Here is a 249386-nt window from a genome sequence, read left to right on the forward strand (position 1 = left end):
TATCGCCAAATCATCTTTGACAAGCAGTGAGAGCTTTTCAGCCATCCGAATCTTGACAAGCGTGACTCTGTGCGTGGATTCTCTCCTCTCCCCTCATCTGCCTCCTCTGTTACTCTTTGATGGCAATAATCATGATTAGAACCTACAGAGAGATTTCCTGAGCCAGACATCTTGTCCTGAAATGCCACTCTCTCCGAGTGTCTGCTATTCATGCTAATAATGCGCCTCTGCGAGGTCACTGAGAGGCCATACTAATCCCTCTCATTCACCACTTCATTCACTGCTCATCTTTCTGTGTTGTTAAAATGTCTCCAACCACCTAACATGTGACAGCTGAAGATGATTGTGCTGTGCCAAGCCATCCACTCAAAATCCTCTTTAATCTAAGATAAGAGAGAGAATTTGAGAGTGTGTCTCTATTGGTGTGTGCTGAGGGGGTTCAAGGGTGCAGCTTTTCATTTTGTCTAGAGAAAAAAATCCTTTCTCAACATCCTATCTTTTACGTGAACTTGGAGGCTGTTTCTATGGTTAGTATAATGATGAGACAGATCTCCATGGCAACAGCTCAATTCAGAACTGAATGTCTGAACAAACATAAAGGTGACAGTATAGAGAGAGAGGTATAGAAGCACACTGTGCCACTTTGATTGACTGTCTCGAAACTTCATAAGAGTCTCTCTCTCTCTCTCTCTCTCGTTTCCTATTTCAGTTTGTATGTGCTTTTTCATGTTTAAAAGCTTCAAAGCTGCATACAACTAAAATAGTGCAAAACCAAAATAAACAATGCAAAACAATGTACATAGAAACATAATTTACATCAAAAAACTAAAAAGAAAGACATATATACAGGTGCATCTCAATAAATTAGAATGTCGTGGAAAAGTTCATTTATTTCAGTAATTCAACTCAAATTGTGAAACTCGTGTATTAAATAAATTCAATGCACACAGACTGAAGTAGTTTAAGTCTTTGGTTCTTTTAATTGTGATGATTTTGGCTCACATTTAACAAAAAACCCACCAATTCACTATCTCAAAAAATTAGAATACATCATAAGACCAATAAAAAAAACATTTTTAGTGAATTGTTGGCCTTCTGGAAAGTATGTTCATTTACTGTATATGTACTCAATACTTGGTAGGGGCTCCTTTTGCTTTAATTACTGCCTCAATTCGGCGTGGCATGGAGGTGATCAGTTTGTGGCACTGCTGAGGTGGTATGGAAGCCCAGGTTTCTTTGACAGTGGCCTTCAGCTCATCTGCATTTTTTGGTCTCTTGTTTCTCATTTTCCTCTTGACAATACCCCATAGATTCTCTATGGGGTTCAGGTCTGGTGAGTTTGCTGGCCAGTCAAGCACACCAACACCATGGTCATTTAACCAACTTTTGGTGCTTTTGGCAGTGTGGGCAGGTGCCAAATCCTGCTGGAAAATGAAATCAGCATCTTTAAAAAGCTGGTCAGCAGAAGGAAGCCTGAAGTGCTCCAAAATTTCTTGGTAAATGGTTGCAGTGACTTTGGTTTTCAAAAAACACAATGGACCAACACCAGCAGATGACATTGCACACCAAATCATCACAGACTGTGGAAACTTAACACTGGACTTCAAGCAACTTGGGCTATGAGCTTCTCCACCCTTCCTCCAGACGCTAGTACCTTGGTTTCCAAATGAAATACAAAACTTGCTCTCATCTGAAAAGAGGACTTTGGAACACTGGGCAACAGTCCAGTTCTTCTTCTCCTTAGCCCAGGTATGACGCCTCTGACGTTGTCTGTGGTTCAGGAGTGGCTTAACAAGAGGAATACGACAACTGTAGCCAAATTCCTTGACATGTCTGTGTCTTGATGCCTTGACCCCAGCCTCAGTCCATTCCTTGTGAAGTTCACCCAAATTCTTGAATCGATTTTGCTTGACAATCATAAGGCTGCGGTTCTCTCTGTTGGTTGTGCATCTTTTTCTTCCACACTTTTTCCTTCCACTCAACTTTCTGTTAACATGCTTGGATACAGCACTCTGTGAACAGCCAGCTTCTTTGGCAATGAATGTTTGTGGCTTACCCTCCTTGTGAAGGGTGTCAATGATTGTCTTCTGGACAACTGTCAGATCAGCAGTCTTCCCCATGATTGTGTAGCCTAGTGAACCAAACTGAGAGACCATTTTGAAGGCTCAGGAAACCTTTGCAGGTGTTTTGAGTTGATTAGCTGATTGGCATGTCACCATATTCTAATTATTTGAGACAGTGAATTGGTGGGTTTTTGTTAAATGTGAGCCAAAATCATCACAATTAAAAGAACCAAAGACTTAAACTACTTCAGTCTGTGTGCATTGAATTTATTTAATACACGAGTTTCACAATTTGAGTTGAATTACTGAAATAAATGAACTTTTCCACGACATTCTAATTTATTGAGATGCACCTGTAGATTATATTATTAATGTACTGTAATTGACAGAAACATAAAGAGATGACTTTAAATAATACAAACGAGCAAGAAATAAAATAAAAGAAAACAATACAAACAGTTGTAAAAAAGAGCAATAGTAAAATCTTTGTCTTTCTCTTTCTCATTTCACCTCATTCAACTGGAGCTGTTCTCATTGGAGCTGTAAATGACACCCAGGAGCATTTTTTATGGGTCATGACCAGTTTGTGCTTTAAATTTCCATTCATTTGTGCTGCTCGTGGTTAGAAACAAACAGACCAACAATAAACAAACAGTATAATGAGATAGTGATGGCCAAAGGCAGTAGAGCTGCGTTAGAGAACAGTAAGTCACACGTTTATTGAATGTAGAGAAACAGACAGAGGACCAACTGAACTTCAGAAATAGATTACACTGAAAACCCTAATAACCTGACTTTACTCAAATGATTGAGTAAACTCATTCCCTCAATTAAAGGTGTCTCCAAAACTTGTGTAATTAAGTTCACTAAATGTGATGTTCATATAGACTGAACAACTTTTAAAGGGATAATTCACTCAAAAATTAAAATGATCTCATCATTTACTCAGCCCAAATGTGAATGACTTTCTTCCTCTGCAGAACCCAAACCAAGATTTTTAGAAGAATATCTCAGCTCTGTAGGTCCATACAATGCAAGTGAATGGGTACCAATATTTTGAAGCTCCAGAAGGACATAAAGGCAGCATAAAAGTAATCCGTCAGACTTCAGTGGTTAAATACATATCTTCAGAAGCGATATGATAGATGTGGGTGAGAAACTGATCAACATTTAAGACCATTTTTACTATAAATTATCTTCCCTGCCCACATTTCACCCTGCATGAAGAAAGTGAATCACCAAACACAAAAGATGAATGTAAAAGTGAATGTGGAGATTTATAGTACAAAAATGACTTAAATATTGATCTGTTTCTCACCCACATCCATCATATCGCATCTGAAGATATAGATTTAACCACTGGAGTCTTATGGATTACTTTTATGCTGCCTTTATGTCCTTCTGGAGCTTCAAAGTTTTGGTCACCATTCACTTGCATTGTATGGACCTACAGAACAGACATATTCTTCTAAAAATCTTAATTTGTGTTCAGCAGAAGAAAGAAAGTCATACACATCTGGAATGACATGAGGGTGAGTAAATGATGAGAGAATTTTCATTTTTGGGTGAACTATCCCTTTAAGTAAGTTAAGTCAGTATCTGTTAACAAAGTGAAGGTAATTAGATGCAAGTAGACTTAACTCAGATTTGCTATTCAAAAATGGTTCTTTCTACTAAATCATTTTAATTGAATTTACTCAAATTTAGATTATACAATAACACAGCTCAAATAAAGAAGATTATAACTTATCCTAAATAAATCATAAACATATGCCTGTACCTCAGTTGCACTTGCACAGGGAGAACTGAGATAGAGTTAACAGGGTCCAACTTGACCAAAGGAGACACAGGTCACTCAAATGGTTACATTACATTAAACAACTATTTGCAAAAAACCCAAAATGAAAATGCTTCCTGGATTCAGCAGGTACTTAAGAACCATGGGATGCCTGTCTAGCACAGTTCATCTTGGGTCTTCTGTTGGGCAGTTTAAGGTGAGGTGAGTGTTCTCTGGACTGTTCAGCTCTTTTAGCCTCAGTGACTCAGCAAACCTTTCCTGCCGAGACCACACGCTTCCAAATCAGAGACACAGTGACATCTAAATGAACGGTTGCCATAAATCAGAGATGAGACTCTTGCAAAAACTGCTAACCGCCATGGGGTGCAGAATAAAACCGCAGGTTGGAACACACCCTGATGTGCACTCTCAATCACTGAGTTTACAACAGGAGGGGGATGCACTGCAGGGGAGAGGTGTGTGTCAAATGTGCATGTGTGCTTGTGCGTGCAAGTGTCTGGATTGTTTGGTCATATAACAGTGGCGGAATATTAGAGTTTCAAGTAAAATACTGTTTCACATTCTTGCCAAAAACAAGAAAACTAGGCTTTAGCATGGAACAGGAGTTGATTATGTAGTCACCAAGCCTTATCTAATCTTGTGTTTGGATGGGTCTTACATTACATTTCTTTTTCAGGTTGAGTGTGGGTTATTAAAAATCTGTTTGAATTATTGGTTGAAGATAGACTTTATACATTAGGCCTGTATGGGGTCTGAAGTCGATATAAACAAATCCCACAATGCACATCGCTTTACACTTTCACACTCGATTTAACTTTTTATTTTGCATTATTTTCTCCAAGGTGTCAAGTGTCAGAAGTGCGTTTTAACCCCTTTTCTCAACCTCGGTGGCGTCCATCTAGGATCTATAGGACTATAGGATAGTCTGGACTATCAATGAGCGGAATAGGACAAATATTTAGATGTACATTGTGAGAGGAGCCGTGCATTGAGTTTGCATCTGTCTGTGTGTGCGACTCAACAGCGCCACCGCCTGCCTGTAAACGTTTCACAGCCGGTTAGTAGCCCTGACTTGAGCAACTGATGTAAATTGTATCCTCCCTTTCTTTCCTTGCCTGTTTTATACCATGATTATGATAATTGTAGCCTATCTTTATCATTTTCTTATTCATAGCTTTTCATTTTGAAGAGGAAGCAGGCCTAACTTTTATTATTATTATTATCATTATTAGAAACAATATGAGAATTCACACAAGTTTCCTGTAAACCCAACTCAAATTATACAGGTATGTAAGAAATAAAACAACACAGACCTACTGATTCATATGAGAGAAAAGCAGATTATAGGCTGTATCTTCATATTAATCTGTAAACCATTTTATAGTGTATAAAAACCACGTATTATTATTATTATTATTATTGTTATTATTATTTTGTATAATGAAGATATTGAAAAGTTACTCTGTTTCATTTAAAAAGTGTGGGAGATGTCGGGAATATGAGAGCTTTTGTGTAGGCCTATACAAAAATGACCATATTGAATGAAGAAATCTGACAACATTTTAGGACCGATTCCACATTGCAGAAAAAAATATCTCTTGTTACCCTTCTCGCTCGAGTGACGTCTCTGACTCTCTGGTTTCCAGCAGCTGCTTCTTGAGTGTGTCCTTCTTTCAGCCAATGACAAAAATAGGAAAATACTTTACATTTCTGGTGCTATTTTGTTATTGGTTAGGGCGGTCTACGGCCCACCCTTAATGTTTGCAACACACAGCCCACCCCCAAATTGTTTTTAACCAATGAAGAAATCATAAAAAATAAAATATTTTATTTATATATGTTTGCCAAATGTTTGATTGGGTGGGCAAGACTAATGTTTTGGGTGGGCCCAGCCCACCCCTGCCCATGCCTACATCCGGCCCAGCTCAGTAGGCTAGAGTCAGCATGTATAAAAATGAATATGGATTAACATGACTAACCACTGCATACCTAGTTACCACACATGAGATTTTATCTTCCCGGCAATAGTAACATTAGCTATTATGACATAAAATTGTATGACAGATTTTTTTCTTCCGTTTTTAAATATATTTTTTAAAGTATGCAATGAACATGAAACATGGTTCCATAAAAACATCGAGTTTAACACTATTCTTAATATTCCAGGTTCAATACAACTTAAGCTCAATCGACATCATATATGGCTAAATGTTGATAACCACAAGAATCAGTTTTAAATCATCTCTCCTTTTCTTAAAAAACAACAACAACAACAACAACAACAACAAAAAAGCCTGGGTTACAGTGAAGCACTTACAATGGAAGTGAATGGGGACAATCTGTAAATTACAAGATGTAAACAATATAAAATCGCTAACTAACATTTTTCAATGCAAAGTTATATTTAATTACAACTTTATTGCCATGACGACATAACGCCGTTAACCACAAAACATTAAAATTTAAACAACTTTACAGCTCAAATAATGCACAAGTTTTAAATGAAGAATTAATGTAGGCTAAGTGCTTTTATTAAATTCTAAGCTTGACATGTCTGCATTTTAACCCTCCAGAAATTGTCCCCATTCACTTCCATTGTAAGTGACTCACTGTAACCTCGATTTTTGCTTTTTTAAAGAAAAGGAGGGATGGGTCAAAATTACTTTTTGTGGTAATCAACATTATGCCACAAATGCTGTTGATCGAGCTTAACTTGTATTGAACCCGGAATATTCCTTTAACAGATAAAACCATTTTAGTAAAAATGGATTAAACCCATTTCAAATAATGTAAACTTTGGCATTAAACAATAATACCTATATATATCAAATCAATGCTATTATTGTTTTGATATGTGCTCCTATCTGAGATGCAGTGGTTTAAAAAAGAAAAATCTAAAGTGGCTTATTGCCATTGCCCCAGTCACTGGCACAATCGCTATACTGTAACTTCTTGTATTAAATTCAATATTGTGATCAAGTCCTTCTCAATATAAATATTTCCAATGTACCAAATGAGATGGTAGGGAGATGTGTAGAAGGCTTAGGCTATAGTCTGGCAGTTGAATGAATGAAAACTGTCACACTTGCCCGAGGTCTCTCCTATCGTGTCATCAGAATAGAGCTTACCTTCCAAATATTTGTATCTGTACGATGTAGAACAGTAAACAAACACCCCCTCACACCAAAATGGTTGCAGGCATGTTCTCTGCACACAGAAAATATTGCGGAGAGAGAAGAAAAAAACCTGCTTATATATATATATATATATAGTAATCATGCTAAATTGCTAATTTGGTACTAGAAAATCATTTGCCATTATAACAAACACAGTTGAAAGCTATTTGGTTCGTTAAATGAAGCTTAACATTGTCTTTGTGTTTGTTTTTGAGTTGCCACAGTATGCAATAGACTGGCATGTCTTAAGGTCAATATTAGGTCAAAAATGGCAAAACGTCAGTCAATCATTGTTTTGAGGAATGAAGGCTATACAATGCTTGAAATTGCCAAAAATCTGAAGATTTCATCCAAAGGTGTACACTACAGTCTTCAAAGACAAAGGACAACTGGCTCTAACAAGGACAGAAAGAGATGTGGAAGGCCAGATGTACAACTAAACAAGAGGATAAGTACATCAGTCTCTAGTCTGAGAAATAGACACCTCACATGTCCTCAGCTGACAGCTTCATTGAATTCTACCCGCTCAACACCAGTTTCATGTACAACAGTAAAGAGAAGACTCAGGGGTGCAGGCCTTATGGGAAGAATTGCAAAGAAAAAGCCACTTTTGAAACAGATAAACCAAAAGAAAAGGTTAGAGTGGGCAAAGAAACACAGACATTGGACAACAGATAATTGGAAAAGAGTGTTCTGGATCTTAACCCCATTGAGCTTTTGTGGGATCAGCTAGACTGTAAGGTGCGTGAGAAGTGCCCGACATGACAATCACATCTATGGCAAGTGCTACAGGAAGTGTGGGGTGAAATGTCACCTGAGTATCTGGACAAACTGACAGCTAGAATAACAAGGATCTGCAAAGCTGTCATTGCTGCACGTGGAGGACTTTTTGATGAGAACTCTTTGAAGTAGTTTAAATTAAATTCATTTTATATATTACACGTATGTATACATACATACATACATACATACATAAAAAATATACGTATAATATAAAATGAATTTAATATATGCACTCCCATATTTTTTTCAAATTGTAATAGTAATTTTTCACATTATTAATGTCCTGACTATACATTGTGATCAGTTGAATGCCACTTTGGTGAATAAAAGTACCAATTTCTTTCCATAAGAGCAAAATCTGTACATTATTCCAAACTTTTGGCCGCCAGTGTATATATATGTAATTTTTAATAAACATTATTTAATTGCAGTGCTCTTTTTAAACGTCTTAGTGCCGTTGCTACCTACTTTGACCACTTGCATATATGTATGTGTACCATTCTTGGCCCTGGTTAGAACTCTTAATTGCTAAGTTACATCAGTTACTGGTAAGTTTCTTGATTTGCTGTTCGCTGTCCAGGGTGCTGAAACATTTCCTGCAGGTTAAAGACTAAAAAAAAAATAACTGCAATAAATGTTGTTTTCATTACAGAACTCTTAATATTATAATTCATTTACTTCTGGGATAATTGAATTCCTAATTTTTGAAGGTAATATATATATATATATATATATATATATATATATATATATATATATATATATATATATATATATATATATACATATTTTTTTTTTCACTATGTTTCTTCTGATGTTTAAAAGTACATGCCTTTGAATTTACAGGGTAAAGTGGGACATTTAAGCTTGATCCTCATAATATTCCCCATATGATCCCCAACGTATTTCCTTAAATGACAAAAAAAAAAAAAAAAAAAAAAGAAAAACATAATTACTAAACTAATCTTTGGAAAGTAAACAATTCACTTTTTTCAGAGGGATTTTTATTTATGTTTACAAAATGTTTCACATTAATATTTTAAACACATTTCAAATGGTCAATCTTAATGGATATTTTAAGGAGAATTAACAACTTGAGTTTGTTAATTTAAATTGATTGAACAAGTGGGTATTTAATTTGCATGTATAGGTTGCACAGAAAATAAATATTAAATAAAAAATGTAGGAGACATAATAATATTTCCATGAAGGTAAAATGTCAGGTTATCAGTTATCTTGCCTTCAAAGATTTTTTATTAGTACATGCAGAAAAGTAAATTCACTTAATTGATTGCAGGTACGTTGATACTGTACATATTGAGAAGAGAGGAAAAACATCTAGCGCACTTCCATTTGGGGATTTTCTGCCATTCTTCTCTGCAGATCCTCTCAAGCTCTGTCAGGTTGGATGGGGACCGTCGGTGGACAGCCATTTTCAGGTCTCTCTAGAGATATTCGATTGGGTTCAAGTCTGGGCTCTGGCTGGGCCACTCAAGGACATTCACAGAGTTGTCCCTAAGTCACTCTTGCATTGTCTTGGCTGTGTGCATTGTCTTGGAAAATGAACCTTCTGCCCAGTCTGAGGTCCTGAGCATGATGCTACCACCACCACAGCATGATGCTACCACCACCATGCTTCACCGTTAGGATGCTATTGAGCAGGTGATGAGCGGTGCCTGGTTTCCTCCAGACGTGACGCTTGGAATTGAGGCCAAACAGTTCAGTATTCGTTTCATCAGTCTTGTTTGCTTCTTTATGTGTCTTGCACTGAGGAGAGGCTTCCGTCTGGACATTCTGCCATAAAGCCCAGATCGCTGGAGTGTTGCAGTGATGGTTGCCCTTCTGCAAGTTTCTCCCATCTCCACACATGATCTCTGGAGCTCAACCAGAGTGACCATCGGGTTCTTGGTCACCTCTCTTACCAAATCCTGTTTTTTCCAAACCTATTCCTTTAAGAATTATGAAGGCCACTGTGCTCTTGGGAACCTTCAATGCAGCCGAAAACTTTTTTTTCCTTTGACCACATGGCTTGGTTTTTGCTCTGATATTCATTTTCAGCTGTGAGACCTTATATAGAGAGTTGTGCCTTTCCAAATTATGTCCAATCAACTGAATTTGCCACAGGTGGACTCCAATCAAAGTGTAGAAACATCTCAAAGATGATCCAGAGAAATGGGATGCACCTGAGCTAAATTTCAAGTGTCATAGCAAAGGGTCTGAATACTTATTTCAATGTGATATTTCAGTTGTATCTTTTCAATACATTTTCAAAGTTATGAAAAATCAGGTTTTTGCTTTGTTATTATGGGGTATGGAGTGTAGATTGATGTGGAAAAATCAATCTGTTTAAAACATTTTAGCAAAAGGCTGCAACATAACAAAATGTTAAAAAAAATGAAGGGATCTGAATATTTTCTGAATGCATTGTATGTGCAATGTACAAATCTGCGTGTGCTGAGGCACACTCCACATCTCGCAGTCAGTGGGAAAAATGTAATTCCAGTCTGACTCACTGCGCGCCGCTGCGCTACTCCATCTGCCCCATTCTTCTCACTCTTTCCCCTCCCTCACTCTCACACACATTTTGATCAAGGAGTCATCCTGTATTCTTCAATTTTCAAACGTCCTTAGGTCATTGCTGACTACTTGTGTATCTGAATGTTTAACTTTGTTAAAAGAAGAAGAAAAAGAAGAAAGTAGAGACACATGCCTTTAATCATTTCACCCGCTTTTGACAGCTCAAAATTAACTGTGGGCCCCCGTTAGTAATCTTGCTAAATTGCATCTGTTTAAGTGTTCCACTCTTTGCATATCGCTGTCCGTTGTGCTGAAAACTCCCCTGCAGGCGAAACAACAAGACTAAAATAAATCATTTAAAAAAATAAATAAAAACCCTGCAATGAGTCCTGTCCTATTCGAATTCATTACAAAACGCTAAATATTGTGATAAACTTACTTCTGGAATAACTGCATTCCTAATTTCTTTATTTGTGCTGATTTGGTTGACTTAAAACAATGTCAGATAAATTATTCTGTGTTTCTTTGACTAAACGAGTGTTAAATTCGTTGTTATAGCCTAACTACGGAAATTGTCTCGTGTTAAAATTAGCTGTAGTTTCGATATAGAACACGCAGTGTCGCTGTTTTTCAACAATTAGAGTATATATGGACCCTCCCATATATTCCTCCTCCTTTTTTTTTTTTTTTTTGTGCTTTCTATGTGGATTAATGCTGCATCGCCAGAACTGTTTAACAGTGTTTTGTTTTCGGTTGAGCTATTATTAGGTATTATTGCAAATACTGATAGCATACATCAACATTTTATTATGTGTACTAAGAGATCAACGGTGAAATGCTTTGTGCCAATGGCCATCCTCAGTTTCCATCTTTGTCTCTGCGACCTCCGCTATTCCATCCCGGAGGAGATGCGACGAGGATCTACCGTCGGAAAAATGACTCAGGATTTAGGAACGGACTCGAAAACTCTGGCATCTCGCAAACCTCGTTTGGATTTTGAGAGCAGTAAACGATACTGCGACATCAACCCGCAAACCGGAGATCTTATTGTGAATGAGAGGATTGACCGAGAGGCTTTGTGCGGCCAAAAACCTTCCTGCGCCATTCATTTTGATTTCTTCCTCGAGAACCCTTTAGAACTGCAGCGAGTGACGTTGGAAATACAGGACGTAAACGACAACGCTCCAAAATTTAGAAATGAAGCCATCGATTTAGAGATCCATGAGTCTTCAGATAAAGGCGCTCGCTTTTCCTTGGACGAAGCTTATGATCCGGATTCTGGTGCTTACAGTGTGCAGAGCTACACTCTGTCTACCAATGAACATTTTGTTCTGTCTGTTCAAACTGGTGCTAATCGCGGTAAATTCCCAGAAATTGTGTTGGAAAATGAGCTTGACCGGGAGAAGCAGGACCGCGTATCTCTGATTTTGACTGCCTACGACGGAGGCTCTCCACAGAGGACTGGCACGGTGCTTGTGAACATCCGCGTTTTAGATGCAAACGACAATGTTCCTGTTTTTTCGCAGCCTGTCTATGAGGTGAGTCTACCTGAAAACGTCCCGTTAGAGACAGTAGTAGTCAAAGTCAGTGCCAGTGATGCAGACGAGGGGGCGAATGGGGATGTGACGTATGAATTTAGTTACCTCTCCATCGACGCTGAAAATCTATTTACGATTGATCAGGAAACGGGTGAGATTAAAGTTAAAGGAGAGATAGATTATGAAGAGTCTTCCTCATTTGAGCTCCGGATCAGAGCTAAAGACGGAGCAGGACAAGCAACATCCTGCACAGTTCTTATTAACGTTGTGGATGTGAATGACAACGCTCCAGTGATTATAATTAAATCTCTGAACACACCTGTGCCCGAGAACCTGCCCTCTGGCTCAGAAATCGGCATCATATATGTTCAAGATAGAGACTCAACGTCTAACGGTGAAATTAGATGTGCCATTAAACAGAAAGCACCGTTGAAATTAGTCCAATCCGTCAAGAATCACTTTTCACTGATTACCACATCCGAATTGGATCGTGAGACACAGGCAGAGTACAACATCTCCATGACTGCGACGGACGGAGGTTCTCCTCCGCTCCACTCTTCCAAAACTTTTCAGCTAAGTGTGGCCGACTGGAATGACAACGCGCCTGTGTTTGAAAAACAGTTATATAGTGCTCACGTTGCAGAAAACAATTCGCCTGGTATGCCTCTTTTATCAGTCACTGCACAAGACCCTGACTGGAGACAGAATGGCACTGTAGTTTATTCTCTGTTGCCCTCTGATGTCAATGGCGCACCGGTGTCCTCCTTTTTATCCATTAACGGAGACACCGGGGTCCTTCATGCCGTGAGGTCGTTTGATTACGAGCAGTTGAGAAGTTTCAAAGTGCTCGTGTTAGCCAGAGACAACGGGTCTCCTCCCCTGAGCAGTAACGTGACCGTGAGTGTCTTCATAACGGATGAGAATGACAACTCCCCTCAGATATTATACCCCTCTCCGGAAGGGAACTCCTTCATGACCGAGATGGTCCCCAAAGCTGCGCAGGCGGGCTCCCTGGTCTCCAAGGTGATCGCCGTGGACGCGGATTCTGGACAGAACGCGTGGCTCTCGTATCACATTATTAAAGCGACTGATCCGGGACTTTTCACTATCGGTGTCCACAGCGGAGAGATCAGGACGCAGCGGGACATTTCTGAATCTGACAGCATGAAACAGAACCTTATTGTCTCCGTGAGAGATAACGGACAGTCCTCTCTCTCAGCCACGTGCGCATTGTATTTACTTATATCAGATAATTTGGCTGAAGTTCCAGAACTGAAAGACATGTCTCATGACGAGAGCAGCTCCAAACTGACGTTTTATTTGATCATCGCGCTGGTGTCCGTTTCCACTTTCTTTCTCACCTTCCTCATCATCATCCTGGCCGTGAGGTTTTGTCGCAGGAGAAAGCCCAGACTGTTGTTTGATGGAGCTGTAGCCATTCCCAGCGCGTATCTCCCTCCAAATTACGCAGACGTGGAGGGCGCGGGAACTCTCCGCAGCACTTACAATTATGATGCATATCTGACCACGGGCTCGCGCACTAGTGACTTCAAGTTCATCAGATCTTATAATGAGGGCACGTTGACCTCTGACCTGACTCTGAAAAAGACTCCGTCCTCTGTGGATGATCTTGAAGGGCTTGATGCGGCAATTGGTGATTCGTTTCAGGTAGGATTAATGATTCTCTACTTTTGCTTGATTTATAGTAGGACTTTAATAGGCTTATTTTAAGTGTGCGTTTCCATTTTCATTCTTTATTCTTGGTACAGGAAAAACCTATGATTCTACTATCGTTGCTTTTCTTGCAGAATGTATATATATATATGTATTTATGTATATAACGTGCGCTGCACAGCACTGCTGTTTGACAAATAATTGTGAAGTGTGCAATGCATTTATTATGGACAGTGCTTCTGTGTAATATTTATTGCATAACAAGTAGTTTCTATAACGCCACTCATTAACAAGGATATATTCATTTTTTATATAATTATTTTAGGGGGGAAAAAAACAACTTACAGTAACTTCTGTGGTTGTAAATTTAGGCGCGAAACCCACGAAGTGCATCTTTTTTATGATCTTTTCTTTAGAAAATATTTGCCATTAAGTTGTTGTAAAATAATTTAAACTCTGGCATACTGACTCTTCCTGCTCAGTGCTTATTCAGTTTTGCTTTTATTCACCCTTTACTCCTTTTTTTTTTTTTTTTTTTTTTTTTTTTAATACCTCTCATCGATTTATTGTTAATATTGAATAATTTTGGAAAGTTTATATTTCTCACGTCAGTAGCTTTCATTTCAGGACAAGACTTTTTTTTTTTTTTCAAAGCCAGTGCAGTTAATATAAGAGATGCAATTGTAGTTATCCATTTAGTTGAAAGTGTTCAGATGCTTTTTGTCTTCAACAGATCTATTGAATCTTTATGAGAATTGTTTCTTTTCGCTGTCCGTGGTGCTGCACAGATAATGTTTTTGTCTTCTTCGGGTCGTATATGCAGCTCTGGACCGAGAAATGGGTTTCTATTTATTTATTTTTCAATTACATTATAATAAATTGAGTTATTTGCATTATTTACTCTGCTGCAACGACTTTAACATTGCGACAGGTCCTTGACATTGCGAAGTAATTGCATTTCATGAATATCATTCCAGCTTAACCCAAGTTGCGTTTATGCTGTCAAAGATGGGAATGTTATGCAGTTTCATCATTTAACTCACAGTGTCGCTGTTCACCAGTAAAATCGTTGGGTTTCATATGGTATTTTACTCCACCCTGATCATGATGTCATGTGCAGAGCTTTCATCTTGTGTCTTTATGGGATCCGTCTACAGTGAGTGACTGACTCTGATCGCTTGTGTTTATCATTCATTTTACAAGTTCAGTCTTACACGTACGTCTTTTATTTGTGGATTATTTTGGTTTGTTTTTGTGATTTCTCTTTATTTGGATTTCAAATGCTTCAGCGTTACTGAGAAAATGTTTGGCCTTTTGTTCTTCGTGCTTATGGCGCACACCGCTTATGGAGACGTGAGCTATTCTTTTCCGGAGGAGATGAAACGCGGATCTGTGATTGGAAATATAGCGAAGGATCTCGGGCTTGAAGTGAACAGACTATCATCTCGAAAGGCTCGTATTGATACTGAAGGAAACAGAAAACGATACTGTGATATTAATCTGAATACTGGAGAACTGACAGTAGCGGAGAGGATCGACAGAGAAAGTCTTTGTGGAAAGAAATCTTCATGCGTTATAAAACAGGAGCTAGTGCTTGAAAATCCTTTGGAGCTGCATCGCTTTATTCTTAATATTGAGGACATAAATGATAATTCACCACAGTTTAAAGAAAATATAATCAAATTTGAAATACAGGAATCAGCAGACAAAGGATCTCGTTATTTATTAGATGAGGCCCACGATGCGGATATTGGTGTGAATTCAGTGCAGTCATATACATTACAAAACAATGAACACTTTATTTTAAGTGTCCTTACGCGGACAAATGGAAGAAAATACGGAGAGCTCGTGTTGAATAAAGAGTTGGATCGTGAGCATCAAAAAGAGGTGTCTTTAATTCTCACTGCGGTTGATGGTGGGACTCCACCGAGATCAGGTACTGTAGCCATACACGTCACTGTACTGGATGCTAATGATAATGCTCCAGTCTTTAGTCAGGCCGTCTATAAAGTCAGTCTGCCTGAAAATTTTCCTGTAGATACTGTAGTGGTTACTGTGAGTGCTACTGATGCTGACGAGGGACAAAATGGAGAAGTCACATATGCTTTTGGCCATTTATCAGAAAGTCTCATGGAAATATTTTCTCTTGATGCAGTGTCTGGTGAGATTAAACTTACAGGACTCATTGATTATGAGGAGGAGAATTCAATCGAACTGCAGATTCAAGCTAAAGATGGTCAAGGATTAGCCAGTCATTCCACTGTATTGATAGATGTTGTTGATGTGAATGATAACGCCCCTATAATAATACTTAAATCACTGAATAGCCCAGTTCCCGAGAATGCGTCACCCGGTACAGAGGTTGGCATCATTAATGTGCAGGACAGAGACTCTGAGAATAACGGACAGGTGCGCTGCTCCATTCAGCAAAACGTCCCATTGAAACTCGTACCTTCAATCAAAAATTACTATTCTCTGGTGACCACAGGTGAATTAGACCGCGAGCTGGTGTCTGATTATAACATCACAATTACTGCTACTGATGAGGGCTCTCCGCCTTTATCTTCCACTAAGAATATTCACTTCACTGTAGCTGACGTGAATGATAACCCACCTGTATTTGAGGAGCAGAATTACAGAGCTAATGTGCAAGAAAATAACAAACCGGGCTCCTCTGTTTGTTCAGTATCAGCTACAGACCCGGACTGGAGACAGAATGGCACTGTAGTTTATTCTCTGTTGCCCTCTGATGTCAATGGCGCACCGGTGTCCTCCTTTTTATCCATCAACGGAGACACCGGGGTCCTTCATGCCGTGAGGTCGTTTGATTACGAGCAGCTGAGAAGTTTCAAAGTGCTCGTGTTGGCCAGAGACAACGGGTCTCCTCCTCTGAGCAGTAACGTGACCGTGAGTGTCTTCATAACGGATGAGAATGACAACTCCCCTCAGATATTATACCCCTCTCCGGAAGGGAACTCCTTCATGACCGAGATGGTCCCCAAAGCTGCGCAGGCGGGCTCCCTGGTCTCCAAGGTGATCGCCGTGGACGCGGATTCTGGACAGAACGCGTGGCTCTCGTATCACATTATTAAAGCGACTGATCCGGGACTTTTCACTATCGGTGTCCACAGCGGAGAGATCAGGACGCAGCGGGACATTTCTGAATCTGACAGCATGAAACAGAACCTTATTGTCTCCGTGAGAGATAACGGACAGTCCTCTCTCTCGGCCACGTGCGCATTGTATTTACTTATATCAGATAATTTGGCTGAAGTTCCAGAACTGAAAGACATGTCTCATGACGAGAGCAGCTCCAAACTGACGTTTTATTTGATCATCGCGCTGGTGTCCGTTTCCACTTTCTTCCTCACCTTCCTCATCATCATCCTGGCCGTGAGGTTTTGTCGCAGGAGAAAGCCCAGACTGTTGTTTGATGGAGCTGTAGCCATTCCCAGCGCGTATCTCCCTCCAAATTACGCAGACGTGGAGGGCGCGGGAACTCTCCGCAGCACTTACAATTATGACGCATATCTGACCACGGGCTCGCGCACTAGTGACTTCAAGTTCATCAGATCTTATAATGAGGGCACGCTGACCTCTGACCTGACTCTGAAAAAGACTCCGTCCTCTGTGGATGATCTTGAAGGGCTTGATGCGGAAATTGGTGATTCGTTTCAGGTAGGATTAATGATTCTCTACTTTTGCTTGATTTATAGTAGAACTTTAATAGGCTTATTTTAAGTGTGCGTTTCCATTTTCATTCTTTATTCTTGGTACAGGAAAAACCTATGATTCTACTATCGTTGCTTTTCTTGCAGAATGTATATATATATATGTATGTATGTTTATAACGTGCGCTGCACAGCACTGCTGTTTGACAAATAATTGTGAAGTGTGCAATGCATTTATTATGGACAGTGCTTCTGTGTAATATTTATTGCATAACAAGTAGTTTCTATGACGCCACTCATTAACAACGATATATTCATTTTTTATATAATTATTTTAGGGGGGAAAAAAACAACTTACAGTAACTTCTGTGGTTGTAAATTTAGGCGTGAAACCCACGAAGTGCATCTTTTTTATGATCTTTTCTTTAGAAAATAACGGATAACCATTTGCCATTAAGTTGTTGTAAAATAATTTAAACTCTGGCATACTGACTCTTCCTGCTCAGTGCTTGTTCAGTTTTGCTTTTATTCACCCTTTACTCCTTTTTTTTTTTTTTTTTTTTTTTTTTAATACCTCTCATCGGTTTATTGTTAATATTGAATAATTTTGGAAAGTTTATATTTCTCACGTCAGTAGCTTTCATTTCAGGACAAGACTTTTTTTTTTTTTCAAAGCCAGTGCAGTTAATATAAGAGATGCAATTGTAGTTATCCATTTAGTTGAAAGTGTTCAGATGCTTTTTGTCTTCAACAGATCTATTGAATCTTTAGAGAATTGTTTCTTTTCGCTGTCCGTGGTGCTGCACAGATAATGTTTTTGTCTTCTTCGGGTCGTATATGCAGCTCTGGACAGAGCAATGGGTTTCTATTTATTTATTTTTCAATTACATTATAATAAATTGAGTTATTTGCATTATTTACTCTGCTGCAACGACTTTAACATTGCGACAGGTCCTTGACATTGCGAAGTAATTGCATTTCATGAATATCATTCCAGCTTAAACCAAGTTGCGTTTATGCTGTCAAACATGGGAATGTTATGCAGTTTCATCATTTAACTCACAGTGTCGCTGTTCACCAGTAAAATCGTTGGGTTTCATATGGTATTTTACTCCACCCTGATCATGATGTCATGTGCAGAGCTTTCATCTTGTGTCTTTATGGGATCCGTCTACAGTGAGTGACTGACTCTGATCGCTTGTGTTTATCATTCATTTTACAAGTTCAGTCTTACACGTACGTCTTTTATTTGTGGATTATTTTGGTTTGTTTTTGTGATTTCTCTTTATTTGGATTTCAAATGCTTCAGCGTTACTGAGAAAATGTTTGGCCTTTTGTTCTTCGTGCTTATGGCGCACACCGCTTATGGAGACGTGAGCTATTCTTTTCCGGAGGAGATGAAACGCGGATCTGTGATTGGAAATATAGCGAAGGATCTCGGGCTTGAAGTGAACAGACTATCATCTCGAAAGGCTCGTATTGATACTGAAGGAAACAGAAAACGATACTGTGATATTAATCTGAATACTGGAGAACTGACATTAGCGGAGAGGATCGACAGAGAAAGTCTTTGTGGAAAGAAATCTTCATGCGTTATAAAACAGGAGCTCGTGCTTGAAAATCCTTTGGAGCTGCATCGCTTTATTCTTAATATTGAGGACATAAATGATAATTCACCACAGTTTAAAGAAAATATAATCAAATTTGAAATACAGGAATCAGCAGTCAAAGGATCTCGTTATTTATTAGATGAGGCCCACGATGCGGATATTGGTGTGAATTCAGTGCAGTCGTATACATTACAAAACAATGAACACTTTATTTTAAGTGTCCTTACGCGGACAAATGGAAGAAAATACGGAGAGCTCGTGTTGAATAAAGAGTTGGATCGTGAGCATCAAAAAGAGGTGACTTTAATTCTCACTGCGGTTGATGGTGGGACTCCACCGAGATCAGGTACTGTAGCCATACACGTCACTGTACTGGATGCTAATGATAATGCTCCAGTCTTTAGTCAGGCCGTCTATAAAGTCAGTCTGCCTGAAAATTCTCCTGTAGATACTGTAGTGGTTACTGTGAGTGCTACTGATGCTGATGAGGGGCAAAATGGAGAAGTCACATATGCTTTTGGCCATTTATCAGAAAGTCTCATGGAAATATTTTCTCTTGATGCAGTGTCTGGTGAGATTAAACTTACAGGACTCATTGATTATGAGGAGGAGAATTCAATCGAACTGCCGATTCAAGCTAAAGATGGTCAAGGATTAGCCAGTCATTCCACTGTATTAATAGATGTTGTTGATGTGAATGATAACGCCCCTATAATAATACTTAAATCACTGAATAGTCCCATTCCCGAGAACGCGTCACCCGGTACAGAGGTTGGCATCATTAATGTGCAGGACAGAGACTCTGAGAATAACGGACAGGTGCGCTGCTCCATTCAGCAAAACGTCCCATTTAAACTCGTACCTTCAATCAAAAATTACTATTCTCTGGTGACCACAGGTGAATTAGACCGCGAGCTGGTGTCTGATTATAACATCACAATTACTGCTACTGATGAGGGCTCTCCGCCTTTATCTTCCACTAAGAATATTCACTTCACTGTAGCTGACGTGAATGATAACCCACCTGTATTTGAGGAGCAGAATTACAGAGCTAATGTGCAAGAAAATAACAAACCGGGCTCCTCTGTTTGTTCAGTATCAGCTACAGATCCGGACTGGAGACAGAATGGCACTGTAGTTTATTCTCTGTTGCCCTCTGATGTCAATGGCGCACCGGTGTCCTCCTTTTTATCCATTAACGGAGACACCGGGGTCCTTCATGCCGTGAGGTCGTTTGATTACGAGCAGTTGAGAAGCTTCAAAGTGCTCGTGTTAGCCAGAGACAACGGGTCTCCTCCTCTGAGCAGTAACGTGACCGTGAGTGTCTTCATTACGGATGAGAATGACAACTCCCCTCAGATATTATACCCCTCTCCGGAAGGGAACTCCTTCATGACCGAGATGGTCCCCAAAGCTGCGCAGGCGGGCTCCCTGGTCTCCAAGGTGATCGCCGTGGACGCGGATTCTGGACAGAACGCGTGGCTCTCGTATCACATTATTAAAGCGACTGATCCGGGACTTTTCACTATCGGTGTCCACAGCGGAGAGATCAGGACGCAGCGGGACATTTCTGAATCTGACAGCATGAAACAGAACCTTATTGTCTCCGTGAGAGATAACGGACAGTCCTCTCTCTCAGCCACGTGCGCATTGTATTTACTTATATCAGATAATTTGGCTGAAGTTCCAGAACTGAAAGACATGTCTCATGACGAGAGCAGCTCCAAACTGACGTTTTATTTGATCATCGCGCTGGTGTCCGTTTCCACTTTCTTCCTCACCTTCCTCATCATCATTCTGGCCGTGAGGTTTTGTCGCAGGAGAAAGCCCAGACTGTTGTTTGATGGAGCTGTAGCCATTCCCAGCGCGTATCTCCCTCCAAATTACGCAGACGTGGAGGGCGCGGGAACTCTCCGCAGCACTTACAATTATGACGCATATCTGACCACGTGCTCGCGCACTAGTGACTTCAAGTTCGTCAGATCTTATAATGAGGGCACGCTGACCTCTGACCTGACTCTGAAAAAGACTCCGTCCTCTGTGGATGATCTTGAAGGGCTTGATGCAGAAATTAGTGATTCGCTTCAGGTAGGACAAGTGATTCCTTTCTTTTTGCATCATTTCTGTTCAAATGACTTGCATTTTAAATGTGTTTCCTTTTTATGACTATCAAAATGATCTGCATTGATTCATATCTACATTAATATTTATGTCCTATAGTAATTATTCATTTAGCCTTATTTCTATTATAACGGCTTACATGTTAAATGTGCGTTTCCCGTTTATTTTAAAATTGCACTGCACTCATGCATGTACATTTTCTGTCAAAAAACAAAAACAAAGCAAAAACTGCTTTTCTAATTTGATTGCGTTATTGATGAACGTCTTGAAAATGTTTGTGTGTGGCAGTGGCTAGTCTTTTGAAATAACCATAATTAATTGTTGTAACACTCTACAGTAATTTTCTATTAACATACAGGTATGATGAACTAACAAACAATATATATGTATACGGTATAAATCTCGGTTTATACTCATTTATACATGCAATATTGTTCATTGTCAGTGCTTGGCAGATTACTTGTGAATTGTAATCAGATACTTATTACAAATTAAATGACAAAAAATTCAATCAGTAACGTAAATTCATAGATACAATTTTGGGGTAATCTAATACGATTACTTTTGGATTACTTTCAAGCTAATTCAATTTTATTTTATGTCACATGTATTTGAGTATGATGTTCTTTTTAACATAAAAGTACAAAGAGGAAGAAAACTTTTCCATTCTTTATTACTAACAAAAAGAGCTCTTTGTGACATTTTTAAAAAGTGCATTACATGAATGAAATAAGCTTTAAATCTGACAGCAATGACAGACATGGGCAAATTTTACAATTCAAAACACTGAGACATCAAGTTCATTTTAAGCGCATAAAACAATAGCAGCATTATGAATATTAATGACCATATAATCAACATAAAACGATTATAAAATGAACGAATATTAATGACCATAAAATCAACAGCTTTGACGTTGCCTATGTCAAAGATTTCATCTAAAAACGCTGACACATTTTTAACCCTTACTACTTAGTTATAGTCCATCACCTGTTCTTTAGCCCAGATGCATCTTACTGTTGTAACGTAAAAGGATCACATGCTCAAAATGTTGATCTGTGAGACTATTGCGCTTCGGGCGGAAAATATGATGATATTGATATGAAAATGATCAATACATTATTAATATACTCCCACTGCCTTGTTAATATGTAATCTTGTAATCTATGAAAAGTAACTGTTGTCCAAATTCGAGTATTTTTAAATGTAATTTAATCCAATTACAAGTACTTAATTTTTGTAATTTTATTACGTAATCCAGATTACATGTAATCAACTGCTACACAACACTGATCATTGTTAGTTCATCCTACAATAAAACCTGTTGAAACTCATGCCTCCCCATCCACAGGCCTGACGTCACTTTGCTTACATTCGTTAAGTAATGTTTGTCTTATACATCTTCTAAAATTTTTATATTATTAACAGTAATAAAAATGTTAGTTCACACTACATTAATTCATATTAACCTATACAACTTTTTGTTTTAAATATTAATATCAACCAATTAAAATACGTTTTAGTATATAAACGAAGGATAATAAATATTATAACTATTTTCATTGTTAATTCAGTTATTGCATTATCAAATGTTAATGTATACAACCTTATTATGAAATGTAACCTCAGTTATTTTGTACTGCAGATAGGTTTATGTTGATACATTTATCGTTTATCTGTGTTTTATTTTATTTATTGTGTGTGTGTGTGTGTGTGTGTGTGTGTGTGTGTTTTCCACATTGTTTTTCTAAGGTTTATCATCACTGGGGGATTATAAACTTTCATCATGATGATTTTTTTAGAGATCTTAAAAAAAAGTTTTGCTAAACAGACTTCATGACAAACCAAATAGGACCACAAATATTAAATCTGGGCTGTGCACAAATTACTTTTTATATTAGGAAGTTCTATAAATGGTTTCTTCTTTTCTTCCAAAAATATATTTGATGATAAGTAAAGAGTTCATGAGTGAGGAACTGAACAAGTAGATTGGAGGATGGTATAAAGACAGTGTCTTTTTTGCTTATCTAATGTTAATCTGCATGCAGTCGGGGCTTTTGGGAGAATGTTATAGAAAATGGTGTTCGTGCTTGTTTTCCATTTCTAGAGAATGTGATCCTCAGTGCTGTTAATGTTAAATCACTTTGCAGTGAAGTCTAAGTTTCACCATTAAATTCTGCCAGAACACATGAATGTGTAGTAGCTTAACTTTACTCATAGTGTCGCTGTTCTCTAGTAAAACCACTGGCATTCACGTTGCACTTACTAACATCCTCCCTGTTTGTGATGTCACAAACAGGGCTTTCAGCTTTTCTCATTATAGAAATTTGTCGACGGTGACGGATTCTCTGATCAGTCCTTTTGTCTCACGCTCGAGAGGTGGTCTTGAATTTAGCAATTTATTTGTTGTTTATTCCCAAAGAGAATATAATTTATGTGATTTCAAATGGTTTTGAAAAGCTTCAGCGTTACTGGTCAGATGTTTGGCCTTTTGTTCTTCGTGCTTATGGCGCACACCGCTTATGGAGACGTGAGCTATTCTTTTCCGGAGGAGATGAAACGCGGATCTGTGATTGGAAATATAGCGAAGGATCTCGGGATGGATATGAACATTTTATCAAGTCGTGAGGCTCGAATAGATTCAGAAGGAAACAGAAAACGATACTGTGACATCAATTTGAAAACTGGAGAACTGACAGTAGCGGAGAGGATCGACAGAGAAAGTCTTTGTGGAAAGAAATCTTCATGCGTTATAAAACAGGAGCTAGTGCTGGAAAATCCTTTGGAGCTGCATCGCTTTATTCTTAATATTGAGGACATAAATGATAATTCACCACAGTTTAAAGAAAATATAATCAAATTTGAAATACAGGAATCAGCAGTCAAAGGATCACGTTATTTATTAGATGAGGCCCACGATGCGGATATTGGTGTGAATTCAGTGCAGTCATATACATTACAAAACAATGAACACTTTATTTTAAGTGTCCTTACGCGTGACAAATGGAAGAAAATATGGAGAGCTCGTGTTGAATAAAGAGTTGGATCGTGAGCAGCAAAAAGAGGTGACTTTAATTCTCACTGCGGTTGATGGTGGGACTCCACCGAGATCAGGTACTGTAGCCATACACGTCACTGTACTGGATGCTAATGATAATGCTCCAGTCTTTAGTCAGGCCGTCTATAAAGTCAATCTGCCTGAAAATTCTCCTGTAGATACTGTAGTGGTTACTGTGAGTGCTACTGATGCTGATGAGGGACAAAATGGAGAAGTCACATACGAATTTGGTCATGTATCAGAAACCCATATGAAAACGTTTTCCCTTGATCCATTGTCTGGTGTGGTCAGACTAACAGGACTCATTGATTATGAGGAGGAGAGTTCAATAGAACTGCCTATTCAAGCTAAAGATGGTCAAGGATTATCTAGTTACTCTACTGTAGTTATTGATGTTATTGATATCAATGATAACGCCCCTAAGATAATGATTAAATCTCTTAAAATCCCCGTCCCTGAGAATGCATCACCCGGTACAGAGGTTGGCATCATTAATGTGCAGGACAGTGACTCTGAGAATAACGGACAGGTGCGCTGCTCCATTCAGCAAAACGTCCCATTTAAACTCGTACCTTCAATCAAAAATTACTATTCTCTGGTGACCACAGGTGAATTAGACCGCGAGCTGGTGTCTGATTATAACATCACAATTACTGCTACTGATGAGGGCTCTCCGCCTTTATCTTCCACTAAGAATATTCACTTCACTGTAGCTGACGTGAATGATAACCCACCTGTATTTGAGGAGCAGAATTACAGAGCTAATGTGCAAGAAAATAACAAACCGGGCTCCTCTGTTTGTTCAGTATCAGCTACAGACCCGGACTGGAGACAGAATGGCACTGTAGTTTATTCTCTGTTGCCCTCTGATGTCAATGGCGCACCGGTGTCCTCCTTTTTATCCATTAACGGAGACACCGGGGTCCTTCATGCCGTGAGGTCGTTTGATTACGAGCAGTTGAGAAGTTTCAAAGTGCTCGTGTTAGCCAGAGACAACGGGTCTCCTCCTCTGAGCAGTAACGTGACCGTGAGTGTCTTCATAACGGATGAGAATGACAACTCCCCTCAGATATTATACCCCTCTCCGGAAGGGAACTCCTTCATGACCGAGATGGTCCCCAAAGCTGCGCAGGCGGGCTCCCTGGTCTCCAAGGTGATCGCCGTGGACGCGGATTCTGGACAGAACGCGTGGCTCTCGTATCACATTATTAAAGCGACTGATCCGGGACTTTTCACTATCGGTGTCCACAGCGGAGAGATCAGGACGCAGCGGGACATTTCTGAATCTGACAGCATGAAACAGAACCTTATTGTCTCCGTGAGAGATAACGGACAGTCCTCTCTCTCAGCCACGTGCGCATTGTATTTACTTATATCAGATAATTTGGCTGAAGTTCCAGAACTGAAAGACATGTCTCATGACGAGAGCAGCTCCAAACTGACGTTTTATTTGATCATCGCGCTGGTGTCCGTTTCCACTTTCTTCCTCACCTTCCTCATCATCATCCTGGCCGTGAGGTTTTGTCGCAGGAGAAAGCCCAGACTGTTGTTTGATGGAGCTGTAGCCATTCCCAGCGCGTATCTCCCTCCAAATTACGCAGACGTGGAGGGCGCGGGAACTCTCCGCAGCACTTACAATTATGACGCATATCTGACCACGGGCTCGCGCACTAGTGACTTCAAGTTCGTCAGATCTTATAATGAGGGCACGCTGACCTCTGACCTGACTCTGAAAAAGACTCCGTCCTCTGTGGATGATCTTGAAGGGCTTGATGCGGAAATTGGTGATTCGTTTCAGGTAGGATTAATGATTCTCTACTTTTGCTTGATTTATAGTAGGACTTTAATGGGCTGATTTTAAGTGTGCGTTTTCATTTTCATTCTTTATTCTTGTTACAGGAAAAACCTATGATTCTACTATCATTGCTTTTCTTGCAGAATTGTATAATTTTTCTACACTAATTTTAAGTTTTACTTTTTTGTGAAATATCAGTTTTTCGTTTTGCAATAATTATAGCTGATTGGTGGTTTGGTTTTGGTGACTTTGAACTGTATTTCCATGGCTTGTTTCATTGAAGTATTTCAAGACTGGATAATACTTTTGATTTAAAATTGAAAACATATATATTCTTCAAGTTTTTAAGCAGTTTCTATTCATGTTTTAATATTAATTTGCTCTTCTATGAGGAGTCAGTTGTGCTCTCTATCTTGTACAATAAGTCTGGAGAAAATAATGCCAATTATTATTATTTTGCCATCCTCTGAACGAAAAGTTTTTAGTACTGAATAAGTTTTTAAAGAGTTTTAATGTTCCGTTCAATGTTTTAAATGTGCAGCACTTACAGTACACCGAGTAAACTGAATGGAAAATTTTCCTGTTGCTGTCTTTGGTGCTGTACAGACAAGTATACTCAATATATTCATTTTAATTGTTTTATTTTTATTCATTATTATTTTTTGTATTGTTATTATTATTATTTTATTTTATTTTATTTTATTTTATTTTATTTTATTTTATTTTATTTTATTTTTTGTATGGCTGCTCTCTTTAATGACTGAATGATTAAATTAATGATTTTAGCTCCGACATTTAATTATTTCTATATTTTCAATATTTTCAGGAGTTATACATTTATTTGAATGTGTTTCCCTTTATATTAGAAAAACTTTGCATTCTTTGGTAATAGGTTCGTTTCTCTTGTTAAAGAAATAGATATGAGGCTCACTTAAGTAGATTTTGTAGAAAATTGTGAACATATTTAGAGGTGAATGAGGATACAGGAAAAGGAGCCAACATCCCATATTTTCGCCTTTCTTTATGATTCACTTATAAAGCTGTTTTTTATTCTTTACGATTTTGTCATTGACTAATATTTTTGATTGTTAGACATTACAGTCAATTGAAGATATAAAAACAAGTTAAATAATAGTTCAGTAAGTTGCTCCCTTAGTTTTCCTTTGTGGCCTGATTTTTTTAATATTTGTTACGTCCTTTTCATTTTCAATTATTATTTTTTTTTATTTTATTTTTTTTTATTTTTTTTAGGGAACATTTCTTAATGAGCAATTTCATCGAGTCAGTGGTTCTTTTTGGTCACTTAAAGAGTTTAGCGAAATTATTCCTCTATCAAATCAGTCATTAAAATGTCATTCATATGTAAAGATTTGTAAACTCACGTCAGTAAACTACAAACATGAAACAGTCCAGCTTAATATCAGAGGAAATACCGTGGTTATTTTTCCTATTGCTGTTCATAGTGCTGTGCAGATCGTGTATCTGACTTGTTTGGGATTTTCCTCTTTATTTAACACAATTCTGTATCCAGTCGTGGCTTTTTGGGTGTACATTACAGAAGTTATTGTGCATTTTCTGCTCTTCAAGTAGTAATACGTCACGGCAGGTCCTTGACACTGTAAGTCATTTTGTGAAAATCATTCCTGTTCGATCCAAGTTGCGTTAACATACTGTCAAATAAATGAGTGTTCTGCAGTTTCTTCATTTAACTCACTGTGTCGCTGTTCACCAGTAAAACCTTTGGATTTCATAATGAATTTACCTCCACCCTCTTCATGATGTCACTGCAGGGTCAGTCCATTCCAGCTCGCCTCGTTATAGAAAACGTCGATAGTGGCTCATTCTCTAATCTTTTGCATTTGTCTCATATTCTACATTTAGTCTGAAATGTAAGTTATATCTTTCGCATTCAATCTTTTATAACATTGTTATTTTTGTGCTTCATATGGATTTGAAAAGCTTTTGGGTTGCTCATGAGATGTTTTGCCTTTTGTTCTTCGTGCTTATGGCGCACACCGCTTATGGAGACGTGAGCTATTCTTTTCCGGAGGAGATGAAACGCGGATCTGTGATTGGAAATATAGCAAAAGATCTCGGGCTTGATGTGAACAGACTATCACCTCGTAAGGCTCGAATTCCTACTGAAGGAAACAGAAAACGATACTGTGATGTTAATCTGAATACTGGAGAACTGACAGTAGCGGAGAGGATCGACAGAGAAAGTCTTTGTGGAAAGAAATCTTCATGCGTTATAAAACAGGAGCTCGTGCTGGAAAATCCTTTGGAGCTGCATCGCTTCATTCTCAACATTGAGGATATAAATGATAATTCACCACAGTTCACAGATAGTGTTATTAAATTCGAAATAAGGGAATCAGCAGTCAAAGGATCTCGTTATTTATTAGATGAGGCCCACGATGCGGATATTGGTGTGAATTCAGTGCAGTCATATACATTACAAAACAATGAACACTTTATTTTAAGTGTCCTTACGGGGTCAAATGGAAGAAAATATGGAGAGCTCGAGCTCAATAAAGAGTTGGATCGTGAGCAGCAAAAAGAGGTGTCTTTAATTCTCACTGCGGTTGATGGTGGGACTCCACCGAGATCAGGTACTGTAGCCATACACGTCACTGTACTGGATGCTAATGATAATGCTCCAGTCTTTAGTCAGGCCGTCTATAAAGTCAGTCTGCCTGAAAATTCTCCTGTACATACTGTAGTGGTTACTGTGAGTGCTACTGATGCTGACGAGGGACAAAATGGAGAGGTGACATATGCTTTTGGCCATTTATCAGAAAGCTTGCGTGAATTATTTTCTCTTGATGCAGTGTCTGGTGAGATTAAATTTACAGGACTCATTGATTATGAGGAGGAGAATTCAATCGAACTGCCAATTCAAGCTAAAGATGGTCAAGGGCTAGCAGGTCGGTCCACTGTAGTAATCGATGTTATTGATATAAATGATAACGCCCCTATCATAATACTTAATTCCACTGAACAGCCCCGATTCCCGAGAATGCGTCACCCGGTACAGAGGTTGGCATCATTAATGTGCAGGACAGAGACTCTGAGAATAACGGACAGGTGCGCTGCTCCATTCAGCAAAACGTCCCATTTAAACTCGTACCTTCAATCAAAAATTACTATTCTCTGGTGACCACAGGTGAATTAGACCGCGAGCTGGTGTCTGATTATAACATCACAATTACTGCTACTGATGAGGGCTCTCCGCCTTTATCTTCCACTAAGAATATTCACTTCACTGTAGCTGACGTGAATGATAACCCACCTGTATTTGAGGAGCAGAATTACAGAGCTAATGTGCAAGAAAATAACAAACCGGGCTCCTCTGTTTGTTCAGTATCAGCTACAGACCCGGACTGGAGACAGAATGGCACTGTAGTTTATTCTCTGTTGCCCTCTGATGTCAATGGCGCACCGGTGTCCTCCTTTTTATCCATCAACGGAGACACCGGGGTCCTTCATGCCGTGAGGTCGTTTGATTACGAGCAGTTGAGAAGTTTCAAAGTGCTCGTGTTAGCCAGAGACAACGGGTCTCCTCCTCTGAGCAGTAACGTGACCGTGAGTGTCTTCATAACGGATGAGAATGACAACTCCCCTCAGATATTATACCCCTCTCCGGAAGGGAACTCCTTCATGACCGAGATGGTCCCCAAAGCTGCGCAGGCGGGCTCCCTGGTCTCCAAGGTGATCGCCGTGGACGCGGATTCTGGACAGAACGCGTGGCTCTCGTATCACATTATTAAAGCGACTGATCCGGGACTTTTCACTATCGGTGTCCACAGCGGAGAGATCAGGACGCAGCGGGACATTTCTGAATCTGACAGCATGAAACAGAACCTTATTGTCTCCGTGAGAGATAACGGACAGTCCTCTCTCTCAGCCACGTGCGCATTGTATTTACTTATATCAGATAATTTGGCTGAAGTTCCAGAACTGAAAGACATGTCTCATGACGAGAGCAGCTCCAAACTGACGTTTTATTTGATCATCGCGCTGGTGTCCGTTTCCACTTTCTTCCTCACCTTCCTCATCATCATCCTGGCCGTGAGGTTTTGTCGCAGGAGAAAGCCCAGACTGTTGTTTGATGGAGCTGTAGCCATTCCCAGCGCGTATCTCCCTCCAAATTACGCAGACGTGGAGGGCGCGGGAACTCTCCGCAGCACTTACAATTATGACGCATATCTGACCACGGGCTCGCGCACTAGTGACTTCAAGTTCATCAGATCTTATAATGAGGGCACGCTGACCTCTGACCTGACTCTGAAAAAGACTCCGTCCTCTGTGGATGATCTTGAAGGGCTTGATGCGGAAATTGGTGATTCGTTTCAGGTAGGATTAATGATTCTCTACTTTTGCTTGATTTATAGTAGGACTTTAATGGGCTGATTTTAAGTGTGCGTTTTCATTTTCATTCTTTATTCTTGTTACAGGAAAAACCTATGATTCTACTATCATTGCTTTTCTTGCAGAATTGTATAATTTTTCTACACTAATTTTAAGTTTTACTTTTTTGTGAAATATCAGTTTTTCGTTTTGCAATAATTATAGCTGATTGGTGGTTTGGTTTTGGTGACTTTGAACTGTATTTCCATGGCTTGTTTCATTGAAGTATTTCAAGACTGGATAATACTTTTGATTTAAAATTGAAAACATATATATTCTTCAAGTTTTTAAGCAGTTTCTATTCATGTTTTAATATTAATTTGCTCTTCTATGATTAGTCAGTTGTGCTCTCTATCTTGTACAATAAGTCTGGAGAAAATAATGCCAATTATTATTATTTTGCCATCCTCTGAAAGATAAGTTTTTAGTACTGAATAAGTTTTTAAAGAGTTTTAATGTTCCGTTCAATGTTTTAAATGTGCAGCACTTACAGTACACCGAGTAAACTGAATGGAAAATTTTCCTGTTGCTGTCCATGGTGCTGTACAGACAAGTATACTCAATATATTCATTTTAATTGTTTTATTTTTATTCATTATTATTTTTTGTATTATTATTATTATTATTATTTTTTTTTTTTTTTTTTTTTTTTTTTTTGTATGGCTGCTCTCTTTAATGACTGAATGATTAAATTAATGATTTTAGCTCCGACATTTAATTATTTCTATATTTTCAATATTTTCAGGAGTTATAAATGAATTTGAATGTGTTTCCCTTTATATTAGAAAAACTTTGCATTCTTTGGTAATAGGTTCGTTTCTCTTGTTAAAGAAATAGATATGAGGCTCACTTAAGTAGATTTTGTAGAAAATTGTGAACACATTTAGAGGTGAATGAGGATACAGGAAAAGGAGCCAACATCCCATATTTTCGCCTTTCTTTATGATTCACTTATAAAGCTGTTTTTTATTTTTTTTATTTTATTTTTTTTACGATTTTGTCATTGACTAATACTTTTGATTTTTAGACATTACAGTCAAGTGAAGATATAAAAACAAGTTAAAAAATTATTCAGTAAGTTGCTCCCTTAGTTTTCCTTTATAGCCTGAATTTTTTAATTTTTTATTACGTCCTTTTCATTTTCAATTATTATTTTTTTATTTTTATTTTTTATTTTTTAGGGAACATTTCTTAATGAGCAATTTCATCGAGTCAGTGGTTCTTTTTGGTCACTTAAAGAGTTTAGCGAAATTATTCCTCTATCAAATCAGTCATTAAAATGTCATTCATATGTAAAGATTTGTAAACTCACGTCAATAAACTACAAACATGAAACAGTCCAGTTTAATATCAGAGGAAATACCGTGGTTATTTTTCCTATTGCTGTTCATAGTGCTGTGCAGATCGTGTATCTGACTTGTTTGGGATTTTCCTCTTTATTTAATACAATTCTGTATCCAGTCGTGGCTTTTTGGATGTACATTACAGAAGTTATTGTGCATTTTCTGCTCTTCAAGTAGTAATACGTCACGGCAGGTCCTTGACACTGTTAATTCATTTTGTGAAAATCATTCCTGTTCGATCCAAGTTGCGTTAACATACTGTCAAATAAATGAGTGTTCTGCAGTTTCTTCATTTAACTCACTGTGTCGCTGTTCACCAGTAAAACCTTTGGATTTCATAATGAACTTACCTCCACCCTCTTCATGATGTCATTGCAGGGTCAGTCCATTCCAGCTCGCCTCGTTAAAGAAAACGTCGATAGTGGCTCATTCTCTAATCTTTTGCATTTGTCTCATATTCTACATTTAGTCTGAAATGTAAGTTATATCTTTCGCATTCAATCTTTTATAACGTTGTTATTTTTGTGCTTCATTTGGATTTGAAAAGCTTCTGGGTTGCTCATGAGATGTTTTGCCTTTTGTTCTTCGTGCTTATGGCGCACACCGCTTATGGAGACGTGAGCTATTCTTTTCCGGAGGAGATGAAACGCGGATCTGTGATTGGAAATATAGCAAAAGATCTCGGGCTCGATGTGAACAGACTATCATCTCGTAAGACTCGAATTCATACCGAAGGAAACAGAAAACGATACTGTGATATTAATCTGAATACTGGAGAACTGACAGTAGCGGAGAGGATCGACAGAGAAAGTCTTTGTGGAAAGAAATCTTCATGTGTTATAAAACAGGAGCTCGTGCTGGAAAATCCTTTGGAGCTGCATCGCTTCATTCTCAACATTGAGGATATAAATGATAATTCACCACAGTTCACAGATAGTGTTATTAAATTCGAAATACAGGAATCAGCAGACAAAGGATCTCGTTATTTATTAGATGAGGCCCACGATGCGGATATTGGTGTGAATTCAGTGCAGTCATATACATTACAAAACAATGAACACTTTATTTTAAGTGTCCTTACGGGGTCAAATGGAAGAAAATATGGAGAGCTCGTGTTGAATAAAGAGTTGGATCGTGAGCAGCAAAAAGAGGTGACTTTAATTCTCACTGCGGTTGATGGTGGGACTCCACCGAGATCAGGTACTGTAGCCATACACGTCACTGTACTGGATGCTAATGATAATGCTCCAGTCTTTAGTCAGGCCGTCTATAAAGTCAGTCTGCCTGAAAATTCTCCTGTACATACTGTAGTGGTTACTGTGAGTGCTACTGATGCTGATGAGGGACAAAATGGAGAAGTGACATATGCTTTTGGCCATTTATCAGAAAGCTTGCGTGAATTATTTTCTCTTGATGCAGTGTCTGGTGAGATTAAACTTACAGGACTCATTGATTATGAGGAGGAGAATTCAATTGAACTGCCAATTCAAGCTAAAGATGGTCAAGGGCTAGCAGGTCGGTCCAATGTAGTAATCGATGTTATTGATATAAATGATAACGCTCCTGTCATTATCACTTAATTCCATGAACACCCCGATTCCCGAGAATGCGTCACCCGGTACAGAGGTTGGCATCATTAATGTGCAGGACAGAGACTCTGAGAATAACGGACAGGTGCGCTGCTCCATTCAACAAAACGTCCCATTTAAACTCGTAGCTTCAATCAAAAATTACTATTCTCTGGTGACCACAGGTGAATTAGACCGCGAGCTGGTGTCTGATTATAACATCACAATTACTGCTACTGATGAGGGCTCTCCGCCTTTATCTTCCACTAAGAATATTCACTTCACTGTAGCTGACGTGAATGATAACCCACCTGTATTTGAGGAGCAGAATTACAGAGCTAATGTGCAAGAAAATAACAAACCGGGCTCCTCTGTTTGTTCAGTATCAGCTACAGACCCGGACTGGAGACAGAATGGCACTGTAGTTTATTCTCTGTTGCCCTCTGATGTCAATGGCGCACCGGTGTCCTCCTTTTTATCCATTAACGGAGACACCGGGGTCCTTCATGCCGAGAGGTCGTTTGATTACGAGCAGTTGAGAAGTTTCAAAGTGCTCGTGTTAGCCAGAGACAACGGTTCTCCTCCTCTGAGCAGTAACGTGACCGTGAGTGTCTTCATAACGGATGAGAATGACAACTCCCCTCAGATATTATACCCCTCTCCGGAAGGGAACTCCTTCATGACCGAGATGGTCCCCAAAGCTGCGCAGGCGGGCTCCCTGGTCTCCAAGGTGATCGCCGTGGACGCGGATTCTGGACAGAACGCGTGGCTCTCGTATCACATTATTAAAGCGACTGATCCGGGACTTTTCACTATCGGTGTCCACAGCGGAGAGATCAGGACGCAGCGGGACATTTCTGAATCTGACAGCATGAAACAGAACCTTATTGTCTCCGTGAGAGATAACGGACAGTCCTCTCTCTCAGCCACGTGCGCATTGTATTTACTTATATCAGATAATTTGGCTGAAGTTCCAGAACTGAAAGACATGTCTCATGACGAGAGCAGCTCCAAACTGACGTTTTATTTGATCATCGCGCTGGTGTCCGTTTCCACTTTCTTCCTCACCTTCCTCATCATCATCCTGGCCGTGAGGTTTTGTCGCAGGAGAAAGCCCAGACTGTTGTTTGATGGAGCTGTAGCCATTCCCAGCGCGTATCTCCCTCCAAATTACGCAGACGTGGAGGGCGCGGGAACTCTCCGCAGCACTTACAATTATGACGCATATCTGACCACGGGCTCGCGCACTAGTGACTTCAAATTCATCAGATCTTATAATGAGGGCACGCTGACCTCTGACCTGACTCTGAAAAAGACTCCGTCCTCTGTGGATGATCTTGAGGGGCTTGATGCGGAAATTGGTGATTCCATTCAGGTAGGATTAATGATGCCATACTTATTTTAAAAAAAACAAAACAAAAAAAACAAAAAAAAACAAAAAACCCTTCATTGCAATTCTCTTTTTCAAATTGTTATTTTGTCTTGTATTCACGATTTTTAGACGCCATCATTGCCTTTTATTGGTGTGTGTTTCTGCATTGAGCTTTTTCCCTTTGTTTTATTGAAGTTTTTTCATGACTCGCTGACACTTCAAATTGAAAGAGATTACTTTAATGGGAAAAAAAGAAAAGAAAAAAAAGTACTTTGGTCATCCTCTTACTTTCTGTTTTTTCAAGTACAGTGGTGGCCAAAAATAATGGCACCCATGGTAAATATGAGCAAAGAAGGCTGTGAAAAATAAATAAAATCTGCATTGTTGATCCTTTTGATCTTTCATTAAAAAAAAAAAATTACAAAAATCTAACCTTTAATTAAAGTAAAACAATTGAAAGAGGGGAAAATCTCATTATTAAATAAATATTTTTTTTCTTCAAAACACGTTGGCCACAATTATTGGCACCCCTATAAATTCTTATGAGTAAAATATATCTGAATTATATTCCCATTCATTTTTTACATTTTTTAGTGCACCTGGGTGACAAGGAACATGAAATTGTTCAGCCTTGACTTCCTTTTTCACAGGAGTATAAATATAAGGTAACACACAGGCCAAATTCCCTTAATCATCAATCACAATGGGTTAGACTAAAGAATTTAGTTCTGATGTCCGGCAAAAGGTTGTTGAGCTTCACAAAATTGGTAGTTGCTATAAGAAAATAGCCAAAGCATTAAAAATGCTCATTTCCACCATCAGGGCAATAATTAACAAGTTCCAATCAACTGGAGATCTTAAGAATCGGCCTGGAAAAGGACGTGTGTCTATAATGTCTCCATGCACAGTGAGGAGGATGGTTCAAGTGGCCAAAGAATCTCCAGTGATCACAGCTGGAGAATTGCAGAAATTAGATGGGTCTTGGGGTCAGAAAGTCTAAAAAAAATAAATAAATAAATAAATATATATATATATATATATCAGACATAACCTACATCACCACAAGTTGTTTAGGAGGTTTTCAAGAAAAAAAGCCTCTGCTCTCATCCAGCAACAAACTCAAGTGTCTTCAGTTTGCCAGACACTACTGGAACTTCAAATGCAACTGTTCTATGGTCAGATGAAATAAAAAAAATAAAAAAAGAGCTTTTTGGCATCAAACACCAGAGATGGGTTTGGCACACACAGAGATGAAGAAGTACCCAGTGCCCACGTTTAAATGTGGTGCTGGATCTTTAATGTTGTGGGGCTGTTTTTATGCCAGAGGTCCTGGACATCTTGTTCAGATACATGGCATCATGGACTCTATCAAATACCAACAGATAAAAAATCAAAACCTGGCTGCCTCTGCCAGAAAGCTTACAATAGACCCTGGTTGGATCTTCCAGCAAGACAATGATCCAAAACAAACATCAAAATCAACACAAAAATGGTTCACTGACCACAAAACCAAGGTTCTGCCATGGCCATCCCAGTCCCCAGACCTGAACCCCATAGAAAATTTGTGGGGTGAACTGAAGAGGAGAGTCCACCAACATGGACCTCTGAATTTGAAGGATCTGGAGAATTTCTGTATGGAGGAATGGGCTCAGATCCCTTGCCAGGTGTTCTCCAACCTCATTAGGCGTTATAAGAGAAGACTCAGAGCTCTTATCTTGGCAAAGGGAGGTTGCAAAAATTATTGAATTAAAGGGTGCCAATAATTATTGCCAATGCATTTTGGAGAAAAATATTTATTTCATAATGAGACATTTTCCCTGTTTCAATTGTTTTACTTCAATTAAAGGTTACATTTTTTTGTGTTTTTAATGGAAGATCAAAAGGATAAACGATGCAGAATTTGTTTTTGTTTTTTTGTTTTTTTCACAGCCTTCTTTGCTCATATTTACCAAGGGTGCCAATATTTTTGGCCACAACTGTACTTGTTTTATTTCCTTTTCACTCAATTAGTTAATAAATTAAAGAACATCTTGTTACATGTTTTAAACTTTAAAATAATTTGCTGATCTATTTCGAGTCACTGGTCTTTTCTGGTCTCATATGACGTCGATGGTAAATTAATGCAATCTATATGGTTATTTAATATGTTGTTAATGTTGAAAACATTTGAAAATGTTTTTTAATTATAATATCAGTAGCATTACCTTAAGCCTAAGAAAAATAATTTTGGTTGCACTACAGTGAGGTAGCATACTTCCACATTATAATAGTCAAAATGACATAACAGCGATCAATCCTTTTCAGATATAGGCTAATTAATTTTTGTTAATTTCTACATTTACCAATACATTTTAACAATTAAATAAGTACACTTTAACATTAGTTAAATGCGTTATGTGCTAACAATAAAATATTCTGCAGTGTATTTATATAAATAGATCATTAGCCTAAATGTTTTTACATTTTTTTTTTTTTTTTAATTGTTAGTTGATGAAAACTAATCAGCTTACAAATGCTGAAGTACAGAACCTTATTGTAAAATGTTATCAATTTTCTTTTCCTAATTCACATTAGTAGGAGACGGAAGGGGGGCAGTTGTCATGTTTCTGTCCATGGTGCTGCACAGATTGTGTCTCTGGCTGATCGGGTTTTTTCTCTGCTTTAATGTTTCTCTGTATATAACCCGTGGGGTTTGTATGGATATACATTGTGGAAATTTGTTTTGCGTATTTTCTGTCTCACCAAGAATGTACGTTACAGTATTCCCTGAATATTGTGACGTTATTTAACAACTACCACTCTTTTTCAAACCAAGGTCCGTTTATTTACACTGCCAAAGATTTTAATGCAGTTTCCTCATTTGACTCACAGTGTCGCTGTTCACTAGTAAAACCTTTAGATTTCATATTTTACTTTCCTCCTCCCTGCTCATGATGTCATATGCTTGGCTTACATGCTCGCTTTGCTATAGATAAACGTCGACAGAAGCTCATCCTCTAATCGTTTGTATTTCTGTCTCACGTTCTGGATTAGTTAAATATTTTCTTGCACAAGGAACTGTTTATGACGTGGTTATTATTGAGGTTACAAATGGATTTCAAAATCTTCTGGGTTGCATTTCAAATGTTTGGCCTTTTGTTCTTCGTGCTTATGGCGCACACCGCTTATGGAGACGTGAGCTATTCTTTTCCGGAGGAGATGAAACGCGGATCTGTGATTGGAAATATAGCGAAGGATCTCGGGCTCGATGTGAACAGACTATCACCTCGTAAGGCTCGAATTCATACCGAAGGAAACAGAAAACGATACTGTGATATTAATCTGAATACTGGAGAACTGACAGTAGCGGAGAGGATCGACAGAGAAAGTCTTTGTGGAAAGAAATCTTCATGCGTTATAAAACAGGAGCTCGTGCTGGAAAATCCTTTGGAGCTGCATCGCTTTATTCTTAATATTGAGGACATAAATGACAATTCGCCATTATTCAAACAAAATCGTATCAAATTCGAAATACAGGAATCAGCAGACAAAGGATCTCGTTATTTATTAGATGAGGCCCACGATGCGGATATTGGTGTGAATTCAGTGCAGTCATATACATTACAAAACAATGAACACTTTCATTTAAATGTAGTTACGCGTGAAAATGGAAGAAAATATGGAGAGCTCGAGCTCAATAAAGAGTTGGATCGTGAGCAGCAAAAAGAGGTGACTTTAATTCTCACTGCGGTTGATGGTGGGACTCCACCGAGATCAGGTACTGTAGCCATACACGTCACTGTACTGGATGCTAATGATAATGCTCCAGTCTTTAGTCAGGCCGTCTATAAAGTCAGTCTGCCTGAAAATTCTCCTGTAGATACTGTAGTGGTTACTGTGAGCGCTACTGATGCTGACGAAGGACAAAATGGAGAAGTGACATATGAATTTGGTCATTTATCAGAAAGTCTCATGGAAATATTTTCTCTTGATGCAGTGTCTGGTGAGATTAAATTTACAGGACTCATTGATTATGAGGAGGAGAATTCAATAGAACTGCCCATTCAAGCTAAAGATGGTCAAGGATTAGCCAGTCATTCCACTGTATTGATAGATGTTGTTGATATCAATGATAATGCCCCTTTTTTAATACTTAATTCTATGAACAGCCCCATTCCCGAGAATGCATCACCCGGTACAGAGGTTGGCATCATTAATGTGCAGGACAGAGACTCTGAGAATAACGGACAGGTGCGCTGCTCCATTCAGCAAAACGTCCCATTTAAACTCGTACCTTCAATCAAAAATTACTATTCTCTGGTGACCACAGGTGAATTAGACCGCGAGCTGGTGTCTGATTATAACATCACCATTACTGCTACTGATGAGGGCTCTCCGCCTTTATCTTCCACTAAGAATATTCACTTCACTGTAGCTGACGTGAATGATAACCCACCTGTATTTGAGGAGCAGAATTACAGAGCTAATGTGCAAGAAAATAACAAACCGGGCTCCTCTGTTTGTTCAGTATCAGCTACAGACCCGGACTGGAGACAGAATGGCACTGTAGTTTATTCTCTGTTGCCCTCTGATGTCAATGGCGCACCGGTGTCCTCCTTTTTATCCATTAACGGAGACACCGGGGTCCTTCATGCCGTGAGGTCGTTTGATTACGAGCAGTTGAGAAGTTTCAAAGTGCTCGTGTTAGCCAGAGACAACGGGTCTCCTCCTCTGAGCAGTAACGTGACCGTGAGTGTCTTCATAACGGATGAGAATGACAACTCCCCTCAGATATTATACCCCTCTCCGGAAGGGAACTCCTTCATGACCGAGATGGTCCCCAAAGCTGCGCAGGCGGGCTCCCTGGTCTCCAAGGTGATCGCCGTGGACGCGGATTCTGGACAGAACGCGTGGCTCTCGTATCACATTATTAAAGCGACTGATCCGGGACTTTTCACTATCGGTGTCCACAGCGGAGAGATCAGGACGCAGCGGGACATTTCTGAATCTGACAGCATGAAACAGAACCTTATTGTCTCCGTGAGAGATAACGGACAGTCCTCTCTCTCGGCCACGTGCGCATTGTATTTACTTATATCAGATAATTTGGCTGAAGTTCCAGAACTGAAAGACATGTCTCATGACGAGAGCAGCTCCAAACTGACGTTTTATTTGATCATCGCGCTGGTGTCCGTTTCCACTTTCTTCCTCACCTTCCTCATCATCATCCTGGCCGTGAGGTTTTGTCGCAGGAGAAAGCCCAGACTGTTGTTTGATGGAGCTGTAGCCATTCCCAGCGCGTATCTCCCTCCAAATTACGCAGACGTGGAGGGCGCGGGAACTCTCCGCAGCACTTACAATTATGACGCATATCTGACCACGGGCTCGCGCACTAGTGACTTCAAGTTCATCAGATCTTATAATGAGGGCACGCTGACCTCTGACCTGACTCTGAAAAAGACTCCGTCCTCTGTGGATGATCTTGAAGGGCTTGATGCGGAAATTGGTGATTCGTTTCAGGTAGGATTAATGATTCTCTACTTTTGCTTGATTTATAGTAGGACTTTAATGGGCTGATTTTAAGTGTGCGTTTCCATTTTCATTCTTTATTCTTGTTACAGGAAAAACCTATGATTCTACTATCATTGCTTTTCTTGCAGAATTGTATAATTTTTCTACACTAATTTTAAGTTTTACTTTTTTGTGAAATATCAGTTTTTCGTTTTGCAATAATTATAGCTGATTGGTGGTTTGGTTTTGGTGACTTTTTAACTGTATTTCCATGGCTTGTTTCATTGAAGTATTTCAAGACTGGATAATACTTTTGATTTAAAATTGAAAACATATATATTCTTCAAGTTTTTAAGCAGTTTCTATTCATGTTTTAATATTAATTTGCTCTTCTATGAGGAGTCAGTTGTGCTCTCTATCTTGTACAATAAGTCTGGAGAAAATAATGCCAATTATTATTATTTTGCCATCCTCTGAAAGATAAGTTTTTAGTACTGAATAAGTTTTTAAAGAGTTTTAATGTTCCGTTCAATGTTTTAAATGTGCAGCACTTACAGTACACCGAGTAAACTGAATGGAAATTTTTCCTGTTGCTGTCCATGGTGCTGTACAGACAAGTATACTCAATATATTCATTTTAATTGTTTTATTTTTATTCATTATTATTTTTTGTATTATTATTATTATTATTTTATTTTATTTTATTTTATTTTTTTATTTTTTTTTTTTTTGTATGGCTGCTCTCTTTAATGACTGAATGATTAAATTAATGATTTTAGCTCCGACATTTAATTATTTCTATATTTTCAATATTTTCAGGAGTTATAAATGAATTTGAATGTGTTTCCCTTTATATTAGAAAAACTTTGCATTCTTTGGTAATAGGTTCGTTTCTCTTGTTAAAGAAATAGATATGAGGCTCACTTAAGTAGATTTTGTAGAAAATTGTGAACATATTTAGAGGTGAATGAGGATACAGGAAAAGGAGCCAACATCCCATATTTTCGCCTTTCTTTATGATTCACTTATAAAGCTGTTTTTTTTTTTCTTTACGATTTTATCATTGACTAATATTTTTGATTTTTAGACATTACAGTCAATTGAAGATATAAAAACAAGTTAAATAATAGTTCAGTAAGTTGCTCCCTTAGTTTTCCTTTGTGGCCTGATTTTTTTAATATTTGTTACGTCCTTTTCATTTTCAATTATTATTTTTTTTTATTTTTATTTTTTTATTTTTTTTAGGGAACATTTCTTAATGAGCAATTTCATCGAGTCAGTGGTTCTTTTTGGTCACTTAAAGAGTTTAGCGAAATTATTCCTCTATCAAATCAGTCATTAAAATGTCATTCATATGTAAAGATTTGTAAACTCACGTCAATAAACTACAAACATGAAACAGTCCAGCTTAATATCAGAGGAAATACCGTGGTTATTTTTCCTATTGCTGTTCATAGTGCTGTGCAGATCGTGTATCTGACTTGTTTGGGATTTTCCTCTTTATGTAATACAATTCTGTATCCAGTCGTGGCTTTTTGGATGTACATTACAGAAGTTATTGTGCATTTTCTGCTCTTCAAGTAGTAATACGTCACGGCAGGTCCTTGACACTGTTAATTCATTTTGTGAAAATCATTCCTGTTCGATCCAAGTTGCGTTAACATACTGTCAAATAAATGAGTGTTCTGCAGTTTCTTCATTTAACTCACTGTGTCGCTGTTCACCAGTAAAACCTTTGGATTTCATAATGAATTTACCTCCACCCTCTTCATGATGTCATTGCAGGGTCAGTCCATTCCAGCTCGCCTCGTTATAGAAAACGTCGATAGTGGCTCATTCTCTAATCTTTTGCATTTGTCTCATATTCTACATTTAGTCTGAAATGTAAGTTATATCTTTCGCATTCAATCTTTTATAACGTTGTTATTTTTGTGCTCCATATGGATTTGAAAAGCTTCTGGGTTGCTCATGAGATGTTTTGCCTTTTGTTCTTCGTGCTTATGGCGCACACCGCTTATGGAGACGTGAGCTATTCTTTTCCGGAGGAGATGAAACGCGGATCTGTGATTGGAAATATAGCAAAAGATCTCGGGCTCGATGTGAAAAGACTATCATCTCGTAAGGCTCGAATTCCTACTGAAGGAAACAGAAAACGATACTGTGATATTAATCTGAATACTGGAGAACTGACAGTAGCGGAGAGGATCGAAAGAGAAAGTCTTTGTGGAAAGAAATCTTCATGCGTTATAAAACAGGAGCTCGTGCTGGAAAATCCTTTGGAGCTGCATCGTTTTATTCTTAATATTGAGGACATAAATGATAATTCACCACAGTTCACAGATAGTGTTATTAAATTCGAAATAAGGGAATCAGCAGACAAAGGATCTCGTTATTTATTAGATGAGGCCCATGATGCGGATATTGGTGTGAATTCAGTGCAGTCATATACATTACAAAACAATGAACACTTTATTTTAAGTGTCCTTACGCGGACAAATGGAAGAAAATACGGAGAGCTCGTGTTGAATAAAGAGTTGGATCGTGAGCAGCAAAAAGAGGTGACTTTAATTCTCACTGCGGTTGATGGTGGGACTCCACCGAGATCAGGTACTGTAGCCATACACGTCACTGTACTGGATGCTAATGATAATGCTCCAGTCTTTAGTCAGGCCGTCTATAAAATCAGTCTGCCTGAAAATTCTCCTGTAGATACTGTAGTGGTTACTGTGAGTGCTACTGATGCTGACGAGGGACAAAATGGAGAGGTGACATATGCTTTTGGCCATTTATCAGAAAGCTTGCGTGAATTATTTTCTCTTGATGCAGTGTCTGGTGAGATTAAACTTACAGGACTCATTGATTATGAGGAGGAGAATTCAATAGAACTGCCTATTCAAGCTAAAGATGGTCAAGGATTAGCCAGTCATTCCTCTGTATTAATAGATGTTGTTGATATCAATGATAACGCCCCTTTTTTAATACTTAATTCTCTGAACAGCCCCATTCCCGAGAATGCGTCACCCGGTACAGAGGTTGGCATCATTAATGTGCAGGACAGAGACTCTGAGAATAACGGACAGGTGCGCTGCTCCATTCAGCAAAACGTCCCATTTAAACTCGTAGCTTCAATCAAAAATTACTATTCTCTGGTGACCACAGGTGAATTAGACCGCGAGCTGGTGTCTGATTATAACATCACCATTACTGCTACTGACGAGGGCTCTCCGCCTTTATCTTCCACTAAGAATATTCACTTCACTGTAGCTGACGTGAATGATAACCCACCTGTATTTGAGGAGCAGAATTACAGAGCTAATGTGCAAGAAAATAACAAACCGGGCTCCTCTGTTTGTTCAGTATCAGCTACAGACCCGGACTGGAGACAGAATGGCACTGTAGTTTATTCTCTGTTGCCCTCTGATGTCAATGGCGCACCGGTGTCCTCCTTTTTATCCATCAACGGAGACACCGGGGTCCTTCATGCCGTGAGGTCGTTTGATTACGAGCAGTTGAGAAGTTTCAAAGTGCTCGTGTTAGCCAGAGACAACGGGTCTCCTCCTCTGAGCAGTAACGTGACCGTGAGTGTCTTCATAACGGATGAGAATGACAACTCCCCTCAGATATTATACCCCTCTCCGGAAGGGAACTCCTTCATGACCGAGATGGTCCCCAAAGCTGCGCAGGCGGGCTCCCTGGTCTCCAAGGTGATCGCCGTGGACGCGGATTCTGGACAGAACGCGTGGCTCTCGTATCACATTATTAAAGCGACTGATCCGGGACTTTTCACTATCGGTGTCCACAGCGGAGAGATCAGGACGCAGCGGGACATTTCTGAATCTGACAGCATGAAACAGAACCTTATTGTCTCCGTGAGAGATAACGGACAGTCCTCTCTCTCAGCCACGTGCGCATTGTATTTACTTTTATCAGATAATTTGGCTGAAGTTCCAGAACTGAAAGACATGTCTCATGACGAGAGCAGCTCCAAACTGACATTTTATTTGATCATCGCACTGGTGTCCGTTTCCACTTTCTTCCTCACCTTCCTCATCATCATCCTGGCCGTGAGGTTCTGTCGCAGGAGAAAGCCCAGACTGTTGTTTGATGGAGCTGTAGCCATTCCCAGCGCGTATCTCCCTCCAAATTATGCAGACGTGGAGGGCGCGGGAACTCTCCGCAGCACTTACAATTATGATGCATATCTGACCACGGGCTCGCGCACTAGTGACTTCAAGTTCATCAGATCTTATAATGAGGGCACGCTGACCTCTGACCTGACTCTGAAAAAGACTCCGTCCTCTGTGGATGATCTTGAGGGGCTTGATGCGGAAATTGGTGATTCCATTCAGGGAGGATTAATGATGCCATACTTTTTGCAATATTTTCCAACTTCATTGCGATACTCTTTTAAAAATTTTTATTTTGTCTTGTATTCACGATTTTTAGACACCATCATTGTCACTTATTGGTGTGTGTTTCTGCATTGAGCTTTTCCCCTTTGTTTTATTGAAGTTTTTTCATGACTCACTGACACTTCAAATTGAAAGAGATTACTTTAATGGGAATAAAAGAAAAGAAAAAAAAAAGTACTTTGGTCATCCTCTTACTTTCTGTTATTCAAGTACAGTTGTGGCCAAAAATAATGGCACCCATGGTAAATATGAGCAAAGAAGTCTGTGGATAAAAAAATCTGCATTGTTGATCCTTTTGATCTTTTATTAAAAAAAAAAAAAAAATCACAAAAATCTATCCTTTAATTAAAGAAAAACAACTGTTAGAGGGAAAAATCTCATCATTAAATAAATATTTTTTTCTCCAAAACACATTGGCCACAATTTTTGGCACCCCTATAAATTCTTATGTGTCAAATATATCTGAAGTATATTTTCCATTCATATTTTACATTTTTTAGTGCACCTGGGTGACAACGAACATGAAATTGTTCAGCTATATCTTCCTGTTTCACAGGAGTATAAATATAAGGTAACACACAGGCCATATTCCCTAAATCATCAATCACAGTGGGTTAGACTAAATAATATATTTCTGATGTCATGCAAAAGGTTGTTGAGCTTCACAAAATGGGTAGTGGCTATATGAAAATAGCCAAAGCATTGAAAATGCCCCTTTCCACCATCAGGGCAATAATGAACAAGTTCCAATCAACTGGAGATCTTAAGAATCGGCCTGGAAAAGGACATGTGTCTGTAATGTCTCCATGCACAGTGAGGAGGATGGTTCAAGTGGCCAAAGAACCTCCAAGGATCACAGCTGGAGAATTGCAGAAATTAGATGGGTCTTTGGGTCAGAAGGTTTAAAAAAAAAAAATATCAGACATCACCTACATCACCACAAGTTGTTTGGGAGGGTTTCAAGTAATAAAGCCTCTGCTCTCATCCAACAAAAAACTCAAGCATCTTCAGTTTGCCAGACACTACTGGAACTTCAAATGCAACAGTTCTATGGTCAGATGAAACAAAAAAAAAAAAAAAAAAAAAAGAGCTTTTTGGCAGCAAGCACCAGAGATGGGTTTGGCACACACAGAGATGAAGAAGTACCCAATGCCCACGTTTAAATGTGGTGCTGGATCTTTAATGTTGTGGGGCTGTTTTTATGCCAGAGGTCCTGGACATCTTGTTCAGATACATGGCATCATGGACTCTATCAAATACCAACAGATAAAAAATCAAAACCTGGCTGCCTCTGCCAGAAAACTTACAATGGGCCCTGGTTGGATCTTCCAGCAAGACAATGATCCAAAACAAACATCAAAATCAACACAAAAATGGTTCACTGACCACAAATCCAAAGTTCTGCCATGGCCATCCCAGTCCCCTGACCTGAACCCCATAGAAAATTTGTGGGGTGAACTGAAGAGGAGAGTCCACCAACATGGACCTCTGAATTTGAAGGATCTGGAGAGTTTATGTATGGAGGAATGGGCTCAGATCCCTTGCCAGGTGTTCTCCAACCTCATTAGGCGTTATAAGAGAAGACTCAGAGCTCTTATCTTGGCAAAGGGAGGTTGCAAAAATTATTGAATTAAAGGGTGCCAATAATTATTGCCAATGCATTTTGGAGAAAAATATTTATTTCATAATGAGACATTTTCCCTGTTTCAATTGTTTTACTTCAATTAAAGGTTACATTTTTTTGTGTTTTTAATGGAAGATCAAAAGGATAAACGATGCAGAATTTGTTTTTGTTTTTTTGTTTTTTCACAGCCTTCTTTGCTCATATTTACCAAGGGTGCCAATATTTTTGGCCACAACTGTACTTGTTTTATTTCCTTTTCACTCAATTAGTTAATAAATTAAAGAACATCTTGTTACATGTTTTAAACTTTAAAATAATTTGCTGATCTATTTCGAGTCACTGGTCTTTTCTGGTCTCATATGACGTCGATGGTAAATTAATGCAATCTATATGGTTATTTAATATGTTGTTAATGTTGAAAACATTTGAAAATGGTTTTTAATTATAATATCAGTAGCATTACCTTAAGCCTAAGAAAAATAATTTTGGTTGCACTACAGTGAGGTAGCATACTTCCACATTATAATAGTCAAAATGACATAACAGCGATCAGTCCTTTTCAGATATAGGCTAATTAATTTTTGTTAATTTCTACATTTACCAATACATTTTAACAATTAAATAAGTACACTTTAACATTAGTTAAATGCGTTATGTGCTAACAATAAAATATTCTGCAGTGTATTTATATAAATAGATCATTAGCCTAAATGTTTTTACATTTTTTTTTTTTTTTTAATTGTTAGTTGATGAAAACTAATCAGCTTACTAATGCTGAAGTACAGAACCTTATTGTAAAATGTTATCAATTTTCTTTTCCTAATTCACATTAGTAGGAGACGGAAGGGGGGCAGTTGTCATGTTTCTGTCCATGGTGCTGCACAGATTGTGTCTCTGGCTGATCGGGTTTTTTCTCTGCTTTAATGTTTCTCTGTATATAACCCGTGGGGTTTGTATGGATATACATTGTGGAAATTTGTTTTGCGTATTTTCTGTCTCACCAAGAATGTACGTTACAGTATTCCCTGAATATTGTGACGTTATTTAACAACTACCACTCTTTTTCAAACCAAGGTCCGTTTATTTACACTGCCAAAGATTTTAATGCAGTTTCCTCATTTGACTCACAGTGTCGCTGTTCACTAGTAAAACCTTTAGATTTCATATTTTACTTTCCTCCTCCCTGCTCATGATGTCATATGCTTGGCTTACATGCTCGCTTTGCTATAGATAAACGTCGACAGAAGCTCATCCTCTAATCGTTTGTATTTCTGTCTCACGTTCTGGATTAGTTAAATATTTTCTTGCACAAGGAACTGTTTATGACGTGGTTATTATTGAGGTTACAAATGGATTTCAAAATCTTCTGGGTTGCATTTCAAATGTTTGGCCTTTTGTTCTTCGTGCTTATGGCGCACACCGCTTATGGAGACGTGAGCTATTCTTTTCCGGAGGAGATGAAACGCGGATCTGTGATTGGAAATATAGCGAAGGATCTCGGGCTCGATGTGAACAGACTATCACCTCGTAAGGCTCGAATTCATACCGAAGGAAACAGAAAACGATACTGTGATATTAATCTGAATACTGGAGAACTGACAGTAGCGGAGAGGATCGACAGAGAAAGTCTTTGTGGAAAGAAATCTTCATGCGTTATAAAACAGGAGCTCGTGCTGGAAAATCCTTTGGAGCTGCATCGCTTTATTCTTAATATTGAGGACATAAATGACAATTCGCCATTATTCAAACAAAATCGTATCAAATTCGAAATACAGGAATCAGCAGACAAAGGATCTCGTTATTTATTAGATGAGGCCCACGATGCGGATATTGGTGTGAATTCAGTGCAGTCATATACATTACAAAACAATGAACACTTTCATTTAAATGTAGTTACGCGTGAAAATGGAAGAAAATATGGAGAGCTCGAGCTCAATAAAGAGTTGGATCGTGAGCAGCAAAAAGAGGTGACTTTAATTCTCACTGCGGTTGATGGTGGGACTCCACCGAGATCAGGTACTGTAGCCATACACGTCACTGTACTGGATGCTAATGATAATGCTCCAGTCTTTAGTCAGGCCGTCTATAAAGTCAGTCTGCCTGAAAATTCTCCTGTAGATACTGTAGTGGTTACTGTGAGCGCTACTGATGCTGACGAAGGACAAAATGGAGAAGTGACATATGAATTTGGTCATTTATCAGAAAGTCTCATGGAAATATTTTCTCTTGATGCAGTGTCTGGTGAGATTAAATTTACAGGACTCATTGATTATGAGGAGGAGAATTCAATAGAACTGCCCATTCAAGCTAAAGATGGTCAAGGATTAGCCAGTCATTCCACTGTATTGATAGATGTTGTTGATATCAATGATAATGCCCCTTTTTTAATACTTAATTCTATGAACAGCCCCATTCCCGAGAATGCATCACCCGGTACAGAGGTTGGCATCATTAATGTGCAGGACAGAGACTCTGAGAATAACGGACAGGTGCGCTGCTCCATTCAGCAAAACGTCCCATTTAAACTCGTACCTTCAATCAAAAATTACTATTCTCTGGTGACCACAGGTGAATTAGACCGCGAGCTGGTGTCTGATTATAACATCACCATTACTGCTACTGATGAGGGCTCTCCGCCTTTATCTTCCACTAAGAATATTCACTTCACTGTAGCTGACGTGAATGATAACCCACCTGTATTTGAGGAGCAGAATTACAGAGCTAATGTGCAAGAAAATAACAAACCGGGCTCCTCTGTTTGTTCAGTATCAGCTACAGACCCGGACTGGAGACAGAATGGCACTGTAGTTTATTCTCTGTTGCCCTCTGATGTCAATGGCGCACCGGTGTCCTCCTTTTTATCCATCAACGGAGACACCGGGGTCCTTCATGCCGTGAGGTCGTTTGATTACGAGCAGTTGAGAAGTTTCAAAGTGCTCGTGTTAGCCAGAGACAACGGGTCTCCTCCTCTGAGCAGTAACGTGACCGTGAGTGTCTTCATAACGGATGAGAATGACAACTCCCCTCAGATATTATACCCCTCTCCGGAAGGGAACTCCTTCATGACCGAGATGGTCCCCAAAGCTGCGCAGGCGGGCTCCCTGGTCTCCAAGGTGATCGCCGTGGACGCGGATTCTGGACAGAACGCGTGGCTCTCGTATCACATTATTAAAGCGACTGATCCGGGACTTTTCACTATCGGTGTCCACAGCGGAGAGATCAGGACGCAGCGGGACATTTCTGAATCTGACAGCATGAAACAGAACCTTATTGTCTCCGTGAGAGATAACGGACAGTCCTCTCTCTCGGCCACGTGCGCATTGTATTTACTTATATCAGATAATTTGGCTGAAGTTCCAGAACTGAAAGACATGTCTCATGACGAGAGCAGCTCCAAACTGACGTTTTATTTGATCATCGCGCTGGTGTCCGTTTCCACTTTCTTCCTCACCTTCCTCATCATCATCCTGGCCGTGAGGTTTTGTCGCAGGAGAAAGCCCAGACTGTTGTTTGATGGAGCTGTAGCCATTCCCAGCGCGTATCTCCCTCCAAATTACGCAGACGTGGAGGGCGCGGGAACTCTCCGCAGCACTTACAATTATGACGCATATCTGACCACGGGCTCGCGCACTAGTGACTTCAAGTTCATCAGATCTTATAATGAGGGCACGCTGACCTCTGACCTGACTCTGAAAAAGACTCCGTCCTCTGTGGATGATCTTGAAGGGCTTGATGCGGAAATTGGTGATTCGTTTCAGGTAGGATTAATGATTCTCTACTTTTGCTTGATTTATAGTAGGACTTTAATGGGCTGATTTTAAGTGTGCGTTTCCATTTTCATTCTTTATTCTTGTTACAGGAAAAACCTATGATTCTACTATCATTGCTTTTCTTGCAGAATTGTATAATTTTTCTACACTAATTTTAAGTTTTACTTTTTTGTGAAATATCAGTTTTTCGTTTTGCAATAATTATAGCTGATTGGTGGTTTGGTTTTGGTGACTTTTTAACTGTATTTCCATGGCTTGTTTCATTGAAGTATTTCAAGACTGGATAATACTTTTGATTTAAAATTGAAAACATATATATTCTTCAAGTTTTTAAGCAGTTTCTATTCATGTTTTAATATTAATTTGCTCTTCTATGAGGAGTCAGTTGTGCTCTCTATCTTGTACAATAAGTCTGGAGAAAATAATGCCAATTATTATTATTTTGCCATCCTCTGAAAGATAAGTTTTTAGTACTGAATAAGTTTTTAAAGAGTTTTAATGTTCCGTTCAATGTTTTAAATGTGCAGCACTTACAGTACACCGAGTAAACTGAATGGAAATTTTTCCTGTTGCTGTCCATGGTGCTGTACAGACAAGTATACTCAATATATTCATTTTAATTGTTTTATTTTTATTCATTATTATTTTTTGTATTATTATTATTATTATTTTATTTTATTTTATTTTATTTTTTTATTTTTTTTTTTTTTGTATGGCTGCTCTCTTTAATGACTGAATGATTAAATTAATGATTTTAGCTCCGACATTTAATTATTTCTATATTTTCAATATTTTCAGGAGTTATAAATGAATTTGAATGTGTTTCCCTTTATATTAGAAAAACTTTGCATTCTTTGGTAATAGGTTCGTTTCTCTTGTTAAAGAAATAGATATGAGGCTCACTTAAGTAGATTTTGTAGAAAATTGTGAACATATTTAGAGGTGAATGAGGATACAGGAAAAGGAGCCAACATCCCATATTTTCGCCTTTCTTTATGATTCACTTATAAAGCTGTTTTTTTTTTCTTTACGATTTTATCATTGACTAATATTTTTGATTTTTAGACATTACAGTCAATTGAAGATATAAAAACAAGTTAAATAATAGTTCAGTAAGTTGCTCCCTTAGTTTTCCTTTGTGGCCTGATTTTTTTAATATTTGTTACGTCCTTTTCATTTTCAATTATTATTTTTTTTTATTTTTATTTTTTTATTTTTTTTAGGGAACATTTCTTAATGAGCAATTTCATCGAGTCAGTGGTTCTTTTTGGTCACTTAAAGAGTTTAGCGAAATTATTCCTCTATCAAATCAGTCATTAAAATGTCATTCATATGTAAAGATTTGTAAACTCACGTCAATAAACTACAAACATGAAACAGTCCAGCTTAATATCAGAGGAAATACCGTGGTTATTTTTCCTATTGCTGTTCATAGTGCTGTGCAGATCGTGTATCTGACTTGTTTGGGATTTTCCTCTTTATGTAATACAATTCTGTATCCAGTCGTGGCTTTTTGGATGTACATTACAGAAGTTATTGTGCATTTTCTGCTCTTCAAGTAGTAATACGTCACGGCAGGTCCTTGACACTGTTAATTCATTTTGTGAAAATCATTCCTGTTCGATCCAAGTTGCGTTAACATACTGTCAAATAAATGAGTGTTCTGCAGTTTCTTCATTTAACTCACTGTGTCGCTGTTCACCAGTAAAACCTTTAGATTTCATAATGAACTTACCTCCACCCTCTTCATGATGTCATTGCAGGGTCAGTCCATTCCAGCTCGCCTCGTTATAGAAAACGTCGATAGTGGCTCATTCTCTAATCTTTTGCATTTGTCTCATATTCTACATTTAGTCTGAAATGTAAGTTATATCTTTCGCATTCAATCTTTTATAACGTTGTTATTTTTGTGCTCCATATGGATTTGAAAAGCTTCTGGGTTGCTCATGAGATGTTTTGCCTTTTGTTCTTCGTGCTTATGGCGCACACCGCTTATGGAGACGTGAGCTATTCTTTTCCGGAGGAGATGAAACGCGGATCTGTGATTGGAAATATAGCAAAAGATCTCGGGCTCGATGTGAAAAGACTATCATCTCGTAAGGCTCGAATTCCTACTGAAGGAAACAGAAAACGATACTGTGATATTAATCTGAATACTGGAGAACTGACAGTAGCGGAGAGGATCGACAGAGAAAGTCTTTGTGGAAAGAAATCTTCATGCGTTATAAAACAGGAGCTCGTGCTGGAAAATCCTTTGGAGCTGCATCGTTTTATTCTTAATATTGAGGACATAAATGATAATTCACCACAGTTCACAGATAGTGTTATTAAATTCGAAATAAGGGAATCAGCAGACAAAGGATCTCGTTATTTATTAGATGAGGCCCATGATGCGGATATTGGTGTGAATTCAGTGCAGTCATATATATTACAAAACAATGAACACTTTATTTTAAGTGTCCTTACGCGGACAAATGGAAGAAAATACGGAGAGCTCGTGTTGAATAAAGAGTTGGATCGTGAGCAGCAAAAAGAGGTGACTTTAATTCTCACTGCGGTTGATGGTGGGACTCCACCGAGATCAGGTACTGTAGCCATACACGTCACTGTACTGGATGCTAATGATAATGCTCCAGTCTTTAGTCAGGCCGTCTATAAAGTCAGTCTGCCTGAAAATTCTCCTGTAGATACTGTAGTGGTTACTGTGAGTGCTACTGATGCTGACGAGGGACAAAATGGAGAGGTGACATATGCTTTTGGCCATTTATCAGAAAGCTTGCGTGAATTATTTTCTCTTGATGCAGTGTCTGGTGAGATTAAACTTACAGGACTCATTGATTATGAGGAGGAGAATTCAATAGAACTGCCTATTCAAGCTAAAGATGGTCAAGGATTAGCCAGTCATTCCTCTGTATTAATAGATGTTGTTGATATCAATGATAACGCCCCTTTTTTAATACTTAATTCTCTGAACAGCCCCATTCCCGAGAATGCGTCACCCGGTACAGAGGTTGGCATCATTAATGTGCAGGACAGAGACTCTGAGAATAACGGACAGGTGCGCTGCTCCATTCAGCAAAACGTCCCATTTAAACTCGTAGCTTCAATCAAAAATTACTATTCTCTGGTGACCACAGGTGAATTAGACCGCGAGCTGGTGTCTGATTATAACATCACCATTACTGCTACTGATGAGGGCTCTCCGCCTTTATCTTCCACTAAGAATATTCACTTCACTGTAGCTGACGTGAATGATAACCCACCTGTATTTGAGGAGCAGAATTACAGAGCTAATGTGCAAGAAAATAACAAACCGGGCTCCTCTGTTTGTTCAGTATCAGCTACAGACCCGGACTGGAGACAGAATGGCACTGTAGTTTATTCTCTGTTGCCCTCTGATGTCAATGGCGCACCGGTGTCCTCCTTTTTATCCATCAACGGAGACACCGGGGTCCTTCATGCCGTGAGGTCGTTTGATTACGAGCAGTTGAGAAGTTTCAAAGTGCTCGTGTTAGCCAGAGACAACGGGTCTCCTCCTCTGAGCAGTAACGTGACCGTGAGTGTCTTCATAACGGATGAGAATGACAACTCCCCTCAGATATTATACCCCTCTCCGGAAGGGAACTCCTTCATGACCGAGATGGTCCCCAAAGCTGCGCAGGCGGGCTCCCTGGTCTCCAAGGTGATCGCCGTGGACGCGGATTCTGGACAGAACGCGTGGCTCTCGTATCACATTATTAAAGCGACTGATCCGGGACTTTTCACTATCGGTGTCCACAGCGGAGAGATCAGGACGCAGCGGGACATTTCTGAATCTGACAGCATGAAACAGAACCTTATTGTCTCCGTGAGAGATAACGGACAGTCCTCTCTCTCAGCCACGTGCGCATTGTATTTACTTTTATCAGATAATTTGGCTGAAGTTCCAGAACTGAAAGACATGTCTCATGACGAGAGCAGCTCCAAACTGACATTTTATTTGATCATCGCACTGGTGTCCGTTTCCACTTTCTTCCTCACCTTCCTCATCATCATCCTGGCCGTGAGGTTCTGTCGCAGGAGAAAGCCCAGACTGTTGTTTGATGGAGCTGTAGCCATTCCCAGCGCGTATCTCCCTCCAAATTATGCAGACGTGGAGGGCGCGGGAACTCTCCGCAGCACTTACAATTATGATGCATATCTGACCACGGGCTCGCGCACTAGTGACTTCAAGTTCATCAGATCTTATAATGAGGGCACGCTGACCTCTGACCTGACTCTGAAAAAGACTCCGTCCTCTGTGGATGATCTTGAGGGGCTTGATGCGGAAATTGGTGATTCCATTCAGGTAGGATTAATGATGCCATACTTTTTGCAATATTTTCCAACTTCATTGCGATACTCTTTTAAAAAAATTTATTTTGTCTTGTATTCACGATTTTTAGACACCATCATTGTCACTTATTGGTGTGTGTTTCTGCATTGAGCTTTTCCCCTTTGTTTTATTGAAGTTTTTTCATGACTCACTGACACTTCAAATTGAAAGAGATTACTTTAATGGGAATAAAAGAAAAGAAAAAAAAAAAGTACTTTGTTCATCCTCTTACTTTCTGTTATTCAAGTACAGTTGTGGCCAAAAATAATGGCACCCATGGTAAATATGAGCAAAGAAGTCTGTGGATAAAAAAATCTGCATTGTTGATCCTTTTGATCTTTTATTAAAAAAAAAAAAAAAATCACAAAAATCTATCCTTTAATTAAAGAAAAACAACTGTTAGAGGGAAAAATCTCATCATTAAATAAATATTTTTTTCTCCAAAACACATTGGCCACAATTTTTGGCACCCCTATAAATTCTTATGTGTCAAATATATCTGAAGTATATTTTCCATTCATATTTTACATTTTTTAGTGCACCTGGGTGACAACGAACATGAAATTGTTCAGCTATATCTTCCTGTTTCACAGGAGTATAAATATAAGGTAACACACAGGCCATATTCCCTAAATCATCAATCACAATGGGTTAGACTAAATAATATATTTCTGATGTCATGCAAAAGGTTGTTGAGCTTCACAAAATGGGTAGTGGCTATATGAAAATAGCCAAAGCATTGAAAATGCCCCTTTCCACCATCAGGGCAATAATGAACAAGTTCCAATCAACTGGAGATCTTAAGAATCGGCCTGGAAAAGGACATGTGTCTGTAATGTCTCCATGCACAGTGAGGAGGATGGTTCAAGTGGCCAAAGAACCTCCAAGGATCACAGCTGGAGAATTGCAGAAATTAGATGGGTCTTTGGGTCAGAAGGTTTAAAAAAAAAAAATATCAGACATCACCTACATCACCACAAGTTGTTTGGGAGGGTTTCAAGTAATAAAGCCTCTGCTCTCATCCAACAAAAAACTCAAGCATCTTCAGTTTGCCAGACACTACTGGAACTTCAAATGCAACTGTTCTATGGTCAGATGAAATAAAAAAAATAAAAAAAGAGCTTTTTGGCATCAAACACCAGAGATGGGTTTGGCACACACAGAGATGAAGAAGTACCCAATGCCCACGTTTAAATGTGGTGCTGGATCTTTAATGTTGTGGGGCTGTTTTTATGCCAGAGGTCCTGGACATCTTGTTCAGATACATGGCATCATGGACTCTATCAAATACCAACAGATAAAAAATCAAAACCTGACTGCCTCTGCCAGAAAACTTACAATGGGCCCTGGTTGGATCTTCCAGCAAGACAATGATCCAAAACAAACATCAAAATCAACACAAAAATGGTTCACTGACCACAAATCCAAAGTTCTGCCATGGCCATCCCAGTCCCCTGACCTGAACCCCATAGAAAATTTGTGGGGTGAACTGAAGAGGAGAGTCCACCAACATGGACCTCTGAATTTGAAGGATCTGGAGAGTTTATGTATGGAGGAATGGGCTCAGATCCCTTGCCAGGTGTTCTCCAACCTCATTAGGCGTTATAAGAGAAGACTCAGAGCTCTTATCTTGGCAAAGGGAGGTTGCAAAAATTATTGAATTAAAGGGTGCCAATAATTATTGCCAATGCATTTTGGAGAAAAATATTTATTTCATAATGAGACATTTTCCCTGTTTCAATTGTTTTACTTCAATTAAAGGTTACATTTTTTTGTGTTTTTAATGGAAGATCAAAAGGATAAACGATGCAGAATTTGTTTTTGTTTTTTTGTTTTTTTCACAGCCTTCTTTGCTCATATTTACCAAGGGTGCCAATATTTTTGGCCACAACTGTACTTGTTTTATTTCCTTTTCACTCAATTAGTTAATAAATTAAAGAACATCTTGTTACATGTTTTAAACTTTAAAATAATTTGCTGATCTATTTCGAGTCACTGGTCTTTTCTGGTCTCATATGACGTCGATGGTAAATTAATGCAATCTATATGGTTATTTAATATGTTGTTAATGTTGAAAACATTTGAAAATGGTTTTTAATTATAATATCAGTAGCATTACCTTAAGCCTAAGAAAAATAATTTTGGTTGCACTACAGTGAGGTAGCATACTTCCACATTATAATAGTCAAAATGACATAACAGCGATCAATCCTTTTCAGATATAGGCTAATTAATTTTTGTTAATTTCTACATTTACCAATACATTTTAACAATTAAATAAGTACACTTTAACATTAGTTAAATGCGTTATGTGCTAACAATAAAATATTCTGCAGTGTATTTATATAAATAGATCATTAGCCTTAATGTTTTTACATTTTTTTTTTTTTTTTAATTGTTAGTTGATGAAAACTAATCAGCTTACTAATGCTGAAGTACAGAACCTTATTGTAAAATTTTATCAATTTTCTTTTCCTAATTCACATTAGTAGGAGACGGAAGGGGGGCAGTTGTCATGTTTCTGTCCATGGTGCTGCACAGATTGTGTCTCTGGCTGATCGGGTTTTTTCTCTGCTTTAATGTTTCTCTGTATATAACCCGTGGGGTTTGTATGGATATACATTGTGGAAATTTGTTTTGCGTATTTTCTGTCTCACCAAGAATGTACGTTACAGTATTCCCTGAATATTGTGACGTTATTTAACAACTACCACTCTTTTTCAAACCAAGGTCCGTTTATTTACACTGCCAAAGATTTTAATGCAGTTTCCTCATTTGACTCACAGTGTCGCTGTTCACTAGTAAAACCTTTAGATTTCATATTTTACTTTCCTCCTCCCTGCTCATGATGTCATATGCTTGGCTTACATGCTCGCTTTGCTATAGATAAACGTCGACAGAAGCTCATCCTCTAATCGTTTGTATTTCTGTCTCACGTTCAGGATTAGTTAAATATTTTCTTGCACAAGGAACTGTTTATGACGTGGTTATTATTGAGGTTACAAATGGATTTCAAAATCTTCCGGGTTGCATTTCAAATGTTTGGCCTTTTGTTCTTCGTGCTTATGGCGCACACCGCTTATGGAGACGTGAGCTATTCTTTTCCGGAGGAGATGAAACGCGGATCTGTGATTGGAAATATAGCAAAAGATCTCGGGCTTGATGTGAAAAGACTATCATCTCGTAAGGCTCGAATTCATACCGAAGGAAACAGAAAACGATACTGTGATATTAATCTGAATACTGGAGAACTGACAGTAGCGGAGAGGATCGACAGAGAAAGTCTTTGTGGAAAGAAATCTTCATGCGTTATAAAACAGGAGCTCGTGCTGGAAAATCCTTTGGAGCTGCATCGCTTCATTCTCAACATTGAGGATATCAACGACAATTCGCCATTATTCAAACAAAATCGTATCAAATTCGAAATAAGGGAATCAGCAGTCAAAGGATCTCGTTATTTATTAGATGAGGCCCACGATGCGGATATTGGTGTGAATTCAGTGCAGTCATATACATTACAAAACAATGAACACTTTCATTTAAATGTAGTTACGCGTGAAAATGGAAGAAAATATGGAGAGCTCGAGCTCAATAAAGAGTTGGATCGTGAGCAGCAAAAAGAGGTGACTTTAATTCTCACTGCGGTTGATGGTGGGACTCCACCGAGATCAGGTACTGTAGCCATACACGTCACTGTACTGGATGCTAATGATAATGCTCCAGTCTTTAGTCAGGCCGTCTATAAAGTCAGTCTGCCTGAAAATTCTCCTGTAGATATTGTAGTGGTTACTGTGAGTGCTACTGATGCTGACGAGGGACAAAATGGAGAAGTGACATATGAATTTGGTCATTTATCAGAAAGTCTCATGGAAATATTTTCTCTTGATGCAGTGTCTGGTGAGATTAAACTTACAGGACTCATTGATTATGAGGAGGAGAATTCAATCGAACTGCCTATTCAAGCTAAAGACGGTCAAGGATTAGCCAGTCATTCCACTGTATTGATAGATGTTGTTGATATCAATGATAACGCCCCTTTTTTAATACTTAATTCTCTGAACAGCCCCATTCCCGAGAATGCATCACCCGGTACAGAGGTTGGCATCATTAATGTGCAGGACAGAGACTCTGAGAATAACGGACAGGTGCGCTGCTCCATTCAGCAAAACGTCCCATTTAAACTCGTACCTTCAATCAAAAATTACTATTCTCTGGTGACCACAGGTGAATTAGACCGCGAGCTGGTGTCTGATTATAACATCACAATTACTGCTACTGATGAGGGCTCTCCGCCTTTATCTTCCACTAAGAATATTCACTTCACTGTAGCTGACGTGAATGATAACCCACCTGTATTTGAGGAGCAGAATTACAGAGCTAATGTGCAAGAAAATAACAAACCGGGCTCCTCTGTTTGTTCAGTATCAGCTACAGACCCGGACTGGAGACAGAATGGCACTGTAGTTTATTCTCTGTTGCCCTTTGATGTCAATGGCGCACCGGTGTCCTCCTTTTTATCCATCAACGGAGACACCGGGGTACTTCATGCCGTGAGGTCGTTTGATTACGAGCAGTTGAGAAGTTTCAAAGTGCTCGTGTTAGCCAGAGACAACGGTTCTCCTCCTCTGAGCAGTAACGTGACCGTGAGTGTCTTCATAACGGATGAGAATGACAACTCCCCTCAGATATTATACCCCTCTCCGGAAGGGAACTCCTTCATGACCGAGATGGTCCCCAGAGCTGCGCAGGCGGGCTCCCTGGTCTCCAAGGTGATCGCCGTGGACGCGGATTCTGGACAGAACGCGTGGCTCTCGTATCACATTATTAAAGCGACTGATCCGGGACTTTTCACTATCGGTGTCCACAGCGGAGAGATCAGGACGCAGCGGGACATTTCTGAATCTGACAGCATGAAACAGAACCTTATTGTCTCCGTGAGAGATAACGGACAGTCCTCTCTCTCAGCCACGTGCGCATTGTATTTACTTATATCAGATAATCTGGCTGAAGTTCCAGAACTGAAAGACATGTCTCATGACGAGAGCAGCTCCAAACTGACGTTTTATTTGATCATCGCGCTGGTGTCCGTTTCCACTTTCTTCCTCACCTTCCTCATCATCATCCTGGCCGTGAGGTTTTGTCGCAGGAGAAAGCCCAGACTGTTGTTTGATGGAGCTGTAGCCATTCCCAGCGCGTATCTCCCTCCAAATTACGCAGACGTGGAGGGCGCGGGAACTCTCCGCAGCACTTACAATTATGACGCATATCTGACCACGGGCTCGCGCACTAGTGACTTCAAGTTCATCAGATCTTATAATGAGGGCACGCTGACCTCTGACCTGACTCTGAAAAAGACTCCGTCCTCTGTGGATGATCTTGAAGGACTTGAGGCAGAAATGAGTGATTCGTTCCAGGTAAGAGTAATGATTTATTTCTGTTTGCATCGTTGTTATTTTTTTCTCGAACCTTCGGCATACATTTTAAATAATCGCTTTCCTTTTATATGACTTTATTTGACTCCGCTTTAACCCGGTTAATCCTAAAATTTTCCCAGCTGAGTGGGCACAACTATTTTACTCTTTAATAGCCCAGTGAAAGAAACTACGTCTTTAAATAAATAAATAAATAAAGTCCGATAAATATTAGCAGGTGGGAAAATACAGGGTAAGTGTGATACAGTAATTTTTCTCAGTTGCTCAACAGGACTCAAAAGAAAATTGCAAACAATAAAGTGACATTTTAATTATTTATTTTACTATCAAGCAGTTGTGGAGGGAAAGGGAAGGACATTTTTTTTTTTACTTTGTTTTATTTATTGTAACTACTTTGTAATCTGCAATGTTATAACGGGAGTCAGTCAGTAGCCTGTTCAATAATGGGTCATTATATTTTCCCACCGGTCACAATTGTGATCACGTACATGTTTACTTGTCCTGTGAGCATGATTTATATGATGCTCAGTAATAACAGACCCTTTAAACATTATATGTACAAAATATTGTAGTTATAAGTGTTCCATGACAGGTTTTATTTGCTTTCTTTTTTGTTTTTTGACAAAGACATAATCTTTATAGGTGCACAGTGGAATTAAATGGCTCTTGTCATGTGAGTATTTGTGCCACTCATATAAAAATTTCCACATGAAATCAAGACAGTCTGCACTGTCATTTACAGTTGACAATCTCTTTGTAAAATGCATCAACAAATCTTTTTACACCCTGCAAATTTCAAACTAAATTTCGGTCACAATTGTAACCAGTGGGATTAAATGGGCTCGTTTTCTAGTCAAGGAAAATATGGCTCATTAAATGCTTTCTTGAATAAGAAAAGCAATGACTTTTTTGTGGCTACATTCTTAAAAGTTGCATCTACATTGCAACGTATGCCAGATTTGTTATTATATTTACAGAAAATATATTTTTATGTGTTATTTTTACGACTTTTGTCTGCTTCATTCATTGCCCGTAGGTGTTAGTCTTTTGAGATTTTATTTATTTATTTATTTATTTTTTATCTTCATGTCTTTAAAGTTTTTTCCATCACTAGTTGATCATTTCTCCTAAAAGAGATCTATTCAGGCAACTTGTCAGTTGGGCTCTAAATACAAACACAACGGAACTTCTCGGCCTGTCAAGTAGACTTATCCTTCAGTTTGGTGATTATACACTTTTTCCTTGTGACATTATCAATTTTTTTAAGTCTTTTCCCCAGTAAGAAGCAAAATACCCTGATATTTCATATTCATTTTTGAACAACAGTTTGCTTCTATCAAATCAGTGGTGCTCTCTGTTACCTTAATATTTCTGTGGCAAAGTTATTGATGATTGATGTGATTTATAAGTACATTTCTTTTTGTTTTCAAAACAAACTACATTCATAAGATATAGGCTCGTTTTTCTTAGTAAAGAAACTACCTTATTTGTGGTTTCTTGAAAACAAAATATACATTTGTGCAGTACAAGTTGCCTTAGTTGTTGATTACATCTATTTACACACACACACCACACACACATATATATATATATATATTGTACAGTCTTACGATATTATGTTATGGCTAATTCATCACCTGTTGGTATTTGTCTTTTGAGTTTATCCTTGCTCTTTTCCTTAAGTTTATTTATTTATTTATTTATTTTTATCACTGGCTGATAGTTTTACTTAAAGAGATCTTTAGAGGCCTTTTTTCAAGTGGGTCTAAATACAAACAAAACAGAACTTGTCTCAACCTGTCAAAGAGCCTACTCATTTAGTTTTTGTTACATCCATTTTTTTTTTTTACATATATAATTGCCAACTGTTTAAAGTCTTTTGTAAACAAGAGAACTTAATATTTAATATCCATTTATGAACATTAGTTTGCATTTCGATATCGAGTCAGCGTTGCTCTCTCTGGTATTGGCTCAAGTTAATAATAGCCTAATATTAATTTACGGTTTATTTGATTAATATGTAGAGCATAGATTATTTTAGTTTTCGTTTTTTTCTCGTTTCATCGATAAATCATTTAAACTGAATTAAGTTGTAAATCTTTGTGAATGTTTATGAAAATGAATTTCCACTGTCAATGATTTTGAAGGGCTTGATGCAGAAAGTAGTGATTTGTTTAAGGTATGATTACTGATTTCTCTCTGGTTTGCACTATACTTAGGTATAGTGACTCTAAGGGCAGTGGTGGCTCAGCGGTTAAGGCTCTGGGGTACCAACCAGAAGGTTGGGGGTTCAAGCCCCAGCACTGCCAAGATGCCACTGTTGGGCCCTTGAGCAAGGCCCTTGACCCTGTCTGCTCCAGGGGTGCTGTATCATAGCTGACCCTGCACTGTGACCTCAGCCTGGCTGGGATGTGTGAAAAAAAGCGCTACCCTGTATATGTGCAAAAAAATATATAATGTGTGACAGTAATAATAATTAAGGCTTTCTTTATGTTATACATCACTTTTCCCCTCTGAATTCAAAACAAACAGCATTCACATGTAATAGGCTTGTAGCTCTTGTGGAAGAATTAGTTTTGTGTGTGTGTACTATGTTTATACTACATTGTGGGGACCAAATGTCCCCACAAGGATAGTAAAACCTGAGATCACCTACCTTTTGGGGCCCAACCAGCGGTCCCCACGGGGGAAATGGCTTATTAAACATACTAAATGATGTTTTTGTAAAATGTAAAAATGCAAAAAGTTTTATGTGAAGGTTAGGGGATAGAAATTGTCGTTAGATCTGTATAAAATCCATAAAGTGCATGGAAGTCTATGGAATGTCCCCACAATGATATAAAAACAAGTGTGTGTGTGTGTGTGTGTGTGTGTGTGTGTGTGTGTGTCAAGTTGCTGTCCATGGTTCTGCAACAGCAATGTTTCGAGCTGTTTGAGTTTGGCTTTCATGTTGTACTTCTGTGGCCTTTATAGGAATACTACAAAGCTATATTCTTACTCATGTCCAACCGTATGATAAGTTTAGCCTTTAACTGGCCCTTGACATTATAAGGTCTTTACATGTATATAATACATATTAATTCCACGTTCAGCTCAATTCTTTCAGAGAATTACATTTTATGCAGTTACTTACTTGAACTCTTTGTGTCGCTGTTCACCTGCAATATCATTGACAATACCACATTACTTCTCTCCACCCTGTTGATGATGTCATATACGGGGCTTCCAGCTCTTTTCATTGTAGAAATCGTCTAAACGGACGGAATATCGAATCCTCCTACCTTCTGTATCACGTTGTGGATTTATTCGTACAATTACATTTTCTCTTGCATGTTGTTTGTTTGTGCATATTTCTAGAATGAATTTCCAAAGCTTCTGGGTTGCTCATGAGATGTTTGGCCTTTTGTTCTTCGTGCTTATGGCGCACACCGCTTATGGAGACGTGAGCTATTCTTTTCCGGAGGAGATGAAACGCGGATCTGTGATTGGAAATATAGCAAAGGATCTCGGACTCGATGTGAACAGACTATCATCTCGAAAGGCTCGAATTGATACTGAAGGTAACAGAAAACGATACTGTGATATTAATCTGAATACTGGAGAACTGACAGTAGCGGAGAGGATCGACAGAGAGGAGATTTGTAATGAAGGGCTTTCATGTTCTCTTAATTTCGAATTGGTTCTAGAACACCCTCTAGAAATACATCGTGTTACAATACAAATTCAAGATATTAACGATAACACACCGACATTTCCTAAAGAAGAAATAAAGCTCGAGATAAGTGAGAATGCTGTTAAAGGTGCTCGGTTTCGCGTGAATGAGGCCCATGATGCGGACATAGGAAAGAATGGCGTACAAAGCTATTCGATAGAAAAGAATGGCCATTTTATTTTATCTGTAAACACAAAGGCGGACGGTGGTAAAAGATACTTGGAGTTAGTGCTAGAGAAAGAGTTGGATCGTGAGCAGCAAAAAGAGGTGACTTTAATTCTCACTGCGGTTGATGGTGGGACTCCACCGAGATCAGGTACTGTAGCCATACACGTCACTGTACTGGATGCTAATGATAATGCTCCAGTCTTTAGTCAGGCCGTCTATAAAGTCAGTCTGCCTGAAAATTCTCCTGTAGATACTGTAGTGGTTACTGTGAGTGCTACTGATGCTGACGAGGGACAAAATGGAAAAGTGACTTACGAGTTCAGCCGTATCTCTAAAATTGCAAAAGAGTTATTTGATCTAAATCAAAATAGTGGAGAGATTAACGTTAAAGGTCCTATTGATTTCGAGCAGGCGTTACGGTATGAAATGATTGTTGAGGGAAAGGATGAATCTGGACTTTCTACGGACACCAGAGTAATAATAGAAATTACAGATGTTAATGACAATGCCCCTATTATAGTAATTAAGTCGTTGAATAGCCCAGTTCCCGAGAATGCATCACCCGGTACAGAGGTTGGCATCATTAATGTGCAGGACAGAGACTCTGAGAATAACGGACAGGTGCGCTGCTCCATTCAGCAAAACGTCCCATTTAAACTCGTAGCTTCAATCAAAAATTACTATTCTCTGGTGACCACAGGTGAATTAGACCGCGAGCTGGTGTCTGATTATAACATCACAATTACTGCTACTGATGAGGGCTCTCCGCCTTTATCTTCCACTAAGAATATTCACTTCACTGTAGCTGACGTGAATGATAACCCACCTGTATTTGAGGAGCAGAATTACAGAGCTAATGTGCAAGAAAATAACAAACCGGGCTCCTCTGTTTGTTCAGTATCAGCTACAGACCCGGACTGGAGACAGAATGGCACTGTAGTTTATTCTCTGTTGCCCTCTGATGTCAATGGCGCACCGGTGTCCTCCTTTTTATCCATTAACGGAGACACCGGGGTCCTTCATGCCGTGAGGTCGTTTGATTACGAGCAGTTGAGAAGTTTCAAAGTGCTCGTGTTAGCCAGAGACAACGGGTCTCCTCCTCTGAGCAGTAACGTGACCGTGAGTGTCTTCATAACGGATGAGAATGACAACTCCCCTCAGATATTATACCCCTCTCCGGAAGGGAACTCCTTCATGACCGAGATGGTCCCCAAAGCTGCGCAGGCGGGCTCCCTGGTCTCCAAGGTGATCGCCGTGGACGCGGATTCTGGACAGAACGCGTGGCTCTCGTATCACATTATTAAAGCGACTGATCCGGGACTTTTCACTATCGGTGTCCACAGCGGAGAGATCAGGACGCAGCGGGACATTTCTGAATCTGACAGCATGAAACAGAACCTTATTGTCTCCGTGAGAGATAACGGACAGTCCTCTCTCTCAGCCACGTGCGCATTGTATTTACTTATATCAGATAATTTGGCTGAAGTTCCAGAACTGAAAGACATGTCTCATGACGAGAGCAGCTCCAAACTGACGTTTTATTTGATCATCGCGCTGGTGTCCGTTTCCACTTTCTTCCTCACCTTCCTCATCATCATCCTGGCCGTGAGGTTTTGTCGCAGGAGAAAGCCCAGACTGTTGTTTGATGGAGCTGTAGCCATTCCCAGCGCGTATCTCCCTCCAAATTACGCAGACGTGGAGGGCGCAGGAACTCTCCGCAGCACTTACAATTATGACGCATATCTGACCACGGGCTCGCGCACTAGTGACTTCAAATTCATCAGATCTTATAATGAGGGCACGCTGACCTCTGACCTGACTCTGAAAAAGACTCCGTCGTCTATTGATGATCTTGAAGGACTTGAGGCAGAAATGAGTGATTCGTTCCAGGTAAGAGTAATGATTTATTTCTGTTTGCATCGTTGTTATTTTTTTCTCGAACCTTCGGCATACATTTTAAATAATCGCTTTCCTTTTATATGACTGTATTTGACTCCGCTTTAACCCGGTTAATCCTAAAATTTTCCCAGCTGAGTGGGCACAACTATTTTACTCTTTAATAGCCCAGTGAAGGAAACTACGTCTTTAAATAAATAAATAAATAAAAAGTCCGATAAATATTAGCAGGTGGGAAAATACAGGGTAAGTGTGATACAGTAATTTTTCTCAGTTGCTCAATAGGACTCAATAGAAAATTGCAAACAATAAAGTGACATAATTTAATTATTTATTTTACTATCAAGCAGTCGTGGAGGGAAAGGGAAGGACAATTCTTTTTTTTTTTTTTTTTTTTTACTTTGTTTTATTTATTGTAACTACTTTGTAATCTGCAATGTTATAACGGGAGTCAGTCAGTAGCCTGTTCAATAATGGGTCATTATATTTTCCCACCGGTCACAACTGTGATCACGTACATGTTTACTTGTCCTGTGAGCATGATTTATATGATGCTCAGTAATAACAGACCCTTTAAACATTATATGTACAAAATATGGTAGTTATAAGTGTTCCATGACAGGTTTTATTTGCTTTCTTTTTTGTTTTTTGACAAAATGCATCAACAAATCTTTTTACACCCTGCAAATTTCAAACTAAATTTCGGTCACAATTGTAACCAGTGAGATTAAATGGGTGTGCTGGTAGGCTCGTTTTCTAGTCAAGGAAAATATGGCTCATTAAATGCTTTCTTGAATAAGAAAAGCAATGACTTTTTTGTGGCTACATTCTTAAAAGTTGCATCTACGTTGCAACGTATGCCAGATTTGTTATTATATTTACAGAAAATATATTTTTATGTGTTATTTTTATGACTTTTGTCTTGCTTCATTCATTGCCCGTAGGTGTTAGTCTTTTGAGATTTAAAAAAAAAAAAATTTTTTTTTTTTTTTTTCTTCGTGTCTTTAAAGTTTTTTCCATCACTAGTTGATCATTGCTCCTAAAAGAGATCTCTTCAGGCAACTTGTCAGTTGGGCTTTAAATACAAACACAACGGAACTTCTCGGCCTGTCAAGTAGACTTATCCTTCAGTTTGGTGATTATACACTTTTTCCTTGTGACATTATCAATTTTTTTAAGTCTTTTCCCCAGTAAGAAGCAAAATACCCTGATATTTCATATTCATTTTTGAACAACAGTTTGCTTCTATCAAATCAGTGGTGCTCTCTGTTACCTTAATATTTCTGTGGCAAAGTTATTGATGATTGATGTGATTTATAAGTACATTTCTTTTTGTTTTCAAAACAAACTACATTCATAAGATATAGGCTCGTTTTTCTTAGTAAAGAAACTACCTTATTTGTGGTTTCTTGAAAACAAAATATACATTTGTGCAGTACAAGTTGCCTTAGTTGTTGATTACATCTATTTACACACACACACACACACACACATATATATATATATATATTGTACAGTCTTACGATATTATGTTATGGCTAATTCATCACCTGTTGGTATTTGTCTTTTGAGTTTATCCTTGCTCTTTTCCTTAAGTTTATTTATTTATTTATTTATTTTTATCACTGGCTGATAGTTTTACTTAAAGAGATCTTTAGAGGCCTTTTTTCAAGTGGGTCTAAATACAAACAAAACAGAACTTGTCTCAACCTGTCAAAGAGCCTACTCATTTAGTTTTTGTTACATCCATTTTTTTTTTTTTACATATATAATTGCCAACTGTTTAAAGTCTTTTGTAAACAAGAGAACTTAATATTTAATATCCATTTATGAACATTAGTTTGCATTTCGATATCGAGTCAGCGTTGCTCTCTCTGGTATTGGCTCAAGTTAATAATAGCCTAATATTAATTTACGGTTTATTTGATTAATATGTAGAGCATAGATTATTTTAGTTTTCGTTTTTTTTCTCGTTTCATCGATAAATCATTTAAACTGAATTAAGTTGTAAATCTTTGTGAATGTTTATGAAAATGAATTTCCACTGTCAATGATTTTGAAGGGCTTGATGCAGAAAGTAGTGATTTGTTTAAGGTATGATTACTGATTTCTCTCTGGTTTGCACTATACTTAGGTATAGTGACTCTAAGGGCAGTGGTGGCTCAGCGGTTAAGGCTCTGGGATACCAACCAGAAGGTTGGGGGTTCAAGCCCCAGCACTGCCAAGATGCCACTGTTGGGCCCTTGAGCAAGGCCCTTGACCCTGTCTGCTCCAGGGGTGCTGTATCATAGCTGACCCTGCACTGTGACCTCAGCCTAGCTGGGATGTGTGAAAAAAAGAGCTACACTGTATATGTGCAAAAAAATATATAATGTGTGACAGTAATAATAATTAAGGCTTTCTTTATGTTATACATCACTTTTCCCCTCTGAATTCAAAACAAACAGCATTCACATGTAATAGGCTTGTAGCTCTTGTGGAAGAATTAGTTTTGTGTGTGTGTACTATGTTTATACTACATTGTGGGGACCAAATGTCCCCACAAGGATAGTAAAACCTGAGATCACCTACCTTTTGGGGCCCAACCAGCGGTCCCCACGGGGGAAATGGATTATTAAACATACTAAATGATGTTTTTGGAAAATGTAAAAATGCAAAAAGTTTTATGTGAAGGTTAGGGGATAGAAATTGTCGTTAGATCTGTATAAAATCCATAAAGTGCATGGAAGTCTATGGAATGTCCCCACAATGATATAAAAACAAGTGTGTGTGTGTGTGTGTGTGTGTGTGTGTGTGTGTGTGTGTGTGTGTCAAGTTGCTGTCCATGGTTCTGCAACAGCAATGTTTCGAGCTGTTTGAGTTTGGCTTTCATGTTGTACTTCTGTGGCCTTTATAGGAATACTACAAAGCTATATTCTTACTCATGTCCAACCGTATGATAAGTTTAGCCTTTAACTGGCCCTTGACATTATAAGGTCTTTACATGTATATAATACATATTAATTCCACGTTCAGCTCAATTCTTTCAGAGAATTACATTTTATGCAGTTACTTACTTGAACTCTTAGTGTCGCTGTTCACCTGCAATATCATTGACAATACCACATTACTTCTCTCCACCCTGTTGATGATGTCATATACGGGGCTTCCAGCTCTTTTCATTGTAGAAATCGTCTAAACGGACGGAATATCGAATCCTCCTACCTTCTGTATCACGTTGTGGATTTATTCTTACAATTACATTTTCTCTTGCATGTTGTTTGTTTGTGCATATTTCCAGAATGAATTTCCAAAGCTTCTGGGTTGCTCATGAGATGTTTGGCCTTTTGTTCTTCGTGCTTATGGCGCACACCGCTTATGGAGACGTGAGCTATTCTTTTCCGGAGGAGATGAAACGCGGATCTGTGATTGGAAATATAGCAAAGGATCTCGGGCTCGATGTGAACAGACTATCATCTCGAAAGGCTCGAATTGATACTGAAGGTAACAGAAAACGATACTGTGATATTAATCTGAATACTGGAGAACTGACAGTAGCGGAGAGGATCGACAGAGAGGAGATTTGTAATGAAGGGCTTTCATGTTCTCTTAATTTCGAATTGGTTCTAGAACACCCTCTAGAAATACATCGTGTTACAATACAAATTCAAGATATTAACGATAACACACCGACATTTCCTAAAGACGAAATAAAGCTCGAGATAAGTGAGAATGCTGATAAAGGTGCTCGGTTTCGCGTGAATGAGGCCCATGATGCGGACATAGGAAAGAATGGCGTACAAAGCTATTCGATAGAAAAGAATGGCCATTTTATTTTATCTGTAAACACAAAGGCGGACGGTGGTAAAAATATTGAGTTAGTGCTAGAGAAAGAGTTGGATCGTGAGCAGCAAAAAGAGGTGACTTTAATTCTCACTGCGGTTGATGGTGGGACTCCACCGAGATCAGGTACTGTAGCCATACACGTCACTGTACTGGATGCTAATGATAATGCTCCAGTCTTTAGTCAGGCCGTCTATAAAGTCAATCTGCCTGAAAATTCTCCTGTAGATACTGTAGTGGTTACTGTGAGTGCTACTGATGCTGACGAGGGACAAAATGGAAAAGTGACTTACGAGTTCAGCCGTATCTCTAGAAAGCTTGCAGAAGAGTTATTTGATCTAAATGCAAAATAGTGGAGAGATTAACGTTAAAGGTCCTCGTTGATTATCGAGCAGGCGAATTACAGTATCGAAATGCCATTGTTGAGCGAAAGGATGGATCTAGGACTTTCTACGGACAGTCCAGAGTAATAATAGAAATTACAGATGTTAATGACAATGCCCCTATTATAGTACACTTAAGTCGTTGAATAGCCCAGATTCCCGAGAATGCATCACCCGGTACAGAGGTTGGCATCATTAATGTGCAGGACAGAGACTCTGAGAATAACGGACAGGTGCGCTGCTCCATTCAGCAAAACGTCCCATTTAAACTCGTACCTTCAATCAAAAATTACTATTCTCTGGTGACCACAGGTGAATTAGACCGCGAGCTGGTGTCTGATTATAACATCACAATTACTGCTACTGATGAGGGCTCTCCGCCTTTATCTTCCACTAAGAATATTCACTTCACTGTAGCTGACGTGAATGATAACCCACCTGTATTTGAGGAGCAGAATTACAGAGCTAATGTGCAAGAAAATAACAAACCGGGCTCCTCTGTTTGTTCAGTATCAGCTACAGACCCGGACTGGAGACAGAATGGCACTGTAGTTTATTCTCTGTTGCCCTCTGATGTCAATGGCGCACCGGTGTCCTCCTTTTTATCCATTAACGGAGACACCGGGGTCCTTCATGCCGTGAGGTCGTTTGATTACGAGCAGTTGAGAAGTTTCAAAGTGCTCGTGTTAGCCAGAGACAACGGGTCTCCTCCTCTGAGCAGTAACGTGACCGTGAGTGTCTTCATAACGGATGAGAATGACAACTCCCCTCAGATATTATACCCCTCTCCGGAAGGGAACTCCTTCATGACCGAGATGGTCCCCAAAGCTGCGCAGGCGGGCTCCCTGGTCTCCAAGGTGATCGCCGTGGACGCGGATTCTGGACAGAACGCGTGGCTCTCGTATCACATTATTAAAGCGACTGATCCGGGACTTTTCACTATCGGTGTCCACAGCGGAGAGATCAGGACGCAGCGGGACATTTCTGAATCTGACAGCATGAAACAGAACCTTATTGTCTCCGTGAGAGATAACGGACAGTCCTCTCTCTCAGCCACGTGCGCATTGTATTTACTTATATCAGATAATTTGGCTGAAGTTCCAGAACTGAAAGACATGTCTCGTGACGAGAGCAGCTCCAAACTGACGTTTTATTTGATCATCGCGCTGGTGTCCGTTTCCACTTTCTTCCTCACCTTCCTCATCATCATCCTGGCCGTGAGGTTTTGTCGCAGGAGAAAGCCCAGACTGTTGTTTGATGGAGCTGTAGCCATTCCCAGCGCGTATCTCCCTCCAAATTACGCAGACGTGGAGGGCGCGGGAACTCTCCGCAGCACTTACAATTATGACGCATATCTGACCACGGGCTCGCGCACTAGTGACTTCAAGTTCGTCAGATCTTATAATGAGGGCACGCTGACCTCTGACCTGACTCTGAAAAAGACTCCGTCCTCTGTGGATGATCTTGAAGGGCTTGATGCGGAAATTGGTGATTCGTTTCAGGTAGGATTAATGATTCTCTACTTTTGCTTGATTTATAGTAGGACTTTAATGGGCTGATTTTAAGTGTGCGTTTTCATTTTCATTCTTTATTCTTGTTACAGGAAAAACCTATGATTCTACTATCATTGCTTTTCTTGTAGAATTGTAGAATTTTTCAACACTAATTTTAAGTTTTACTTTTTTTTTTAATGTAAATTTTTCGTTTTGCAAATATTATAGCTGATTGGTGGTTTGGTTTTGGTGACTTTGAACTGTATTTCCATGGCTTTTTTCATTGAAGTATTTCATGACTGGATAATACTTTTGATTTAAAATTGAAAACATATATATTCTTCAAGTTTTTAAGCAGTTTCTATTCATGTTTTAATATTAATTTGCTCTTCTATGCGGAGTCAGTTGTGCTCTCTATCTTGTACAATAAGTCTGGAGAAAACAATGCCAATTATTATTATTTTGCCATCCTCTGAACGAAAAGTTTTTAGTACTGAATAAGTTTGTAAAGAGTTTTAATGTTCCGTTCAATGTTTTAAATGTGCAGCACTTACAGTACACCGAGTAAATATTTGTATATGTTGGTATATGTCTCATCACTGTCACGACTGCTATGTTGCTCGGAACTGCACCCAAGAATTTCACACACCATTGCACTTGTGTATATGGCTGTGTGACAACAAAAGTGATTTGATTTGATTTGATTTGATTTGAGTAAAGTGAATGGAAATTTTTCCTGTTGCTGTCCATGGTGCTGTACAGACAAGTATACTCAATATATTCATTTTAATTTTATTTATTTATTTATTTATTTTTGGCTGCTCTCTTTAATGACTGAATGATTAAATTAATGATTTTAGCTCCGACATTTAATTATTTCAATATTTTCAATATTTTCAGGAGTTATAAATGAATTTGAATGTGTTTCCCTTTATATTAGAAAAACTTTGCATTCTTTGGTAATAGGTTCGTTTCTCTTGTTAAAGAAATAGATATGAGGCTCACTTAAGTAGATTTTGTAGAAAATTGTGAACATATTTAGAGGTGAATGAGGATACAGGAAAAGGAGCCAACATCCCATATTTTCGCCTTTCTTTATGATTCACTTATAAAGCTGTTTTTTATTCTTTACGATTTTGTCATTGACTAATACTTTTGATTGTTAGACATTACAGTCAAGTGAAGATATAAAAACAAGTTAAATAATAGTTCAGTAAGTTGCTCCCTTAGTTTTCCTTTGTAGCCTGAATTTTTTAATTTTTTATTACGTCCTTTTCATTTTCAATTATTTATTTATTTATTTATTTATTTATTTATTTTTAGGGAACATTTCTTAATGAGCAGGTTCATCGAGTCAGTGGTTCTTTTTGGTCACTTAAAGAGTTTAGCGAAATTATTCCTCTATCAAATCAGTCATTAAAATGTCATTCATATGTAAAGATTTGTAAACTCACGTCAGTAAACTACAAACATGAAACAGTCCAGTTTAATATCAGAGGAAATACCGTGGTTATTTTTCCTATTGCTGTTCATAGTGCTGTGCAGATCGTGTATCTGACTTGTTTGGGATTTTCCTCTTTATGTAATACAATTCTGTATCCAGTCGTGGCTTTTTGGATGTACATTACAGAAGTTATTGTGCATTTTCTGCTCTTCAAGTAGTAATACGTCACGGCAGGTCCTTGATACTGTTAATTCATTTTGTGAAAATCATTCCTGTTCGATCCAAGTTGCGTTAACATACTGTCAAATAAATGAGTGTTCTGCAGTTTCTTCATTTAACTCACTGTGTCGCTGTTCACCAGTAAAACCTTTAGATTTCATAATGAATTTACCTCCACCCTCTTCATGATGTCACTGCAGGGTCAGTCCATTCCAGCTCGCCTCGTTATAGAAAACGTCGATAGTGGCTCATTCTCTAATCTTTTGCATTTGTCTCATATTCTACATTTAGTCTGAAATGTAAGTTATATCTTTCGCATTCAATCTTTTATAACGTTGTTATTTTTGTGCTTCATATGGATTTGAAAAGCTTCTGGGTCGCTCATGAGATGTTTTGCCTTTTGTTCTTCGTGCTTATGGCGCACACCGCTTATGGAGACGTGAGCTATTCTTTTCCGGAGGAGATGAAACGCGGATCTGTGATTGGAAATATAGCAAAAGATCTCGGGCTTGATGTAAACAGACTATCATCTCGAAAGGCTCGCATTGATACTGAAGGAAACAGAAAACGATACTGTGATATTAATCTGAATACTGGAGAACTGACAGTAGCGGAGAGGATCGACAGAGAAAGTCTTTGTGGAAAGAAATCTTCATGCGTTATAAAACAGGAGCTCGTGCTGGAAAATCCTTTGGAGCTGCATCGCTTCATTCTCAACATTGAGGATATAAATGATAATTCACCACAGTTCACAGATAGTGTTATTAAATTCGAAATACAGGAATCAGCAGACAAAGGATCTCGTTATTTATTAGATGAGGCCCACGATGCGGATATTGGTGTGAATTCAGTGCAGTCATATATATTACAAAACAATGAACACTTTATTTTAAGTGTCCTTACGGGGTCAAATGGAAGAAAATACGGAGAGCTCGTTTTGAATAAAGAGTTGGATCGTGAGCAGCAAAAAGAGGTGTCTTTAATTCTCACTGCGGTTGATGGTGGGACTCCACCGAGATCAGGTACTGTAGCCATACACGTCACTGTACTGGATGCTAATGATAATGCTCCAGTCTTTAGTCAGGCCGTCTATAAAGTCAGTCTGCCTGAAAATTCTCCTGTAGATACTGTAGTGGTTACTGTGAGTGCTACTGATGCTGACGAGGGACAAAATGGAGAGGTGACATATGCTTTTGGCCATTTATCAGAAAGCTTGCGTGAATTATTTTCTCTTGATGCAGTGTCTGGTGAGATTAAACTTACAGGACTCATTGATTATGAGGAGGAGAATTCAGTCGAACTGCCGATTCAAGCTAAAGATGGTCAAGGGCTAGCAGGTCGGTCCACTGTTTTAATTGATGTTGTTGATTTCAATGATAACGCCCCTATAATAATACTTAAATCACTGAATAGTCCCATTCCCGAGAATGCATCACCCGGTACAGAGGTTGGCATCATTAATGTGCAGGACAGAGACTCTGAGAATAACGGACAGGTGCGCTGCTCCATTCAGCAAAACGTCCCATTTAAACTCGTAGCTTCAATCAAAAATTACTATTCTCTGGTGACCACAGGTGAATTAGACCGCGAGCTGGTGTCTGATTATAACATCACAATTACTGCTACTGATGAGGGCTCTCCGCCTTTATCTTCCACTAAGAATATTCACTTCACTGTAGCTGACGTGAATGATAACCCACCTGTATTTGAGGAGCAGAATTACAGAGCTAATGTGCAAGAAAATAACAAACCGGGCTCCTCTATTTGTTCAGTATCAGCTACAGACCCGGACTGGAGACAGAATGGCACTGTAGTTTATTCTCTGTTGCCCTCTGATGTCAATGGCGCACCGGTGTCCTCCTTTTTATCCATCAACGGAGACACCGGGGTCCTTCATGCCGTGAGGTCGTTTGATTACGAGCAGTTGAGAAGTTTCAAAGTGCTCGTGTTAGCCAGAGACAACGGGTCTCCTCCTCTGAGCAGTAACGTGACCGTGAGTGTCTTCATAACGGATGAGAATGACAACTCCCCTCAGATATTATACCCCTCTCCGGAAGGGAACTCCTTCATGACCGAGATGGTCCCCAAAGCTGCGCAGGCGGGCTCCCTGGTCTCCAAGGTGATCGCCGTGGACGCGGATTCTGGACAGAACGCGTGGCTCTCGTATCACATTATTAAAGCGACTGATCCGGGACTTTTCACTATCGGTGTCCACAGCGGAGAGATCAGGACGCAGCGGGACATTTCTGAATCTGACAGCATGAAACAGAACCTTATTGTCTCCGTGAGAGATAACGGACAGTCCTCTCTCTCAGCCACGTGCGCATTGTATTTACTTATATCAGATAATTTGGCTGAAGTTCCAGAACTGAAAGACATGTCTCATGACGAGAGCAGCTCCAAACTGACGTTTTATTTGATCATCGCGCTGGTGTCCGTTTCCACTTTCTTCCTCACCTTCCTCATCATCATCCTGGCCGTGAGGTTTTGTCGCAGGAGAAAGCCCAGACTGTTGTTTGATGGAGCTGTTGCCATTCCCAGCGCGTATCTCCCTCCAAATTACGCAGACGTGGAGGGCGCGGGAACTCTCCGCAGCACTTACAATTATGACGCATATCTGACCACTGGCTCGCGCACTAGTGACTTCAAGTTCGTCAGATCTTATAATGAGGGCACGCTGACCTCTGACCTGACTCTGAAAAAGACTCCGTCTTCTGTGGATGATCTTGAAGGGCTTGATGCAGAAATTAGTGATTCGTTCCAGGTAGGATTAATGATTCCTTACTGTTGACATTTTTTTCTTCATAAAATTTACATACATAAATGTTAATTCTCCGTAGCCTTTTATATTGCAAACAGACTCGTGTTTCTACTTAAAGATTCATACGGCTCATTTCAGTGTTTTTTAATTTTATTTATTATTATTATTATTATTATTATTATTATTATTATTATTATTATTATTTTAAAGTGAATATTTTTGTGGGTAGATGTGCATTCTTTAAAGTCGCCAGTGTTGTCAGGTACTTTGATTTATATATATATATATATATATATACACACACACACACACACACACAGGGTTGGGAGGGTTACTTGTGAAATGTATTCCACTACAGATTACAGAATACATGTTGTAAAATGTAATTTGTAATGTATTCTGTTAGATTACTCAAGGTCAGTAATGTAATCTAAATACTTTGGATTACTTCTTCAGCACTGGTAGATTTTTTCACTTGTTTTGACTATAAAAACTCTGCCAGTACAGTAAGACAAAATACACATGTTAAAAATACTTTCTCTGAAAAACCGAAATATCTTATGCAGTGTTGTTTCTAAAACAAGATAAATCAAATTGATCTTGTTTTAAGGTTTTTTTAATAGTTTTTACAGGAAAACAATACAAAAATTATTATCAAGAATATGATTTTTGCCCTAATATCAAAGGTATTACTAGAAAAAAGAAATTATGATCCAATATGAATTTTCTTGATATAAAAATATGATCGTGCTTGGTAACATGCATGTAAAATGGCTAGAAATAGCATTTTAACTTAGCGTAAAGCTGACAATTTACACAAAGTTTATATCCATTTCTGCTGCTCCAAACTTTCTTCAAACTTACTTCTCTGTCTGCTCGTATGAATGAAACACATCATAAGAAAGTGTTTCACTGCTGTTCAAATGCACTTTGGATCGCATCATTTATATGTATAAATGTTTTCCATCTGAAAGGACTAAATATTAAATGAAACAAATGACAATAAAATGCAAAGTAATCTCTTCAGTAATCAAAATACTTTTTGAATGTAACTGTATTCTAATTACCAATGATTTAAATTGTAACTGTAATGGATTACAGTTACTTATATTAAGTATTTTAAATACGTAATCCCGTTACATGTATCCCGTTACTCACCAAACCTGCATATACACCGCTTGAAAATGTTACAAGTATATGTATATATATATATATATATATAGTTGTAACATTTTCAATTGTTTCAAGTATTTTCTAAGTAATAAGAGAACTTTATAAGTCATACCCATTTTTTGAGGTTGGTTTGCGTGTCTATATCAGCGGTGGTCTCTGTTTCTTAATAACTCTTTGGCAAAGTTTGTGATTATTGCTTTGTGATTTATTGATGATTTTAGTCAAGTTCTCTTTTCCTCTCCTTGATGAGCCATTTCATATGATGTATTTGTAAATCGTGTGTTATTCATCTACTTTTCTCTGTCAGTGATGTTTATGGGGTTGATGTGGGAATTAGTGATTCGTTTCAGGTAGGATTATAGATTCCCCTCTATTTACACTATTGTCTGATCAAATGGCCCTACATTTCATAAGTTCATATACTGTACCTATTTGAATTCAAAGCAAACTGCATTCAGAGGTCATGGGCTCGTTTTTTGTTTTAGAAAAAACTGTGTGATTCTTTTTCAAGATGTGACTCTGCAAAAGCAGTGTTTTGTGCTGTTTAAGTTTGCCTGTCATGTCATATACTGTAGCTCTGTGACTTTTATAGGAGTACTATATATATATATATATATTCCTTCTCGTGTCCCAGCCTATGATAATTTTAGCTTTTAGTTGGCCCTTGATTTTGTAGAGCATTATACTGTATGTAGCGTATATCATACTTACTCCACGTTCAGCTACATTTTTTTCAGAGAACTAAATATTATGCAGTTACTTACTTGAACTCTGAGTGTCGCTGTTTACCTGTGATATCACTGACAATACCACATTGCTTCTCTCCACCCTGCTGATGATGTCATATACGGGGATTTCAGCTCGACTCTTTGTAGAAAATCTCGGACACGGGCGGATACTGTGATTCACTACTCTTCTGTGGCATGTTGTAGATTATATTTTCTCTTGTACTTTGTTTGTCTGTGCATATGTCCAGAATGGATTTCAAAATCCTCTGCTTTTATGGTCAGATGTTTGGCCCTTTGTTCTTCGTGCTTATGGCGCACACCGCTTATGGAGACGTGAGCTATTCTTTTCCGGAGGAGATGAAACGCGGATCTGTGATTGGAAATATAGCGAAGGATCTCGGGCTTTATGTGAACAGACTGTCATCTCGTAAGGCTCGTATTGATACTGAAGGAAACAGAAAACGATACTGTGATATTAATCTGAATACTGGAGAACTGACAGTAGCTGAGAGGATCGACAGAGAGGCCCTGTGTAGAGAAAAACGGACATGTTTTCTTTATTTCGAATTTGTTCTAGAATATCCATTGCAATTGCATCGTGTTAATCTCCAAATAGAAGACATAAACGACAATGCACCTATTTTTCCTAAAGATTTTGTCAAACTTGATATTAGTGAATCTGCTGCTAAAGGTGCGCGTTTTCGGGTAAATGAAGCTCGCGATGCAGATATCGGACAAAATTCCGTGAAAAGCTACACACTGCAGAGGAATGAAAATTTTGTTCTTGCTGTGAATTCTGAAACAGGTGATATCAAATATATCGAGCTAGTTTTAGATAAAGAGTTAGATCGCGAACGGGAGAAGGAGATCACTTTAATTCTCACTGCGGTTGATGGTGGGACTCCACCGAGATCAGGTACTGTAGCCATACACGTCACTGTACTGGATGCTAATGATAATGCTCCAGTCTTTAGTCAGGCCGTCTATAAAGTCAGTCTGCCTGAAAATTCTCCTGTAGATACTGTAGTGGTTACTGTGAGCGCTACTGATGCTGATGAGGGACAAAATGGAGAGGTGACATACGAATTTAGTCACATTACTGAAACAGCAAAACAAATATTTTCACTGGATCACAAATCTGGAGAAATTAGGTTGATAGGGTTAGTCGACTTTGAGGATGAGTTCAAATATGAAATTGTTGTTGAAGGAATAGATGGTAATGGTCTTTCATCAGTTGCAAACGTTATTATAGATATTACAGATATAAATGACAATGCCCCCGTTACAGTAATAAAATCTCTGAATAGCCCCATTCCCGAGAATGCGTCACCCGGTACAGAGGTTGGCATCATTAATGTGCAGGACAGAGACTCTGAGAATAACGGACAGGTGCGCTGCTCCATTCAGCAAAACGTCCCATTTAAACTCGTAGCTTCAATCAAAAATTACTATTCTCTGGTGACCACAGGTGAATTAGACCGCGAGCTGGTGTCTGATTATAACATCACAATTACTGCTACTGATGAGGGCTCTCCGCCTTTATCTTCCACTAAGAATATTCACTTCACTGTAGCTGACGTGAATGATAACCCACCTGTATTTGAGGAGCAGAATTACAGAGCTAATGTGCAAGAAAATAACAAACCGGGCTCCTCTGTTTGTTCAGTATCAGCTACAGACCCGGACTGGAGACAGAATGGCACTGTAGTTTATTCTCTGTTGCCCTCTGATGTCAATGGCGCACCGGTGTCCTCCTTTTTATCCATCAACGGAGACACCGGGGTCCTTCATGCCGTGAGGTCGTTTGATTACGAGCAGTTGAGAAGTTTCAAAGTGCTCGTGTTAGCCAGAGACAACGGTTCTCCTCCTCTGAGCAGTAACGTGACCGTGAGTGTCTTCATAACGGATGAGAACGACAACTCCCCTCAGATATTATACCCCTCTCCGGAAGGGAACTCCTTCATGACCGAGATGGTCCCCAAAGCTGCGCAGGCGGGCTCCCTGGTCTCCAAGGTGATCGCCGTGGACGCGGATTCTGGACAGAACGCGTGGCTCTCGTATCACATTATTAAAGCGACTGATCCGGGACTTTTCACTATCGGTGTCCACAGCGGAGAGATCAGGACGCAGCGGGACATTTCTGAATCTGACAGCATGAAACAGAACCTTATTGTCTCCGTGAGAGATAACGGACAGTCCTCTCTCTCAGCCACGTGCGCATTGTATTTACTTATATCAGATAATCTGGCTGAAGTTCCAGAACTGAAAGACATGTCTCATGACGAGAGCAGCTCCAAACTGACGTTTTATTTGATCATCGCGCTGGTGTCCGTTTCCACTTTCTTCCTCACCTTCCTCATCATCATCCTGGCCGTGAGGTTTTGTCGCAGGAGAAAGCCCAGACTGTTGTTTGATGGAGCTGTAGCCATTCCCAGCGCGTATCTCCCTCCAAATTACGCAGACGTGGAGGGCGCGGGAACTCTCCGCAGCACTTACAATTATGACGCATATCTGACCACGGGCTCGCGCACTAGTGACTTCAAGTTCATCAGATCATATAATGAGGGCACGCTGACCTCTGACCTGACTCTGAAAAAGACTCCGTCCTCTGTGGATGATCTTGAAGGGCTTGATGCAGATACAACTAATTTTTCTGAGGTATGATGCATTATTCTTAATTGTATTATTGTTCAGGTTTCAATCTTTAGTGTCTTCAGTGTCTGGAACGATTGAAATGCTTAGACCAAATTTGAATGACTATCCGTATTTTCCCTGTCAGGCTTCTCACATATACTCCTTTTATCATTTGCTTCTAAAATTATTGCTGCTTTTTTTTCTGTCATGCTCCCTATTGCGCAAATCAAAATAAGATATTTCTTGTTGACTTAAAGCAAATTGTTAAGTATATAGTTTCTTCTTTGTTCAATATTCCCCGAGTAACAAAAACTTTACATGCGTAGAGAAGCACACTATAAATGATACACAATATCCTGAATCCTTTATCCCCAAAGGTCAGTAAATATTTAGGATAAAGTGCGTCTATAGTTTACTTTATATTCTGTTTCTTTATTCATTTTAATCAACATAATAACCAATATTTTAGTTTTGTTTGTAAAGATCGTCAGAATACATGTACAGTAGATGTAATATTCACGCTCCCTCGTTGCTGTCCATGGTGCTAAGTTTGTGACACCTTTTATGTTCACAGCGTGAACACAGAGTTATATAGGCTATGATGTGATTAATTTGTTATCATTTGATTTAGTTTATTATTATTGGTTGAGGTCATCACGTATGAAAAGCAGATATGATTTGATCTTTTACTCTATTTTGTTTTTATTATTTATTATTTTTCAATTTTACCCTATGTGCTAAACTTTTTACAGTTATTTGCTTTCTCAGTGCGTTAGGTATTTATATAATCGGTGTGATGGCATCTTATACGATTTCCTAAGATGTTTTATGCATACACTGGAATCATTGGTCCATGAAGTCACTGTGGATATAGACTGTGACATTTCTCCTAATTGTTCAGTGGTTTGTTTTAACAGTGCCACGGATGCTTTGATAAAGAGCTTGTTCTTTGCAATAATGGTTTAATGTAAGTGTATCCTTGCATATGTTCATTCTTGCATGCATATTTAAAAGAGTTTAAGTATTTAGCATATAACATTAGTTCTCTGTTAGTAGCCAAATGTTTTGGATACAAACATACCGTGGCCTTTCCCGCCTTTACCCATCTGTTTTAACAAAGCTAATTCGTTTGCGAGTTGCCTAACGTGTCCATTGACTTTTATCAACATCAAGATTTGAAGTTAAAATTCATAAGAATGTAAAAGGGAAAGTGTATATCTTAGGTTCTGTATTGCACCATTCTGATCTAATTTTGCTTTCACTGGTTCATTGTAATTAATATCGCGGTGTGACAAATGCATTTTTAAAAGTTAAAATGTTCTATATGGTCTTAATTAGTATGAGCTCATAAAAGCTATATGCATAATTGTAAAATAGTTAGAAACAAATGCTTTTTTAGATTAAGTACAGCATATCACAACGCCAGACATATTAACTTTCCAAAAGTATTTCCTGTCAACCAACCTATTACATAAGTGTGCATGCTTATGTTGGGTGTTTATCGGTAGGTTAATCAGTGTCTTTTCTACTAATAGTGCATTGACACTTTTAATTTGTGTGTTATCCACACAATGTGATCAAGTTTTAAAGCATGCTAGCATTTTTGTCCAGTGTATAGCTGTCATAACTGTCGGTCCAGTAGTAACTGATTTCAACTCATTTGTGTTGCTGTCCGTGGTGCTTAAAATAGACTTAGTATTGAAGGGTCTTGTTTGTAGCCTTCCTGGCTTAAGGTACAATGACTGCTTTCAGTTAGCAAAACTAGGATGAATTCATAGCTTTCAGTGATAGATGATTACTTATAGCATCACATCAACTATCTTTATTTCTTTCTCAGACAGTATTTCTGCACTACGCAATTGATTTTAATAGAGTAGCATTAAAGCAGTCTTCCCTACAGACTCATGGTGTCGCTGTTTACCTTTTGTAGAACAAACAAGTGTGTCTTCCCACCCACTTTGTTGTGTCATACACTAAAGGCTATTTGCTACGGAGACGGGAGGTAAAGTCGACATTTTATCTTTGGGTCGTATGTTTTATACCGGTGTTTGCCCTGCAGATATTAGTGAACTTCTATTCTTAAAAAAACAAAACGATTTTCGTGACGTTGGTTGGGCTTATGTGTTTATCTCAAAATGAAGAGAAAAGGAAGGTTTATTTCACTGCTTTCGCTTTGCTTTTGTGTCATGGTGGCGCACACCGCTTATGGAGACGTGAGCTATTCTTTTCCGGAGGAGATGAAACGCGGATCTGTGATTGGAAATATAGCGAAGGATCTCGGGCTTGAAGTGAATAGACTGTCATCTCGAAAGGCTCGCATTGATACTGAAGGAAACAGAAAACGATACTGTGATATTAATCTGAATACTGGAGAACTGACAGTAGCGGAGAGGATCGACAGAGAGGAGATTTGTGGAAAGAAATCTTCATGCGTTATAAAACAGGAGCTCGTGCTGGAAAATCCTTTGGAGCTGCATCGAATCAGTTTACACATTGAAGATGTAAATGATAACGATCCACATTTTGATGAGGCAGTTATTAGAATGGAAATCAGGGAATCAGCGGACAAAGGGGAGCGTTTTCTACTGGAGGAAGCGCACGATCCGGATATAGGGAAGAATTCAGTGCAGTCTTACACTTTGGAAAAAAATGAGCACTTTGTTTTATCGGTTAAATCGAACGATATAGGAGGAAAATACAGTGAACTGGTATTAAATAAAGAGTTGGATCGTGAGCAGCAAAAAGAGGTGACTTTAATTCTCACTGCGGTTGATGGTGGGACTCCACCGAGATCAGGTACTGTAGCCATACACGTCACTGTACTGGATGCTAATGATAATGCTCCAGTCTTTAGTCAGGCCGTCTATAAAGTCAGTCTGCCTGAAAATTCTCCTGTAGATACTGTAGTGGTTACTGTGAGTGCTACTGATGCTGACGAGGGACAAAATGGAGAGATTACTTATGCATTTGGCCATGTTTCTGATGAAGATAAGAAATTATTTGTATTAAATCGCAAGACAGGAGCAATATCTGTTATTGGAGCTGTAAATCATGAGGAGAAATCAGCGTATGAGTTGCGTGTTATAGCAAAAGATGCTTCAGGTTTATCCTCGTACTCAATGGTACTGGTTGAAATTACGGATGTCAATGACAATGCTCCTATTATAGTAATTAAGTCGTTGAATAGCCCAGTTCCCGAGAATGCATCACCCGGTGCAGAGGTTGGCATCATTAATGTGCAGGACAGAGACTCTGAGAATAATGGACAGGTGCGCTGCTCCATTCAGCAAAACGTCCCATTTAAACTCGTAGCTTCAATCAAAAATTACTATTCTCTGGTGACCACAGGTGAATTAGACCGCGAGCTGGTGTCTGATTATAACATCACCATTACTGCTACTGATGAGGGCTCTCCGCCTTTATCTTCCACTAAGAATATTCACTTCACTGTAGCTGACGTGAATGATAACCCACCTGTATTTGAGGAGCAGAATTACAGAGCTAATGTGCAAGAAAATAACAAACCGGGCTCCTCTGTTTGTTCAGTATCAGCTACAGACCCGGACTGGAGACAGAATGGCACTGTAGTTTATTCTCTGTTGCCCTCTGATGTCAATGGCGCACCGGTGTCCTCCTTTTTATCCATCAACGGAGACACCGGGGTCCTTCATGCCGTGAGGTCGTTTGATTACGAGCAGTTGAGAAGTTTCAAAGTGCTCGTGTTAGCCAGAGACAACGGGTCTCCTCCTCTGAGCAGTAACGTGACCGTGAGTGTCTTCATAACGGATGAGAATGACAACTCCCCTCAGATATTATACCCCTCTCCGGAAGGGAACTCCTTCATGACCGAGATGGTCCCCAAAGCTGCGCAGGCGGGCTCCCTGGTCTCCAAGGTGATCGCCGTGGACGCGGATTCTGGACAGAACGCGTGGCTCTCGTATCACATTATTAAAGCGACTGATCCGGGACTTTTCACTATCGGTGTCCACAGCGGAGAGATCAGGACGCAGCGGGACATTTCTGAATCTGACAGCATGAAACAGAACCTTATTGTCTCCGTGAGAGATAACGGACAGTCCTCTCTCTCAGCCACGTGCGCATTGTATTTACTTATATCAGATAATTTGGCTGAAGTTCCAGAACTGAAAGACATGTCTTATGACGAGAGCAGCTCCAAACTGACGTTTTATTTGATCATCGCGCTGGTGTCCGTTTCCACTTTCTTCCTCACCTTCATCATCATCATCCTGGCCGTGAGGTTTTGTCGTAGGAGAAAGCCCAGACTGTTGTTTGATGGAGCTGTAGCCATTCCCAGCGCGTATCTCCCTCCAAATTACGCAGACGTGGAGGGCGCGGGAACTCTCCGCAGCACTTACAATTATGACGCATATCTGACCACGGGCTCGCGCACTAGTGACTTCAAGTTCATCAGATCTTATAATGAGGGCACGCTGACCTCTGACCTGACTCTGAAAAAGACTCCGTCCTCTGTGGATGATCTTGAAGGGCTTGATGCTGATACAACTAATTTTTCTGAGGTATGATTTGTTATTCTTAATAGTAGTATGATTTGCGTCGTCGTTTAAATCTTTTAATTTTTAGAGTTTTTACTGTTTAGATTAATTCAACTAAAGTTGAACGACCATAACTATTTTTTACGTCAGATGCAACTGACTTAATTATTATTATGATTATGATTATTATTGTCGTCGTTGTTGTATATATATATATATATAGTATATATATATATATATATATATATATATATATATATATATATATATATATATATATATATATATATATATACTGTATATTGTATATCTGTTACACTTTACAAGGTTATTTTCGTGAACATTTGTTAACGTTAGTTAACATGAACTAATAATGAATAATAATTTTGTAGCATTTTAAAAATAAAATAAAATGTTTTTACTTGGACATTAGTTAGTGCATTATGAATGAACGTGTGCTACCAATTAGCAACTGTATTTTTCATAAATTTACATTAACCATGATTAATAAATGATGTAAAAATGTGTTGTTAGTTCATGATGCCCTTTGCATTTCTTTTTTACTTCATTTCAAATAGTTAGGTGTATAGTTTTTGCCTGTTATGTCATCTGAGTAACAGAAATGTTTACATGTGTGGAGAAGCACACAATGAATAATAAAAATTGCCCAAATCATTCATCCTCAGTGATCAGTAAATATTTAGGAGAAAGCACATTTGTTTTCAATTTCAATTTAAAAGTAATTTATTTGTATGATTGTGTTAACATACAATATTTCCAAATATTGCTGCAACTGATTTGTAACTGTCCTCCGCCACTAACACCTGGTTACCTGCTTTTGATCCATTTTTGCTGTACTGGAAAACTGTGTCATGAGTTTTGAGAGTTTGTCAGTGTATTTCTCTCTCACCTAAAGAGAAAGTGTGTCTCTGTCTCGACCTCTCCAGTGTCTCTGTGTTCTTTGGAAGGCATGTTTGTCTGTGTCTGCCTTTTTCTATGGCCAGACTGTGATCACTGAGCCTGTATTTGATGAGGATCCATCCCTGCTTTGTATCTCTCACCGTGTAAAGATATTCTTCCAGATTATACTTTTTGTTTAGGGCCCCATAACATTTCAATTTACTTTGGTTTTTACTTTCTTTTTCCCAATGATCCAAATATGATTTTTGTATATATTTTTTTATTTATTAATTAATTAATTCATTCATTCATTCATTTTTTATTATTTTATTTACTCTCAGGGCCTAGTTCTCAAAGTAGTTCTCCAGCAGGTCAAAGTGCTGTTGTAGTTCTTGTGCAACAGCTGACAGCAGTACCAGGTCTTCTGCATAGTGCAGAAATTTCAGTTATGATTTATTTCGTGTGTTGCAGATTGTTGCAGTAGCACTGCTAACTCATTAATGTATTAATTGAACAGAGTTGGACTCAAATTGTAGCCCTGTCTCACTCCACACCCTTGAGTGAAGAATTATGTTCTTTTAATGCCAATTTTAACTCAGCACCTGTTGTCTGAATACATGGATTTAATTGTCACACATTTGACCCCATTTGCCACATTGTAGAGTTGCATAATATACACTCACTAAGCCCTTTATTAGGAACACTATGGTCCTAATAAGGTGCCCAACAAGGTCTTCTGTTTTGTAGCACATCCGCCTCATGGTTCAACATGTTGTGCATTCTGAGATGCTATTCTGCTCACTACAATTATGCAGAGTGGTTAGCTGAGTTACTGTAGCCTTTCTGTTAGTTCGAAACAGTCTGGCCATTCTCCACTGAACGTGCTCATCAACAAGGCGTTTCCTTCCGCAGAACTGCCACTCACTGGATGTTTTTGGTTTTTGGCATAATTCTTATTGAACTCTAGAGACTGTTCAGCAGTTACAGAAATACTCAAAACAGCCCATCTGGCACCAACAATCATGCCATGGTCGAAATCACTGAGATCACATTTTTTCTCCATTCTGATGGTTGATGTGAACATTAACTGAAACTCCTGACCCACATCTGAATGATTTTATGCATTGCACTGCTGCCATACGATTGGCTGATTAGATAATCGCATGAATAAGTAGGTGTACAGGTCTTCCTAATAAAGTGCTTAGTGAGTGTAGACTATCATGCCAAATTGAATCAAACTCTTTTTATTTAATCAACAAAACATGCATACATTTTTCCTTTGCTGGTTGACTAGAGTATGTTGAGTGTGAATGTGGTTTGTGGTGCATTGAATCCAATCTGACTCTTACTCAAGACATTGTGCTTGGTAAGGAAGGCCTATATCCATGCATTCAGAATACAATAGAAAGTCTGCCGGAGATTACTGTTCACACAAATGCCTCGGTAGTTATTGGTGTCAAATTTGTCTCCACTCTTGTATAACAGGTGTATTAAACCCGTATTCCAGGTATAAGGAAAGTAGCCATTTTGCAGAACAAGATTGAACAGTTTTCATAAGGCCTCCTGCATTACTGCATTTCTGTTCTGATATTTTCAGAACAACAAGCCTTTCTTGGTTTTAGTTTATTAAGTGCATCTGTCAGTTCTTCTGAGCTAATCTAATAGTCTAAAGGGTTTTAGTTATTTTTGATTCCAAGTGACTCCAGTTCCAATTGTTAATGTTTTTCTGATCAGATGTGAGATTTACTGTAGAAATATCTTTAAATACTTTATTTTTTATTTTTATTTTTTATTTTATTTTTAATTAAGGTTGCTCAATTTTTCCCAGAATTTATTATTATTAGTCTTCAATTTGATATGGTTCAGATGTTTTTTTGTGTGCTTCTCAATAATTTTGTCTGGTTTCAGCTCTGTGACACTCTGGGGTTTTGGTTTGGAAAGCTATATGCGTAGTTTTCTTTTAATTTTACATTATCCAACAAAAATTGTATCCGTTATATTCTGTTAGTTTCATACATTATTCCTACTCAACATAATATAGCAATATTTTTAGCAAATTTTTTTTTGGTTTGTTTGTTGTTGTTTTTTGTACTGTATGTCTGAATGAATCTTAAACTAATGTGAAACTTGAATGCGTGGTAAAATTATTTTGCAAAACTATCTATGCAAGTATGTATGTAATTGACTGATGTTGGTAGATCACTGCTGGATTGATGGTTTGTGAAAGTTAATTGGCTAGTGGTTTTAATTTAGAGCTAATTTTCTTCTATCCACAGACCATATCCCTCTATTGTTACAGATTTAAGACTTATTATTATTATTATTATTATTATTAATTCAGTAGTGCTGGAGGTGTTATAGGGGCTCAACTCGTTTATAATAGTGGCGCTGTCCATGGTGCTGCAGAAATGTGAAACTTCGATTCTTTTTGTCTTATTGTTTTGAGGTGATATCGTTTGTCCAGATCGAACGGTTAGAATATACATTTGAGAATATAGTTTTTTCTCTCTCTAAGATACATAAAATTAGTTTATTTTATAACAGCAGATTTCTTTTTATTATTATTTAGCGTTTTTCACGATACAATGGGTAGTACTTTGCAAAATAATATCTTTATCCCAGAAAACTTTGTTTATATTCTAATTATTGTCAAAGTTAATTTTAAAAAGTAAGGTTTTGAGCCTCGTGGTGTCGCTGTGCACCTGCTTAGTGAAGTGATGGTTATTTCTCCACCCACAAATATTACCATTTCCTTTTGTACGCCCGGATTTTTTGTGGTCTCAGACGCCATATCTATGGTCGAGAGCGCTCGCTTTTTTAGTACGTGCTGAATATTTGGATAGCCTTTGTTAATATTTGTGGGAAGGAATCTGTTTAAGCAGACGTGTCCGTCATTCCTGTGCTGAAATGAAGAACAAAGGATTGTTACCGGTTTCTTTTGGACTGCTGTTTTTTCTCTTCGTCTTTGTCATGGCGCACACCGCGTTTGGAGACGTGAGCTATTCTTTTCCGGAGGAGATGAAACGCGGATCTGTGATTGGAAATATAGCGAAGGATCTCGGGCTTGATGTGAAACAATTATCATCTCGAAAGGCTCGAATTGATACTGAAGGAAACAGAAAACGATACTGTGATATTAATCTGAATACTGGAGAACTGACAGTAGCGGAGAGAATGGACAGAGAAAGTCTTTGTGGAAAGAAATCTTCATGCGTTATAAAACAGGAGCTCGTGCTGGAAAATCCTTTACAATTACACCGTCTCACTTTACATGTCCAGGATATTAATGACAACACCCCTGAATATTCTAAGAACATAATTACAATTGAAATCGGAGAATCCTCATTTAAAGGCACACGGTTTTTATTGGAGGAAGCAGACGATGCTGACATCGGGCAGAATTCTGTTCAAGGGTATAGTCTGCAGAAAAACAATTATTTCACGCTGTCCGTTCAAAGTAATGTCGTTGGTGGGAAATTTGCAGAGTTAGCGTTAGAAAAAGAATTGGATCGTGAGCAACAAAATGAGATAACCTTAATTCTCACTGCGGTTGATGGTGGGACTCCACCGAGATCAGGTACTGTAGCCATACACGTCACTGTACTGGATGCTAATGATAATGCTCCAGTCTTTAGTCAGGCCGTCTATAAAGTCAGTCTGCCTGAAAATTCTCCTGTAGATACTGTAGTGGTTACTGTGAGTGCTACTGATGCTGACGAGGGACAAAATGGAGAGGTGACATATGAATTTGGTCGCGTTTTAGAAGAATATAAAAATTTGTTTTCTCTTGATCGTAAAACCGGTATTATTAAAATTACTGGTAAAGTTGACTATGAGGAAGAGACAACAGTTGAGTTACGGATAATAGCAAAAGATGGGCCTGGTCTGACATCTTATAGCAATGTAATTGTGGATATTATTGACATTAATGACAATATTCCTTTTATTACAATTAAGTCTTTAAATAGCCCCATTCCCGAGAATGCATCACCCGGTACAGAGGTTGGCATCATTAATGTGCAGGACAGAGACTCTGAGAATAACGGACAGGTGCGCTGCTCCATTCAGCAAAACGTCCCATTTAAACTCGTACCTTCAATCAAAAATTACTATTCTCTGGTGACCACAGGTGAATTAGACCGCGAGCTGGTGTCTGATTATAACATCACAATTACTGCTACTGATGAGGGCTCTCCGCCTTTATCTTCCACTAAGAATATTCACTTCACTGTAGCTGATGTGAATGATAACCCACCTGTATTTGAGGAGCAGAATTACAGAGCTAATGTGCAAGAAAATAACAAACCGGGCTCCTCTGTTTGTTCAGTATCAGCTACAGACCCGGACTGGAGACAGAATGGCACTGTAGTTTATTCTCTGTTGCCCTCTGATGTCAATGGCGCACCGGTGTCCTCCTTTTTATCCATTAACGGAGACACCGGGGTCCTTCATGCCGTGAGGTCGTTTGATTACGAGCAGTTGAGAAGTTTCAAAGTGCTCGTGTTAGCCAGAGACAACGGGTCTCCTCCTCTGAGCAGTAACGTGACCGTGAGTGTCTTCATAACGGATGAGAATGACAACTCCCCTCAGATATTATACCCCTCTCCGGAAGGGAACTCCTTCATGACCGAGATGGTCCCCAAAGCTGCGCAGGCGGGCTCCCTGGTCTCCAAGGTGATCGCCGTGGACGCGGATTCTGGACAGAACGCGTGGCTCTCGTATCACATTATTAAAGCGACTGATCCGGGACTTTTCACTATCGGTGTCCACAGCGGAGAGATCAGGGCGCAGCGGGACATTTCTGAATCTGACAGCATGAAACAGAACCTTATTGTCTCCGTGAGAGATAACGGACAGTCCTCTCTCTCAGCCACGTGCGCATTGTATTTACTTATATCAGATAATTTGGCTGAAGTTCCAGAACTGAAAGACATGTCTCATGATGAGAGCAGCTCCAAACTGACGTTTTATTTGATCATCGCGCTGGTGTCCGTTTCCACTTTCTTCCTCACCTTCCTCATCATCATTCTGGCCGTGAGGTTTTGTCGTAGGAGAAAGCCCAGACTGTTGTTTGATGGAGCTGTAGCCATTCCCAGCGCGTATCTCCCTCCAAATTACGCAGACGTGGAGGGCGCGGGAACTCTCCGCAGCACTTACAATTATGACGCATATCTGACCACGGGCTCGCGCACTAGTGACTTCAAGTTCGTCAGATCTTATAATGAGGGCACGCTGACCTCTGACCTGACTTTGAAAAAGGCTCAGACTTCTGTGGATGATCTTGAAGGGCTTGATGGAGATAACTTTTCTGAGGTATGATGCGTTATTCTTAATAGTAGTATGATTGTCGTTGTTTACATCTTTTAAAGTTTAGAGTCTTCACTGTTTGGATTGATTGAAGTGGTACGATTGCTTAGATCAGAGTGGAACAACATTATTATTATTATTATTTTTTTTTTTTTTTAATTGTCAACACTTTACAACAAGGTTGTGTTCATTAACATTAGTTAACTACATTATGAACATATATGAACCAACAATGAACAAAACTTTACGCCATTTATTAATATTATTTCATGTTAATTTCAACACAGGCCTACACCAATTCACTTTTTAAATCATTTTTATATGTTAATATTAGTTATTGCTTTATGAACTAACATGAACAAACAATTAACAATTGTATTTTTATACATTAATAATATCCAGAATTAATAAATTATGCAAAAAAATAAATAAATAAATAAATAAATAATAATAATAATATATATATATATTGTTAGTTCACCATACCTATTGTCAGAAAAAGAGAGGCTCAGGACCCAAACGCAGAGTGAAAAATAATGGTTTATTTAATACAGAAATAAAACACAAAAATCCAACATAAAACTCCCACAAGGGGGGAAAAATAACAAACACAAACTACCCTGTAGGGGAAAACGTAAAGTAATTAATCCAGGCTGGGACAGGGGAAACAGGACCGAGGTAGGGATGGGAATAAACAAACAGGACCAACAGACCAACAAGACGGGACCAACTGAAACATAACAGTCCGACTGGATACAACAGCACACAAGACTGGAAACAAGACAAACTGGCACTGGACAGCAAACACGAGGAGACTAAAATAAGGAGAGAAATCAAACAGGTTAACAGGGGATAGGTGAGGCAAATTAACTAATAATAAGCAAACAAGGAGGCGTGATATGACGTAAGACAGAGAGACACGCGGCAGTACAGAAACAAAACAAAGCCACGTGCTCTCACAAGACAACAAAACACCCGAATGGCATGAGTGCACATTGCCAAGACAATAAGGCAATATACGCTCATGCCAACCGACAAACAAGATGAGAGAATGCGTAACAACGCCAAACAAAGCGATGCCACGCATTCTCACACTAAACGAAACCTGAGCGTGCATCAAGAGGCAAACGCCACGTGATGCATGCAACAGGTGACAAGACAGGACACCTGTGTGAGAGTTCGGCCACACACAAACCCGAAATCTCAGACAGAAGTGATCGAACCTCAGAACAACGTGAAGACAGCTCGCGACCCAGACGCGCAACGCAAGGCGCACCATGTTTGCGAGAGACAGACATATACTATTGACGTGAGTGCATGCTGCCATAAGCGCGATGCACCCATGTCAATAATAGACAGACATGGAGCATGGGTGTCCGGATGCCAACACAGACTGAAACTGAACAAGACAGAAAGTCAGGACCCAGACACAACACTCCAGATATGAAACAAGACAGACCGAAGAGCACATGGCAGGGAATACAACCAAAACCGTGCACTCACACAAAGACAGACAATGAAACACAAGACAGACATGGGATGATGGTGCCACGGTCCTGTCAGACAAACACATAGACTAACAGAGTGACAGGACCGTGACACCTATTGCATTTCTTTTCGAATACATTGCAAATGATTAGGTGTATAGTTTAAACTTCATGTTGATGTTGTCTGCCAGAAACCTTTTAGAGAAGCACACAATAAATTATAAAACATTTCCTGAATCATTTATCATCAGTAAATATTTATAATAAAGCATGTTTATTCTTTGTGTTCTGTTATCTTCATACATTATACTCAATATAATATACCATTATTATTATATTTGAGAATTTTTGTACCAAAAGCTCAAACTAACGTGAAACTTTACCCACTGTAATTCTTCTCACAAGACTATTTATGCAGGTATGTATGTAATTGATAGATAGCGGTGCTGTATGTGACTATTGGATTTATTCTTTGTACAAGTTAATGGGCTGGTAGATTTAATTATGAGCTCACTTTCTTCTAACCTAAGATCATATCCCTCAATTGCAATCATTGTTTATCAAACCCACAAAGGCTTCCAGATAGACTTAGTTTATTATTATTATTATTATTATTATTATTATTATTTTCAGTAGTGCTGGAGGTGTTATTGGGCTAGGGGCTCAAATCGTCAATATTAGGGACGCTGTCCATGGTGCTGCAGAAATGTGAGGGCTCATTTCACACTTTCACGTTGTTCTGAGTTGATATCGTTTGTCCAGATTGGACGGTGAGGAGATATATATATATATATATATATATATATATATATATATATATATATATATATATATATATATATATATATATTTTACAACTGCATATTTTTTTCACGGACCAGTAGGTGGTCATTTTCAAAATAGTTTCTTTATCCCAGAGTGCTTTGTTTATATTCTAATTATTGTCAGAGTTAATTTTAAAAAGTAAGGTTTTGAGCCTCGTGGTGTCGCTGTGCACCTGCTTAGTGAAGTGATGGTGATTTCTCCACCCACAAATATTACCATTTCCTTTTGTACGCCCGGATTTTTTTGTGGTCTCAGACCTTTCTATGGTCGAGAGCGCTCGCTTTTTTAGTACGTGCTGAATATTTGGATAGCCTTTGTTAATATTTGTGGGAAGGAATCTGTTTAAGCAGACGTGTCCGTCATTTCTGTGCTGAAATGAAGAACAAAGGATTGTTACCGGTTTCTTTTGGACTGCTGTTTTTTCTCTTCGTCTTTGTCATGGCGCACACCGCGTTTGGAGACGTGAGCTATTCTTTTCCGGAGGAGATGAAACGCGGATCTGTGATTGGAAATATAGCAAAGGATCTCGGGCTCGATGTGAACAGACTGTCATCTCGAAAGGCTCGAATTCATACCGAAGGTAACAGAAAACGATACTGTGATGTTAATCTGAATACTGGAGAACTGACAGTAGCGGAGAGGATCGACAGAGAAATTCTTTGTGGACAGAAATCTTCATGCGTTATAAAACAGGAGCTCGTGCTGGAAAATCCTCTTGAATCTCATCGCATTGATATAAATGTTCAAGATATAAATGACAATTCTCCTCTATTTAAAAAGAATGTTATAAAACTCGAAATCAGAGAATCGGCTGACCGGGGGGCTCGTTTTTTACTGGAGGAAGCTCACGATGCGGACATAGGAACTAATTCGGTCCAAAACTACAATTTAGCTAGGAATGAATATTTTGAATTGGCTGTTACTGCAAAAGCAACTGGAAAATTTTACGGTGAAATGGTACTACAAAAGGAATTAGATCGTGAGCATCAAAAAGAGGTGTCTTTAATTCTCACTGCGGTTGATGGTGGGACTCCACCGAGATCAGGTACTGTAGCCATACACGTCACTGTACTGGATGCTAATGATAATGCTCCAGTCTTTAGTCAGGCCGTCTATAAAGTCAATCTGCCTGAAAATTCTCCTGTAGATACTGTAGTGGTTACTGTGAGTGCTACTGATGCTGACGAGGGACAAAATGGAGAAGTGACATACGAATTTGGACATGTTTCTGAAAATGACATGGCAATATTTTCTGTCGGTTCAAATACTGGCAAAATAACTTTAATAGGGTCTCTTGACTATGAGGAGGAGTCCTCTTTTGAGCTGCCGATTCAAGCCACGGATGGATTGGGAATGGTAACGTATGGAACTGTAGTTATTGAGATATCTGACATTAATGACAATGCTCCCCTTATAGTAATTACATCTTTAAATAGCCCTATTCCAGAGAACGTGTCACCCGGTACAGAGGTTGGCATCATTAATGTGCAGGACAGAGACTCTGAGAATAACGGACAGGTGCGCTGCTCCATTCAGCAAAACGTCCCATTTAAACTCGTAGCTTCAATCAAAAATTACTATTCTCTGGTGACCACAGGTGAATTAGACCGCGAGCTGGTGTCTGATTATAACATCACAATTACTGCTACTGATGAGGGCTCTCCGCCTTTATCTTCCACTAAGAATATTCACTTCACTGTAGCTGACGTGAATGATAACCCACCTGTATTTGAGGAGCAGAATTACAGAGCTAATGTGCAAGAAAATAACAAACCGGGCTCCTCTATTTGTTCAGTATCAGCTACAGACCCGGACTGGAGACAGAATGGCACTGTAGTTTATTCTCTGTTGCCCTCTGATGTCAATGGCGCACCGGTGTCCTCCTTTTTATCCATTAACGGAGACACCGGGGTCCTTCATGCCGTGAGGTCGTTTGATTACGAGCAGTTGAGAAGTTTCAAAGTGCTCGTGTTAGCCAGAGACAACGGGTCTCCTCCTCTGAGCAGTAACGTGACCGTGAGTGTCTTCATAACGGATGAGAATGACAACTCCCCTCAGATATTATACCCCTCTCCGGAAGGGAACTCCTTCATGACCGAGATGGTCCCCAAAGCTGCGCAGGCGGGCTCCCTGGTCTCCAAGGTGATCGCCGTGGACGCGGATTCTGGACAGAACGCGTGGCTCTCGTATCACATTATTAAAGCGACTGATCCGGGACTTTTCACTATCGGTGTCCACAGCGGAGAGATCAGGACGCAGCGGGACATTTCTGAATCTGACAGCATGAAACAGAACCTTGTTGTCTCCGTGAGAGATAACGGACAGTCCTCTCTCTCAGCCACGTGCGCATTGTATTTACTTATATCAGATAATTTGGCTGAAGTTCCAGAACTGAAAGACATGTCTCATGACGAGAGCAGCTCCAAACTGACGTTTTATTTGATCATCGCGCTGGTGTCCGTTTCCACTTTCTTCCTCACCTTCCTCATCATCATCCTGGCCGTGAGGTTTTGTCGCAGGAGAAAGCCCAGACTGTTGTTTGATGGAGCTGTAGCCATTCCCAGCGCGTATCTCCCTCCAAATTACGCAGACGTGGAGGGCGCGGGAACTCTCCGCAGCACTTACAATTATGACGCATATCTGACCACGGGCTCGCGCACTAGTGACTTCAAGTTCGTCAGATCTTATAATGAGGGCACGCTGACCTCTGACCTGACTCTGAAAAAGACTCAGACTTCTGTGGATGATCTTAATGATCTTGAAGAGGGCGCAGAGAGTATATGTCAGGTATGTTGATTTCTCTCTGACTCTCTTTGTTGAGCTATTGAGCTTTTCAATAATTTTGTCTTGATCTGGCTCGTGTAATGTTTACTTTTCCTGGGAACATTAATTTAATGTAGATGTGAAACTAATTTTTATTTTAGGTAAACTTTACCACGAGTGCGGATTTAATGTAGGGTATGCTTTAATCAGCAAAGTCATATTGTCAAGTGCAATGATAACTACAAAAGCATGGAAAATGTTTATTTTTTTATTTTTATTTATTTATTTATTTATTTATTTATTATTATTATTATTATTATTATTCAGTTAACGAAAAACATCATTGTTTTCTTTTTTAAGATATGGTTTATGTAAACAGGTTCCTTTTCTTTTTTTTTTTTTTTTAAGTTGTATTTGTTTTGGATTTCAGGGGCATTATTAGTTATTTATAGAAAGTGCAATGTTCTCTTTTAAATGCCGAGTTTTATCTCTCTCCCTGTAAGAACATAACGTATCCGATTTTTCCCCCCATTATGCCTTTGAAGCATTTAGCAATGAGTTTTAATTTAAAATTTGTTTGTGCTTTGCAATTCGCTCTTGCACCACCATCCCCAAGTCATCAATACATGTGCCAAAAAGTTCTGCTCACATTGTTTCGCTGCAGCATGGTTTTCTCAATTTAATTGTTTTATTTCATGGCTTATGTGCTGAGATTTATTTTATATTATCTTGTTCATATGGAGATTCAAGCAGTTATTGTACATACCACAATTTGTTGGTGATTATATGGCGTATTAACTACCATGTCGCTGTCCATGGTAATGATGTGTTTTAGCGCAAACTGTGTGTGCTCAATTCTCTGACAAACTTAGTGCTTTGTTGTTGTTGTTGTTGTTGTTGTTGTTGTTGTTTTATTATTATTATTATTGTTATTTTTATTTTTTAACCATTACTTTCAGTGTAGGCCTATTAACTAATTACTAAAATAAGATTTTTAGCTTACTCGACCTTAACAACTTCCAAAGTTAATTTCACTTCTACATTTAAGGAATAAGTTTAATGTGATGGCGTGAATCGCACTGAGGTTATGTGAAGGATCATCTCACTTTTTCCTCATGATGTCGCTGTTTACCTGTACATCCAATATATTGTTTTCTCCACCCATTTGCGTTACTGTTCGGCGAATGCACGCACAACGGCTGTACAGAGATTGCATCACGTCTTTCTTACAACAGCAGAATCTGGTGTTGTATTCATACTGTGATAGTTATTTGTTCATATTTACATCTCTCGCTTCATACGGATCGAGTTAATTTCGTCCTCAACCGAAAATGATGCATAAAGGATTGTCGGTGCACCGTCTTTTCCTCGCCGTATTGTTCATGGCGCACACCGCTTATGGAGACGTGAGCTATTCTTTTCCGGAGGAGATGAAACGCGGATCTGTGATTGGAAATATAGCGAAGGATCTCGGGCTTGAAGTGAACAGACTATCATCTCGTAAGGCTCGAATTGATACTGAAGGAAACAGAAAACGATACTGTGATATTAATCTGAATACTGGAGAACTGACAGTAGCGGAGAGGATCGACAGAGAAAGTCTTTGTGGAAAGAAATCTTCATGCGTTATAAAACAGGAGCTCGTGCTAGAAAATCCTTTAGAGCTGCATCGTATCACTTTTCATATACAAGATGTTAACGACAACAATCCATATTTCGGTAAAGACGTGATTAATTTGGAGATAAGGGAATCCGCAGATAAGGGAAAACGCGTTTTAACTGAAGAAGCAAATGACGCTGATATTGGACAAAATTCTGTTCAGAGCTATTCTATACAAAATAATGAATATTTTGTTTTGTCCGTGCAAAGTAACTCGCTTGGAGAGAAATATGCCGAAATCATTTTAAATAAAGAGTTGGATCGTGAGCAGCAAAAAGAGGTGACTTTAATTCTCACTGCGGTTGATGGTGGGACTCCACCGAGATCAGGTACTGTAGCCATACACGTCACTGTACTGGATGCTAATGATAATGCTCCAGTCTTTAGTCAGGCCGTCTATAAAGTCAGTCTGCCTGAAAATTCTCCTGTAGATACTGTAGTGGTTACTGTGAGTGCTACTGATGCTGACGAGGGACAAAATGGAGAAGTGACATATGAATTTGGTCATGTTATGGAGGACTATAAACATCTGTTTTCCATTGATCGTAAAACAGGTGTCATCAGCATAAAAGGGCAGATAGATTTTGAGGAAGAAACTACATTTAGTCTGCGAATAATAGCTAAAGATGGTTCAGGTTTAACATCCTACGCAAACATTATAATTAATGTAAGTGACATTAATGATAACGCACCTGTAATAATACTGAAATCTCTGAATAGCCCAGTTCCCGAGAATGCGTCACCCGGTACAGAGGTTGGCATCATTAATGTGCAGGACAGAGACTCTGAGAATAACGGACAGGTGCGCTGCTCCATTCAGCAAAACGTCCCATTTAAACTCGTACCTTCAATCAAAAATTACTATTCTCTGGTGACCACAGGTGAATTAGACCGCGAGCTGGTGTCTGATTATAACATCACAATTACTGCTACTGATGAGGGCTCTCCGCCTTTATCTTCCACTAAGAATATTCACTTCACTGTAGCTGACGTGAATGATAACCCACCTGTATTTGAGGAGCAGAATTACAGAGCTAATGTGCAAGAAAATAACAAACCGGGCTCCTCTGTATGTTCAGTATCAGCTACAGACCCGGACTGGAGACAGAATGGCACTGTAGTTTATTCTCTGTTGCCCTCTGATGTCAATGGCGCACCGGTGTCCTCCTTTTTATCCATTAACGGAGACACCGGGGTCCTTCATGCCGTGAGGTCGTTTGATTACGAGCAGTTGAGAAGTTTCAAAGTGCTCGTGTTAGCCAGAGACAACGGGTCTCCTCCTCTGAGCAGTAACGTGACCGTGAGTGTCTTCATAACGGATGAGAATGACAACTCCCCTCAGATATTATACCCCTCTCCGGAAGGGAACTCCTTCATGACCGAGATGGTCCCCAAAGCTGCGCAGGCGGGCTCCCTGGTCTCCAAGGTGATCGCCGTGGACGCGGATTCTGGACAGAACGCGTGGCTCTCGTATCACATTATTAAAGCGACTGATCCGGGACTTTTCACTATCGGTGTCCACAGCGGAGAGATCAGGACGCAGCGGGACATTTCTGAATCTGACAGCATGAAACAGAACCTTATTGTCTCCGTGAGAGATAACGGACAGTCCTCTCTCTCAGCCACGTGCGCATTGTATTTACTTATATCAGATAATTTGGCTGAAGTTCCAGAACTGAAAGACATGTCTCATGACGAGAGCAGCTCCAAACTGACGTTTTATTTGATCATCGCGCTGGTGTCCGTTTCCACTTTCTTCCTCACCTTCCTCATCATCATCCTGGCCGTGAGGTTTTGTCGCAGGAGAAAGCCCAGACTGTTGTTTGATGGAGCTGTAGCCATTCCCAGCGCGTATCTGCCTCCAAATTACGCAGACGTGGAGGGCGCGGGAACTCTCCGCAGCACTTACAATTATGACGCATATCTGACCACGGGCTCGCGCACTAGTGACTTCAAGTTCATCAGATCTTATAACGAGGGCACGCTGACCTCTGACCTGACTCTGAAAAAGACTCCGTCTGTTGAGAATATACTGGAGGGTCTTGGCAATGAAGTTGAAAATATTTCTCAGGTATTACATTTTTAATTCAACAATTCAACACAATTCTTCTGAAATCATCTATTTTCTTTTCTTAATAATAACAATAATTATTATTATTATCATCATCATCATTGTCCTTCTTAATCCTAATCTTATTTCTATTGAGCAGTGTGAAAGTTACAGCCTAAGAAAATGTATTTAACCTGTTTTTCTGCTGCTAGTTCTTCAACTGTTATCAGGCTCAGTACTCCAATTAGAACTGCTAAGTTAAAAAATAAAATATCTTCATCATATAGTTGACCCATGCCTCTGAATGTATGTTAGTGTGGTTGTATTGTGCTCTATTGTGTTTACTCAACAGCTATAGCAAAAATATGATGATGCTGGGCTTTAGTTTGAAGGATAGAAAACACAGAGAAAATTGGATGTAATTGGACTTTTGGATCAAAACCTTGAAGTTACTGAGGTGATACTTTACTATATGGAAGCCCTTGAAACAACTTACTAGTGTGACACTTAGCCCCCTCTCCCCTATATGTGAAAAATATTGTTCCAAAAGACACTTTTAATTTTTGCACAGTCTTTCTGACAAAATAAAGCATTTTGTCACACTTCAAATATTTTGACCAACTCCACCTCTAGTGTAGCAGTCTATTTTGTTATTTTCACTTCAATTTCCAACAAATTGGAAAGGGGAACAGGACTCCCTGTACATCTTGTTTTTTAAAACCTGATTTTGTTTGGCACTGAAATACTTTAGTATATAGAATATTGCAGTGGCGACCCGTGCATTTTAAGTCTAGACCTACAGTGTGATTCATGCCATTATAACATGAATAAGACGCCATATGCCTATCATACATTATGTGGCAGTCAACTAATAATACCAATTTACATTTTAAATACACGTCCACGCACGAAAGCCAGAACCAAGGAGGTCTAATATGAAGCAAAAGCTCTCTAATAATATTTGTAATTTAAATGTTGCGTGCAATAATTTTTTCGTAAGGTTACTCGGTTACTTTTCAATACTTGATTCGACACTGAATGCTCAAGCAGCCTAATTTACACTTAGAAAATGTACACTTCCTGATGTTGCTATAACAATGCAAAAAGCACTTACCAATTTGCTTGAAGTGAAAATCAGTCCTCCTTTCCTGTTTAATCAATCAATCGCACGGTCATGCAGAACATCTTGTGTTTTTAAATCCATAAGGATCTCTTTCTCAACAGCAATACTAGCAGTGATGACAGCCAACTCGTCAGCAAGATCTTGCACTCTTCGCTTTCAAATTACGTACATCACTTAAAGCGTGATTACGTCACTCAAGGCCAGCTAGAAGGCCTGGACTTGGACATTTCCTAAAGACCACACCCACCAAGAACAAATAAATCAATCTGATTGGCTGATGAATCTGACAATCTGACTTTAGTTGCTCATTCATTTGCACTGTTGAGGGATTCTGTGGAAATTCTGAAGGCCTGGTGGGGTGGAGCTCAAACTCACGTGCTGCTTCGGCTAAGGAGCATGCGATTCATTTGTGAAACAGACAACACGCTTTGCTTATAAGCATCAAGGGATTAATTCTGATTGGATAAACTTTTCATTTTTTGCTATTCATTTCTAGATGAATTAGGCGTGGAAAGCGATTGAAAATACATAGGCAGAAAGGTGAATGAGAATGAAAGGATGAAAAAAATATGTATTTATTAGGCATGTTACGCCAGCAGAGAAGGCTTTGCTGGCCCTGAGAAATCGGCACTGGAATAATGATATCTGTGTTACAGTTGTGCTAGTAAGTTTACATACTTGAAGAACCTGTTGTTTTTGCATTTTTTCTTAAAAATTAGAGATCATAAAAATTATTTTTTGCTTTATATTTAGTATTGCCCTGAAGAAGCTACAATACAGATATTTAAGTATATTCCACAAGACAAAATAATAAATTACCCCAAATAACCTATTCAAAAGTTTACACACGTTTAGTTCTTAATAATGTGCGTTGTGTCCTTGAGCATCAATAACTGTTTGCACTGTTGTGTGATAAGTGTGTATGATTCCATCAATTGTTCTGAGTGAAAATCTGGATCTCAACATCACTGTAGGTGAGAACTCAAAAGTGTATAACATGCAAGGAATCCAAAGAACTTATAGTTACTGCAGGCTTTTTGTCATGCTTTGACAAGGACAAACCATTACAAAACGCTTCAAAAAGGCTAAAAACTGTCAACTTTTGAACAGAATAATTTGTGTAATTTCAATTATTATTTTGTCTTGTTGAATATGCACTTTACCTAAGTTTGGAATCACTAAGACATCTTTGTTTTTGAAATAAATTGATGCTTCTGTTCACCAGTGTTGCATTAAATTGATAAAAAAACAAAAACAAAACAAAAAAATACTGCCAAAAAAAACAATAGTAATGTTAAAAATATTTTTTTACAGCTTGAAATAACTGTTTAGTATTTAGATTTATTTTTAAATACATTTTTTTCCCTGTCATGACAGCCCCATTTTCAGCAGATATTACTATTATTGGAGTCTATTAAGAAAATACTGCATCACCGAATTATTAAGAAATGATTATAATGTGTTAATTTAGTACTCAGGAAATGTTTATTATTAGAACAGTTGAAAAAGTTAATGCTATTTATGATGTTGGAGCATTGCAATACGGTGTCTTTAAGTATCGAGTACACTTGTATTTCTTGCATGTCACTTGGTTTTAGAATGACTTAAAAGAAACACGTTTCTAAAGAAACTCATCAGTCTAATTTTCTGTTGAGAGATGAAAGCTATTTCATGTATTGCTGTGTGAAAAGAAATCAAACTGCATTTTACCAGGACAGACAGAGAAGTGGACAACCCATATACACAAAAACAAAAGGACAAGTATCTTTAGTATGAGAAACAGACCCCTCACAGGTCATTAACTGGCATTTTTAATGAACGATACATGCTGAACACCAGTTTCATCTGCAGCAGTGCAGAGAAGACTCTGGCATGCTGGTTGTTTATGCAGACTTTTAAAGAAAAACAAACAAATCTGAAATTGGCAAATAAGAAGAAAATGATAGAATGAGCAAAATAACTTAAAGGTCGGAAGGTAAATTATTAAAAATAAGTGTGATGGGTGGATGAGTCTAAGTTTGAGGTGTTGAGCTGTTAGAAAAGTTAAATGGTAAAATCTATGAGAACTGTCCTAAAAAACAATTTCATATTAATTGCTGCAAAAAGCAAGGGATTAAACTTCACCTGAATATTTATACAGTAGAATAAACTGACTGCCACAATGCATAAGGTGTCTTTATTGCAAGTGGAGGATTTGTAGACAAGCAGAAATTTGAACAATACAGAATTTATTTAAATAGTCATTTGCAACATTACAAATGTCTTTACTGTAATTATTGATCAATTTAAAGCATCCTTGGTTAATCAAATTTTAATTTTCTTTAAAAACATAAAAACCATAGTGATTCAAAATGTTTGAACTATATTGTATTTAAAAAAAAATTGATAGTGGATGGTTCATGGATGTGTGGATGGTAGTTGTGTAAATCGTTCATTTGGTCTCTGGGTGACGCTCTTCTGTTATACACAGCGTATGCACTGATTGCATTTGAGAAGCAGTTTTAGTCATGTTACACAGAATGCGGAGGAGGGGAGGGATGCATGATGCACGGGGAGGGAAGTGCTGCAGGCGTGCAGAGAAAGAGAGAGAGGGATGAAAATAAAAATCTAAGCCGACAGGAGCAAGCATCAGTGTGCAGTATCTGTCCCAGCTATAGGATCTCCACAGAATGCCCTTCGATCATCATTATTTTAATTTTTTAGCACTTAAATGTAACTGTTAATATTTTTAAAACATGATTTTGTTTTCAAAATGCATGCTTTGTCCTAAAAGGCAATGCATTCTGGCACAGTTCTGGCTTCAGCTTTGCTTCTGCTTTATTTGCATGAGCAGTTCTCACGGTGAAGTGCGTTATTCAGTTCCAGAAGAGAAGCAGCAAGGCTCAATCATCGGAAATGTTGCGAAGGATTTGGGAATAGATGTTGCGGAACTCGTGAGGCGCAAAGCTCGAGTTGTGGCTGAAGGAAGTCGACAGTTTTGTGAGCTGAGACCGGAAACTGGCTCTCTGTTGGTGAACGAAAGGATGGATCGAGAGGAGCTTTGTGCACAGTCTGCATCCTGCATTCTGCAATTCCAACTGCTCCTGGAAAATCCTCTTAAAGTGTACAGTCTCCTGCTCGACATCCAGGACATTAACGATAACAGCCCTGCATTTGATAACGGTCAGATAGAACTGGAGTTACTGGAGTCCATGTTCCTGGGGAGGCGCTTTCCTCTGGAGAGCGCTCACGATCCAGACATAGGAGCTAATTCTGTTCAGCATTACCAGCTGAGTGAGAATGAATATTTTGCTTTGGAGATGAATACACAGGTGGGCAGAAGTGCTTATCCTGAATTAGTCCTAAAAAAAATGCTGGATCGTGAAAACAAAGCTGATCACTTTCTAACCCTCAGTGGAGTAGATGGTGGCCGGCCTTCTCGATCTGGAACGGCGTCGATTCATATTCACATATTGGATGCGAATGACAATGTTCCTGTGTTTGGTCAAAGAGTGTACAAAATCAATGCGCTGGAAAATTCAGCTCGAGGCACTGTGTTGATAGAATTAAACGCTACAGATTTAGACAGTGGGATTTACGGGGAGGTTAGTTATTCGTTCAGTCACGTGCCTGATAAGACAAAGGGGGTTGTGGAGATTGACCCCTTGATGGGCGAGGTGAAGGTCACGGGCGTGTTGGATTACGAGGAGGCCAGTTCTCATGAGCTGGATGTGCAAGCCAAAGATGGCGGAGGACAGTCATCTCACTGTAAACTTATCATAAACGTGATAGATGTGAATGACAATGCACCTGTAATAGCAGTTAAATCAACTTCTGCGACTGTGCCAGAGGACACTTCTCCTGGAACCATGGTGGCTTTGCTGCATGTTTATGACCTTGATACTGGCACCAGTGGCCGGGTCACATGTGAAATATCTGACGATGTGCCATTTAAACTGGTATCCGAAGTAAAAAATTACTTCATGCTTGTGACCGATGGAGTTTTAGACCGAGAAAAGTGCCCTCACCATAACATAACCATCACTGCTGTGGATGCTGGAAGTCCTGCTTTATTAAGCAGTAAAATGGTCACCATAATGGTCACAGACATTAATGATAATCCTCCTGTTTTTACAAACAACGACTACAGCATCCAGGTTGCAGAGAATCAGCCGCAGGGCACTCCAGTGATGAGAATCAGAGCGGACGATGCAGATGAAGGACAGAACGCAAAAATCCTGTATTCTCTTTCAAAAGATGCAACCTTTCACCTCTCTGTTAACGCAGAAACTGGTGAGATCTTCACTGCACGCCCTTTTGATTATGAAATATGTACTCTCTTAAATGTTCATGTGATGGCACGTGATGGAGGCGCTCCTCCCTTCACAAGCACATGCACCGTACGGATCTTTATTGGAGATGAAAATGACAATTCTCCGGTTGTTCTTTACCCAGTTCAATCGGAGGGATACATGGCGGATGACATTGTACCTCAAGCTGCTCCTGCAGGTTACCTGGTCACTAAAGTTGTCGCTGTTGATGCAGACGCAGGGCACAATGCGTGGCTGTCATATCAGATTGTGAAAGCAACGCATCCTAATTTGTTTTCTGTAGGACTACACTGTGGGGAAATCAGGACTATGAGGCCATTTTTTGAAGATGATGAGATTAAGCATACTTTGCTAGTCTCAGTTAGTGATAATGGGCCTGAGTCTTTGTCTACCACTGCAACGGTAAATATCGGCATTGAAAACGGCCTGCCCATCATCGACGAGCTCTCTGCACGTGGCATGGATGATTCGCATGTGCTCAGTGATCTAAGGCTGTATTTAATTTTGGCTCTGGCAAGCGTGTCCAGTATTTTCCTTGTGCTCATCATTGCTCTGGTCTATATGAGATTATGTAGATACAGGTACATGTACCATTCTACTGCAAACTTACCTGTTTTCCCTCCTACTTATGGACCACCTGGCTACTCTGATGTCAGTCGCTTTAACACTTTGCAGAATGATGATCGATTTAACTCATTTTTAACCACTGGCTCTTGGAGAGGGGACTTTAGATTCAGTTCTGGCATTGTTGATTTTGACACACAGAGTAAGAATGGCACATTTGTGCATGTGGGCAGCCGCAGCGGAGCACGTGCGAAGCTCTCAGTGCCACGCAAATACTAACCCAGATGGCTTGACCTGCCAATCAAACAAAATCCTTCAGAGCAACAGATTTCACAGCAAAGACTTTAATCAAACAAATGAGAAATCTTCATTATTATAAAGCATTAAAGGGATAGTTCACCCAAAATTGAAAATTCTGTCATGATTTACTCACCCTTATGTTTTCCCAAATCTGTATGACATTAGCCAGATTGACAGCCTCAGTCATCATTCACTTTTGTTATATGCAAAACAGATGCAGTGTAAGTAAATAGTGACTGAGGCTGTCAGTGTAATGCCTAAAATCTCCTTTTGTGTTCCATGAGGGAGTAAATGATTACAGGATTTTCATTCTTTACTTGAGCTATCCAATTTTCTCTGATAACATATTCACTGATACACCCTCTTGTTGTAATGTTCTGGTGTAATAAATCCTTCTGAACAATGTTGTACTTTTTTTTTTCTTTTTCTTTTTTTTTCTTTTTTTTTTTTTGCTAATTTGCATGCGAAATTATCTGGCCTGCCATATGATCTAATCCTGTGCTCATATTGTTTTGTAATTTCACTTTAAATGTTGTGCTCTAAAAATGATTTTATTTTTAATATCTATACGTGTTGTTTTGTGTACATGCTTTAAATTTAGGATTGTGTAACTATATTATTTAACAAATTGTAATGCGTTTAATTCATGGTTGAGTTATATTGAGTGTGCTTTTATTTGGTCTGCAAAGAGATTTAGTTTGATTGTCCTCTATCTCTCTCTGAAAGATTATATGGATGAAGGATGTTGAGTCTGTTTGTTTCACATGAACTCTCTTCTCTATGGCATAGATTTATCATGAATTCATGCTAATCTGTGTCTCTGCACTCTAGCGCTTTATTTTGGACTTTATACTGATTTCAGGGTATTACACTGTCTGCATTCTTACATATCTTAAAAATCAGTCCTGTATGTGCAATTTGTTACTGGTCTTTTACATTATAATATACTTATTTTTAAACAACACAACACTTATGTTTTAACTTAGGAAGAGTTCAGAAATGAATATTTGGTGGAATAACCCTGACCTGATTTTCAATCACAGCTTTCATGCATCTTGGCATGCTCTCTACCAGTCTTTCACATTGCTGTTGGGTGACTTTATGCCACTCCTGGCACAAAAATTAAAGCAGCCCAGCTTTGTTTGATGGTTTGTGGCCATCCACCTTCCTCTTGATCCCATTCCAGAGGTTTTCAATGGGGTTCAGGTCTGGAGATTGGGCTGGCCATGACAGGGTCTTGATCCGGTGGTCCTCCATCCACACCTTAATTGATCTGGCTGTGTGGCATGGAGCATTGACCTGCTGGAAAAAACAATCCTCAGAGTTGGAGAACATTGTCAGAGCAGAAGGAATCAAGTTTTCTTTCAGGATAAACTTGTACGTGGCTTAATTCATGCGACCTTCACAAAGATGAATCTGCCCTATTCTAGCCTTGCTGAAGCACCCCCAGATCATCACCGATCCTCCAGCTGGTCGTCTAATGGTTAGACGGAGACCTGGAGAGGCCTTCAAGCCACAGTGTCTCGCACCCACTCTGAAATTTGGCGGAGGATCGGTGATGATCTGGGGATGGATGGCCACAAGCCATCAAACAAAGCCGAGCTGCTTGAATTTATGCGCCAATAGTGGCATAAAGTCACCCAACAGCAATGTGAAAGACTGGTAGAGAGCATGCCAAGACGCATGAAAGCTGTGTTGAAAATCAGGGTTATTCCACCAAATATTGATTTCTGAACTCTTCCTAAGTTAAAAAATGAGTATTGTGTTGTTTAAAAATGAATATGAACTTGTTTTCTTTGCATTGTTTAAGGTATGAAAACACTGCATCTTTTTTGTTATTTTGACCAGTTGTTATTTTCTGCAAATAAATGCTCTAAATAACAATATTTTTACTTGGAATTTGGGAGAAATGTTGTCAGTGATTTATAGAATAAAACAAAATTGTTCATTTTACTCAAACACATCCAAAATAGTAAATCCAGAGAATCTGATAATTTTGCAGTGGTCTCTTAATTTTTTCCAGAGCTGTATATATATATTTTCCTTTCAACCTTTACAATACATGAGCCATGTATGCATGCATATTTATTTATTTACTTATTTATGACAAAATTGATTTTACCAGTAGATGTTACTGATGTTAACTTGGAATTTAGTTTATTGACTTGTTTATTGAGCCAGAATCACCAGCCTCTTACAATTTTTACATGTACCCTTTGGATATTGGTGCAGACGGTGCTGTCTGTGTACTGTATATACTGTATAATGTGATTTGTAAAGTGACTTTGGGCTTTGAAAATGAAATATAATAAAAATGCTTGTTGATCAAGATTGGCATAATCTGTATGACTCTCAAGTGTAAGGCCTCAGAGGCAGGAAGTGAAGGGAAATGAATATTAAAGTTTAAGATTATAGGATTAGGCACGTCATTTATCTATGACAATGTTCTGAATATTCAAGGTCTGTTGAATATTAAACATGATCATAATGCACTTTCCCAGTGACCCAGTATGTCTGACCTGTTTAGTTAGAGGTTTATATGTTAGAAAGATTTTCATTCTCTCTCTTCCTTTGTCAACAGCAAATGTCTTGTGTGCATTTGCAGTTACCAATGAAATGTGATAAAAAGTTTGTGTAGAAGCTTTTTGTTTGAGTCCAGGTAGCATGAATTCTTATTTAGTGGAAGATTAGCTAAATATGTACTCAGAAAACCACAATAAAAACATTCTACAGCTCTCCTGATTTAACATTTGTAGGTACTTCACAAAAATCACAAGTCACTTTGCCATGACAGTGTCAAGCTTTTTACAGATACAAGCCAAAAAATTTAAAATCTGTGATAGATGTGTAGTCATTCTCTATAATAATAATGACAGTTTAGTCCCTTGTATCAAGACCATATGTAAATTATCATAATTACATTCCTCTTTGCTGGTTTTCCGAGCAACCAGATGTTTAATGTATGTACGTTCTCATAATTGTGACTGTGCAGCACTGAGCTCATTTGTAGCGCATAATGTAAACTGATGTGTCTATATTTAGACCATGAACACCTGATGCAGACACGTGAGCATACAGTATGCCACAATAACACAGTTTAAAAGTTTAGTTTGACCCAAAATGAAAATGATTTATTTATTTACTCACACTCATGTTGTTCCAATCCCATATGACTTTCCTTTTTCTGTGCAACACAAACGATGATGTTGGACATTGTAGTTCTTAGTCACCATTCACTTTCATTGCATCTTTTTTCCATACTGCAAAATGAAAGTGAATGGTGACTGAGGCAGTCATTCTGCCTAAAATCTTTTTTGTTCCATGCAAGAAAAAAAAAAGTCATACAGGTTTGGAACAACACGAGGGTGAGAAAATAAAGAATTTTCATTTGTATGTGAATTATCCTTTTTAGAAGACTGAGCAGTGAATTTAAAAAAAAATGAATGTCACTCAAACATCATTCTGAGCTTTTTTAGTTGGCTATTCAAGTGATGTTAGAGTGACCATGTGGTTCAGTCCCTATAGATCTAATTAAAATAGCATCAAATCTTAATAGCATAATATACTAATATATAAAAGCCCAACCTGATAAGTGTTTCATTCATTGAATGACAAATTAATGACTGAACATTTTGAGTGCTAGCTATAAATGTGCAATCGTTACAAGCAAATATAGCTTCATCTTTCAATTAAGTGTATGTAAATAGTTTAGATATTGCTACAGTAAAGGGTCTGTGATGCATTGCACAGAATGTCGTACATATCCCAGCCAGTGACTGTGTGCTAATTCCAATGTTCAACCATGTGTACTTAAATTGTGGCTTTAGGCAGGCCTACTTTTGCTGTACACTGCAAACACGTGAGAAGGGATCTGTGTGTTTTTGTGTTGGAGAGAGAGAGAATTAAAAATGCTGCAATATTAAACTGCAGAAATATTAAAACACACAAAGACCCTGGAGAAATCCATTTTTTATTTATTTATTTATTTTATTTTTTTATATAGTCCAGTCTGATTGCCATGTTAGTGGATTTTGCATGCAGTGCAGAGATGCCTTCATACAAAGCCATTTGAGGGAATCTCTCTCCTCACATCTCTTGTGCTGCTCAATAGATACTGTTATGTCTTATAATTATGTCTTTGTGTGTTTTTATATGCCATTGTGATGTCACATAATTCTGGTGTCTTTGTTTAGTGCTGTTTTAGTTTGTGGATTCACTGTTTGAAAGGACTGATATCTGTGCTATGCACCATGGTGTTGGACTTGTTTTATTTTTGTTTAATTAGTACTGTTTTCTAAGACACATATCATTTTTACTGTTGCTCAAAGTTTTAGAGAGTTTCCAAAACTTGTCGCTCTATGTATTAAAATCCAACACTGTGCTACAGACATGAAACATACCTCAAATAATTCAGCTTGTTGAGGAGAGTTGTACAAATACTTTTCTAAATGATCAGACTTACAATTTTTACCTAGCAGATGATTAAGTGAAAGAAAAGATCTGGACTATATCTCCCAAAACATATAACAGGACCAGACTAGCATAGGGTGTGAGCTCATTTGACTTGAGTCATTATCTATCTAGAATACCCTAGCAACCATATAGCAATTCCCTGGCAAGTGCTCAAGACATCCTAGTGGTGTGGTGGCGAATTTTGCACTGACAAGCTCAATACATTTTCATCAGAAAAATGTATTAATGAAGTTTTGTTAATTATTGCTTTATTTCTTTTCTTTTTCCTCCATCGCCTGACCTTCATCCTTCTGAATGGAAACTGATTGATCTCTTAAAAGGTAAGACAAGTTATTTTCTATATACTGCTTTTTCTAAAATATGGTGCTGCTCAGACCACAGATGTGTGGTGTATATGTACACGACCAGTCAAAAGTTTGGACACACCTACTCATACTTTCAGCCAGATCTCATGCGTAGAATGAGGCAAGTAAAAGTCACTTTGCAAAAATGTAGTTATAGTAACGTTCATTCCATTGCAGCCATACTTTATTTTACAGATAATAAAATAATGGTTAAGTCATCATCAGGACCAAATTGATTTTGCTGACTTTTTTCATGTTCTCTGTGCTGATTTTGATGGCAGACCTGCAGAATGATTTAAACATAGTAAAATGTAGCTGAAAAGTAGCTGAAAAGTAGCTGAAAGCATCATGAAATAAGCCTAAATATTAAATAAACAAACATACAACGGTTGGGGAATGCATAGAACATTTATGAACGTATGAATGACAAATGTCGCAATTTTGTGGAAATCTGTGCAGTTCTGTGCATGCAGATTTCATCTGGGCCTGGTCAACATAACTATAAAATAACACAAATGGAAGTGTGGGAATTATATATTGACCAAAACAATGTTAAACAAATCAGAACTATGTTATATTTGATCTTCCTCAAAGTATCCAATTTAGCTCTGCACACTCTGTTCATTCACTCAAGCAATCATGCATGCATTCCTGAGGTGCATGAGTTCAAATGTATGCACAATTGTTAGCTGCTTTTCCTTCACTATCTGCTCCAACTCAGACATAAAAAAAAGAAGAGAAAAAAAAGATAAACATTTTAGTTTTGTAAACAGATCAATGCACAATTTAAATTTGTCTACAAAACTTTTTCCAAGCATGTATGCATAAGCCCTTAGTTTAAAAGATTTTTAAGATTATGAGAAACAAATGAAGTCAAGTGGGTCCAAACTTTTGTCTGGCAATGTACATGACAGACAAATGGAGCCAAAAGCTCTTGTTTTTCACTTCCACACATATCTCTTCTCTCTCTCTCTCTCTCTCTCTCTCTCTCTCTCATGTATATGTGTTTTCTTATCAACAATTCTACTGCATGTTTTTGCTGTTAAATAAATCAGGGACCTGATGATGGGCTCTCTATTGTCAATATCTCAGTATATCTGACTGTTAGTATATGTGCAGTGCTCCATCTTGTGGTGGTTCACCAAAACACCTATCAGAAACACTTCTGCATCTGACAGTGTGCTCTTTCCATTTGCTGCAGTAGAGTGTCACTATGCTTTAGGCAAGACTGTGGCCCAGTTTTACAGCATTAAAATGCATAAGATTGTTTGAAACACACACAGTCTGAATAATGCAGCGTCACTGCAGTGTGCGTGCATGAATATGCAACAACATTCAGTGCTTCTCATGTATTATGCATCCATAGCATGTTAGAATCAACTGCAGCACCCAAACCACATACCAGCACACTACTACCCACCCTACTTCTGTATTTATACAATTGTAGCTGCCTTAATTGTTGTCAAACAATATTCATATTCATTCATACACTTAGTGTCATACTGCAAATATTTATAGTGGAGGAATTTGTTATTTGTTTTACCGTCTACCAGTATGTAAATGTTGGTAGCCATGTAATCTCAATTCTATGCACATAGATTCAGCCTAGAGTGCACATAGAGGATGACTGTGTCTCTTTCTGGTTATCCTACTGCGTCGATTTTCATCCTCTCATATGTAGGTCATTGGCTATAACAGATTGCAGCATAACATCACATTTGACTGGCTGGATATAACATGCTCTTTCTCTTTAAAGAGGTTTAGGATAATGGCAGGTCTAGATTGGTCTAAAGTAATGTAAAGCTAAGAGTCTTTTTAAACATTTCAAATGTTGCATAGGCCCAAATTCCCCAAAAGGTAATTAGACACCCTCAAGTTAAACTTATCGATTGTCAGAAATACTATAATTGGCAGATGTCACGTTGGTCTGACTTTGGTTAGATTTAGGGGCAATGTTCACTGCACTAGAGTTTGAATCAGGATGAATTATTTAAATGGAATTTCAGTGTTGTAATCACTAGGTTCTCGCTTTTGAGTTTCTGTCCAATAATCGCAAAACAAAAATGCAACTTATGTTTCCAGAAATCTCTAGAAACTCACATTGTGCTCTCATAAAACAACCATTGTCATTCCACTTTCTGCCATGATGCTGGCCAGTCCATTACTGCTGTTGTGCGTCTTATTGACTGTGAGAGGTGCTGTTGTCCAGGGAGATGATAGTGTGCAAAAGGGCTGGATATAGAAGACCTTACGTCACAGAAGATAGAGAGAAAGACGACGCGCTGTTCTTTGTACATACAAAAGGCTCTCATTCTAATGGAACGATAAAAAGAACCTATTTAAATGGTTAGACTTTCAAAAACTGGAGGTGTATAATTGCATTTTGCTTGGATTACTACATTGGCACGATGTGGAATAACAAAGGAGTCATTCCAAAAAGGCGGAGTGTAAAATGGCAAGCAAGACTCTCCATTTTCCTTTTATGTGCGCTGAGCGCCGTGACCGGGCAAATTCGTTACTCCATTCCAGAGGAAATGAGACCAGGATTGTTCGTCGGAGATGTGGCGAAGGATCTCGGTTTGGATGTAAAAAGGTTGGTGTCTGGTCGTGCGCGTCTGGTTATTGATGATAGTAGGCAATATGTTGAGCTGAACCGTAACAAAGGACACTTGGTGGTAAAAGAGAGAATAGACAGAGAGCAGCTCTGTGGACAAAAATCTCCGTGTAGTTTTGGTCTTGAGATTTTGCTTGAAAACCCTCTCGAGTTTTTCTCGATTACTATCGAGATTCAGGACATCAACGATCATGCGCCTGTTTTCTCACAGAAAGAAATGATTCTCGAGATTAGCGAGTCCGCTCCTATAGGCAGCATTTTCTTGTTGGATACAGCAGCGGATCCAGATGTTGGATTGAATTCTCTGCAGAGCTATAGTCTGAGACCTACTGATTATTTTGCTTTAAAGCAGCACACACGTTCAGACGGAAGCAAATATGCAGAAATGGTTTTGCAGTCTGTGCTGGACCGAGAGAAACAGAGCGAACATTCACTGGTATTAACGGCTATTGATGGTGGAGACCCGGCACGATCTGGAACCGTTAAAATACTAGTTACTCTCATTGATGTCAACGATAATGCACCAATATTTACTGAGTCGATGTATAAAGCAAATACAGCTGAGAACGCATTAAAAGGGACATTGATAACTAAAGTAAGTGCATCTGATGCAGATGAAGGTTATAATGGCAATGTGACGTATTCATTTACTTACATTGGAGAGGACGCAGCGCAGGTCTTTCAAATCAATCCACATACAGGTGAAATCAACCTTATCGGAAATTTAGATTTTGAATCTATTCAGCATTACGAAATTAACCTTCAGGCAAAAGACCCCGGGGGTCTTGCAGGTGCTAGTAAGCTGATTATAGATGTTTTAGACGCAAATGACAACAGCCCGGTTATAACAATGACGTCTTTTTCGGGAAAAATCCAAGAGGATTCTCCACCCGGCACAGTAGTAGCTTTGATAAGCGTCCAGGATTTGGACGCCGGTAAAAATGGACAAGTCCGCTTAAGTGTAGAGCAAAACTCTCCTTTTGCAATTAAACCATCACCGCGAAAGTACTACACTTTGGTAACCGATGCGCCACTTGACCGAGAAATAGTTTCCAGTTATAATCTGACTCTGGTGGCATCAGACGAGGGCACTCCCTCATTGTTTAGTAAAAAATCAATTTCTCTAGATATCACTGATATTAATGATAATGCACCAGTCTTTAGTCAGCGTGAATATAAAACACATATATTAGAGAATAATTCTCCCGGCGTTTCTCTGCTGACTCTTCAAGCAACGGACCCTGACGCGGGGCAAAACGCGCGTGTGGCATATTATCTCATCGATACCGATGTAAACGGTTCTCCTGTCTCAACGTACTTCTCTGTTAACGCAGACAATGGAATTATCCACGCGGTCCGATCGTTCGATTTCGAGCAGATGAAAGCGTTTAAAATACACGTGAGAGCGCAGGATGGCGGGTCTCCACCTCTCGGTTCTAATGCTACAGTTCTCATATACGTTCAAGATCAGAATGACAACGCGCCTCAGGTTCTGTATCCGGTCCAGTCTGGTGCTTCTGTGGTGGCTGAAATAGTGCCTCGTTCGGCAGATGTGGGTTATCTGGTCACTAAAGTGGTGGCTGTTGATGTGGACTCTGGACAGAATGCCTGGCTCTCATATAAACTGCAGAAAGCCACAGACAGGGCGCTGTTTGAAGTGGGCTTACAGAATGGAGAAATAAGAACTGTACGTCAAGTGACAGATAAAGATGCTGTGAAACAAAGGCTCACTGTTGTAGTGGAGGACAACGGGCAGCCCTCTCGTTCAGCTACAGTCAATGTGAACGTGGCGGTGGCGGACAGCTTCCCTGAAGTGCTCTCGGAGTTCACTGACTTTACGCACGACAAGGAATACAACGACAACCTGACTTTTTATCTCGTCTTGGCCTTGGCCGCAGTCTCATTTCTTTTCATAACATGTTTAGTCGTCATAATATCTGTTAAAATCTACAGGTGGAGGCAATCTCGTCTGTATTATCAGTCTAGTCTCCCGGTTATTCCGTACTACCCGCCGCGTTACGCAGACTCTGTAGGCACAGGAACTCTGCAGCACGTGCATAATTACGAAATTTACAGAACCACTGACTCAAGGAAAAGTGATATTAAGTATATCAGACCCATCAGTCAAAGTCTGGTGAGTGTGGATGCAAGTGGAACCGAAACTCTTCCGAAAGAGACACGAAACACTGACTACACTGAAGCAGGCAACACACAGGTGAGTCAAAATGTGTCTGTACAAAGACACATTATATATATCATTTTAGATAGGCTTCTTATAGTCTGCTGTTTTGTACTTATCGCTGTCCATGGTCCTGAAATGTGGTCTCGCCCTCACTAGGCTGATTCTTTTGTGTGCAGATGAGCGCTGTTCTCACAAATTATCAGATGCAGTCTCATTAAAGTAGTTATTAATAGTTTAATATTTATTAGTTAGGGATGAATAATACATTTTGAAGGGATTGAATATAATACCTTACAAAAAATACCTTTTCTGTATTCAGTGCTGAACTGACCACAATATTTTCGTGAAATTACTCTGCATGCAGTGATAACTGGAATGCAAGTCATATGTATGTGCTCATAGCAATGAGTGGGATACTGACTTTAACATTTGTGGTTATAACAACGAATGTTTTGATTTATTTTGAAATGCATTATTGCTTCATCAATCTGTTCTGATTGCTTGCTTACTATATATGTTTTGTACTCTGAGCGCCGCTGTCGATCTGTGAATCTAAAAGAGTGAATGTCTCTGCATTAATTGACGTCATTTCTCTTCACTGGGGCGGAGGGTGGTGGATCAGAAAGGAGAAAGACAGAAAAGGACTATAAAGTATTCGGTTTGTTTTTTTGTTTGTTTGTTTTTTTAACTAATCATCTGTTTTTGTAGCTTTTGCATTCCGACCAGTTAATACCTGTTCTGTTTTTAACTACCGAATATACGAGTCTTTGATCACCATGATTTTCAAACAGCAGTCCTCGTCTGCGTGGATTCGCCGCCTGCTTTTGTTTTTTTGTTTTATATGAAGTGATTGAGGCTCAGGTTCGATACTCTATTCCAGAGGAAATGGTGGCTGGATCTATGATTGGTGATTTATAGAGGGATCTCGGACTGAGTGTTGGCAGACTAAAATCCGGCCGTGCTCGTGTTGCGTCGGAGGACAGCAGCGAGTTGGTTCAGTTTCAGCCAGAGAAAGGGATTCTGCTTGTGAAAAAGCGCATAGATTGAGAAGAACTCTGCGGACAGACATCACCATGTTGCTTCAGCTTTGAGATCGTTCTTGAATATCCAATGGAGTTATTCAGCGTCACAGTGGAAATACTGGATATTAACGAAAATTCTCCCTCTTTTCCGTCGAAAGAGATCACATTAGATGTAAGTGAATTGGCAATGGTTGGTGCACAGTTCATATCACATCATATGGGCACAGGAACTCTGAAGCACGCGCATAATTATGAACTTTACAGCACGACAGATTCCAGAAAAAGTGACCTTAAGTTTGTCAGACCTGCTAGTCAGGGCGTGTTGATAGTGGACCCCAGTTCTACAGGGACAATGCAACGTGCGCCCAGCGTGAACAACATCCTTGATGAACCAGATTCATACATACAGGTGAAGGGATTTCACTTTTCTCTGAGAGTTAATTGAAGTCCCTTGCTTAGTCTTACTTTGAACAGCAAGGGCCGCTGTTGATCAGTGAAACATAGTATGGTGTGCTTTGTCATAGCATAGTCTTTACCCCTCCTTAATCTCTTGCAAGCTTATGAGAACGCAGTTGATTCGACATTTTATCCATGGTTGTGTGTGCGAGGCACTAATGTTTGCAGTGTGTTTTTCAGGATAACATTTTCCCTACAAAATCTTGGACTACAACAAGAAGCAACATTCGTTGTATTTAGTGTTTGTTTATCTTGTGATTATGGTGCAACGAGGCTGTTGGATGACAGAATGCAATCATCATTCTTTACGATGGAAAATACTGTGGCAGTTATCGGTGTTTTATTCTTGTTACTGTTACATTGCAAGTGGACAAATGCGATATTCGATTCCGGAGGAGATGAAGAAAGGCTCGCTCATAGGTAATGTAGCACAAGATCTGGGGCTCGATTTGAAAAGGCTTCGAGCGGGCCGAGCCCGTATTGTGACCGGAGAAAGCACTCAGTACGCAGAGCTTAAAACAGACAAAGGGATTCTAGTCGTGAGTGAGAGAATAGACCGAGAGCAGCTTTGCGGCGACATCACACCGTGCAGCTTCAGCTTCGAGATCATTCTAGAAAATCCAATGGAGCTGCACCCAGTTACTATTGAAATTTTGGATGAAAATGACCACGCGCCATCGTTTCAGAACAAAGAATTACAATTCGAAATCAGCGAGTCTGCAGCTCTAGGCTCACGCTTTTTACTGGACAGCGCGGATGATCACGATGTAGGCGCGAACACACTGCAGAATTATATTTTATCGCCAAATAATCATTTTGTTTTGAAACAACACTCGAATCCAGACGGCAGTAAATACGCAGAAATGGTTTTACAAAAAGCGTTAGACAGAGAGGAGTATCCTCATCTATCACTGAAGCTGGTCGCTTTAGATGGCGGAAACCCGCAGAGGTCTGGCTCTGTTGTTATCGATGTTACTGTTCTGGATGCGAATGACAACGCGCCAGTATTTAACCAGACCGTTTATAGGGCATCTGTGATAGAAAATGCACCGAAGGGCACTTACATTACTACCGTTAATGCAACCGATGCTGACGCTGGCTCGAATGGGCGAATAACTTACAATTTCTATAAACAAAAAGGAACTGCTGCGCAGTTATTCAATATTGACAGCAACACGGGCGTAGTTTCTGTTGTTGGAGAAATTGATCACGAGAAAGATACTAAATTTGAACTTACAGTCGAGGCGAGGGATCAGGGTGGTTTGACTGATTCGAGTAAAATTGTATTAGAGGTTAATGATGTAAACGATAATGCACCTGTAATTAATATAATGTCCTTTTCGAGCACAGTTTCCGAAGATGCCCCACCCGATACCACAATTGCAATAATTAATGTTAAGGACTCAGACACTGATGATAATGGCAAAGTCAGTTGTTTTATCGAAGGATCTGAAGCTTTTACGATCAAATCAACTTTAAGAAATTATTACTCTTTAGTCACAAATGCTGTTTTAGATCGTGAAAAGATATCAGAGTACAACATTACTGTTACTGCGTCTGATTCCGGAAAGCCTCCTTTAACAAGCAGAAAAACATTGAATCTGAAGATAACTGATGTTAATGATAATGCCCCGGTTTTTCATGAAAATGTTTATAATTCATACTTGCAAGAGAATAATTCACCCGGTGTTTCTATCCTCAACATCAAAGCTTATGACCCGGACGAAAACCAAAATGCTCGGATATATTATATTCTAGAAGAAAGTGACCTGGGCGGGTCTCCTGTAGCAACATACGTTTCGGTTAACGCGGAGACTGGGGTTGTGCATGCAGTGCGTTCTTTTGATTATGAGCAGATTAAAAACATTCAAATAACTATAAAAGCGCAGGATGGTGGCTCTCCTCCGCTTTGTAGCAACGTGACCGTGAACATTTTCATCCAAGATCAGAATGACAACGCGCCTCAGGTTCTGTATCCAGTCCAGTCTGGTGCTTCTGTGGTGGCTGAAATAGTGCCTCGTTCGGCAGATGTGGGTTATCTGGTCACTAAAGTGGTGGCTGTTGATGTGGACTCTGGACAGAATGCCTGGCTCTCATATAAACTGCAGAAAGCCACAGACAGGGCGCTGTTTGAAGTGGGCTTACAGAATGGAGAAATAAGAACTGTACGTCAAGTGACAGATAAAGATGCTGTGAAACAAAGGCTCACTGTTGTAGTGGAGGACAACGGGCAGCCCTCTCGTTCAGCTACAGTCAATGTGAACGTGGCGGTGGCGGACAGCTTCCCTGAAGTGCTCTCGGAGTTCACTGACTTTACGCACGACAAGGAATACAACGACAACCTGACTTTTTATCTCGTCTTGGCTTTGGCTGCAGTCTCATTTCTTTTCATAACTTGTTTAGTCGTCATAATATCCATTAAAATCTATAGGTGGAGGCAATCTCGGCTGTATTACAAGTCTAATCTCCCGGCTATCCCGTACTATCCGCCGCGTTACGCAGACACTGTGGGCACAGGAACTTTGCAGCACGGATATAATTATGAAGTTTATAGGACGACTGATTCCAGAAGGAGTGACTGTAAGTTTGTCAGACCCGCAAGTCAGAATGTGTTGATAGTGGACTCCAATCCTACAAGGACGATGCAGCGCGCGCCCAACGAGAGAAACATACTTGATGAACAAGACTCGCCGATAGAGGTTGGTGTTTCGTAAATAAATAAATACAGTATATATATATATATATAATTAAAAAATGCTGTTTATGCATGCCTATGGTTAAATACAACTGAGTATATACTAAGGGTCCCCAACATAGCCTATTAGCTGTTACATATAACCATTATTGTGCATTATGCTTCGTCTGTTGTCTTTATAAAACATGGCTTGAATATTAGTCTCTTATTCCTATTTTCCACCATTAATGTCCAGCAGAGTGAATTGCTACTGAACAAGATGCGGCCATACACAGCAAATTCTATTTATCCAATTAGTCTTTTCTGGTGTTTTATGTATTTTGTATCATGTGTTCTTGTTTTCTTACTGAGCTTGCTTATATTTTTTGCAGCATTTTCATTTTTCTCATTTGCTATTGAGGTCATACTTTGAACTTGTATGTAGGTAGCACGCGCGTTGAAACTGGAGCTTAATCACGAAGAGGTTGTATTTAGAATACTTTGTATCATTGTTTTATTATTATATTATTATATATACATTTTTGCGCACGGTGATGACTGTGGCTTTTATTGTACATCCACAATGTGTTTGCCAGTGTTTTGTTTATGCAATACTGCTGCTTCAGCTACTCCGTAAAAAAGATAAACATTTATTTATTTATTTACTTGTTGGAGATGCTTTTGGACTCTGAGGGCCGCTGTTGATCATGGAAATATTTTGCATGCTGTATTTTGTCTGTTCGAGGCGGCCCCTCCTTGTTTTGTATGCAGTTAGAGAGCAGAATGGCTAGTTGCTCTGCATTTTCGGTAGGGTGTGCGTGGTGTGAACATTTTGGTTATTTTTAAATACCTTTGAGAAAAGGAGGATAATTCCTCGAATTTCACAGGACATTTATTTTTGTTTTCTTCTAATCTCTTGCATTGTAATTGTTCAAGGATTGTGATTGTTTTGCTGATTTTGCAATGCATAAGAAAGGATTTATGTCGCGTGGATGTGATGGAGGTTATTGCCTTTGTAGGCGAAGCTGGCAAGCCATCCTTGTTTTATTATATTTTTCTGTGGCAAGTGGACAAATGCGATATTCGATTCCGGAGGAGATGAAGAAAGGCTCGCTCATAGGTAATGTAGCACAAGATCTGGGACTCGATTTGAAAAGGCTTCGAGCGGGCCGAGCCCGTATTGTGACCGGAGAAAGCACTCAGTACGCAGAGCTTAAAACAGACAAAGGGATTCTAGTCGTGAATGAGAGAATAGACCGAGAGCAGCTTTGCGGAGACATCACACCGTGCAGCTTCAGCTTCGAGATCATTCTAGAGAATCCAATGGAGTTACACCCCATTACCGTCGAGATATTGGATGAAAATGATAACGCTCCTCATTTTAACAAAAAATACGTAAAATTAGAAATTAGCGAGTCAGCTGTGCTGGGAGCGCGGTTTGTGTTAGAAAGCGCATATGATCCAGATGTTGGAATGAACGGTTTACAAAGCTACATTTTAACACCGACTGAAAATTTAATTTTAAAACAACACTCAAATCCGGATGGCAGTATCTATCCGGAGATGATTCTTCAGAAGTCCTTAGACAGGGAGGTAAAGCCTCATCATTCTCTAAAGCTAATAGCAGTGGACGGAGGAAATCCGCAGAGGTCTGGTACCGTTAATATTGATGTCACTGTGTTAGATGTAAACGACAATGCTCCGGTTTTTAATCAAACCGTGTATAAAGCAAACGTAATGGAGAATGCGCCTCAAGGAACATTCATCATCACAGTAAACGCAAGTGATGCAGATAGCGGCTCCAATGGAATAATTGCATATTTCCTGTCAAATATGAAGGGTGATGTTGCAACTGTTTTGCGCATTGATGAGAAAACGGGTGAAATATCCGTCTCTGGAGAGATAGATTACGAAAAATATAAAAGATTTGAGGTAAGAATCGAAGCCAGAGATCAGGGTGGCTTAACAGACTCATGTAAGCTTATTGTTGAAGTAATAGACATTAATGACAATGCACCGACCATTAATATAATGTCATTCACTAACAATATCGCTGAGGACTCCACTCCGGACACAACTATCGCTATATTAAATGTCAAGGATTTAGATTCGGATGACAATGGTAAAGTTAATTGTTTTATAGATGGCATTGTACCTTTTAAAATTATTTCGTCACTGAGAAGTTATTATACTTTAGTCACTGATGCTGTTTTAGACCGTGAAACAATTTCAGAGTACAATATCACAGTAATAGCTACAGACTCTGGCAGATCTCCTCTATCCACAAGGAACATTTTTAATGTAAAGGTAACTGATGTTAATGATAATGCACCCTTTTTTACAGAGAGAGTTTATAATGCACACCTCTCAGAAAACAACCCCTCTGGTGTTTCAATTCTCAGTGTCAAAGCTCATGATCCAGACGAAAATCAAAATGCCAGGATATCTTATATACTAGAAGAAAGCGACCTGGGCAGCTCTCCTTTTGGAACGTACGTTTCCGTTAACGCGGAGAGCGGGGTTGTACACGCAGTGCTCTCTTTTGATTATGAGCAGATCAAAAACATTAAAATAACTATAAAAGCGCAGGATGGTGGCTCTCCTCCGCTTTGTAGCAACGTGACCGTGAACATTTTCATCCAAGATCAGAATGACAACGCGCCTCAGGTTCTGTATCCGGTCCAGTCTGGTGCTTCTGTGGTGGCTGAAATAGTGCCTCGTTCGGCAGATGTGGGTTATCTGGTCACTAAAGTGGTGGCTGTTGATGTGGACTCTGGACAGAATGCCTGGCTCTCATATAAACTGCAGAAAGCCACAGACAGGGCGCTGTTTGAAGTGGGCTTACAGAATGGAGAAATAAGAACTGTACGTCAAGTGACAGATAAAGATGCTGTGAAACAAAGGCTCACTGTTGTAGTGGAGGACAACGGGCAGCCCTCTCGTTCAGCTACAGTCAATGTGAACGTGGCGGTGGCGGACAGCTTCCCTGAAGTGCTCTCGGAGTTCACTGACTTTACGCACGACAAGGAATACAACGACAACCTGACTTTTTATCTCGTCTTGGCCTTGGCCGCAGTCTCATTTCTTTTCATAACATGTCTAGTCGTCATAATATCCATTAAAATCTACAGGTGGAGGCAATCTCGTCTGTATTATCATTCAAGTCTCCCAGTTATTCCGTACTATCCACCGCGTTACGCAGACACCTTGGGCACAGGAACTCTGAAGCACGTGCATAATTACGAACTTTACAGCACGACAGATTCCAGAAAAAGTGACCTTAAGTTTGTCAGACCTGCTAGTCAGGGCGTGCTGATAGTGGACCCCAGTTCTACAGGGACAATGCAGCGTGCGCCCAGCGAGAACAACATCATGGATGCACCAGATTCATCGATACAGGTGAGTGTCTCACGAGATGGTGTAATTAGCAGCCTGTGCATGAGGAAAAAGTGCCATAAACTAGAGATTATCTTCTTAACTGTCATACTCGTTTTTTAATTATTATTATTATTATTATTATTATTATTATTTATGAGCTTCTTGCACTTTTGTGGTGGTAGGATTAATTGATGACATGGTGTAAAATGTGACTCCTTTTATCGCAGTTGCTCGTTTCGTTTTCAGTACTCACTGCTTGGACAGCGACATTTTCCTTTTTTGCTGTTTTACCCTAACAGAATATGTAATTGTATTTAGTTATATTTATTTTGTTTGAAGTTCACCCATTCTGTCTCCTACAATACCTGACACTGATAAGCTCATCTTATGAATTGTTGTCATTGTGTTCATACTATTTTTAGACTCTAGGGGCCGCTGTTGCTCAGTGAAATGCTTTCTTTGCAGCAAGCTTGTCACTTCACAAGCCAGGTCCCACCCCATCTGCGCGCTCTGACGCAAAGGGGAGAGTCTCGCTTTGTGTTTCATTCGTTGCGGGTTGGTGAGAGGGTGACATTTCCTGCCCTTTCCCTTTAAAACGAATTCAAATCTCACTGGATTTTGAAAGTATTGTTGGAGTTTGTTTTTCCCCTTCAAAACAATATGGCTATTCGGGATTTTTGTCCAAATGGATGTGCATGGTGCCGTGTTTTCTTCCTACCGCAGTGGCAAGTATTATTTTTCATCTCGATATGCTTTCCTTTTGCCATCTCTCAAATCCGGTACTCCATTCCTGAAGAAATGACTAAAGGCTCGATCATAGGTAATGTAGCACAGGATCTGGGGCTCGATTTGAAAAGGCTTCGAGCTGGCCGAGCCCGTATTGTGACCGGAGAAAGCACTCAGTACGCAGAGCTTAAAACAGACAAAGGGATTCTAGTCGTGAGTGAGAGAATAGACCGAGAGCAGCTTTGCGGCGACATCACACCGTGCAGCTTCAGCTTCGAGATCATTCTAGAAAATCCAATTGAACTGCACCAGGTAACCGTAGAAATCATAGACGTAAATGATAATTCCCCTGCATTCGAGAAAAACAAAATTAGTTTTGAAATAAGCGAATCTGCGACACCTGGTTCAAGCTTTGCTTTAGAGAGTGCATATGATGCTGATGTAGAATTGAATTCGTTGCAAAATTATATTCTCACAAGGAACGATTATTTCGTTTTAAAACAACAGTTGAATCCCGATGGTAGTAGATATGTCGAAATGGTTCTTGATAAAGCATTAGACAGGGAGGAGCATCCTCATCTCTCTCTGAAACTAATCGCTGTTGATGGCGGAAACCCGCAGAGGTCTGGCTCTGTTAATATCGATATTACTGTTTTAGATGCGAATGACAACGCACCTGTGTTTAACCAAACAGTATATAAAGCATCTGTGATGGAAAATGCACCGAAGGGAACTTACATTACTACCGTTAATGCCACCGATGCTGATAGCGGATCAAACGGGCATTTAATATTTTCCTTCTCTGACCTGAAAGAACATTCGAGAGATATTTTTAGCATCGATGAAAACACCGGTTTGGTGTTTGTTTTAGGAAATATTGATTTTGAAAAAGACAAACGTTTTGAAATCAGAGTCAAAGCAACAGACCGAGGGGGTTTAACTAGTACAAGTAAGCTTGTAATTGAAATTATGGATGTAAATGATAATGCGCCTGTAATTAACATCATGTCTCTCTCGAGCCCGTTGTCAGAAGATGCGCCCCCAGGTACAACTATTGCGGTGATTAATATCAAAGATTCAGACTCTGGTAGAAATGGACAGGTCACGTGCTCTATTGATAGAAATCTCCCATTTAGTATCAAATCATCCCTCTCTAACTATTATAATTTAATCACCGACGCCTTTCTCGACCGTGAAACTCAGTCGGAATATAACATAACCGTAACAGCGACCGATTCTGGGTCACCTGCACTCTCCAGCTCTACGACTCTGCTGCTAAAGGTTTCTGACGTCAACGATAACGCGCCTGTTTTTGACCGAAATAGCTATTCGACACACGTGCCTGAAAATAACGCTCCAGGTTTGTCCATATACAGTGTGACGGCGCGAGATTTAGACTGGAATCAAAACTCCAGAGTTTCATATTTTTTAGAAGATACTTACATTGGAGGAGCCCCGATTTCCTCTTGCGTGTCCATAAACTCCGAGAATGGCGTGTTGCATGCAGTTCGTTCGTTTGATTATGAGCAAATTAAACAGCTTAGTTTCGTTGTAAAAGCGCAAGATGGAGGCTCGCCCCCTCTGAGCAGCAACGTGACAATGACCATTATTATTCAAGACCAGAATGACAACGCGCCTCAGGTTCTGTATCCGGTCCAGTCTGGTGCTTCTGTGGTGGCTGAAATAGTGCCTCGTTCGGCAGATGTGGGTTATCTGGTCACTAAAGTGGTGGCTGTTGATGTGGACTCTGGACAGAATGCCTGGCTCTCATATAAACTGCAGAAAGCCACAGACAGGGCGCTGTTTGAAGTGGGCTTACAGAATGGAGAAATAAGAACTGTACGTCAAGTGACAGATAAAGATGCTGTGAAACAAAGGCTCACTGTTGTAGTGGAGGACAACGGGCAGCCCTCTCGTTCAGCTACAGTCAATGTGAACGTGGCGGTGGCGGACAGCTTCCCTGAAGTGCTCTCGGAGTTCACTGACTTTACGCACGACAAGGAATACAACGACAACCTGACTTTTTATCTCGTCTTGGCCTTGGCTGTAGTTTCCTTTCTCTTTATCGTGTCTATCATAGCCATACTGTCAGTCAAATGCTACAGATGGAGACGTGAGCGGATGTATTACAAATCTGGAGCGAATCTGCCAGTTATTCCGTATTATCCGCCTCTTTACGCAGACGTAGGGGGCACAGGAACTTTACAGCACGTGTACAACTATGAGGTTTGCAGAACCACTGACTCCAGAAAGAGTGATCTGAAATACGTCAGACCTTGCAGTGAGAGCATCATTAGTCTGGACACCAGTGGAACACAGACACTCCCGCATGCGCAGAGAGAAAAACTGACCGATGCAGACTTTGATGATCAGGTGAGGTTTACTGTTTCTGCCTCTAGTGCAGCTTTGCATTGTTGATTTATTGTGTGGGCTTTATATGTTCTTTGTTTTAAAGCATTTATTTTCAAAATGTGTTGAATTAGTGTTTACAGTGCAATGGCCCTAAATCTTGATTAATGCATTACTAGTATATAGGTATTTGTCTCTCTCTCTATATATATATATAAACGATGTAACTTTCCATAACCATAACTGTAAATATGCATAATATAATATTTGATGATTAATAAATTAAAATATCATAATGAGACACACAAATACTAAACTCAAGATTAAACTCCACTAACACAAATGCTAGTAAAGTTGGCCAGTATAACTTTAATGCTATAGCTATATCTTTTAATATCAATAATTTACCATTAAAAAAATAAATAATAATATGGTCGGCAATTAAAAAATAAAAAATAAAATGCACCGCGTAAATGAACTTTACACCTCTGAAAAAAGGCTTAAAAATCAGTTTGATGCCGCTAAACTAATAACTGACCCACAACCGAAATCTGCCGTGCCTAAAACCTCTGATTGTTGAGAGGGAATCGCCGCATGTGATTGAAAAGAGAAACAATTCAATAACGCATGAAGTATACAATTTATATTTGTGTTTTTCTGTACTTGTCGCATTCATATCTAAATTTGTGCTTCTGTGTCCTGCGCTTGTGTTGGATTCTCTGGCCTTGGTGCTGAAATGCAGTCAGTCACATATTCAGATCCTCCTTTTGACTGTCCATCACAGGTTCTTTTGAAGTTCTTTTTGTATTTTTGTGTTGTTCAAATTTCAGACATTCACTCTGTTATTCGTATTATGAGATTATTTTTATTCGAGTGGATTTCTTACTCGTTATAGTGTTGTTTTAGAGGTCTGTTTTTATCTTTGCACGTATAAACGGCTGTATGTATATAGCCTACATTATTTATTTTGGGGATTTTTTTCCTTCAGGGCCAGATTTCCCTTTCTATTTATTTTTCTTTTATCTTATTCTAAATGTACCATATTTAATGCAATCGTTTTTATCATTAAATAATGTAATTTTTAATATATGTATGTACAGCTGTTGTAGTCCTGCGCAGTTGGACATTAAAAATGTTTAATGTCTACACATGCATTCAGTTTATTCTGTAGTTCATCAGAATGGACTCATAGTGCCGCTGTTGTTCAGTGTGTGACAGTTTAGAGAGCAGATTTGCAGCAGTTCCACCCCCATCATCTCCATATTATTAGAGAGAGAGACGGAAGCTGAGCACACAGTCTGAAGAGGAGGAGAGATAACGCGAATCACGGAGAGAGCGAATTTAATGTGTTTTTCCTGGATTTACAGGCTTTTGTTTTAGTTCCTCTTTCTGTGGATTTATACCTGATTTCCTGCAGGTTTTCTGGATTAATTTAGTTGGATTCAACCTTAATCTTCCCTTTGTGGTCTTGTGCAAAATGTCGGACAGAACAATGGCGCGGCAAGTACTGCTGTTTATTTGGTTTCTCTCTCTCAGTTCATCTCTCGGGCAGGTCAGTTACTCCATTCCTGAGGAAATGGCGAAAGGCTCTTTAGTCGGTAACATAGCGCAGGATTTGGGTTTAGATTTAAAGAGACTGAAATCGGGTAAAGCCCGTATTTATACCGGAGACAGCGCTGAATACATCGAGCTGAATAAAGAAAGAGGAGTCCTCCTTATCAAAGAGAGAATAGACCGAGAGGCGCTATGCGGACAGACAACGCCTTGCGCACTACATTTCCAGATTATTCTGGAGAACCCGATGGAGCTATACAGTTTTAATGTTGAAGTGCTGGATATAAACGACAACGCACCATTTTTTGAAAAAAGTGAGGTTAATTTTAGAATGAGTGAATCTGCGTCGATTGGTACAAAAATTACGATAGAGCCTGCTCGCGATTTTGACGTTGGAATGAATGGTCTGCAGACCTATTTACTAAAACCAACAGATAACTTTGCCTTGAAATTCAAGAGCCAACCAGGGGCAGGGCAAAATATCGAAATGATTTTACAAAAGCCCTTGGATCGCGAAAAACAGGAGCATATGTCTTTAACGTTAACAGCAATTGACGGGGGAGATCCTCAAATTTCTGGTAATATACAAATAAACATTATTGTTTTAGATGCGAATGATAACGCTCCTGTTTTCACGCAGTCGGTGTATAAAACCACTGTAACTGAAAATGCACCAAAAGGAACAATTGTGACCACAGTTAGTGCGTCGGATTCAGATCAAGGAGTGAATGGTGAAATAATCTATACTATTACAAACACACTAGATGAAGTTCGAAACATATTTGCAGTAAACGAAGATGATGGTGTAGTCAACATTAATTGGTCAAGTTGATTATGAAAAAACTCAGACATTATGAGATATCGATGTCCAAGCAAGTGATCATGGTAGTCTGACGGATTCTTGTAAAATCATAGTTGATGTCATTGATATTAATGATAATAAGCCAGTGATCAATATTATGTCCAAAACAAACTCGATAGCTGAAAATTCTCCGTCTGAGACAGTGGTTACAATGATAAATGTCCAGGATCCGGATTCAGGAGAAAATGGGAAAGTTCATTGTTCTCTTAATGATAATATTCCATTTTCTCTGAAATTGGCTAATAATTTCTTTAGTTTAGTAACAGATGGTGATTTAGATCGGGAGAGAGAGTCTGAGTATAACATCAGTGTGACGTGCGCTGATGAGGGCGTGCCCTCTCTCTCCAGCAGCGTCACTCTCTCCTTACAGATATCAGATGTGAATGATAACGCGCCTGTCTTTGACAAGAGCTCATATGAGGCCTCTGTTCAAGAAAACAACACACCGGGTCTTTCCATATTCACAGTCAGAGCCAGAGACGCAGATTTTAACCAGAATGCCCGTGTGTCTTACATACTGGAGGACTCCTCGGTTAACGGAGTGCCCGTCTCCTCGTTGGTGTCCGTTAGTGCTGATAGTGGAGTCATACATGCAGTGCGATCTTTCGATTACGAGCAGATCAAAGACTTTCAGTTCCGCGTAAAAGCGCAAGACGGAGGTTCCCCTCCTCTCAGCAGCAACGTGAGTGTGAAAATCATTATTCAGGACCAGAATGACAACGCGCCTCAGGTTCTGTATCCGGTCCAGTCTGGTGCTTCTGTGGTGGCTGAAATAGTGCCTCGTTCGGCAGATGTGGGTTATCTGGTCACTAAAGTGGTGGCTGTTGATGTGGACTCTGGACAGAATGCCTGGCTCTCATATAAACTGCAGAAAGCCACAGACAGGGCGCTGTTTGAAGTGGGCTTACAGAATGGAGAAATAAGAACTGTACGTCAAGTGACAGATAAAGATGCTGTGAAACAAAGGCTCACTGTTGTAGTGGAGGACAACGGGCAGCCCTGTCGTTCAGCTACAGTCAATGTGAACGTGGCGGTGGCGGACAGTTTCCCTGAAGTGCTCTCGGAGTTCACTGACTTTACGCACGACAAGGAATACAACGACAACCTGACATTTTATCTCATCTTGGCCTTGGCTGTAGTTTCCTTTCTCTTTATCGTGTCTATCATAGCCATACTGTCAGTCAAATGCTACAGATGGAGACGTGAGCGGATGTATTACAAATCTGGAGCGAATCTGCCAGTTATTCCGTATTATCCGCCTCTTTACGCAGACGTAGGGGGCACAGGAACTTTACAGCACGTGTACAATTATGAGGTTTGCAGAACCACTGACTCCAGAAAGAGTGATCTGAAATACGTCAGACCTTGCAGTGAGAGCATCATTAGTCTGGACACCAGTGGAACACAAACACTCCCGCATGCGCAGAGAGAGAAACTGACTAATGAGGATATCCATGATCAGGTGAGAAATATTGTTCATACCTAATTCAAGGAAATAAAAAAATAAAAAAAAAATAAATAAAGTTGGTTTCTAATTATTAATGGTTTTATTTCTGCTTGTACCGTGGACAAGGTCGCTCGCCGTTATTCAGATTAAAACGGGTCTTCTGATAAAAAGTAAAAATAAATAAATAAAAACATCGTTTTTAACTTGACTCGTTTAAATTTGTTGTTTTGATCAATTTGGCGTTTTAAAGGCGTTTCATCAGAAATATATTTGAAAAATAATGTAATGTTTTTCTGACACTAATATTTTGACATTGTTGTTTCATTCTTTGTTTTTAATCAGTGTAAGTAGTATTTTTCTACTTATCTTTGTACTTTATGCAATTATTATATTGAGATTGATATTGAGATATTTTCTGTGCTACGTACTTCAACAAGTCTTATTTGTATCTCTTCCTTGGCTCAAAAAAAGATCTGGCTACTTATTATAATTTTCAGAATCAATTTAGTTGCAATTTCTTGATTTAGTACTGAGAAAACTTAATCAGAAGTTAATTCACATTTCTTTACTTATTATTGAGATTTATTTTCAACACTCTGCAGTATATATATCATCTTTCCACTACTATATAGTGATTCATTGTCCACTGTTAACCTTATTGAAAAATAATCATATGTATAATTGATTTTTGATCATTTCTATCTTTTCTCTTGGACATCTTTTACCTGTCTCTGTGTTTAATTAAACGCAGCTTGAGTCGATGTCTCAACTCTTCATCCCTGACCATGGTGCTGAAATGCACCTCTGCCTTCAATTCCTCATAAATACCTTCATGCATCTCTGAAATACAAAGGATCTTATTGGGCCATTCCTGACACTTTTACTCTCTCTTCTTGATCAACATTAAACTGTTCACTCTCTCTTTTATATTAAGACATTTTCCATGTGGATATTTGAGATTAAGCTTCTTTTCCGTGTTTCTCAGTTCAGCGCACACACAAATAAGACAATATAAAATGTTTGAGCAAACAAGGTCTCATTTTAATTTTTTATTACTGAAATCTTTATTTGCACATATTAATCCAGTTATTGTTTTTATATTTGTATTTTAATAGGCCTATACATTTGTTTCTTTTATTCATACTTAAAAGTTTGTTCAGTACAAGTTTGTTTCTCATCCATAATTGATACTGAGCTGACTGTTGATTTTTTATTATTATTATTATTATTATTATTATTATTATTATTATTATTATTTTCTGTAGTTCATTAGAATGGACTCATAGTGCCGCTGTTGTTCAGTGTGTGACAGTTTAGAGAGCAGATTTGCAGCAGTTCCACCCCCATCATCTCCATATTATTAGAGAGAGAGACGGAAGCTGAGCACACAGTCTGAAGAGGAGGAGAGATAACGCGAATCACGGAGAGAGCGAATTTAATGTGTTTTTCCTGGATTTACAGGCTTTTGTTTTAGTTCCTCTTTCTGTGGATTTATACCTGATTCCCTGCAGGTTTTCTGGATTAATTTAGTTGGATTCAACCTTAATCTTCCCTTTGTGGTCTTGTGCAAAATGTCGGACAGAACAATGGCGCGGCAAGTACTGCTGTTTATTTGGTTTCTCTCTCTCAGTTCAGCTCTCGGGCAGGTCAGTTACTCCATTCCTGAGGAAATGGCGAAAGGCTCTTTAGTCGGTAACATAGCGCAGGATTTGGGTTTAGATTTAAAGAGACTGAAATCGGGTAAAGCCCGTATTTATACCGGAGACAGCGCTGAATACATCGAGCTGAATAAAGAAAGAGGAGTCCTCCTTATCAAAGAGAGAATAGACCGAGAGGCGCTATGCGGACAGACAACGCCTTGCGCACTACATTTCCAGATTACCTTAGAAAATCCGATGGAGTTTTACAGCGTTACAATCGAGATTGTAGACGTAAATGACAATGCTCCAATTTTTTTTGCTAAAGAAATGAAATTTGATATCAGCGAGTTGTCTCCAACAGGGTCTAAATTTATTTTAGAGAGAGCCGCAGATGATGACGTTGGCATCAATGGCGTACAGAGTTATTCGTTACATCCCGCTGATCATTTTGTCCTAAAAACACAAGATATGCCGGATGGTACAAAAAATGTTGAAATGATTCTCCAAAAACCTCTTGACCGAGAAAAACAGGAGCGTGTTTCGCTTGTACTTACTGCAGTGGACGGAGGAGATCCACAGATGTCTGGAACAATTCCGATTATAATCACAGTTGAAGACGCGAATGATAACGCTCCAGTTTGTTTTCTGTCTGTTTATAAAACCAGTGTTGCCGAAAACTCTCCAAAAGGCACGATTTTAACTACAGTTAGTGCATCTGATGCTGATCAAGGCCTAAATGGTAAAATTGAATATCATATTTATAAGTTCCCGGGCAGCACCACTAATATTTTTGAAATAGATAGACATGATGGAGTGTTGCGGTTAACTGGCGACATCGACTATGAAAAAGTTAAATCCTATCAAATTGACATTCAAGCGAGAGATTCTGGGCGTCACTCGGACACTTGTAAAGTGATTGTTGATGTAATCGATGTTAATGATAATAAACCAGTTATCAATATAATGTCAAAACCAAATGCACTTTCCGAAGACTCAAAATCTGGCACAGTTTTATCTATGCTGAATGTCCAAGACTCCGATTCTGGTGAAAATGGACAGGTCCAATGCTCCATTAATGATAATATTCCTTTTACCCTAAAATCAAACACGAATAATTTCTTTAGTTTAGTAACAGATGGTGATTTAGATCGGGAGAGAGATTCTGAATATAACATCAGTGTGACGTGCGCTGATGAGGGCGTGCCCTCTCTCTCCAGCAGCGTCACTCTCTCCTTACAGATATCAGATGTGAATGATAACGCGCCTGTCTTTGACAAGAGCTCATATGAGGCCTCTGTTCAAGAAAACAACACACCGGGTCTTTCCATATTCACAGTCAGAGCCAGAGACGCAGATTTTAACCAGAATGCCCGTGTGTCTTACATACTGGAGGACTCCTCGGTTAACGGAGTGCCCGTCTCCTCGTTGGTGTCCGTTAGTGCTGATAGTGGAGTCATACATGCAGTGCGATCTTTCGATTACGAGCAAATCAAAGACTTTCAGTTCCGCGTAAAAGCGCAAGACGGAGGCTCCCCTCCTCTCAGCAGCAACGTGAGTGTGAAAATCATTATTCAGGACCAGAATGACAACGCGCCTCAGGTTCTGTATCCGGTCCAGTCTGGTGCTTCTGTGGTGGCTGAAATAGTGCCTCGTTCGGCAGATGTGGGTTATCTGGTCACTAAAGTGGTGGCTGTTGATGTGGACTCTGGACAGAATGCCTGGCTCTCATATAAACTGCAGAAAGCCACAGACAGGGCGCTGTTTGAAGTGGGCTTACAGAATGGAGAAATAAGAACTGTACGTCAAGTGACAGATAAAGATGCTGTGAAACAAAGGCTCACTGTTGTAGTGGAGGACAACGGGCAGCCCTCTCGTTCAGCTACAGTCAATGTGAACGTGGCGGTGGCGGACAGCTTCCCTGAAGTGCTCTCGGAGTTCACTGACTTTACGCACGACAAGGAATACAACGACAACCTGACTTTTTATCTCGTCTTGGCCTTGGCTGTAGTTTCCTTTCTCTTTATCGTGTCTATCATAGCCATACTGTCAGTCAAGTGCTACAGATGGAGACGTGAGCGGATGTATTACAAATCTGGAGCGAATCTGCCAGTTATTCCGTATTATCCGCCTCTTTACGCAGACGTAGGGGGCACAGGAACTTTACAGCACGTGTACAATTATGAGGTTTGCAGAACCACTGACTCCAGAAAGAGTGATCTGAAATACGTCAGACCTTGCAGTGAGAGCATCATTAGTCTGGACACCAGTGGAACACAGACACTCCCGCATGCGCAGAGAGAAACACTGACCAATGAAGATTTTAATGATCAGGTGAGGTTTACTGTTTCTGGTGTTTTTATTTGTTATGTGTATTTGCGGGTTTATATATATATATATATATATATATATATATATATATATATATATATATATATATATATATATATATAATTTTTATTTATTTTTTACATTTATTTTCTAAATGTGTTTAAAAAGTTGTAATTGCCATGAGTAGCCTAATTATTTTGAAAATATATATGTGTGTTTCTAATACAATATTTCAATAACAAGCTAATATAGATATTTCCAGTAATTATAACTATTAACATAATATATTTCTCTAAAGTCATAAAATGAATCTTTGTCAAATTAATTCTGTACGGCAATTACAACTGCGAAACTAATGATCAGCGCTTGAGTCATGTTCAGAGGATATGGATAAAACTTTGCATGACCTTACCTGTAAATAAGCTTATTAAATTGGATGATTAAGAAATTCAAATAACTCATAAAGACACAAAGATTACACTCCCCTAGCAAAAAAACTAAACAAAAAAATGCTTCTAAAGTTGGCCTTTGAGCATTGCAACTGCTTCCGAGTTCTTATAATATAAATGACCATAAAAATCTTATATTAAATAAAAAAAAATCAATCAAAAGCACATTTGGTCAGTCATGCACCCCGTAAATGAACTTAACATCTCAGAAGGAAAAAAGGCTTTAAAATCTGTTTGATTCCGCTGAACTAATAACTCACTCACAACTGCAATCTGACGTGACTAAAACATTTTAGTGTTGAGTGGGAATCGCCGATGAATGTTTAGGTTATATTAATAACATTAAGTGTGCTGCATCCACCTGAATGATGCGACGGAAGCCATAGTTCCCCAGAATGCCGACCACACACTAGCTATTGGTGGAGAATTTAAATTTGTGTTTGATATTTGGATGGTTACCATGTGGATGAAAAGATGAAAAACTCGAATATTCATAAAGTATATGATTTATCGTTGTTTTGGGGGTTTTCTGGTTTTTTTCCCCCTCACATATAAAAATGGGCTTCTGTTTCCTGCGCTTGTGTTGGATTCTCTGGCCATGGTGCTGAAATTCAGTCAGTCGCATATTTCAGATCCTCTTTTTGACTGTCCATCAGAAGCTATTTTAAAATATCTTTGTTCTTTTGTGTTCTTTAACTTTTAGGCGTTCACACTATTATTCGTATTTGAATATATTTCTTATTCGAATAATTTTCTTGCTGGTTATGGTGGTGTTTTAGAGTATTTATTTTTTATTTTTTGCATGTATAAACGATTGAATGTATGTACAAGATTGTTTTTTGTTTTTGTTTTTTTCAGGCCCAGGTAACCCTTTCTATTTATTTTTCTTTATTGTATTACATATTCCCCTATTCTTCATGCAATACTATTTCATATCAAATTATATATTTTTTAATGTATGCTGGTTTTGTAGTTCTGCGCATTATGTGCCTTTAAATATATTTTAGATAGCTAAAACTCTATATGAGTTCAGTTTATTCTGTAGTTCATCAGAATGGACTCATAGTGCCGCTGTTGTTCAGTGTGTGACAGTTTAGAGAGCAGATTTGCAGCAGTTCCACCCCCATCATCTCCATATTATTAGAGAGAGAGACGGAAGCTGAGCACACAGTCTGAAGAGGAGGAGAGATAACGCGAATCACGGAGAGAGCGAATTTAATGTGTTTTTCCTGGATTTACAGGCTTTTGTTTTAGTTCCTCTTTCTGTGGATTTATACCTGATTTCCTGCAGGTTTTCTGGATTAATTTAGTTGGATTCAACCTTAATCTTCCCTTTGTGGTCTTGTGCAAAATGTCGGACAGAACAATGGCGCGGCAAGTACTGCTGTTTATTTGGTTTCTCTCTCTCAGTTCATCTCTCGGGCAGGTCAGTTACTCCATTCCTGAGGAAATGGCGAAAGGCTCTTTAGTCGGTAACATAGCGCAGGATTTGGGTTTAGATTTAAAGAGACTGAAATCGGGTAAAGCCCGTATTTATACCGGAGACAGCGCTGAATACATCGAGCTGAATAAAGAAAGAGGAGTCCTCCTTATCAAAGAGAGAATAGACCGAGAGGCGCTATGCAGACAGACAACGCCTTGCGCACTACATTTCCAGATTACCTTAGAAAATCCGATGGAGTTTTATAGCGTTACAGTTGAGATTGTAGACATAAATGACAATGCTCCAATGTTTTCAGTTAAAGAAATGAAATTTGATGTCAGCGAATCATCGTTGACAGGAGCTAAAATTGTATTAGAGACAGCAGTGGATGATGACGTTGGCATCAATGGCGTACAGAGTTATTCGTTACATCCCGCTGATCATTTTGTCCTAAAAACACAAGATATGCCGGATGGTACAAAAAATGTTGAAATGATTCTCCAAAAACCTCTTGACCGAGAAAAACAGGAGCGTGTTTCGCTTGTACTTACTGCAGTGGACGGAGGAGATCCACAGATGTCTGGAACAATTCCGATTATAATCACAGTTGAAGACGCGAATGATAACGCTCCAGTTTGTTTTCTGTCTGTTTATAAAACCAGTGTTGCCGAAAACTCTCCAAAAGGCACGATTTTAACTACAGTTAGTGCATCTGATGCTGATCAAGGCCTAAATGGTAAAATTGAATATCATATTACAAGGTCCTCTGGTGGCACCACTAATATTTTTGAAATAGATAGACATGATGGAGTGTTGCGGTTAACTGGCGACATCGACTATGAAAAAGTTAAATCCTATCAAATTGACATTCAAGCGAGAGATTCTGGGCGTCATTCTGACACTTGCAAAGTGATTGTTGATGTAATCGATGTAAATGACAACAAACCAGTAATTAATGCAATGTCAAAAGCAAGTGCTCTTTCCGAAGATTTAAAATCAGGCACCGTTGTGACTATGCTGAATGTCCAAGACTCCGATTCTGGTGAGAATGGAAAAGTCCAATGCTTTATTAATGATAATATTCCTTTTAAGATGACGTCAACAACGAATAATTTCTTTAGTTTAGTAACAGATGGTGATTTAGATCGGGAGAGAGAGTCTGAGTATAACATCAGTGTGACGTGCGCTGATGAGGGCGTGCCCTCTCTCTCCAGCAGCGTCACTCTCTCCTTACAGATATCAGATGTGAATGATAACGCGCCTGTTTTTGACAAGAGCTCATATGAGGCCTCTGTTCAAGAAAACAACACACCGGGTCTTTCCATATTCACAGTCAGAGCCAGAGACGCAGATTTTAACCAGAATGCCCGTGTGTCTTACATACTGGAGGACTCCTCGGTTAACGGAGTGCCCGTCTCCTCGTTGGTGTCCGTTAGTGCTGATAGTGGAGTCATACATGCAGTGCGATCTTTCGATTACGAGCAAATCAAAGACTTTCAGTTCCGCGTAAAAGCGCAAGACGGAGGCTCCCCTCCTCTCAGCAGCAACGTGAGTGTGAAAATCATTATTCAGGACCAGAATGACAACGCGCCTCAGGTTCTGTATCCGGTCCAGTCTGGTGCTTCTGTGGTGGCTGAAATAGTGCCTCGTTCGGCAGATGTGGGTTATCTGGTCACTAAAGTGGTGGCTGTTGATGTGGACTCTGGACAGAATGCCTGGCTCTCGTATAAACTGCAGAAAGCCACAGACAGGGCGCTGTTTGAAGTGGGCTTACAGAATGGAGAAATAAGAACTGTACGTCAAGTGACAGATAAAGATGCTGTGAAACAAAGGCTCACTGTTGTAGTGGAGGACAACGGGCAGCCCTCTCGTTCAGCTACAGTCAATGTGAACGTGGCGGTGGCGGACAGCTTCCCTGAAGTGCTCTCGGAGTTCACTGACTTTACGCACGACAAGGAATACAACGACAACCTGACTTTTTATCTCGTCTTGGCCTTGGCTGTAGTTTCCTTTCTCTTTATCGTGTCTATCATAGCCATACTGTCAGTCAAATGCTACAGATGGAGACGTGAGCGGATGTATTACAAATCTGGAGCGAATCTGCCAGTTATTCCGTATTATCCGCCTCTTTACGCAGACGTAGGGGGCACAGGAACTTTACAGCACGTGTACAATTATGAGGTTTGCAGAACCACTGACTCCAGAAAGAGTGATCTGAAATACGTCAGACCTTGCAGTGAGAGCATCATTAGTCTGGACACCAGTGGAACACAGACACTCCCGCATGCGCAGAGAGAAACACTGACCAATGCAGACTTTGATGATCAGGTGAGGTTTACTGTTTCTGCCTCTAGTGCAGCTTTGCATTGTTGATTTATTGTGTGGGCTTTATATGTTCTTTGTTTTAAAGCATTTATTTTCAAAATGTGTTGAATGAGTGTTTGCAGTGGAAATGGCCCTAAATCTTTATTAATCATATTACAAATATATAGGTCTGTTTCTAATAAAAAATTATATATATATAAACGATGTAACTTTCCATAACCATAACTGTAAATACGCATAATGTAATATTTGATGATTAATAAATTAAAATATCATAATGAGACACACAAATACTAAACTCAAGATTAAACTCCACTAAAACAAATGCTAGTAAAGTTGGCCAGTATAACTTTAATGCTATAGCTATATCTTTTAATATCAATAATTTACCATTAAAAAAATAAATAATAATATGTTCGGCAATTAAAAAATAAAAAATAAAATGCACAGCGTAATTGAACTTTACACCTCTGAAAAAAGGCTTAAAAATCAGTTTGATGCCGCTAAACTAATAACTGACCCACAACCGAAATCTGCCGTGCCTAAAACCTCTGATTGTTGAGCGGGAATCGCCGCAGGTGATTGAAAAGAGAAAAAATTAAATAACGCATGAAGTATACAATTTATATTTGTGTTTTTCTGTACTTGTCGCATTCATATCTAAATTTGTGCTTGTGTCCTGCGCTTGTGTTGGATTCTCTGGCCTTGGTGCTGAAATGCAGTCAGTCACATATTCAGATCCTCCTTTTGACTGTCCATCACAGGTTCTTTTGAAGTTCTTTTTGTATTTTTGTGTTGTTCAGATTTCAGACATTCACTCTGTTATTCGTATTATGAGATTACTTTTATTCGAGTGGATTTCTTACTCGTTATAGTGTTGTTTTAGAGGTCTGTTTTTATCTTTGCACGTATAAACGGCTGTATGTAGCCTACATGATTTATTTTGGGGATTTTTTTCCTTCAGGGCCAGATTTCCCTTTCTATTTATTTTTCTTTTATCTTATTCTAAATGTACCATATTTAATGCAATCGTTTTTATCATTAAATAATGTAATTTTTAATATATGTATGTACAGCTGTTGTAGTCCTGCGCAGTTGGACATTAAAAATGTTTAATGTCTACACATGCATTCAGTTTATTCTGTAGTTCATGAGAATGGACTCATAGTGCCGCTGTTGTTCAGTGTGTGACAGTTTAGAGAGCAGATTTGCAGCAGTTCCACCCCCATCATCTCCATATTATTAGAGAGAGAGACGGAAGCTGAGCACACAGTCTGAAGAGGAGGAGAGATAACGCGAATCACGGAGAGAGCGAATTTAATGTGTTTTTCCTGGATTTACAGGCTTTTATTTTAGTTCCTCTTTCTGTGGATTTATACCTGATTTCCTGCAGGTTTTCTGGATTAATTTAGTTGGATTCAACCTTAATCTTCCCTTTGTGGTCTTGTGCAAAATGTCGGACAGAACAATGGCGCGGCAAGTACTGCTGTTTATTTGGTTTCTCTCTCTCAGTTCAGCTCTCGGGCAGGTCAGTTACTCCATTCCTGAGGAAATGGCGAAAGGCTCTTTAGTCGGTAACATAGCGCAGGATTTGGGTTTGGATTTAAAGAGACTGAAATCGGGTAAAGCCCGTATTTATACCGGAGACAGCGCTGAATACATCGAGCTGAATAAAGAAAGAGGAGTCCTCCTTATCAAAGAGAGAATAGACCGAGAGGCGCTATGCGGACAGACAACGCCTTGCGCACTACATTTCCAGATTATTCTGGAAAACCCGATGGAATTGTATCGCATTACAGTTGAAGTCACGGACGTAAATGACAATGCGCCAGTGTTTAGTAAGAATGACATGAGATTTGAAATAAACGAAATGTCTTTAGCGGGAGCCAGATTTATATTGGAGGGGGCTATTGATTATGACGTCGGTCGAAATGGTCTTCAGAGTTACTCCCTCCAGCCTACAGATAATTTTGTCTTGAAATTTCAGAATCACCTTGATGGAAATAAAGCTGTCGAAATGGTTCTCCAAAAACCATTAGACCGTGAAAAACAAGAGCATATCTCTTTACTGTTAACAGCCTTTGACGGAGGCGAACCCCAGATGTCTGGGACAATGCAGATACATATTACAGTTTTAGATGCGAATGATAACGCCCCTGTGTGTTCACAATCCATGTACAAAAGCAGCCTGCCTGAAAACTCGCCAAAAGGCACGGTTATAACAACAGTCAGCGCATCCGATGCTGACCAGGGTTCAAACGGAAGAATATCGTTCTCTATTTCTAGTACAGCTGACAAAGTGTCCGAGGTTTTTGAAGTAGACCCTGATGTTGGGGTGTTAAAGCTTATTGGGGTTATCGATTTTGAGAACAGAAAGCATTACAAAATTGATGTTCAGGCAAGAGATGACGGTGGTCATACAGATTCATGTAAGGTCATTGTTGACATTATCGATGTGAATGACAACAGTCCCGCTATTAATATTATTTCAAAATCCAGTCACATATCTGAGGATTCGAAATCTGGCACTGTTCTCGCAATGTTAAACATTCAAGACGCAGACTCGAATGAAAGCGGTAAAGTTCTTTGTCACTTGAATGACAACGTGCCTTTCGTTATTCAGTCCTCGTCCGATGGGTTTTACAGCCTACTGATAGATAGCGATTTAGATCGGGAGAGAGAGTCTGAGTATAACATCAGTGTGACGTGCGCTGATGAGGGCGTGCCCTCTCTCTCCAGCAGCATCACTCTCTCCTTACATATATCAGATGTGAATGATAACGCGCCTGTCTTTGACAAGAGCTCATATGAGGCCTCTGTTCAAGAAAACAACACACCGGGTCTTTCCATATTCACAGTCAGAGCCAGAGACGCAGATTTTAACCAGAATGCCCGTGTGTCTTACATACTGGAGGACTCCTCGGTTAACGGAGTGCCCGTCTCCTCGTTGGTGTCCGTTAGTGCTGATAGTGGAGTCATACATGCAGTGCGATCTTTCGATTACGAGCAGATCAAAGACTTTCAGTTCCGCGTAAAAGCGCAAGACGGAGGCTCCCCTCCTCTCAGCAGCAACGTGAGTGTGAAAATCATTATTCAGGACCAGAATGACAACGCGCCTCAGGTTCTGTATCCGGTCCAGTCTGGTGCTTCTGTGGTGGCTGAAATAGTGCCTCGTTCGGCAGATGTGGGTTATCTGGTCACTAAAGTGGTGGCCGTTGATGTGGACTCTGGACAGAATGCCTGGCTCTCATATAAACTGCAGAAAGCCACAGACAGGGCGCTGTTTGAAGTGGGCTTACAGAATGGAGAAATAAGAACTGTACGTCAAGTGACAGATAAAGATGCTGTGAAACAAAGGCTCACTGTTGTAGTGGAGGACAACGGGCAGCCCTCTCGTTCAGCTACAGTCAATGTGAACGTGGCGGTGGCGGACAGCTTCCCTGAAGTGCTCTCGGAGTTCACTGACTTTACGCACGACAAGGAATACAACGACAACCTGACTTTTTATCTCGTCTTGGCCTTGGCTGTAGTTTCCTTTCTCTTTATCGTGTCTATCATAGCCATACTGTCAGTCAAATGCTACAGATGGAGACGTGAGCGGATGTATTACAAATCTGGAGCGAATCTGCCAGTTATTCCGTATTATCCGCCTCTTTACGCAGACGTAGGGGGCACAGGAACTTTACAGCACGTGTACAATTATGAGGTTTGCAGAACCACTGACTCCAGAAAGAGTGATCTGAAATACGTCAGACCTTGCAGTGAGAGCATCATTAGTCTGGACACCAGTGGAACACAAACACTCCCGCATGCGCAGAGAGAAAAACTGACCAATGCAGACATTGATGATCAGGTGAGGTTTACTGTTTCTTGCAGCTTTGCATTGATCGTGTGTATATTTTCGGGGTTTATTCAGCTTTTTTTAATGTGTTTTTAGTGTAAATGGCCATAAATCTTGACAAATGGTATTGCAAGTATATAATATTAAGTATATAGGTATCCAAAAATATACATAAAATATATATGTATAGTAATGATAAAAATTAACAATACATTCTTAAGTTTTACATGTAATCTTTGGCTCATTCTCTACAGCAATTACAAAAGTGAAACAAATAAACAGTTCAGAGGATATGGATATAACTTTGCATAACTATATCTGTAAATATTATAATATTACATTTGATGATTAAGAAATGAAAATAACTAAATGAAAAGCAAATACTTAACTAAAAATGAAACACCGCAAATAATAAAAATACTTCTAAAGTTGGCCTATACGTTTCCGCAAATGCTGCTGATCTTTTTAAATGAATGTGATATGACTAATTTACTATACAAATCTTAAATTATTATTAAGCTATTTAAAGTACAGTTGGCCAGCCATGAACCAAAAAAAGGCTTTAAAATGTGTTTGATGACGCTAAACTAATTTCTTTGGTCACACTGACGTGACTAAATTATCTGTATGTTGAGTGGGAATCGCCACAGTTTTATATTTGGATGATCACCATGTGATTGAAAAGATAAAAGATCTCCGATATTCATTAAGTATTTATTTTATATTTATGTTTTCCTCCTCCCATACCTAAAATTGGGCTTCTGTGTCCTGCGCTTGTGTTGGATTCTCTGGCCTTGGTGCTGAAATGCAGTCAGTCACATATATTCAGATCCTCCTTTTGACTGTCCATTACAGATCATTTTAAGTTCTTTATATATTTTCGTGTTGTTGAAATGCCAGACCACCACTCTATTTTTCGTAATTAGATATAGTTCTTATTCGAATAGAGTTCTTGCTCGTTATAGTGGTGTTTTAGTGGTTTGCTTTATCTTATAAACAGCTGCATAGGCCTGTATGTTTTTTCAGGGCAAGATTTCCCTTTATATTTTTTATTTTATTTTTTTTATTATATATTTATCTATTTTGTATCTAACTTGATGCAGTCGTTTTACTTATCAAATAGCATAATGTAAGTTTTTTTTATTTTATTATTTTTAGTTTTTATTATTATTATTATTATTTTGGTATGTGCAGATGTTATACTTCTGCACATCTGTACCTTTAAAAGTGTTTATTATAAAAGAAAAGCTGCTTGAGTTCAGTTTATACTGTACTTCACGAAAATGGACTCATAGTGCCGCTGTTGTTCAGTGTGTGACAGTTTAGAGAGCAGATCTGCAGCAGTTCCACCCCATCATCTCCATATTATTAGAGAGAGAGAGACGGAAGCTGAGCACACAGTCTGAAGAGGAGGAGAGATAACGCGAATCACGGAGAGAGCGAATTTAATGTGTTTTTCCTGGATTTACAGGCTTTTGTTTTAGTTCCTCTTTCTGTGGATTTATACCTGGTTTCCTGCAGGTTTTCTGGATTAATTTAGTTGGATTCAACCTTAATCTTCCCTTTGTGGTCTTGTGCAAAATGTCGGACAGAACAATGGCGCGGCAAGTACTGCTGTTTATTTGGTTTCTCTCTCTCAGTTCAGCTCTCGGGCAGGTCAGTTACTCCATTCCTGAGGAAATGGCGAAAGGCTCTTTAGTCGGTAACATAGCGCAGGATTTGGGTTTGGATTTAAAGAGACTGAAATCGGGTAAAGCCCGTATTTATACCGGAGACAGCGCTGAATACATCGAGCTGAATAAAGAAAGAGGAGTCCTCCTTATCAAAGAGAGAATAGACCGAGAGGCGCTATGCAGAAAGACAACGCCTTGCGCACTACATTTCCAGATTATTCTGGAGAATCCGATGGAATTTTTTAGCATTACCATTGAGGTAGTGGATATTAATGACAACGTTCCCAGTTTTCAAAAGGGAAGCATCAATTTCAAGATCAGCGAAACAGCTATTTTAGGGTCTAAATTTATGTTAGAGCCTGCTATAGATCTGGATGTCGGAATCAACGGTCTTCAAAGCTATACGCTTAAACCAACAGACAATTTCAATCTTAAATTTAAAAATCAACCAGGGCAGGGCCAAAATGTCGAAATGGTTCTCCAAAAGCCTTTAGACCGTGAAAAACAGCAGGATATAGTTTTGGTGCTAACGGCATTTGATGGAGGAGATCCTCAGTTGTCTGGGAGTATAGAGATTCGCATTAATGTTTTAGATGCAAACGACAACCCTCCTGTTTTTACGCAGTCCATGTATAAAGCGACTGTAACAGAGAATGCGCCAAAATACACAATTGTGTCAACAGTGAGCGCAACTGACTCCGACGAGGGTATAAACGGTAAAATAGAGTATTCCATTGCAAACATGCAAGATGATGCCAGGCAGTTGTTTGACATAAACAAAGACAATGGCCAAGTTTCCGTTGTTGGAGTAATAGATTTTGAAAACGTTCACCACTACGAGATAAATGTGCAAGCAAGTGATTATGGTGGTCTGACTGATTTTTGTAAGGTCATGGTTGATGTCATTGATATAAATGATAATAAGCCTGTGATCAACATCATGTCCAAAACAAACTCGATAGCTGAAAATTCTCCGTCTGAGACAGTGGTTACAATGATAAATGTCCAAGATCCGGATTCAGGAGAAAATGGGAAAGTGTTGTGCTCCATTAATGAAAACATTCCATTTTCTCTGAAATCGACAAATAATAATTTCTTTAGTTTGATCACAGACGGCGATTTAGATCGGGAGAGAGAGTCTGAGTATAACATCAGTGTGACGTGCGCTGATGAGGGCGTGCCCTCTCTCTCCAGCAGTGTCACTCTCTCCTTACAGATATCAGATGTGAATGATAACGCGCCTGTTTTTGACAAGAGCTCATATGAGGCCTCTGTTCAAGAAAACAACACACCGGGTCTTTCCATATTCACAGTCAGAGCCAGAGACGCAGATTTTAACCAGAATGCCCGTGTGTCTTACATACTGGAGGACTCCTCGGTTAACGGAGTGCCCGTCTCCTCGTTGGTGTCCGTTAGTGCTGATAGTGGAGTCATACATGCAGTGCGATCTTTCGATTACGAGCAGATCAAAGATTTCCAGTTCCGCGTAAAAGCGCAAGACGGAGGTTCCCCTCCTCTCAGCAGCAACGTGAGTGTGAAAATCATTATTCAGGACCAGAATGACAACGCGCCTCAGGTTCTGTATCCGGTCCAGTCTGGTGCTTCTGTGGTGGCTGAAATAGTGCCTCGTTCGGCAGATGTGGGTTATCTGGTCACTAAAGTGGTGGCTGTTGATGTGGACTCTGGACAGAATGCCTGGCTCTCATATAAACTGCAGAAAGCCACAGACAGGGCGCTGTTTGAAGTGGGCTTACAGAATGGAGAAATAAGAACTGTACGTCAAGTGACAGATAAAGATGCTGTGAAACAAAGGCTCAGTGTTGTAGTGGAGGACAACGGGCAGCCCTCTCGTTCAGCTACAGTCAATGTGAACGTGGCGGTGGCGGACAGCTTCCCTGAAGTGCTCTCGGAGTTCACTGACTTTACGCACGACAAGGAATACAACGACAACCTGACTTTTTATCTCGTCTTGGCCTTGGCTGTAGTTTCCTTTCTCTTTATCGTGTCTATCATAGCCATACTGTCAGTCAAATGCTACAGATGGAGACGTGAGAGGATGTATTACAAATCTGGAGCGAATCTGCCAGTTATTCCGTATTATCCGCCTCTTTACGCAGACGTAGGGGGCACAGGAACTTTACAGCACGTGTACAATTATGAGGTTTGCAGAACCACTGACTCCAGAAAGAGTGATCTGAAATACGTCAGACCTTGCAGTGAGAGCATCATTAGTCTGGACACCAGTGGAACACAGACACTCCCGCATGCGCAGAGAGAAACACTGACCAATGAAGATTTTAATGATCAGGTGAGGTTTACTGTTTAAAAGTACTGGTCTTTACAGCGTTTCACTTCATTGTACTCGCATCCTTCTGTTTTAGAGATAAGAGAAATATACACGGGAAATAATTTCTATACTGAAACTGATATCTATTTTCCTATAACTGTTCATTTGTCTGGTTTTTGTTCTGGTGAAACATTAATTTTGTTATCAATCTCAAATAATGTTTAGCCTGTAGAAAATGAACAATCTAGTGTGAGAGGACGTGTCCATATTGTTTCGCTATCCAAGGTGCTGAAACCAAGTAATTTGCCTTTTTCAAGCTTTCGTCACAACGGAGATTTAAAGTGTTATGTCACTTACATTTGAGGATCCCGAGTGTAAGGTCAGGTAGTGTGACTGATCCGTTTTACTTGTGTCTAATTTCACTTTTATAAAAGTTTATATTCCTAAAAGCTGTAGCCTAAGTTTTTCTGTGTGTGCATTTTTATTCTTTGTTTATATTATTAATACTATTATTAATATATTCTTTTGAAACAAATTCTTGTGAAAAGTTATTGAAATAATTTTGGATAATAATAGTTTATTTTCTCTATTAACAAGTCCTACTTCAGTCAAAGATTTCACAAAAGATTTCACGTTGCTGATTTAATTACTCCTTTTTATTTGGCATTACTCATTTGATTGACTCGGTGTTCATGTAATATTTCTCTGATGCTCTAAGTGCCGCTGTTGGTCAAGGATGTGCAGGTTTTAAACGCCCTTTTGTTGATCCTCCTCCTTATCCTGACATCATACAGCCTGCAGAACATCTTTCATTTACGATCCCTGTCGAACAGCGCTTACTCACATAAGAGCTTGCGTACACGAATACAGTTTGACGAATTTTTCTCATTCGAGTATTTTCACTCTCTTGTGATCTTTTGGAATCGACTGCATAGTGAAGAACATGATTTTCCTTTGTTCTCTCGACGACCGGGAGAGCGGTCCCACCGCACGGGTGTCCTCGTGGATGATGCAGATATTTTTCCTTCGGATTATTGTCATGGCCGTTGCGCACGGGCAGGTCCGTTATTCTATTCCAGAGGAGATGACAAAGGGCTCGCTGGTGGGAAATATCGTTCAGGATCTCGGTTTGGATGTTAAGAGGCTCAAATCTGGCCGAGCGCGGATTTTTACGGAGGACAGTCGTGAGTACATCGGTCTGAATGTGGAGAAAGGGACTCTGGTAGTGAAAGAGAGGATAGATAGAGAGGAGCTGTGCGCCCAAGTGTCTCCCTGCTCATTACATTTTCAGATCATTCTAGAAAACCCCATGGAGCTGCATAGGATTGATGTAGAAATTTTAGATATAAATGATCATGCTCCTACATTCGATCGAAAGGAAATTGATTTTCAAATTAGTGAATCTGCCATTCCAGGTGCTCGATACTCGTTGGAAAGCGCTAAAGATACTGATGTAGGTTTAAATTCACTCCAGACGTATAAACTCAATCCCAGCGATCATTTCACACTAAAATTATTGTCACGTCCTGATGGCAGTAAATACGTGGAGATGGTGCTGCAGACGCAGTTAGACAGAGAGAAACAAAGTGAACATAAATTGGTTTTAACCGCATTTGATGGAGGCAGCCCTCCAAAATCTGGTTCCATTAAGATAAATATTGTTGTTCTTGATGCAAACGACAATGCCCCGTCATTCACCCAGTCTGTATATCGAGTTAGTCTGCCCGAAAACACCCCTTTAGGCTCTCTTATCTTTACGGTTTCTGCCACAGATGCAGACGAGGGTGCATATGGAGACATTGAATATTCTCTTTCTCAGAGCAGCCGCAGCGTATCAAATCTCTTCAGCATTGACCGTTTAAAAGGGGAGATCACAGTTAAAGGTGATTTAGATTTCGAGATATCCAAATACCATGAGTTAGATATAGAAGCGACAGACAAAGGTGGTTTAACAGATACTTGTAAAGTGCTTATTGAAATGACCGATGTGAACGACAATGCTCCCGTTATAAGCGTAATGTCCTTCTCTAATGCAATCCCGGAGGACGCATCGCCGGAGACTGTGATAGCGATGCTGAATGTTAAAGATTTAGATTCGGGGAGAAACGGACAGGTTAAATGTTCTATTGATCCAAATTTACCGTTCAGAATTAAATCGTCTACCGCCAATTTCTACAGTTTAGTCACTGAACAGTTATTAGACCGAGAAGCAATATCTGAATATAATATAACAATAACAGCTATTGATGAGGGCTCGCCCTCTTTCTCTACTAATAAAACCTTAAATCTGAAAATCTCTGATGTCAATGACAACGCCCCTGTTTTTCAGCGTCAGTCATACACCGCATATGTGATGGAAAATAATTCACCAGGAGTCTCTGTTTCATCTGTTAAAGCGCACGACAGAGACTCTGGCAATAATGCGCGTATTTCATATTTTCTAGAAGATATTCTTGTGAATGGTGTCTCTGCTTCGACGTATATTTCAGTGAATGCAGAGAGCGGAGAGATTCTCGCTGTTCGTTCTTTCGATTATGAGCAAATAAAAGAATTTAACATCCGCGTAAAAGCGCAAGACGGAGGTTACCCTCCTCTCAGCAGCAACGTGAGTGTGAAAATCATTATTCAGGACCAGAATGACAACGCGCCTCAGGTTCTGTATCCGGTCCAGTCTGGTGCTTCTGTGGTGGCTGAAATAGTGCCTCGTTCGGCAGATGTGGGTTATCTGGTCACTAAAGTGGTGGCTGTTGATGTGGACTCTGGACAGAATGCCTGGCTCTCATATAAACTGCAGAAAGCCACAGACAGGGCGCTGTTTGAAGTGGGCTTACAGAATGGAGAAATAAGAACTGTACGTCAAGTGACAGATAAAGATGCTGTGAAACAAAGGCTCACTGTTGTAGTGGAGGACAACGGGCAGCCCTCTCGTTCAGCTACAGTCAGTGTGAACGTGGCGGTGGCGGACAGCTTCCCTGAAGTGCTCTCGGAGTTCACTGACTTTACGCACGACAAGGAATACAACGACAACCTGACTTTTTATCTCGTCTTGGCCTTGGCTGTAGTTTCCTTTCTCTTTATCGTGTCTATCATAGCCATACTGTCAGTCAAATGCTACAGATGGAGACGTGAGCGGATGTATTACAAATCTGGAGCGAATCTGCCAGTTATTCCGTATTATCCGCCTCTTTACGCAGACGTAGGGGGCACAGGAACTTTACAGCACGTGTACAATTATGAGGTTTGCAGAACCACTGACTCCAGAAAGAGTGATCTGAAATACGTCAGACCTTGCAGTGAGAGCATCATTAGTCTGGACACCAGTGGAACACAGACACTCCCGCATGCGCAGAGAGAGAAACTGACTAATGACGATTCTTTTGATCAGGTGAGCTCGGGTGAATGTTTATAAATATGACTTTTTATGTCAATGATATTTTGCTCCTCCTGATTTTATCTGTGTTGTTATAATGAAAAAAAAATAATAATTCACTTATGGTGAAAAAAATGGCAGCTGTGGTTGTTCGAAACAGTATAAAACACGAACTATGTTGAACGCAGACACTCCCGCATGCGCAGAGAGAGAAACTTACCAATGACGATTCTTTTGATCAGGTGAGCTCGGGTGAATGGTTATGACTGACTTTTTGATGTCAGTTGTATTTATTAATTATTTACTGACTTTCTCAGTGTTGTTATTGTGCACTGTTTAAAAAAAAAAAAAAAAATTATGAATTTGCTGTAGAAAAAAACAGCTGTGATTGCCAGAAATGTACAGTATAAAACAGTGATGATGTTTTAGGCTTTATGGTAGGGGCATATTGTCGGTATATTTATCATAATTGTTTTTATAAAAAAAATTACTTTACATTTTTTTTTACAGGAAATCACGTGTATTTTTAAATGCATGTATTTTAAAATTGTTCATTGATATTTAATCAACATGTTTTACTGTAGCATGTTTCCATTACAATTAATTGCATCTTTACAGTATATGTGCCCAAGTGGGGCACGTCTCAATCTCTCGTGCCAGAATACTTTCCATAAATGGCTATTTTATATTTTCCACTTAACTTTTTAACTAATTTCTATTCACCATATGTTTGACAGCCTTCTATCTATCTATCTATCTATCTATCTATCTATCTATCTATCTATCTATCTATCTCTCTCTCTCTCTCTCACTATATATATATATATATATATATATATATATATATATATATATATTATTATTTTTTTATTTATATATATATATATATATATATATATATATATATATATATATGTCAAAGTGGGAAAGAAATGGTGTTCTTCTTTGCTTTGGTTGTTTTGGTATTGCTCTTTCTCATTAAATATTTTCATGTTATATTTCCTTTATACTCTAAGTGTCGCTGTTGTTCAGTTTGTGCGGGTTTCAGACGCTTGTTATTAGATCCTCCTCCACTTTCTGACATCATCCAGTCTGCAGAATCTCTCTTTCATTTCAGACGGTCTCTTTCTATTACTGGCGCGTCCAGACATTCGTGCTCCTTTATTTTCGGATAATTTTCCTGTTTTCCGTTCCTTCTGATTCTCTGGATCTTTGTCTCATCTTCTTTAATGGAATAGAAGATCTGGAATATGTCGGTTCTTTGTTCTTTTAACGCCCAAAGAGGCGCATCTTCGACACGGATTGCATCATGGCTAATGCAGCCTCTCGTGCTGTGCGTCTTTGTCATGGCTGTTGCGCACGGGCAGGTCCGTTATTCTATTCCAGAGGAGATGACAAAGGGCTCGCTGGTGGGAAATATCGTTCAGGATCTCGGTTTGGATGTTAAGAGGCTCAAATCTGGTCGAGCGCGGATCTTTACGGAGGACAGTCGTGAGTACATCGGTCTGAATGTGGATAAAGGGACTCTTGTAGTGAAAGAGAGGATAGATAGAGAGGAGCTGTGCGCCCAAGTGTCTCCCTGCTCATTACATTTTCAGATCATTCTAGAAAACCCCATGGAGCTGCATAGAATTGATGTAGAAATATTAGATATCAATGATAATGCTCCTGTTTTTACTCGGCGAGAAATACATTTTCAAATAAGCGAATCCGCTGCACCTGGAGCAAAATTTTCATTGGATAATGCGCAAGATTATGATGTGGGTTTAAATAACCTTCAAAGATACACACTTCTTCCGACTGATTATTTTTCTTTGAAAGAACAGACGGGAAATGATGGATTGAAATATGTAGAAATGATTCTACAAACACCACTAGATAGAGAAAAACAAGAGGAGAATAAATTAACATTGACGGCGTTTGATGGCGGCATTCCTCCGAAATCAGGCACTATAAAAATAAGTGTTTTAGTTATTGACGCAAACGACAATGCTCCTGTATTTAGTCTCCCCGTGTACAGAGTTTCTTTGCTTGAGAATTCATCGAAAGGCACTGATGTCGTGAGTGTGATTGCAACTGATAAAGACAAAGGAACGAATGCTGAACTGGCATATTCCTTCTCACAAACATCGGGAAAGGCTTTAGAGCTATTCAGTATAAATGCAGATAGCGGTGCCATTACTGTTAACGGTGACCTGGATTTTGAAAAGTCAAAACATTTTCAGTTAAACGTTGAGGCAACGGACAAAGGTGGCATGACAGATTCCAGTAAAGTTATCATCGAATTAATTGATGTTAATGACAATGCACCCATGATTAGTGTAATTTCATTTTCTAACCCAATACCTGAAGATGCGGCGCCGGAGACTGTGATAGCGATGCTGAATATTAAAGATTTAGATTCTGGGAAAAACGGACAGGTAAAATGCGTAATTTCTCCAAACTTGCCTTTTAAAGTAAAATCATCCGCCCAAAATATCTACAGTTTGATCACTGAGCAGCTTTTAGATCGGGAAGCAATATCTGAATATAATATCACAATAACAGCTATTGATGAGGGCTCGCCCTCTTTCTCTACTAATAAAACCTTAAATCTGAAAATCTCTGATGTCAATGACAACGCCCCTGTTTTTCAGCGTCAGTCATACACCGCATATGTGATGGAAAATAATTCACCAGGAGTCTCTGTTTCATCTGTTAAAGCGCACGACAGAGACTCTGGCAATAATGCGCGTATTTCATATTTTCTAGAAGATATTCTTGTGAATGGTGTCTCTGCTTCGACGTATATTTCAGTGAATGCAGAGAGCGGAGAGATTCTCGCTGTTCGTTCTTTCGATTATGAGCAAATAAAAGAATTTAACATCCGCGTAAAAGCGCAAGACGGCGGAAACCCTCCTCTCAGCAGCAACGTGAGTGTGAAAATCATTATTCAGGACCAGAATGACAACGCGCCTCAGGTTCTGTATCCGGTCCAGTCTGGTGCTTCTGTGGTGGCTGAAATAGTGCCTCGTTCGGCAGATGTGGGTTATCTGGTCACTAAAGTGGTGGCTGTTGATGTGGACTCTGGACAGAATGCCTGGCTCTCATATAAACTGCAGAAAGCCACAGACAGGGCGCTGTTTGAAGTGGGCTTACAGAATGGAGAAATAAGAACTGTACGTCAAGTGACAGATAAAGATGCTGTGAAACAAAGGCTCACTGTTGTAGTGGAGGACAACGGGCAGCCCTCTCGTTCAGCTACAGTCAGTGTGAACGTGGCGGTGGCGGACAGCTTCCCTGAAGTGCTCTCGGAGTTCACTGACTTTACGCACGACAAGGAATACAGAGACAACCTGACTTTTTATCTCGTCTTGGCCTTGGCTGTAGTTTCCTTTCTCTTTATCGTGTCTATCATAGCCATACTGTCAGTCAAATGCTACAGATGGAGACGTGAGAGGATGTATTACAAATCTGGAGCGAATCTGCCAGTTATTCCGTATTATCCGCCTCTTTACGCAGACGTAGGGGGCACAGGAACTTTACAGCACGTGTACAATTATGAGGTTTGCAGAACCACTGACTCCAGAAAGAGTGATCTGAAATACGTCAGACCTTGCAGTGAGAGCATCATTAGTCTGGACACCAGTGGAACACAAACACTCCCGCATGCGCAGAGAGAGAAACTGACCAATGACGATTCTTTTGATCAGGTGAGCTCGGATGAATGGTTATGAATATGACGTTTTGATGTCAAAGCCCCCCCTTTCTCAACGTTGTTATTGTGCACAGTAAAAAAGCTAAATTTACTTTGGAAAAATGGCATTTGTGGTTGCTAGATATTTACAGTAGCCCATAAAACAATGACGATGTTTCATGTATTACGACATAACGTATTGGTGACTGTATATTTTTCATACTTTAATAACACAACTTTAACAGTATTTTACAGACAATAACTTGTACTGGTTATTTATATATAATTATTTAACTTACATTTAATCTCTGCGGCGTTTCCCAAAAGCATCGTTTAATTAAACGAATTAACAAGAGCCACAGGCCATATTGTAAATCTATTATGTTCAAATTAAGTGTTTCTTTACCACATCTTTTATAGTTTATCAGAGGCAAATGGGCATTTACATTTTTTTTAATGTATTTTGATAAATGGAAAGCCATTGTACACTATTTACAAGGATAAAAACGTGTTAAAATCGCATTTAAAACAACAGGCAATTTTAAATGACAGATAATAGCTACTGTATAACGTCGGCCTTCTTTGATAAGCATAACTACAATGGCAATATAGAGATAATATGTTCTTATTATATATATTGATTTCATAAGAACACATATGTAACCCTACAGTTTAAATCTTAAATAGGTGGGAATACTGAAAATGATGTAATCAAATATTGTTAACATGGGAGATTAGAGTGAAAATGTGCAACAAGCAATTTCCTCTGTCTTCCATATCATAATCCTCTTGTTCCTTCCTCCAGTTGGTTCATATGTGGTCATGTGGTCTCGTCTGTTTACATAGCAGTCACAAGGTGTATGATGCACTGGCAGAAAGACTAAGAGTGCACAATGCCTAGACCTCTATATATTGTCTGTCTGTTTTGTGATAGGTCAATGAGTAGTGCAATAATTACTGATGCCCATAATTTGAATCCTGTTTGGTGTTCTTCAATTAAGTTTCCAGCCAAAGGAACAAAACAAAGGACTAAGAGAGAGTCTCTTATAATGATTCACACCATGTGCAATTACATGATATTCATTTTCTTGGGTCACTTTTATTAATCTTTATGAAGTTGAGCATCATTATATCTGAAATCCCGTTTCACCAAACCCATCATTGTTTCTATATTCAGGAATATTTGAAAACTTTTGGCACCTTGACAAGATTTCACACAATGTCTATGTTTGACATAATTTCCGCACTATTTACATGTATTTTTCCACGTATTTCACTCCAGGACATATTGGCAAAATTGTGGCATTATAGTTCAGCACCCATCGACTGGGCAGCTCCCATAAGGAAGCACTTCATTTATACTTACAAAAGAGCTATCTACGTGCTGGTTTATTTGCAACTTTTTCAGAAACCCAGCCTAAGATATTCAATTTAATATGTTCCCTAAAAGCATTTTACAGTGTGCATGTGTGTGCCAATGGGCTGAGTCTCAATATATAATCGTTCCATCATTACTTTGTATTAATGGTTATAATATATATATATATATATATATATATATATATATATATATATATATATATATATATATATAATCCAAAATCTATATTAAAGCAGAGGAAAGTGTGTATATTTCTTTCATTCCAATTCTTTGAGATTTTTGTGTTGCTCTTTATCACAACAATTTTTCAATGTAATATTCCTCTGATGCTCTAAGTGCCGCTGTTGTTCAGTGTGTGCGGGTTTCAGACGCTTGTTATTAGATCCTCCTCCACTTTCTGACATCATCCAGTCTGCAGAATCTCTCTTTCATTTCAGACGGTCTCTTTCTATTACTGGCGCGTCCAGACATTCGTGGTCCTTTATTTTCGGATAATTTTCCTTTCTGATTCTCTGGATCTTTGTCTCATCATCTTTAATGGAATAGTAGATCTGGAATATGTCGGTTCTTTGTTCTTTTAACGCCCAAAGAGGCGCATCTTCGACACGGATTGCATCATGGCTAATGCAGCCTCTCGTGCTGTGCGTCTTTGTCATGGCCGTTGCGCACGGGCAGGTCCGTTATTCTATTCCAGAGGAGATGACAAAGGGCTCGCTGGTGGGAAATATCGTTCAGGATCTCGGTTTGGATGTTAAGAGGCTCAAATCTGGTCGAGCGCGGATCTTTACGGAGGACAGTCGTGAGTACATCGGTCTGAATGTGGAGAAAGGGACTCTGGTAGTGAAAGAGAGGATAGATAGAGAGGAGCTGTGCGCCCAAGTGTCTCCCTGCTCATTACATTTTCAGATCATTCTAGAAAACCCCATGGAGCTGCATAGAATTGATGTAGAAATATTAGATATCAATGATCATGCGCCTGTTTTCATGAACAAAGAGATTACCTTTCAAATTAGTGAATCTGCTTTATCTGGGGCTCGATATTCTATCGACAGTGCGAAAGATCCAGATGTAGGTCTAAATTCAATTCAGACATATAAACTACACCCATCTGATCATTTTACAGTTAAAATACCTGCTAATCAGGACGATACAAAATATGTGGAGATGATTTTGCAAAAACCTCTGGACAGAGAGATTGTGGAGGATCATAAACTGATATTAACTGCATTCGATGGCGGAAACCCTCAGAAAACGGGCACTGTCAAGATAAACGTTATTGTTTTAGATGCAAATGACAACGCACCTGTATTCAGTCAGTCGGTCTATAGAGCTTCTATTCCAGAGAATATTTCAAAAGAATCCACTGTTTTACGTGTTAGTGCAACTGATGGCGATCTGGGATCTAATGGAGAGGTTACCTATTCTTTCTCTCAGAGTAGTCAAAGCTTCTCTGATCTTTTCAAAATAGATTCGACTACCGGAGATATTACAGTTAATGGTCCACTAGATTTCGAGAAATCAAAAAAATATGAATTATATGTCGAAGCAACAGACAAAGGAGGATTAAGCGATACCAGCAAAGTGCATATTGAAATTACTGATATAAACGACAATGTCCCCTTAATAAGCGTAATTTCATTCTCAAACCCTGTGCCGGAGAACTCAGCCTCAGAGACTGTTATAGCGATGTTGAATGTCAAAGATTTAGATTCGGGTAAAAACGGAATAGTTAAGTGTTACATTCCTCAAACTTTACCATTTAAAATAAAGTCATCCACGCCAAAATTTTACAGTCTGGTTACTGATGAGCTTTTGGATCGTGAAATGGTCTCTGAATATAATATCACAATAACAGCTATTGATGAGGGCTCGCCCTCTTTCTCTACTAATAAAACCTTAAATCTGAAAATCTCTGATGTCAATGACAACGCCCCTGTTTTTCAGCGTCAGTCATACACCGCATATGTGATGGAAAATAATTCACCAGGAGTCTCTGTTTCATCTGTTAAAGCGCATGACAGAGACTCTGGCAATAATGCGCGTGTTTCATATTTTCTAGAAGATATTCTTGTGAATGGTGTCTCTGCTTCGACGTATATTTCAGTGAATGCAGAGAGCGGAGAGATTCTCGCTGTTCGTTCTTTCGATTATGAGCAAATAAAAGAATTTAACATCCGCGTAAAAGCGCAAGACGGAGGCTCCCCTCCTCTCAGCAGCAACGTGAGTGTGAAAATCATTATTCAGGACCAGAATGACAACGCGCCTCAGGTTCTGTATCCGGTCCAGTCTGGTGCTTCTGTGGTGGCTGAAATAGTGCCTCGTTCGGCAGATGTGGGTTATCTGGTCACTAAAGTGGTGGCTGTTGATGTGGACTCTGGACAGAATGCCTGGCTCTCATATAAACTGCAGAAAGCCACAGACAGGGCGCTGTTTGAAGTGGGCTTACAGAATGGAGAAATAAGAACTGTACGTCAAGTGACAGATAAAGATGCTGTGAAACAAAGGCTCACTGTTGTAGTGGAGGACAACGGGCAGCCCTCTCGTTCAGCTACAGTCAATGTGAACGTGGCGGTGGCGGACAGCTTCCCTGAAGTGCTCTCGGAGTTCACTGACTTTACGCACGACAAGGAATACAGCGACAACCTGACTTTTTATCTCGTCTTGGCCTTGGCTGTAGTTTCCTTTCTCTTTATCGTGTCTATCATAGCCATACTGTCAGTCAAATGCTACAGATGGAGACGTGAGCGGATGTATTACAAATCTGGAGCGAATCTGCCAGTTATTCCGTATTATCCGCCTCTTTACGCAGACGTAGGGGGCACAGGAACTTTACAGCACGTGTACAATTATGAGGTTTGCAGAACCACTGACTCCAGAAAGAGTGATCTGAAATACGTCAGACCTTGCAGTGAGAGCATCATTAGTCTGGACACCAGTGGAACACAGACACTCCCGCATGCGCAGAGAGAAAAACTGACTAATGACGATTCTTTTGATCAGGTGAGCTCGGGTGAATGTTTATAAATATGACTTTTTATGTCAATGATATTTTGCTCCTCCTGACTTTATCTGTGTTGTTATAATAATAATATAAAAAAAATTAAACTTATGGTGAAAAAACTGGCAGCTGTGGTTGCTCGAAACAGTATAAAACACGAACTATGTTGAATGCATTATGACGTATCCGTGACAGTGTATTTTTCACTTTTTATTTATTCCAAATATTAGGCCAACATTTGCAATATTTTACAGACAATTACATGTAGTATCTTTTCACATATAATCTTTAAATGACACTTGATCCAATAAGATGTTTAATGCAGGTTTTTTTAAGGTATCTGTGCGCACGGCCTACATTTAATACATTATTTAATATTTTCTACTTTGCTTTTTGACTAATTTGCTTTTGGTTAAGTTTGACCTTATTTATGCTATGTCATCAAAAATTAAAGCAAAGAAAAATGTTCAGCCTACACTTCATTGATTGCATTTGCTTTAGTGTTTTATTGCTCTTGATCACATTTTGTGTTGTAATATTTATCTTATACTCTATGTGCCGCTGTTGTTCAGTGTTTGCAAGGTTTAAACTATCGTTTTAAGATCCTCCTCCACTTTCTGACATCATCCAGTCTGCAGAATCTCTCTTTCATTTCAGACGGTCTCTTTCTATTACTGGCGCGTCCAGACATTCGTGGTCCTTTATTTTCGGATAATTTTCCCGTTTTCCGTCCTTTCTGATTCTCTGGATCTTTGTCTCATCTTCTTTAATGGAATAGAAGATCTGGAATATGTCGGTTCTTTGTTCTTTTAACGTCCAAAGAGGCGCATCTTCGACACGGATTGCATCATGGCTAATGCAGCCTCTCGTGCTGTGCGTCTTTGTCATGGCTGTTGCGCACGGGCAGGTCCGTTATTCTATTCCAGAGGAGATGACAAAGGGCTCGCTGGTGGGAAATATCGTTCAGGATCTCGGTTTGGATGTTAAGAGGCTCAAATCTGGCCGAGCGCGGATCTTTACGGAGGACAGTCGTGAGTACATCGGTCTGAATGTGGAGAAAGGGACTCTGGTAGTGAAAGAGAGGATAGATAGAGAGGAGCTGTGCGCCCAAGTGTCTCCCTGCTCATTACATTTTCAGATCATTCTAGAAAACCCCATGGAGCTGCATAGAATTGATGTAGAAATATTAGATATCAATGATCATGCGCCTGTTTTCACGAAAAAGGAAATTAATTTTCAAATTAGTGAACTGGCGATCCCAGGAGCTAGATATTCTATCGACAGCGCGAAAGATCCAGATGTTGGTTTAAATTCTCTTCAGGCGTATAAATTAAATCCAAACGAACATTTTGTCCTCAAAACGTTGTCTCACACTGACGGCACTAAATATGTGGAAATGGTTTTACAGTCACCATTAGACAGAGAAAAACACGAGGAGTATAATCTTATATTAACGGCTTTTGATGGCGGAACCCCGCAAAAATCCGGTTCATTAAAGATAAACGTTATAGTAATGGATGCAAATGACAACGCACCTGTATTTAGTCAGTCTGTTTATACAGCGCTTGTTGCTGAAAATGCTGAAAATGGTTTAATCGTGTTTAAGGTTAGTGCAACTGATGCGGACCAGGGAACAAATAAACAAGTGTCATATTCATTCTCGGAAAGCAGCGACAGTATCGCAGATATATTTAATATAGATCCAACAACTGGTCAAATAATAGTCACTGGCCCTCTAGACTTTGAAAAATCCAAGAAATATGAACTGAATGTGGTTGCGACAGATCATGGTGGTTTAACAGATACCGCTAAAGTGATGGTGGAAATTACAGATGTCAATGACAATGCGCCTGTAATTAATGTAATATCTTTTTCAAACCCTTTACCAGAAAATTCCGCCCCCGAGACTGTAATAGCGATGCTGAATGTCAAAGATTTAGATTCAGGGAAAAATGGACAGGTAAGGTGTTTCATTAACCCTAGTTTACCATTCCGAATCAGACAATCAGCCTCAAATTTCTACAGTTTGATCAATGAGCAGCTTTTAGATCGGGAAGCAATATCTGAATATAATATCACAATAACAGCTATTGATGAGGGCTCGCCCTCTTTCTCTACTAATAAAACCTTAAATCTGAAAATCTCTGATGTCAATGACAACGCCCCTGTTTTTCAGCGTCAGTCATACACCGCATATGTGATGGAAAATAATTCACCAGGAGTCTCTGTTTCATCTGTTAAAGCGCATGACAGAGACTCTGGCAATAATGCGCGTATTTCATATTTTCTAGAAGATATTCTTGTGAATGGTGTCTCTGCTTCGACGTATATTTCAGTGAATGCAGAGAGCGGAGAGATTCTCGCTGTTCGTTCTTTCGATTATGAGCAAATAAAAGAATTTAACATCCGCGTAAAAGCGCAAGACGGAGGCTCCCCTCCTCTCAGCAGCAACGTGAGTGTGAAAATCATTATTCAGGACCAGAATGACAACGCGCCTCAGGTTCTGTATCCGGTCCAGTCTGGTGCTTCTGTGGTGGCTGAAATAGTGCCTCGTTCGGCAGATGTGGGTTATCTGGTCACTAAAGTGGTGGCTGTTGATGTGGACTCTGGACAGAATGCCTGGCTCTCATATAAACTGCAGAAAGCCACAGACAGGGCGCTGTTTGAAGTGGGCTTACAGAATGGAGAAATAAGAACTGTACGTCAAGTGACAGATAAAGATGCTGTGAAACAAAGGCTCACTGTTGTAGTGGAGGACAACGGGCAGCCCTCTCGTTCAGCTACAGTCAATGTGAACGTGGCGGTGGCGGACAGCTTCCCTGAAGTGCTCTCGGAGTTCACTGACTTTACGCACGACAAGGAATACAACGACAACCTGACTTTTTATCTCGTCTTGGCCTTGGCTGTAGTTTCCTTTCTCTTTATCGTGTCTATCATAGCCATACTGTCAGTCAAATGCTACAGATGGAGACGTGAGCGGATGTATTACAAATCTGGAGCGAATCTGCCAGTTATTCCGTATTATCCGCCTCTTTACGCAGACGTAGGGGGCACAGGAACTTTACAGCACGTGTACAATTATGAGGTTTGCAGAACCACTGACTCCAGAAAGAGTGATCTGAAATACGTCAGACCTTGCAGTGAGAGCATCATTAGTCTGGACACCAGTGGAACACAAACACTCCCGCATGCGCAGAGAGAAAAACTGACTAATGACGATTCTTTTGATCAGGTGAGCTCGGGTGAATGTTTATAAATATGACTTTTTATGTCAATGATATTTTGCTCCTCCTGACTTTATCTGTGTTGTTATAATAATAATTTAAAAAAAATTAAATAAAAAAAATTAAACTTATGGTGAAAAAATTGGCAGCTGTGGTTGCTCGAAACAGTATAAAACACGAACTATGTTGAATGCATTATGACGTATCCGTGACAGTGTATTTTTCACTTTTTATTTATTCCAAATATTAGGCCAACATTTGCAATATTTTACAGACAATTACATGTAGTATCTTTTCAAATATAATCTTTAAATGACACTTGATCCAATAAGATGTTTAATGCAGGTTTATTTTAAGGTATCTGTGCGCACGGCCTACATTTAATACATTATTTAATATTTTCTACTTTGCTTTTTGACTAATTTGCTTTTGGTTAAGTTTGACCTTATTTATGTTATGTCATCAAAAATTAAAGCAAAGAAAAATGTTCAGCCTACACTTCTTTGATTGCAATTGCTTTAGTGTTTTATTGCTCTTGACCACATTTTGTGTTGTAATATTTATCTTATACTCTATGTGCCGCTGTTGTTCAGTGTTTGCAAGGTTTAAACTCTCGTTTTAAGATCCTCCTCCACTTTCTGACATCATCCAGTCTGCAGAATCTCTCTTTCATTTCAGACGGTCTCTTTCTATTACTGGCGCGTCCAGACATTCGTGGTCCTTTATTTTCGGATAATTTTCCCGTTTTCCGTCCTTTCTGATTCTCTGGATCTTTGTCTTATATTCTTTAATGGGATAGAAGATCTGGAATATGTCGGTTCTTTGTTCTTTTAACGCCCAAAGAGGCGCATCTTCGACACGGATTGCATCATGGCTAATGCAGCCTCTCGTGCTGTGCGTCTTTGTCATGGCTGTTGCGCACGGGCAGGTCCGTTATTCTATTCCAGAGGAGATGACAAAGGGATCGTTGGTGGGAAATATCGTTCAGGATCTCGGTTTGGATGTTAAGAGGCTCAAATCTGGCCGAGCGCGGATCTTTACGGAGGACAGTCGTGAGTACATCGGTCTGAATGTGGAGAAAGGGACTCTGGTAGTGAAAGAGAGGATAGATAGAGAGGAGCTGTGCGCCCAAGTGTCTCCCTGCTCATTACATTTTCAGATCATTCTAGAAAACCCCATGGAGCTGCATAGAATTGATGTAGAAATATTAGATGTCAATGATCATGCTCCTGTTTTCACTAGAAAGGAGATACACTTTCAGATTAGCGAGCTGGCCGTTCCCGGTGCTCGCTTTTCTTTAGATAGAGCGCACGATCCTGATGTGGGTTTGAATACGCTCCAAAGATACACTCTGATACCAACAGATAATTTTTCATTGAAAGAACTGTCGCGTTCTGATGGTACAAAATACGTTGAGATGGTATTGCAATCTCCATTAGACAGAGAGCAAAAAGAGGAACTCAAATTAACCTTGACTGCATATGATGGAGGTAACCCTCAAAAATCTGGAACAGTTAAAATAAGCGTCACAGTAATTGATGCAAACGACAATACCCCCGCGTTCAGTCAGTCAGTGTACAGAGTTTCTTTAGCGGAAAATGCACAAGTAGGTACAGTAGTGCTGACTGTGAGTGCTACAGACAAAGACAAAGGATCAAATGGTGAGGTGACATATTCGTTTTCACAAAGCTCTGGAAAAGAATTAGACCTTTTCAGAATTGATCCGAACAACGGAAACATTTACGTGAATGGCCTGTTGGACTATGAAAAATCAAAGCAATACGAACTGAATCTTGAGGCCATGGATAAGGGAGGACTTACTGATAATAGCAAAGTGCTCATTGAACTGACCGACGTTAATGATAATGCACCTGTAATCAGTGTTATATCATTTTCCAGTCCCATTACAGAGGACTCTGCCCCTGACACGGTGATTGCGATGCTCAATATTAAAGATATAGACTCCGGTAAAAACGGACAAATTAAATGCTTCGTTAATTCAGACTTGCCTTTTCACATCAAATCATCCTCCGCGAATTTCTACAGTTTAGTAACTGATCAGATTTTAGATCGGGAAGCAATATCTGAATATAATATCACAATAACAGCTATTGATGAGGGCTCGCCCTCTTTCTCTACTAATAAAACCTTAAATCTGAAAATCTCTGATGTCAATGACAACGCCCCTGTTTTTCAGCGTCAGTCATACACCGCATATGTGATGGAAAATAATTCACCAGGAGTCTCTGTTTCATCTGTTAAAGCGCATGACAGAGACTCTGGCAATAATGCGCGTATTTCATATTTTCTAGAAGATATTCTTGTGAATGGTGTCTCTGCTTCGACGTATATTTCAGTGAATGCAGAGAGCGGAGAGATTCTCGCTGTTCGTTCTTTCGATTATGAGCAAATAAAAGAATTTAACATCCGCGTAAAAGCGCAAGACGGAGGCTCCCCTCCTCTCAGCAGCAACGTGAGTGTGAAAATCATTATTCAGGACCAGAATGACAACGCGCCTCAGGTTCTGTATCCGGTCCAGTCTGGTGCTTCTGTGGTGGCTGAAATAGTGCCTCGTTCGGCAGATGTGGGTTATCTGGTCACTAAAGTGGTGGCTGTTGATGTGGACTCTGGACAGAATGCCTGGCTCTCATATAAACTGCAGAAAGCCACAGACAGGGCGCTGTTTGAAGTGGGCTTACAGAATGGAGAAATAAGAACTGTACGTCAAGTGACAGATAAAGATGCTGTGAAACAAAGGCTCACTGTTGTAGTGGAGGACAACGGGCAGCCCTCTCGTTCAGCTACAGTCAATGTGAACGTGGCGGTGGCGGACAGCTTCCCTGAAGTGCTCTCGGAGTTCACTGACTTTACGCACGACAAGGAATACAACGACAACCTGACTTTTTATCTCGTCTTGGCCTTGGCTGTAGTTTCCTTTCTCTTTATCGTGTCTATCATAGCCATACTGTCAGTCAAATGCTACAGATGGAGACGTGAGCGGATGTATTACAAATCTGGGGCGAATCTGCCAGTTATTCCGTATTATCCGCCTCTTTACGCGGACGTAGGGGGCACAGGAACTTTACAGCACGTGTACAATTATGAGGTTTGCAGAACCACTGACTCCAGAAAGAGTGATCTGAAATACGTCAGACCTTGCAGTGAGAGCATCATTAGTCTGGACACCAGTGGAACACAAACAATACCGCATGCGCAGACATCCAGAGATTTAGAGGATCAGGTGAGACACGTGCAGTTAGATATGCTAATGTTTTGTTTAAATTTTGTTCATGCTGCATTTGAAATATATTCTTAAGGAGTAACATGTTAAAATATACTCAATACAGACACCTTGCGCGTGTATACAGCACTTTAGGCATTTGTGCATTTTCCATTTTCATTTCCACAAGAAGATTTTTTTCAGTAGTGAAGAGAATAGGTTTAACTATTGTTGAAATGAATACTTTTCCAACTGCAAGGCATCCACACCTTTCTCTGACTGTTGTGCGTAAAAGTGAACCGTTTTGTCATTTGCGCCTAGCTCCATCTACCACATTTCCCCACACACAGCACTTAAAATGTCTGGAAAAAGCAGTGTGCAGTTCTTATATTGAACCCTAAGCGTCGCTGTTGCTTGATAGGGCTGATATTTCTGGTTTAATGCATAATACACGCCTTCCTTTCCGAGCCATTTGCGCATGTAAGCATTGTACATCTGATACAAAGGAGTGCGCACTGCCAAATCTGGAGGACGCTCCTAAAAGGATATATCTTTGATTTGGTTCGGTTTTTGTCTTTACCTTAATGTAATAATTTTTATTATTATTTTCTGTGCTATCCAGTGGATATCGTGTATCATTTTGTGAGAACTAAAGGCCCATTATCGGCATGAAAAGGAAAGATTGTGGTTCTGCATGGCCGCCGTGCATACTGCTGTTCTGTGCGCATTTTCTCTATGGCGCGTACGGACAGGTCCGTTACTCCGTGCCAGAGGAGATGCCACCCGGCTCATTCGTCGGAGACATCGTTAAAGACCTGGGTCTTGAGCTTAAAAGGCTAACAACGGGGAAAGCGAGGATCTTTACAGCCGGTGGCCGGGAATATGTGGGGCTGGACCGGGAGAAAGGGCACATCATTATCAAGGAGAGAATAGACCGGGAGCTTTTGTGCGCTGGTGCTGTATCTGCTTGCAGCCTCAGCTTTGAAGTCATCTTAGAAAATCCTATCGAGCTCTATCGCATCACTCTAGAAATACTGGATGTAAATGACAACAGTCCTGCATTTCCAAGAGGTGAAATTACATTAGAAATAAGCGAGTCTGCTTCTAACGGAGCGCGTTTTACTGTGGATAGCGCAGTTGATCCTGATGTGGGCATTAATAGTATTCAAAGTTATTCGGTTCATCCATCCGATCATTTTACTCTGAAGACAAACAGTCGATCTGGTAGTGGTAAAAATGTCGAGCTTGTTTTGCAAACGCCTTTAGATAGAGAGAAACAAGAACATCTGCTTTTGACTATAACTGCTTCAGATGGAGGCAATCCGAAACGCTCAGGCACTGTAAAAATCCACATTATTGTTTTAGATAACAATGACAATGCTCCAGTGTTCCTAAAGGACATGTATAGAATATCTGTCCCCGAAAACACTGCCAAGGGGTCGTTGCTGATTACTGTTAATGCAACCGATGCTGATACGGTCTCAAATGGACAAATTGGATATTATTTCGAGCACACCACGCCCAAAATCCGAGACCTGTTTTCTGTCGATCCGTCGAGTGGTGAAATACGGTTGATTGGTGAGCTTGATTTTGAGGAGTCTGCTATCCATGAATTTAAAATCCAAGCGAAAGATCAGGGGGGGTTATCCGACTCGTCTGAGGTGCTTGTGGAGGTAACAGACGTCAATGATAACGCACCAAAAATAACGCTTATGTCTTTTTCAAACACTATACCTGAAAATTCGCCGCCTGGCACCGTGGTGGCCATGATAAATATACAAGACAGTGATGCTGAAGAAAACGGAAAGGTTACCTGTTCAATTGACAAAAGTCTTCCTTTCAAAATCGAATCATCTTTGACGAATTATTACAGTATAGTCACGGACACCGAGCTAGATAGAGAGGAAACAGGAGAATATAATATTACCATCACTGCCAAAGATGGTGGCCGCCCGCCTTTGCTAAACAAAAAGACATTGAGCGTAAAAATCACAGATGTGAACGATCATGCACCTCAGTTTGAGCAGGACGCATATAATGCGTATGTGATGGAGAATAATTCTCCATCTCTGTCTTTGTTCAGCGTAAAAGCGCATGACGCAGATTTGGGAGCGAACGCACGCGTGTCCTACTTCATTTTTGATAATGATTTGAACGGCACACCGATTTCGTCCTTAGTTTCGATCAATTCTGACAGTGGGGCGGTTTATGCAACGAAGTCATTTGATTATGAGCAATTAAAGTCCTTTACAATTACAGTAAAAGCGCAAGACGGAGGCTCCCCTCCTCTCAGCAGCAACGTGAGTGTGAAAATCATTATTCAGGACCAGAATGACAACGCGCCTCAGGTTCTGTATCCGGTCCAGTCTGGTGCTTCTGTGGTGGCTGAAATAGTGCCTCGTTCGGCAGATGTGGGTTATCTGGTCACTAAAGTGGTGGCTGTTGATGTGGACTCTGGACAGAATGCCTGGCTCTCATATAAACTGCAGAAAGCCACAGACAGGGCGCTGTTTGAAGTGGGCTTACAGAATGGAGAAATAAGAACTGTACGTCAAGTGACAGATAAAGATGCTGTGAAACAAAGGCTCACTGTTGTAGTGGAGGACAACGGGCAGCCCTCTCGTTCAGCTACAGTCAATGTGAACGTGGCGGTGGCGGACAGCTTCCCTGAAGTGCTCTCGGAGTTCACTGACTTTACGCACGACAAGGAATACAACGACAACCTGACTTTTTATCTCGTCTTGGCCTTGGCTGTAGTTTCCTTTCTCTTTATCGTGTCTATCATAGCCATACTGTCAGTCAAATGCTACAGATGGAGACGTGAGCGGATGTATTACAAATCTGGAGCGAATCTGCCAGTTATTCCGTATTATCCGCCTCTTTACGCAGACGTAGGGGGCACAGGAACTTTACAGCACGTGTACAATTATGAGTTGTGTGGCACTGCTGATTCCAGAAAGAGTGACGTGAAGTTTTTGCGGCCATCTAGTCAAAGCGTTTTAAACGTTGACTTGAGTGGCACGAGAACTGTGCCTAGACAAACCCGGGAAACGGAAGAACCAGATGTTTGTTCAGAGGTGAGGCGAATTATACACTAGTCGATATTTATATTAATCTTATAACCCAGACACTTTATTATCTTAACGATGTTTTAAGCGATGTAACGTATAGTCTCACTCACACACACAAAATGCAATTTTAGTCAACATGATGTCAACAAATCCTAACATGCAAAAGACGGAAAGCGTTTCTAATTGGCTACGTTTTCTGATTGGCTAAAACAAGCATAGGCCACACCCCTGACTCTGTTCACAGTTGCTTGGGTCTCTCATAGAGACAAACTAGATTTTTTAGGACACCTATTTTAGTGATATCTTCCTGGTATTATGAACATTTTATGTGTGGTAATCCAAAAATAAATAACTAAATGCATCTTTATGGTGACTTACACAATCATTAAAGGAAAAGTTCAATCAAAATGAAAATCCTGTTATTACTACTTACACACCCTCATGTTGTTTCAAACCCATATTTCTTTTTGCATTCTTTGGAACACACAAGGAGATGTTAGGTGGTGTGTTAGTCTCAGTCACCATTTACTTTCTTTGCATTTTTTCTTTTCCATGCAATGAAACTGAATGGTGACTGAGGCTCTCATTCTGCCTAACATCTCCTTTTGATTTGGAATAACGAGAGGGTGAATAGGCTAAATGTGACCAGTGACATCATTTTGAGTTTTGTGCATTTAAAGAATGAAAGTTTTAGCTTTTTAACAACATTATTGTAATGTTTCTACTCTAAAACGCTGCAGAGATATAATAATTTAAATGTTGGATGATATAATCCATTTCAATTGCTCTCCTTTATATTTTAGTGCATAAAACTCAATATGTGTTTGAGTCAAAGTGATTCAAAATGATGGAGCAGGTCACAATTGATGAATTTTGTTGGTGAACTATCCCTTTAAATCTGCTGTATATTCTTAGTTTTTGTTGTTTTGAACTTGGATGCTAGAAAGAAAATTCTGTATGTTTAGATTTCCAGCATAACATCTTTTAATACGGTCCTTTAGATTGTGAAATCAACTGTTAGGAGGAGAGAACAAGAAATGTTCTGATCTCACAGACTGCTGCGATGTGGGGGAGGGAATGTGAGGTGAGAGGCGTGTCGAGGGTAATGCAGAAAAATAAAACTGTCTGAAAGCATAATAGGGTCACACAGCAACACCTGAGCTCAAGGGCATAGATTTGGCTTGAACATTTGTGGTTGCAATGTGAAGCATTTACATGTTTCCATTGATCATGGTATAAATATTGGGAGGGCTGTACTTGCTTGTTTTGATTATTGAGGGGGGGGGGGGTTACCTCCCCCCATCCCCCCTGGAATCTACGGCCCTGCCTGAGTCCAATTCTTATTTAATCGAGTTACGCATAATGTGAAAAAACAACTGATTCCCTGCTCTGACATTTTGCTCTCTCAAAAATATCAGATTTTATTTTAGTGCATGGGATATTGATGCATCAACTGGACAGGAAAGCAGAAGAGAATGGAGAGATGGAGAGAGCCGTTGCTCTGTGGAGGAGGGCTGATGCTGCAGAGAGAATCGAGAAATGCTGGAAGCGCTCTTTTTTTATTATTCACTGACCCACTTATCACTTCACACACATTACTGCCCTTAACAGACATTAGCTCTGAAACATGTACTGATATAGACTCAGGATGAAAGGCAAATATAGTTGTAGCCTAGATAGACCTATAGACGGATCATTGATGGAGAGAGTGAGAGAACTAGAGTGCAGCATCACTAGACTACATAAGACCACTGCAATGCGATACAGGAAGCCATTTTGAACACAGCGACTGCCTCTTCCCAGCTGCGTAGCCCTGAAGTAGCCAACGTAGAGAGCCATAATTTGATTTAAGTTTAATTAGCCATATCCATACAGATCACTGAGAGAAAGAGAGAACTTAGTATGAATTTCAGACTGTTTTAGTATTTGGTAGGTGCTCAGCATGCATAAAGGCTGACATGAGCAAAACCTGATGTTATTATAGATATTTTCTGTGCTTTAAAGATATATTCCGGGTTCACTACAATCAACAGCATTAGTGGCATAATATTGACTTCAGCAAAAGTAGATTTCTAGTGAAGAACTAACACTACACAATCCATAAGCATTAAAAATACTCACTGTTTCAAAAGTATAGCCACAAGGCTTAACAATTTGTGTGTTAACATGATTTTAGTGTGAAAAAATCACTTACTAGCCTTTTCGATACAGAGAAGTAAACATGGTCAATGTCACTAAGAAATTTGTTTATTTGATTAGTGGCTTAGAAATAGTACAGAATCTTAAATATTTGAACTTTCTTTATATCTAGATATAAATCTCAGTCTCAGACGTTTGGAGCCCACTATATATTCAGGAAGTTAACCCAGACAGACCATAATAGACTATTTTTGATGAGGATATTTATTCATAAAAGGATGAGTGTTCAAGAAAATGATCAAAATAAAGAAGAGGGGAAAATGGTTCCTAACCTGCCCCGATTTACACCTGCAGATTTAGAAAACTGTCCGTCAACTGCTGTTAACATGGTAACAAACCCCTGTAGCATCACCTGGATGTATTGTTGCTGAGGACAGACTGACTTTAACACATGATCACTGCTGTAACTTTGTAATCCTGGGAACCATTTATTGCACTGATGAAGGTCACACAGCTGTACTTTTATTTGACTACTATTTTTGTTTTTAAGTGTGTCATGTGACATTTCTATCATGTGGCATGTAAAAAAAGCCTGTGTTTGGAATGGTGTTCATGCACTGAGGGTGGTCATGTGTGACTGAAATGTTTGTCTGCTAGAATATTCTCGACATGGAGAGTGTTCATAAATCTCCTGTTTAACATTATCATTAAAATGGCAGTGGCTTGTTTGTTTTGGTGGATTTTTCCAGCTAACCCCCTCAGGCTGCTTTTTAATGGACTCATTATCAGTTGTAGTAGCTCCTGTTCTCATAACTGTACACTGTTAAATAGGAGCTTTATAAAGGCATATGGTCATCAGATGTGCTGCTCACTTCATAGAAAAAATAAAAAAAACAGGAAGTCACTTCTGATGTAGCCGCCAGTTGTCTGGAATACTGGGAAGGGGAATGCTAGTCATATTTTATTTAACCCTTGTGTGTCAATTTAAAAAAGTTTCTCAGAGGTCCTTAGAGGACAAAAATATCTGCGTCAAAAAACTGCATAACAACATTATATATTAATATTATTTTCCACTTTCACTGACATAGATTTTTTAACCAACATCAGTCCTGATCATAACTACCAAATATTCATTCATTTTCAGGATTTTAACCATTTAAATGCCAATTTGTTTATATAATGCCACTGTTGTTTTTTACACACACACACACACACACACACACATACAAAACACACTCTGACATCCATTCCAACACACTCACATAATTTTAGCTGCATCATTTATTCAATTGGCCTGCAGTGCTCTATGATATGGAGTGGTTAAGGCTAAAGGACATAACTGGTAATCAGAAGGTTGCTGGTTTAATGCCCACAGCCACCACCATTGTGTCCTTGAGCAAGGCACTTAACTCCAGGTTGCTCCGGGGAAATTGTCCCTGTAATAAGTGTGATAAGCTTTGGATAAAAGCATCTGCCAAATGCATAAATGTAAAATGTCAATGTAATACAGCAAACAGAAAATAGGGGAAAAGCATGTATTTGCTCCATAGTCTAAACATGAGAAAAATGGCGCCATCTGGTGGAAAATATTAAAAATGTACATTTTGAAGCCATGGCTCTGGAATGAAAGCATAATATTATAGAATTCATGATTTTATGCTTTAATGGCACTGGGATCAAATATTGCAGTTTTAATGCTTTTCAATGGGGACATTTTTGTCCTGAAGGTCCTGAGTGTAACTATTTTGTGTACACAGTGTATTATAGATATATTATAGGAACTGAGGTTGAAATATCAAAATTCCCCTAAAAATACACACCTTTGGCAAAAGTTATGCCGTTGGCATTAACACAGCCAAAGTGATCGAAAAAATGAAAATGAAAAAGACAAAAATGTCCCAAAGGTCGCACAAAATAACTATTTTTAGTATTAGTTTCCTGATAAAATGTCTTTGTTTTTACAAACAGAATTAACAAATGTCAAGAAGAGAATCTTTTCAAATTATTTTGGTCCTTATCACATGAGCTATATCAGTCTTAGCATTGATGCTAATGATGCTAATGTTGTGATAGCACAGGTTGCTTCTTGGTTGTTTACTTGGAAATATCAACTACATTTGCACGTATGAAGAAAGGTCACTTACATCACAGACAAGTACCTTTTTATTGTTTGTGTGTGCACGCATATCTGTGAACCTTCAACCTCTTCCGACTTCCCACATCTGGTCTTCATTTCGCTAATCTTCAGTTCCTGGGCTGATTAAAGTCTTTTCTTTAATGTACATCATTAATCTGCATGCTCTTGTGCTTTGAGGAGCCATTTCCTCACAAATCACTGAAATTAACTTCCTCACTTCAAAACATTCTTTATTGGCAGCATCTAAAAGCATTTGGATGGCCAGTATGAGGCACTGAAAGGTCAAAGACACCTATATATCCTATTGTATACTTAGTTTTTACCTGATATATCTTGAGTTTAAAATTGCGCTTGAATGGCTGTATTGTTTATGGGCTCTGACTGATTGTACGGCATCTTCTTCAACTCCGTAATACTGTCAAATGTCTGTTTTGGTTTACTTTGCTATAGTTTGGATACAGAAATAAAACAAAACGTCAAATTCACCTTTTAGGATTTCCTGAATGATTGAAATGCTTCCATGAAGAAACCTACTGTTTGTTTTCTTTTCGGGTTAGGGTTTCGGTTAGTCTGTAGTCATTATAATTAGCTTTATATAGAAGTCCATGGAAAGTCCTTGTTTATAAGACTAGGTAAACATGTGTAAGGTCCAGGCAAATTGTTTAAAATATGTTCAATGAATAGGTTTAGTTCTTGGTGTGGATCAGTTGTAGCATTTTGGTAAATATTGCAATATTTCCTTCAAAGTCTCCTTCAAAGTCAGAGGTTTTGTTCCATCTCTTAAGCATTTATAAATGAATTAATGTCCTATTTAAAGCAAGAGTTCATGCCTTCTGTCCTTCTCTGCTTCTCGCTCTGAACCTTCAGTCTACCTGTCCTTAAGAAATCTCTCTCTCCTGAGCTTTGTGAACAGGTGTGGCTCTCAGAACAGATGAATGCAGGATGATTGTTGATTCAGAGAAATTCTGTTGTTTGAAACACACATGCTCTTGAATACAGATGACACACATGCACATGCAAAGAAACAAAAAGATTAAGTTTGCCAGGGTCATCCACATGCATTATACTTTGTGAGGTTTTGTGTATTATTTCGTGTTTATGTGAGTGTGTACGCATGCATGTGTGTGTCCTCATTCTGGCCATACAGCATGCTGATCCTCTAAAGAGATTAAACAGGGTTTATCAAGGTCAGTGGGACAGTATGGCAGATAATCACACACACACATAAATTGACCTGTACACACAGACAGACAGTAAACTAAAGCCATGTGGCAGCAAACACACAGTCAAAGCCAATGCCTTCATACCATTCGTTTCCTTTTTTTTTTTTCTTCAATTTTAAATTTGTTGTCGTTGTTAAAAAATTGTAGAGAGGGTTTATACAGAAAATCATACAACATATCTTATTTCTCTCTGTACTTTAGAAAAAAAGTATTACAATGGAATTAAAGTTAAAGAAGAAAAAGAAAGATATATAAAAGATACAAAACATTAAAAGTAAGCATTTTAAAAATGGAACAGCATGGCACATTGTCTGTGGTCAAAGTTGTATTTGTTTTGGGGACTCCGGGGCTGGTTGTCACAAGGTTTTTATCTCAGTAACGATGAGATTTGGAGTCAAAAGTCCAATTGTGCAAATGTGTTTTCTCTAGCAGAGGTTTTGTGTAAATTAAAAAAAAAAAAAACCTATTACAAACCTTTTTAAATTAGAATCATTCTTGTGAATTCTGCTCTTCAAATAAATTTTCATAATCGTCATATTTTTTTCATAGCTCTTAGGTAAACAAATGCACATAATCAGACTATACTGGACTACATTCAGGCAAGAGTCATCAGTATTATAAAGGCAGATTATTACAGAAAGATTTAAATGTGCTCTTAGGAAAGTCAGGTCGGGGCATGTTGTCTCATATTTATTGGGGCTGGTTGTCACATGTGTTTTAAAGGTTATAAATGTATTAATTACACTATTTGTCAGCCAAAGCAATGTTTTGATATTTTTATATGCTACCTTTCCCATTTTTGTTGTTTCATGAATCATTTCATGCTTAATAATTGTTTTACTTAATAAATTTAGCTGAAAAGCCTATAATAGGCTGTTTAATGTAGGTGTAGAGGCGTAGATTGTGATTGGGGGGGGGGGGAATGTGTCCTCCCCAATGTTCACATGAAAATTTGACCACTGGTTTAAGTAGTAAGTTCCACTGTGACAACTTACCCCATGTAGTACGACAAACATTTGGGGTCATAAAAGGTCAGCGTGTATTCAGTGAACTGTGTGTTTTTCCTGAACAATTACAGTGAAAGTGTTCAATAGCTTTTTTTGTAGCCAAGATTTCAAGGTATGTGACATACTCTGAGAAATATTCACTGGAGTAAAAAGTGTGACAAGTAGCTCTGGTTTCTCCAGTGTTTATTAACATACAGAAGAGAAGAAATGATTCATAGAGGTCTCCCATATCTCCAGGCACAGGCTTAGCTTTTGTTTTTCAAATTGAATTTGTCTAACTATAGTGTATAACATATGATTTGTTTAGGTTAAATGTTTGGGGATTTTTTGTTTCTTCACATTTATCAAATGTTTATTTCTGCTTTTCTGTTTCTGTCTTACTGTATCATTTATGGTTTGCAGCATGTTATCAAGTGTACCACTTCTCTAAAGAAGGGAAACAGTGCTGTCTTTCTCTCTCCACCCTGTTTCTCTTCTTTCCCCTCCTCCTCTCCGTCTACACCTCCCTGCAGTTATTGTGCGGTCTATTTGGTGTTCTGAACAGCCAGTTTTTATGTGCAAATGTTCTGATAATGATGTTAATTTTGTCTCTATTTGTGAGAGGTAGATAGTCTTTGTCATGTTTAAAAAAAAAACTCATATATCCCTCTGCTTTCTATTTTTTTATAATGTTGTTTATATCTGTCATCTTGTGGCCCATTTTTCATCCCTTGGTGGGATGGTGTTGCCACAGCAACAAGCTGACTCACAGGCAGGACTGTACCATTATGTTTGAGTCCACAGGGGGGCAGTTTACATTTACATTTATGCATTTGCCCTTATTACAGGGACAATCCCCCTGGAGCAACCTGGAGTTAAGTGCCTTACTCAAGGACACAATGGTGGTGGCTGTGGGGATCAAACCAACAACCTTCTGCTTACCAGTTCAGTGCTTTAGTCCACTACGCCACCACCACTCCACCAGTTGGATGTGATGTAGTGAGGTGCTGCTGAAGGAGTTTGGCACCCCTCTCAGAGACAATGTGGTGTATTTAGCAGAGATTCTGGGTTAATGCCATGGGGGAAGGGAGAGGAAGTGTGCAGAAAGCATGGTTATATCGATGAGAGCAGGATTTATATAATGGGTCAAATGTTTTCTCTTTATTTTGGGTATTTTTGCCATTCTTCCATGCACATAAATATACTATGAACAGATGTATACAATTAATTAATGTAAAATGTAAATAAGAGCTAGTATAATTTTAAACTACACATAAAGACGAGATATTCTCAAGATATCTGTTCATACCACTTTAGCACGCACATACACACTCATACATTAAGCATGCTCTATCTTCTGCTGTTTGCCTGAGTAAACTGCACTCTGTATTTATGTCCGAACATCACTCCATGTTCATAAATGTCCCGGGATGTCTAAGGACATATTAAAGGAGTTTGTGTGAGATGAACTGATGGATTTATGTCTGTGACTGCTGCTCATCATCAGAGGTGTTTGATTTCTCTGAACCTTCTCAAACTGTTTTTTCATCCATTTAGCTTTCTGACAATCGATCATGTTGTATTTTGTCTTCCTGAATGGTTTTGATACAGGTAAGTATTAGACGGGCCCCACACATGTTTGTTGTTGGAGCGTTCTAATCAGATCTGTTTTCTTCTTTTCCATGTTCTGTGTTGCTGCTGTGATTTCTCCTCCTCCTCATCATCATGATCCACATCTGTGTCTGCAAATCAAGGTAAGAGAAACACTTTTAATAAAACACTCATGAGGAATACACAAAACACAGGTTTATCACCCAGAATGGTTCTGTATGTTTTATTATTTATGCAATATGGGGTAATGGGAGCCACATATTATTATTCCACTTTAAAAGATAAAAAAGTGAATTCTGTATCAACCCAGATTTTTTTTTTTTTTTTTTACATTCATATTAATTAATTTTCTGTATATATATAAGGTATATATATATATATATATATATATATATATATATATATATATATATATATATATATATATACCTTTAATGTCTAAGTCAGTCTAGACTCGGTTACTACATCTGAAACAGTGTTACACATTTATGTGATTTTTTTATGATTTACACAGTCATTTTTAACTAAATAAAATTGAAATACCTAAAAAAAAATTTTTTTTAAAAATGCACAATTCAATTTGATTGAATTTTGTTATGAAATTGAAATGCATAAATGTTATAAATGGGGTAAAATATTTTTTTAAGTGTATATGCACATTAAATATCATGCTTTTGTATGGCAGTTGAGGATGAATATACCTCTTTTATGCATTAATGCATTACAATAAGAGTTTAATGGTGAATGTAAGATGTACGTCAACATCTAATGAATGTTATCCTAATTATGGGGTAATATACTTGTATTGTACATATATGTAAATTAAAAATAATACTCAACCTGATTTTTTTTTCATCACACTCAAACATAATTAATTCTGTCTCATATCTATACACATTATGAGTGTAGCTATGATAAAACCTTATTATTATATATATATATCATAATTATTATTATTTAAAAAATTATTAATTATTAAAAAAAATATTAATTATTATTAAACCTACCTAGTGAAAATCTAGTGTTTTTGAATACTGTACTGTTGCTTATTTTGTAAAGAGAAACCTACAGCTGAAGTACAATAAACCTTAAATGTTAGTATATTTAACCTTTCACATTTTCCCTTTTTAGTTTATTTACCATTTGACAAGGGCTGTTGCATGTAATGTTTAAACTGAGTGAAGAAATGTATTGTCGTCTGCGATGGGGAAATTCTGGATTGTTATTTAGCTAGTGTTCAGTTTCATTGGTTATATGAAGAGGTTGTTGACTGTTTGGTTGAGTGCTGATTGGATCACAGATGCGGTTGCTATGGGTGTGTGTTTGAGGAGCGGAAGATCTTTGAGTGTTTTTTCTCGGTCTGCTGCATGTGGAGGCATGAGTGGCGCTGTCCGCACCTGTGGTGCTGAAACGAGCTCTCTCTCTCTCTCTCTCTCTCTATCTCTCTCTTTCTCTATCTCTCTGTATCTTTCTCTATCTCTCTGTCTATCTATCTCTCTTTTCTCTCTCTCTCTCTCTATCTCTCTCTATCTATCTATCTCTTTATCTCTCTATCTCTATATCTATCTCTGTATCTCTCTCTCTCTCTCTATCTATCTATCTATCTCTCTCTATATTTATATAGCAAATTCAAAATGGCTTTATTGGCATGACTGTGGATAATACAATATTGCTAAAGCAGAGGTTGTATATAAACATAAAAAAAATAAAAATAAAAAAATAAATTCAGATAAAACATTAATAAATAAGGACAGTTAAACAACATTATTATATATTATAATATTCCTGAACGGCAGAAGATCACAGTATTGACATAAAACTGAAGATCAATAAATAACACGTCTACATACTGTATACACATAGAGTATATTCACACACATACATGTACTGAGGGTCACTTTGGTGAACATTGGGGTGACGCACTGGGGTAAAACATATAAAACATTTTCACCCACTGTCTCTCAGGCTGTGACACGTTAAAACGTATCTTGCAGCCAGTGCTGCTGTGTGTCCCTCTCCAAGTATTATATTCATTTTTTCTTGTTCTGTCATGGTTCTATCTCTTTATCTTTCTCTGTCTCTCTGTCTATCTCTTTATCTCTCTCTCTCTTTCTCTATCTGTCTATCTATCTCTCTCTCTCTTCTCTCTCTCTTTCTCTCTATCTCTGAGTGTGTGTTGAGAGTGAGCGTGGTGAGTGCTGCTGAGAGCGTGTTGAAGATTGTGAGTTTTCTAATTCTCTTTTTCCTAAACTCTTGTTTCTCCGTTGAGTTTTTGTGGTGTTGTTTAGAGAAACAGTGTTTGGTGGGGTTTTATTTTTTGTTTGTTTTGTGGAGGCGGCGGCTGCCAGCGTGGCTGGTCAGCGTGGCTGGTCAGCATGGCTGCAGGTGAACAGTTTAGTTTACACAAACTCACGCGCCGACACGCTATTAAACTGTCTCGGCCTGATGGGTGTTCGGTTGAAGAGTGTAGTCTAGCAGTCGGTGAGACTGATGGATATGAAAGTGTTGAATCTGCTTCTTGGATGAATAGTGGCGTGGTGATTTTTCTAGATAATGTGGAAAAAGTAAACCAGTTACTTGAGAGTGGACTTGTGATTCAAGGTACCTACACGCCAGTTTTGTCACTAGTAAGTTCTTCCAAAAAGGTCATCATTTTGAATGTACCCCCGTTTCTGAAAAATTAGCTTTTGGAAAAGGAGCTGGGGACCTCTCTGTTTTGTTTAAATGCAGTTTTACATTTAATATGTGTGACATAAAGTTGGGTTCTTTAAACATTAATGGTGCCAGAGAGGATGTGAAGAGAGCTTCCCTTTTCGTTTTGTTTAAGGTTAACAAATTAAATGTCATCTTTTTACAAGAAACGCACAGCACAGCTGAGAATGAAACTGCATGGAAGAAGGAATGGGATGGGGAAGTTTTTCTCAGTCATAAGAGTAGTAACAGTGGTGGAGTTGGTATCTTGTTTTCTAGAGATTTTTTACCTATTTCTTGTGTTACTGAGGAAATTATTAAGGGTCCCTTGTTAAAAATACAAGCTGTATTTGAAAATGTAAAATTGACTTTCATCAATGTATATGCTCCAACAGTAGGTACAGAAAGGGTGCTCTATTTAAACACTCTAAATACTGTAATTAGTAACTGTAGTAATGATGATGGATACATGTTCCTGGGTGGTGATTTTAACTGCACTGAAAATGCAGTTTTGGATAGAAACCACCCAGAACCACATGGGGCCAGTAAGAGATGTCTTGTTAAATTAATTGAGGCGAATGATCTATGTGATGTTTGGAGGCTTTTTCATACTACTCAATGTCAATATACTTGGACTCATATTAAAAATATTTTTTTGTCTTTGGCTGGGCTTGATAGATTTTACTGTTTTAAACATCAGAGTAATGTACTTAAAGGTTGCGTAATACACCCAGCTGGTATTTCAGATCATTCCCTTGTACAAGTTTCTATCTTTGTTAAAGATGTGAAATGCAAAAGTGCCTATTGGCATTTTAATGTGTCCCTACTTTCTGATAATGTTTTTAAAGTTGCTTTTAAATATTTTTGGAGTGGTTATACAAAGACAAAATCTGAATACATTTCTTTACAACATTGTGGGACATAGAGAAGGGCAAGATAAAACAGCTGTGCTGCAATCTTTATCTCTCTCTCTCTCTCTCTCTCTCTATCTAACTCTTCATCTCTCTCTCTTTCTCTATCACTCTATCTATCTCTTTATCTCTCTCTCTCTCTCTCTCTCTCTATCTAACTCTTCATCTCTCTCTCTTTCTCTATCACTCTATCTATCTCTTTATCTCTCTCTCTCTCTCTCTCTATCTAACTCTTCATCTCTCTCTCTTTCTCTATCACTCTATCTATCTCTTTATCTCTCTCTCTCTCTCTCTCTCTATCTAACTCTTCATCTCTCTCTCTTTCTCTATCACTCTATCTATCTCTTTATCTCTCTCTCTCTATCTATCTATCTAACTCTTCATCTCTCTTTCTCTATCACTCTATCTCTTTATCTCTCTCTATCTATCTCTATATATATCTCTTTATCTCTATCTATCTATCTATCTATCTATCTATCTATCTATCTATCTATCTATCTATCTCTTTATCTCTCTATCTATCTAACTCTTCATCTCTCTTTCTCTATCACTCTCACTCTTTATCTCTCTCTCTATCTATCTATCTGTCTATCTATCTCTTTATCTCTCTATCTATTTATTTATCTATCTATCTATCTCTTTATCTCTCTCTCTCTATCTATCTATCTATCTATCTCTTTATCTCTCTCTCTATCTATCTCTCTATCTAACTCTTCATCTCTCTCTCTTTCTCTATCACTTTATCTCTCTCTCTCTATCTATCTATCTATCTATCTCTTTATCTCTATCTATCTATCTATCTCTATCTCTCTCTATCTATCTATCTATCTCTCTATCTATCTCTTTATCTCTCTCTATCTATCTAACTCTTCATCTCTCTCTCTTTCTCTATCACTCTATCTCTTTATCTCTCTCTCTCTCTTTATCTCTCTCTCTATCTATCTCTCTATCTATCTCTTTATCTCTCTCTATCTATCTATCTATCTATCTATCTATCTATCTATCTAATCTATCTATCTCTCTATCTATTCGTCTATCTCACTCTATCTATCTCTTTATCTCTCTCTATCTATCTATCTATCTATCTAACTCTTCATCTCTCTCTCTTTCTCTATCACTCTATCTCTTTATCTCTATCTATCTATCTCTTTATCTCTCTCTATCTATCTCTCTATCTATCTCTTTATCTCTCTCTATCTATCTATCTATCTATCTAATCTTTATCTCTCTCTCTCTTTCTCTATCACTCTATCTATCTCTTTATCTCTCTCTCTATCTATCTATCTATCTATCTATCTAACTCTTCATCTCTCTCTCTTTCTCTATCACTCTATCTCTTTATCTCTCTCTCTATCTATCTATCTCTCTATCTATCTCTTTATCTCTATCTATCTATCCATCTATCTATCTAATCTTTATCTCTCTCTCTCTTTCTCTATCACTCTATCTATCTCTTTATCTCTCTCTCTCTATCTATCTATCTATCTAATCTTTATCTCTCTCTTTCTCTTTCTCTATCACTCTATCTCTTTATCTCTATCTATCTATCTATCTCTCTATCTAACTCTTTATCTCTCTAACTCTTCATCTCTCTCTCTTTCTCTATCACTCTCTTTATCTCTCTCTCTATCTGTCTATCTATCTATCTATCTATCACTCTTCTATCTCTTTATCTCTCTCTCTATCTATCTATCTATCTAACTCTTCATCTCTCTCTTTCTATCCTCATCTCTTTATCTCTCTCTCTATCTATCTATCTGTCTATCTATCTCTTTATCTCTATCTATCTATCTATCTATCTATCTAATCTTTATCTCTCTCTCTCTTTATCTATCTCTCTATCTATCTCTTTATCTCTCTCTATCTATCTATCTATCTATCTATCTATCTTTATCTCTCTCTTTCTCTTTCTCTATCACTCTATCTCTTTATCTCTATCTATCTATCTATCTCTCTATCTAACTCTTTATCTCTCTAACTCTTCATCTCTCTCTCTTTCTCTATCACTCTCTTTATCTCTCTCTCTATCTATCTATCCATCTATCTAATCTTTATCTCTCTCTCTTTCTCTATCACTCTATCTATCTCTTTATCTCTCTCTCTCTATCTATCTATCTATCTATCTAACTCTTCATCTCTCTCTCTTTCTCTATCACTCTATCTCTTTATCTCTCTCTCTCTCTATCTATCTATCTCTCTATCTATCTCTTTATCTCTATCTATCTATCCATCTATCTATCTAATCTTTATCTCTCTCTCTCTTTCTCTATCACTCTATCTATCTCTTTATCTCTCTCTCTCTATCTATCTATCTATCTATCTAATCTTTATCTCTCTCTTTCTCTTTCTCTATCACTCTATCTCTTTATCTCTATCTATCTATCTATCTCTCTATCTAACTCTTTATCTCTCTAACTCTTCATCTCTCTCTCTTTCTCTATCACTCTCTTTATCTCTCTCTCTATCTATCTATCCATCTATCTAATCTTTATCTCTCTCTCTCTTTCTCTATCACTCTATCTATCTCTTTATTTCTCTCTCTCTATCTATCTATCTATCTATCTAACTCTTCATCTCTCTCTCTTTCTCTATCACTCTATCTCTTTATCTCTCTCTCTATCTATCTATCTCTCTATCTATCTCTTTATCTCTCTCTATCTATCTATCCATCTATCTATCTAATCTTTATCTCTCTCTCTCTTTCTCTATCACTCTATCTATCTCTTTATCTCTCTCTCTCTATCTATCTATCTATCTATCTAATCTTTATCTCTCTCTTTCTCTTTCTCTATCACTCTATCTCTTTATCTCTATCTATCTATCTATCTCTCTATCTAACTCTTTATCTCTCTAACTCTTCATCTCTCTCTCTTTCTCTATCACTATCTCTTTATCTCTCTCTCTATCTATCTATCTATCTCTCTCTCTCTATCTATCTCTCTATCTATCTATCTATCTATCTATCTATCTGTCTAATCTTTATCTCTCTCTCTAACTCTTAATCTCTCTCTCTCTTTCTCTGTCACTCTATCTATCTCTTTATCTCTCTCTCTCTGTCTATCTATCTCTTTATCTCTATATTTATATAGCAAATTCAAAATGGCTTTATTGGCATGACTGTGGATAATACAATATTGCCAAAGCAGAGGTTGTATTTAAAAAATAAATAAAAAATAAAAAAATAAAAATAAAGATAAAGATAAAACATTAATCAATAGTTTAAGGACAGTTAAACAACATTATTATATATTATAATATTCCTGAACGGCAGAAGATCACAGTATTGACATAAAACTGAAGATCAATAACACGTCTACATACTGTATACACATAGAGTATATTCACACACATACATGTACTGAGGGTCACTTTGGTGAACATTGGGGTGACGCACTGGGGTAAAGCACATAAAACATATTCACCCACTGTCTCTCAGGCTGTGACACGTTAAAACCTATCTTGCAGCCAGTGCTGCTGTGTGTCCCTCTCCAAGTATTATATTCATTTTTTCTTGTTCTGTCATGGTTCTATCTCTTTATCTTTCTCTGTCTCTTTCTCTGTCTCTCTATCTATCTCTTTACTCTCTCTCTCTCTCTCTCTCTCTCTCTCTCTCTCTCTCTCTCTCTCTCTCACTCTCTCAGTATCAATTCCTTTGTTGTTCTGGGGCCATTTTACTGTATTAAATATCCCCTAACAGATCACTTTTTAATTAGAAAATTGTGTGTTTATATTTATGTTATTTTATTATTTAGATCTGACTGTTCATTTGCTGTATGGAGAAATGTATGAGCGCTTCTGCTGCATGTTTTCTGTGAGCCCCTCCCTCCTGCAGCTGAATAATATGTGCAGAGCTGCAGTTCAATGAGTTCACCACAGGGCTGCAGTAAAGAAGCTTGTAGTTTACATTTTTATGAGGTCATACATGTTTGATGTTTATTGAAAGCACAAATATTTATTTACATTAGACTGCATCAGGGATTTACATAAATATTTACAGATTTATAGAAATCACACAATAGCAACAAAACAAACATTATTATTATTATTATTATTATTATTATTATTATTATTATTATTATTATTCACATTGTTGTTGCTATTGTGATTTAATACACTACATTTATACAACCCCTTGTGCATACTATCCATAAATACCATACATTCCATTATAGAAATCACATAATAGAAGTGTAAATAAAGTTATTTATCTGTATTATTTTTATTATTATTGTCAATAAGATTGTTGTTGTTATTGTGTGATCTATTTAGTGCTACAATATATTTACAGTATATAACAACATTTTTAAGCATTTTTAAAGTCAGAATAAAAAGTTATAAATATATTGTGTCAAAAAAATCACAAAATAGCAACAAATTCAACAACAAAAAAACTCTGTCATTGATAATGATAAAAATACTATTATCGTTTATATTTATTATTATTAACATTGTCATTGCTACTGTGAATTAATACACTATATTTATCCAACACCCTGTGCATAATATTCATAATAACCATAAATATAATTATAGAAATCACACAATAGCAACAAAACTATTATAATAATAATAATAATTATTATTATTATTATTGTTGTTGTTGTTATTGTCAGTAATGTAATGCTACAATATAGGATATTTATATGACCACTTTATGTGTTTTCTATGTGGTTCTAAAGGAAGATTAGTTATAAATACATTGTATTATTATAGAAATCACATAATAGCAACATAACCAACAACAAATGATGATGATGATGACGATAGTTGTTGTTGTCATTAACATTGTCATTGATTTAATTCACTATTATACATCCCCATGTGCATAATATCCATTAAAAACATAAAGATCATTATAGAAATTACACAATAGCAACAAAACTATTATTATTGTTGTTGTTGTTGTTGTGAGTAATGTAGTGCTACAATATAGAATATTTACGGTTCTTCTTTTTTTAAAGGAAGAATGACATTTGATTGATTGGCTTAAAATCATGCGAATGATTTATGATTTGAGTTCAGTGAATTCACTCTGGTGAAGGCCAGTAGCACCACAGACGTTTGGGACATGATCAGTATGTTAGATGCCGCTCCATACTATGTGAAATGCATTTATGTGTATTTCTGAAGTTATTTCTAGCAGATATCCATCAGTATTGGCATCAATATCAGTAAAGTATAACCAATTGATTGCATCAGTTATGATTGGATTTTGCTTGATAAGTGATATCTATCTATCTATCAATCAGTTTATCAGTTTGTCTGTCTATCTACGTATCTATATGTCTGCCTGTCTGTCTGCCTATTTACAGTGAGGCCTAACATTGTGAGACCCCACCCCATTTAAACATGAACTTTTTAGGATCTTAAAAATCTGATGTTAAATAAAAAATGATTATTTAAGACTCTACACACTTTCTTAGTCACTAATCAAATGTAAGCACATTTTTAATATTGAGCCATATTAACTTCTTTTACAAAAGGTCAGTTTTGTTTTTGTTTTTTGCTGTCTTTGTATTCTAACATATTTGGTACATTCTCAAATCGTGCTGGATAACATGATCATCAGGTTTTGTGCATGCTGTCATAAGGTAAAAGAGTCACAAACCAAAAATGAAGGTTAGCTTTTCAGTACAACTTGTCACTTAAATTGTAATGCTGATTATATAATATGTAATATAATGTTTGTTTTCAGGTCAGTTAATTCATTTAAATAGATGCATTTCACTAGTGATCTCAGACTTTTAGTATGTTTGTCTGGACATGTCCGTCTTTATTAGATACTATGCATTGATGTGATGAGCTTTCACTATAGTTGGCCCAAAATGTCCTTTTTTCCATATTCTGTTGCTGCTTTCCTTGTTTACACTACTATAATTAGTATGTTCAGGCATTTCCAAAGGGTTTTTATGAGGCTTGGGGTTACAAACACTTTTCTGGCAACGCTTCTTTAGAAACTGAGCCGTCTAGTGGCTCATCATTGTAGTACACTTTGGAAATGGAGAGTTTTGGATATATTCTACATACTGTATCTGAACCACCCTATATACACACACACACACACACACACACACACATATACTTTATTAATTGTTAATCGTAATAATATAACTGTTTACTCATTACCCTAATCTAGTTTTCACTAGATGTTTTGTGTCGTTGTGGTCTGTGGCTATCTTCACAAATTGGCAGCGTTCCTTTAGAGTCTCTAATGTTCTTTATCTGGGCTCGTAAATATTTTAAAGCACATGGGATCACTGACATGTGTGCTGGAAACAGGTCGACCTGAGCTGTGAGTGTTCTCATTCTCTCCTAACACCAGGTGGAGAGAAAGAGAGAGAGAGAGAGAGAGAGAGAGAGAGAGTGTGTGTGTGTGTGTGTGTGTGTGTGTGTGTGTGTGTGTGTGTGTGTGTGTGTGTGTGTGTGTGTGTGTGTGTGTGTGTGTGTGTGTGTGTGTGTGACAGTTCTCTTTGTGGCTCACAGTCTCCGCCCTGTTGCGCAGCGGAGGCGCAGCTAATTCAGGGAGTTTTGGAGAGAAGCGGGATGGAGGACTGTTTTTGTCCTCTCGTGATTTACCGAAAAGTTTACAACCATCATGAGTGATTTCAAACTTTTACCTTCACTCAGAGTCAATCGGATTACGGTACGCACGCCATGGTAGCGTCGCTTTAACGGAAATATGGTTTCGATAAGGATAAAAAGTTAAAACTTTTTTCCTCTTCTCCGGATCGCGCACAATGGAGTGGAGACGCTCGTGGCCTGTGTTCTGCCTCGCGCTCTCCCTCACCATGCGCCTCTCAAGCGCGTCCGGTGAGCTCCGCTATTCGGCACCGGAGGAGCAGAAACCGGGGTCCGTCGTTGGGAATATCGCGAGGGATTTGGGTCTCAGCGCTCAGAGGATTACGGACAGAAACCTACAGGTCGTGTCGGAAGCTAACGCGCAATATTTCGAGGTGAATCCATCTAACGGTGCCTTAGTAATTAGAGAGACTGTTGATAGGGAGCGCATATGCGCATTGACTTCGACATGTTCGTTGCACCTTCAAATCCTCCTTCAAAACCCGCTGGAAATACACAGAGTTCTTGTTCAAATTGAGGATGTGAACGACAACGCGCCGCAGTTTCCAAACGCGAATTCGTCGCTGGAGATATCCGAGGCGGCCGCTCCCGGAACGAGGTTCCGCCTGGAGAGCGCGCACGATCCCGATGTGGGAATTAACTCGTTGCGCACCTACAGCCTCTCCACGAGCGACTATTTTATTTTAAACGTTGTAACGAAAAGCGACGGCAGTAAATTTCCAGAGCTCGTTTTAGAAAAGCCTATGGACCGTGAAACGCAGGCCGCGTTCCGTCTTTTGCTCACGGCCGTGGACGGGGGACAACCGGAGAAATCCGGGACCACCCTTCTGCTTATTAAAATTCTGGACGTGAATGACAATGCGCCAGTGTTTGACGAGCCGGTGAAAAGGGTTAGTCTTTTGGAAAACTCTCTTCCAGGAACACTTGTGGCACAACTGAACGCCACTGATGTAGACTCTGGGATTAATGGTAAAATATCTTACCTATTCAGTAAATATAGTCCAGAAAGAATACTTAAAATTTTCAGTGTGGATTCTAAAACGGGGGAAATCCGTGTTGTGGGAGATGTGGACTATGAGGAAGCCAGTGTGTATGACATAACAGTCCAGGCCAGGGATGGTGGCTCTCCCTCCATGGAGGGGTCATGCAACATTAAAGTGGAAATAATCGATGTGAATGATAACACTCCAGAGGTGACATTAACCTCTCTCACCAGCCCTATCCGGGAGGATGCTGAAACCGGCACTGTTATCGCCTTGATCAGTGCAAAAGACTTAGATTCGGAGGACAATGGTAAAGTGACACTTCGAGTATCTCATGGGCTTCCATTTAAACTAAAATCAGCCTTTGGTGAACACTACACACTTGTAACCGAAGGACGACTAGACAGAGAAGCGGTGGATGAATACACCATTGTTGTCACGGCAACTGACTCCGGCTCACCTCCACTATCCTCTCAGAAGATGTTTGCGGTCCGTCTCTTGGACGTCAACGACAATGCTCCAGTGTTCTCGCAGTCTTCATACTCTGTGGATGTAGCTGAGAATAACGCACCTGGAACGCCAGTAGTGGCCGTCACGGCGTCAGACCCAGACGTCGGCGATAACGCACGTCTTTCGTACTCCATTTTACCGACCACCATCCATGGCAGCCCTGTATCCTCGTACGTCTACATAAACCCTGAGAATGGGAATATATTCACCATGCGCACTCTGGATTACGAGCAAATGAACACGTTCAAGATAGAGGTGCAGGTTCGCGATGCTGGAACGCCGCCGCAAACATCTAACGTCACAGTCCACGTTTTCGTGATCGACCAAAACGACAACCCACCCGTCATCCTTTACCCCACCCACTCCGAAGACTCAGGGCTTCAACTAACCGTACCCCACTCTGCCCCCGTCGGGCATCGTGTGAATAAAATTGTCGCCGTCGACCCCGACAGCGGCCACAATGCCTGGCTGTTCTACACCATCCCACCAGGGGACGATTCGTTGCTGTTTCACATCGACGTCCACACGGGCGAGCTTTGCATTGCACAGAAACTCATGGACGATGAATCTGGCGACAAAACTAGCCCAGCCTACAATTTCATAGTGGTGATACGGGACAATGGCGAGCCGCCTATGTCCACTAGTGTTTCAGTTACGGTTACTGTAGAAGAGAAAAGTGCAGACAAATCCACAGACTTCCGAACGACAACGTTCTCGCACAAGGTGACAGGAATAACAGATGTTACCCTGTACCTCATCATCTCCCTGGGATGTGTAACTCTGGTGTCTCTGCTGACCATGGCGGTGCTCTTGGTACGTTGCATTAGACATAAAGGTGGTTCGGCATGCTGCTACTCCAGAACAGGCTTCCGTTCCAGGCATGCCTACCAACATAGAACCCATAAGGATCTTCATCTCCAACTTAACACTGATGGACCCATTAGATATATGGAGGTGGTTGGAGGCCCTCAGGAACCCAACACACGGACCTACAGGCCTTGCTACTCCACTCTTTCCAGCAGGAGTGACTTTGTGTTTGTCAAAACTCCCATGTTGAGTCATAACAACACACTAAACATGACTTTGACTAGGAAGCACTTTATGAACTCAGCCAATGAGGTGAGCACACTCGTCTCCACAGCCAATGAGATTCCTCGCTGTTGAGTCATTTTGTTCATGATGGATTTTTCTCTTTCCTGTGTAGGTAGAAAGGAATTTGGGGTTAATGTTACAACCCCAGGGCTGTTTTTGTCTTGTTGAATCTTCATTTGCACTATCTCCAGAGTTATACCTTCTTGTTTTTTTTTTTTTTAGATTTATGCTTGTGAGCAATGATAATCTTTAATGCGGTTCCTATGAGTGATTCTCATTAAAGCGGTCAAGAAAATCCATACAAAAAAATATGAAAGTAGATTTTGCATAAATAAAATGAAGCCTACATTTAGGGTGATTAAGATTTTTTGCATTGTGTTTTTATTTCAGGACACTTAAGCACAATTTACCCTCCAATTCACATTACCACAATGTGTCTTGATGTTTTACTTTTACTTTTCCCATTGTTTTCAATGATGACATTACCGTGAACATATTTTTTTTTCACTATATATTAGTAAAAAAATATATGCTGTTGTAGCAAAAATGAAAGGCAGTATTGGGTGTAATCTGACAACAAAGTAACTAGTTACTATAATCTAATTACTTTTGAAGTCAAAAAAGTGGTGTAGTGCATTACATTTTAAATTCTCGTAATCAGATTAATTACTGACTTTCAAACAAGTTAATGACTTTTAAGTACATTACGTGGTGTACACATATTTCTAAAATATAGTTTATGTATAATACATTTAAGACATGAATTATATTCATATATACGTCTGTTTGTTTCTGTGACAGCTGAAGAGACAGCGACAATGAACAAGGAAGAAATATAGACATTATTCTGAATTCGTTGAGCTTGAAAGCAAAAAACTCTTCTGTGAAAATTGTTTTAGAAAGTAACTTCGAATTAAAGCAATTTGTAATGTGATTACTTTTCCATGAAATAATCAGTAAAGTAAATTTGAGAAAAGTAATTAGTCATTTGTAGACAGTGGATTCAAATTTTAGAGTAACTTTCCAAAAACTGGTACCAAGGGATTACTGCCTTGATGTGAAAAATATTTAACAATTAAAATATATTTTTGTTTCACTTTGCGGTAGTGATATCACAATGACCATGTTTTTCTGCATTGCGGTAATGAGAATTGGGTGGAAAGTGTGCATAACTGTCATGAAGATGTGTAAAAAATCTAAATGGCCCTAAAAACTCTATATGAAAATGTACATTTATTTTATGTTTGTTTTGATTTTACTCACCCTCATGTCATTACAAATTCGTATGACTTACTTTCCTCTGTGAAACACAAAAGGAGAAGTTAGGCAGAATCTGAGACTCAGTCACCATTCTCTTTCATTGTACGGACAAAATATGCAGTGAAACTGAATGGTGACTAAGGCTGTTGGTCCCTAAAATTCTGCAGAACATCTCCTCTTGTGTTACACGGAAATTACAAAGTCATGATTATGGCCGGGTTTGCAGCTGTTATTTTTTAGCATTTGTTTGAGACAAGGAACAGTTGAGTCTCGTTGGCTTCCAGAAACTTCAACAGACTTGTAGGTGTGAGTGCTCTGACTAAACAGGATGAGGGAGGAAAGAAAGAGACAGATGAAAGGAAGAGGAGGTGAAGAACACGAGGGAATAGACTGCAGATATATTAAGAAACCAAAAGAAAATAATTTAGCTGAGGTAAATCTGGCGAGTATCAAACAAGAAGGGAGGACTCAATAAAGATACAGTAAAATAAGGGGTTTAGAGAGCATTGAAATAATAGAGTTGGTAACATGGTGGTTAGAGGGAAAAGAGGGATTTAGTGATCAGTGGTTCTCAACTGGTTTTGCTGTAGGTCCCAGATTTAGTGCCCACCCAACACAGTACCAACATTTTCACACGAAAGTAAACAAAATGTGCTTAAAAGAATAGTTCACCCTCATGTTGTTCCTTATCCCAATCCCTTTCTTTATTCTCTGTGAACACAAAAGGAAATGTTATGCAGAATATCCTCTCAGCTTCAGTCATCAGCTTCTACTTTCATTGTATCTTTTTTGCATTCACTGAAAGTGAATGGTGACTGAGGCTAACATTCTGCCATACATCTCCTCTTGTGTTCCATAGAAGAAAGAACAGAGTTTGAATAACATGAGAGTAAGTAAATGATTACAGGATTTGTTGGGCGAACTATTCCCTTTAAAATCACACATAATAATTAAGTAATAATCCAACTGCAAAGGCCCAACAATATGCTATTTATGCATTAAATAATGCATTAAACATGCTTTTTAATTTATTTTATTATTATTTATTAATATATTTTTTGTTGGATTTTTTCCCCTTTTTCTCCCAATTTGGAATGCCCAATTCCCAATGCGCTCTAAGTCCTCATGGTGGCGCAGTGACTTGCCTCAATCCGAGTGGCGGAGGACGAATCTCAGTTGTCTCCGCATCTGAGATCGTCAGTCCGCGCATCTTATCACGTGGCTTGTTGAGCGCGTTACCGCGGAGATATAGCGCGTGTGGAGGCTTCACACCATCCACCGCGGCATCCACGCACAACTCACCACGCGTCCCACCGAGAGCAAACCACATTATAGTGATCACGAGGAGGTTACCCTGTGTGGCTCTACCCTCCCTAGCAACCGGGCCATTTTGGTTGCTTAGGAGACCCGGCTGGAGTCACTCAGCACGGGTGGTAGCCAGCGTCTTTACCACTGAGGCCCCCAATCATTAAACATGCTTTTTAACATCTCGTAAATTTCAGTGGTTTCGATGGCCAGTGGTTCACCAAATGAAACGACACTGTGGTTTGACACAAACCATGTCTATCCTTGCTAATGTAGTCAGAGTCGTTTTTTTTTACTCGAGTAGTTTTGTTCATGCTTTTCAAGGCGAAGGGCATGTTGCACAACCTGTTTATGGCGATGTGTCTAATTTGGCTAGCTTCTTCCAAGTGACAGAATTTGCACCATAACACCATAGAGTTTGATTGGACACCTTTGATATCGACAACAAAAGACATGGGAAGTGTTTTATCCTCACTTTTAAAATGTAATTATCCTATGCATTTTGCTATCTAAACTATGCACAATTATATAGTTAGTTGCACTTTATTATTTGCATTAAGCATTGTTTTCCCCTGCTGTCTGCTAAGCTGTCAAAACCTATCAAAACAGACCTGCTATCCATTTTTGGGTCACAACCCAGTTGAGAAACACAGATTTAGATGTAAGGATTTGAAGTGAACAGATCAATTCTAAACTCTAAAGCAAGACAGAACAGTGTTAATAGAGACATTGACAACAGATGGACAGGAAGAGGAACAGACTAATTGACAGAAATGAGGTTTTGGATGGGTGAAGGAAAAGGCGGGAAATGAGACAGAGAAAGAGGAAGTGTGTAGAGGAAGAAAGAAGTGGTGGGATAACAGGATTCCAGAGGTCATGGGTTGACCCCTGACCTCCTGTTGTGTTGAATTCATGTTATTTATTCTACACGTCTGAGTCATGTGTGTGCATGTCACACCCGGGCTATCCCGTTATAAAACACCACGGTAACTATGATCCAGAACTCTCATTTAAACACTAAATTGTGTACAAAATGTGTTTTTAGATCCACTAATTCATGAGTGTAAGTTGATACTGCCGCACTGTTTAGTAAAAGACACAATCTTTGGATTTAGAGTGATATTCCGGTTAAATACAACTTAATCTCTATTGATGACATGGCATAGATAATAATTTTGACCTCTCCTTCCGTTTCTAAAAACAAACATCAAACCGTGTCGATAGTTACGTGCATAGAATGGAAGTCTATCGGGCAAACATACAATGATTTCCCAATAGACTTCCATTGTATGTAGATTTCTTTGCATTTGTAGATGGAGCTTAACTTGTTTTTAACCTGGAACATTCCTTTAAGGTGCAGATTTGACATTTAGAATAGAATACAGTAGAAAAGAAAAAAAAATGGAGTAGAATATAAATGTGAAATTACAGTATATTAGATTTATATGCAAGCTTTAACTAGATTTAGCATTAAGATTAATTTTTAACATTTAGATTTAAAATAGATTAAAATATTTAACAACAAACTTGAAAACTGCACAGTTTTTTAATGTGTATTCAGATAAATCTGGCATAACAGCGGTTTTTGCTGTTAAATAATTTGCTGACAAAACTCTGGCAGTTTTTTGCAACATAACATTTTGCATCTGGTCTTTTTGTTTTACAATCGAAACAGAAACTGTTTTGTGGATGCTTCCCATGTATTTGCATGTATTTGTGTTGGAGATGGATATTTATAGAGTTTTGGAGCAGTGAGTTTGCTGTTTGTTGAAACAGAATTCCTCAGTAATCTCTAGTGTTTATGTCTGTAGAGGGATGAGCCTGAGAAATGGAGATTTTCCTCTTTCTTTCTCTCATTCTCTCCATTCTGGACATAATGTCTCATCTGTAAGTCTCTAGAGAGTCGCTCTGTCTCTCGGGTCGCTGGGATACCATCTGGCTCTGCTATTATGACACGTGCTGTGTGTGTGCGAGCGGGGAGGAAATGTGAGTTTCAATAGTGATGGAGGAATCTCTAATGGATCTGAGCTCCGCATAGAGGCGGCCTGTGTGTATGTTTATGTGTGGTCTTCGTCCACAGCAGACTCTGTAGCCACAAGAATGAATCTGACAATTCTTCATCAGTTCACCTTCTTCATGCTTGTTTGCATTTTCATCCCGCCAAAACAGAAATTAATGGCACTTTCTATCTTTCAATCTATTGTTTTGCCTTTTTAAAGAGTGAATCTCACAAAACATATCACAGTCATATTTCACTCTAACCAATAAATGAAGAAATAAGAAATTATATTGGACAATTTAGCACATTAACTAATTAAAAAAAAAAAATATCTCCACATTCTCCAGTTTTAGACCGTACGAAAAGATTCACAACTTCCGAACACTTACCAATACATGTTTCATGCAGTCTTGAGATTTGATACTTTCTTTATTTGCTGGCCTTGTGCAATGATATATTATGGTAATAAACATATTTCATCACTTCCTGCCAGACTTGTTCATCGTAGCATTTTTAGATTAAACACATTTTACTGTGAAATCTGATTATAGAGATCATGGCTTCTTTCTTAAGATCCTCTTGTGCAGCGTTCTTGTAAAATTTCATAAATAAAAAGACTATTAAATGTAAAAAAAAAAAATTATTTTCTACAAGTCAACAAATATATTTCAATTGAATTTAAAATATTTGTATTTTTATACGTAACATACATTACTCCAATATTATGCAGAAAAAGTTGCACTGTCAACTTAATACAAAGTATATATTTTCCGATATTATTTTAATTAATAATAATTGTTATTGTAAACAAGAATTTTGTTCATAAGTGACTTGCCTGGTTAAATAAAGGTAAAATAAAATGCAATAAAATAAATAATTAATAATAATATTTGAATAATATATTTTCTTCTTTTTGCTTCAGTAAAAAAAAATATATTTTACACACCTGGAGTCGCAAGGTCGAATCCAGGGCGTGCTGAGTGACTCCAGTCAGGCTTCGTAAGCAACCAATTGGCCCGGTTGCTAGGGTGGGTAGAGTCACGTTGGGTAACCTCCTCGTGGTCACTATAATGTGGTTCTCGCTCTCGGTGGGGCGCGTGGTGAGTTGTGCGTGGATGCCGCGGAGAATATAGCATGTGAAGCCTCCACACGCACTACATCTCCGCGGTAATGCGATCAACAAGCCACGTGATAAGATGCGTGGATTGACGGTCTCAGACGCGGAGGCAAACTGGGGAGAAAATCCCAAATAAAATAAATAAAAAATAAATATATTTTGGCATTTCAATTTCATAACAAAATTCCATCAAATTAAACTGAGTAATCTTTAACAAAATAAAACAAATAAGACTAAATATTTTAAGTTTCATTAATTTAATTTTGTAGAAAATTACAAAATTACATTTTGTTATGAAATTTAAATGCATACAAATTGGCTAATATATATATATATATATTGTTTTTGTTTTTTTGTTTTTTTGTTTTTTGAGTGGCAATAGAAAAGACATTATTTAATTTTGCAAACAATATGTTGTTTATAAATTGTTTTCACACAGTATCAAAGGGTCTTAACAAATATCAATACATAAAAATATTTAGCTGCTTTTATATCTCAGGAAAAGAGTGCCTTCGCAAGGGGGCCATCATATTTAGGCATCCATGGCATCAAAAAGTTTGAAAGCACCTGCTGTAGTGTCCTAAAATGTTCTGTTTATACTAACACTGTCATCTGTTTTCCACAACTGAGCTGGAGAAAAAAAAGTAGAATAAACTAGATTTTCACATTTCTGCGAGGGTGTTGTTTTGCAGTTGCTTGGGTGTTATTAGTGGTTTTTTAGTACTGTATTTCCAGTTCTAGAATTTTCAGTCAATCAATAATGTCAGGGGTTCTAGTAGTCTGAATCAGCCCTTTTGTTTCTAGTGATAATGTGTATAGAGTATATACAGAGTGAGTCATGTAGCGCCCACAGAGTATTTATACATTACACAGAGAGAAAGAGACCTTTACATCTTTACAGAATCAGGTAACACTTCCTGTTCAGTGTTTAGAGGTAATAAAGTGGTTCTTTATTGTCCGGACAGACATGTAAGAGGATGTGTGTCATACACAGATGTTCCATGTGCTATATAAGGAAGAAGGAAGGATGTGTTATATAAATCTAGTCCATTTATAGAATCTTTCACAGTTGATATACTGGTACAGATGTTCTGGCATACTGGTCTGCTACAGATGTATGATTGAATGGCTTATGCTTTTAAAAAACGTTGCAACATCATAAGACTATTTAATACGGATGTGCATTCACAACTGTGTGTTTATCGGCATTCGAACAGTAAATGTGGCTCATCCAATCAGAATTTAGTGTCTGGACTACTTTTATACTTTTTATATTTGTGTTATTGTCCAGGCACTAGCATGACTGATCTGTTTTGCTCATATGGAAAGCAGTAGTACGTGTAAGTTTAGATATAAGTGTGCTTAACTCTGCTTTACCATGTGTACAGAGCATTAGTGTGTGTGTGCTCAAGTGAATAGAGTGTGTTTACAGATGTCACACACTTCTGCAGCAGTATTGTGTGCGTTTTGGAGTGTGACAGATCTATTGAATGTTATTTGTATAAATATTCCGTATGTAAATAGACTTATCTGCGAGGACACTGCCAATCTGCAACTGCGACCTTGGCCATGACCTTGTGTGAGTGTCGCACGTTCAACCCGATCTCATGTAAAGTCGTATATAATTAACGAGTTGGCTATTTCGTATGGTCTTGCACGATGTTGTTCGCATAAACTCGTATGACTTCATCACGTGCAAATTCCCGGATGTATACTGCGGAAGTAAGCATGAGTTTCACGCACAAGGCGTTAAGGACATACTTATTAATATTATGCCCTTATCCAAACCCCTTATCTAAACTTAACCAATCAGTAGAGTGTGTAAACATGATAGGAAGCTGTTGTGTGTGACAGAAGCAAGTAATTGTCCCGTATTAGATGGAAATGATATCCAGCGACGTCATTGGCTGTAGTGAAAGTCGTAGGAATTGAACGAGTGCAGTCACACGATATCATACAAATTAGCCAAATTTAGACAAGCCGTACGAATCCTGACGATTTTGCCGCAAGAGTGTGTTGCGCACTTTTGAGATGTTTGTGATCTAATTGATGATCGGCATGGTAATGGAATGCTTTGCACAATTCTAAAAAATGTAAAGGATGTTTTTTATTTACTAACATTACAACAGAATATACTGGATATACTACATACTCCTCATACTATTTTTGCAGTATGCTGTATGGGAACATTTGCACAGTATGCAGATTTTCTGTATTCATAGAATATATGCAGATGACCTTCTTTATGTCATGTGACAACAATTTGTGTTGTTTTGCTTACTGGATACTGTTTGACATTTCATGTTTTTTAAAAAATAAAAATAGTAGGCAGTTTATAGTGCACAGTATGCACAGAGAAGTACACTAGTTTTTCATCCGAACATAACCGCGTCTCTGTCTGTGCTCTCACATTGTTATCTGCTCTGTGTAAATGAGAAAGAGAGAAGCCTCATTACTGGAGAAAGCTCAGTGTGAGCTGTTTTTCCGACATTCCTGCAGGTGGATGTAACCTCCTCACACACACACACACACACTTTATGTCCTTGCTGAGCTGAAGGAGTGTTTTGTATCAATAAAGTGAGGGAATATAGGGGACACATGTCAGTTCATAAGACCCAGAATAGTGTATAAATGATGTACAGTGGCCCCCAAAAACTATTTGGACACTTAAGTCACCATTAAATTTGTCTGGATGTCGTTGCATTACATAATAAAATCTGCATGTCTCAAATGCAGCTGGAGCTTTTCTCAGCACCAACTTCCATTTTTTTTTTGACTTTTAACCAACTGGTGTCTTGGTGATTTTTAATTATATCCAAATCTAATATTTGACAAACACATAGTGTCACATATACTTTTTGTCTTGATTTTAAACAGCATATCTAGTCCTTTATTTATTAAAACCTACTGTAGCCGACTTATAGATATTTTATTATCTAATGCAATGTCATTCAGACTTTTTTAAGCTTGACTTCATTGTTCAAATACTTTTGTGGGTGCACTGTATATAAGTAATGTTGTGATCTCTCTCATTGTTCTGTTGTATGTCGTTGTGTAATGCTCTGTGCACATAAAGTTGAGGTGGTGTTTATGCTAGGGTTAAGGTTGTCAATGCTCTTTTGGTTTTGTGAGTTTGTTTGCTGCAGTTGAGCCAGTGTGTTTCTTTTGTGTATGCTTTGAGAGCTATTTCAGTTGTTGTGCGTCTGGGGTTTGTGGGTGGGATGCAAATATATCCTATGTGTGTGTGCATGTGTGCCATTGATATTGTTTGTGTTTCTTGTGTATTTTAGTGAAAGGTAGTTTGAGGTACTCAACATATGTGTGTATCTGACAAGCTTTAAATCATTAAAGGTGTTTGCTCATGCACGTCACTATTACTGTTGCTTGTATTTAGATTTAGTGACTTGGACAAACTTCTAAGATGAAGTATTAAACTTTAGTGCGTAACTTGTCCTGCAATGTTTGTGCTACGTAAATCAATGATACTTCAAATCAAGAGATCAGACTTCAGATTTTCGCCTAGCTGACTATAAGACCGGGAAAAAGTCCCATAGACTTACAGTAAATTGAAGATGGGTCCCAAGCAATATCTAGAGACCAGAATATCACAGAGACTTTGGGTTGGGCTTTTACCACCCAGAACACCTTAGCATCCAATGAGTAATGCTCTGGTAACCACCCTATTGCAGCGGTGAGTTTTGCAAAGGCATGCACCACTCCCTCTTTCTCTCTTTCATTGATTTTCTGTCTCTCTCCGTCCTGATGTTGTTCATGTGGACTTGATCCGTCCCAGTTCACTACACAATGACAGAAGGTGGATCAAAAGAAATGAAGAAATGAGCGAACTGAAGGAGTGGAGAGGCTGTTGTTTCTATTATGCTATTAATCCCCCTTTCATTTATATGTGAGTTTTTAGAGAGATAATACGCAGTCATATACTGTTTGTCAGTGTGTGTGTGTGTTCTCAGGATGGATTCACAATGGTCACAGTACTTGTTTCATGTTTGCTGTGTTCGGACTGAAACGCTCGACATCCTGCTCTTCCTAGCTGTGTTTCACAGCCCTTATCATTCTTAATTAGTATATGCATGTAAATAGTCTTGACTCGTATCCATTGATATCAAGTTGACTCAAGTCTTTGAATTTGTCTTTGTGCAAACAGAGAATCTAAATGAGTGTGTTTGTCAGAAACAGTTTGGACAATGTAATATAGCCAGTCCATCGTTCTCATGGTTTTGTCACATGACACTGACTGGATACACGCTTGCCTCGCCTTGACTCTGTACTTTGTCTCCATGACACCGGTGAGGTCACACAAATAGACCCACAAATGGACGGCGTTGTCCTTGCTTGTCTTTTCCTTTCATGTGCTGTGACCTCATGCGTTTCCGCTTGTCTCTTTACAGCAGAAACCGCCCAGCGCAGACTGGCGTTTCACCCAGAACCAGAGGCCTGGACCCAGCGGGTGAGTGACACTCTTATACACACACACACACACACACACACGTTTGCTAAGATTTACATTATGTAAATGTAGAAAGTCCCCGTTTTCAAAGCAAAAAGATTTGCATTGAGTAAATGGTTAGCACACACTCAAACACACATAAATCTGATTAACATATACCCTCAGAGTCACACAGTGTTTTATGTAAAGTGTCGGATTCATCTGAAAGAGTGAGATGTGGTGCTCTTATGTAAGGGAGGGTGCTTGTGTACATGAGTGATGATGTGCAAGTGTCTGTTGGATCATTATGGGTGACTGATCAGGCGAAACAACACAAACAGACTGAGATACAGAAATATCTAGACATATCTCACACAGTTTGTGTTTAATATAAATATTTCAAACAGTAGCTAAAGTGTTACATTGCTCACATGACCTTGCAACATCATTTAGTTATCTCAGAAAAGAGTTATTTCACTTTTTTTATTATTGCAATTTTATAACAAAATATCATACATTTTGGTAGTTTGATAAAATAATGGCAATGTTCGGAATGTAAAACTAACTACTTCCTAAATATGGCACAATATGCACTGTATAGTGCCTACTATTTTTTTAAATAGCGCGCAAAACAGAATGCATTGTTCAACTATAAACGTTTCAAAAGGTAGTATGATATATTGTTCAAATAATGGCTGTGTTTGAAATGGAAAACTAACGTACTACTTCCTGGTATGGCACAGTATATACTGTAAAGTGGCTAATATTTCTAAAACAGTAAGCGTAATAGTATGCATTATTCAACAATAAATGTTTTAGACTGTAGTATGAGATGATGTTCAAATAATGGCTTCTAAATGGAGAAGTATATTATGTGTATTCCCAACTATTTTTAAAATAGTAAGTGGAAAATATGCATTATTTAATGATACATGTTTTAAACAGTAGTATGAGATGTTGTTCAAATAATAGCTATGTTTGGAATGGAAAACTAACGTACTACTTCCTAAATATGGCACAGTATGTACTGTATAGTTTCGATAGTATGTACACTATATGGCCAAAAGTTTGTGGACACCCTCTTCTAATTAACGAATTTGGTTACTCCATTAAATCCAGTAAAGAAAAATCTTAACGTTTCTTTATGTAATGGCTTGGGCTTTGTGTGCTTCCAAATTTGTGGCAACTGTTTGGGGATAGCCCTTTTCTGTTCCAGCATGACGATGCCCCTGTGAACAAAGTGAGGTCCATAAAGAAATGGTTTACTGTGTCTGGCGTGGAAGAAATTGACTGGCCTGCACAAAGCCCAGACCTGAACGCCTCTGATCACTTTTGGGGTGAACTGGAACAGCAACTGTAAGTCAGGTCCCATCGACCAACATCAGTTCCTGACCTCACTGATAGACTTGTGTCTGAATGAGAGCAAATCCCTGCAGCCATGTTACTACATACAGTATAGTGGAAAGCCTTCCCAAAAGAGTGGAAGCTGTTATTACAGCAAAGGGGGAAATTGATGCCTAAGGGTTTGAAATCAAATGTTCATCAAGCACATATGGTGTCCACAAACTTTTGGCCATATAGTGTATATAGTAAGCGAAAGTATAAATATTTATATATTATAAATATACAGTACTGTGCAAACGTTTTAGGCACTTGTGAAAAATGTTGCATAGTGAGGATGTCTTCAAAAATAATGCCATATATAGTTTTCATTTATCAATTAATGTCATACAAAGTCCAGTAAACATAAAAAAGCTAAATCAATATTCGGTGTGACCACCTTTGCCTTTAAAACAGCCCCAATTCTCCTAGGTACACCTGAACACAGTTTGTCTTGGTTGTTGGCAGATAGGATGTTCCAAGCTTCTTGGAGAATTCACCACAGTTCTTCTATCTATCTATTTAGGCTGTCTCAATTGCTTCTGTTTCTTTATGTAATCTCAGACTGACATGATGTTCAGTGGGGGGCTCTGTAGGAGCCATACCATCTGTTGCAGGGCTCCCTGTTCTTCTATTCTAATCTTTTCTATTTATAAATGTAATGTTTGGGAATCTAACGATTATATTTCCTACTGACACACTAAAGCTGAAGATATACATAACTATCTTAACATCATTATGTGCCTAAAACTTTAGCACAGTACTGTATATGAATTTTTGTAAACGTATAAGTATTAATATAAATAGAAAGTGAAACAGTACGCATTATTCAAATATAGTTTTAAACTAGAAGTATGATATATTATTGTTGTACATTGAAACGTTGCATAAGTCGTCTCTATCTCGTAAACAAATACAGTTATTTTGCATTTTAATAAAAATTCTGTGTAAACATTTCTTCATATTTGCAGTCTAAAAAAAGCATAAAAATCTTGCTAAAAATATGGATACACCATGGGATACAGTATTCCTCGCAGTGTGCTCTGGTTGTATACTGCACATTTTGTCAAATGCCATCTGAGTATTCCATTCATAATATTTACATACTGGGAACAGTGTGCATACTGCATACTGCAGGAATAGTATGAATAGTATGGTGATATGTTATTCCAAACATAGCCAGACAGAAAAAGGGAGAGAGAAATAAAACAGAAAAAAGGGAGTTCAACTTGCAAAAGTAGCTGTGCTGAATCTTCTCTTCTCTTAACAAAATGGCTGCATTATCAAGCAACACCACCCCCCCCCCCCCCCCCCATCCCCCTTCTAATGCCTCAATCTGCCAAGAGAAAGAGAGATATGTAGAGAGAGAGGGACAGTCAAGTTTATTACCATGCTAATGCCTGTTGTATCCATGTGTATTGTGCCAAAAATGCCAGCGGGGTTTGACCATTTCAGGTTGACTGACATTCCCTTAAACCCACTCATCCAATCAGATGCTCTTAAGGGGGAGGGGGCAAGCCAATCACTGCCAATAGCGCTCTTCTTCTTTTGCATGCCAGCTACTGTAGCGCAAGTGTTCACGACGCATCGGTTTCCATAACAGACATTACACAACACATTCAAGCCTGACAGAACCCTGTTTGAAAGAACCCATTTGAAAGAAATTAAATCTTTTTGTTTAGTTTAAATTGGCAGTGCTACATATATAGCAGTGGGCCCAAAGATCTTTGCATTGTCTTCAAAGAAGTTTTAGCTTCAGTTTTTAGGTTACGCTTGCAAAAATAGACAATGGTAACTATAGTTTCTGCCAAAATACCTTAATATGGGGTGAACTAATTCAAACAGAGTAAGAGTCGTTCTGTTATTTTGATTAATTTCTTTTTTGATGACAGTGGTGGCTAATACTAAGATACCAAGAGTTTTGTTGTAGTATTAACTGTTGTATCTATAGTATTTTGGTGTAAACAATGGGTACCATGCTACATTTTTGTAAGAGAAAGCTGTTGAGGCTAATTTGAATGCAGAAAAATTAGAAGTCAGCAAGTAGTACAAGAGTGAGACTTCTGAAAATATGTTCAGGTCAAATTTCACCACAAAACCAAAAGATAAACAAAACGAAATTATATTTTGCATAAAGAAAATGAGGCCTATTTTAGGACCATTAAGATGTTTTGGATTGTGACATTATTTTCATGACAATTAAGTACATTTTCCACCCAATTTCTCATGGTCATGATACATTCGGAGATTTATTTTATAAGGTGGGCCAAACTACTCGAAATTAAATATTTAAAGAAATCAATAAATGCATAATGACATTGTCAAAAAAAAACGATAAAATAATTTACAAAAAAAATTAAATCACTCAATAAATCAATAAACGTGCTTGTTAATTTATTTTAGCACTAGTTTGCGAACTTTTTTATTTTTGCATTATATTTAGGTTGATTCACAATGAAAATGGACAAAAACTAAAAATTAAATTTTAAGGAAATATATTGATTTATTTAGTGACATAATGATTAATGATTTTGTAGTTATTTTAATGACTTCATTATGTATTTAATGATTAATTTTAAATATTAATTATTTCATTTTGAGGGACTTTAATAATTTTTTTGTCGTATTAAATATTTCAATAAATCATTAAAAGGATAAAAAAAAACAATAAAATCATTAAATAAACCATTAATTCACTCAATAAATGAATAAATGTGCCTGTTTATTTATTTTAGCACTTGTTTGTAAAAAAATAAATAAATGATTTTATCATTATATTTGGGTTGATTAACAATGAAAATGGATAAAAACTAAAACATAATATAAGGAAATGTATTGATTTATTTAGTGACATAATGATTAATGATTTTTAATTTATTTTAATAATTTCATTATGTATGTAATGACTTATTTTAATTGTTTAATTTTGAGGGATTTGGCCCTTAATAGCTAGTTAGTTAGTTAGTAAGTAATAAGTAAGTAATAATTAAGTAATAAGTAAGTACTAAGTAAGTAAGTTATATGTACACTATTGTAAGTAAGTAAGTTATATGTACACTATTGTAAGTAAGTAAGTTATATGTACTGTACACTATTTTATATTTAAATCCACATAAATTGAAGGACTTCTGATTTTGGAGTGAAATATGACACAGACATGTCAGGTTTCGTGAGTTTGACCTATAAAGAAACAACATGATGTAAATGACTACAGTACAGTTTCACTTTTAGCCTTCTGAAATAGTCTTCAAATAAAGATCCATCAAAAATAGTGTGAAATCAACCTTTTTTTCAGTCCCTGGAAGTTCCAGTCGACACATGTAAGATGGACTCCATCGAGCAGGCTGAGGTATTGAAGTGTAGCTAGCGTAGCTCCCTGCGCGCTCCTGCTAATGTTCCTGTAGGTTTTCTCCTGGATCAGGTTCCTGTTAGTTGTGTAGTAGTGTGTGAAGGTGTTTGCTGTGAGACCCTTAAGGGCCAATCTGCTCTTAGAATAGAGCTGTGTAGGTGTATGGTATAGCATCGTGCTGTACACATTAGCGTGTAGCTGTTTTTAGCTTTGGCTCTGTTTCAGGACGTCCCACGGTTTTGGAACTCTAAAGAGAATTGCACAAGAAATGATGATTTTGTGTGAACTTGTTTTGTTTCTATTAGAAAGTTTTTATGGTTTAGTAGCCACAGGCAATGACAGGGCTTGAACAATATTTCTATATATTTCTATGACTTTAAAGGTGCTATATGTAAGATTGACAACAAGCGTTTGAAATGGGTACTGCAGTCCAAATTCAAAATATTGGAGAGTTGTCTGTCCCGCCACAGACTCAAAGCTCATGTGGGTTGCCAGAATGTTTTAAAGGATTTCTGGGCTTTAAGCTGTCTCCATCTTCCAAAGGCATCTCCAATATTTATCTTCGTTTTACTACGCCTCTGGTCATGGTGGTTTTTAGACGGATGGCGAGGCTTTGTATGTCGGGTGGAATCTGTTATCTCTGATCCAGTTCGTTTGCTGGCTTCCATGGCTGCAGCACGCAGTGTTGTTTGCCTGCAAACTTGTTCAAATCTGGCAACCCGGCAGTGTCAAAATACTATTGGTGAGTGGGCAGTGGGCGGGATCACACAGGCCAAAACATAAACATAAATTCTGGCTGAATGGAAACTTCAAAGTAGAATATACTGGCTGTAGCACTGTTAACGGAGAAGCCAGTATTTCAACTTAGCATATTTCCTAATTCTCTAATGACATATTATGGTAATTTTATGATTTAGTACAGTAAATATATTACATATAGCACCTTTAAATGAAATGTGCTCCGGTCAAGTTTAATCATTTTTATCAATATTGATAAGATACTTAAAAGAATGAAAATAAATCTTACTTGACAGTTAGTTTACATGAGGGTTTCGACTCAAAAGTTCATTTTGATTTTCTTATTTTATTTTAATTTGAAAAAAGGATAGCATGTTTTAGCATGAGATAAACACAAACTAATAGCACAAAACATCACAGAATCAATCAAATCCATTGCTAATACTTACTGATGTTTGTGCTGTTGCTTTCCCGCCAAAAATGATGTCACTTCCTGGAGTCAGGCTTTTGTTAGTTAAATGGATACTACAAAAAAACATGCAGAATGATTATTGAGGACACAGGAAGAACCTATAAAATTCTTAAAAGTCTTTTTATTTTCAAGTATATAGTGTATACATCTGCTCAAACCAAAGTAATGAAATCATTTAAATTTCACCCTCTTCTTCACTTCATTTTGATATTGTGCTAAACGAAAACTAATTTATATAATTTAGTATATAAATAAACTTAGTTGAATAATTTAATATCTTATCCAATGAAAAAGTAAATAACACGAATGATTCATGTGCGCGTGCAGCTTGACATATAACCAACCATCTGGTCAACAGGAAGCGATTATCCAAACACAGGATGTGATGATGTTGACCACAGGAAGTCGGATTTCCCACCAGTGTGTTGAGAGAGTGATTATGGAGAAATGAGGCATCTTATCTTCACACTGGTAGACATGAACTGTTATCTGTTCTCCTGAAGTGTTGTGCCAGGATACAGATCAACCCGGTTTAGATAGTTCTGTGTCTAAAGGCAGCAATGTTCGTCTTGCAATTAAATATCTGAGCTGGCAGCCCAGCAGTTTCAGGTTTGATTTCAGAAAGGAATATGACAGTGACCCACAGACTGGCAGTCTTCATACTACATATGAAATGAATAAGTGACTGCTCCCAGATCAGCTCTGGTTCTCATTAGGGTCTAAAACGAACATCACTCAACCCTGTTGTTCCCTTATCTTGGCACTGTGAGTTTATTCCTCTTGCTTGGCAAAAACAGTCTTTTCCTCTTCAAGTCTATATTTTCTGTCTTTCATTCTTTTACTCATTGTTTCACTCAAGTTTTCCATCAAATGCTTATGTTAAATTAAAATGTTAAAGAAATGTTCTGGCATGTTTCCCACTTGTTAGCTTTCACCTTTCTTTCTTTCTTTCTTTCTTCTTTTTCTGTCATTCATTCTTTTCTTCTTTTTTGTCCTTTGTCTATCTTTTGCCTTTCGTTCCTTCTTGCTTTCTTTCGTTTGTTTTTTAGTTATTTTGTTTGTTCTGTCTTTTTCTTTTGCTTGTTTGTCTTTGTGTTGTTTGTTTTTCTTTCATTCTTTTGCTCTTTCTATGGTTTGCTTGTTTTTTGTTCATTCTCTTTCATTCTTTTGTTTGTTCTTTCATTCGTTTCTTTATTATTTTGTTTTCTCTTTCATTCTTTCGTTTGTTTTTTAGTTCTTTCATTTGTTTGTTCTGTCTTTCTTTTGCTTGTTTTTGTTCACTCACTTTCATTCTATTGTTTGTTCTTTCGTTCGTTTCTTTATTATTTTGTTTTCTCCCTTTCGTTCTTTCTTTCTTTTGTTTTTTGTTCTTTCATTTGTTTGTTCTTTCTTTTGCTTTTTTTTGTTTATTCTCTTTCATTCTATTGTTTGTTCTTTCATTCGTTTCTTTATTATTTTTTCTCTCTTTCGTTCTTTTTCATTTGTTTTTTAATTCTTTCATTTGTTTGTTCTGTCTTTCTTTTGCTTGTTTTTGTTCATTCTCTTTCATTCTGTTGTTTGTTCTTTCGTTCGTTTCTTTATTATTTTGTTTTCTCTTTCGTTCTTTCTTTCATTTGTCTTTTAGTTCTTTCATTTGTTTGTTCTGTCTTTCTTTTGCTTGTTTTTGTTCATTCTCTTTCATTCTATTGTTTGTTCTTTCGTTCGTTTCTTTATTTTGTTTTCTCTTTCGTTCTTTCATTTGTTTTTTAATTCATTTGTTTGTTCTGTCTTTCTTTTGCTTGTTTTTGTTCATTCTCTTTCATTCTATTGTTTGTTCTTTCGTTTGTTTCTTTATTATTTTGTTTTCTCTCTTTCGTTCTTTCTTTCATTTGTTTTTTAATTCATTTGTTTGTTCTGTCTTTCTTTTGCTTGTTTTTGTTCATTCTCTTTCATTCTTTTGTTTGTTCTTTTGTTAGTTTCTTTATTATTTTGTTCTCTTTTGTTCTTTATTTCGTTTGTTTTTTTAGTTATTTTATTTGTTTGTTCTGTCTTTTACTTGTTTGTTTTTCGTGTTGTTTGTTTTTCTTTTTTCTTATTTCATTCTTTTATTCTTTCTATGGTTTGCTTGTTTTTGTTCATTCTCTTTCATTCTTTTTTTTATTCTTTTCATTCATCTTTTTTGTTTGCTGGTTTGTTCTTTCTTTCTTTTTTCCTTGTTAATTCTTTCATTTTTTGTTTGTTCTTTCGTTTGTTTTTGTTTTATTTTGTTTTGTTTGCTTGTTTGTTCTTTGAGTTTTTTTCTTTGTTCATTTATTTATTTTGTTCTGTCTGTTTTTCTGTCGTGTTAAATGTTGATTTGTTCTTTTTGTTCATTCTCTTTCTTTCATTGTTTCATTCATTTGTTTGTACTTTTAGTTCTTTGAATAAAAAGAACAAATAAAAAATGTACATGCTTTTCACACTTCACCTTGTGAATCTTCTCCTTTCTTGCTGTTGTTCTTCTCTCGTCCTGCAGTCATGTCTTGTATGCAAATGTGCCATTGTGGTTTATTGTCTTCTGTTGTTGGTGTCAGTGGTCTTGGGCTGTTTTACGGCCACTGGGCGGATATGAAACAGGAAGCGAGATCCCACAAGACCCCTGACTTCCTCTTAAACCCTGTTAGTGACTGATGGCCTGAGGCATTACCATCTCATCCTGTGTTCGTATGTAATAAAGATATTTGCAGTGAGTCATCATTATACTTTTTGATTAATGTTCATATTGTTCTATAAGCTTGTGTCCTGTGAGACGATGCGTTCCACAGATTCTGTTTTGAGCTGATTTTCCAGTTGAATTAAACAGAAGGTTCATGTTCTAATACTCTCGTTCTGTACTATGAAAATCAGTTATATGATCTGTGTGTACTACTGTAGAGTTCTTTTAGTGAGGATCAACTCTATTCTCAACTTACAGAGAAAGTATGACTCTCTCAAACACTCGTCCATACAGAGTAGTCATCCTTCTTTATAAATTTCATCATAAAATAATTTTGGTTCTAAAATCTGATGAGCTATGTTTGATTTATGCACACCTTTGACCACATATTAGGTGGATTTTGTAAGGTGCCATGTTGGTACAAACCATTAAAATGCTGTAAACAGCCTGCAGTTACAGGCTAATGAGGTGTTTTACCTGGCTGATGAATTGTTTGTAATTATTTGTGAAACAGTTGTTGGCTAAACAGTTAAATCTAGACTTCGGAGCTGTTTTAGTAGCTTCCCAAACTAAATCTACTTGATGTTCTCCTGGTGTTATTGTGATTGGGATGAGGAATCTTCACGAGTCTTCTCAAATGCAGAGAAGAGTAGAACATCCAGATCCGGATTTTATGAGGAACGGTGATTCGTGCTTTGCTCATGTAGTCTCTACTAATTAAGGGAATGTTTTTAAAGATGTCTCGCTCAAGTTTAATGAACACATGATGTTGTTTGGGTAGCTTTAATCTTCAAAATAAAAGACTTTCAGTTTCAGCGGTGGTAAAAATTGGCCTGAAGTGTATTTGCTGTCTGTAACCAGGAAAAGAAAGCATGTGTGTGTGTTTCCTTGTGTTAAACGAGGTAAATTTTAGGGTGATCAGAGCTTTTGTTCACTGTGGATGCAAATTGCGGCCTTTTAAAACAAGCCTTTGAAGAGCAACCCGCCACACATGGAAATGTTCAATGGTTTTGTGTGTGTGTGTGTGCGTGCTGTAGTTTTCAGCAGCTGTACCCACTCAGACTCTGGTCGTTATTTTCCACCAGAGTACCAACATGGAGAGTGCAGTGTGTGTGTGTGTGTGTGTGTGTCAAAACAAGGGAACAAAGTGCCACACACATGTTGCAGCTGTTGCTGGTAGTCGCAGCGGTACAGATCACTCTCTGTTTTGCTGACTCCACTTCCTCTTCCTCTCTGCAGGGCTGCTGCCACTCCTGAGGTTGCCGTGGGAACAAGACCCTGGCCCAACCCCCCCACTGAGGCCGAGCAACTCCAGGCGCTGATGGCCGCTGCTAATGGTAAGAATATCACACTCTTGCTTCCTTTTTTAATTATTTTCACTTTGGTAAGCACATCTTATCCTGCCTTACGTTAAACACACCATAAAGTAAAGCTATTCTGAAATTCAAATAATTACTAATGCAAACACTAACCACAAAAAAAGCTATTTCAGGAATACACCATTAAACATAAAAACAAAAAAAAAAATCTATTAGATTTAGCTCACATTTTTCAGCAATACATTGATTATTGAGCTGACTATTTTGTTAATAAATAGGTGACACAAGGTTCTATCTGTTGTCATTAGTAAATTAATTTGGGATCAGGAACAAACAATGAGATTTTTTAACATCATTTAATAATCTTGGTTCATGTTGATTTATAAATGTACAATCATTCAATTGTTAGTTCATTTAGCATTGAATAATGCTAACATATCCAACTCTAAATGTTACTAATGTACAAATGTGAGTGATTTTCACAAAACCGATTAAGAAAATGTAATGTTCCTACTTTACTTCAAATACCATGGTAAAACCATAGTAACCACAAGATTAACCATGGTTAATCCACAGTAAAACCGTGGTTACTATATGGATACAGTATACTGTAGTAAAACCATGGTAAATGTATTGCAAGGGCATGCAAAACTATTTCACAAAAAATAATAATAATAATAATTCCTGCCCTGTCCTCTAAGGGGCTCTGTATTTTTTTTCATACAGTAAAAACAAACAATAAAACATGACTGTGTTACAGTAATGCGAATCATTTTTTAAACCAATGGGAATAGTAAAAGTAAAACACCCAGACTCATTATGGTAATGAGAATCGGAGGCTAGAATGTGCTTTAATGTCACAGTGCAATAGCGGTCCTAAATGTGGGCTTAATTTTGATTGATTTGGGGTTAAATATGACCAGGACATTTTCTTCACAGGTTTGATGAGAATCACCCATGTGTGTAAATAAATGATGTCATTGTTAGTTCATTTTAACATTAGTTAACAAATACAACCTGATTGTAAAGTGTTACCAATTAATTTTAATTCCATCTGATTTATTACATTATTTTAACAGTCGATAATTTACATCATAAGAGTAAATCTGCAGCTGTTTTATATCTTGTGGAACTTGTTTGTGCATGATGGTACTGTAAATGTAGATGATGAGCAGAGCACATGCACATGTAGAGGCATCCACGTGTGAACACACACACAATATTCAGTTGTTCATAGCTTTACAAACCACATCAAAGCAAGTGACACACGGTTCAATGACATCACCCTCTCTCTCATCATGTGTCCCTTTATTTTCACTGCTGATGTGACTGAGTAGGAAGAAAAAGAGTGACTCATCTCTCACACACACACGTATTCCCAGCTATCCAAATGAGGACATAGACAACATTGTACTTATACAAAGCTAACTTCTATTGTACAATGATAACAGATTAATTCAAACCCTAATAGAAAACTAAATAAACATTATCTACTGTGTTAATGACCAAATGTCCCCAGTTCCCTTCTATTTCCTTCCCTTCTAATTAGCAGCTCTTTTTTAAGTGTGTGAAACTGAACAGCACTGCAGTGAAAAATGTGTCAAGCCAAACTATTGTGTAACTGACATCACATCGAAGCAGAAGAGAACAAATAATTATCCACATATGTGCGCATGCACGTCTCTTTAAAAGTGAAGTGTAATTTTTTTTGCATGTAAATGTACTTTCTCTAATCCCAGTTTAATATGCAGAGTTAACTATAAGTAAGCCATTTGGAAGTAAACAATGTGGTGCTTTCAAAACAGTGCTGCTTTTTTGAGCAGCATTTCATTGTTTATTTACTAATGGTAGGCAGAAGGAGTGTCTGGAAAACCTGTTTGGAAACCATCATATTTTTTTGCAATTCCATTTGGTGGAGGAGAATAACACACTTCACTTTTAAAGAAATGTTCCAGGTTCAATACAAGTTAAAGGTGCTGTAAGCGATTTTAGCCATTGTACTTCCACGAGACTGAGCCACTGGATTAGCCACGCCCCTTCTTTTCAAAACCCAGCACTTCAAAGATACCAAATGAGCTTTACTGAGACCAACATCCTGCAGAAATGGTTGTTAAAAACAACAGTGGCAAAATAGCGCCCTCGACTGACAACTGTTATGAACAACACAGCATAAAAATGGCATTAAGCCTCAATTAATCGGTGCAACTACAAAACTATAAGAACGCGCAAAATGATTGACAGGTAGAAAGTGTCAGAGACCGTGGTCCATGGACACTTTTTTGTTTGCTGTTTACAGAGTCTAAGACATATCTCAGGACACTTATTTCATTTATATCTTTCAGGGAGTAGGAGAATTGTTTAAATACCTTTCCATGAAAAAAAATCACCTACAGCACCTTTAAGCTCAATCAACAACATTTGTGGCATAATGTTCATTACCACAAAAAAATTATTTCGACTTGTCCTTTGGTAAAATCGTGCATGCAGTGAGGCGAAGTTGGAATGTTGAATATAACTTTACACTTATAAGGTTGGTAAGCGATTTTACCACACTAAAATAATGTTAACACGCATAATGTTTACGTCTTTTGGCTATACTTTTGAAACCGTGTGTATTTTAATGTTTACGGACTGGCCCCATTCACTTCCATTGTACACGTGTCTCACTCTAAGCATTTTTTCTGTGGTAATCATCATTATTCCACAAACACTGTCGATTTAGCTTAACTTGTTTTGAACCCTGAATATTTCTTTTAAATTAAGGCTAGGAGCAAATGTTACGAGAAAACTGACGTAGAGGTTTATGCTGATGCAACACTGAGTTATGAATTGTGCTCTGACACATTTCGGAAAGCAAAACTGCACAAAATTGAAATTGTGTGGCTAGAAGAGTATTTTTGAGGTCGAATGGAAGCTCTTATCTTAGTAATATCAACTTTTCTTTTTCATTAGAGGTGAGTGAGGCGACCAACACTCTGCAACCGGGCACTATGGGTCTGAGCACCCGCTACAGCCCGCAATTCACCCTGCAGCATGTCCCTGATTACCGGCAGAACGTCTACATCCCTGGCAGCACCGCAACCCTTACCTCCAACCCGCAACAGCCCCAACAGGCCCTGCCACCGCCACAGGCCTCCGCCACCCAAGCCGAGCCACCAAAAGCCGCCCAGACACCCGCCAGCAAGAAGAAATCCACCAAGAAGGAGAAGAAGTAGAGAGGATGAGAAGATAAGAATTAGGGAATTAAGTTAGGGAGGTTAACTCTATCCTGTGGTGTCTCGAGGTTTGCTGGAAATCTGTAACACATTAAATTAGACTATTAAAAGAAACATATTAGGGTAAAAAGACAGTATGTCGAAGTAAACACACCTCTAAGATCTAACCTTTGGTTTCTCTAGTGATTTTTGAGTGTTTTACCCTGGGTAACACACGTGTTTACTGCACAAGTACTGTAAAAATTATTTTCACCTAGATGTTCCGATTCATTTCAACTTCCTGAATCTTGCAGAATGAAAAGGTTTCCATTTTTGTTTTCATATTTCCATTCTCACTTTTGACAAGTTTATGCAACACTATATTCCTGCGTATATCTAGCCAATTATGTATTTAACAGTACTTTACCGTAATCATGTTAAACCGTTCCATTACACCTGGACTTAGAGCAGAAATGTGTTATGTTGTTTTTATTGTTTATACAAAGACACAATGACCATGCATTTCTTGATGTGCCCAATATGCTGTTGCAAGTGTATCATTATTACTTTCTTCTTACCTTTTTTTTAATTTTATTTTTTTATTAACGAAGAAATTTTGTTTCTTAAGATTGTTGTTACCTAAAATACCACTATGGATTATTTTATGAGAAGTGTTGCCATAGAAGTCAGGTGATTTTAGCTGCATGCTGATTTTTTGCGCTATAGATATTCTACACGTCACCTGACGCCTACAAACGCCCATCTAAGAACTTCTCATGGATGTGACCTTTCAAGATAACCTGTTGTATTTTTTTAAGAATGGATTCTGAGCCAGAGTTTGGTTGTTTTCTTCAACGTTACTGAATGTTTTCTTGGAACATTAGTGACTCTTCTTGTCCGAGTCCGAGTAATGGAAGAGTCGAGAAACCAGTTTCATGTAAGTCCACAGTGGTGGCCGTATCGTCTGTAGTATTCAGTATTTTCTGGTTATCCTGAAGTGTTGAAGCTCTCTTTATCGGTGCTGGTTGTAATAAGATGTATGATACTCATTATGGGTATCTTCTATTTTGAAAAATGCTGAAATATTTCTTAAGCTGTCCGTCCGTGATGAAGTCTCCCTGTAATAACAATTCAGATCCACAGAGCTATACTGTAGACAAAACATCTGTTCCAAAATCTGGTGAGCTGCCTACCTAGGCAGCATTTTATGTTATCATAGGCATGCTCCTGATGCTGTTCCAAAAGGTAGGTATGTGTAATTAAAAATGATGCTGTCTGTAAGACATCGTCTTTTGTCCGAATTCAAGAGTCAAGAGAAATGTTAATCACAAGTATCCACCTAACAAGGATGCTGCCTTAGTAGACAGCAAGGCAGCTCACTCGGTATTGGAACAAAGCCATTCTACTGTTCAGAGGGAGAAATGTGAGTCAAAAGTTAGAACAATCTTACACTCACTGAATGTACAGAAATTACATATTAACAGTTAGTACAAACCGATCAATTAAGACCAGATACCACTTTGGAAAGGAGGTGAAAGTACTTACAGATAATCCATTTAAATATAAATTTGCATCCATGTTTGGACCCTTGGCATGACTATCCTTTGTAAATAGCAATCAGCCCTTAAAAACAGCTCATAGGTATGGCTTACTACTGGAATGTTACATTATTAGTTTTTTTCAGAAAAAAAAGTTCAAAAATTAACAAGAAAAAAAATACACTTTTCAAACACTCTGTGTTACCAATGCAGTTCTTTAGTACTATGAAGGTCAACTAACGCACTTGTAAATAAACCGTTTAACTTTTACTTAGGAAAATAGTGACACACTCTTAGTCTAGAAGTTGTGATGTTATGCATATATTTTTGTGTTCATACTTTCTCTTCTTTTCTTGTCTGACTTCTTTCCATGAAAAGACAACATAATTTTGTGAATCTCTGTTGTGCTTACATGTGCAAATGCTTAATGTCTATATGAAGAATCTGAATAGATCTATTATATCTGTGTGTTCTGATACTGTAATCCTGCTGTAACATCACTTAAAACGCTGCGATTCCTGCCTCCTGTGTGCTCCCCTTATTTTATATGCTAATATTTATATTGCCCTTTTTGTTTTCTTTCTCTTTCTTTCTCTTGAACACTGACATTTCAAATAAAAAGTTCTCAAACCATTAATTCTGTCTGCAAATTTGTAATTATTTCCAACGCCTTGAATAAAGGGGGAAACCTATTAAATGTTGCAGAATGTATACATAACACCTCATTGGTTAGTTGACAATATTTCAAGTGTTCTGCTGTGACATGTTATCCTCTAGCTATTTTAATAAATAGATGGGTAAATCTTTAATTAAATTTTTAACCTCGTGCGACCCCGCGACCATATGTGTGGACATTGTATTTTGGCTTCGCTATACGCAATGCATAATTTAAATTAATTTAAACTGACTGATCTCAGTTCAGGAGACTCTGTGCTGTCAGTAAAGGGTTAAACTTTCGACATACGGAGTCATGTGACAAAACAACATGGTGCCGATCACAGCAGAGTTTGTCTTTGGGAGAAACAATAACAAAACTACATCTGGTAAGAAACCTAATTAAGTTTTTACATTGAAACCTGTTTGAGTCAAAAGATTAAAGTCTCTGGTTTCATTAGATATGCTATTTTTAAAATTCGAGTGATTTATCGTGAAACAGCACTCTGTTAAACACAATGACCACACAATGAAAACGCTTTTTCTTCTAAAAAGCATCTAAAATATACACATTACCTGATACATTCATTTAAATTTGAACATAAAATTTTTGTGTTGAATAAAACAACAAAAAGTTTGTCTATGTTATTTGTCATTTATTAAGGTGCAAAATGGGTCAGCTTACATACATTTTTAAATCTAATACAGTTAATTTAACATGAGAGTTTTCTCACAGTCTTTGCAAATGAAACAGTTTACATAATGTTCTGTGATTGTCAGGGCGAAACCTTTAATCTGGAAAATTGAGCAGCAGACTCTGAGGGTTTGATTTACCTTTAAGAACAACTGAAAGGTGTTTTTAATGCATCACTTTCTTCATAAACATCCTTAAAAACACTGCTGTGTGAAATCTTATAAGCATTCAATTCAATGATGCCAGTAAGTGTATGTGACGCTGTTCTGCTGTGTTAGTTTTAAAGGAATATTACAGTATTTTCTTTAAACAGTAATTGCTTTCATAGTAATGCACTGACAGTGGAAGTCTATGGGCCAAGATACAGTGCATCCAGAAAGTATTCACAGCGCTTCACTTTTTCCACATTTTGTTATGTTACAGCCTTATTCCAAAATTGATTAAATTCATTATTTTCCTCAAAATTCTACAAACAATACCCCATAATGACAATGTGAAATAAGTTTGTTTGAAATCTTTGCAAATGTATTAAAAATAAAAAAACAGGGAAAAAAAAAAAAAAAAAATCACATGTACATAAGTATTCACAGCCTTTGCTCAATACTTTGTTGAAGCACCTTTGGCACCAATTACAGCCTCAAGTCTTTTGGAGTATGATGCTACAAGCTTGGCACATCTATTTTTGGGCAGTTTCTCCCATTCTTCTTTGCAGGACCTCTCAAGCTCCATCAGGTTGGATGGGGAGCGTCGGTGCACAGCCATTTTCAGATCTCTCCAGAGATGTTCAATCGGGTTCAAGTCTGGGCTCTGGCTGGGCCACTCAAGGACATTCACAGAGTTGTCCCGGAGCCACTCCTTTGTTATCTTGGCTGTGAGCTTAGGGTCGTTGTCCTGTTGGAAGATGAACTGTCGCCCCAGTCTGAGGTCAAGAGCGCTCTGGAGCAGGTTTTCATCAAGGATGTCTCTGTACATTGCTGCATTCATCTTTCCCTCGATCCTGACTTGTCTCCCAGTTCCTGCCGCTGAAAAACATCCCCACAGCATGATGCTGCCACCACCATGCTTCACTGTAGGGATGGTATTGGCCAGGTGATGAGCGGTGCCTGGTTTTCTCCAGACATGATGCTTGCCATTCAGGCCAAAGAGTTCAATCTTTGTTTCTCATGGTCTGAGAGTCCTTCAGGTGCCTTTTGGCAAACTCCAGGCGTTCTTGGTCACCTCCCTGACTAAGGCCCTTCTCCCCCGATCGCTCAGTTTGGCCAGGCGGCCAGCACTAGGAAGAGTCCTGGTGGTTCCAAATTTCTTCCATTTACGGATGATGGAGGCCACTGTGCTCATTGGGACCTTCAATGCTGCAGAAATTTTTCTGTACCCTTCCCCAGATCTGTGCCTCAATACAATCCTGTCTCGGAGGTCTACAGACAATTCCTTGGACTTCATGGCTTGGTTTGTGCTCTGACATACACTGTTAACTGTGGGACCTTATATAGACAGGTGTGTGCCTTTCCAAATCATGTCCAATCAACTGAATTTACCACAGGTGGACTCCAATCAAGCTGCAGAAACATCTCAAGGATGATCAGTGGAAACAGGATGCGCCTGAGCTCAGTTTTGAGTGTCATGGCAAAGGCTGTGAATACTTATGTACATGTGATTTTTTTCGTTTTTTATTTTTAATAAATTTGCAAAGATTTCAAACAAACTTCTTTCATGTTGTCATTATGGGGTATTGTTTGTAGAATTTTGAGGAAAATAATGAATTTAATCCATTTTGGAATAAGGCTGTAACATAACAAAATGTGGAAAAAGTTAAGCACTGTGAATACTTTCCGGATGAACTGTATTCCAGAGAGTTTAAAAATAGAAATATGAAGATCAAACTTTGGTTGAAGCACTCATTACTTCTCGTATATACACCAATGTTGTCTAAATCATCATTTCTGAGGTGAGACTACTGTTCAAGGCAGATTAACTTTTTAACCCTTGTGTTGTGTTTGTTTTGTGCTAACACATTTTGTGTTCCCAGTCAAAAATGGGGAGCAGAAAAGAACTGTCAAAAGACCTGCGTAACAAGGTAATGGAACTTTATAAAGATGGAAAAGGATATAAAAAGCTATCCAAAGCCTTGAAAATGCCAGTCAGTACTGTTCAACCACTTATTAAGAAGTGGAAAATTCGGGGATCTCTTGATGCCAAGGTCAGGTAGACCAAGAAAGATTTCAGCCACAACTGCCAGAAGAATTGTTCAAGATACAAAAAAAACCCCACAGGTAACCTCAGGAGAAATACAGGCTGCTCTGGAAAAAGACGGTGTGGTTGTTTCAAGGAGCACAATACGACGATACTTGAACAAAAATGAGCTGCATGGTTGAGTTGCCAGAAAGAAGCCTTTACTGCACCAATGCCACAAAAAAGCCTGGTTAAAATATGCCCGACAACACCTTGACACGCCTGGCACATTGTAATTTAGAGTAACGAGACCAAAATAGAGCTTTATGGTCACAACCATAAGCGCTATGTTTGGAGAGGGGTCAACAAGGCCTATAGTGAAAAGAATACCATCCCCACTGTGAAGCATGGTGTGGCTCACTGATGTTTGGGGGTGTGTGAGCTCTAAAGGCATGGGGAATCTTGTGAAAATTGATGGCAAGATGAATGCAGCATGTTATCAGAAAATACTGGCAGACAATTTGCATTCTTCTGCATGAAAGCTGCACATGGGACGCTCTTGGACTTTCCAGCACGACAATGACCCTAAGCACAAGGTCAAGTTGACCCTCCAGTGGTTACAGCAGAAAAAGGTGACGTTCTGGAGTGGCCATCACAGTCTCCTGACCTTAATATCATCGAGCTACTCTGGGGAGATCTCAAACATGTGATTCATGCAAGACGACCAAAGACTTTGCATGACCTGGAGGCATTTTGCCAAGACGAATGGGCAGCTATACCACCTGCAAGAATTTGGGGACTCATAGACAACTATTACAAAAGACTGCACGCTGTCATTGATGCTAAAGGGGGCAATACACAGTATTAAGAACTAAGGGTATGCAGACTTTTGAACAGGGGTCATTTCATTTTTTTCTTTGTTGTCATGTTTTTTTTAGGATTGTGCCATTCTGTTATAACCTACAGTTGAATATGAATCCCATAAGAAATAAAAGAAATGTGTTTTGCCTGCTCACTCATGTTTTCTTTAAAAATGGTACATATATTACCAATTCTCCAAGGGTATGCAAACTTTTGAGCACAGCTGTATATATATATATATATATATATATATATATATATATATATATATAAAATTGCATAATAAATTAACACCTTCCTTGATCTGAACAAAATACGTGTCATTTTAAAGTTTAGAATCTGGACTTTACAATGCATATAGTTGATCCTACCAATTCTTAAATAATGATTTTTAATTAGCAGACAAATAAGAACTGTTGCATTCTCATCATCTGCAAATTTGTAATCACAACAATTATATTCAGAGTTCATAAAACAATAAAAAGATGAGATAGTCATGTGTTATATATCGTTGGAAATGTCTCAATTAGTCAAATGCAATGAGCAAATTTGTTTCACTTAGAGGACAATCTGCAGTGAGTATTAGTGTATGAAATTCCCACAGACACACATAAATATAATAAAAAGGAGTGTCTTTTTGTCACGTTATTCCTTATTACTTCCTGAAACATGCATACTGTATAACATAGGCAATGACATATCGAAACTTACAGCAGAGTATCCCGATTTAAACGAGCCCAAACACAACATAATATGATGAGTTGATCTTGAAATATTCAAAGAGTGTACATGGAAAGACGATGCACAAAAGGGCGCTCAACACACATTGTGTGTGTCCAAGGACTTTGTGTGTGCAAACACACATCCACATATGTGCTCATCTAAAGGATTGTGATGCTCCTGAACACTTAATATTTCTGTATTTTATAGTCTAATCCATTCATTTCCAATGGCCGGTCATTTTTGACTGGGAACACAAGTGTAACAAAGTGAAGTAAAACCAAATTGGTCCAATTTTTCTGTGCTATCAGATATCATATGTGAACAAAGTCAAGGAATTTTAATCCAACTGGATGAAGTAAAAAAAAAAAATTTGTTTTAAATCGTAAGAAAAAAATGTTGTCCAGGTCAAAATGACCGGAACACAACATATGGGTTAATATGTGGGTTTTTTTCCAGTGTTTGAATTTATATATTCTCTTTCTGGTAGCTTTTAACATATTGCATGAAAGTTACCATGTTCATTAGCTATACTTGAGATTAACAGGAGGATGAAGTTTACAAAGACAAAATACGAAAACAAATCACACTCATCTCATGTTTACACTTGATTTTTGTCTTGTGGCAATACAATGCATTTCAAAACAATGTATTTTGGCATTTATCCCGTACTGTAGCAATGCCCCATAGACTTACATTGTACGTGCATTACTGCAAACATGATTTTTGTTTTTACAAACTTGACAATAAAGTTCTCTTTCAGGAATAAAGAGACTTTTTTTGTGAATTTGTCTCTTTTAAAAGTAAAATCTTTGCATCCTTTACCAAAAACAGTTGTTTTCTCAGCTGTGAGGTTTGACGACGGACCAAAAATTTCACCAGGCTTCAAACAGGTGATCAGGGTTAGGGCCCAACATAGAAGTAGTCAGTGTCAGAGGTCAAAGGTCAAAGGTATTCCACTAGAGTTAGCCTGATTAGGGTCATAAAGAGATTTCAGCGGGATATAATTGCAACAGTTTTAAGCAGATGGCAATAAAAGCCCAAAAGAGATCAAAAAGAGAAGCGTGCTGATCTCTCTCTGTCATGAAACCCTGGGGACAAATCACTCTTTTGTTGAGCACAAAAAGAAAAAAAAGACAGGAAAGCCCATCTGTTCACCCAATACACACAGTCCATCAGCCCAATTACAGAAAAAGCCTTTTCCACTTCAGCTGCCGTTGCCATGGAAACCCTTTCCTCTTCCAAGAGAGTCAAATGGAATCCAAACAGGAAAGAGAGATGAACAGAACAAAACTGAAGATGAAGGAGAAAGACTTTGCAAGATTATGGAGCAAATCAGGGAAAATCCTCTTTTATAATTATCTGATCACTACTTGAAATGTAAAGAAATCCATATTCTGATAAAAACATTGTGACGGGTAAATAAAAATCCTGAAATGTGCTGCACAAACTGTTGAAGGAGCACTCATTTAAAATACACAAAAAATAAATAGCACTTTCATAAATATGATTAAAACAATGTATACTCACATGAGATGGTCATATCAGTCTCGTGTCAGTATAATGTCCAAGACTACTGTCATACTGACCACTGAACATACACAAAAATGGTACACTTTTAAGGCTTACTAAACCTTTGCGGACAACTCAGTTGGCATTGATATTTAAATGTGGGTTATCAAATGTAAAGTGGGGTATTGATACAGATTTCCCAATTTGATTCGATTCTGATTCACTTTTGGGAATGTTTCAGCTATGTCTATTTTGCTTACATATGAAAGAAATTATCTCTCAGCTAATGCTGTTAATTATACATGGGACCTTCTAACTTGCTACATTACAAAAAAATTAACTTTTCAATTTTACTTGATTATTTTCCTCATTTTGGTCACATTTTAGCTTTTTAAAAATGTACAAATTCCATGTATCCCATAAATACATACAATGTCTTGAAATTCCAAAGTATTATATTTAGGGCTGTCTATCTATTAAAAAGTTTGATCAAATTAATTACATTACATGCCGATTAATTGAATTAATTGCAAGTATAGAAAAAAAGGACCTCAAAGAACAATAATTCAATATATAATTGTTACATAATTATAAATATAATATATCTCCCAATTTGGAATGCCCAATTCCCAATGCGCTTTAAGTCCTCGTGGTCGCATAGTGATTCGCCTCAGTCCGGGTGGCGGAGGACGAATCCCATCTGCCTCCGCGTCTGAGACCGTCAACCCACGCATCTTATCACGTGGCTTGTTGAGCGCGTTGCCACGGAGACATAGTGCGTGTGGAGGCTTCACGCCATCCACCGCGGCAACCACGCTCAATTCACCATGCGCCCCACCGAGAACAAACCACATTATAGCGACCACGAGGAGGTTACCCCATGTGACTCTACCCTCCCTAGCAACCAGGCCAATTTGGTTGCTTAGGAGACCTGGCTGGAGTCACTCAGCAACATTACTGTCTCTTTAATAATAGCGGCAGTTCAGAGCGTCTCACAGAAGTGTTTCTGTTGAGAAGCTTCTTTTCTGCATCCGTACTGTGTGAGATTAGGATGAAATCTTTTTTTAAATTTTTTTTTTTTCAACAACTGACTGTAAAGAACAGAAGGAATATTAATGGGACATTATACAATAACAACTGGATTGCATGGATCTCGCATCTTTGGACACTTTACACGGAACAAGTCAAAGCAAACTTTTACTCTCAATATGCAGTTAAAGAATCACAGACATTTTTAGCCAAATAGCAAGAATTTTGGTAGCAATTGTGTGATTTTCTCACATTGCAGAGGGTTGTGCATAAAGAAGATAAAAGATCGATTTTGGGATTTGAGAATTGAAATTATTTTTATTATTATTATTATTTTATCTCCTATTTTCTCCCAATTTGGAATGCCCAATTCCCACTACTTACTAGGTCCTTGTGGTGGCACGGTTACTCACCTCAATCCGGGTGGCGGAGGACAAGACTCAGTTGCCTCCGCTTCTGAGACCGTCAATCAACGCATCTTATCACGTGACTCGTTGTGCATGACACCGCGGAGACTCACAGCATGTGGAGGGTCATGCTACTCTCCACGATCCACGCACAACTTACCACACGCCCCATTGAGAGCGAGAACCACTAATCGCAACCACGAGGAGGTTACCCCATGTGACTCTACCCTCCCTAGCAACCGGGCCAATTTGGTTGCTTAGGAGACCTGGCTGGAGTCACTCAGCACACCCTGGATTCGAACTCACGACTCTGGGGGTGGTAGTCAGCGTCAATACTCACTGAGCTACCCAGGCCCCAATAAGAATCGCAATTATTAAATATTACGATTAATCAGCAAATCTGTCATTTTTACCCAGCCTTTGTCAAGCTTCTATGTTTTCATTGTTGACCATTTCAAAATTTGCTGTTTTTGAACATAATAGACCAATCCTTTGACAACGTCACCGCTTATGTCACACACGAAAGTGGTGGCAGAAATCATCCGCAAACAGTAAACTTTTATCAGATTCCGTTGTTGGAAAATTATTTCAAGGGTTCTTGTAGACGGCTGTGGGTTCAAGCCATCAACAGAGCCGACTGGACTGAGGAGATCATTTCATCTTACTACTTTGCAGCAAACATATAAAGCGAACATTATTACATATATGTTATTAACTCATATCATTATTATAGTTGTATAGCTAAGAATATTTTTGTATTTATGATGGTTTTGTGTCGTACTTTTGTTTAATTGTCTAATCTGTCAAATCTAACACAACAGTCTACTGACTTTCTGCCACCACGTACTGCGCATGCACTGAAATTTTTATAAACAATTGGATTGGTCTATTGTTCTCAGTGAACTTGGGAGGACGTGTTGCATTGTGAATGTAGAGTATGTCTACATACAAACAATTTTATTTTAAATGAGCAAGAAAAATCAAATTTTCCATTAATTTGTACCCTTAAAGGTCAGAGTTAGCACACCTCAAAGAGGAACTAACAAAACAAGGGGAGAGACGGGACTGTTTCAAACGAAAGGGTGATTTTATTTATTTTTATACGAAAACAAAGGGCACGGATGGCGAGCAAACAACATTTCCTCCATGCGCTGAGTGCAGCCCGCTGACACATGGCAGGGTGGACTTTTAATAGTCCGGAGATCACCTGCGAAACCAGTGTTCCCCATCAGTATTTGATTACACCTACTCTGTGAACAGCAGTCACACACACAACCAAGCAAAATGACAGAAAGGCCAACGGGGGCCATTACGGTCAGCATGAAATCAAGATTGATCCAATCAAAATGTAATAGCTTGTTCCAGCTCTGAAATGACTTTGCTTTTCGGCTGACGTCACCTCGTATTTTTCGACCCCTCTCCTCCAACCATCTGTCATATACAGTAGGAGACAACCTCACGATTCAATCAATTTCCAATGTATAAAATAATCACCTAATTTCTTGTTGAATATCCTCTTTCACTCAGAGATGTGTCACATTGCGGAAGCTAAATTGGTTACGAAAGCTGTATAATTTATGAAAGAATCCGAACACAACTGGAGCAAAATTCTAGAGTCCTGCACTCTGGCAGTAAAATGAGCATCTGGAGAACAGGTTATATGACTGTGAAAACAACAATCTTAATGTTATACAAAGAGTGAATAAACAGATCTGAGACCTTCTGAAACAGATAATTTGATTTAAGAACCATCACATCCCAACAGACCCGCACTGAACTGAGAGCAGGGAGATCACAAAAGACAGTGAGAATGAAAGTGTGAGATTGCAAAAGAGAGTGAAAGTGTGATTGCAAAGTGCATAAGACATGCAGCTCCACAGTGGGCTACACTTCAGCGTCATGGTGACAGGTGTTGTCAAGGCAATAAAGCAGCTGCTTAGGATATTCTGGGATGTTGCCCTCACACTCTTTCCCAAATGATTTGCAACAAGTAACCAATCACAGAGCAACTGATAATCACTGTGACCAATCAGACTTCAGCCTCACCCACCACCCAAGCACAGATATGTCTTTTTTGCAATGGCTTTTTTGGTGTTTCTTAACTTATGGTGCGTTCATGTCGTGTTTATTACAGCTTGTTAAAAGTGCTCATGTCATAGAATCCATAATCACAAAACGTAAAAGCTCTGACTTGGCAGTTGTGATGCCATGTAAAAGAACAAATATGGCAGTGGCCTCAACAGTTGAAGGCAGCGAACAAAAGTGCTTAAAAGTGATTCATGTATTTTGGCATACCATTGCACCGATTAATCGAAATTTCAAACTTTTTTGATAATTATTGATATTGGGTCTCCAGAGAATCTCTCTGGCAAATCAAGCGAAGATCTAGATTGAAAATGTAGATTCAACAATTTGATCCACACCAATAGTTCTTGATGCAAAGCTGTTCAGAATTAGATCTATCATATGATATAATGTATCCCTGTGAAACACAATGGAATATACAGTCATTTACAGGCACGTAAAATGCAATAGCGCCTCCAGGAGGCCAACTTTTTTCAAATTTTGCACAGACCTCTTCGGCCAAGAGACAAATAGGCCTACCATTTTTCGTTCTGATCTGCCTTTTTTAACCTTTGCAACAACCTAAGTTGATTGGTTGATGGCGGCCATGTTTTTTTTATATGCGACCCTGATGACACCTTGGACAAAGACATTGCATACAAAATTTCAAGTTGATCGGACCAATGAATCCATAGTTAAAGCTATTTGTACGTTTGTCATTGTTATAGCACCACCAAGAGGCAGAGGTATCTGATTTTTTATTTTTGACCTCCTACATACGTATCCCAAATTTTGTGAAAATATCTCATTCTGTTCAAGAGTTATAACCATTTAAGTAAAAGTCACCAAGCCCGCTTGGTACGTTTTGGCGTACCGTTGCGACGATGAATCGGAAGTTCAAAAATGTTTTGGTAATCATTGATATTGGGGACTCCAGACAATCTTTCCACACTGGTTTGGTTCAAATTGGGCAAACGGCCTAGGACAAGATCGATAAGTATGTGTTGCAAAAAATCCAAAATGGTGGAAAATGTATCATGGCAGAAATTAAATATTTTTTTTTCTGTTAAACACTTTAATATATCTCAGCTCATGGTCATGGATTCCAGGTGTAAGTACTTAATCAAAACAGCTAAGTACACCCCCCCCCCCCCCCAATCCAACCAATATTTATGCCATGATCAATGGAAACATGGGTAAATGCTTCAAGCTGCAACCCCCCAATGTTCAAGCAAAATCCTTGGCTTAGCCTATTGGGCAGAGTCAACTAAGTGGCAAAGTAAGCCATTTGTAGGCTGATTCCCCAAAAAGTGCCAAGTTATGTTGACAGCATATCTAGAAAATGTGCCCTTAATTAAAGAGGGTGTTATGCGGGGCCTGGGTAGCTCAGCAAGTAAAGACGCTGACTACCACACCTGGAGTTGCAAGTTTGAATCCAGGGCGTGCTGAGTGACTCCAGCCAGGTCTCCTAAGCAACCAATTGGCCTGGTAGCTGGGGGGGTAGAGTCACATGGGGTATCCTCATCGTGGTCGCTATAATGTGATTCTCGCTGTCGGTGGGGCGCATGGCGAGTTGTGCGTGGATGCCGTGGAGAATAGCGTGAAGCTTCCACACGAGCTAGGTCTACTAGGTAACGCGCTCAACAAGCCACGTGATAAGATGTGCGGATTGACTGTCTCAGACGTGGAGGCAACTGAGATTCGTCCTCCGCCACCCGGATTGAGGTGAGTCACTACGCCACCACGAGGACTTAGAGCACATTGGGAATTTGGCATTCCAAATTGGGGAGAAAAGGGGAGAAAATCCAAAAAATAAAAAAAGAGGGTGTTATGCTGCCATCACGTACTATCGGAATGATCCTTCTTCCCACTTCTAGTTTTGAAGTGGTAACTATGAGTACATCTCATTCAGGTTCTTTATTGTCGGAAAGAACAGGAAACATTGAGGACACCAGGTTTATTTCTGTGTATTTCTTGGTGAAATCTTATTTTGACATTCTGAAACGTATTACTCAGACAGCTTGCTGACGATACTGGTATTTTGGGCGAATTAATGCTATTTTCTTTTTGTAAAAATGTCAAATATGCATCAAATGGTTGCTTATATACGTAAATGTATATGGCCGAAGTGGCAAGTGCTAACAATTATCTGAAGAAATTTATTAAACTTATCATTCTCTATAAAAACCGTACTCTGCCATTTTGAAAGTTTACCTCCGAGTTTCCCAGTTGTAATTACATCTTGAGGGGTTGTTCATGTACATCTTTCGAGTAGGAAACTTGTATTTACACTAATTCGATAGCACATGAAGGCAGCATTATAATGGTGGTGCTAAAGAGATTTTATTGGATTATGTTCTTCTGAGATGAACACTGACAGTCCAGTTATACAGCAACAAAAGCGTCCTTTAATAAAAGCAGGAAGTAAAACTATTTGCAGCAGAGAAAATTCCTTCACAGTGTCAAGTCATCACAGATCTACTGCTCTACTTTATCCACAACCCCTCTACCAACAATCCCTCCCTCTGTGCCCCTTTCTTACTCTCTCTAGAAAGATTAAAGTACTGAAAGAATGAGGGCAAGAGAGATGAAAAAGACATGCGCTATGAATGCTTAAATAGGATGAACACAAACACGTATCGCTTGAGTTCATTTCTTGGACTGGGCAACAAATGATGCATCTGTACAGGACACTTCATGTTTCCAAGGTAACACACTCTCAGTCAGGGCCGTAGCCAGGAATTCTGGGCCCTGTGTCTATATATTGCTCTAGGCCCCTTACCTATTAAAAAACACAGTTTCAAATTTGTTTTGAAACTATCTCGTATATTCTGGCAATTTTCTCCAGCAACTTTATAAGGTGTATTCTGAGATGCTTTTTAAAGGAATGTTCGGGGGTCAATACAAGTTAAGCTTAATCAACAGCATTTATGGCATAATTTTGATTACCACAAAAATCGAGAATACAGTGAGACACATGTACAATGGAAGTGAATGGGGCCAATTGGTTAACCTTAAAATACTCACTGTTTCAAAAGTATAGCCACAAGACAAACAATATGCATGTTAACAATATGCTTATTAACCTTTTCTGTGTAGAGTTATAGGCAATTTTACAACTTGCCAAAACAACAGGGCCTAAACCCTAAAACGACCATAAACAGTATGATTTAAACAACTTTACAGCTCAAATAACACACAAGTTTTAACAGACAAATTAATGAAAATGGTTTTATAAAATTATAAGCATCACATTTCTGCATTTAAACCCATAAAAAAATTGGCCCCATTCATTTCCATTGCAAGTGCATCACTAAGGGTCAAAGGGAGGGTTGTGTAAAAAACTTTTGACCGTTTTTAATGCAAGAAACCTTGACTAACCTTATAAGTGGACTTTAGGAGAAAATCCAATCCAACTTGAAAACAGGACATCAGATTCAGCTTTAAAGATCTATCACATGAAACAGAATTAGTGTATTCAGGAAAGTCACTATAGATTGAGACAGAGGAAACAATGCATCTTTATCAGTCAGTCAAACGGTCACTGGTTACTCACATGACACGTCAGATCTTCAGGCGGTTTGACCTCTGCTGTATATGGCCTGCAGAATGACACGCTCACAGCATCATGGCATGGACATAAAGAGACACATTTACTAATTATCACTCACTTACACACTACAAATACTAAAGCCTTGATTCATATTGGGGTCAGATCAGCAAACAGACCCTGGGGGTAACATGAGACACAAGCACACACTCAGTGGGGTAACACAAAAGACTCACACACACGCCACCTTATTTGACCTATATATTATACTGGACAAAACATGACATGACATTCTGGGTGTAATGCTAATAAATAGTTTGATCAAATTGTCTACAATTCAGATTATTGAGGGAAAAAAAAACAGCGTAAACAAACAGTGATAGAGCAGGACAAAAAAAAGTGTCACAGTGTCACGGTGGTCTTTGGCAAACTTCAGGCATGCAACAATGTTTTTGTTGGAAAGCAGCGGTTTCATTCGTGATGTCCTGCCATGGACACCATCCTGTTTAATGTTTTCCGTATAGTAGTCTCATGAACAGAGATGTTAACCAGTTCCAATGATTCCTTCAAATCTTTATCTGTCACTCTAGGGTTATTTTTGACCTCATTGAGCATTCTGCGGTGTGCTCTTTGAGTCATCTTGGCTGGACAGCCAAGGGGTGGTGGTGGGAGGTGTGGCGCATAAACTTTTGCTTACACAGATGATATTTTATTATTCATCTCTGACCCTACTAGATCTATGCCTTGCCTCCACAGAATTATTAATTCCTTTTTTAAGTTCTCAGGATACAAAGTCAATTGGTCTAAATCCGAAGCTTTAGCTTTGACAGCGTACTGTCCAGTAACGGCCTTCCAGGCGGGCGCTTACCAGTGGCCCAAACAGGGTATTAAGTATTTGGGCATTTTATTCCCAGCAAAATTTTGTGATTTAGTTAGAGTTAATTTTGACCTTCATCTCCATTTATAGACAATTTGTCTAACTGTAGATACAGAATATCTAAGCCCTTCGAGATAACTTTGTAACCCTTTCCAGCTTTAAGCAAAGCAACAATTCTTGATCGTAGGTCTTCAGAGATCTGTTTTTTGTGAGGCATGGTCCACGTCAGCAGATGGTTCTTGTGAATAGCAAACTCAAAATGCTTGAGTACTTTTTATAAGTCAAAGTAGCTCTAACCCACACCTCCAATCTTATTTCATTAATTGGATGCCAGGTTTATTAACACCTGGCTCTTATTAGCTTTTTTTGATGTCTTTAGCCTAGGGGTTCACATACTGAAGAGAAACTTTAATAAGAAACAAACTTAGAGTACGTTCGCCTTTATGCCCTGACAATGTGTTTAAATGAAAACAAATGTGCTTTCAGTCCTGTGATGTGGCTCGTCTTAAAGGAAATCTCACAGATGCTTTTATCTTTTTTAATAGCGCTTATATCAGTCCATTATGTTTCTCTGCTTCCTCTTTCTGTCTTCCACATTTACTGAAAGGAATATGGTGTGTGGTTAACAGAGCGTTGCTATGCGGTTGCTAGGGTATTCAGAGTGGTTTTTACATTTTTCTATGTGGTTTCTTGGGTGTTCAGAGTAGTTTTGATCATGATGCTATGCTGTTGCTTGGGTATTTAGAGTGGGTTTTTTAGCATGCTGCAATGCGGTTGGTATTGGTTGCTAAGCTGATCTGAGTGTTTTTAGCATGTTGCTATTCAGCTGCTCAGGATTGAAAGAGAAGTTGAAGGGATGGAGAGCAGAGGTCAGAAGTGAGGTTAAAAGAATGCTAAGCACTCCATTTATGAAGCTTCACAGAGGTCAAAGGTCAAGCTTTAATAGAACCCTGCTGTGGAGTCAGAAAAACATTTTTGGCGACATAAATTTTTAATGATTAATAATAATGATATTAAATGATATACACAACAATATCATATTACAATAATAATAGTATCAATGATTCAATAGGGTTAGTCTATAGTCATTAGGGGGCAGGTACTGAAAGTGCATATTCATTAGTGTTATTCTTCTTCCTCCATTGAAGTCTATGGCCGCCCATATAACCGTACATAGGAGACTTATGAAATTTGGCACACTGATAGAGAACACTCTGAACTATAACTGACCCAAATTTGGGTCTCTAATTCAAACCTTCTAGCACTACCAACTGTCCAAATTTCACTTAAGTTTATGCTCATAACTTTTGAAATGTAAAGTCTAGAATCAAAATTCTTTTTTCGTCGGATTCCTTGTCTCATGCTGAGTCAAATGCATATCATGGTTTGAGCCCGACTAGATTTTCCGGCATTTAGAATTTTCCGAAAAACCTACTTCTAACTCCTCCTAGACCCTATGTCCGATTTGCACAAAAATCTAGAGACACTGGGGACAAGAAGTTATCAAAAGGTTTTTGATAGACCAAATGGTTCTCGAATAACACTTCAATGACTTCAATTTGATGGCGAGCATGCCAAGAGAACGTGAGGTTGTATGTTTGCAACGCTTAGGCGTATTGACACAAAACTTGGTATATGTCATAGCCATCATGACTTGAGGGTACCTGCAGCGTTTCGGCACAGCACCACCTAGTGGTCAGGAGAAATGAAAAATGGCTGTTTTTGCTTATAACTTATGAATAGTTTAGCCTAAAATCATGAGACTGGTCACTATAGATTCCTTGGGGCAAAATGAGTTGAATGATATCCAATTTTTCTATGTCGACCATTATGAATTTTGTCGTAAAATGCTGTATTTTACAAACGCATTGGCGTACACTCACGAAACTTGGTATGCATCGTCAGCTCTATGCCCTGAGGCCACCCATAAAATTTGGGGCCAGCACCACCTTGTGGTCAAAAGTTATACCGATATGTTTAAAACTACTTATAACATTTGATTAATTTGACCGTTCTGTGACTGCTCTCTATAGATTCCTTTGGTCATGCCGAGTATGGTGTTAACCAATTTTCCATTGTCGGGCATACTTCCTCACCGGCATTTTTTATTTAATTGAAAAACTACTTTTTCAAACTTCTCATAGGGCCTAAGTCTGATTTGCACGAAATTTGCCATGCATCATATAGGGATACACTCGACAAAAAGTTATCAAAAGCTTTTTGATAGACAAAACGGTTCTCAAATAGCGCACCAACGAATTTGATGGCAAGTCGCCAAAAAGCACCTGAGGCTGTATCTCTGCAATACTTTCCCGTATTTTCATATAACTCTGTGTGTGTCATAATGACCACATCCTGACCTCACCTTGTAAATTTGTGGACTGTGCCACCTATTGTTCAAAAGCTATAATTAATTGTATTTTAATTTTAGCAATTCTACTAATGTTTTTTATGCTGCTTTTCTTAAAGTTATAATCACTGATGTCCAGTGACACTTCTGTACATGCCGTTGGTGTGCTTGACCCCGTAGTTGCTGCTTGCAGCAATATTTATAATTAGCTTTACATAAAAACAACAGAAGTCTGTGGTATGTTCACATTTAGACAGTCAAGTAATGGAAGTAGGTGAACATATATAAAGAGTGATTCTTCAGTTATGGCCACTTTTTACTACTTTTGACTTATAGAAAAACAAAACTTATTCAAACAATGTTTCATTTATGTTAACATTTTTTAGCACATGTCCTGGAATAAATCTGAGCCCAAAACCAGTATGGACCCCCCATAAAGACCATCTGAGTCACATAATAGACATATACTGAACACATACACACACAATTATTCTGTCAGAAGTCTGAGAGGGTGAAATATGTCCTGCATATGTTGCTCTGATCACAATAACCACAATTTGCAGATGAGTTTGATTCTATTCTTACTATATAAAGGAATAATCGCTGTGGTTACAGGGAATGAACTGATTCCAAAACAAACATTCCTTCCTTCTCCATATGCCTCGTCTCGTTATAAATATCTTTAAAAAAAACAACAACAAAAAAACAGCCCCCAATAGAGAGAGAGCAAGACCTCACAGCATACAACAGAAACAGCTAACCGGGTTAACCCATGTGCCAACAGTAACAGGACATTAGATTTTGTGTGACCTACATGTTGCATGTGTTGTGTGTAAGAGGCAGTGTGTGTGTGTTTTAGCAACTGTGTGTGTATGTGTGTTGGGATTTGCCCAGAGGTAATTCCAAATCATAGCTGCATTTTACTGCGCTCAAGAGACACAAAACCAGCGCACAGATGCACACACAGGAATGTCGAATAAATGGAGAACCCGCCTTACCAAATTACTCACATAAAACTCTGGGCTCTGGGTTTAAACAGCTCACTGTGCAGCTGGATCCTGGACTTCCTGTCAGGTAGACGCCAGGTGGTTAGAATGGGCAGCAACATCTCCTCATCACTGACCCTCAACACTGGAGCCCCACAGGGCTGTGTTCTCTGCCCACTCCTGTATTCCCTGTACACACATGACTGTGTGGAAACACCCAGCTCCAATGCCATCATTAAGTTTGCTGACGATACGATGGTGGTAGGTCTGATCACTGACAATGATGAAACAGCCTACAGAGAGGAGGTGCACACTCTGACACACCTCTCCCTCAACGTCAGCAAGACAAAGGAGCTTGTGGTGGACTTCAGGAGAAAAGACAGAGAACACAGCCCCATCACCATCAATGGAACACCAGTGGAGAGAGTCAGCAGCTTCAAGTTCCTCGGTGTCCACATCACTGAGGAACTCACATGGTCCATCCACACTGAAGTCGTTGTGAAGAAGGCTCATCAATGCCTCTTCTTCCTGAGACGGCTGAGGAAGTTTGGAATGAACCACCACATCCTCACACGGTTCTACAGCTGCACTGTAGAGAGCATCCTGACTGGCTGCATCACTGCCTGGTACGATAACAGCACTGCCACAAAGCCCTGCAAAGGGTGGTGCAAACTGCCAGACACATCATCAGAGGTGAGCTTCCTTCCCTCCAGGACATACTGTATATATCAGGCGGTGTGTGAAAAAAGCTCGGAGGATCATCAGAGACTCAAGCCACCCGGGCCATGGGCTGTTCTCACTGCTACCATCAGGCAGGCGGTATCGCAGCATCAGGACCCGCACCAGCCGACTTCATGACAGCTTCTTCCCCCAAGCAATCAGACTTCTGAACTCTTGATCTCTGCACTTTATTAATCTTACACTGAACTGTCTTAAATTATATTCTCTCTTAACAACACACTGGCAACTGACTATCAACCGACAGCCTGAATGTCAATACAGTACAATACAACCTACTGTACATTTTATATATACTTATATACTATTTTTATTGTATACTGTGTATTCTATATTGTGTGTATTGTATACTGTACATTGTATATTATTATTATTTGTTTATTGTGTTGTGTAATTATGTGTATATTAGATATGCAAATCTGATGTTTATTGTAAATTGGTATATGTCTCATCACTATCACGACTGCTATGTTGCTCGGAACTGCACCCAAGACTTTCACACACTATTGCACTTGTGTATATGGTTGTGTGACAATAAAAGTGATTTGATTTGACATAAGACGTTTCATAAACAGGGTTGGGGAGTAACGGAATACAACGGGATTACGTATTTAAAATACAAAATATAAGTAACTGTATTCCACTACAGTTACAATTTAAATCACTGGTAATCAGAATACAGTTACATTCAGAAAGTATTTTTATTACTGAAGAGATTACTTTGCATTTAAATGTCATTTGTTTCATTAATTTTTTTGTCTGCTTTGTTGGAATATAAATAATGCAATCCGGTGAGTGTTTGAACAGCCACGAAACACTTATGATTTATGATTTTCTTAAGTTTGAAACCGCAGCAATAGTTAACCTTGTGTAAATTGACATGTGAACAGTTAGCTTTATGCTAAGCTAAAATGCTATTTCTAGCCTTTTTACATGCACCTGTTTTCAGACACAATGAAATAATTTTTTATAAACAAAATCCACATTTTTCTCTCTAGTAAGATCATTAAAATTAGGGCAAAGATGTACTGAAAAAATCTTAATTTTAATGAGAATATTTGTATTGTCCTGTAAAAATCTTTTTAAAAAATCCTTAAAACAAGATAAATTTACGTTTGACGGCTCCTGTTTCACTCTCTGTTCAAGCTGAGGAGCCAAACAATCTATGGTATGTAAGTTTCACATGTTTATGGCACCATCTAGTGGTTATTTGTGAAAAAACATGGTTTCAATGTTTATATCGATCTATTTAAAATGGTGTCGGACTTTCATGAAAAGTGACTTATGTTGGGATAAATAACAGCTTATTTTAATAACGTTAAAGTGACAGTAATGATTATATTGTTACTGATATTTAAAATGAGTATTTGCTGAATACAAGCAACTTGTGCTTGGTTAAAATGGTGTATATTATTTTATTGGAAAAGCCCTTTGAAATCCATCAAATATGATACAACAGCTTTTGAGGTATATCTCTCAATCATCATTACATTTACGTTCATGCACACCACAAAAATCACAGAGCTTTGAAAATTCTGACATATACATTTTATAAGATATATTTAAAGTGTGCACTAATATTTCTGTGTATTTTCATATATGCAGTCTGCTCTGTCATTATAAATATCTCATTATTTTACATCACAAGCTATTATGATGTCATCTTACCATAAGTTCCTGAGACCCAGAGAAAAAAGTTTTACACTTTCCCTTTTTTAAATGTCAAGATAGTGTTTGGTGCATAAAATATATATGATATTTTATTTGTATTGTATTTGATGTGCTGAATTGAACTGTGAGAAAGAAAGAGAGGAAGATTTCATGGACAAACTCTCAAATATTTGGTATCTCTGAAAAGCCCAGGGAGTCCTGTGATAATACCCCAAGATTTACCACTGTAGAAAAACTTCAATAACAAATGTTCTACACAAAAATAAATTGCTGGACCTCAGGAGGATAATGACCATTAAAGCCTAATGTACAGTTGTGCTCAAAAGTTTACACACCCTGGCAGAAATTGTGAAATTTTGGCATTGATTTTGGAAATAGGACAGATCATGCAAACGTCTTTTATTTAAGGATAGTGATCATATGAAGCCATTTATTATCACATAGTTGTTTGGCTCCTTTTAAAATCATAATGATAACAGAAATCTCCCAAATGGCTCTGATCAAAAGTTTACATACCCTTGAATGTTTGGCCTTGTTACAGACACACAAGGTGACACACAGGTTTAAATGGCAATTAAAGGTTAATTTCCCACACCTGTGGCTTTTTAAATTGCAATTAGTGTCTGTGTATAAATAGTCAATGAGTTTGTTAGCTCTCCCATGGATGCACTGAGCAGGCTAGATACTGAGCCATGGGGAGCAGAAAAGAACTGTCAAAAGACCTGTGTAACAAGGTAATGGAACTTTATAAAGATGGAAAAGGATATAAAAAGATATCCAAAGCCTTGAAAATGCCAGTCAGTACTGTTCAATCACTTATTAAGAAGTGGAAAATTCAGGGATCTCTTGATACCAAGCCAAGGTCAGGTAGACCAAGAAAGTTTCAGCCACAACTGCTAGAAGAATTGTTCGGGATACAAATAAAAACCCACAGGTAACCTCAGGAGAAACACAGGCTGCTCTGGAAAAAGACGGTGTGGTTGTTTCAAGGACCACAATATGACGATACTTGAACAAAAATAAGCTGCATGGTCGAGTTGCCATACAGAAGCCTTTACTGCACCAATGCCACAAAAAAGCCCGGTTACAATATGCCCGACAACACCTTGACACGCCTCACAGCTTCTGGCACACTGTAATTTGGAGTGACGAGACCAAAATAGAGCTTTATGGTCACAATCATAAGCGCTATGTTTGGAGAGGGGTCAACAAGGCCTATAGTGAAAAGAATACCATACCCACTGTGAAGCATGGTGGTGGCTCACTGATGTTTTTGGGTTGTGTGAGCTCTAAAGGCACAGGGAATCTTGTGAAAATTGATGGCAAGATGAATGCAGCATGTTATCAGAAAATACTGGCAGACAATTTGCATTCCTCTGCACAAAAGCTGCACATGGGACGCTCTTGGACTTTCCAGCACGACATTGAACCTAAGCACAAGGTCAAGTTGACCCTCCAGTGGTTACAGCAGAGAAAGGTGAAGGTTTTGGAGTGGCCATCACAGTCTCCTGACCTTAATATCATCGAGTCACTCTGGGGAGATCTCAAACGTGCGGTTCATGCAAGACGACCAAAGACTTTACATGACCTGGAGGCATTTTGCCAAGACGAATGGGCAGCTATACCACCTGCAAGAATTTGGGGCCTCATAGACAGCTATTACAAAAGACTGCACGCTCTCATTGATGCTAAAGGGGGCAATACACAGTATTAAGAACTAAGGGTATGCAGACTTTTGAACAGGGGTCATTTCATTTGTTTCATTGTTGCCATGTTTTGTTTTATGATTGTGTCATTCTGTTATAACCTACAGTTGAATATGAATCCCATAAGAAATAAAAGAAATGTGTTTTGCCTGCTCACTCATGTTTTCTTTAAAAATGGTACATATATTACCAATTCTCCAAGGGTATGCAAACTTTTGAGCACAACTGTATCAAATATGATACATTAAAAAAAAGGTGACTTTTTATTTTTAACAGTTTCTTTTTATAGTTTGTCTAATGGTACTAAAAAAATACAATATCCAAAAATTTGAATTTTCTGACAATTCTTTAATATGTCAGGCTTTACAGGGTTAAATATAAATGTATTTTGTCATACTGTACCGGCTTTGTTTTCTTACTGTACAGATATTTTTGTTCCCATATTAACTTTTTTTATAGTCAAAACAAGTGAAAAGAAAAATCTAGCAGTGCTGAAGAAGTAATCCAAAGTATTTAGATTACATTACTGACCTTAGTATATTCTAATAGAATACATTACAAAGTACATTTTACAGCATGTATTCTGTAATCTGCAGTGGAATACATTTCACAAGTAACCCTCACAACCCTGTTCATAAAAGTAAAGTTGTAACATTTCAGCCACAAATCTCATTTATATACAGCTGTATTGTCTCTGTCCATCTTTTCCATTCAAGCTTGACATCTTTATGCCACAAGCAAATGTACCATCATCATGTTTTTTTATTTTTTGGTCATGACACCATTGCAATACCATGATTATCTGGGCATGTACCATGATAAAGTTTTTTGGACATGTACCATGGGAATACATTTACTGTTTTTTTTTTTTTCATGGACATGAACCATGATAATCCTATTTTATTTGGTCAATTACCACAGCAATACTATGTTTTCCCAAACATGTAACATGGTAAAATTATGTTTCATACACACACACACACACACACACACACACACACACACACAGACAGACACACAGACACACAGACAGACAGACAGACAGACAAGACAGCACAGGTGCATACACACACAAAATATGGACTCTGTATTAAAGAATATATTTTAATGGTGTTTGTTCAGAGATCATCAGAATAAACCTCTCTACAGTCACAAACTCAATATACACAATTTGACCAACAAAAAAAAAAATCTCACCAATACAATTTCAATATTATTACAGTAAAATAATCAATAAAAATTGATATAGAAAAACGGTAAAAAAAAAAATTGAAACGTTTTTTTTTTCTCTGTTTTTTCCTGTGATATTTCTGCAGCTTCTCCCAAGAATGTGAAAATGTTGCATAACCATCATAATGATCAAACCATACTTTTAGGAGAATCTGTTGGCTTGCAGGTCTCCAAAATTGCAGTCCACATATAACTTCCGTTAAATAAACCGGAACATTACAGAGACGTTTTAGGCGTGCTGGTGTCTGGGCAGTGTGTGGAGACCTGATTCTAGTCAAAACATTGTCACGTTTTACACGTTAAATAAATGCATATGTATTTTACTATAGAATAATCCAGAAGACAATTTCTCAGGACAAACGCAGATCGCGCTATGGCTTTAAACAGTGATCTCTACCCTCAAACATTCAGCCAACATTAACATTCATGTACGTCATATTACAAAGCTGAAACTCTGAGGTCATTTTTCACTGTAAATGTTAACTCTTCATTGAAACAAATTCTGTTTATGACTGAAAACCAGTCCTGAAAAACAGTATCTGTCTGTGATATGTCAGCAATGAAATCGACAAAAGTTTAACAAATCTACGAGCAGGTTTAGACAAGATACTTTAGCACCAATGACAAACCTGCAGTGCTACTTTCATGGGACAGTTCACCCAAAAATACAGGATTGGAATGACATGAGGGTAAGTAAATGATGACAATTTTCATTTTTGGGTGAACTGTCTCTTTAAGATGGAGAAATAAATGCCAAAGGTACATGTTACTTACGCCCTCAAAATTGTTATATGTAGTTAAAATCAAAAACATGCACATGTTGTTTATCTTGTGTGAATGATGGGAAAAAACATGAACATGTGCACAAGAGTCAAAGTCTGTTATGATTTTCAGTGTGCGCAAAACAGAAGACTACAACACTTTACAAACACAGAAACACAGCACAGCGTTTCAAAGGATTATTATTTCTAGAAAAACAAGAGCTACACGCCGACTGCAGCTGTTCATGAAACCGAATATATGACAATTCAGACAGTTATTAACTGAGGGCAGTGCACAGACACAAAAAGGGTTTTCATTTATGAAACACAAGCCAAACAAATTCGACGTAATCTGTCCTGACACAAATTGTCGAATTGAATGCAACAATTCACCTCAGAATGGTTTAACAAACTATTTATCCATTCTGAGCAACACAAATGTATGTAAGAATGGTTTTATTAACAATTTATCAATTGTATCCACAACCATTTTTGCATCAAATTGTCATATTCAATGCAACGATTTACATTAGAATCGTTTTTATGAATGATGTATCCTTTCTATCCAAATTTTTTTTAATAGTTGCGTTTAATTCAATGCAACAATTTACGTAAGAATGGTTTTAAGAATGATTTATTCATTTTATCCAAAACCAGTTTTTTTGTAAATAGACGTTTAATTTCAATGCAACAATTTGCGCAATGATGGTTTAGCGAACAATTTACTGTATCAATTCTATCCGAAACCTTTTGTGCATAAATTGTTGTATTTAAATCAGTGTAACAATTTACGTAAGAACGTTTTTCCGAAGGATTTATCAGTTCAACCAAAAAAACGTTTGTTAATATTCACGTATATTTCAATGCAAAAAATTACGGTTTAGAATGATTTATTAATTCTATCCAAAAACCCTTTTTTTCGTAGTCATTTAACGTGATGCAAAAATGTACACAAGGATAGTTTAACGAATGATTCACCGTATTTTGTGTAAATTGTCGTATTTAAATCAGTCACAATTTGCGTAAGAATGGTTTTACGAATTATTCATCCATTGTATACAAAAAATACATTTAATTAGTAGTCGCATTTAATTCAATGCAAAAATCTACACAAAAATAGTTTTACTAAAAATGTATTAATTCTATCCAAAAACATTTTTCCGTAAATAGTCGTTTAATTTCGATGCAACGATTTACGCAAGGATGGTTTAACAAACTATTTACTGTATCAATTCTATCCAAAGCCTTTTTTTGTGTGTGAACGGTCATATTTAAATCAATGCAAATATTTACGTAAGAATAGTTTTATGAATGATTTATCCATTCTTCCTAAACCAATTTTTCGTACATTGTCATGTTTAATTCAATGCAAACTATATAAATAGAAATTCGTTCTGCTCATGTTACATAAATAAGTAGCCAGTGAGAAGTTACCAAGAAATTTAGATGACATCACTGACTTAAAACCACAAAATGTAGTACTGAGGAACAGTAGAGCACAGAAACAGAAAACGAATCTTGTGAACAGGTACCAGACCGTTGTTAAATCTTGTGATGGGCTACAGAACCTCAGTGAGTAAAAACTGAACCGTGTTTTTCCGGGGTCGTCATCATTGGCACTTTGTGTTCTGTGCACAATAATGTAACTTATTCAAACATTCAGCCATGTGATACAAAACAAAAAAGCATGTTAAAACAAAAGAGATGTTAGTTATGACTAAGAATCAGAAAAAAACATTCTGATGAATTTAGAATGGAACTCTGTTCTTCAGAGAGAACAAAACATTCTGGAATATACGTTTACAAATCTTTGGAATCTTGCGTGAACAGATGAGAAAGATTATGAAACACATTAAACTTGCCATTTAGAGAGAAATGGTGCTAGAAAATGCAAAGACCAAGTGTGACAGAGAAATGGAAAGTGTGTTTATCAGGGCAGTGAAAAGACGACACAAATCTTATAAGAATGGAACTTGTAGAAGTAGAACCCCTCCTCCAGTGTGACAGCCAACTGGAAGGCATACGTGCTTACTCAAGGGGTGTGGCTTAGTGAGAGCCCTGCCCTCGCACGCTTGGTTCACGAACACATCTGTCTCTTAAGAGGAAGAGGCGGGCTCAGTAGAGGAAGTGCTTAATTTGAGCGCAACAGGGCATCCTCTAACAGATCCTCCAGTGAGTCCGTGTCTTCCGGAGACTCCTCCCTCTTGTTCTCAACGTCCAATCTGGTCTTTTTGGTGGCACTAGGTGGGGCATCCTCCTGAAGAAGCTCTTTGGCGAGAATGTTGGTCACGGCCTGACCAGCTCCTCTCCGATTATTGGCTGAAACACAAAGAACTTAAACTTAGAAACTCAAGTTTATTTCTAACAAAAAAACTAAAATATTCATTCAGTTTCACATAGGTCAAAGGCCATGCAATAAACGTCACACTCTGTGGACAGTCTGTCCCAGGGGTTAAAGTTCAAAGGTCATGGCTTAAAGCACTAATTTAAACCACTGCACCCAGAGAGACCATTAGATATGAGTATCTGTTAACACACAGCAGATTCATATGCTAATACAAGATATTTGACACATTCAAGTCAAATAAAAGTTGTTTTTTTGTCTTCGTAAGAACGGTTTTACAAATGGTTTTACGAACGATCAATCCATTCTACCCAAAAACATTTCCGCGTAAACTGTCGCATTCACTTCAGTGCGATAACTTCCAAAAGAACAGTGTAGAGCGGAGGAGGGCGGGGCCGGGCTGGAATGACGCACGCCCGGTCCCCAATCAGCCTGTTGGGGCGCGCGAAGGATAAAGGCGGCCGGGGACGACAGTTCGAGAGAGAGAGAATTACAGGCAGCTGCCCCGTGTGTGGTTATGTTTGTATGTTTTTGGCTGATCATTAAACTATTATTTATTTTCTCAAGTCGGTTCTCGCCTCCTCCTTTCCCTCTAACCCCCATACAAACGGCCTTACGAATGATAAATCCATTCTTTCCAAAGCAATTCCTGTGTATCGTCCGATATGATTCAATGCAACAATTTTCGAAACTTTACAATCTAGTTCAACAGAAATTCGCTCTACTCACACTTCATGAATGAGTCGCATTGAGATTCATATCCTTGTACAAGAGAAAGTAGTTTAATCTACTACTACAACTATTATCACTACATTAGCAGCTACCTCCTGAGGCAGCATCATAACAAAAATGGAACCTCATACGTGTCTGAAAATCTCTTCATGGGCTGCAACATTGTTAACAGTCACTAAAACAACTTAAAACAACTGATTCCAATAGAGTCTGATGCTAGCACACTGCTAAGCTAACGACTCAGTCCTATAACATGCACAATACAAACTTAACACACACACCAGTATTGGGTGAAATACTCAATAATTAGACAGAACAACTATGTTTTTATATACCTTTCAGTTATTTTACTGTAAAGTGTGTAATTTCTGTGACGTCTTCTGGGATTAATTTATCCACCTAGAATATGTGCAATGCCACCTTTTTTGTTTTTTTAAGGCAGTATTGTTTTATTATTATTATCATTATTATTTTAGCATAAACAACATTATTTGGAACAGCATTCACAATCACGACTGTCTATAATGGCTAAAAATGCTGTCTAATAAGCAGCTCACCATACTGCTTCAAGCACATAGCAAGATGAGAGAGGTTTGTGCATGATGAATATCTTAGTGGGTGTACGACTGTGTTTTGGCTGTCTTGTTGGTTAATTAAGGTCACTAGGCGATTGTTGAGCGTTAACACACAAATAAAACCAATAACATCTGCGGAGCAAAAATCCTGCATATGAGAATACAGACATAGAGAATGTCATATTCCATTTATATTCTCCAGTCTGCAGTATGCAAAACACAACCATGCAAAGGAAACCATAATTACACGCAAACAATTCCCAGCACTACTGATAAAAATCTCTAAACAAACATCTGTAATGAACCATGCAGATTACAAACATACACACACGTTACCAAGCTGGTGTCCAGTGTGACCTGGGACAACGACAGCACGGAGTCTGTTGGGGAGAAAATGTCATCATGGGTGTGTGTGGTGCATTATTTGCTTTTTAGGGGACAGATGGGACCCTTATGAAAATTGAACATTGGGAACCACAGGTTTTGCCAAAAACAACAAAACATAGTCCATAAGCCATGTCCGAACCAGGCGCGTTTGCAGACACACGTAATTTCGTTTGTACATATTGAAAGCAAAAGTGCAATGCGCAATGCGCCAGCATACAATCTCAGCCAATTAGAACAAATCTGATGCTTTATATACAGTTATGTAGAATTTCACTGTGGGTGGGACTACACAGCACATCAATTAGAAAACCATGGTACTTTGGTATACAGTTGTGCTCAAAAGTTTACACACCCTGGCAGAAATTGTGAAATTTTGGCATTGATTTTGAAAATATGACTGATCATGCAAAAAAACTGTCTTTTATTTAAGGATAGTGATCATATGAAGCCATTTATTATCACATAGTTTTTTGGCTCCTTTTTAAATCATAATGATAACAGAAATCACCCAAATGGCCCTGATCAAAAGTTTACATACCCTTGAATATTTGGCCTTGTTACAGACACACACAGGTTTAAATGGCAATTAAAGTTTAATTTCCCACACCTGTGGCTTTTTAAATTGCAATTAGTGTCTGTGTATAAATAGTCAATGAGTTTGTTAGCTCTCACGTGGATGCACTGAGCAGGCTAGATACTGAGCCATGGGGAGCAGAAAAGAACTGTCAAAAGACCTGCGTAACAAGGTAATGGAACTTTATAAAGATGGAAAAGGATATAAAAAGATATCCAAAGCCTTGAAAATGCCAGTCAGTACTGTTCAATCACTTATTAAGAAGTGGAAAATTTGGGGATTTCTTGAAACCAAGCCAAGATCAGGTAGACCAAGAAAGATTTCAGCCACAACTGCCAGAAGAATTGTTCAGGATACAAAGAAAAACCCACAGGTAACCTCAGGAGAAATACAGGCTGCTCTGGAAAAAGACGGTGTGGTTGTTTCAAGGAGCACAATACGACGATACTTGAACAAAATGAGCTGCATGGTCGAGTTGCCATACAGAAGCTTTTACTGCGCCAATGCCACAAAAAAGCCCGATTACAATATGCCCGACAACACCTTGACACGCCTCACAGCTTCGGGCACACCATAATTTGGAGTGACGAGACCAAAATAGAGCTTTATGGTCACAACCATAAGCGCTATGTTTGGAGAGGGGTCAACAAGTATTGTGCTCCTTGAAAGTATTTTTAAATAGTAGTACTACAGTACTAACCTAACCTTACCCTAACCCCAACACAACAACTTTAGGGGCAACCTAAACTGGGTAAAAACACAACAACAAAAAAAACAACAACAACAACAACAGTGTATTGCTATGCTACCTGTTTGTTAGGTGATTACCACAGCATTTTATTTGTAATTTATTTTATTTTGCAGATCTAATGTGGACTTTCATAAAACTCCAATGAAATCTTTGCATAAATGAACATTTTGAGATGATAAATGCACATGATCTGTTTCCACAGAGATGTGTGATATTCACAGCTCTTTAATTAGCACTTCTTTAATAAGAGGGCGGGTGTGAGCCAATCATCATTACGTTTTTCTTCCGACTTTTGTTTCATTAGATTTTTCTCTTTTGCTTGATTGTTCTTTCATTCAAACATTAAACATTATGAAGAGCTGTAAAAGTGTTATTCATTATTAGTTCGTGCTAACCAATGTAGTTAACTAGTGTTAACCAATACAACCTTATTGTACAGCGTTACAGTTTAATGTTTCTTGTACAAAAAATGCATGTCCAAAGCAGTAGAAACAACAGCGGAGTCCATTATATATCACACAATTTACACTGCTGCTAGTGTGTGTGTGATTCTGACAGTCTGGGTGTAAAAGCAGGGAAAAGATAATTATCATGAGGGTAATGAAGCTAAAAATAAGAAATGACTTCAAACTGTGAAGGATACATGCACAAGAGTGTTGTGAGATGTAAAGCTCCCCCATCAGGCAGCACATGAAACTGCTGTTCAGTGTGTGTGTGTCTAATGTGATTAAGCATGTGGTATTGTTCCACAGACAGCAGGAGTGAGTGTGTGTGTGTGTGTGTGTGTGTGTGTGTGTGTGTGTGTGTGTGTGTGTTGCTCTTTTTTTTTTTTAGGATGGTTTAAGGGTGTGTCCTGCCTCAATATTTTTGAGCTGGACAAAAGAGTGTGTGTCTTTTGTGAAGCGTGCTGAGTGGAGCATCTGGCACACAGTGTGTTTCTCTGGGGGTGTTTGTGTGTGCATGTGTTTGTGGATTGGTCTTCTTGGTCGCCCATAAAGTGATACTGCATGATTTGTGAGAGAGATTGGCAACAGGGTGTGTGTCTGTCCATTTGCACAAGTCTGACTGGTGCTGTGTGTGATGATCTCTTTTGTATTAATGTGTGTGTGTGGGTGTGTGTGTCTTTGTGTGTGACATCTTGACACAGCAGATGTGTGTGTTTATATATATTAATGAAGTCTAAAGACGTACACACAGGCAGCATCCCAATTCACATACTATCTGTCCTAAATACCAATGTATGTGAGATTAGGATTAGTGTGAAATCATAGCACATTCACAATATACCAAAAGTGCACAACGAGAGCACCTTCTCCTTTTGTGTTGCAAAGAAAGAAGAAAGTCATACGGGTTTGGAACCACATGAGGGTGAGCATATGATGACAAAATTTTCACTCTTTTCATTTTTAAAAAAATAAAAACATGCAAATCATTTCTTTTGAAATATATTTGATGTTTTTTTTAACTTTGTTGTTTGCAATTAAATATTGCTGTTTATTATAAAGCATTGTTGTATTTCATCCATCAATATAAATGAGTAAATATAATTCTTCTTTGTGTTTATTTAGTGGAAAACAATGTTACAATTAAATATGTATATACACACACACCGATGAGCCAAAATATTATGACCACCTGCCTAATATGCTGTTGGTCCTCCGCGTGCTGCCAAAACAGCGCTGACCCACCGAGGCATGAACTCTACAAGACCTCTGAAGGTGTCCTGTGGTATCTGGCACCAAGACATTAGCAGCAGATCTTTCAAGTCCTGTAAGTTGTGAGGTGGAGTCGCCATGGATTGGACTTGTTGGTTCAGCACATCCCACAGATGCTCAATCGGATTGAGATCCGGGGAATTTGGAGGCTAGTGCAACACCTTGAACTCTTCATCATGTTCCTCAAACCATTCCCGAACATTGTGTGCAGTGTGGCAGGATGCATTATCCTGCTGAAAGAGGCCACGGCCAACAGGGAATACCATTGCTATGAAGGGGTGTATCTGGCCTGCAACGATGTTTAGGTAGGTGGCATGGGTCAAATTGAGGACCACATGAATGGCCGGACCCAGGATTTCCCAGCAGAACATTTCCCAGGGCATCACACTCCCTCCACCGGCTTGTCGTCTTCCCACAGTGCATCCTGGTGCAGTCACTTCCCCCAGTAAAGGCGTACATGTACGGCTGTCCACATGATGTAAAAGAAAACGGGACTCATCAGACCAGGCAACCGTCTTCCACTGATCCAAGGTCCAGTTCTGACGCTCGCGTGCCCATTGTAGGTGCTTTCGATGGTGGACAATCATCAATGGGCACTCTGACCGGTCTGCGGCTCTGCTGCACTATACGCAGCAAGCTGCGATGCACTGTGTGTTGTGACACATTCCTTCCATAACCATGAATACAATTTTCTGTCGATTCGGATCAGACGGGATAGCCTTCGTTGCCTTCATGCATCAATGAGCCTTGGGCGCCCAACACCCTTGTGGTTTGTCCTCGGACCACTGTAGGTACTCACCACTGCTGACCGGGAGCACCCCACAAGCCTTGCCGTTTCAGAGATGCTCTGATCCAGTCGTCTGGCCATAACAATTTGGCCCTTGTCAAAGTCACTCAGGTCTTTACTCCTGCCCATTTCTCCTGCATTCAACACGTTGACTACGAGAACTGATTGTTCACTTACCATCTAATCTACCCAAACCTTGACACGTGGCATTGTTAGGAGATGATCAACATTATTTGATTTACCTTTAAGTGGTCATAATGTTTTGGCTCATCAGAGTATATATATATATATATAGCGATTTGTTTTGTTTGTACTTTTCCATCACAAGAGAAGTACTCAGTTTTAGTACATATAAATGTGAATTGGGATGTAGCCATCTTTTGTGCCTGATTATACTTTTTGCTTTGAGTTCTTCATGTATTTATTCATCTAATCTACTAAACACACAGTTCTGCTAGATTTGAGGGAGAAGAAAGTGTTTTATATGCGCATTAACCTCGACAGAGAACACCAGCTGCTGTCTGTACCTAAACATCTCTGTGACTGGCTGATGACTCATTATGCAGAGGGCCAGAGGTTACAGGGGCGTCGCCTGTCTCCACACCGCATGCCTGTGGTCTCTCTAAAAGCATCTGAAGTGTGTGTGTGTGAATGTGTGTTTGAATGAGTGTGTCCATATGCAGAATGAACAAGTGGTTAAAGTGGGTGTGTATTGGTATGTGTATGTGACTGCTGTATATAAGGAGCAGTCTGTCTTTGGTATATGTTGCAAAACCTAGTGCCTTGCCGTCTAAGGTTTACATGGGCAGCTGCCTTCTAAGGCAACTTAATAACTGAAATGTAACCTCATTAGTGACTGATTTGGAACACTCTACTTAGTCAGCAACTCACACAAAACACAAATAGTGCAGGAGACTTCACTCGATTTCAAGAGAGTTTGGCATTAGCATGTTCCTAAGCTAACAATGTGCTACTCTAACAAGCATAAACAATTCATATTACACATTGGGTAAAATTTTCATTAAAGGGTTCCCGCCCTTTTTGACTGGGGGGGGGGGGTTGCTGCATGAAGCATTTGATCATGTTATAAATATTGGGGGGAGTTGTACTTGCTTGTTTTGATTATTGGGGGGGGGGGGTCAGCTTCCCCCATCCCCCCGGAATCTACGCTCTTGCATACAGCTTTTTTTTTTTACTTTTGATTTAGACTAATTCGAAAATGAATAACTTGACATCAATCCAGAAGGCTAATTTGCCATGGGTTTCCTTTGGAATTTCCAATGGGTTTTTAGAATAGGGATTTTCAAATTAAAATAAGATCTGCGGTGAAAATGACTTAGGAGAGACTTTCCCATTTTGTTCTAGAACATAAATTACACAGTCATACCTCAACAGGGGATTTTGAAGCTGTTGCGTCTTTTAAAAATGCATGCTGCTAACCCGTCGCTAAATAAGGACTACAACAGTCGCCAGTTTCATAAAGCACCTAGCTCACATGCTCATGGTAGTTGTAGTCCTTCATTAGCTTTGTGATATCATCATGCATTTTTTAAAAAACACAGTGGCTTCAAAATAATGTTTGAAGTATGACTGTGTATAATTTGTGTTGTAGAACAAAATGTGAAAGTCTCTTCAGCAATTTTAACCACAGGCCTTATTTTACTTGCCATTTTTAAAACCCACTGGAAATTCTTGAGGCTCGAAAATGCTAATTGTCTTCTGGGTTTCTGGATTACAATGTCAACATGCATTCTGAAATTGCATTATTTGTGAAGGAAACATGTGATGCTGCCTTAAAATCTGGCCCAAAGAAGGTGTCTTAGAAAGCAACATAACTGTGCTGGCTACCATTTGGAAAAATCATCAAATTGGGTGCATATACAAAACTTCTTAAAATGCTTTCTAGGCATAAAATGCCATCTAAGTAGGAAGCTCACTACAGTAGGCTTTAGAACAGAAATTTTATGTGTGGTTGTTTTCTTGCCGGTTCAGAAAAGCTAAAAATACAAAACACACCACTGATGACTCATGCTACACACAGCAGTGTTTCTGACACTGATCCAAGGAAAATAAATAGTCTCAAGCAGCAATACAAAGAAATAAACAGAAAGACAGAAAGATAACGCAGTATCAGATGAAGAAAAGGGGTGAGTGATGAGTCAAACAGAGGGAAAGAGAAAGAGTCTAGCATGGAACACAGAGAAAACAATAAAAAAGATGAAAAAGCACGGGAATGTGCAGGAGAGAGAGGGAGGGAGAGAGAGAGAGAGAGTATGCTCAATATTGCCACATCGCAACACATCTGGATTCATTCAACAGAAGATCCGGTTACATGCAGAGTGCTGCTACAGGCTGGTGTCTGTAAGTGTACAACACAGTAAAAGAGAAGTAAAAACAATGCACGTTAATTTAATGTTTGTTTGTGTTTCTCCATGAACAATGTAATTCAAACAGAATTTATACTGTGTTTGTGTGCTCTATATCCTTCTGTAGCTTTTAAAGCGCAACAGTGCCCACATACTTTTATTTCTTCTTTTATTTTATTTTTTAGCAGTTTTGGTTCTGGAAGTATTTTCCCCATTAACATTTTCCATAGAAATTTCATAAAATCCTTCATTAAAGAGTTGTGCGCCATGAACCAAACCAACCAGCTCCAGGTGAATCACAACATTACAAACTTTGATTTAAAGCACAAAAAGTATTTGAAAATCAGACAAAAAGATTGTGTACTTAACGTCTTTATTGTGGGAATAAACTACAATCCCGTGGAGCACTGCGAATGAAAAATGAAGGACAAATGTAAAACTATTGATTTAAAGTGGTTAATTATTGCATAGAAACAATATATTTTAAGTTTATTGCCAAATATCCAAATTATCAAAATATATAAGTTGTTTGAGAGTATGCAGTTGCTGCAGAGCTCTTCTGGCGCACTTTGTTCGCCGCTATCCTATGATTGGTGGAGTTTCTGCCTCAGAATCATGGGTAGTGTAGTTCTTCACCAGAAATACCGTGATTAATTTAGGCACGGATTGGCCTGCCGGCGGGCCCGGGCCCCGCGATAAAAATAAATAAAATAATCGCCAAAATATGAATAACTACAGTCTTGACCAACACAAAATAGGTCTCGTTTGAAAGCTTAGAAGCTCTACTTTATAATGCATGTAGACATTATGACCAAAACTGAACAAGTGCTTTGAAATTTGCAGACAAATCAGAAGTGTTCCGTTTTGATAATTTATAAAAACATTTGCACTCTACTTATTATTGCAATCAGCAAATACATTAAACTGATCAAACAGCCATGTGTCATATGTTGTTGGAAAGCTCTCAAAGATACAATACAACCAGCCTATTTGTTTTACTCACAGACAAAAATATAGTGAGAAATAGTTAAGTATATGTCTTTGACAATTATGTTGGTGTTGCTTATATTGCTTATATTTCATGAAAAATAAACGAAACATAAAATATCACATAGCATTACTTAGATGAGGTGATTATCTTTCAAACGAGTCCACACACAAGGTAATCAGATGTATAGATCATTAGATAATACACATGAAGCACAATCTTACAGATGACCACCAGGAGATGGTGCCAAATACATGACTCAATGATGACTCAAATGACACAGAATGAAACTCATTCTGTGAAATCTCATTACTCATTACATGTCTGCATGCTATGCATACCTTTAGTCATTGTCGTGTTTGCATTTATAATTAGTTCTTCTGTACAATTATTATGTTTTATTTGTTTGGAGATGTTTTTGGACACTATGATAAATTATTTTTGTAATACTATAACTTTTGATTGCTTTGTCGTATCATCAACACAAAATTTTTCTCAGATACAGCTGACATGATTGGGAACTGTTTTTCGGAGCCACCTTATTTACACCCAGAAATATATTAATGTAGAAGAAAAATAAGATAAAAAGTTCATTTTTGGCTCAATTTTTCTTTTCTGATTTTTCAGCAGTTTCTTAGGCCGAGAGTCTCAGAATGTATCATAATCTATATCATTAAAACATTTGAAATGTTTCCTTTAAAATGATACCAAACTCTTGACCCTCCTTGTTTTTTGTCGAGTTATAAGCCTTTAATTTTGGGTCAAATTAATTTAGAAAATTAAAATATAAAGAAAATCTTTAAAAACACCTTCAGAGCTTAAAGGGATAAACATGATTTATAAAAACTGATGATGAAATAACTGATGAAATCAACAGAAGCATACTGTATATCATCGATTAACAACCTCGGAGCTAACGGTAAGTCTGTATTTACTGGTTTATAAATTATCGTTAAAATCAACGCACCTGTGGAGAAAATTAATTGTTTTTTTATTCTGGAACCAGAATGTTGGTCTCTATTCAGTCAAGTACATTTTACTATAGTGATTTCTTTATTTCACATGACCAGCTTTCAATAACACTCATTTTATTACTAGCAAACACTGCTGCACATTTGATAAATACCTGCTTGTCGTGGTGCTCTCTTCCTCCTGAAAGCAGCTCCAGACTGCAGCGCCTCCAACAGACCATCCATGATACCAGTCTCATCATCTATAAAACACACACATACACACAACATTATAAACAGCATATACACACACATTAAATATGATATATATATATATATAAACACAAACCATCCATGATTCCAGTCTTATCATCATCTCAAACACACACACACACACACACACACACAGAGCTGCTGAAACACACATCAAGAGCAGAGCTGATGTCACAGTGAGGTATGAGAAGCAAAGGCATCATGGGAATGTAAACATCCTCACAGACACAAGTTACAGCAGACAGCGCCCCCTATCACACACACGCGCACACTGATGATGTCATCAGCCCTACAGACCTCAAAAGCATTAACCTACATAATCACTGACCCCACACACACACACACACACACACACACACACACACACACACACAAAGAGAATGCAAAGAGGGGTTTTACTGTATTTACAAATATTTTGTCTGTGTGGTTTAGATGAAAGCTTTGGTGTGTTTATGTGGTGAAAAATTTTCAGAGTTGTTTTTATACCTGTGTGTGTGTGTGTTAGGGTTTAG

At 38.6% G+C, this 249386-nt stretch overlaps 9 protein-coding genes across 62 annotated transcripts in view; 8 read left to right on the plus strand and 1 right to left on the minus strand.

Moving 5' to 3' along the window:
- Positions 1-11119: 11119 nt before the first annotated feature.
- Positions 11120-62630, plus strand: LOC127413162 (putative protocadherin beta-18). The gene is made up of 3 exons (XM_051650043.1): positions 11120-12684; positions 58703-59561; positions 62553-62630. Exons 1-3 carry the CDS (start codon positions 11147-11149, stop codon positions 62628-62630), a joined length of 2475 nt encoding a protein of 824 aa, XP_051506003.1. The 5' UTR covers positions 11120-11146.
- Positions 18379-34530, plus strand: LOC127412703 (protocadherin beta-15-like). The gene is made up of 2 exons (XM_051649287.1): positions 18379-20059; positions 33642-34530. Exons 1-2 carry the CDS (start codon positions 18543-18545, stop codon positions 34528-34530), a joined length of 2406 nt encoding a protein of 801 aa, XP_051505247.1. The 5' UTR covers positions 18379-18542.
- Positions 27646-78863, plus strand: LOC127413209 (protocadherin beta-3-like). 10 transcript variants are annotated; one of them, XM_051650146.1, is made up of 3 exons: positions 27646-28731; positions 33073-33183; positions 78720-78863. In XM_051650146.1, the coding sequence occupies exons 1-2, from the start codon at positions 27750-27752 to the stop codon at positions 33135-33137; spliced, it is 1047 nt and encodes a 348-aa protein (XP_051506106.1). In that variant the 5' UTR covers positions 27646-27749; the 3' UTR covers positions 33138-33183; positions 78720-78863. The 10 variants fall into 10 exon arrangements, with proteins under 10 accessions (XP_051506106.1, XP_051506098.1, XP_051506102.1 ...); XM_051650138.1 differs by lacking the exon at positions 78720-78863 and adding an exon at positions 74164-74307; XM_051650142.1 differs by lacking the exon at positions 78720-78863 and adding an exon at positions 69746-69868.
- Positions 41803-44474, plus strand: LOC127413134 (protocadherin beta-15-like). The gene has a single exon (XM_051650020.1). It carries the CDS (start codon positions 41928-41930, stop codon positions 44472-44474), a length of 2547 nt encoding a protein of 848 aa, XP_051505980.1. The 5' UTR covers positions 41803-41927.
- LOC127413135 (protocadherin beta-15-like) lies at positions 47346-51659 on the plus strand. Its single transcript, XM_051650021.1, has 2 exons — positions 47346-49781; positions 51648-51659. The coding sequence occupies exons 1-2, from the start codon at positions 47346-47348 to the stop codon at positions 51657-51659; spliced, it is 2448 nt and encodes an 815-aa protein (XP_051505981.1).
- Positions 51592-57095, plus strand: LOC127413136 (protocadherin beta-15-like). Its single transcript, XM_051650022.1, has 2 exons — positions 51592-54120; positions 57090-57095. The coding sequence occupies exons 1-2, from the start codon at positions 51712-51714 to the stop codon at positions 57093-57095; spliced, it is 2415 nt and encodes an 804-aa protein (XP_051505982.1). The 5' UTR covers positions 51592-51711.
- Positions 62835-66314, plus strand: LOC127413163 (protocadherin beta-16-like). Its single transcript, XM_051650044.1, has 2 exons — positions 62835-65349; positions 66300-66314. The coding sequence occupies exons 1-2, from the start codon at positions 62938-62940 to the stop codon at positions 66312-66314; spliced, it is 2427 nt and encodes an 808-aa protein (XP_051506004.1). The 5' UTR covers positions 62835-62937.
- Positions 68534-213090, plus strand: LOC127413200 (protocadherin gamma-A2-like). 45 transcript variants are annotated; one of them, XM_051650111.1, is made up of 7 exons: positions 68534-69303; positions 73739-74163; positions 89429-89555; positions 94643-95832; positions 197752-197810; positions 207642-207739; positions 210674-213090. In XM_051650111.1, exons 1-7 carry the CDS (start codon positions 68637-68639, stop codon positions 210934-210936), a joined length of 2829 nt encoding a protein of 942 aa, XP_051506071.1. In that variant the 5' UTR covers positions 68534-68636; the 3' UTR covers positions 210937-213090. The 45 variants fall into 45 exon arrangements, with proteins under 45 accessions (XP_051506071.1, XP_051506072.1, XP_051506069.1 ...); XM_051650112.1 differs by lacking the exon at positions 73739-74163 and adding an exon at positions 78295-78719; XM_051650113.1 differs by having other exon boundaries at positions 68535-69254; positions 73690-74163.
- Positions 213091-235531: 22441 nt separating this feature from the next.
- LOC127412662 (protein diaphanous homolog 1-like) overlaps positions 235532-249386 on the minus strand; it is a 161337-nt gene continuing 147482 nt past the window's right edge. The window contains exons 26-27 of the mRNA XM_051649208.1: positions 248778-248864; positions 235532-238751 (exon numbers count right to left, since the gene is read on the minus strand). Coding sequence (XP_051505168.1) covers positions 238564-238751; positions 248778-248864 — 275 coding nt within the window. The 3' untranslated portion in view covers positions 235532-238563. The remainder of the gene's footprint in view (positions 238752-248777; positions 248865-249386) is intronic.

This window comes from Myxocyprinus asiaticus, chromosome 22 (genome assembly GCF_019703515.2).
Source record: "Myxocyprinus asiaticus isolate MX2 ecotype Aquarium Trade chromosome 22, UBuf_Myxa_2, whole genome shotgun sequence".
Taxonomy (NCBI): Eukaryota; Metazoa; Chordata; class Actinopteri; order Cypriniformes; family Catostomidae; genus Myxocyprinus; species Myxocyprinus asiaticus.

Coding starts and splice junctions, on each gene's coding strand:
- LOC127413135 (XM_051650021.1), top strand. CDS start 47,346: ATGACGTGGTTATTATTGAGGTTACAAATGGATTTCAAAATCTTCTGG.
- LOC127413209 (XM_051650146.1), top strand. CDS start 27,750: ATGGATTTGAAAAGCTTTTGGGTTGCTCATGAGATGTTTTGCCTTTTG. Junction 28,732..33,072: donor AGATGGTCAAGGGCTAGCAG/GTCGGTCCACTG, acceptor AAGGGCTAGCAG/GTCGGTCCAATGTAGTAATC.
- LOC127413136 (XM_051650022.1), top strand. CDS start 51,712: ATGGATTTGAAAAGCTTCTGGGTTGCTCATGAGATGTTTTGCCTTTTG.
- LOC127413200 (XM_051650083.1), top strand. CDS start 185,238: ATGGAGTGGAGACGCTCGTGGCCTGTGTTCTGCCTCGCGCTCTCCCTC. Junction 187,692..197,751: donor TTATGAACTCAGCCAATGAG/GTGAGCACACTC, acceptor GTCTCTTTACAG/CAGAAACCGCCCAGCGCAGA. Junction 207,740..210,673: donor GCTGATGGCCGCTGCTAATG/GTAAGAATATCA, acceptor CTTTTTCATTAG/AGGTGAGTGAGGCGACCAAC.
- LOC127413162 (XM_051650043.1), top strand. CDS start 11,147: ATGTGTACTAAGAGATCAACGGTGAAATGCTTTGTGCCAATGGCCATC. Junction 12,685..58,702: donor GGGGTCCTTCATGCCGTGAG/GTCGTTTGATTA, acceptor TCATGCCGTGAG/GTCGTTTGATTACGAGCAGT. Junction 59,562..62,552: donor AAATGAGTGATTCGTTCCAG/GTAAGAGTAATG, acceptor TGGCCTTTATAG/GAATACTACAAAGCTATATT.
- LOC127413163 (XM_051650044.1), top strand. CDS start 62,938: ATGAATTTCCAAAGCTTCTGGGTTGCTCATGAGATGTTTGGCCTTTTG.
- LOC127413134 (XM_051650020.1), top strand. CDS start 41,928: ATGGATTTGAAAAGCTTCTGGGTTGCTCATGAGATGTTTTGCCTTTTG.
- LOC127412703 (XM_051649287.1), top strand. CDS start 18,543: ATGTTTGGCCTTTTGTTCTTCGTGCTTATGGCGCACACCGCTTATGGA. Junction 20,060..33,641: donor GGGGTCCTTCATGCCGTGAG/GTCGTTTGATTA, acceptor TCATGCCGAGAG/GTCGTTTGATTACGAGCAGT.